The sequence below is a fragment of the Eretmochelys imbricata genome, chromosome 5 (assembly GCF_965152235.1).
Source record: "Eretmochelys imbricata isolate rEreImb1 chromosome 5, rEreImb1.hap1, whole genome shotgun sequence".
Classification (NCBI taxonomy): domain Eukaryota; kingdom Metazoa; phylum Chordata; order Testudines; family Cheloniidae; genus Eretmochelys; species Eretmochelys imbricata.
The window spans coordinates 95,383,208-95,657,585 of NC_135576.1; the positions used below are offsets into that span (position 1 = coordinate 95,383,208).

The 274,378-nt window shown below is 41.3% G+C and overlaps 1 protein-coding gene across 1 annotated transcript; it reads left to right on the forward strand.

Annotated features, from left to right (window-relative positions):
* Positions 1–21,624: 21,624 nt before the first annotated feature.
* On the forward strand, positions 21,625–227,444 carry PRUNE2 (prune homolog 2 with BCH domain). Its single transcript, XM_077818026.1, has 21 exons — positions 21,625–21,650; positions 43,533–43,887; positions 87,455–87,559; positions 88,547–88,749; positions 90,411–90,574; positions 102,513–102,665; positions 106,068–106,162; positions 157,960–158,118; positions 159,733–166,363; positions 166,842–167,676; positions 194,318–194,397; positions 195,591–195,791; positions 203,074–203,250; positions 209,525–209,627; positions 214,866–214,997; positions 215,164–215,250; positions 217,347–217,445; positions 219,894–219,929; positions 220,479–220,517; positions 222,748–222,795; positions 227,133–227,444. Exons 1-21 carry the CDS (start codon positions 21,625–21,627, stop codon positions 227,164–227,166), a joined length of 9,762 nt encoding a protein of 3,253 aa, XP_077674152.1. The 3' UTR covers positions 227,167–227,444.
* The last annotated feature ends 46,934 nt before the right edge of the window (positions 227,445–274,378 follow it).

Genomic DNA, 274,378 nt, shown 5'->3' on the forward strand with positions numbered 1-274,378 from the left:
TTTAACTAATTGCTTTTTTAAAAAAAATAAAGCCTTTTTGTATTGCACTATTTTATTCTAAAATAGAGCTTCAGACAAATAAAAAATGAAAATAAGATAGTAAAAATTTCACTGTTGAACTTCATTAGATACGTATAGAAGAATTTGCTTCTTTAGAATGAGATCGCTGTAGACACTGTTAAAGAAAATTTCACTTTTTGAGTGCCAACAGTGCCTGGTCATTATATACTTTTATGACTGAGCACCTGTGGAAAGTACTACTGTTTGAAGAGCTAGACATCCAGGATATCTTACTCCTAGCTCAAGCTCACGTGATACAGCAAACCTTTCCCCTGGCATATATTGTTTTTACAAATGATTGATGACCTGGCCATGATCAAAAAATGATGGTGAGGCTAGGACTGCCTTAATGTGGTAGTGACCCATTCACAAAGAAGTTATAATATCCCATAATGTAAGGGTTTGAGTTAAAAAAAAAAAGAAAAAAGGTAGAAATGAACGCAACCTTAACCACCGCATTTGAACTTTGGGGAAGTTTGGCTTTAAAACCAAATTTAGATCCCAACTCTACAGCTTGGGCCTATTGCTAAAGTTTCACTTCAAAACAAAAGAAAATCCTATTGTTAGACAGAGATGTTAGAAGCATCATTTTTAGGCACAAGATGCTGAGGCAGCCTGTTTGGTTAAAAGTGTAAGACAGTGAAGCACTGAAAGTGTGGGGGCAATGTTTTAATATCCAGGGCACAGATGTGACATTTTTTGGGTGGGAGATGAATGAGCTCTCAATACATTCATGCCTGCACTCTTTCCACCTTGCTTCTTCTGTTTGGTGAATGCTCCAAAGGCCAGCTCCGACAGCGACAAAGATGGTGAAAGGCTCACAAGTGAGGTCACCATTCTGCGTAAGACTTGGATCTAACTCTGTTCTATCGTCGATCTATTTGTCTGGGATCTAACAGCATGACATCACAATATCCTCAGCCAGCAGACTGACAGCCATATTTCACTATGGTATGTACCTTGAAATGGGCTTGGACACTAAACAGGATATTTGATTACACATACTGTTGCCTACGTTACACTATTAGACACTAAACTCACGCAAACAATAACTGCGTGAACTCCTGTATAGGGTTAACTGCTTTGAATTTTCCATACATTGCTATGTCCAAAATCTGGAAATCATAGACATTGGAAATAGAAAGACCTATCAGGTTTATCTCCTGACCAATGCAGATTGTTTCCTATGATACATCTTCAAGTGTTTTCTCCAGTCTAATTTAAATGCCTTAAGCAGCATTAAGACTCCCATTACTTCCTTTAGAGGCTATTCTAAATTGTATATATCTCACTGTCAGGAAGTTTTTTTTGATATTCAGCCTAAGTTTCCTTTCCTTTTATCATACTACTCCAAGCTGTCCCCCCTTGTACCATACTAAAAAATTCTTGATGGTATCTGGCGCTTATCCCCTTCAAATATTTGTGGATGGTTATCATGTAGCACCCCTTTAGCCAGGATATTAAAATACCCAAATATGTGTTTGATCTCATAAGTCATTTCCTCCACCCCCCTGATCACCTTGACTGCTTTTTAAAAATTGCATCCAGTTAGTCTACATCTTGCTGGTAATGAGTTTTATAGAGCTGAAGAGAGTACCCTCAGTGTGGTCATCAGAGCAATTTATAGGGGAACTACTACCTCTCAACTCCATGAAAATGAAGTCTTTGCAAATCAAAGCACTGAATTATTTTCTGGTATGATAGTTCATTGCCATAAAGTACCCTTATTTTCTTTAGTATTTATACTCCTATGAGCACAGGTTAAAAAGTGACTAGCTCGTTATTAGCAATGACATGTCTTTGAATTCTTATACATTGGACAAAGTAAGATTTGCTGCCAGCTTTTAGGATTGCAGAAATACTCACTCATTAGTACCTCAGATTCTGTTTAAAAAAAAAAAAAATCCATTCTAACTTTAACTAATCTGACAAACTCTCTTCCCAGCTGGAATAACTATTGATTTTATCATCCAAAATTATCCAAAAAAACCAAAACCAAAATCGCTACCCACAGTCCCTTAAAAATAGTTGCCCATTCCTTATTGCAGTAGTGTTGGGTGCAGTTGCTGTTTGTAATGCAGCCAGCAGAGGAAGCACAAGTTAACTGACAAACCTTGTTCCTGGAGATTCATTATCATTAGTGTACGGACAATCACTGTTGTTCCAGTCTTCTCCATTTTGTTTTGAAGTTTAATACAGGATAAAAATGTTAAATAACTCTTGATTCTGGATATGGGGAGCAGTTTCTCTCTCTTTTTTAAGAAGCTGTATGTGTTTATATGGTTATTTGCAGGTAAATATACACATAGAATACAAAGTATGCATATAGGTTTTAAGTGCAGTATTGTGATCTGTAAGGAAAAAGGCAGGTATTTGGTGCTGTACTGTTCTACTTAATAATACACAATATTTGGTGCTATATTTTTATACATAAGTGTTTAGTGTAAAATTGTTGTATGCTGTTAGGTCCTCAAGTAACTGCTGTATAGTTTTTATACATAGTTAGTTACTATGGACAGGAAATTGTTATGCAATCTTGCACGTGTTGTTTAATCATCATCATCATCATGATTTTCAGAGGTGCTAGGAACATACAGCTTCCTTTAGTTTCAATGTTTTTTTGTAAAGTTGGAAGAGTGCATCCTAGAACATGATAGATTGGGTTTTTAATCAAAACTCTTATTCATGTGTGACCAAAATGTCTCTCTCTCTCAGAAAATATATACATGGTGTTGTAATAGATCAGATGAGTAAGGCTATAGCACTGACTGGTAAGCCCAATCAAGAACAATGCCACCACCTTTATAATGTGTTTTGGAGGATGCCTGGCCAGATGTCAGGTATAGTACCTTGCAATTCTGCTTCCTTTAAAAAACAAACAAACAAACAAAAAACAGTACATGCTGTCTATTATTCAGAGCTGTACAGATAATGACATTTGTCCTTTAGACATGCCTGCTTTTCTGAGGCATTTCAATATTTTTTCAGTTTTAGGGGATTTTCTGAATGTTTTTCCATAGGTGGAGGTAGTGCCATCCTGGCTGGAGATATTGATGAGCTAATCTTTGAAGATTTTATTTTTGAGTGAGGGCTTCAAATGAATGCAGCACTGAAATCTGAAAAATAGGTGCTGTAGAAGCGTACGTTTATTCTGCTTCTATTTATATATGGTTTTGTGGGGGAAATCAGGGGCCAAGTCTTTGATTTCAGAGTGTTTACTGAATAGACATGCAGCTTCTTTATTATGTACTTTCAAACAGTTGATGTGGCTTTGGGCCATCATGAATTTGTGTATTTACCTTTGTGGAATCTACAAAGGCCAGTGTGGTCATTGAAGGGCTGACTTTTTTGAATGCACCCAAGCTCTCTGTGTGGTACAAAGATATGTTATCCAGTCTATTAGGTAATCTGCCTGATAGAAGTTAATGTTTGGAAGAACCACTCCCTGCGTCTTTTGCTGCCCAAAGAGTATTGTATTTGATTCTTTGCTATTTCTCTTGCCAAGTGAAAATGGAAATGTATGAATCAAGAGATCATAACAAGCCTGTTAGGAGCATCAGGGGTAGGTAATGGAAAAGGTACATAAACATAAATTTTGGTAGAAAGGGCATTTTAATTGCCGATATTATACTTCCTAACGCTGGCAGGAGAACTGATAATCAATCTTTGAAAGTTTGTTCAAATAATGGGGGCAGTTGTATCACAGAGTCATTATGTCCATGTACATTATTGTTCCTCCCTACAACCTCAGATCTGCAGTAGTCTGCATGGATCTTTCTCAGCATAAAGGAACAGAATCCATGGAGTGCCACGCAGGAAGTCCATGGTTGTCAGCAATGCTGTTGGTTCTGATTGCAGAAGGTCTTCAAAGCCATGCTGCGCCCCCTCTGCTCAGCCTTGATAGTTCTTAAAACAGTGGCTCCACACTGGCCTGACAACTCTGTGGAACTAAGGAGTTAACGTTCCTATTATTCCTGTATGCAAGAGGTCCTTGAGCCTTTAATGAATTAAGAGCATAATAAAGGCTATACTGGGTCAGACCAATGGTTCATCTAGCCCAGTATCTTGTCTTCTGACAGGAGCCAATGCTAGAATCTTTCAGAGGGAATGAACAGAACAGGACAATTATCATGTGATCCATCCCCTATAGTCCAGTCCCAACATCTGGGATTATATTTCTCTATATTTCTCTTTCTGAAATGGTGCTGAATGTACCTAACTGGTTCCCATTTTAAATACATTTCAAACATTCTTGCTTCACTGATTCATTTTAAACAAAAGCTATACTTTTATACATAAACAAAATAGGGACAAAACTATCTGATTCTGAGGTATGCAGTGTACTAGAAATTGGTCCCATAAAAGATATTACCTCACCCACGTTGTCTCTCTAATGATTCTGAAATAAACTTTCTAGAAAGGTACCATAGGGGTACAGGAGGGGAGACTTACCACCAGGCACCTCAGACCAGGACACAGCATTGCAGGGGTTCTTCTATGCTAGGACCCTCAAATGTCTGAAATTCTGGTTTTGCAGCAGCCTGTAGTTTCTGTGGCCCAACCCTCTGGCAAGGTCACTTTTCAAATTTAATCCACATCCAGACAGGGAAAAAAAAAAGTTTAAGCCTTTATATCAGGCTTTCAGCACCTTTCTGGGACTCATATGTCCTCACCTCTTTGAGTCCCAAAGCTAGTACTTCACCTCTTGCTGGCGGAGGGCCAAGGGAACCCAGGCTCATTCTCTTCCCTGGGTTCCAGCACAGTACTCATTTGTGATCAGCTAAGGATAGCTGCTTACAATCCTGGTTGCTTCCCTGGACTGCTCTTACCTCTCCTATGCTTGTCAGCATCTCTCACAGGGCTGTAGCCTCCACTATTCCTGCTCTGGAGTTCTGTTCTGTCCTCTCATGTAGCTTCTTCTCTTAGGCACTTCCTCAGGGCCACTCCCAGCTGCTGGAGAACTCCAGACTCTCTACCCTACTTTGCTGTGGGCCCTCCTTTATGGAGCTCCACCCTTCTCCTCAGCAGGGCCCAGTACTAAAGTGGGCCTGATTCCCCACCCATCCAGGTGTAACCTGGTGGGCTAATTAGGCCCTAAGACTCCTGTTAACTCTTTATTTGCCACTGTGGAGCACATGGCCCCATCACAGGTTCAAATGTTGTCTCCTTCCATGTGCTGCTGAAGAGAAAGAGAGATATTTGAGTATGAACCTTTCCTGTTTGTTGTTCTCTTTGAGGTCACACTATATCGCTTCTGTCCAGCTGCAAATACAATGCACATATTTTTTATGGTTATTAGAGTAAGTTAACATTTTAAGATTGATTTTCAAAAGAAAAATACCACAAACAAATGATACAACATATACATCCCTAAATCCATGAGCTCTCTCTCACTTCTATACCTTCTAACGTAGTAAAACCAAAGTAAAAACATTTGGGACTAGGACTTGAGGGATCTAGTAAAACACATACAAAAATAAAGACAAAAAATATACCAATCCTGGAGACAGGGAGAAAACATTTCTTGGGATGCTTCTAAATAAATTCAAGTCAGATTCATGTCTAAAGAATTACCAGAACTCATAAAAGGCATCCTCAAGTAGTCAGAGTGTTAAGGCCCAGGGAAGTATAGATGAAATCTCCAGAGTATTTGCCAGAGCAATAACTATATATATAAAAAAAGTTTTTTTGTGGCCATGTATCCAGTTAGGTCACCAAAAAATAAAATAAAAAAAATAGATCAGTAGTGCTGGTGGAAGAATGCAAAATATTTTTATTTAGTTTATCATTTATTTTTCACTGAAATTTTGAATTTTTGAACAATGTTGAACACTGTAACAGATGGTTAAAAAAAATTCCACAAAAAATTACCGAAATTTTTGTAAAAAGTTTGTTAAAATTTCAAAACTTTGAACATATTCGCCCAGCTTGGGTAGTCAAATATCAACTCACTCTTCCTCCTACTGGCAGTTTAAGTAACATGGGCCATGAAGAAAGTACTGTGTGCAGCCTCCAAACCAAATGGAGTCAAGGGATCTGCATAGAAGAGGTGTTCTAGTCCCTAGCAGGTCAGCCCCTCTTCTAGTGCTCTGGCAGCCTGGCTTTTTCAGGAACCATGTCAACATTGAGTGCCCACTCAGTATTTGTGGAGAAAAGATCTCTCTGTGGGAGTGCAGGCAATGAGCTTAAGTTAATGTTGCTTCTAGCACCATTAATTTAGACAAGGATACTTGCTACCAATAAGCGTGTGGGGGTGTCACAGGCAGTGGCTGCTACAAAGCTCTGAAAACCTTGAGTCTCAAGCTCACAGCGTTCCAGCAAAGGAGATTTTTGTAGGGGCTCAGCAAGCTGGGGCAGAGGGAGATGGTTTGGAACTGGCACTCCACCACTTCTCTCATCCTGTCCAGCCTCGCCAGATATGCCCGATCTTTGTCCCTTCTACTCACGGAAATGGAGGAAAGAATCAGGCCCTAAACAATTAATCTGGCAACATCACTTGTAATGCTGATGCCAAATGCTGGCTTAAAAAAAAATTCCAGAAATTCTAGGTTTAAGATGTTCAACCTGTGACTTTGAATCGGACGCCAGATGTGAACTTTGTGGCTTAGGCCCATGCCTATTTTATTACACCAAAGGAAAAAAAAAAATCAGCACTATCTGTAGTGAGGTGAATTGTCCCAAGATTGTTCTCTACGGTTTTTCTTTCTCACCATATCATACAATGTCTGTCCATTTTTCCCAGGTGCAGATTGTTCATCCAAGTCTACTGCAATGGAAAATAAACTCCATAGAAGTGAGCAGACCGCGGTGATGATTTGGAAAGCTCAGTGCTCCGAGAAATCTGCAGCCCAGAGTGGATTCTGCAGGTATAGAAATGTAAAGAGTTATACAGCGGTACTGCAACAAAAGTGCCTCAGAACTAAACCGTGCCATAGAATTCTCTACTGCCCTCCTCTAATGGAATGTTTCCTTACACCATTTATTTAGGGTATGTCTACACTATGGAATAAGGTTGAATTTATAGAAGTCGGTTTTTTAGAAATCGGTTTTATATATTCGAGTGTGTGTGTCCCCACAGAAAATGCTCTAAGTGCATTAAGTGCATTAACTCGGCGGAGTGCTTCCACAGTACTGAGGCTAGAGTCGACTTCCGGAGCATTGCACTGTGGGTAGCTATCCCACAGTTCCCGCAGTCTCCGCTGCCCATTGGAATTCTGGGTTGAGATCCCAATGCCTGATGGGGCTAAAACATTGTCGCAGGTGGTTCTGGGTACATACCGTCAGGCCCCCGTTCCCTCCCTCCCTCCATGAAAGCAAGGGCAGACAATCATTTCACGCCTTTTTTCCTGAGTTACCTGTGCAGACGCCATACCACGGCAAGCATGGAGCCCGCTCAGGTAACCATCACCGTATGTCTCCTGGGTGCTGGCAGATGCGGTACGGCATTGCTACACAGTAGCAGCAACCCATTGCCTTCTGGTGGCAGACAGTGCAATACGACTGGTAGCTGTCATCGTCGTGTCCGAGGTGCTCCTGGCCACGTCGGCTGGGAGTGCCTGGGCAGACATGGGCGCAGGGACTAAATTTGGAGTGACTTGACCAGGTCATTCTCTTTAGTCCTGCAGTCAGTCCTATTGAACCATCTTATGGTAAGCAGGCAGGCGATATGGATTGCTAGCAGTCGTACTGTACCCTCTTCTGCCAGGCAGGCAAGAGATGAGGATGGCTAGCAGTCGTACTGTACCATCTTCTGCCAAGCAGCCATGAGATGTGGATGGCATGCAGTCCTTCTGCACCGTCTGCTGCCAGCCAAAGATATAAAAGATAGATGGAGTGGATCAAAACAAGAAATAGACCAGATTTGTTTTGTACTCATTTGCTTCCCCCCCTCCCCTGTCTAGGGGACTCATTCCTCTAGGTCACACTGTAGTCACTCACAGAGAAGGTGCAGCGAGGTAAATCTAGCCATGTATCAATCAGAGGCCAGGCTAACCTTGTTCCAATAAGAACAATAACTTAGGTGCACCATTTCTTATTGGAACCCTCCGTGAAGTCCTACCTGAAATACTCCTTGATGTAAAGCCACCCCCTTTGTTGATTTTAGCTCCCTGAAGCCAACCCTGTAAGCCGTGTCCTCAGTCGCCCCTCCCTGAGTCAGAGCAACGGCAAACAATCGTGCATCTGAGTTGAGAGTGCTGTCCAGAGCAGTCACAATGGAGCACTCTGATGGGGCTACAAACATTGTCGCGGGTGGTTCTGGGTACATATTGTCAGGCCCCTGTTCCCTCCCTCCCTTCGTGAAAGCAAGGGCAGACAATTGTTTCGCGCCTTTTTTCTTGAGTTACCTGTGCAAACGCCATATCACGGCAAGCATGGAGCCTGCTCAGGTAACCGTCACCGTATGTCTCCTGGGTGCTGGCAGACGCGGTACTGCATTGCTACACAGTAGCAGCAACCCCTTGCCTTGTGGCAGCAGACGGTACAGTACGGCTGGTAGCCGTCATCGTCATGTCCGAGGTGCTCCTGGCCACGTTGGCCACGAGCACCTGGGCAGACATGGGCGCAGGGACTAAATTTGGAGTGACTTGACCAGGTCATTCTCTTTAGTCTTGCAGTCAGTCCTATTGAACCATCTTATGGTGAGCAGGCAGGCGACACGGATTGCTAGCAGTCCTATTGCACCATCTTCTGCCGAGCAGCCATGAGATGTGGATGGCATGCAGTCCTTCTGCACCGTCTGCTGCCAGCCAAAGATGTAAAAGATAGATGGAGTGGATCAAAACAAGAAATAGACCAGATTTGTTTTGTACTCATTTGCGTCCCCCCCTCCCCTGTCTAGGGGACTCATTCCTCTAGGTCACACTGCAGTCACTCACAGAGAAGGTGCAGCAAGGTAAATCTAGCCATGTATCAATCAGAGGCCAGACTAACCTCCTTGTTCCAATAAGAACAATAACTTAGGTGCACCATTTCTTATTGGAACCCTCCGTGAAGTCCTGCCTGAAATACTCCTTGATGTAAAGCCACCCCCTTTGTTGATTTTAGCTCCCTGAAGCAACCCTGTAAGCCATGTCATCAGTTGCGCCTCCCTCCGTCAGAGCAATGGCAGACAATCATTCCGCGCCTTTTTTCTGTGCGGACGCCATACCAAGGCAAGCATGGAGGCCACTTAGCTCACTTTGGCAATTAGGAGCACATTAAACACCACACGCATTATCCAGCAGTATATGCAGCACCAGAACCTGGCAAAGCGATACCGGGCGAGGAGACGACGTCAGCACGGTCACGTGAGTGATCAGGACATGGACACAGATTTCTCTGAAAGCATGGGCTCTGCCAATGCATGCATCATGGTGCTAATGGGGCAGGTTCATGCTGTGGAACGCTGATTCTGGGCTCGGGAAACAAGCACAGACTGGTGGGACCGCATAGTGTTGCAGGTCTGGGACAATTCCCAGTGGCTGCGAAACTTTCGCATGCGTAAGGGCACTTTCATGGAACTTTGTGACTTGCTTTCCCCTGCCCTGAAGTGCATGAATACCAAGATGAGAGCAGCCCTCTCAGTTGAGAAGCGAGTGGCGATAGCCCTGTGGAAGCTTGCAACGCCAGACAGCTACCGGTCAGTTGGGAATCAATTTGGAGTGGGCAAATCTACTGTTGGGGCTGCTGTGATGCAAGTAGCCCACGCAATCAAAGATCTGCTGATATCAAGGGTAGTGACCCTGGGAAATGTGCAGGTCATAGTGGATGGCTTTGCTGCAATGGGATTCCCTAACTGTGGTGGGGCCATAGACGGAACCCATATCCCTATCTTGGCACCGGAGCACCAAGCCGTCGAGTACATAAACCGCAAGGGTTACTTTTCAATAGTGCTGCAAGCTCTGGTGGATCACAAGGGACATTTCACCAACATCAACGTGGGATGGCCGGGAAAGGTACATGACGCTTGCATCTTCAGGAACTCTGGTCTGTTTCAAAAGCTGCAGGAAGGGACTTTATTCCCAGACCAGAAAATAACTGTTGCAGATGTTGAAATGCCTATATGTATCCTTGGGGACCCAGCCTATCCCTTAATGCCATGGCTCATGAAGCCGTACACAGGCAGCCTGGACAGTAGTCAGGAGCTGTTCAACTACAGGCTGAGCAAGTGCAGAATGGTGGTAGAATGTGCATTTGGATGTTTAAAGGCGCGCTGGCACAGTATACTGACTCGCTTAGACCTCAGCGAAACCAATATTCCCACTGTTATTACTGCTTGCTGTGTGCTCCACAATATCTGTGAGAGTGAGGGGGAGACGTTTATGGCGGGGGTGGGAGGTTGAGGCAAATCGCCTGGCTGCTGGTTACGTGCAGCCAGACACCAGGGCGGTTAGAAGAGCACAGGAGGGCGCGGTACGCATCAGAGAAGCTTTGAAAACCAGTTTCATGACTGGCCAGGCTACGGTGTGAAAGTTCTGTTTGTTTCTCCTTGGTGAAACCCCCCGCCCCTTGGATCACTCTACTTCCCTGTAAGCTAACCACCCCCCCTCCCTTTAATCATTGCTTGCAGAGGCAATAAAGTCATTGTTGCTTCACATTCATGCATTCTTTATTCATTCATCACACAAATAGGGGGATGACTACCAAGGTAGCCCAGGAGGGGTGGTGGAAGAGGGAAGGAAAATGCCACACAGCACTTTAAAAGTTTACAACTTTAAAATTTATTGAATGCCAGCCTTCTTTTTTTGGGGCAATCCTCTGTGGCGGAGTGGCTGGTTGGCTGGTGCCCCCCCCCACCGCGTTCTTGGGCGTCTGGGTGTGGAGGCTATGGAACTTGGGGAGGAGGGCGGTTGGTTCCACAGGGGCTGTAGTGGCAGCCTGTGCTCCAGCTGCCTTTGCTGCAGCTCAACCATACACTGGAGCATACTGGTTTGGTCCTCCAGCAGCCTCAGCATTGAATCCTGCCTCTTCTCATCACGCTGCTGCCACATTTGAGCTTCAGCCCTGTCTTCAGCCCGCCACTTACTCTCTTCAGCCCGCCACTTACTCTCTTCAGCCCGCCACCTCTCCAGACATTATTTGCCTCCACGCATTCGTCTGTGCTCTGTCAGTGCGGGAGGACAGCATGAGCTCGGAGAACATTTCATCTCGAGTATGTTTTTTTTTCTTTCTAATCTTCACTAGCCTCTAGGAAGGAGAAGATCCTGTGATCATTGAAACACATGCAGCTGGTGGAGAAAAAGAAAAGGGACAGCGGTATTTAAAAAGACACATTTTATAAAACAGTGGCTACACTCTTTCAGGGTAAACCTTGCTGTTAACATTACATACATAGCACATGTGCTTTCGTTACAAGGTCGCATTTTGCCTCCCCCCACCATGTGGCTACTCCTTCAAACCTCCCCTCTCCCCGTGGCTAACAGCGGGGAACATTTCTGTTCAGCCACAGGCAAACAGCCCAGCAGGAATGGGCTCCTCTGAGTGTTCCCTGAAGAAAAGCACTCTATTTCAACCAGGTGACCATGAATTATATCTCACTCTCCTGAGGATAACACAGAGAGATAAAGAACGGATGTTGTTTGAATGCCAGCAAACATACACTGCAATGCTTTGTTGTACAGTGATTCCTGAGTATGTGTTACTGGCCTGGAGTGATAAAGTGTCCTACCATGAAGGATGCAATAAGGCTGCCCTCCTCAGAAACCTTTTGCAAAGGCTTTGGGAGTACATCCAGGAGAGCTGCGAATGCCAGGGCAAAGTAATCCTTTCACATGCTTGCTTTTAAACCATGTATAGTATTTTAAAAGGTACACTCACCGGAGGTTCCTTCTCCGCCTGCTGGGTCCAGGAAGCAGCCTTGGGTGGATTCAGGGGGTACTGGCTCCAGGTCCAGGGTGAGAAACAGTTCCTGGCTGTCGGGAAAACCAGTTTCTCTGCTTGCTTGCTGTGAGCTATCTACAACCTCATCATCATCATCTTCTTCGTCCCCAAAACCTGCTTCCGTGTTGCCTCTATCTCCATTGAAGGAGTCAAACAACACGGCTGGGGTAGTGGTGGCTGAACCCCCTAAAATGGCATGCAGCTCATCATAGAAGTGGCATGTTTGGGGCTCTGACCCGGAGCGGCTGTTCGCCTCTCTGGTTTTCTGGTAGGCTTGCCTCAGCTCCTTAAGTTTCACGCGGCACTGCTTCGGGTCCCTGTTATGGCCTCTGTCCTTCATGCCCTGGGAGATTTTGACAAAGGTTTTGGCATTTCGAAAACTGGAACGGAGTTCTGATGGCATGGATTCCTCTCCCCAAACAGCGATCAGATCCCGTACCTCCCGTTCGGTCCATGCTGGAGCTCTTTTGCGATTCTGGGACTCCATTATGGTCACCTCTGCTGATGAGCTCTGCATGGTCACCTGCAGCTTGCCACACTGGCCAAACAGGAAGAGAGATTCAAAAGTTCGCGGTTCTTTTCCTGTCTACCTGGCCAGTGCATCTGAGTTGAGAGTGCTGTCCAGAGTGGTCACAATGGAGCACTCTGGGATAGCTCCCGGAGGCCAATACCGTCGAATTGAGTCCACAGTACCCAAAATTCGAGCCGGCAAGGCCGATTTAAGCGCTAATCCACTTGTCAGGGGTGGAGTAAAGAAATCGATTTTAAGAGCCCTTTAAGTCGAAATAAAGGGCTTCATCATGTGGACGGGTGCAGGTTTACATCGATTTAACGCTGCTAAATTCGACCTAAAGACCTAGTGTAGACCAGGGAGAAGCTTTGAAATTCTGCAGTCTCAGGGGCTTGATGATTTGTTGATCTCTTCTACTTGGGAGGGAGATTAAGCTGCTGTTTCTGTGACAGACATTCATGCGGCTCTTTGACCAGCCACTAGAGGGCACTCCATCTTTAAAAGACTAGACGAGCTCCCTTCTGGCCAAAAGGGTGGGTCCCTTTCTGCATTTCAGGGCCCTCCTCCTTTTATTGCAATTAAAGGATTTTTTTTCTGGAAATTATTGGGAATAGGGTTGGGCCTAAGATGTTTATGGCCCACTTTCTGCGCACTTACATTGGTATATAGCAGGAATTGACTCAATTTACACCTGTGAAGTTGATAGTGTTGGCAACTTTCTAGTCGCATAAAACCAACCTCCTTTGCCCTGTCCCAGCCCCACCCCTCCTCTGAGGTCCCACCCCTGCGTGCCCCTTCTCCAAGACCCCTCCACCGCACACTCTATCCCCTCTCCTTCTGTTGCTTGCTCTCCCCACCCTCACTCACTCACTCATTTTCATCAGGCTGGGGCAGAAGGTTGGGGTGCTAGATGGTGTGAGGGCTCCAACTGGGGGTGCAGGCTCTGGGGAGGGGCCAGAAATGAGTTCAGGATGAGGGAGGGGGCTCTAGGCTGGAGGGTAGCAATGAGGGGTTCAGAGTATGGGAGGGGCTCCAGGCTGAGGCAGAGGTGTGGGGTGCGGGTTCTGGGGTGGGTCTAGAAATGAGTTCAGGGTATGGGAGGGGGCTTTGGGCTGGGGCAAGGGTGCAGACTCTGGGGTTGGGGATGTGGGGTGTAGGAGGGTGCTCTGGGCTAGGACCAAGGGGTTCAGAGGGTGGGAGGGGGTCAGGGGTGCAGGCTCCAGGTGGTGCTTACCTCAGGCAGCTCCCAGAAGCAGCAAATATCCCCCATCCAGCTCCTATGTAGAGGCATGGCCAGGCAGCTCTGTGCCCTGCCCCCGCCAGAGGTACTACCTCTGCAGCTCCCCTTGGCTGTGGTTCCCAGCCAATGGGAGCTGCAGAGCTTGTGCTTGGGATGGGTGCAGTGTGTAGGAGCTGGAGGGGGAACATGCCACTGCCTTAGCCCCACTGTACCACCCACTGGAGTTTTAATGACTCAGTCAGTGGTGTTGACCGAAGCCGACAGGGTCCCTTTTCAACTGGGCGTTCCAGTCAAAAACTGGATACCTGGTAACCCTAGCAAGTTGAACTAGTGTAAAACCAGTGTGAATGAGAGGAAATCTTTGATCAGTTTCTTGTAACCAGAAGGGCAAGTAAATTTGTCTCTTCTTCCAGCTAATATTCCCACTGGTAGTAGAACTCTTGAGCATGGCTTCTAAAAGGGAGAGATAAGAACAAAAACTTCTTCCGCTGGAATTGATATTCTAACTACATTAAAAAACCTTAAATTTTGATAATAAATTAGGTTTTCTTTGTATAATTGTGAAGAGCAAATTATTCTGAATCAGCAAAATACACTCATTTTCTCTTCATTTTCATTCTCAGAAAGAAGGGAAACAAGCTCAGGCATATCCAGACTTAATGTGTAAAAGAATAAAAATCTTCTGAGGTTTAAAAAGCACACGTGTTTGCAGTTGCAGCGTTGGGAAGATAGCAAAAAGGTAACAGTCCCAAAGCTATGTGACCTTGATAGAAATCTCACTAACCAAGAACTCCTGACTTGGGACACTGTTTTATTTCGTTTGGTTGAGTTGAAAGAGCTTCTACAGCTCTGTGACAGCCTTCTTAGTGAAATTAAAAGGAATATATGCCTGTTTTGCAAATTGCTCTGTTATATACAGAGATATGGGGGATAACATCAGGGAGAAGTGTCCCTCTAGCATCACCACTGGGTTAGGGGAAGTAAGAGCCTCCTTGTTTGACAGACAATTGACAGTAATGGATAGGATTCATAGATTTCAAGGCCAAAAGGGACTATTAAGATCATCTAGACTGATTACCCGCATACCAGGCCATAGCATAGGGCCCATCAGTTGGGGGAACACTTCCTAGGGCAAGTAGAGAGGAATGGCTGAGGCATAACAACACAGAGCTCCCCCCAGCAACCCCTCAACTTCTTTGAAAGGTAGGGAACACAAAACTTAAAACACTCGTTTAAGTGATTTGCTGGATCAGGGGGAGAGTGCTCAGCACCTTGCAGGATGAAGCCCATAGGGGGAAGCATTTAACAGTAGGAATTAACTCTGAAATTGAAAATGCTTTAAATTTTAAATAAAGTGCTTATCTGGGTCTGCTACTAATGGCAGACACTGCTGAATAGTGACATCATTTGTGTGACTCCAGAGGTAGTGAAGAGAGATGGAAGGGATTCAAAATCAGATTCCATTCTTATGCTATAATATCAGTAGACTAAACATTGTTAAGGTCCAAAAACATAGAGTGATGCATAATACTGCACTGACATTGTAAAAGCGTATGAGACATTTGAATAATATATTTACACCAAATATTAAACCACCACCCTGCACTCATGTCACTGCCCAGAAACAGAATGGCATGCTGTTTTGTATAGTGACTTAAAAAGCAAAGTAGACATTAGTAAACATCACATTTTGTTTAAATATTAAATTTTAAAGTGCACCATTCATTTAATGAGCCAATTAACAAACCATTTGTTTCTGTGCAAATGTAAGGATAACAAGGAATTCAGCAACCAGGATGTCAGCAGCAAGGAAGAGAAAGGCTAACATTACAAAACAAAAAACAGAGCCTCTCAAAAAAAAGCAAGCTTCTAATTAAATCTGAATATCATTTTATGGAACAGAAACCAGAGATGGTTCAGTATGATTTAAAACCTCCATTTCCGAAATGGCTCTGAGCATTTAAATGCTCAAAGTAATTAAGGGTGCAACCTCTCTGTGGCACAAGTGTTGTGACTTAGATGCTTGTCTTTTGCAAAAAGACGAGAATTACGATGGGGGTAGAAATCTAGTATGTTATAGAGATTTAGCTTTCCTAAATAAAGTGACTATCCAAAAGGAGACTTGTTACATATACAGTTGTGTAAAGATGTTCTGGACTGTAGTTTCTGAAAATGTGTTAGGCCACTCTGTATAACTTTGTAATATAAAGGTTGTCATCAGTATACACTTCCCTGTTCAATCTGCAAAGATCCGGAAGTTCACTTCTGGAGATATTCAACACAATCGAAAGGCAGCACATTTAAAACTAATACATATTTTATTTACACAACATAATTAACCTGGAAACCCACTGCCTCCAGATGTTATTGAGAAGATAACAGGTTTTAAAAAAAGAATTAGATATTTACATGAAGAACATCATCCAGGTACATCAGCAGTGGAACAAGAGAGTGGACATAAACCCTCATGGTTCAAGGCATATCTCAGCTGCTAAGTGACATGGGTTAGCCATAGAGCTGGTTAGGAAATGGGAAGAGCAGCCCATTAGAGCTGGTGGGGGCTTGGAACCAGGGTGGACCAGCAGCCCCCACCCACCCCTTATAACGCTGTTTGGCAGCCACCTGCTTTGTCCACTGCTTGCAGGAAGAGCAGCCCGTTGGAGCTAGCTGGTGGGAGCTTGGAACCAAGGTAGGCCGGCAGCCCCCCATCAGCTCCCCTAAGTTCCCTGTGTGGCAGCCGCCCAGCAGGCTATCAATTGCCAGGCAGTTCAGCTGTCCCTCCCCCTACTGTGTGTGCTGCTCCTGCCCTCTGCTTGGGGCTGCTCCTGGGAGCCTCCTGCTTGCTGTGCAGGGGTTGGTGCTGATGTCAGGGTGTCCCCCTCCCCCCGCTCCTTCACCCCATCTCCACAGAGCAGGGATGGAAGGAGCTTGCTGGCAGCAGCTGCTGTTTCAACTTGCTGTTCTACTTAAAAAGGCAATGTATGTAGAGTGGGGTCAGCATATTTAAAAGGGGCAAAGCAAAGCACTTCTCTCTCTCTCTCTCTCACACACACGTACGTGTCTCTCAGGGGTGAAGGTGAGGGGGTATGGGCTGGCACAGCGTACCGGTAAACGGTAGCCACCAGTACTGGCCTGTGCAGCTGACTTTAAAGCGCTGCTGTGGCAGTGCTTTAAGAACTCTGCTTAGAGCCCTGCCACAGCAGCGCTCTAACCTCGCTGCCCCTTTTGCACCCTGATCGGCGGCCCAGCCGGGTCCCTAACAGGACGGCTGCCAATGGGGGGGGGGGGGGGGCGGCGCACCAAAAGGGGTAGCGACAACCTGGCAGGGCCGCCGATGGGGGGCGCAAAAGAGGGGGCAAAAGAAGTAGCTGCCCCAGGGCTGCCACTGGAGCCCCGGGCAGCGCGGGCCAGGGAGCATAGATGGACAGGCTAGGGGACGCTGAGCCCCCAGCCCTGCCCCTGCTGCCTGAGGCCACGCCCAGAGAGGCCCCATACCAGTAAGAGCTGCATTTCACTTTCACCCCTGGTGCGTGTCTGTCTCTCTCTGCCATGCTGTGTCCCCTCCCTCCATTTCTGCTGCCTTGTAGAGTGGGAGGCTAAATTAACACCATGTTAATCCTTGAGGGCTCAGCCAAGTGCTAGGTCACCATTTAGCAGTTAGGCATTCCCTGGGAAATATCACACCTTCTGACTCCACCACCTCAACCAAGTGTCATAATCATCATTGCTGTGTACAGTATTAAATGGTTAGTTTAAAACTTATACTGTGTATTTTTTATTCAAACACACACAGTGTCTTATCTGGCAAAAAAAATATTCCCTGGAACCTAACCCTCCCCTCCCCTCCCCCCTGCATTTACATTAAATCTTATGGGGAAATTGGATTCACTTAAAGTAGCATTTTTCAGGAACATAACTACAATGCTAAGCGATGAGTTACTGTACATGCAGCTTTGAAGTTGGCTTTTCACAATTTTGTTGTTTAATTTTACTAGCCAAACAAAGCAACAACCTGAAAGCTCATAGAAAGTGAAGACATTGGGGTATGAAGGTGGCCAGTGAAAAATTAAAAATTCAAATACATTACCTCACTCACCTCTTCTGATAAGGACTGAGGCAGCAGGCCCTTTAAAAAGAATGATCAAAGCTGTTAAATCCCCATGGTTGCCACAAGCAGAGTGCAATGAAATTATTTGTAGATCTTCAGCTCCTACACTGCACACAAGTACACTACGAAACTGATGAGAAATAGTGGTGTAGCAGTTAGAGCAAGAGACTGGGGGTCAGAACGCCTTGGTTTTATTCCTGATTCATCCATTGACTCATTGTGGCTACATCTACACTTCGAGCTGGGGGTGGGGTATGATGCTCCTGCTCATGTACGCATACTCACACCAATTCTGACGGAGCTAGTACAAGAAGAAGTCGAAGTAGAAGTGTAGCCATGATAGCACCAGCCGAGGCATGGCTTAGCTGTATTGAGTACAAACCTGCCTGAAACGTGCTTGGCCTGGCCAAGCAGTACCTCCACTGCCTGTCCTACAGTGGCTACACTTCCACTTGCACTAGCTTGAATATGTGTGCACAAGCAAGGGAAATCACACCCCTAAGTTTGCAGTGCAGCTGTAATCTTTGAGCAAGTCATTTCACGGTGTATCAAATTTAACCATGTGTAAAATGTATAGAATATTTGTCTGTCTCGTATGGTCTTGTGAGGCTTAAGGAATTAATATTTCTACCTCAATTTGAGATCTTCAGATAAAAGGTGTTATAGAAATGTTTTCTTCTTAGATAATATATCTGAAAGGAAATGGGTGGAAAAAAAAAACCCACGTTAGCTGAGTGGTGCCATACACAGATAAGAGGTACAATATATTTTATATGGGAGGTATTACCACTACATTGGAAAGGGAAAACATTAGCTGAGTGGTTTGACAATTTCTAGTACTAAATCCTCTCTTTTTTTAAAAATATATTATATAGATATAAAAATAAAAAAAAGAGGAGAATTTTAAAAGTAAACATTATGCAGAGTATTGCTAATTTAGGCTCTGATCCTGCAAGCATATTCTTCACTTTAATCAAATGGATAGTCGTTACACATGTGACTAAATGTAGGCATGTGCTTATATGCTTGCAGGATCAGAGCCTTAATGAGGATTTAAGAGGCATTATCGGTAATCATGCTATAAATCAAGCTAAATGTAAGAAACTAAGGTGCAAGTCTCCAAAGTGAGTCCAGGAGCACCAGACGACTGATTTTAACAGTCATAGTTTCTGTATCTTAAATGTATAATGTCTGCGGTGCAAGGACAGTGGAAGCAAATTGCCACCCACTAACAGCAGAAGCAAGTTACTATATGAACAGAAGTAAAACAGAGTTTTGATTGGCAGGTAAATTAGAAAATTCTGACCTTTGACAAACAACATCACCCCTTTATTTGAATTAAGTTTTTGTGTGTAGAATACTTGCAAACAGCATTTTGCTAGAGAATAAAAAGTTAGTTAGCTATAATGCTCTGTGGACAGCTTAACGCTCTAGGCAAATTTTCTGTTTAATTGGCTATCCAAGGCAGAAAATGAGCAGTGACAGGGAGATCCCTGAAATGTCCTCCATCCCCACTGTGGACACATCCATGTGAAGGAGAGATAGAGGAGAAGAAAATACAGTCTAACCACAGAAGTGGATAGATTAATTGCCAAGTAAATTCCTTCTGGGTTTCTTGAAGAGATTGCTAAGAAAAAACAAAAACAAAAAACAAAACAGCAACCCAATAATGCATTTTTGTGTTGTACTATATACATTTGCAACAAATAATGCTAATCATGTACCATTGCTAAAGGGGGAAAAAGTTTTGCTGAGCCCCTCATACAGCTGTAGCATTTCAGACAGCTCTAATTTCTACTTTTCCCTAGCGGTTAGTCTCACTTTCAGTTAACAATGGTTCAAATGACACAAAAATGCATTCCCACAAGGATTTATTAACTATGAGAAAAATCAGAAAGAAGGAGGAGGAATCTGTTGAAGCTAGCCTTCCTGAATATTGGGATCTAGGGACCCACCTTGCACCCATACAGAATGCGTTGCAGAGCACAGAATCACAGTATGTTTGTGACAACACAATCCAGTCTCTGTTCTTCCATTATTATTCTCTATTTTCAGGGAAAAGTATCTTTTGTAAAATGTATCAAAATTGGTTTGGACGTTGAGTTAACCAAAACAGGAGACGGACACCTTTTAGTGGCTTCTGTGATGGTTTTAGCCGTCTTTTAGCAAAATAAAAAAAGCCTGGTCTTAACTAAACTCAGAGAGGTCACAAATGCAAACATGTTGGAGAGAGGAGTCTTTAAATTTAACTATTTCTTACATCAACTAGGCCTGCTTCACCACTGAAATCAGTAGAATATTCTAGTGCCAAAATGGAGTAAGGCAGAGGTGAATCAAACCAGCTGAGTGTAGCTGAGAGACAGGGTTCCAGAGGTCTGCATGGACATATGGGGATTACTTACAAAAAAGTCTGGATTTAAAAGACTAAAGAGGTAGCGGAAGTTTAGAGATACCTAAACAGCATCAGCTAAAATAGAAGTTTGATACAGCACAAATATACAAAGATGGAGCATTATTAGGACCTAGATCCGTAAGAGTTTGTTGTGAATATTGGGATAGCATGAGAAAGGGTATGGTGTGCCATACCCTGTTTCTGACATTAATCTGGTTATTTCTGTGTTCACAGCATATCACAGAGAAATTAGAGGGGGAAAAAAACCAACAACAAATTCTGTTGTTGGAAGGTTGCAATGTAGCATGACTTTATTTCTTAATATTCAGAACAATAGACACAGAACCCAAAAAACAGAGGAAACAGTCTGGTCCCTCAAACAGCAAAGCACAACCAACCCGACCTTGCTTTAAGCAGTCTCTTTCCAAATGGGACTCTGCACCCACGCTTTGCTACAGAGTCCCCTGGCCACAGGTGCTGGAACTAGGGATGCTGGAGGTCCTGCTGCACCCCCTGGCTTGAAGTGATTTCCATCATATACAGGGTTTACAGTTTGATTCAATGGTTCTCAGCACCCTCTATAAAAATTGTTCCAGCACCACTGCCCCTAGCTTGCCAGCAGGACCAGGAAACAGCCTCAGTCTTAAAGAGAGAGCTTGCAATCCCAAAACAATCCTCAGGTACTATATATATATATATATATAAAATAAAATAAATAAAAAAAATTTGTGGTTCCTATAAAACAAACCCACAGTACAGGACTCTAAAGATGTCTGAGTTGCAGAACTTCTGCGAAGGAATGACCGACTGGACAACTGTAGCCTATGCATCCAGAGCCTCCACAGACACATACATTTAAAGCTTCCTGCTACCCCTGAAAAAAGGGAAGGATGTGGGAGCAGCTGCTGTTGCTATGTAAGATACAGGTGTGGCTACAGAAATCAAAGTTCATCCTTTGTTTTGGAAGGTGGGGCTTTGGTTTGCAGGGGCAGAATGCTGCAGCAGGTAGTGGCTTATAGCAGGAACTTGTTGATCTATTACATAATGTTTAAAAAGTTGATTTGTTAAACACAAGCTTTTCTTGCTCTAATAAGAAACAATGCAGTTCATGGGCACTAACACAAACACTTCTAAGTAGTTCTTAAATCACCGAACCTGTCTTTGTTATAAATACTAGAAGTTGTACAAAACTGTATCAGGGAAATACAAATGATCCAGATTTATTTAAGAGTTGATTTATTCCTGCTGCTTCCTGGTTCTACTGTAAGATGGCACAAAAGAGCTTTTGTTAAACTAAAGCCTCTGCTGAGAGCCTATTTTGACTGCTCTAGAGCTAGGTCTACACTTGGAGGTAGGGGTGCAAATCCCAGCTCATGCAGACATACTCAGGCGAGCTGTCACAAGTGAGTGCGCTAAAGAGAGTAGTGTACCTGTGGTAACATGGACAGTGGCGCATGTCGACACGAGCGAGCCGTCTCAGGTACATACACACAGGGCCCAGGTGGGTTTGTACTCAGGATGGCTAGGCCATGCCACTGTTCGCTGCTGCCCCTGCTACACTACTATTTTTAGTGTACTAGCTTGATGAGAGCTAGTGCTAATGTGTCTGCATAAGCTGGCAATCACACCCATAGCTCTAAAGTGTAGATGTAGCCTCAGAACTGCTTACTGTGTTGATGTTCTTCCATCTTCTAACAACAACAACGGCCCTCAAAAATACTTCCTAATATTTTGGAGGCTGTCTCTACTGAGGAGTTACAATATAAAGGATAACAAGTTCAACATATCTTTAAGGAAAATGTACTGGTTTCTAATCAAGAGGCTTAATTCTAAGCCCAAATTTTGCTGTTGGGCATCACACACAGCTCCCATTGACTTCTGCCCCATTGCTTCAGCTTTTATCCATGCAAAACTACCAGTGACCCAATAAATACAAAAGTAGAGAATTGCCCCTTTAACACAAAAGATTCAGATGGAGTCCAGTCTCCCCCTTTAAAGAAAGCAGTGTCTTCAGCTGAAGGATGATGGCATTTCCAGTGCTGCATGGGGAAGCTCCTACAACAGCTGCCTGCACTGTATTTGTACTGTGTGTAAGTAAATCTGAGTAAATATTGTAATTAGGAACATAATAGCACATTTTGATTGCCTTTAATAAGTAATACCAACATGAATCTTTTCTTAGTAGTGACACTAATGATCATTAATAGCCAAGACTGTTAGCTTTACACCATGAATTCTTGGCTGAAGAGCCTTATAAGTGCAAAATACACTGCTATTGAAGCAGAAAATAAATGGAAAAAAAATATCAGCAACACTCATTATCCTGCAATAATCTCCAGAAATCTATATCATAAATGAAAAAACCTGTTGTCTCTTTTGGTCTTTAAACAACAATAATATGAAGAAACCACATGGGCACAGTAGGCTTTCACATAACCATGTTTACTTTCTATATGCAGACATGCAAGGCCTAGTAATATACTATAGCTCTGGCTAGTTTCTAAAACAAGGAACAATGAGTGCCACTAGACAGCACATCTTTTAAAAGAGATACCACCAAATCTCTCCCTAGTACAGTGGCATGTGCCTGTAATCCCAACTACTTGGGAGGCTGAGGCTGGTGGATCGCTCAGGGGTTCTGGGTTGGGGTGTGCTATGCTGATCAGGTGTCCGGTATCACTGACAGCCTAGTCAGCGGGGTGGCTGAAGGACTGGCTAGAACACCCCAACAGACATGTTGCGATTGGTGCTCTCTCTGTGAGGGCTGATGGACTGATTGATCAAGGCGACTACCCAACTCTTACAGCTGGCATACACCTCCCCTTTTAAAGTAAGGGAACAAAAGTATTACAAATGCTTTTTCATTAAATTATATAACATACTCCAAATTAAGTCTGAGAGGTAAGTTATGACTTCTCTCTGGATAAGATCTTGTAGGCATCACAGCAGTATCTGGATCAGAGTCTGTACTTTTTGGGGTAGCTGGATCAGGAACATCTTCCTGTTCTGTAGTGTTATGGTCACTTGTGTTACCCGCACCCACTTTTACTAGGACTCAAGCCATAACCCAGCTGATTTAGGCACCCCCACCCTTTCCCAGTTCTCCGGCAAGGGAAGGTGCCCTTCGCTCAGAGCCCTAGTTCCTACAGCTCAGGGCCACCCTTACCCAGTTCCTAGGTCTCAGGGCATACTCTTCTGTGGTTTTGCAGGATCTGTTACCAGTGAAAGAGCCTGACACAGTAACATCCTTAGCCTCTATTTATTAACAGTTACCAAAACAGAATACACATGCTAAGCATACAATGCTCACCACTCCCAACAAGGTAGATGAACTTTTCCTGCTGGCCAGTCAGGATCAGGTCATCCAGGGACTCCAGCTTCTGCATGGTGTAATTGGCAGGGTGTTGAAGTCAATCAGCTCTGATATTGGGGCTGTGTCCTTTTTCCAAAGAACTTCCTTTTGGATCCCAGGTTAGATAGTGAAACTTGAGTCCTGCTTAGCTGTACCTTAACCAATTGTTTTAATAAAGTTGTAAATCATTTTACTACCAGACAGTACTTTTCACAGAATCACAGAATATCAGGGTTGGAAGGGACCCCTGAAGGTCATCTAGTCCAACCCCCTGCTCGAAGCAGGACCAATTCCCAGTTAAATCATCCCAGCTAGGGCTTTGTCAAGCCTGACCTTAAAAACCTCTAAGGAAGGAGATTCTACCACCTCCCTAGGTAACGCATTCCAGTGTTTCACCACCCTCTTAGTGAAAAACTTTTTCCTAATCTCCAATCTAAACCTCCCCCACTGCAACTTGAGACCACTACTCCTCGTTCTGTCATCTGCTACCATTGAGAACAGTCTAGAGCCATCCTCTTTGGAACCCCCTTTCAGGTAGTTGAAAGCAGCTATCACTTGCAAGGAATCACTTGATAAGTGATTCCTTGCAAGACAGACAGACTGCTATCAACTAAAGTTCTCTTTAAACATCTTAAGATCCATTTCTTTATCTGGTGATAATGGGTACTATTAGAACAGGATCTCCTTAACAGACCGACATTACATTATTTTAATGTAATTTAGAAGGAATGTGAGGATGTGACTTTCTGTTTCTTGGCTCATGGCTGCTGCTCTCCTAATATGGCTGCAGAATAAAGGCCTCAAATACTTTATCATTAATTATACAAATTAAGTCAGAGGTAGATTAATGACTTTTCTCTGGATAATGTCTTGTAGGTTTCATAGTAGTATCTGGATCTGCATCTGTATTTTCAGGGGTAGCCGTATCAGGAACGTCTTCCTGTTTGTAGTGTTAGGGTCACTTGCAGTAGAAACAGGGACATGAGGCTCACTGGTACTGTCACATATCCTGTCTGTGGTGGTATTGTAGGCTTGTTAGTTTCAAAAAGCATCTCTGGTGTAGAACATGCTGAGGAACTTGCACTCAAAATCTGGTTTTATGTCTTCTCCATGACATTTGGTGCCACTCTATGATGTAATTACTCCAGGATTTCATGAACTGTCTCACTACTTTCTTACAGATCAAAGTGTATGCATACCTTTCGTAGGTTAATATTTCAGCTTGAGGAGACATATCCGCATTAGCTCTTATTGAGCTATCATGCTCAAGATGAGTGTAGCTGCTGTGATGCAAGTGGTAGGAGGGGGTAGCCACCTTAAGTACATAGCCATCCAAAAATACTAGGTACGTACTTGGCCTGCTAGCGCCTCATCTTGCTTACGCCACAGTGGCTACACTCTATATTTAGACTAATAGCTCAGTAAAAGCTAATGCAGTATGTCTCTTCAAGCTGGAATTTATACCTCCAGCTCTACATGTAGACATATGCAAAGACATTTTCTACCAGGTGAAAACTGCACAGCTATGTGTGACCATTTTAATCACACTGTTTCGTAATGTCCCTCTGTAGACTAGACATTACCAAGTCCAGGCAACACCTTAAATTACATCCTAGAAACATCACATCACTTGTGTCCAATTTGTAACACCATACACTGCATTCATAGAGGACAACAGAAAGTTTGCAATCTTGTGTTATAAGATGCCTTTATCCAGAGCCAGAGATCAAATTGCTTATTTGAATGTCTGGATAAATCTTTCCACTATTCCATTTGCAGCAGGCTTATAGCTAGCGGATGTCTGACAAAATTTCTCTTGACAAACACTTGAAGATCTTCCAATGTCAACTGAGTTCTATTGTCACAATCTGTTCAGGAACTCTATTCCTTGAAAACAAGTCTTAATACTTTCAACACTATGCTGAATTAGCTGAATTCATGCAGAATGAGCATCTATTCTATTGCAATCAAAACCCATGACCCATAAGTGATCCAGTGTAGTCTATGTGGATTCACTGCCACAGGCTGATGGGCCATTCCCATGGATACAAAGGAGCATGTTTAGGTATGTGTTGCATTTGCTGACAACCTTGACATTGTTTTGCTATTTTCTCTATTTGTGCATCAATCCCTGGCCACCACACAAAACACCTGGCAACTACTTTCATTATTACAATCCCCAAGTGGTCTTCAAATAATTTTTGGAGTGTGTGTGACCTAAGCTTTGTAGGAATAACTACTCTAGTGTCACATATTGGGCAACTTTGTTATACACTTAAATTGTTCTTTCTGAGCAAAGAAAGCTGGACACAGTTGTTTGTGTACAGAAGTCCATCTATTCATTATAATATCATACACATTAAAAATGATCCAGTGTTGACTAGTTTCACTTTGTATCATGGCATTTGTCACTGAAAAGGGTGCAATTTGTGCCAGATAGAACATCTACTATCCCTGGTTCCACTTCAGTGTTCTTACCTGCCACTTCTAAGGGCAAGTGTGATAAGCAATCTGCATTTACCTGTTGGTTGCTATATTTGAACTCTATAGCTAGGTCTTTACCACAATTAAAAGCCTGTGGCTAGCCCAGGCCACCTGACTTGGGCCCACAGGGCTCAAGTTGTGGGACTGTTTCATTGCAGCATAGACTTCCATGCTTGGGCTGGGATCTTCTCATGGTCCTTGAGCCCAGGTTCTAGCCTGAGCCTGGAAGCCTACCTTGCAATTCAACAGCCCTGCAGTCTAAGCCCCCATGAGCCTGAGTCAGCTGGCAGGGGCCAGCCATGGGTTTTTAACTGCAGTGTAGACATACTCATGGGCACGCGCACTCAGGGTACCACCCATCTCTGTAACTGTAACTTCACTGCAGCCATTAGTAGTAATCCTCTCTTTAGCGTTTAAAAAAAAAAAAAAGTGAAACTCAGGGTTGCTCATTGGTAACCCCACTAAGTAATTTCCCAGACAGATATTGATTAAACTTTTTAATGCCCCAGACAAAACTCTGAGCTTTTATCAATTTCAGCATAGTTATGTTTTTCCAGAAACAAGAAATCTAGAAGCAAAGACAATACAATAGGCCTTTCAGTAGGATATTCCATCACGTGGGAAATTACTACCCCTATTCCAGAAAGGGGAAGCATCATATGATAACTTCATAGGAAAGTCTGGGGTGTAAAAGAACTCTTTTACATGTTATAAGCTGCCTTTGCTTCCTACACTAGGTGGATCAACTCCATTTCTGACAATCTTTGTGGTTGGGGTGCCTTAAGGATAGTTTCAGTTCTGTACTATGATTTATGCCAGTCATCTTTGTCAATGGTATGACTGCAATGTGAAAATTCAAAGACTCATTTACATCTTTTCCTTGTTTACTCTAAAGACCATGCTCAGACAGGCAGTCTCACAAGTACCTTTGGGAGGTTCCCACTGTGCTCTTTATCACTAGATCCCATGACCAATATATCATCTAAGTAACACAATGCTAGGAATACCGTTATACTTGAGTCATAGCTCACCGGCAAAGAGCAGGTGTGGATGCTATTCCAAACACACCTATTATATTTAAAAAGGACTGTGTGTGTGTTAATAGTGAGGTACTCCTTGTCGCTCTCTTCAATCTCCATTTATAGGTAGGTTTAAGCAAGGTCAATAGAGAAAAGCCTAACACCAGCTAATGAAGCAAATACATTTTCCATTCCAGGAGAATGATACTGATCCATATACAGTAGTTGGGTTAATAGTAACCTTGAAATCACCATAGGTACAGGCAGCCCCATTCTTTTTGAATTACTTGTACTAGAAGCATGATCCTTTCACCTTGAGTATAATTCCAGAGTGCTGGAACATGAGCAGCCACCTCAAGTGCCCTCCTGTGGCCAGAGGTCACTCTGCAGTACCCTGCCTCTGTCCCTACCCTCTCCCCCCGGCCCTTTAAGAATTCACTCAGTTCAAAGTTAGTTCAAACAATCCCCCCAAGGAGGCTCATTTACTGAATCCTCCAGTGCACACTGGCCCCTCAGACACAAACCCTAGTTTAGTCTCTCTCTCTCTCCCACCACATAGTCCAAAATAACACAGTGTCTTTCAAAAGAGAAAACACAAACTCACAATCTTCATCTAGTTTCTTCTAGGCAAAGCCCCACCTTTCTGAGCAACTGTCTGTTTCCTAGCCCTTTTTGTCTGGAGTTTGTCCTTCTCCACAGGCCTTTCCAGATAAGTTTACGTAGTTTCTCCCCTACTTGGGTAGGCTCTCTCACAGACCTCCCTGCCTCGAGCTTTCCTCACTAGCTCCTGAGCTTCTCCCCTGCTGACTCACGGTCCTGCAGGAGTCTTTTTATTCCCTGCAGAGCTTACAGACGTAGCTGAAGTTTCCTGGGTTTCCCCCCTTCACTACAACTTCTTGCTCCTTTTGCATTGGAATCATCTGGTTCCTGTCAGGTGGGGCTCATCTTGTAATCAGGACTGGCTTTGCCCCAGGCTCTCCGGGCCATTCGGGTGAGCCACGGTGTTACAAAAAGAAAAGGAGTACTTGTGGCACCTTAGAGACTAACCAATTTATTTGAGCATGAAATAAAAGCTCATGCTCAAATAAATTGGTTAGTCTCTAAGGTGCCACAAGTACTCCTTTTCTTTTTGCGAATACAGACTAACACGGCTGTTACTCTGAAACCTGTCATGTTACAAAAACACTCACATGTTCTCTTTTGTCTTAAGTAAGAGTGTAAGGTCTATAAGGCAGGTGTAACCTTTGGGTGGGCAAGAGTTCATTTCACTGCCTTTCTCCAGTGCCTAACCCCTATCCCCTCCCCCCCCCCAAAAAAAAAAAAAAAAACTCCCATAGAAGAGCAGCAGAAGACACAGAATTTAGTCTTTAAGGACTTTCAGCAAGGATTCCACAGGGTCAACCCCCCACTCATTCAAGTCCTAAAAAGAACAAAAGGAATGAAAAGTGCCAACTTTATAAATCTTATGATAAAGAAACATAACAATAATACTTAATTTTTACAACATAACATGGCTATTTTATAATCTACATACATTATCTTCACAATTATACATGAGCATAAATAAAGAAAACAAATTAAATCTAAACAGGTCAGTCCCCACAGAAACACAATGAGAAGAAACTCAGAGCTCCCAAAAGCTTTAGGTTGAGTTCACCTGAGTTAGAGTCTTTGATCACCAAATCTATACAGTCTGCTGAGTCAAAAGCAACATCCTCCCTCCACTTGTTTGTAGGGATCTTCAGCTGGAATCCATGCAGACTCTTCCTCTGCTGAAATCACTGTTAGCAAGTCAATTAACTGATTAATCAAGCTCAGTTAAATAAATAGATTAAAAAAAAAATCCTGTTACAAGAAAATACAAAACTGAGAATAGCAAAATATAAACAACTCTTTCCCCCATTTTCACTGTCAAGGCTGAATCCCCACTCTGTCACTCCAAGTGCAGAAAGTGGGGGCCCACAAGGATTCTAAAAATTAATACTTGCCACTCCAGGCTTGTATTAAATTCTCAAGGATACAGTTTTACTCTGATCTTGGCTTGGTAAATGCTGCTACCACCGAAATGAAAAAACAAAACAAAACAAAAAACCCTTTGAACCCAGGAAGGAAAGCCTTGGGAATTCGTCCCTGTGGGGTACCCTCAAACCCTTTCAGCTCCCTCCTGGGAAGACCTGAGAAAGAAAACAAAGGAAACTAGCTGTGGCCATGAGTTAATTAAACAACATATTGCACAAACCTCTTAGGACACCAAAAATCCAATCCTGTTCTTAAAAAAGGTAAATTTTATTAAAAACAAAAAGAAAGAAAATACATCTGGAACTTAGGCTTTTAATAGATTTTAATAGAGCAATTCCAAAAACAAAGCACCCAAAATAGCTTTCTTGGGGGTTCATCTTAAAGGCTACAAGCGAATAAAAGAATCTGGGGTTTGCACAGAGGAAATCCACAAGCCTTAAAAAATAAACAGAAATAAACCTGATCGACTCTAGCTAAACATTCTGATCTACTTACACCTTTAGGTTGTTAAAAGTAGTTCTAGATACGATCTGATGATTTTCATATCCGGTTCAAACTTTACACCACATTCCTGCTGCCCTGTCTCTTCAGCCAGAGAGCAACAGACAAAGGGAAAGTTTCTTTCCTATTTTTTAAAAGTTCTATCCTTCCCATTGGCTCTTTTGATCAGGTGCCCATTCCTTTTCTTTTACCTGTGGGCTTGTTAACTCTTTACAGGAGGAGCGGGCAAACTTTTTGGCCTGAGGGCCACATCAGATTTCAGAAATTGTATGGAGGGCCGGTTAGGGGAGGTGCTGCCTCCCCAAACAGCCAGGCGTGGCCCGGCCCCCACCCCCTATCCAACCCCCTCTGCTTCTCGCCCCCTGACAGCCTCCCTGGGACTCCTGCCCCATCCAACCCCTCCTGTTCCCTGACAGCCCCCCCGGGACCCCTGCCCCATCCACCCCCCTGCTCTCTGTCCCCTGACTGCCCCCAGATCCGTGCCCCTAACTTCCCCCTGCCACCCCATCCAACCCCAATCTCCTTCCTGACTGCCCCCCCCAAGGATACCTGCCCCATCCAACCACCCCTTCTCCCTGACCACCCGCGGATCCCCCGCCCCTAACTGTGCTCCACCGCCCTATCCAACCCCTCCTCTCATTCCTTCCTGCCCCTGGGGGACCCCTGCCCCATCCATCTCCCCTGCTCCCTGACTTCCCCCAACCCCTGACTGCCCCCCACCACCCCATCCAACCCCTCCTCTCCTTCCTGACTTCCACCCCCATACCCCTGCCTCATCCAACCACCCCTTCTCCCTGACTGCCCCCGGAACCCCTTCTCCCATTCAAGCCCCCTGTTCCCTGCCCTCTGACTACCTCAACCCCAATCCACACTCCTGGCCCCTGCCCTCCCCTGCCCTCTATCCAACCCTGTGATAGATTTCTGTTACCAATCTGCCTGAGGCATCAGGGATCAGGCTGAAGCCGCAGGATCATTTGGGGAGGAAATGACAAAACACACCAAGTGTCTGAATTTTAAACCTTTATTGATAAAATAATAAAATAACAGTGGAGAGTGATGGGAGCTCCCCACATCACTTAAAGGAAGGAAGAAAGCGTTAGTGCCCCAACCTCTAACCCACTTTCGTACTCACACATGCTCTACCCAAGGCTGGCCAAGCCTGGGTGTAACGTAAGCAGAAGAGGGGGAAGGGTGGACTGGAGTTCTGTCCTGGGCTTACGGTTGTCCGGGATACGCTGTGATCTCCAAATTACTCCAGCTCTCAGGAGTGTTTTAAGTCCTGGGTTCCTTTGGGGGTGTTCCATTCCGCGACCTCTGTTCCTGGTGCTCTTTGTGCCAGTCCAAACCAGCTTTCTGTGGTCTTCTTCGCTTTCCCAAAACACAACGGCTCCAGGGATATGAAGATCTGCTCCTCCCCTCGTCGTCTCACCTGTGTTTTCCATCTCTGCAGCCCTGGTTTTCTCATGGCTGGCTGTGGCTGAGTGAGAGATAAACTTCTCATCTAGCACCTTGACCTTGGACTGGGGCCGGCATCTTATCATTGGACTGAGCTTGCTAGCTGCAGTGTTGAGTTAACCTATTCTCTGCTCTCTTTCTCCTTCCCCCTTTGGCCTCTTGCAGCCTGCAAAAGAATCTTCCACTCCCCACTCACACCTTTGACCCTCCGCAAAATGCTTTGCGATACTTGTAACAGCATTAGCAACATGCAGTGCTGATCTGCCTTCCTCAGGGGAATCCCTGAGGTTGTGACAAACCTGCTCCCTGCCCCCTTACCACGCTGCCTGGAGCACTGGTGGCTGGCAGCGTGGCTGCACCAGAACAGGCAGCCGTGCTGCCCAGCTGGAGCCAGCCACGCACCGCGCAGCACAGAGCACTGGGTCAGGCTGGGCTCTGCAGCTGCACTGCCCCAGGAGCTCACAGCCCCGCCACCCAGAGCATTGTGCTGGCGGTGCAGTGAGCTGAGGTGCAGAGGAGGGGGGACAACAGGAGAGGGGCCGCGGGCTAGCCTTGTGGGCCAGGAACTCAGGGGCCAGGCAGAACGGTCCTGCGGGCCGGATGTGGCCTGCGGGCCGTAGTTTGCCCACCTCTGCTTTACAGGCAAAGCAAGCAGAGAACAGCTACCAAGAGGGATTTTACAGCTAACTGGCTGGCTGGGTGTCCATAAAAGGGAGCTCCCCCGCTGCATTTATCACAATCACATTTAAAGAGAAGTTGGTGAATCATATTAGCTGAGACAATTTAATTAAGACAGTTTTGCTAAAATCAAACATTTGAAGTATACAATTAAAATAAAATAAAATAAAATAATTTTCCCTTCTAATTTCCTCTTTCTATAATTAACACTGTCAGGGCTTCCCTGTTGGAGGGTTAACAATATCACTAACCTGCTGCATAATGCTTCAGAGGTCTGGAAAACAGTCTCCTTTCTGTCCTGGGTTCAGCTTCTCCCAACCTGCACATTGCCCTTTGTGAAGCAGCTGCCCTGACTACTTGATCTCATGGAATCTGAGTCCAGTTAGAGGGAACCTATTGGAGCATACTGAAAACTACCACACCTAATTCCAGAAACTTCTGGATGTGGACTGCTAATTGTGCATTAGCCTAGCTACTCACTCCTACCTACCCCCCAATAGATCGCTTCAAGAGATATCTCCCTATGGGTTAAACAGGCACTGTACTGTCCCATGTGTTTGTGGAGCAACCATTACTATGTGGTCTCAGTCCTGACTGGATCTCGAAATGCTATCACAATACAAATTAAAACTCATACTCAAATGTTTATTTGTGTTGACATATGCTTACAATGGAATTGCCCAGCCAGTGGATTTCCACATGAATGTTACCACCTTTCCAGCACCCCTGGAAATTAGTAAGGATAAGAGTTAGGCCCCAGATACAAAGCTCAAATCTGAATCTAAACTTTCTCAAGGTTTGAGTAATTAAGAAATGGGGTTCCTGTTTGTGCTCATCTCTAATAAGGAATCAAAACAAATCCCAAATATTTTCTTATGTAGGAAATAAGGTGGAGCTAGATTATGGAAACAATGGAAAGTAACAAAGACCTACATGAAGTGTTCACAATGTCCTGTACCATGTAGTACATCTGGGAATATAATTCTAAATATACTTTATGTACTTTTGACTGGAAAATTACAGTGGTGATGCAAGGAGCTTTTTAAAAGATCATAATGTCTAGGCATTCCATTTCTACATAATAACCAGGGCTATAATTCTCTAGGACACAGACAGTAAATATTATTGCAGTCATTGTAAATCCTTGCATTGTTTTAGCACAGCTAAAGTTTAAAACAGGACCTTTTCCCAAGACCTATGAGAAAAGAGGGCATGCCCTTCTGACTTGCTTCACTTGGAAGCAAGTCATCATGTATATTTGCATATTCAGAAGCACAAAAGCATATAAAAATGTACCCATTGATCTTAGTTTCTCTCTCTGCTTGATTACAGGATATTTTGTGAACAAATCTGCTGCTATACTTTGAATGGAAACTCAGCACTACAAAGGAGACTTTTATAATAATTTAAATAAATCAATGAATGAGATTCAGGGGTAAACTCTCATTTTGATTCATGCACATAATTCCCATTGATGTCAATGGGAATTATGCATACATATCAAGGGGAGACTATCTCCCTTAGGATGGGCCTCTGAAAGGATTACTAATTTACTTTGTTTAGGTACATCAGAAAGATGAATGAATAACTAGAAATAATAAGAGCCTGGTTCTCCTCTCATTTACTTCACTATAAATCAGGAGTGATTCCGTAGTCACCAATGGTGTTATATTAGTGTACATGGGAGGAGAATCAGGCCTAGGATCTCCATCAAATACTATATACATGCAAACTTCAGTACACTCTTTACAATTAACAATGAATAATGAATAGAATTATTTGCATAAATGCATCATTTAAAATGCAGTTTCAAGAGATTTACATATTTAGAGTATATTTTTACAAATATTTTCCTTCAGTTCTCTGTCTTGTCAATGCTCTATCCTGGTGGCAATCTACAGCTATTCACTAACAAACCAGTGCTCACACACCTATACTTTAGAATAAAGCAACATAGAGTGTATCAGCGGCATCTGTGGTCTTCCAGTAGGGGGACATGAAGCATGTTTTTGCCAGTACCTTTTGAGAGACCACTAAGCGTATGTCTACACTACGAAATTAGGTAGAATTTATAGAAGTCGATTTTTTAGGAAGCGATTTTATATAGTCAATTGTGTGTGTCCCCACCAAGGGCATTAAGTCGGCAGAGTGCATCCACAGTATCGAGGCTAGTGTCGACTTTCGGAGCATTGCACTGTGGGTAGCTATCCCACAGTTCCCGCAGTCTTCGCCACCCATTGGAATTCTGGGTTGAGCTTCCAATGCCTGATGGGGCAAAACCATTGTTGCGGGTGGTTTGGGGTACATGTCGTCAGTTGCCCCTCTCTCCGTGAGAGCAATGGCAGACAATCGTTTCACACCTTTTTTCCACACAGGCGCCATACCACGGCAAGTGTGGAGCCCGCTCAGCTGGTGTTGTGTCCTGGGTGCTGCTGGCAGCAGATGGTGCAGTAGGGCTACAAACCATCGTCATCGAACGACCGCTCCTGCTGCCACTCTGCTCTCCTGGTCTGGAAGCAGATGGTGCAGTAGGGCTACAAACCATCATCATCAAATGACTGCTTCCACTGCCACTCTGCTCTCCTGCAGATGCCATACCACGGCAAGCATAGAGACCACTCAGATCACCACGGCAGTTATGAGCACTGTAAACACCTCCTGCATTATCCTGCAGTATATGCAGCACCAGAACCTGCAAAAGCAGACGAGGAGGCAATGGCAGGGCAGTGATGAGAGTGATGAGGAAATGGACAGACTTCTCTCAAAGTACGGGCCCTGGCAATTTGGACATCATGGTGGTAATGGGGTAGGTTCATGCCATTGAACACTGATTCTGGGCCAGGGAAACAAGCACAGTCTGGTGGGATCGCATAGTGTTGCAGGTCTGGGATGATTCCCAGTGGCTGCGAAGCTTTCGCACACATAAGGGCACTTTTATGGAACTTTGTGATTTGCTTTCCCCTGCCCTGAAGTGCAGGAATACCAAGATGAGAGCAGCCCTCATAGTTCACAAATGAGTGGCAATAGCCCTGTGGAAGCTTGCAAAGCCAGACAGCTACCGGTCAGTCGGGAATCAATTTGGAGTGGGCAAATCTACTGTGGGAGCTGCTGTGATCCACGTAGCCAACGCAATCGCTGAGCTGCTGCTATCAAGGGTAGTGACTCTGGGAAATGCGCAGGTCATAGTGGATGGCTTTGCTGCAATGGGATTCCCTAACTGTGGTGGGGCCATAGACGGAACCCATATCCCTATCTTGGCACTAGAGCACCAAGGCAGCCAGTACATAAACCAAAAGGGGTATTTTTCAATGGTGCTGCAAGTACTGGTGGATCACAAGGGATGTTTCACCAACATCACTGTGGGATGGCTGGGAAAGGTACATGATGCTCGCATCTTGAGGAACTCTGGTCTGTCTGAACAGCTGCAGCAAGGGACTTACTTTCCAGACCAGAAAATAACCATTGGGGATGTTGAAATGCCTATAGTTATCCTTGCGGACCCAGTCTACCCCTTAATGCCATGGCTCATGAAGCCATACCCAGGCACCCTGAACAGTAGTCAGGAGCAGTTCAACTATAGGCTGAGCAAGTGCAGAATGGTGGTAGAATGTGCATTTGGACGTTTAAAAGTGCGCTGGCAGAGTTTACTGACTCAGTTAGACCTCAGCGCAACCAATATTCCCACTGTTATTACTGCTTGCTGTGTGCTGCACAATATCTGTGAGAGTGTAAGGGGGGAACATTTATGGTGGGGTGGGAGGTTGAGGCAAATTGCCTCGCCGCTGGTTATACGCAGCCAGACACCAGAGCAGTTAGAAGAGCACAGCAGGGTGCACTGCGCATCAGAGAAGCTTTGAAAACTAGTTTCATGACTGGCCAGACTACAGTGTGAAAGTTCTGTTTGTTTCTCCTTGATGAAAACCCCCACCCCTTGGTTCACTCTACTTCCCTGTAAGCCATCCGCCCTCCTCTCCCTTCAGTCACCGCTTGCAGAGGCAATAAAGTCATTGTTGTTTCAAATTCATGCATTCTTTATTAATTCATCACAGAAATAGGGGGATAACTGCCAAGGTAGCCTGGGAGTGGTTGGGGAGGAGGGAAGCACCAGGTGGGGTGGAAGGACAAGGCCACACTGCACTTCAAAATTTATTGAATGCCAGCCTTCTGTTGCTTGGGCAGTCCTCTGGGGTGGAGTGGTTGGGTGCCCGGAGTCCTCTCGCCCCCGCGTTCTTGGGCGTCTGGGTGAGGAGGCTATGGAACTTGGGGAGGAGGGAGGTTGGTTACACAGGGGCTGCAGTGGCGGTCTGTGCTCCTGCTGCCTTTCCTTCAGCTCAGCCATATGCCAGAGCATATCAGTTTGATCCTCCAGTAGCCTCAGCATTGCTTCCTGCCTCCTGTCATCATGCTGCCACCATCGGTCCTCTTGCTGCAGCCTCCTGTCCTCACATTCATTTTGTGCTTTCCTGGACTCTGACACTGTCTGCCTCCACACATTCTGTTGGGCTCTTTCAGTGTGAGAGGCCTGCATGAGCTCAGAGAACATTTCATCGCAAGTACGTTTTTTTCATCTTCTTATCTGCACTAGCCTCTGGGACAGAGATGATAGGGGGAGCGTTGAAACATTTGCAGCTGCGGGAGTTAAAAAATGGAGAGCAGTATTTAAAAAGACACATTTTAGAGAACAATGGGTAGACTCTTTCATGGTGAACCAAGCTGTTAACATTACATACCACATGTGCTTTCTTTACAAGGTCTCATTTTGCCTCTTATATTGAGGGCCTGCCAGTTTGGTGTGAGAGATCACACACGCAGGGCCGGGCAATAGACTTTGGCTTGCAGGGAGTCATGGTAAGCCACAGTCTTTTGGCTTCTTTAACCTTCATAACATGTGGGAATGGTTTCAAAAAGCAGTGCCCTCCTTTCCCATACCAAGCACCCGTTGGGTTGGCCATTTAAAATGGGTTGGCCATTTAAAAGGAGGGGCTGCGGTTTTCAGGTTAACATGCAGCACAAACCCAACTAAACCACCCCCTCATACCCAATTATCTGGGATGATCGCTTCACCCGTCCCCCACCACGTGGCTAACACAGGGGATGATTTCTTTTCAGCCACAGGCAAACAGCCCAGCAGGAACGGCCACCTCTGACTGTCCCCTTAATAAAATTCCCCTATTTCAACTAGGTGACCATGAATGATATCATTCTCCTGAGGATAACACAGAAAGATAAAGAACAGATGCTGCTTGAATGCCAGCAAACACCGGGACCATACGCTGCCATGCTTTCTTATGCAATGATTCCAGACTATGTGCCACTGGCCTGCCGTGGTAAAGTGTCCTACCATGGAGGAGGCAATAAGGCTGCCCTCCCCAGAAACCTTTTGCAAAGGCTTTGGGAGTACCTCCAGGAGAGCTTCATGGAGATGTCCCTGGAGGATTTCCACTCCATCCCCAGACATGTTAACAGAGTTTTCCAGTAGCTGTACTGGCCGCGAATGCATCCCAAGACTTCAGGGCAAATTAATCATTAAACATGCTTGCTTTTAAACCCTGCATTATATTTACAAAGGTACACTCACCAGAGGTGCCTTCTCCACCTTCAAGGTCTGGGAGCCTGGGTTGGGAGGGTATTGTCTCCAGGGTGATAAACAGTTCCTGGCTGTCGAGGAGAACGGTTTCTCCGCTTGCCTGCTGTGCGCTGTCTTCCTCATCCCCAAAATCCTCATCCCTGTTGCATGAGACTCCCTTGCAGGAGTCCACATACAGGGGTGTGGCAGTTGTAGGGGCACCCCCTAGAATTGCATGCAGCTTATCATAGAAGCAGCATGTCTGGGGGTTTGACCCGGACCAGCCGTTTGCCTCTTTGGTTTTTTGGTAGCCTTGCCTGAGCTCCTTAAGTTTCATGCGGCACTGCTGCAGGTCCCTGTTATAGCCTCTGTCCTTCATGCCCTTGGAGACTTTTTCAAATATTTTGGCATTTCATCTTTTGGAACGGAGTTCTGATAGCATGGATTTGTCTCCCCATACAGCGATCAGATCCAGTACCTCCCGTTTGGTACATGCTGGGGCTCTTTTGCGATTCTGGGACTCCATGGTCACCTGTGCTAATGAGCTCTGCATGGTCACCTGTGCTGATCAGCTTGCCACACTGGCTAAACAGGAAATTGAAATTCAAAAGTTCGCGGTGCTTTTTTCTTGTCTACCTAGCCAGTGCATCTGAGTCGAGAGTGCTGTCCAGAGTGGTCACAATGGAGCACTCTGGGATAGCTCCCGGAGGCCAATACCATCAAATTGCATCCATACTACTCCCAAATTCGACCCGGCAATGTCGATTTTAGTGCTAATACCCTCGCCGCGGAGGAATACAGAAATCGATTTTAAGAGCCCTTTCAGTCGACAAAAATGGCTTCGTCGTGTGGACGGGGTTAAATCAATCTAACACTGCTAAATTCGACCTAAACTCGTAGTGTAGACCAGGACTCAGGGAGCCAGTGGGAGACAAAAAGGGTAGGGAGTAAAAATGTGTTCACCAACTACATCCACAAACCCCTCACATTCAATCAAGTCTCTTAATAATGCATGCAAACAGATATCTGCAAAATTACTTAATCTGAAAGTGCAAGCAAATGGGTTTGCGGACAACGTAACAATGCAGTTTTGCATCCTCTGAGAAAATTCAGTCTTCATTGTCCAGTAAATCTTCAATCAAGTACTATATGCCTCCACAAACCTGCATTGTATCTCATTTTTTGAAGTACTCATGAGACAGATTTCTACTTTAAGCATTCATTCCACAAACTTCAGTTTTCCTGCTAAACTACATTGAATATTTTCATTAGTTTTGTTGAAAGGAAATGTTTGTGTTACTCTCACAGTCTCAGTTTTCACAAGACAGTATTGATTACATATTGAGACAAAGTTTTAAACAGACCCCGAACTGTTAGGTCTCAAATTATGCAGCCATCTCTATGTTGCAGTTAAATCTGTTTCAAGTATGAGACACAACTGTAATTGTAAGATTATATTTTGCAAAATATATAATCACTTAAAACGTCTTGTGACAAAGTTCCTCCTCTGCCGTGGTGGGGCCTGCACTTATTGGCAGATTTGCTTGCCTCAGAGATTCACGGCAGCCCTCAGGTTGGCCACTTTTGCTCGTGGCTCAAACCTACCGTTCACTCAGCTAACCTCATCACTGGCCAGCATGGGAAAAAGGAAGGAGAACAATCCCCGCAGTCTCTGCTGATCCACCATGTGGGTCAGCGAACAGCCCAGAGTCCTTCCCCTCTGGTGGAACCCACAGTCCAGGTCAACTCCTCCTGTGTCTGATCAGGAGTTGAGAGGTTTGTGGGGAACCCAGGCCCGCCCTCTACTCTGGGTTTCAGCCTAGGGCCCTGTAGACTGCAGCAGTCTAGAGTGCCTCCTGGAACAGCTGTGCGACGCTACAACTCCCTGGGCTACTGCCCCATGGCCTCCTCCCAACACCTTCTTTACCCTCACTACAGGATCTTCCTCCTGGTGTCTGATAATGCTTGTACTCCTCAGTGCTCCAGCAGTACGCCTTCTCATTCTCAGCTCCTAGTATCTCTTGCTCCTAGCTCCTTGCAAGCACACCACAAACTGAAGTGAGATCCTTTTTAAACTCAGGTGACCTGATTATCCAGCCTGCCCTAACTGATTATAGCAGCTTCTTAATTGGCTCTAGGTGTCATAATTAGCCTGCCTGCCTGAATTTGTTCCAGCAAGTTCCTTCTTGTTCTGGAACTGCCCCTGTTACCTTACCCAGGGAAAATGGACCTGCTTAATCTGGGACTAATGTATCTGCCTTCTAACACTCTCCTAAACTAAAGTGTGTCTGAGATGGGTGTAACTACCTGCGCAGTTGGCTGCACAGACAAATACAGATGGTTCAAGAGCATGGGATTCAGCCACAGAGCAACATTAAGTGTCCAGATGTGAACAGAAGGCTTTAAACACGTCTCTAGAACATGAGGGGAGAACATGACTTTCATACTGTCCCTGTAGCCTCACCCATCTGACTGTCAGTACATTTTGGAAAAAATAAAAAACAAACAAACAAACAAGCAAACAAAACCCCACAGTCTCCTGTAGCCATCTGGCCTGACCCTGTCACAGTCTATATTTTCTAAGTGGCAAATGAAAATCTAGAGTCAAAGACAGGGTCATTAAAGTAATGGGTTTCAAATTTTAAAAAACCCCAAACACCACGAATAAATGTAGTAATATCCTCTCTATTCTACTGTGAAATTTTGTAGGATGAAATATGTTTTTTCTTGAATACTCTGTCCTTTCCAGTGATTGTTTCTGAGAATTATGCCCTTTGGGCTAGACTACAAACCACTACATATTTGAATCTTGATATATCTTTATAATTGCAAAGGGAATTAAAACCAATAGTAAAAGGTTCTATAGCCATATAAATAAGAAGAAAACAAAGAAAGAAGAAGTGGGACCGCTAAACACTGAGGATGGAGTGGAGGTTAAGGATAATCTAGGCATGGCCCAATATCTAAACAAATACTTTGTCTCAGTCTTTAATGAGGCTAATGAGGAGCTTAGGGATAATGGTAGGACAACAAATGGGAAGGATATGGAGGTAGATATTACTACATCCAAGGTAGAAACCAAACTTGAACAGTTTAATGGGACTAAATCGGGGGGCCCAGATAACCTTCATCCAATAATATTAAAGGAACTGGCACGTGAAATTGCAAGCCCATTAGCAAAATTTTTTAATGAATCTGTAAACTTAGGGTTGTACCGTATGACTGGAGAATTGCTAACAGACTTCGTATTTTTAAGAAAGGAAAAAAAGTGATCTGGGTAACTACAAGCCTGTTAGTTTGACATCTGTAGTTGCAAGGTCTTGGAAAATTTTTTGAAGGAGAAAGTAGTTAAGGACATTGAGGTCAATGGTAATTGGGACAAAACATGGTTTTACAAAAGGTAGATCATGTCAAACCAACCTGATCTCCTTCTTTGAGAAGGTAACAGATTTTTTAGACAAAGGAAAAGCAGTGGATCTAATTTACCTTGATTTCAGTAAGGCATTTGATACGATTCCACATCAGGAATTATTAGCTAAATTGGAAAAGATGGGGATCAATATGAAAATTGAAAGGTGGATAAAGAACTGGTTAAAGAGGAGACTACAATGGGTCACACTGAAAGGTGAACTGTCAGGCTGGGAGGAGGTTACTAGTGGAGTTCCTCAGGGATCGGTTTTGGGACCAATCTTATTTAATCTTTTTATTACTGACGTTGGCACAAAAAGCAGGAATGTGCTAATAAAGTTTGCAAATGACACAAAGCTGGGAGGTATTGCCAATACAGAGAAGGACCGGGATATCACACAGGAAGATCTGGATGCCCTTGTAAACTGGAGTAATAGTAATAGAATGAAATTTAATAGTGTAAAGTGCAAGGTCATGTATTTAGGGATTAATAACAAGAATTTTTGTTATAATCTGGGGATGCATCACTTGGAAGTAACAGAGGAGGAGAAGGACCTTGGAGTATTGGTTGCTCACAGGATGACTATGAGCCGCCAATGAGATATGGCGGTGAAAAAGGCTAATGCGGTCTTGGGATTCATCAGGTGAGGTATTTCCAATCGAGATAAGGAGGTGTTAGTACTGTTATACAAGGCAATTGTGAGACCTCATCTGGAATATTGTGTGCAGTTCTGGTCTCCCATGTTTAAGAAGGATGAATTCAAACTGGAACGGGTACAGAGAAGGGCTACTAGGATGATCCGAGGAATGGAAAACCTGTCTTATGAAAGGAGACTCAAAGAGCTTGGCTTGTTTAGCCTAACCAAAAGAAGGCTGAGAGGAGATATGATTGGTATCTATAAATATATCAGAGGGATAAATACCACGGAGGGAGAAGAATTATTTAAACTCCGTACCAATGTGGACACAAGAACAAATGGATATAAACTGGCCATCAGGAAGTTTAGACTTGAAATTAGACAAAGGTTTCTAACCATCAGAGGAGTGAAGTTCTGGAACAGCCTTCCAAGGGAAGCAGTTGGGGCAAAAGACATATCTGGCTTCAAGACTAAGCTTGATAAGTTTATGGAGGGGACGATATGGTGGGATAGCCTAATTTTGGCAATTAATTGATCTTCGACTATTAGGGTAGATATGCCCAATGGCCTGTGATGAGATGTTACATGGGGTGGGATCTGAGTTACTACAGATAATTCTTTCCTGGGTGTCTGGCTGGTGAGTCTTGCCCACATGCTCAGGGTTTAGCTGATCACCATATTTGGGGTCGGGAAGGAATTTTCCTCCAGGGCAGATTGGCAGAGGCCCTGGGGTTTTTTCGCCTTCCTTTGCAGTGTGGGGCACGAGTCACTTGCTGGAGGATTCTCTGCACCTTGAAGTCTTTAAACCACGATTTGAGGACTTCAATAGCTCAGACATAGGTTAGGGGGTTGTTACAGGAGTGCATGGGTGAGATTCTGTGGCTTGTATGGTGCAGAAGGTCAGACTAGATGATCATAATGGTCCCTTCTGACCTTAAAGTCTACGATTCTAATTTGAGTGGTTGGGGTGCAGTTCAGTTTTTCTGTTCCATGGAACAAATTAGAATAAGAGCATATTACCACGTAGGATATATAGTTTGTGACAGACAGATCAGTAATATCATCTGCAAAATATCATGAAAGAACTATTAAACCAAGTGGGAGTGAAATAGAGCCCACATGTTAATGAGGAATCAGATGCTGTTGGAATTTCCTGAAATATTTTCAGTAGGCTGTAAAATAATACAAGGGAGAAAAATTCCCAGACCTCAGAGTACAGAATTTATTAATAATCACCAGTTACTAACTCCACAGATGAAGCACAATTGATTGGGAGTAATAATTGTGATGATTTCATATTCAGGTTACTTATCTATAGAAAGGGATATAAGCCAAGGGGTACTAGTGGTCAGAGCAGTAGAGGCAGCCAGGACTTCTGGGTTTTAGTCCCAGCTTTGCTATTGACTCACTGTGTAACCTTGAGTTAGCAATGTCCATTGACTTCAGTGGGCCCTGGATAGGGCCCTCAATCCCTTTGCAATTCAGTTTGTCCCCCTGTAAAATGGGTCAGAACCATAGGTGCTGGTGCTGGGGGTGCTACAGTCCCCCTGACTTGAAGCGGTTTTCATCATATACAGAGTTTACCCTTTGGTTCAAGGGCTCTCAGCACCCCCACTATACAAATTGTTCCAGCACTTCTGCAAAGAACTATTAAGCTACCTCACAGGTCAATTAGGTTGATTTAATTAACCTTTGTACATTGACTAAGGGCACCACCTGAGAGATGCCGTATGAGTAATTATTGTAAAGAAAGGATGCTCTTGTATTTAAAGCACAGGCCTGGAAGTTTGGAGTAGTAACCACACCGTCCTTAGATGGTTACCCACTTAAATCCCCAGCTCTCTTATCAGACTAAATCCTTTTAGGCTCTAATCTATTGTTCCTCGCTGAGGTAAGTTTATTGTAATGTAGTGGCCACGAGGCAACGTGTGTGTCAGGGGCACAGCAACACTTCCGTGTAATTCTGTTTTAAATCACTCCTCTGGAGCAGACACATCCGACTATGAGCTATCCGAGTGCACTGCCTTGTCCAGACAGCGCTTCCATTCCTTACCCGGCCAATAAAACCCACTGCAGTGCCAGCCAGGCGCTGGAGAGAGAGAGAGAGAGAGAGAGAGAGAGAGAGAGAGAGAGAGAGAGAGACCCACACACACACACAGAGCTTCCTCAGCGCATCTTTGCTGCAGAGTTCCCTGCATCCCCTCACTTTGTCCTCACTTTTGGGCGCTGTCCATGGTTGCAGCACTCGCCTGCTTGACGTCAGCCAGCCGGAGACGCCCGTGCTATTGGCTGAGGAGCCAGGCCGACCTTTGGAATTGTGCGCGCAACCCCGCTCCCGCCCCACTCCGCCCCGGGCACCCCTGTCTCTTACTCCCACCTTCCAGGATAGAGAGAGGAGTTGGCCGGGCAGCGCTGCGCTGAGCGGGGGACAGGCGGACAGCAGCAGCAGCAGCAGCATCAGCAGCCCGGGCAGTCGCAGCTGGAAGGAGCCGCCCCGCTCAGGCCAGAGGCTCTGTGCATGGAACTTTGCCCTGCCTGCTCGGATTCCGTATGACAACAACATGGAAGAATTTTTGCAGCGCACCAAATCCAAGCTGGTAAGTTAGAGAGGAGAGTTAAAAAGGGAGGGGGCAGCAAAGCCTTAGGTGACTGTTACTTTGCGGGTCTGTTTGCATTTGTGCGCTGCACACAAAAACCTTCTGGGCAGCTTTTTAGTCCACGCAAAAGGATAATCTGTTAGTAAGAGTTAATGAGCAACCTGAGCAGCTGGAGCAAGACATAACGTGTGATCTTTCAGTGGATCACGTTTTGTTTTTCTTTTGTTGTCTCATCTAAAGTAACCGAATTGTAACCCTGCGCTTAGCACTCTTTGATCATTTTATGGAGTGTTCTAAAAACCATATTTGACTTCCATATGGGGAATAACAGTAAATGGGGCACTTCAGGAAGTTATTTATGAGTTTGTAAAGTGTCTTTCATATGCATCAAGTTGCTGTAAAAATGACCAAAACATAGAAATCTATCAAAAGTAGAGGAGAAAACAGTCTATCTACTGTGCAACCTCTATGATCTGAAGGTCATTTGGAACAGGGAATAAGTTTGGGTAATCAAGATTTCAAATAATCAAAGGAATTTGCAAGGTAATTCAGATCCTTAGCTTGTGTTAACTGATGTCACCCTATTGAAATCAGGCAGCAGAGCTGCACCAGTTGATGATCTGGCCCCAGATATTTACTATATACCTTTCTTCAGACAGTTCTATAATCTGTTAAACAACTAGTCCCACATTAGTTGCCCTTAGTGGGCTGCCTGCTATTCATGTGTTCACATGCAGGTTAGCGTAATGTTACCCATTGGGCTGCTAATACTGTTGTCCTTGCTCAGGCAAAATTCCCATTGAAGTCATGGGAGTTTTGCCTCAGTAATTTATGAAAATCAGGCCCTGCATGCTTGTATTTTTTTCCTGGGATGTTATCATAAAAGAAAAATAAACTTCAGTGTTGATACTTCCAGTAGCAGCAACTTCCTGATTTCCAGACCTGTTTTGAAGCTTTAGAGAGAGAGGCACTACACTGGAGAAAGCCTCCATTCCTAAGCCAACCACACCCTACTTATAATAACTTGGAAGTTGTTAAGCTGTCTTTTGCTGTCGTGTATCAAGTTAAAAACAATGCTTTAATTTGACAATGAAGGCACCTTCTAAGAGGGGTAGCAAAGCACAAGAGGAAATACTTAACGGCTGATCCCCTTAACCTTAAGCACTCTGTGCAGGCAATCAGTAAAGTCTACATCAGGAATGTCTATTTGATCACGTGGCAGAAAATGTGCAGTGGTATTGTCGTAACTCTGCCTGTTAAAAGGTTGTTTAAATGTTCTCCTGTTATGCTTTTAGGATGCATTCTAACCATCAGAGGAGTGAAGTTCTGGAACAGCCTTCCAAGGGGAGCAGTGGGGGCAAAAAACCTAACTGGTTTCAAGAATGAGCTTGATAAGTTGGTGGAGGGGATGGTATGATGAGATTCCCTGCCATGGCATATGGCCCATCTGCAACTGCTATTAGCAAAACTATTAGCAAAACTGCCAGAGATAGGACACTAGATGGGGAGGGCTCTGAGTTACTACTGAGTATTCTTTCCCAGCTGCCTGGCTGGTGGGTCTTGCTGACATGCTAACTGATCGCCATATTTGGAGTCGGGAAGGAATTTTCCCGCAAGTCAGATTGGTGGAGGCCCTGGTTGTTGTTGTTTTGCCTTCCTTTGCAGTATGAGGCATGGGTCACTTGCTGGTTTAAAGTAGAGTAAATGGTGGAGTAACCTGAAGTGTTTATTGATTTGAGCACTTCACTAACTCAGCCAGAGACTATGGGCCTATTACAAGAGTGGATTGGTGATGTTCTGTGGCCTGCAATGTGCAGGAGGTCAGACTAGCTCATCATGATGGTCCCTTCTGGCCTTAAAGTCTGAGTGTATGAGCTCCTTGCTCCAGTGCACCTGTGTTTTGCTTAGATACAGTGGAGGTTCAAACTCTATATATTTACTTTAAGGGTTAAATTATGCAATCTTTACTTACAGTGAGTGGTACCTTAGGCCATAACAGTCCCATTGGTTTAAAGTGATTACAGTAGAATGGCTTGCAGAGTACCACTCATAGAATCATAGAATAACAGAGTTGGAAGGGACCTCTGGAGGCCATCTAGTCCAACCCCCTGCCCAGAGCAGGACCAATGCCAACTAAATCATCCCAGCCAGGGCTTTGTCAAGCCTGACCTTAAAAACTTCCAAGGAAGGGAATTCCACCACCTCCCTAGGTAACGCATTCCAGTGTTTCACCACCCTACTAGTGAAAACGTTTTTCCTAATATCCAACCTAAATCTCCCCCACTGCAACTTGAGACTATTACTCCTTGTTCTGTCCTCTGCTATCACTGAGAATAGTCTAGATCCATCCTCTTTGGATCCACCTTTCAGGTAGTTAAAAGCGGTTATCAAATCCCCCCTCATTGTTCACTTCGGTAGACTAAACAATCCCAGTTCCCTCAGCCTCTCCTCATAAGTCATGTGTTCCAGACCCCTAATCATTTTTGTTGCCCTTCGCTGGACTCTCTCCAATTTATCAACATCCTTCTTGTAGTGTGGGGCCCAAAACTGGACACAGTACTCCAGGTGAGGCCTCACCAGTGTTGAATAGAGGGGAACGATCACGTCCGTCGATCTGCTGGCAATGCCCCTACTTATACACCTCAAAATGCCACTGGCCTTCTTGGCAACAAGGGCACACTGTTGACTCATATCCAGCTTCTTGTCCACTGTCACCCCTAGGTCCTTCTCTGCAGAACTGCTGCCTAGCCATTCGGTCCCTAGTCTGTAGCTGTGCATGGGATTCTTCCATCCTAAGTGCAGGACTCTGCACTTGTCCTTGTTGAACCTCATCAGATTTCTTTTGGCCCAATCCTCCAATTTGTCTAGGTCCCTCTGTATCCTATCGCTACCCTCCAGCGTATTTACCACTCCTCCCAGTTTAGTGTCATCCGCAAACTTGCTGAGGGTGCAATCCACACCATCCTCCAGATCATTAATGAAGATATTGAACAAAACCGGCCCACTCAGTTAGAGCAAGGGTGGCAAAATCTGGCCTTGAATGAACAATTGCTTCAGATTATACAGGAAAGTTTATTACTGTGAGCGCTTCATCATTCATTTGTATCTGACTCCAGCCACAACATTAATGAATGCTGGTTTCCTTTCATGGCATAAGTTCTAGCCTGTATGATACGGTTTAGTCACGGAGGTCATGGCAGTCATGGATTTTGTGACTGTACCGGACCTCCATGACTTCTTCAGCTTCAGCTGTCAGTGGCTGCCGCCAGCGCTGGAGCCAGGGCCGTGTGCTCCCCCACTGAGGCTGGGGTCCCCTCCCCCCGGTTTCTACTGGAGCTGGGGCTGTACACAACTATCCTGGGGCTGGAGCCAAGACTGTGTATCTCCCGCTCTCCCCCGACCCGAGCCTACATCTGGAGTTGGAGCTGGAACTGTGGGCCTTTGCGCTGCAGCTGCGGCCGGGGCTGGAGTCCCCACCCCTCTCATGGCTATGGAGGGGCTGGAGCTAGGGCTGTGCCCCCTGCCATGGCAATGGAGCTCAGGCTGTCAGTCCCCCCCTGGGGCTCCAGCTGTCTTCCCCCTCCCCAGCCCTGCTCCCCGGTTATTTTTAGTATAGTCACACACAGGTCACAGGCTCCTGTGAATTTTTGTTTATTGCCTGTGACCCGTCTGTGATTTTTACTAAAAATAACTGTGACAAAATCTTAATCATGTATAGGACTGTCCTATTTCATGATTTCAAATAATACAGTATTATGTAGCACTCTATAACTGCCAAAAAAGTAAAAATCTCTGCACAGCGTCTAATGATATTAAAATCTCCATTAATGTATTCTTTTAAAGAAAATAAATTTTATTGTTATTTTATATGCAGTGTCAGATTATTCTCAGTAATGCTCAGTGCAGAATTTTTAGTTACAAAAATGCAATCCAGAGATATGTTTGTATAGGACAAGACAACTGTTACTCTAAGGCTGAAGGAAAAAAAGGCTAGTGAAAAAAATATTAAGGTGTGGGACAGTAATTATCCTGAAATGATCCACATTTATGGTCCAGTCCTGCAATTCTTTCTCAGGCAAAATTCTATTTGAAATCAATGAGCGTTTTGCTTAAGTAAGTGCTGAGTATGGCCCTGGTCTAGGACAAATTCTGGAGGTGGGGCTGGCGGCGGGGGGGAATCAGAGGTGGGAGTAAGTGACATATTCTGCTACAGTGCTTCTGGGCTTCATCATAGGCAAGTTAGAATATTTTGGCCCCTCAAACAGTCTTGAATCCAGAGAGCAGAAAGGTGGCAGAAAGCCACAATTTGCCCCTTCCTGTCTCATGGCTGCTCCTTCTATGCTGAATTGGAACTACTGGTTTTGCTTTCTCTTTAAAGATTATTAGATTATGGAAAAAAGAACCTCCAAAATACACAAGTGAAGGTCTCCAACTAGAGAACTCGTTAAAATTAGTCACACCACTTAATTTGGGGGTGGGGGGGATTTGAACTCTACTGCAACACAGACATTGGTAATGGGTCAAACCATCCCCCCACATGTGGAGGGATTCTCTGTAAGTGGATCACCCCTACCAGATGCTAAAGAGTGACTGAAGTTCTGCTGAGGAACTATTTCCTCCTTGTTCAGACACTATATAGGGCTGTCCACATTGTGTGGAGTCAATTTTGGAGTGTGAGGGTGTGGAGTTTCAATAGACCAATAGAGAAGTGAAGGGATGGAAGATGAGACTGTGGAATAGTTTCCTTAAGGAAGTGGTGGAAGCCCTATCCTTTGACACTTTTTAAAACTAAACTAGACAGTACACTATACACAACTATACTCTGCTATAATGTGGAGTAGAGAACAATTTTGCATTGGCTAGGAGATCGATTATGGAGTCTATTAGCCTTCTGTGTTTCTATGCAAAGCCACACAGAATGCCAGTATGTAGCACTAAGGTAAAAATAAAAAAGTATTTCCCTATTGATTTTCCTCCTTTGTAGATAGCACAGATAAACGTTTTCTTTTTTAAGAAATGGAGTACTTGTGGCACCTTAGAGACTAACCAATTTATTTGAGCATGAGCTTTCGTGAGCTACAGCTCACTTCATCAGATGCATACTGTGGAAACTGCAGCAGACTTTATATATACACAGAGAATATGAAACAATACCTCCTCCCACCCCACTGTCCTGCTGGTATTGTTTCATATTCTCTGTGTATATATAAAGTCTGCTGCAGTTTCCACAGTATGCATCTGATGAAGTGAGCTGTAGCTCACGAAAGCTCATGCTCAAATAAATTGGTTAGTCTCTAAGGTGCCACAAGTACTCCATTTCTTTTTGCGAATTCAGACTAACACGGCTGTTACTCTGAAACCTGTTTTCTTTTTTGTTATCACTAATATGTCTTGCACTTGTCCAATCCTTGCACTGGCATTTTCAAATAAATAACATTCTTCTGTTCACACAAAATGAATGGAAGGGGAAAAGGTACTATAAAAATCTTTGTGCATTCTCCCTTTAAAGTGGAAGGGTGAAGTGCATCAGAATAGTTGGAGCCTGAGAATGCACAAGAAATCCTAGCCTCCCAACCTCTCGATATTGGGATATCTGCATGGTTAGCCTGCTTCACTGATGATTATTTTGCAAGAGCAACATTAAGGTCCAAAGGGATTTCAACTGCATCAGAGCCCAGTTTGCTAGGGGAGCATGCTAGCACTCGCAACTCATTCTTGGTTCTGCCCCCACTGCCAGCCAGTTATATCCCTGAAATACCAGGATGCAAAAGACATAGAGACGCTGCTCCTGGCTTAAGAGGATGCATTTGTGTACATGCTTTTTTTGCAGCCTCTGATGCCTTCCTTCAGTGCTAATAAGCCACATTTAACGTGTGTTTGTTGGTATGGCTTCTCTAGTTGTCATGCAAAACAGGAGGCATAGAGGCCTTTATCAGTGGGAATATGTATGGTTGTAGGGAAACTGTTCAATATGGCATTTCTGCTGGAAGACAACTGGGAGTGCTCACATATTGTTCATGAGTGTGCCACACAATAGTAAATTTTTTCTTAGTGGCAGGAAATTTGATGTGCTGCATAATTTATATATATGCAAACGTGTGCACACACACGCACACACATATTGAAGTGGGAGGACAAATTCAAAGTCTAAACTACCTGACGTGTCTGTATTTTTTTTCCTCTAGCAAAAGATACAGAGTCTTGTGCCAATAATATTAGAATGACTGTTAAGCATTTGAATGATGCCATATGTCCTAATGAGAGTTTAATGTAAGATTGCAGCACAATACATGCAGTGGAAAGAGTGGCAGTGAAAGGGTTAAGGACTTTTTTTTAAAATGACATCTGGAAGATGTCAAACAATGTTCTCTTTTCATTTTGTTCATAACCATGTTTTGTTTACTTTGTCATTTGATGATAAACGTATGCTATGTAATAGCTCCACTGTGCTGGCCCTTTTCCTGTCTGTGTAATTATATCCAGGCTATATATATTTCCCTGAAGTTTTAGTTCAGTATTCTTAAACTTCCTGTCCTAAACTGCTGTTAAAGAGCTGTTATGTTCCACCAAAGAGGTAGCCACATTTCAGTGATTCCTGTAAAAAACTTTGAATGCTGTGGTATGAAAGATTTGTAATGATTGATGCAAAGCTGACCGATGGGTTATTCTGAACAGAAATTATAAATGTTTGAAGAAATATATTGGAGTTCTGTGAAGCTGGTTAGTTGTTTGTTCAAATGCTTTAATTTTCAGTACTTCATAATAAAGGGCAATGTCACTTACACATAATCAGGACACCAATGCTTGTAAATGTATTAATATTTGTACAATGTTTTCAAAATGTAACAACTATATAGTGCCATGTAATGTTTGTTAATAGTGCAGTTCCTTCTCAGATAGAAATAAGTAATTTTCCAGAGGTTAATAAATACTATTAATTTACTTTGTCCCTGTAAAATTAATAAGGCTCCAATTCAGCAGTGTACCTCACTTTAAGCATATGAGAAGTCCCATTGAAGTCAATGGCAAATGCTTCAATTGCTCAATCAGGGCCTAAAATTCTAGCAAAATCTACAAGAAACTGAACTTTGGCCTATCGTGGGTCTCGGGCAGGGGAAATTTGGGGGAAGAAGATTTTAGCTTTGCGGGAGAGGGAGGAAAGAAGAAACATTTCTCTGGTAGTATACATTTTAAAAAAATCCAGTCATTTGAATTTGCTCTCTTTGACCCAATGAATGCTGAATTATTTCTGTAAAGTGGGACAGCTTCAACAAGAGACATTGACCATCAGAGAGAAAGGCTGTATAGCTCAATGGTTGGGGACTCACCTAGATGTAGGAGATCCCCCCATTCTAGTCCCTCCTATCAATCAGGTGGAGCCAGGCCTTGAATTCGGGTCTCCTACAGCTTAAATAAGTACTGTAACTACTAGGTTATTGGGTGTTTTAGGGTGGACCAGGTCTCTGTCGCCCTCAAAATTCCATCCTGGACCTGCAAAAACCTTCCTAACAAAAGTTTTGTCAAAAATAATATATTTCTGCACAAAGGTTTGGGTCCAACAAATTGGCATTTTTTGACATAAGCATTTTGTTGAAAAATTCCTGACCAGGCTCAGGTAGAAAGTCTTGAGGCAGATGAATCTGTGAGCAGAGGAAAGGAGAGGTTTATTCATTGCATGGATCTGCCATTTATTACATGGATGTTATCTCCATGTGTGTGTATATTTTAATTCCCATCCATATTGAAATCATAATGTGATCTTAGAAGTGTTTCTTAATTCAGTTGTTACAATCAGGTTTCCTGTAAGCAGTACTCACAGTGATTTTTGTCTGAGAACTGTATTAGCCAAACCATTCTATAGACCACCTCCAAAAGCTAAAGTGACTATCAGGACAGTTCTGGGTTTCCAGAAGGTAATGGCCTGTTGTTCTGGGAACTTCCTTTGGAACAACTGAAGTGGCCTAGTGTTTCATAGCCAATGTAATAGACAATGTTTGGTGTGAAAGAAAGCTTTGATAGTGTTTATACTCATTTAAGGTGTTCAAAGTGAATTTCCATGAGTCTTGTTCAGTATTACATGACAGACACGTTCAGAAAACTAAGTTATTGGAAACGTTCTCCATTCCAAGAAATATACATGTGTCATTAATTGGTCAAAAACTAGCCACAGCAACACTATAATACATTAAAAAAAATCTTTATATGCTTATTTTGCAATGATAAAAATGTTGCCACAAAAATATCCTGGGATCTTGATTTTGAAAATATGGTCTCCTTATCTGGAGCAGTTCTATAGCACCACTCTCAGACGAAGCCTCCCTGTCCATCATGATCGGAGAAATGCTGCTAGATCTTTCTAAAAACAGCTGTGTTTAAATGTTGTTGTAATCAGCACAGTTCTGATCCCTATGTGGGAAAGTCTATATTTTTTTCTGCAGTGATTGGCACTTTCTAAATAACTAAGCTAGTGAGGTAGCCAGTCTGATTAGGCGGTAGACCATCACATTGTAATAAGTCTCTTTTTTCTAATAGAAAGTCTCATTGTACAATGATTTATTACTGAACAACAACAACAACAACAACAAAAGTATAGCAACTTGAGAAGTTTAATAAATGCTTGAGTTTTGCTAGGCAGCAGTTGGAAGAAAACAAAAGAACAAAACCTGAGCCACCTGATTAGCTATTATTGTGCTTTTGTGTTCAGTAGAAATCAGTCGAAATTTTTTTTCCTAGAGATAAACTTGTCATACTATTCAAATCCACATTTTATCTCCCCCTCCCCCACCCATCTCAAAGTTATTTGGATTTATTATTCTGGCTTACTTTTGTTTTCTGGTTTTTTTTAAAAATTCAGGCAGGAGAAAAGAAAATATTTTCATCTGACTTCAACCATTTGGTGTTAAGAAAATAAGCAAAATTTCTTTCTTCTGTAAAGTTTGACTTATCTGTCCTTTCACTTGACTTGGTCTGAACAACAGATGTGATGTCATGACAGACAGTTCATTTGCTACGCCAAAATACAGTAATTAGTTCTCAAAGTTTACCTAAGTTATAGAAAAAATAAAGTTTAACTTTAAAATGAAGTTCTGTTTACTTCACAAAAGGATTATGATGTAGACTGTGCCATTCAGGCCCAATCTAGAGCAGGGGGTGGTCCACTATTTTCCTGAGGTGTGCAGACTCTATGTAATTAGATTTCACCAATGCAGTAACAAATGTGAACTCCTGAAACACTGCTTTACCATGGAGCCACAGATATTCCTTGGGTTTTCCAAGCTAGCTTGCCACACCAAAAATCACGAAATATTCATGTTGCTTTCAGTCCCAAGAGACCAGTCACTAGCCCTAGGTCAATTTGTACCTTAGATCTCTCACCAGAGAGAATGCTTGCAGTCAATCCTGTAATAAACCAACTAAAGATTTATTAATTAGGAAAAAAGAAATGAGAGTTATTACAAGGTGCACACACATATATATGAATTAGTTATGTTATATGGGTTTAAAAGGTGACAGTTGTAATAATCTGTCAGCTCTGAATGTCTTTTAGGGCTAACCCAGGTTGACCCTGGGGAACTCTACTTCTGCTTCTTGGCTCCAGCTCTGAGAGAATCCAGACAACAAATGAGAAATGAAAACTTTTCTTGTCAGCTATAATTTCCTTCTTCCAGAATTCAAGCTGATGGGACAAGATCTTTTGCACATAGTTTCTTCATGGATGTGAAGGGGCAGTTAACAAAGTCTTTTATTGTGATGTCCCACAATGGCCCCTTTAGTTTTGATATCCCCCCCAACATGTTCACAGCAAACACTTTTTTCCAGTTATAAAGCAAAAACTTAAATATTACCTTGTAGTAGGTGAAGAAGATATTATAAGTGAAATTATGAACTTCTTATAAGCTGCTGATATATTAAAGTCTAAACACTATAAACACATTGTTATAAGTTCAATACTCATCTTAATCATACTAACACATGGGTGAAACAGGCTGCTTTCCAGCAATGAATTTGTCCGTGATCAGATGAGATCTAAAGCCTTGTCAAGTGCTGGCACTTTGTTTGCCAGTGTCACACCTGACATCAGATTGCTTTGTGTTTTCATCATGTGTGATAATCTCATAATGCTAACTTCATAACACCATCTCAGAACCTGATAGCACAATTATATTTTGTGGACATCTGCAACTTCATACAATGGGCCAGCTTTCCCAGGCAGATTATTGCTACTATGCCAAGAAGAGTGGCACAGATAGATTGAACCATAGTTCATTTAGAACCATAGTTTCCCCCCATCCTAGAAACTAATGTGTATGTGCATTGTGCACAGAGTGTTTGAGGGGAAAGAAGGAAAGGTGGGGGCATTTACTCTCTCCCCAAATATTCCCTCCCAGAGCAGAATTTTCAAGGTGAGGCTTCTCACTTTCCACCTAGACAACCTCTTCATTCTGCCCCTTAGGAATTAAAGTATCTGGGATCCATCAGGCATGCCCAAACCAGGCAAACTCAACTCAACTCTCCTCTCGCCCCCACCCCATAACCTCCACTTCGTGCTTACCTGTCTCTCTGCACAAACCTCCCTTATTTATCTGTAGCAACAAACAAACAAAAAGAAGTGTAGAAATTTATAATTTATAGGTTCACCTGCATCCAATAATAAGTAATACCTTGGCTCTTCTAAACAAGTTCTAGGGGGTCTCATCTTCCTTATGGGCTGCCATTTTCGGTTCTTACAGTGTTACATAGCTGGCCAGTTACCTATGTGAACAGCCAGCCCATCCTGTCTGCACTTGGATGCTATATTCCCATGAGATTGTCCCTGACTGCATTTTGCTACACTCCTGGAATGCAACCAAGGAGGGAGAGTGACATTCTAGGACTTTCAAACCCACATTAATCACTGTATCCTCCAACTGAAATTCATAAATTTAAGTTGTAATTTTTAAATGTACAAAAATCTCCATTTCCAGTGTTCAGACTGAGACCACTTGGTGATGGCTTGATGCCCACATTACCCTAAAAATGTTATTAAAAATCAAACATAGTCATTGCTTCTTTAAACAAATAGTCATTAAAAGCTAGGGACTTCTTTGCAGACCAGCTAATAATTACCAATCTAGAATTAACAAGGAGCTGTAAGAACAGAATCTGCATGTGTGCTCTTCGCTCCCCATCAATGAGGAGTAGTTATATAGTGACAGAAGTGCATAGTAACCTATAACAAACGCTGTTTAAGAAATATTAGGGTTGTGGCAGAAACCAAGGAAATTAAGTTAAACCTTCATCCTTAACCCAACACATAGCAATAAGCCATAGCTGCACCAGTCATAGTCACATGAGCCCTCCTGGTGCAACAGGAGAAGTTAAGGATGGATTTCTTTACTTTTTACAGTTTGTGTCTCATCTTTGAAGATGATCTTGTAGACTATTGTTTGCATTCAAAGCATTTTAAAGTGAAAACATCCTGCACTGAGATTTTTAAATGTATGTTATTGATTGATTATACTGTAAGAGCTCTGGGCTCTTTTTTAAGTGCAGATTATTGAACTAATGGATTGTAATAGCTCCAAATTGGATAAATAGTGCCCTAAGCTTCCTTCAGACAGACAGTGTGTATCCTTGTGTGCCTTGGCTTTGCTCACAGGATTATTTTGTGAAGCCAGTAGGAATCTTGGTGGCTGTAAGGATTGGTATTGGAGTATAGACCCTTTCATACACATGTGGTCAGATCACAGTCTGCCCACACAAGTAAAGTGTCATTATCATCTATTGGCTGTTTTGCACATGAATTGAGTTTAGTGGTCTCATTTCAGTTCCTAGTAGGCAAGAGACCATACCTCAGATACTAGCGAAATTGCACCACTGTTGTCAATTTAATGAAGAGGTCACAGACTCAAGACTGATCTAGAAATGGAGATTCTGGTCCCTGCACCCCTTTCCCTTGGCACAAACGGGCAGTAAAGCCAGAATGGGGGAAGCCCTGGGGTAGACCAGCACAACAGGCTCTGTGACATCTTTCCCTTGCAGCCCCTAATGCAGGGGATACAAGGGGAGCATGACTGCTGGGTATGGTCATGAGGTTGCTCTAAATTGTTTCAGGCCAACCCCCAGCTGGCCCCAGGATCAGGAATTGCTCAGGTGGCAAAGTCATCTTTGCCTCCCTCTGCAGGTTTTGTTTGGTATAACATATGGACATTTTGTAGGCATTCTGTTGCTAACACGAATATTTAGATACTTTAAATAAGGCTGTTTTAAATTTTTTCCAAATTCCCCTTCTCCCTACCCTCTATTTTCAGAGAACTCTAGTTTTAAAAGTATTGATGCTTTAAGATGTGGCGTTCACATTCTGCAAAGGGGAAATCAGTGGACTTTTGGATGCATGCTATCAACTTTATTCTCCTCCTGATATATGTGGGTTCCATTATAAACCAAAGAGAGAGCACTCTGTTTGCAATGAGTAGATAGTGGATCAAGTAATGGACATAAAGTCATAGAATCATAGAATATCAGGGTTGGAAGGGACCTCAGGAGGTCATCTAGTCCAACCCCCTGCTCAAAGCAGGACCAATCCCCAACTAAATCATCCTAGCCAGGGTTTTGTCAAGCCTGACCTTAAAAATATCTGAGGAAGGAGATTCCACCACCTCCCTAGGTAACGCATTCCAGTGTTTCACCACCCTCCTAGTGAAAAAGTTTTTCCTAATATCCAACCTAAACCTCCCCCACTGCAACTTGAGACCATTACTCCTTGTTCTGTCATCAGCTACCACTGAGAACAGTCTAGATCCATCCTCTTTGGAACCCCCTTTCAGGTAGTTGAAAGCAGCTATCAAATCCCCCCTCATTCTTCTCTTCCGCAGACTAAACAATCCCAGTTCCCTCAGCCTCTCCTCATAAGTCATGTGTTCCAGACCCCTAATCATTTTTGTTTCCCTCCGCTGGACTCTTTCCAATTTTTCCACATCCTTCTTGTAGTGTGGGGCTCAAAACTGGACACAGTACTCCAGATGAGGCCTCACCAGTGTCGAATAGAGGGGAACGATCACGTCCCTCGATCTGCTGGCAATGCCCCTACATATGCATCCCAAAATGCCATTGGCCTTCTTGGCAACAAGGGCACACTGTTGACTCATATCCAGCTTCTCGTCCACTGTAACCCCTAGGTCCTTTTCTGCAGAACTGCTGCCTAGCCACTCGGTCCCTAGTCTGTAGCGGTGCATGGGATTCTTCCGTCCTAAGTGCAGGACTCTGCACTTGTCCTTGTTGAACCTCATCAGATTTCTTTTGGCCCAATCCTCCAATTTGTCTAGGTCCCTCTGTATCCTATCCCTACCCTCCAGCGTATCTACCTCTCCTCCCAGTTTAGTGTCTACACCCCATATGATTGTGACTGAAAAGGACTGCTTTCTGGTGCTTTCCCCTCTTCCCCCCAGTGGCCTATGTAAATGAGTTTGTTGGTTTCTGTCTTTAGTGGCAGTTGGCACTAATTGTCGCCTTTGTTGAGGCTTAGCCAAGGGCTGAATGGACATGAAGTGTGAATTTCCTAATCAGCTTCATAGACTCAGATTTTAAGGCCAGAAGGGACCATCATGATAATCTAGTCTGACCTCCTGTGCATTGTAGGCCTCAGAACCTCACCTACCCACTCCTGTAAATAAGCCCATAACCTCTCTCTGAGTTATTGAAGCCCTCATATCTTACTGTAAAGAAGTTACACAGAATTCACCATTTATACCAGTTCAGCCAGCAAGTGACCCATGCTCCAAGCTGCAGTGGAAGATGAAACCCGGCCCCCCCAGGGTTTTTACCAATTTGTCTGACAGAGTGCTCTACTCACTGCTGGTATGGTGCTTCCTCCTGGCCATTCTGGGGAATAGCTCATCACAGCTCAACACCCCTTCCTGCGTTTGCACACTGTACTTCCCACCTCAGTCTCAGTCTCTTTGTCTGTACCCCTCTCACATCTTGGGAGGTGCTGTGGCCTCTTAGTGAGAGCACTCTGGCTAGATCACTATTGTGGTTTCCCCTTCTGGGGGTTGGAAAGTCTCTTCTTACACACAGGCTCAGGCAGTCTTCCTACCCACTGGTGCCACTTCCTTAGTGGTTGGTTGGGGAACCTGGGCCCACCCTCTACTTTGGCTTCCTGCTCAGAGACCCTCTAGCTGGCAGTCAAAGTGTGTTCCACCCTGTACCGTGCTCCATTTCCCTGAGCCCTTTTCTAGCCATCTGGCTCTCCATTCCTTCTCTGGGTTTGCCAGCTTCACCACTCCTTCCTCCCAGGAGTTACTTTAGGGTATACATCTCTGCAGCCTCCAAATACTCCTCCCTCTTCCAGGGAGTGACTGCAGCCTTTCCCCATGGCCCTGTCTCTTGTCAGCTTCCTGGCTTATTCCTGCACAGGTGAGCTTCTAATTAAGTCTTCTCTAAGTCTTAATTCCTAATAGATTAATTAGCCCATGTGGCCTCCATTAACCCCTTCAGGTTGCGTGTGAGGTAGACACCCCATCATACTGACCCGGGGAAAATTCTTTCCTGACTCCAAATATGGCGATCGGTTAGACCCTGAGCATGTGGGCAAGACCCAGCAGCCAGTCACCTGGGAAAGAATTCTTTGTAGTAATGCAGAGTCCTCCCCATCTAGTGTCCCATCACCGGCTGTTGAAGATTTTTGCTACTAGCTGTCACAGGTCGGCTACATGCCATTGTAGGCAGTCTCATCTTACCATCCCCTCCACAAACTTATTAAGCTCATCATACCATACCCTCCTAAACTTATCAAGTCTTGAAGACAGTTAGATTTCTTGCACCCCACTACTCCCCTTGGAAGGCTGTTCCAGACTTCACTCCTCTGATGGTTAGAAACCTTCATCTAATGTGAAGCCTAAATTTATTGATGGAGGTTTATATCTATTTGTTCTTCTGTCAATACTGGCGCTTAACTTAAATACCGCCTCCCGACCCCCGGTATTTATCCCAGTGATGTTTTTGTAGAGAGCAATCAGCCTTCTTTTGGTTAGGCTAAACAAGCCCAGCTCTTTGAATCTGTGCTCACCAGATAGGTTTTCCATTCCTTTGATCATCCTACTAGCCCTTCTGTACACCTATTTCAGTTTGAATTAATCTTTCTTAACTATGGGAGACCAGAATTGCCCACAGTAAGACCAGATGAGGTCTCACCAGTGCCTTGCATCTTGGTACTAACACTTCCCTGTCTACTGTAAATGCCTCTCCTGATGCATCGTAGGACTGCCGTAGCCTTTTTCACGGTTGCATTGCATTCTGCTCATAATCATCCTGTGATCAACCAATACCCTGGTCTTTCTCCTCCTCTGTTGCTTCCAAAGAGGGATTCTCCAAGAAAAGGTTGAGGTGTGCTGTGCAGGAAAGCCCTCTGCACTCTCTGTTCTGTGGATGAGAAGACTTCAGTCTCCAGGTCTGTCAATACAGCATCTTTCATCAGTACTAAACACACACTCAAATGTAAAAGGTAGAATAATTTAGACCTTACATCTCTGCCCTTTCAGACCACAGGCTTTGCATTTCAGAGAAAGGGCCTTATATTGAGAGGTAAGGCAGGTAAGGAAATAAACACAGTCTTTTAAATTATTTTTTAATTTGGTTTGGAAGAACCTTTTATGGCTTACCCTGAAAATGAGCTAAATGCTGAAATAAGTGTACAACAGTTAAATTTCTGCAAGTTCTTCTCCCATAACAAAATTAGGTGTGATGTTCTATGCAGTCATCATTTGACATGCTCTGATATGTATTTTCAAAGTTGGAGATTAATGAGTATGTCATTAGTAGAGATATTCAGAGCATCACAGGTACTTGATAACACATTTAAAGTCAACTGACTGTCACTTAACAGGAAGTAGAGCCTGGCTACGTCCTCCAGAGATCCATAAAGAACACACATCTGTGACTAATATAACAGATGACTGGATGTCACCAGTGCTTTATACAGCCACAGCTGAAAGATCATTTATCTTGAAGTAAAAAAGTCAACCCTCATGATAAGCAGGTCAGATATGACAGTCTTGGGTAGCTAGACAGTGACATACTTCATGGCCCAGACCAGGGGTGGCCAATCTGTGGCTCCGGAGCCACATGTGGCTCTTCAGAAGTTAATAAGTGATTCCTTTATAGGAGTATAGGCACTGACGCCAGGGCTGGAGCTACAGGTGACAACTTTCCAGTGGGCCAGGGGGTGTTCACTGCTCAACCTCTGGCTCTGTCACAGGCCCTGCCCCCACTCCACTCCACCCCTTCCCACCCCCTCCCTTGAGTCTACAGTGCCCTCGCTCCTCCCCTTTCCCCCCCAAAGCCTCCTGCATGCCACGAAACAGCTGATCAAGAGGTGCGGGAAGGGAGCGGGAGGCGCTGATTGGTGGGGCTGCTGACGTATTACTGTGGCTCTTTGGCAATGTACATTGGTAAATTCTGGCTCCTTCTCAGGCTCAGGTTGGCCACCCCTGGCCCAGACGGACTATGTGGCATATTGTTTTGAAGCATGTCACATGGTCATGCCTGTCTTGTGAGGTGCCTAGCACATTTCAGAGTGCTTGAAAAATAACAGTAGCAGTAATACATGTTGGTAAGTTGGTATAAGTGTGACTTGTGTGCCAAAGGGGTAGAAGCAGTGGTGAGCTGGAGCCGGTTCATGCAAACCGGTTGTTAAATTCTGAAGCCGGTTTAGAACTGGTTGTTAAAGGGGTGGGCAAACTCTGGCCCGCGGGCCATATTCGGCCCGCAAGACTGTCCTGTCCAGCCCGCCTGAGTTCCCAGCTGTGGAGGCTCCCCTGGCTGAGAATCCCTTTTTAATTTTCACTCACCGGCGGTGCTCTGGGTCTTCGGCAGCACTTTGGCGGCATGCACCTCAGTGCCGCCGAAGACCCAGAGTGAGTGAAGGACCTGCCGCCAAAGTGCCGCAGAAGACCCGGAGCGACTGAAGGAACCGGTTCTTCAGATTTTGTCAGCTCATCACTGAGTAGAAGGGTGGGAATGTAGCAGCAAAAGCAATCAACACAGCAAAAGAATGTAACAAAGAAGTGCAGTGGAAGAGGGTAGGGGAAGGACTGCTTTATCTTACATTTCTTGATGTTCCTATTTATAGAACCCCTACTTTCAATCCATTCTGCATGAATGTTACTCTCATACTTCCTCATATAACACGTATGTCACCTCTAAATTTGGCTCAGTGCACCAGATTCATCCTGATGTACTTCAGCTGAAAATTGGAATTACACAAGGATTAATTAGTCCCTATGTATTGATGATAAGCTCCCTAGAGTTGGGACTGAGTCTTCCTACTATATAGCACAATTTCATTGAAAATCTGGGTGGAGGATCCTATTTCTCATAATTTTTCTCCTAACACAGGTGGGCAAGAATATTCACATCACTAGTTAATAAAAATAAATAAAATAAAAGGGAAAGAAAACAATCAGTCTCCATAGTGATTATTTCTCTAAGGGACTTGTTCTGCCAAAACAATCACAATGGAAGTGCATAACCCAAAATACTTCCTAGGAATGATGGGCCTGATTCTGATCTAACACCTGTGAAAATAAAGAGCTATTCTATTCTCAGTGGAGCTATTCTAGTGCAAAATGAATGTGAATGAGATCAGAATCAGGCCTATTGTATGAAAATAAATAAAAAGGAGAAGTGTGGCAAATAGCAGGATGGTATGTGGGAAATGACACTAAAATGATTTGCTGAATCTGGAACAAGCATTTTGATTTGTGTGGGGTTCCTGGTTCTTGCAAGAGCCGAAGTAAACTGGGAAAAGGCCATTGAGAGTATCTCCTTCTCGCTCTTTATCTGCATTCTGTCTGTGATTGCCCACTTTGCATTCTGCTATCCTTGGAGAGATATTAATTTCGACAACCAAGGTTTATATAATTGCATATGTTTCTGAGGGCATTTAATTAACTAAAATAAACATGCATAAAAAGTTTAAAATATCTTAAACCCATCAAGGTTTAATAATTAGGCTTTTTCCTAGCAGTGTTTTGCAAACACACCTATAAAGCATGAATACTTCTAATGGGAGACCAGAAAGAAAATGTAAATCAAATAAACCAAAATGTGTGTTGAAAAGGGGATTGTGTTTCCTAATATCCTGGGGTAGAGTTCTTTTTCTTCCCTTCCTCCTCTTTTATAATCCTTTTTGTTCTTTTTAGCTCCTGTTATTGTGCATAAGCTGAAAAATGGATTTTGCACTTAGCTCTGGAGGAGGCCAGATTGGATCACATTTCGATTTCTTTGAATAAGTTTAGCACCTAACACTAAACATTTCTGGTCTCTGTCTCAGAAAAATCCCATACTGGTATAGTGTCAGCATCCCCTCTGAGTGCAGTGTCCTGGGGTGTCACTATAGGAGAGATGATCACTAAGGTAGTCTGATCTGAGCCCATTAAGGGCTTTAAAGATGAGGACCAGAATATTGAACTGGACCTGCTAGTGAATGGGGAGCCAATGGAGGACACAGAGCGCTGGTCTGACTGTGCTCACTGTGACTAATTCCACTTTACAAGCTTGCTGATATGCATTGTACAAGCTGGAGTTTGTGGATGGCCTTGGCTGATAACCCAAGAAAAGAGTGTTAGAGGAGACAGGGAAATTAGTTTTCCCCTCCCCACTGTCAGCAGATGGGTGGCAGGGCTAGGAAGAGGAATGGCTGTATCATGTCCTTTCTGTCCCCAATCCCAGGCATGTGCACTTCTGGATCAGGAACCAACTAGGGAGTGGGCATGGTGCAGGGCAGAGTTAACTCTTTTTCTCGAGTAATGGCAATACAGAGAACCAGAGGAGGATTAGACACCAAAGGGCTGTTGGTACACATTGTAAGCTCTTTGGGGCAGGGAACATCTTTCTGTTATGTGTTTGAGCAGTACCTGGCACATAGGGCCCTGATCCCTAGTTAGGAAACCCTAAGCACTACCACAATTCAAATAACAACGTTAAAACCTTTAAAACTATGGCAGAAATAGTCCTTTTATTTTCTAGAATAATAAACAATAAACACACACACAGTTGATTGGCCCATAGTTCATGTACCTTCCTGGGCCTTTCTCTATTCATAATTTAACAAAACCCACAAACCTTAGCCGTAGCTGTATCCTGGGCTCCCCGCAGGGCCTTATATCCAGGCACTTTAAGCTTATTTCCAATGTTTACTAATAAGTAATGTCTAAATTCTCAGAGGCAGAAAAAAATAACTTGTAGAAATGCTCTATATCCTCTTTAATGTGGTGAAAGACATCAGTAGTCCATCGATATATCACTCAATCTTGTCTTACCTTTTTGTTCACAAATGTCAGAAAAAAGAAACGGTATCTGTATCAGACAACTTTGGGACTGTTTAAAGTCATAGTAGTGCTAGATCATTGAAAAAAAGTCTTCAATCTTAATACTGTTTTGTTTCTTCTTCTCTGATCCTTTTCTATTTTTCTGTCAACAATTGCTCTGTCAGTGTCATTGTTTGTGTCCATTTCTCTGTTTATTCATGTGTTTGTTTCTGTCTGTTTTTAATGACCATGTAAAATGGTTTCTCTTTCAGTCCCATTCCTTTGTCCTTAAATCTTTTTTCCCTTTTGTCTCGTTTTAGTTAGTACCTCATTTTCTGACTCCTTGCTTTCTTTTCCCCACTTTATCAATCCTTCCTTTCCTTATCTTGTTCTTTCTTTCCCAGCATGTTTACAGACACATTGCTGCAGTTAAAGCAGCTTGACTCTCATGACTTTAAATTTCTATTGTGATCACAGGGCAGCAATAGGAACATCAAGGCTTGCTCACTTGAACCCCATTAGTAGTAACACAAGACTTTGTTTTCATTTGCTTGGTGGTCATTAAAGAGATACTTGTTAGCAGATATCATTACTGGGGAATAGGCTCTTTTTCTTTTAGTCTTGTTTAGAACACTTTGTTTTGCACTTTAATTTTGATAAGGTTTTGTAAACAAAATTTAAAATGTCTATCATTTTATTATTAGAATAGGTCACTCCAAGGTATGTGGAAATACAGGTGTATGCTATAGCCACTTATCAAGTGCTAAAGTTACTTAGCTTCCTCTGTTGTGCCTCACATAAGGTTTGAAAACTCAACACCTACAGATATTGTGATATTCTGTTATTCCTTGATCAGTTTCTTAAATAACACTCAAGTGCCTGGGTTAGGGCTAGATTTTAGAGTTGAGTTAAAATGTTCTTCTGAAGTCTCAAGTATATAACTTGTTGCTTCTTGTTTGCAGAAACAGGCTGCCCCTTCCCAGCAATCCGTGGGGAAGGAGCTTTGAAGGAGCTTAGGGGAAGGCCACAGTGCTCAGCTGGCAGGTGTGGGTGTCAGGGCCAATGCGAGGGAGTGTGTATGGCTGGGATGGGGGCTGTTGTGCCCCTCAGGTCTGCCACCTTTCCATTGGGTGGAGGTGGGGGAACAAGCTAACTGATTGGATTTTGCCAGTCCTCCCCCTTGCCTATTTAAGCTTACCTGTGCTTTTCAAAAGCCTCTTACCCTACCATGGCCTCCCTCCCCTTTGTATAGCATTGTGTTATTTATGAAGCTGCAGATCTGACTGATGGCCTGTTTGGGGATCAGGAAGAAGTTTTTCCCAATAGAGCAAACTAACAAGTGGTCTGGTGGGATTATTTTGCCTTCCTCCCAGGATCCTGGGAGATCATAACATTAAGACTGAGAATGGATTAATATTAAGAAAAATGATACTCTTTTAGCATGTTACTACTTGAGGCTAGTGTCTAGTGCAGATAAAGATAAAAGGGACCAGCTTCTGGTGGTAGATGAGACCTGAGATTGTACTGATGGTCCTGAAATCTTTGAGGGACAGAGGTGCTCCCTTGGGAACCTCTACCTCCTCCATGCAGGGGAGGTGGAGAGGATTCAGAAGTGAGCTGAGTCTTAGAGATGGGCCCAAGCAGGTCTACTCCAAGTTATTGGTGATATGGTGGGAGTCCTGAACATTGCACAAGACCCAGTTAAATGTCTGTCATGAGAGACTGGGCATATAATGCCCCTTCCAGTATTTAATATATACATAAAGTTGCAGCCTGCTGCTTAAATTTATCCTGTGTGTGTGTGTCTGTCATTCATTCACCTGCATCTACTGATAAATAGCTTGGTGATTGTCATTAGCCATGCATAAAATTGTTGTAAATTAGAGATTTTTACTGGTTAAGCAGCCTTGTTAGTATTCTTTAGAGGTGGAGTTCACCGGAGTAATCATTTGACGAACAAAGCTGGTGAGGGAGAAAAGGACATAGTATCATTTCCAACAGAGAAGAGACAAGAGTTGCATAAATAAATAGGATGTTTGTCCTATTATTTCCACTAACATGACTCACTGTTTTGGTTCAAGACTGAAAATATCTTAGAGGAAACAGAGGAAACCTAATACTGCTACTTCTAAAAGCTGTCAACATTTCATCTGTGTTCTTGTCATGAATTTATCTAATGCAAGGCTCAATATGAGCTGTAGTTTGTATTATGATCAATATTGTGGTAAGCTGAGAATCAATTGCACTTAATATGTCACCATAAGAGAAATCTGAAAATCTGTGGACAATAATACAAGCAAATAGCACCTGAGAAACTGATTCTGTATTGGCACTGTTTTTTGTTTTGTTTGTTTGTTTTTTTGCTGTAGGGAAAAATTGTGCAGGGCCTGTAGACTTTTGTCTTTTACAGTAATTAAACTGAAGTCTCTGATGGCTTAATTAGTCTTGGACACTGTCATGTTTTAGTTAACACATAGCAATAATTGGTGAAGAACCTGTTGTTTATACTTGAATTATATTTGTATTAGATGTCGTGTTATTCAGATCCCTAAATCTGATTCGCATCTGTTGCTGAGATATGTCTCTATTAAGAAGATTTGCCATTTAAGTGGCTCCACTGTATTCTCCAAATGCTGTTTCTTTGGTGGAGCATTACTGAAAAGAAGGTGACATTCAGGAAAAAAGAATCTACATGTGATTCTGTTTAAACTATGATGCGAAGATCTCCTTGTCCTTGTGTATTTCAAAGTGACATTTAAAGCCAGGATTTATTTTGGTGCTAAGCACAAGTATCACTTTGCATTCCTGATGTTAATTGATTGCACAATCCAGAAGTCAGAAAATTAAAATGTAAGCCCCTTGTGGTAATGTTAATTCAAACACATTGAACATCCCATATATTTCAAGGTATACACTTAATAACAAACTTTAATATGCTAATGTACACATTTTATTTCAGAGATCTATTTTAAATTGGAAACTTTCCATGTCGATATTATAATGCTAATATAGCACTACAGTTAGTATCATAGCTCCCTAATATTGGCAAAAATTACTATAATGCATGTGTGACGGGCTTTTAAAAATATATTCTAACAATGGCCTGGATCTCCAAAAGGAGTTAGGTGCTGAAGTCCTTGTTTCAGGCATCTGAGTGCTAGTTTTGGCTCCACTGTGATGCACAAAACTGCTGCCTAACCCCTGTAGCCACCTAAACTCACTTGGCACTACATTTTCAGAGTAAAAGTTCCCTCAGTGCCTATGTTTCTGCATCTGGGCATGTGTCCTGCTGTCTCCCTCTAGGCACCCAGGCACCTATCTCCTAAGCCCCAGAATGATTCACACACTGGGGGTGGGGGGTGGGAAGAGAGGTGTTCAGCCACCTAGGCTGACCACCGGATCAGGCCCCATTTAAAAAAAAAAGTCAGGCAGAAGGAGGAGGTGCCCATGTTGTACCTCCTGCCAGGAGCCGGTAGATCGGAGGCTGGTAGGAGCTGCCTGGCCTGCTTGGGCCCCTGGCTCTCCACACTGTCGTTGCCAAAGATAATTGGCAATGGTTCAGATAGCTCCCAAGTCAGCTCCTTGAATATTCTAGGATGTATTTCATCAGCTGACTTGAAGATATCTAACTTGTTTAAGGCTGTGTCTACACTACGTCTTACGTCAGCGTAATCTATCTGTTTCAGGGGGTGTAAATAAACCACCCCACTGAGCAACGTAAGTTACACCAAGATAAGCGCTCATGTGCACAGTGGTATGTTGGCGGGAGAGTTTCTCCCCTCGACATAACTTCTGCCACCGGGGAGGTGGTTTTATTATGCCAATGGGCGAGCTCTCTCCTGTTGGCATAGAGCATCTTCACCAGACATACTGCAGGGGCGCAGCTACATTAGTACAGCTGCACCGTTGCAGCACTGTACTCGGAGACATGCCCTAAGTCATTTTTAACGTGTTCCTTCCCTATTTTAGCCTCTGAGCCTACCTCATTTTCACTGGCATTCACTTTGTTAGATGTCCAATCACTACTAATCTATTTGGTGAAAACTGAAACAAAAAAGGCATTTAGCACTTCCTCCATTTTCTGTCATTTTCTCTCCCCGTCATTGAGTAATGGGCCTACTCTCTCCTTGGTCGTCTTCTTGCTTCTAATGTAATTTGGAGAATGTTTTCTTGTTACCCTTTATGTTTCTAGCTAATTGAGTCTCATTGTATTCCTGTATTAGAAATTCTTTCTAATTTTGTCCCTACATGCTTGTGGTGTTGTTTTTTTATATTCATCCTTCATAATTTGACCTACTTTCCACTTTTTGCAGGACTCTTTTTTGAGTTTTTGTAGGACTCTTTTTTGAGTTTCAGATCATTGAAGATCTCCTGGTTAACTCAGGGTGGTCTGTCTTCCTACAGTGAGATAATTTGCTCTTGTGCCCTTAATAATGTCTCTTTGAAAAAACGCCAGCTCTCCCAAACTGTTTTCCCTTTAGACTTCCTTCCCACGGGATCTCACCTACCAACTCCCTCAGTTTGTTTAAATTTGCCTTTCTGAAATCCATTATCTGTATTCTGCAGTTTTCTCTCCTACCATTCCTTAGAATCATGACATCTATCCTTTCATGATCACTTTCACCCAAGCTGCCTTCCACTTTCAAATTCTCAACCAGTTCCTCCTTATTTCCCAAAATCAAATCTAGAACAGCCTTGCCCCTCGTTGCTTTCTCCACTATAGGTATACAGGGTATGCTTCTTTCTGTGAATATGGCCAGCTCTGGCCAGTGTAGAGGAGACAGCGATGGTTCTGCTTACTCGCTCTCTCTCTCTCCTCCCTGCCCGCTTTGGGATTTCTGTCTCTCGGGGTACTGGGGGGGTACTTGAAGAGCAGGGATGGCAATTCTTTCCCCTCAGCCTGCCAACCACACTAGGCAGAATCTAATCCTCTTTAAGAACTATTGTCCTGATTTTCCACCATGGCACTGGAGTAACAGTTACTAGGCCCTCTTGGTCTACATGGGCTGCTAAGATGCCAGACACACATGTCTTTTTAGACAGAAGTATCATATACTCTTAGCCACATTTCAAAGCACTCACTCTAACCAAAAGTTGCCCTGTTTCAGTCTCCCACCCCTCTGCCTTTGTGTGTTGCAAGAGAAAAATCTCTAGTAAATTATTTCCCATATTGTGTTCCTGTTGTGAGCACATGTGAAAATTTGTGTTGATATTATTGTTTTTACAATAATGGCTTTACTTTTTCATCTCATTAATATTAAAATCACCACAGACAAAAGTTTTAGATTGCCACTGTATATTACCTTTCAGTGCATTTAATTAATGTGTATTTGTCCTACAATATTATCATTCCCTAATCATTGTACTGAGCAAGCACCACAGTGACACGGTAAGTTGCTTTGTTTTGTTCCATATGTCTGTGTTCCAAGTTTTCCAGAGTTTTAATTGGTTCCCTGTAGAATAACATTTACCAGCATACAATATAGAAAATGCTGACTGTATTTGTTATCATATATTTTAGTACATTGGTGGCAATGGATCACTTTGCTTCTAATTGTGATTGTGAGATTATTTAATGCAACTATAATAAATTTAAAAAACAACACCCTATAGTGTGCCAAATTGTATTAAGGTCCATTTTTAATAGTGTGAGGATGTTGGGGGGTGGGGTGGGGCGGGGTGGGCAAAGTCTGGTTCCTAAAAGCTTTTATATAAAGTTTATGTTGAAATATATTTTGTATGCAGTGTTGTTGCAGCTGTGTCGTTCAGTTGGTTAGTCTTCATAAACTGATGATGTGGTGTTGTGTAGTGTCCATGTGGTGGGTTCCGGTGCCATGGCAAAATATATTTTGTTAGTTGGGAGCAGTTTGGAAAGCAATATAGAGGCTTGCTTGTGGTTACAATGAGAGGAATGTGTACTGCTGGGAACATGCAAGGCCGTCCTTAGGATTTATGGGGCCCTACGCAGTATTATTAAACTGGTGCCCCTATGTCCAACTTGCTCTTAGCAACACAAACATAAGCTTACAGTATTGGAAAACTTACCGAATGCACTTTATTAAAACCAGTTTAAACAAATAAAGCACACTATAATGCTAATGGACCCTCCTCCCCCCAATTACTGACACACCGAGCTTCGTACAGAGCAGACGCTGTGGAAGCCTGGGTTCGCAGTCTGGGGGGAGGGATGAGGCAGCAAAGGATACCAAGCCTCCATGGTGGTGGGGGAGATGGGGCAGGGGGAATTGGGTCTCCAGTTGCTCCCTGGGGCCAGGGCCGAGGGGGCTTATCTAGAACAAGGAGCACCCAGTGATCGGGATGTCCGTCCAGTGGGTGCTGGTGCCGCCTCCGCCCAGCATGGTCCGGGAACCCCATGCTGTCGAGCCTCCGCATTCGAATAATGGCGGGGCCGGCGCACAGGGCGAGAGGGGAGCTGCATGCACAGGACCCTTGCATCATCGCTGCCCCAGGCCCCGCAGGGGCCCGAGAGCACAGGGAGGAGGCCGCGGCCACGTCCTGGGGGAGCCCAGCTGTCCACAGTGCATGGTGGCGCAGCAACCAGAAACCCCTGGGCCTGCCGCTGACCCTCCCCCCTCCCGGACCACCAAGTGGTACGAGCCTTTGGGGGGAGGAGGTGGGGCTGGAGCGGAGCTGCAGGGGCTGAGAACTCCTCTCCGCCCCGTCACTGGCAGGAGCTCTCAGCTGGCAGCGGGCTGGCTGAGAGGAGCAAGTGGGCTGGGGGAGGGAGAAGGCAGCCCAGGGCAGCCAGGGGGAGGGGCTGAGCCAGAGAGGAACCAGCGCTGTGGCCACTCTTTGGCTGGCCGCCCTGGGCACCCGTCCCAGCTCCCCACCCCTGGTCCCAGTGATGCCCCAAATTTTCTGGTGCCCTACGGAGCCATGTATGCTCCATATGCCTAAGGATGGCCCTGGGAACATGAAAAGCAAAAAAGACAAAATATATGGTGCCTAATGCTTCATGCCAATGTTATATTATCAGCATTAACTCCATTGACTGCAGAGGAGTTATTCTGATGTTATGCTATGTAATGGAGTAGCGTATCAGGTCCTAAATCTGTGGTGTCCCACTTTCGATACACCAGTTCCAGCACTGTTCTGATAAGAGACTTCTAGTACAAAAGAAAACTGGGCTGACTGAAAAACAAAGCTCCCTTTCAGATGCAGTGTAAGATAAATTAGTGGTGACTGAAGGAGTGTGGGCTACACCTATGTCACAGTTAGACCATTACAGTCTAGGGTTTGAGTTAGGGCTCACCTGTGGTGCTGTCAGTGTGGAGGGCTAAACTGTTTTGCCCTCTGAGGCAGACTAACCCATGCAGTATTATTCCTCACAGCAATCTGAAACCAACCAGTTCAGTCTGTTAATAGTCTATTTGGATTTTATGGGCTCAGCAAAAGTTATAAGCTGCAGCCCATGATCAGAAGGGATGCCGAGTAATTCCTAAACTCAGGAAATTGCAAGGGTGCAGCCCTTGCATATAGATACAAAAGGTTAATTGTTCCCTCCCCCATCCCTTGCTTACCTCTGGAGGGCTGGATGTAATCAAGCTTGTTTTTAGCTATGACTATAAATAGAGTAACTCCCCAATTCTCCCTCCTCTTATATCATCCTCACAAGGATGAGCTTTGGAGACTGAAGACTTATTGGTGACTATTGACATAAGTTGAAAAGTGTACATGTCGGGGAAAAGATGATACATGAACATGACATCTCTCTAGAACTATGATATTTTCCACTGCCCATACTCAATATGCTCTCTGATTAGTACAGTGATGAGGGTAGTACAAAAACCCATATAAAATAGCACAGCATATGCAAACCTTCATAGTTATTAATTTCTACTTCTTTTTCCACCCAAACTTGATGCCGGAGGTCCTCTTCAGTCAGGACTATTTACATGCCAAATTTCAAGTTTCAAGCTTTAGTCATTCACATTATTTGTGGGTAGGGAAAGGGTAGCAATGGTGTCTTCAAGTGGGAAATGTTTCCTTTTTCCAACACATTCCTAAGTCAAAAACAGTATAGCGCAAGTAATGCTCTAATTCTCCAAAGGGAAGGGGGAACTACCAGAAAACCTTTGGGTGGAGACCAGTCATGAAAAGCTTTATCCAAAAACGATGAAATTTTCAGATGGGTATGAACATGTAAAAACAGACATATATTTGTGTTCAGGGGCAGTGGTTTTACTCTATCTAACATCCATATGGATTGCTTATATATTTGTCATTTTTAAATGGTTATAAAGCATCCAGGGGTTATGAATATATAAGTGCAGAATGTTCTGTCTTTCTGTTTTGTGCATCCTTTATTTATGAAGACTGACATTTCATTACAAGAGTGAAACACACAGACAGATGGACAGAGTTATAAAAAACAGAGCACTCAGGATTAGTTTATCAGTTCCAATATATTTCCTATTAATATTAACAGTGATGTTATACATATATTATTAATTCATTTGGATAATTAGATTATTACCTGCTTTACTGCTGTATTGGTTTAGGAATATGTTGGGGGAAAAAAACAGCCCTTTCTCACTGTAACAGTTATTCTTCTGTGCAAAAGATGGAGGCACCAAATGAGGCTAAGCACTCTTTGGTTATAGATAAATAACATAACATATTATATTAAAATAATAGTATTCATGACTGCAATTTTGGAAAACCAGTAATTACCTATATTTTCCAGTACATCATTTTCTAGTATACCATAATTTCATTAATGTAGCCGTTGTTGGAAGCCTATTTTCTCTTTCATATGTAACTTTAGCGCCCTCGTGGCCAAGATGGAGCCTGCTCTGCAGGTTCCTCTGGCCAAGAGAAGGTGCGCACAAGAATGCATCAGGAAAAATCCCTTCCACCCCAGGGGCACCTGTTCCACCCCCTACTCCTCCCAGAGTGAACACACACACCCACCGGAAAAGTACAGTGGATATAACAAAGGGAAATATTTATTTACAGAGGGATGAGAGGAGAAAAACAACAAGGGGAAATCTAGGGGGAGCAGTAGAACAGGGTTGCATTCAAACCAAGGCTCCACAGGCCCAGTGGTAGCACAATCTGAAAGGGCAGACACTGAGCAATCTGTCTGCACACAGAGTTCAGGAGCCACACAGAGCGACCACCTCCCCACTTAACTAGCTAGCAGCCTCCTTATTCCCAATGCAGAGTCACAAGCCCCAGTACTCACAGCCCCATGCAGCTCTGGGCAGCAGTGATACTGGGTCTAGCTCCGGCCTGTCCTTCTCGGGCGATTCCCCACTGGCACAGTGCTCCTCCTGGCCCATCCTGGCGTGTCCCCGATCGGCCGCCCTGTCCTTCCCAGGGTTCAGGTAGGTTCTCTCTCTGCCTCACTTTGTGAGGGCCTGTGGGCTGCATCCCCTCTCTCTCTCTCTTTCTCGCTCGCTCGCTCGCTCCAGAGCCCCACCTGGAGTTTCCCTCCTTTCTCACACTGCTCCCCCTCCCCGATTAGGAAAAATATGTAAAGGGGCCATGCTTTCTAAACCCCAAGGGGTCACACATACATACCCAGTTTCCATGGGATATCACCTTGACATACATCTCTCACAAAGACACTTGCACTCAAGAGTATTACAATAGATCTCCCCAGTGAAAAAGAAAAGTTACCTATGGTAAAGAGAGTGTTTTGGGAAAATCCTTCCAGGAAGTGGGGTTTCTAGCGGGCGTAAAGGGAGTTAGGGGAGTCATGCTAATTAATTTCTACATTTTCAACCAGGAAAAAAGAAATTATTAATAAAATAATATTAATATAAGAGAATATTGGACATATGCAGAGCCATCCATGCTACAGACAAAAAAGGGAGGGAATTAAAAAAGTTAAATTATGTTAAAATGTTCTTTTTTTAAAAAGGCAAATTTAAAAATTGACTTCAACAGCTCAGTCATTTGTTCTAGCTACAACTATGATTTTTGCCCTCATCTATAAGTAATATGATCTGGTTCATTATATTTCACCTCAATTCTTTCACAGGTATGGAAGCAAACCTGAAACCCAAGATGGGGTCAGTGCAATTATTGCTAATCCCTTTTCGCTCCACTATTCATCCAACATAATTTTCAGTATTGTTAATGATGAATGTGAGACAGAAGCTCACATAGAAGATCTGTAGCAAAATGAAATGTAACCATGCATATTATATAATTGTGTGTGCGTGTGTATGCAAAATATGCAATTTCACACACATATATATTCCAAACAAACAAAACATACAAACACACACACATAAAGAGTACATATATTCAAACAAAAAATACATTAAAAATCTTAAGATTGCCAGGTAAAGCACTCAAGTCAGAAAATGACAATGTTAATACCGCCTGTACAATCTTAATGTTGCTCCCCAGTACAAATACATTACAATATAGTCTAATTACATGGTCACATACTATTTTTTCCCAAGGACCACTGCCTCAGTTCCGTGTGTGACCACATGTTTCATGTACTACATACCATCCAAACTATAACTCAATAAGAAATGTTTGCCGTAGGATTTATTATGGCTCTCATCTGGCATGCAGTGTCTGAGTCTTGATACATTTATCATTTTATTATTTATATATTATATATTGATAGTTTATTTTTAGATGTGAAGTGACTATCCCCATTTTAGAGTTAGAGAACTGAGGCACACAGTAACTTGCCCAAAGTGGGGAATCTGTGGCACAGGCAGGAAGAGAACTTGCACTTACTGCATCCAAGACCAGTACCTCTTTGATAGAGTCCTCTTGACTCTGAAGTATTGCTGATTCATGCTTAAACAATAGTTCTACTGAGAACATTTTCCTTGTTCAGTCATAGAGGATATGTCCTGCTTTTGTCTTGGCAGGGAAAGCAGTTAGGTATCTTTATTTGGCCTGAGATCATTTCAATGGATTTTTCGTTTCTCTTGTTTTGTCACAAAAAAGTGTGTGTGTGGGGGGGGGGCGGGGGGGTTGTGGTTTTTGTGTGTGTATGTGTGTGTGTGGCTAAAATCAAGTTAGTTTAATATCTGACTGACTCCAGTTGGAATTATTTCTAGGTGTAAGTGCAGAACTGGGCTTTAAGAGACAACTTTTCAGACACTGGTGCCAAAGTTGTGCCCACAAAATTTGTGTGCACACCTACAACATGATCAAAATATGCAGCTGTATATGTATGTCCCTGTTTTCTTGAGCAATGAGCAGTTTTGGATGACAGGTGATATTAGGCACATGATTAGACACATGCCAAGTCCAAAAGCAGCACAGGGTCTGAAGATCTGGCCTGAATAGTAAATTATGGAAACACTTGAGAATTGAACATTTAACATTTAAAGGTTAGAAAATATCAAGGAAAATCTGTGCCAGATCAATAGGTGGAATAGATCTGATTTTAAAAGGAGCAGACAAAGCTTTTGAGGAATGTTGTTAGTTCTATGGCAGTTCTTTTGATATTTAAATAGTTTCTGTGCTTTATTTGTGCTTTCAAGCCATCCTTTTTAGGGGGGAACAGCACACAGAGATCATTTTTTAAAATCTATTTTTCACAATGTGGGTAGTTGGTGTGATGAATAAGTTAGACTGCGTAGAGGTAGGATCCAGAAATAGGCAGAGCTGATTAGCATGTAAACAAACTCATCAATCACTTCAAATGGATATTTTAAGTCATTGGAAACTATTTCTTGCATAGAAGTGAAATTTACTATTGTGCAGAGGCCCAGAACAGGCCCTATGTGTAAGGCTGATTCCCTGGATGAACTGTCAGAGTGTAGACCTGAACCTAAGAACTGTGGATTAGAATTCACCAGGAAAAGGAATTTCCATTTTGCAGGAAATTCCAGGTTGTCAAAGTTTCGCTTTGATCTGCGTGGGAACGTAATGTTGACATCACAGAATTTGCGGCAAAATGGAACAGTTTGGTTGAGCTCCACCAACCAGGCAGCCAGCCAACCAGCCAGCCAGCCAGGTTTCATTAATGAAAATTCAACAGAATAGATGGAAAACTGTTCCATCAGAAATTTTTCAATCAGCTCTACTCTGGATTTTAAAGTATGAGCCTTTACTGCCTGAGCTAACTGACCCCGACCTGCTAAGAAAGCCTATAGTAGGCTCATCAACTTTTTGCATGTAGTCCAACCACTACTAAAGGGGGACAGAACTCCGCACTGAACAAGTGTTTGTTACATATTCGCTACTTAAGCCCCACATACATCCTCTTTTCATGGCCGGTGGCACACAGGCCTTGTACTAGGCTCAACTCAAAAGCCCTCAAGCCAATGGAGATATCATGCTGCCTGCTATTCTGGGACAAATTCAGAGAATATTCTGAAATGACTGCTCAGGGTTGTGCTCATGGATCAAAAGGTTAGAACTGAGCCCTTAATATCCATTGAACAAATTCTCTGTTAAATGGTTTAAAGTCACATTCAGTTCACATGCATCTAAAGAAGTGGATATTCACCCACGAAAGCTTATGCTCCAATACGTCTGATAGTCTATAAGGTGCCACAGGACTCTTTGCCGCTTATTCAGTTCACAGGATGTATTCATACCCTGTTCCCAAAGGGACAGATCCTGTTCCAAGCTTCCAGCAGAAGCAGCCAGGTTTAGTGCTAAGGGTTCTCCCATAGGGGAAGAATTGAATTCTTTGGGCCACACTGAGGCAGCAGAACTGCTCCATGGTTGCTACACCAGCATCAGGACTGGAGTAGCCTTCACAGGCACGTCACCCGCCATGTGGTTGCCAGTGGGCAGTGACTGTGCAGCACCTTACCTACTAGCCATATTCCCGTCATCCCATGCACTTTCCTCTTCCAAAGAACTATGTCATAGAGACATGCAGAGAATCCTCATAAAGCTGCCTTCTGTATTCTCTTCAGGAGTGCCCTAAATCTTGCCCCTGTCCCATGGCGTAGATGTTGCAGTGGTTCTATTGCAAGCAGGGTCCACCACATGCACAGAGAGCAGAGTAAGATCTGGGGCAACCCCCTAATTCAGAATGCGAGGTTATCATGTCTGTTTTGTAGGGGAGAGGGTAAGAGGAACTGGTGCAGGAATACTGGTCTGAAGATTGTGAACATAATGTATGATTTTCTTTTTATAGTAGAGGAAGTCAGCTCACAGCAGCTCCTTCTATGTAGGAGCATTTCAACCTTGTATTAATACAGTAAGGAGGAAAGGAAGATGATGTCTTGATTGTAATTGAGATATCATGATGTGATTAGCCACTGTTACAGTATATATTAGCTGAAGTCGTTGCAATCCTGATTCAAAGCATATGTAGGACATATGAATGAGTCAGATGATAAGAACGAATAATAAAGGTTTCTTACCACAGTTGTCTTATTTTCAGAGAACAAAGCTAGGTAGAAAAGGAAGTTTTACTATAAAATACCAGAGTGCATCTTCTATTTGGGTACCAGATTGCAGGGGCAGTTTATTGTTTAATAATATACATAAATTTCAAACTGTGTTGTACTTTTTGATCACTATGGGCTTAATCCTCAGCTGATGTAAATCGATGTAGCGCTGTTGGCTTAAATTGAGCTATGCTGATTTACACCAGCTGAGAATGTGACCTGTGTCTAATTAATTTCATACCTCACACCTGGAATATCAAGAGTCAATCTTTTAAAAGTGAATACGTTGTTACAGTGTGACTACTGCACAGAATATATCTTTTATAAAGCTGTATAGAAACTCATTAATCATAACAGAAATCTGTGGGTTCCACTCAGGGGGACAGAGATTTGTTTAGTGACACAAATCTCACTCATCTACCTAGGCTGCTTTCAGGTTTTCAGAATTGCTAACAATTGAGTATGGGTTTGCATTAGTACAAGGGGGCTCCGCTAGGCGGAATGGATTCCTTTACAAATTTTGCTGAGCTGGAAGAGGAAGCTTCACATTTGATCCCCATATTTTTCTTCTAGCTAATTGACTAGTCCCAGGACATGCAGGCTAGGTTTGTGTGGGGGGGAAGAGCTTCTGTTCTCTGAAAGTATGTCTGCACTGCAATGTAAGCCTAGGGTTCAAACTCAGGTGCAAGCCTAACTCCTCTTCCATCTACATACAAATTGTGCTAACCCAGGACTCAGACCCCGTGTCCCAGCCCGTTCAAGGGCTAGAGTGGTCATGTTTGGGAGGGTGCTAGGAAGTCTGGGATATGGACGTTTGGACTCAGGGCCACATAATTCAGCGTAGATTCTGGAATCCCAGGTTGGGACACAGCTTTCTATAATTCCGAACCTGGGGTTGCAAATGAGTGTAGACGCTCCTGCTCTAGGTTAACAAACTCAAGGTTTGCTAATTCAAGTTCTACTAATCCTGGGCCTACGGCACTGTAAAGCACATTAGGGGTGTTCTCATTGAGAATACAATGGCAGTTCAGCAACTCCTGGGAGGCTGGGACTAAAGAGTAAGCACTGAAGGAGCCTTCCAGAGGAGCTGAAAATGCTGATGATAGCAAGTACTGGGGCTCTGCAGGAAGAGCTGTCATAAATATAAAGGGAAGGGTAACAACCTTTAAGTATGCAGTAATATAAAATCCCTCTTGGCCAGAGGTACAGAATCCCTTTACCTGTAAAGGGTTAAGAAGCTCAGATAACCTGGTTGGCACCTGACTAAAAGGACCAATAAGGGGAGAAGATACTTTCAAATCTGTGGGGGGAAGGTTTTGCTTTCTCTTTGTGTGTGTTCTCTCTGAGACAAAGAGAGAGACCAAGCAAGTAATCTAGCTCCTACTGAATGATACATCTAACTTACAGAAATAGTAAGTAATAGCGAGGAAATACGTTAGAGTATCTTTTGTTTTAGCTTGTGAATTTTCCCTGTGCTAAGAGGGAGGTTTATCCCTGTTTTTGTAACTTTAAAGTTTTGCCTAGAGGGGAATCCTCTGTGTTTTGAATCTTATTATCCTGTAAAATTACCTTCCATCCTGATTCTTTTCTTTTACTTTTTTTTACAGAGGTGTTTCTTTTACTTTTTTTTCTTTATAATAAAGTTATGTTTTTTGAGAATCCTAAAAACCCAAGGGTCTGGTCTGTGCTCACCTGGTTTACCTATTTGGTTGGTAGATTATTCTCAAGCCTTCCCAGGAAAGGGGGTGAAGGGGTTTGGGGGGATATTTTAGGGAAACAGGAACTCCAAGTGGTCCTTTTCTTGAATCTTTGTCTAACTCACTTGGTGGTGGCAGCGATATCAAGGGCAAGGACGAAATGTGTGCCTTGGGGAAGTTTTTAACCTAAGCTGGTAGCAATAAGCTTAGGGGGTCTTTCATGCGGGTCCCCACATCTGTACCCCAGAGTTCAGAGTGGGGAAGGAACCTTGATAAGAACAAAGTGCTGTTCAGAGCATCGTAAGAGAAGAGAGCATGATCTTTCCTATCAAATAAAACAGAAGACATGACAGGAGGAGGTACTGCTGCACTCCAAAGTAGGCTGGCAGGACTGTGTAGCTAAGGTCTCCAAGGAGTATAGGCCTTGTGGAGTCTTCCTGTTAACGAGGAGTGATCCTCTGAAAGCCAAGAAGCTAACTAAGTCATATCAAAAGTGAACAAAGGCTGCCTGCATCATGCTGATTGTTGACCTGGAGTATCTGCTAGTATCTGAAGAGGCTGTGACAAATTAACAGAATGGTGTTCTCAGAAAAATCTTTGAAAGCAGATTGAGGTGTCACCAGTGACAGGTAATACTGCCAGTATGGTATGATTCTGAGTGCATTAATACAAATTTTGACCGCTGCTGTTTCACCGTGATGCTCCAAAGGGATAGTGTCTCTTTGTTTACAATGTAATGAAAATGCAGTATGAAGTTGCCTTAGGGAAGCAGTACCTTGTGCATTGATTATATTGTCACAGACACATTACAAGATTAGGCCCTAAATGCTAAATTTTGAAAATAAAATTATATTTTTAAATTTTGCAATCAGAAAAGATAACTTTATAATATTTTTTCAAATATTCTCTTTACTATAATCTCAAACCTATTTATACCATTTTCTTTGCCAGATCTTAATTGCCTGTTAACATCTTTTCTTGAAATCATCATAAGATACTTTAGCTATAGACAGTGAAAACGTTGGCTATTTCTGGAACTATGTTTGATAATTTATAATCTATCGTGAATTCATGTTACTTTCCTAAGTAACCCCTGGATGATGTTGCATTATTTGTCAGTAATCATTAGCTGAGATGGTGATGTCATTCCAGGAAATATTGCCTTTTAGAGATTGTATTTCAAACATTGCATCCTCAGCAGAACAGATCCAAGGTTAAAAATAGCTGGCTGCATGATCACCGGTTAAATTGCACACCTGCAGAATTGGAGAAAAACCCCAGGATCTTTGGCTCCAAACACACAAACTTTTCCCAGTTGAGCTAAAAAAATGTTTGTCACTTAGCACTAAATAGTAAGTTGATAAGCACTGAGTAGCACTAAAGCTTATATCATCTACAAGCTGCTGCTGCTAGAGGTCTAGGTGATCACGTACATTTGAACAGGTCTGATATTCCATACATCAGAGGACAGTATGAAACAAATTCTAATATATTACACTGATAACATGCTTGTGGTGGGTAAGATATTTGCACTGTTAGAACATACAGGTTTCCTATGCTTCTGTGAGGCACAGCGGCCACTAATTAGCTATCTGGGTACGTTGGAATATAAAGGCTTACACTATAAGATTTACTATGTTGGAATATAAAGACTTACACTATAAGACTTACTTTAATTATGGTGTCTAATAAATGCCTGGATCAAGTGGTAGAGATGCCTGGGACAGGAAACACAAATCACTGCCAGTATGTGTGTGATGCTGGCTTATATGAATCTCTGGATATTAATTGAGTGATTTAAGTAGTTATCTCTAGGAAAAAGAAGAAGGATGGTTCACAGGTTAGGGCACTAGCTGGAGACAGGGGTTCAATTCCCTACTCCACAAGTCTTCCTGTGTGACCCAGGGCAAGCAACTTAGCCTCTCTGGGCCTCAGTTCCCCATCTGTAAAATGGGGATAGTACTTTCCTACCTCACGGGGTGAGTGAGAATAAACATGTTAAAGACATGTGCTCAGATACTGTGGTAATGGGGTCATAAGTACATAACATAGATAGAAAATTAAATATTTAAGAGGTCAGTGAGATATTTACAGAGGGACCCAAACTATGTGGTGTTTTGTTGTTAGAGTTGAACATGTGCTTGATTGTGCTACATGGGATGGGCAGCAAGAGCTGAAGTGTTTTCTGTGCCACTCGTTCTTGCAGCAGGAACTTCCTGGAGGAGATGTGCTTACAGAGAGGGGGTGAGCCTGACTATAGGCTTTTTGTGTTCTGGGAAATCAAATGAAATGACCGAGGGTCATTGTGTTTCTGTTGCCTATATGTTATTGTTTACACTGGAGAACGTGCTACTAAGAATTATTTTTGTATATTCAAATGGCGCAGTGAGTTACCTGCTCAGGTTGTATCACATGTGAGTAATTTTTGTTTTGTTTTGGCATGAAGCAGCATTTGACTTTGTAGGGGAGGGATTAGGGATAAACTCCTCCTAAGGCAGAGCAGTCAAAGCAGCCTTACTTGCTAGAATTTAGATGCTGCTGGAGGGAGCCTGGGAGCAGGCAGAAACCTGACTCCCCATATGAGCTACAAGGTGTTTTGCTAATTTGTGATCTGATTGATAGAAAACGATTTAAAAGGCCTTGTGATTGTTCCATGTATTTTACTGTTCTTTTCTCTCCCCTTTAATTATTTAAAAAATGTAAAAAAAAAAAATTGTTCATAGAAACCTTTCTTGGTTCTTCAGTGGAATATCCCTGCCTCTCAGTTTGCAGCATTGACTGGGGCCTCCTTTCCACTGCGCTCTGCCTGATCCTCACATGCAGTGAGGCGCAGGCTCAAAGGACTACCAACTCAGGCTGCAGTCTGGACCCCAGCCCAGAGCTCGGACTTTCAGCCTGCTAGGTCCCAGCAGGAGCTGCTGCTACAGCCCATGCAGATGCAGTTGCACATCCTCCTCTAATCCAGGAGCAGGAAAGCTCAGATCACAGTAGGAAGTAGGGGTGGGATTTTGTGCCAGCTCTCTAGCCAGTCAGAGGTCTGTGTGGGTGAGAGGCCAGCTTCTTCCCCTGCCAGCCAGGGTTCCAGGGTCAGCGCCAAATTTCACAGCATCGCTGTTGGTCTGGGGAGTGGGACTCCACACAAGCATCATTTGACCCAAAGTTTCTAATCTTTGTATTTGCTTCATTTCCAAAGATTCTATTATTTTGCATTTCTCTTGGATGTATTTAAATGAGTAGCCTTAAATACAGAAACTTACCTGTGGAGTGGGTACTAATGGTGAGTTCTCATAGTTACCTGTAGTGCAGCTGGTATACACTATCTACCAATTGTCTGATATACAGTATCTAATGCACTTCTACAAGCTTGTGGAGGTAGCCAGGAAGAACTATTTCAGATCAATGCTGCTGCTTTTTTCCAAGAGCCTCTTGGCCTAATGAGATCAGGATGCTTTAATGGATAAGGATATTTATTCTGATAAGGGAGAATTTCATATAGGAACATAAAAGTTAACTTAGCTTTAGGTTAAGCTCTACCTTTTAATAATAATTAAAGATTACTTGTTTTTTAATTATTTTTATAGGGGACATTGACAGGCAGAGCTTTTATTCCCATAAGTAACATGTTAATATCTATTTACTGGACTTTTCATGAATAATTAGTTTGATCATGCATAATTCAACTAGTGCAGACTGCCTCTTTAAAACTACTGCAGACACACTATTTTGCAATAAATAATCTTTAGGATGGAGAAAGAAGATGAGGTCTCAAGCCTTCTTCTCAGAGTCATTGTTTTTTTTTTACATTTTTAGAAAAAATGAAGACCTGTGATAAGTGGCTCTCCATAACTGAGAGAATAGGCTCAAACTACGAATGGGGGGTTATACAACAGGTCAGACCAGATGATCTAATTGTTCCTTCTGGCCTTAAATTCTATGAATCTATGAAATAACATTGGAAGGTCTGTTGGACATAACGTTTTTTAAAGGAATGTTTTCTGATCAAATGTGATAAAAACATAGATTTTGTGAAAACAACTTTTTTGCAGACCCCCAGGGCAATTAGAATGTTTCAGCTGCCATATTTCTGGACGCTGCAGCATTGTTTTAAAGTATGGGAGCCTGAAAGTTAAAGTGAAACCTACTGGTCAATGCTTCTGTGGGTCATGAAAGTGAAACAAATGGTGAACAAGCAGCCAAAATAGTGCAAGTTATTTTTTTAACAGTCTTTCATTTTTAATAGTTTTGGGTGTTATAAGAAACATAGATAAGGACATTTTAATGTATTTATTTATTAAATATAGGACTTTTAACCTGACTTTGTCCTTAAAAAATCTGGAGGCATGCTCAGGACAGTGCCTGTGTTTGATTAGGAACATTCCATTACCTGGGATTCTTGGTTCCTCTAGCACACAACGAGGGGAGTGAAATTCCCACGTAAATTGCCGTATGGAAGAGGATTAGAGAATGGGAATTTTGGAAGGAGCTGTTACAGTTACCAGGATAACTGTATCTCGTGTCTGATCCCTTCTTGTCTGTTCAAGTGCACCCCCTCTCAGATCTTGGGCCTGTAGCTATCACCTCAGGGTAGAGTCATGGAATTCTCCCACTCTCAGACTGGGCTGCAGTCCCCTGTGATCAGCTGTGATTACTTCAGCTGTCCTGGTTTGTCTTCAGCACCTCCAATTGCATCCCCTCCAGGACAATGACAATGGTAACCAGTGACTACATTGCCTTCTAAAAGCAAAGCATTATTTATTTAGAACAAGAGCATTTAGGAGAAAACAGATCTTACAACAATAAACAGTCTACATGCTTGCCTGTCTTTCTCTAAGGCATACCATTCCTGGAAGCTAGGGGATATCCAGTGTCTGTTCTCCCTCTGCAGAGCCTCTCTCTATGTCAGCATGTCCCCCTTGACGTGTCGTCGTCCCCCCCCACCGCCCCCGGAAAAGAGATTTTTACAACTGTTTAGAGTCTGAGAGAGACATGGTGGGTGAGGCAATATCTTTTATTGGACCAACTTCTGTTGGTGAAAGAGACTCGCTTTGGCACTCCACAGAGCTCTTCTTCAGGTCTGAAGTTCTTTCGATCTCTTTGTTCCCAGCATTCCCAGCAGAACAGCTGTGTCACTTAGTTGGAGACAGGATACAGTATGCTTGAAGCTAATACTTTTCTCATTGTCTTGTAATTGCCTCCTAAGTGTTGTTCCAAGGTTGCTTATCTGGGCTGATTGGGTCGCTTCCCTGCTTGTTTTTTCCACTGGCTGCTACTGAGTTATATCAATACAGGAAATCCTAATAGCCCACCATAATTGTACAATAATTTTATCTCCCTATCTAAGTCTCATATAGGGTTCACAAAATTATTACATCTCAGTATTCTTAGACTATTACATAGTAATGCTATGTCAGTCACAAGAGGGTTGAAGAGAAGATGGATAGATAATGGGATGGGGAAATAAAAGCAGGGAAAATGTGGGCATGTGAAGAAGGCAAATGCTGGTTTAGAAATTTGAATGCTCCTTGTCCTTTAAAGCAACTACAAAGACAAAGGATTATCGGAAGCTGCTATATTTAGGTTTTTATCTCACCTACCCAATTTGTTTCTCTTTGGAACTGCAGCATATCTTTATAGCAAAGCCACTGCTAATTAGTAACATGGGTATTTTGTGTGAATTTTAGTGTACAGGAAAGGTGTCACATGGACAATGCTGGAGACTGAAGTTCTCTCTCTTTATTTTATTTTTATTTAAGAAAACACGATGGTGTCTGAGCAATCATATGGAGCTGGAGCTGGAGTTTAATCTCTGTGCCTATTCAATCCTAGGCCTTTCTGCTGGGACTGCCACTGCGGTTTCTTGCTTGTTAGTGTCACATTTTTAGGATGTGGACATGTGTTCACTGGGAAGTAGACAAGATCAAGAAACTCATTTTATAGAGGCACCATGACTGCCATATAGATGGTAGATACTACTGGTTGGATTGGATTCTGAGAGGTGACAGGCTCACTATCTAATTATCAACCCCCCCGATCCATTCAATCGCTTATTGCTTTTATAGAATACACAAATGCCACAAAAATAACCCAAAGGCTGAAATAGCACATTTGTCAGGGAGCTAAAGAAAAAGAATGTCAATACATTTCTGTTTGTATTAAAGAAGCCAAGAAGTCATGAGTTTTTATTTAGTCATTAGGATGGCACTGAAATTGGCATTATTTGGTAATCCTAAAAATATTTTGAGCAAGGACAATTTGAGAAAGGGGAAAAATTAAAAATTGGGTGTGACACTGGCAGACCAGGTGCCAGCTCATGCCAAGGCCCCTAGGCCTCACTGAACACTGACAACCATAGCTGGAAACCAGTCTGGTTCAACTGTGTGTTAGCATTGATAAAATAGATGTTAAGCTGATAAGAATGTATTTAGTGTTTAGACTCAGTGAAATGTTTGTAGGATGCTGCATGCATTCATCTCGCTTATATCATCTGTAGCCCATGGTAAAAAGTAATATTGAGTGTTTGCATTGTAAACCTCTGTAGTTGTGTAACTCACCAAATAGAAAAGAAGAATTAATTAATGTAAAGTGCTGGCCCGCTGTTCCATTGTGAAACATCAAAGGACAAAGACTTTGTTGATTGCCTTTCCCCAACTCCCAGAAGAGGAGACAGGCACCAATACTTGTTCCATCAGTTTGAACTCTGAAGAAAGGGAATAAAAATCCCTGGCCAGACGAACTGTATTATGTTGCTTGGAATTTGGAGAGGGCAAAATTTCTAAGCATAAAGAAGGGATTACCAAGCTGCTTAGCCTGGGTTAGCTCTGAAGGACATAGAAAGCTTGCATATCACAGCAACTACTGTTACCTTTTGGAACCTGAGGCTTGGTTTACACTACAGAGTTAGATCGACAAGGCATCTTATGCCGACCTAAATCTGTAAGTGTCTACACTAAAATTTCGCTCCTGGTGACATAACTGTCCTGCTACGCTGACTTAGGCCATGTCTACCACTACCACTTATGTCAGCAAAATTTATGTCGCTCAGGGTTGTGAAAAAACTCACCTCCTGAATGACCTAAGAAGTTTTGCTGGCATAAGTGGTAGTATGCACAGCACTATGTTGACGGGAGAGCTTTTCCCACCAACGTAGCTACCATGCTGGGTGGTTTAATTATGTCAATGGGAGAGCTCTCTTCCGTTGGCATAGAGTAGCTACACAAGAGATCGTACAGTGACGCATATAGACATAGCCTTAATAACTCCACCTCCACGAGAGGCATAGAGTCAGTGTCGATGTAGTTAGGTCGGCGGAGTGTTAGTGTTGCTTACATTGACAGTTACTGGGTTTTAGAAGTCATCGCACAATACCCCACACTGACAGTGTAATCGGTACAAGTGCTCCTGGTGAGGAAGTGCACTGCTGACATAAGGAGCAAAGTGTAGACACGCAAAGTGTAGATGTAATCACTGTATGATGCCATAAGTTAGGTTAACTTAGTTTTGTAGTGTAGACATGCCCTAAGACAATGACTCATTTGTGTGTGTATATTTACCTGCTTTAACCTTGTAAATCACTCTTATTTCTTTTTCTTAATAAGTCTTTAGTTAGTTTATTATAGGATTGGCTACAAGAATTGTCTTTGGTGAGAGATCTAAGGTACAATTGAGCTGGGGGTAAGTCACTAGTCCTTTGGGACTGGAAGTAACCTGAATATTGTGATTTTGTTAGCATAAGGGACCATCTATCACAAAGATAGGGGGCAAGATAGACTGGAGTACCCAAGGGGACTGTCTGTGACTCCATATTAAGGCTGTTGTAGTGCTCGAGGAGTTCACACTTTATACTTGGTTGGTGAAATCTAAGTATAGAACACACAGCCAGTTTGGGGTTTGTGCCCTGCTTCTTCACAGTTTGTCCTGAGGTTGGCACTCACGGTCATGAGCCACTCTAGACAGCTTGACATAGGGAAATAAAGAAGTAGAGAAATATCGATGATAGAAAAGATGTACATTTAAGTCATAGGTGTCTGCTCTAGACAGTTTTTACAACTGCATTGTTCAGAAAGGTATCTTGCTTAAGTAGTTTCCTTCCAAGTGCACAGGAGATTGGGAACGATTGACCTGGTTTTATTACCCAAGCGTATTTTGAATGACTGTGTTCTACATAATGAAAAAAGAGCTGCACCTCTTTTTTCTCTCCTGGTAGAGTGAAGATTAGACATTTGTATTCTTTTATTAACAGGTAATTGAGGCAAGTATGCTAATTATAGCTCTTTGCAGGAAGATTAGATTTCACTTGAGAAAGTGTAGAAAATTAACTCAAAATAACAAAATGTACTTCAACCTTCAGACATGGAAAAGAACCTCTTTAATTGTGTATGTTTGGATGTGAGACACCTATATTAGTGTCAGACACATTTGTTTCTCAAATTAAGATGCACAGCTCATTAAAAGCAATAGGCTAGAACATTTCTGTACAGTTGGCATCTCATTAATGATGTGTTCAAGGAAAAGCATAATTCGCAATCATCTGACGTGTGTGGGGGTGTGTGTATGAATTGTGCATGAACCTCTCTGAAATACTTCGCATTTACACAGCATGTTTGGCATTTCCCTGTCTATCGTTTGGAAGGGACCCAATTTTACCTGATATTGAATGTCCTTAATTCCTGTTGCTGTCAGTGGGAATTAAAGACATGCAGCACCTCACAGAGGTGTGCTCGTCTTCTTGCAGGATCAGGCTTAAGGCTAGTTACATTTTTAAAGTTGCAAATATCAGGCCAAGTGGCAGACAAGGAAAACAGCTACTACCAGAAGAACTCACCATGCTTTGTGATTCAGTGGTTTGTCAAGTAGATCTTCACCCCTTGCCCCCATGCTGCTTTGATAACTAGGTCTGTGTAGTGTGTTTAGCATCTCACCATTCGCACTGGAAGCTGCTTTTCTCATTATTCCACCTACACCATTGATTTTAGTGGGAACTGACCTATGTGAGTTCAGTCCATATGTCTAAACCTGGGTCCCCATGCACTCCAAGCTCCTATCGACTTCATTGGGAGTTATGGGTGCATGGGGATTGGACTGACCCTATAATGAGCACATTTATTATGCTGACTGACTGAGAAGTTTTACAATTAAGCAAAACATTTAGATATTTCAATTGGCAAGTTAAATGTCTGCATTCCTTGCTGTTTTTTACAGTCACCTTTTAAAATGGTCTTATATGTTTCAGAACCGGAGCAAACGCCTTGGGAAAGTCCATGTTGTTCTTGGGAATAAACCATGTGATTTGGATTCTCTCATTTCTGCATTAACATATGCCTACTTCCTAGACAAGGTAAAAAGAAAAATGAGATCCTGACTTATTTGTTATAGATGTAATAATGTTCAGCAAATAAAAACATGCATGTACAAAATTAGGGTCTGATCCCCTGGCAGTCAAAGACAAGACTCCCGTTGAGTTAAGTGGGAGCAGATGGCAGCCCTTTATTATACAGAAGTAATGATCTAGAGATTATCTACATACAAGAGATGAATGGCAATAACGAAAACCCGAAGAACATGTTAATGCAATATAGGTGAAATTCATTGCCAGCACATGGCCTATTCATCGCTAAAAGCTGACTTAAGTGATGCATAGAACTCATGCAAATCCTAATCTTGTGCACAGGGTTGAGTTTCATCCTCAAATCTTTGATACAAATAACATATCCATTGTTATTCTTTTTGTTCAGTAGACTGTTGATTCACAGGAGACAGAGGACAGATTACTATTATTTACTTACTGCTTGTGTCACAGTTGCACCTACAAGACCCCTTTGTTCTAAGCACTATACATATGCATAGTAAAAGTCAGTCACCACAGAAAGTGAAATCTTGACCCCTCTGAAGTCAATGGAATTTTATGGGATCAGAATTTTTTCTCTTGACTTTAGTGGGATCACAATTTCACCAAGAGTAATTAAGTAACTTGTCCATGGTTATACAATATATGTGTCTTAGAGCTGGGAATTGAACTAAGATCTCCTGATTTTTAGTCAAACGGCTTAACCATGAGACCAAACCAAGTTTGAAAGGTAAACGTTGACTGCAGTTGATGGGGATTTAGGCACATGCTGAAAAAACAGAAATAGAATTTTTAGCAATTTCCCCCACTCATTTTTCCAACATCTCTCTTACAGCTACATAAAGAGGAATCAGCAAAGAGGAATTATCTGTGGGAAAATAAGGTTTACTGATGGGCAGAAATTCAGACAAAATTGTCCCAATGAAAGTCAGTTATTCTTTTGCACCATTCTGACAGATACACATTCTCTTGTTACAGGTCAGTCCCCCGGATGTTCTATGCTTGCCCGTGCTGAACATACCAAGAAGAGAATTCAGCTACTACCCAGAAACAAGGTTTATTTTGGAAGAGTTGAATATCCCAGAATCATTCCATATCTTCCAAGATGAAATCAATTTGCATCAGCTGAATGATGAAGGGAAATTGTCTTTAACGCTTGTTAACAGCAACATGCTGGCAAGGTATAGTGTTCTGTGTACAATAAAGTGGCCATGCTAGATTGAGCTGTTTTAAAGGTTATATTTTAAGTAGTTTTAGGACTATAAATGCTGTCTTAATATTTTCTGTTCTATATCTGTAACACAATGTGGAATCACAGAAGAGACAGAAGACCCAACATTATTTTCCCTTCATTATGACCATTGAGTACAACATGCTACACGTATTAGTCTAACAAATTTATTTGAGCACGAAAGCTTATGCTCAAATAAATTTGTTAGTCTCTAAGGTGCCACACGTACTCCTTTTCTTTTTGCGAATACAGACTAACACGGCTGCTACTCTGAAACGTATTAGTCGGTTTGTTTCACTTTTCTGCTGGACCATTTTATGTATTTTACTAAAAGCCCTTGATGCACCTTCATAGATCTCAGTTTAGACACTATTGAATTAGATTTGTTATCCCAGAGCTTTATATAAGGTCTGTAAACTGCAGGTCACACTGGAATCCATACAGGGTATCATCGAACAACTACATCCCTTACTCCATGGGGACCCCATTCTGAAGAATCTTTCCTGAACCTCCTCTTCTGGCCTTCAGACAACCCCCTAGCCTCTCAAAGGTCATCATCAGAAGCAAGTTCCCCACAGACCAGGACACACCAATTCAAAGCGGCACCAGACCCTGTCAGAACAACAAATGCAAAACCTGCAGACATATCTCCACTGCTACAATGATCAATGCCTCCCACAACACACCTGTCAAGTTCCATGAGTCCTACACATGCCTATCACATGTGTTATACTTCATCCAGTGCACTACGTGCCCCAGTAACAACTATGTGGCTGAAACCAGACAAACACTACGCTTTTGAATGAGCTCACACAGGAAAATGATAAAAGACAAAAACACCCTATCATCCTTGGGTGAAAATTTTCCCAAAGCAATCACTCTATATCTGACCTATCAGGCCTCATCTTCAAAGGAAACCTGCACAGCATTTTCAAAAGATAAGCCTGGAAACTTAAATTCATAACTTTGCTAGACACTAAAAATCATGGTCTTAATAAAGAGACTGGATTTAGGGGTTATTACAACAATCTGTAACCCACTAACCCTGCCCTCTTTTTTGTCCTATGACTACAGGGGTGTTAATGGGTCACTTCACTTTGAAAAGTCCCTTAGAATATGTGCTAACTACTTATGCTAAACCTTGTGTTTAGCGGTAACATTCTAAAAGTACCTTTCCCAGACATGAGGAAGAGCTCTGTATAGCTCAACTGCTTGTCTCTCTCACCAATAGAAGTTGGTCCAATAAAAGATATTATCTCTCCCACCTTGTCTCTTACAAGCATTCAAGTCTGAGTACATACTAAATATCAAACAGTAGTTATTTTAAAGAAGCTAAGAATCTATCACTCTACAATAGTGACTTAAGTTTAGGACATTGTGGTCAAGAAATTAATGAACATTTTTTTTGTTGTTTCATTCACAGTAGAATTTGAATAAGAATGACTAGAGTGTAGCATTATGCCAGCAGCTGTTATTAAGTGATAGCTCTTTTTAAAAAATAATTTGTACTATTAACAATAGCAAAATAACTGAAAAGGCTACACTGGTGTGTTTACAGATCAAATAATTAGAATTTTTTTAATTTGTATTTTTAAAAATTTTGTGTGATAGTGATGATAAAAGTTTGGAATCAGCTGTTGTCAAAGTCATCAATCCAGATGAGCGATGTGATGCCAACTTGGGGTTACAGGCGTCTTCTTCCTCTTTAGTAGTAAAAGAGATTCTTCAAGAGGCACCAGAGTTAATCACTCAGCAACTGGCTCATCTCCTCAGAGGTGAGAGATTACTCTTTTTATTAAATACTGAAAGGTTTAATGGAGTGTTGCTGAATTTGCTCATGCAGAAAGAGTGCGATCCATTCTTTGGTTAACAATCCCTTTAAAGACCACGGGAAGCTCCATAAAAGAAGCAGGGAGTAAAGAGTTTGTTAAAGAGTAACATTATATTTAATATTAAAAATGTGCATTTAAAAACAGGCATGAGGGGTCTTTACTGTATCACTAGAGAGGAATATTAAATGGAGCTATCTGCACATCAGTTGGGTAGATGGAATAGCTCTTATAGTTCTAACTTTGTTTCCAGTGACTGTGTGGTATTAGGAATAAAGATACTCTTACCCTGTAGTGGATAATGAATATGGATCAAGATCCCATGCTTGCATGTTAAAACTTCTAATCAAAGCCATGTTTATTTAATCTTGTTTTGGTGGTATAATGTGTAACTTTCATGATCTAAGAATGCCATAATCAAATTGCCATGACACTTTCTTCTCAGTTTGCCTCATTTGTGCACCACAGTATTAAGCAGTAGGGCTTCAGTATAGTCACAAATGTTTCTCAGTTTTTCTTTTTAGCTTGTTACATTTGCCATTATCTTCATTTTTGCAGTGTCACTGCTTTTAAATTTGTGATATCTGTTAGACAGAAAGCTGAAGCTGTAGAAGAACTGACGGTTGCCCATAAGTTAGTTATGTACTTTTATCATTCCCTCTTCAGAACATACTTTAAAAAATAACCAGTTTAAATTGTGAACTCATGCTTGCTAAATTTTCTTTTCTGAAAAATTAACGTAGATAAATGTCGCAACTCCAGTGCTGAATTTTTGCATACACCTAAGTATAAGCAAAGATATGAGTTTATTTTACTCTGTTCTGTACCTCATAACATGCCCTCCATCATGGTATCTGAACTATTGAATTTATACTGAGAGACTACAAAAGTTTGTATTTTTATAAGGCTTTTTCATATTTTCATGAGGAAAGGGTGTTACCTTTTAATACAGAATTTGGTCAAATCTCTGTACATGTTTCATAACTAATGGTCCCCAGTAAAGCTGCCATTAAATATTTCGCAGTCTGCAAATCTCTGTAGAATAGCTCTATGGGAAACTGTGCCCTCAACTAACCAAGTAAGCATAATCATTTATCTTTGTGACAGAACCAAAAAAAAAAAAAAAGGCATTTGGGGGATTTATGTCAAGAGGCCTCTATGACAATGCAAAGTGACTGGAGCTAGTAGGATATTACTGATAATAACGCCTTTATGTAGTTCATTATTTAGAGGTAGAATTATAGCTTATTATTCAAACACTTCAAATATATTTGCTATAAAAGCTAAACATAGGCAAGATTTTTCTTTTAATGCAACCATAAGGGCCCAATCCTGCATATACTTGTTAATGTGTGTAGTGATTAGCACCATAATTAGTTCTGTTGAAATCAGGAGGATTATTCATGATTGTAAACAATATTATTTGATAGTAAGTGTTTGCGGAATTGGGCCCATGCCTAGTAGAATTACAGTTATCTATCATATTAATACAGCTTCAACAACCGATGAAGTGAGCTGTAGCTCACGAAAGCTTATGCTCAAATAAATTGGTTAGTCTCTAAGGTGCCACAAGTACTCCTTTTCTTTTTGCATGGTATCTAGTTATTCTGTTGATATCTAATGGTATAGAAAATAGTAAGGTACTGAATTAAACAGTATAATAAGCTCTGATGTGACTTTTAAAAAGTTTTTAGTAGTTAGGAGACCACATTTACAAATTCAGGAAAAATCAGTAAATACCAACATCTCTTAATTTTAATTTTTAATACATTGTCCAAGCTGTTAAGACTATAAATATTTACAGATAGTAGACCAAATTCTGTCCTTACAACTTACCCAAATCCTACATATGAAGGGTTTCTTCAGGTATGTTTGCAACAAGAAGAAAGCCAAGGAAAGTGTGGGCCCCTTACTGAATGAGGGAGGCAACCTAGTGACGGGATGTGGAAAAAGCTAATGTGCTCAATGCTTTTTTTTGCCTCTGTCTTCACTAACAAGGACAGCTCCCAGACTGTTGCGCTGGGCATTACAGCATGGGGAGTAGATGGCCAGCCCTCTGTGGAGAAAGAGGTGGTTAGGGACTATTTAGAAAATCTGGACGTGCACAAGTCCATGGGGCCAGATGAGTTGCATCCGAGAGTGCTAAAGGAATTGGCGGCTGTGATTGCAGAGCCATTGGCCATTATCTTTGAAAACTCGTGGCGAACGGGGGAAGTCCCGGATGACTGGAAAAAGGCTAATGTAGTGCCAATCTTTAAAAAAGGGAAGGAGGAGGATCCTGGGAACTACAGGCCAGTCAGCCTCACCTCAGTCCCTGGAAAAATCATGGAGCAGGTCCTCAAGGAATCAATCCTGAAGCACTTACATGAGAGGAAAGTGATCAGGAACAGTCAGCATGGATTCACCAAGGGAAGGTCATGCCTGACTAATCTAATCACCTTCTGTGATGAGATTACTGGTTCTGTGGATGAAGGGAAAGCAGTGGATTTATTGTTTCTTGACTTTATCAAAGCTTTTGACACTGTCTCCCACAGTATTCTTGTCAGCAAGTTAAAGAAGTATGGGCTGGATGAATGCACTATAAGGTGGGTAGAAAGTTGGCTAGATTGTCGGGCTCAACGGGTAGTGATCAATGGCTCCATGTCTAGTTGGCAGCCGGTGTCAAGTGGAGTGCCCCAGGGGTCGGTCCTGGGGCCGGTTTTGTTCAATATCTTCATAAATGATCTGGAGGATGGTGTGGATTGCACTCTCAGCAAATGTGCGGATGATACTAAACTGGGAGGAGTGCTAGATACGCTGGAGGGCAGGGATAGGATACAGAGGGACCTAGACAAATTGGAGGATTGGGCCAAAAGAAATCTGATGAGGTTCAATAAGGATAAGTGCAGGGTCCTGCACTTAGGACGGAAGAACCCAATGCACAGCTACAGACTAGGGACTGAATGGCTAGGCAGCAGTTCTGCAGAAAAGGCCCTAGGGGTGACAGTGGACGAGAAGCTGGATATGAGTCAGCAGTGTGCCCTTGTTGCCAAGGCGGCCAATGGCATTTTGGGATGTATAAGTAGGGGCATAGCGAGCAGATCGAGGGACGTGATCGTTCCTCTCTATTCGACATTGGTGAGGCCTCATCTGGAGTACTGTGTCCAGTTTTGGGCCCCACACTACAAGAAGGATGTGGATAAATTGGAGAGAGTCCAGCGAAGGGCAACAAAAATGATTAGGGGTCTGGAACACATGACTTATGAGGAGAGGCTGAGGGAACTGGGATTGTTTAGTCTGCAGAAGAGAAGAATGAGGGGGGATTTGATAGCTGCTTTCAACTACCTGAGAGGTGGTTCCAGAGAGGATGGTTCTAGACTATTCTCAGTGGTAGAAAAGGACAGGACAAGGAGTAATGGTCTCAAGTTGCAGTGGGGGAGGTTTAGATTGGATATTAGGAAAACCTTTTTCACTAGGAGAGTGGTGAAACACTGGAATGCATTACCTAGGGAGGTGGTAGAATCTCCTTCCTTAGAAGTTTTTAAGGTCAGGCTTGACAAAGCCCTGGCTGGGATGATTTAATTGGGGATTGGTCCTGCTTTGAGCAGGGGGTTGGACTAGATGACCTCTTGAGGTCCCTTCCAACCCTGATATTCTGTGATTCTATGATTCTATATGCAGCTGTACTGTTATAAGAGTCTTGCCTTTTGCAAGAGGACTGTTAAATTCTGGGATCTCAAATCACTGTTGGGAGCAGCCATGGAGATCAAGGCAACCAATTACAGTACTGGAAATGTAGAAAAATTCCCACTCATATACAGATACCAAAATGATTTGCTCTTCATGGCCATTCTGACTTTGTAGCTACCAGCAGAGGACCATATTCTGGGGTGAAGAATAGCTGTTTTGTGCTGCACCGCCAGTGGATATATGCTGTAAGGCTGACATATCTCACTCTAGCATGATTGCTCCAGGGCATAGGTGATATTCCAGTGGCATAAAGCCAGTATAGAAGTACTGACACTAGTATTCCTCCCTTTTAATACTATCTGTAGCATAAAATAATTGTATAATTTACATGGAGCAATTTTTGTTGGTGTTTAGGTTCGGAGAGCTAACGTGAAAGTCAAAGTGCTATGAATTTGGATTTGATTTCATAAAATTGCTGAGCGGAGATAATCAGCACTGAAGTCAATGGGAGCTTTAACATTTATTTTAGTGGGCACTGATTCAGGCCTTTAGGATGTATGGGGGGTGATATTGCAATGTTAGTAACATGATTCAAATGCCTAGGTTTAGAGATATCTTTTCAGTTGTGCTGTACCAGCTGTAACAGTTTCATTAGGTGCCATCTCAACAGACTTCTTCGGAATTCTGAAACTTTGGCTCACAGTATTTATTAATTTTAATAATAGCTGAAAGCATTTAAAAATACTCTGTGTACTGTTATAAGTTTGAACAAATTAGACATGCTTTTGAATGGAAAAAAAGGGAGAAGGGAAGAAAAGGCATATTCATGCAAAACTTAACATCATTAATGTAGGCAGTATTATTATTTAAGGTCTTTTTTAAGCTGTATGCTTTCCTGATATCTTTGTCTCTTCTTCAGACACACTGTGAGTTAATTCTACCCTTGGGCCTTAATCAGAACCTGCTCCAAGAGTCAAAGTACTGCACAATCATATCTGCCTTAAGTCAGTGCTTGTTCTGACTCTGGATTTGTGCCAGAAGCAAATGATTATAAAATCTGCCAGAGTCTTGGGCCTGTATTACTTTATTTCCCCAGAGATGTTTACTAGGGGACTGTTGCCAAACTCAAGATCCATTACATTGCTGAATCATTACATTTTTTGTTGGAGCCAGCTGGCAAGGAGTGATTCAAAAAACTGATTGTCGTGTACCTTGAGTCAGTGCATTCTTGAAAATGCCTCCTTCTGTTTATTTGTATAAGGACTTGAAGGATGCCACAAGATGCAGATTGCAACACGTAAATACTAGCAGTTTTTTACCAAGATGAACAACAATATTTATAGATACTGAATTTGATTTTTCTGGAGATGAACGGAAGCATTAATACCTTTCAGTGCGGTGCTGGTGCAGTTCAGCTTTCAAAATTAGTTTGTTATTTTAGCAACTCACAACAGGTCCTTTTTGGGAGTTTGGGAAAGGTGCCAGCATTTATCAGATGCGTGATTCACACTTTTCTTAAATGGTCATGAAGTCCAAGTGAATTGCATCCCTTTATTATACATATAGTATGAGAGAGAAAGGGGAACATTTTCAGCTTCACCAAACAATGATTTTTTGGCTTGATAAGATGTTTTTCCTACTGTGTCTAGAAACAAAGCATTTTCCAGAAGGCAAATATTTTTTCCACCAAGATTGTGTAGCATTTCAGCTAGGAATCTTTTTTTTTTAAACTGCTGATCATCAATGAGGGCTGCTTTTTTGCTCTATGTACAGTTTTCATGAAATGTTGCTTCTTTTCCCACCTCCCTACTATCCGTTCTTTTTCATCTTAAAGATCAAAACCTAGGTGAAAAAGGGAGGCATCTGTATTTTCATTGCACTATTCTTTTCAGCCACAAACTTATCATGCAGGAGATGCCTGTGCTGTTTTTAATGTTTTCCCAAAACAACTTCTGCCTTCATTAGATCATGTTTAATATTAATGCAGAGCAATTGCTTTTGGCAAAAGTGGTACTTCTGAACTGCTTTGAGAAAAGAATAAAATGTCCATCATTTTTTTAAATCAGCATAGCGTATTATCCATTGTCCTCTCTCCTCACCCCACCCCCAAAACCCAGTAATGCAGTGTGATGCACATGGTAAGTAATATCAACCCTTGGATTATATATTGTATTTTCTTTTGTTTGTGTGTGTCAGTAGACAGAAGAGCTTCTGGAGTCCTTTCAGGAATCCAATGGGAGTTGCACTAGCTCTCAGTAAAAACAAGTTGTTGGCAGGAGGTGTTCCTAGCTGATGGATCTCCTTTACAACAGAGACTTAAAAGAGTACATGACTAAATGGACTGCTGACCTGACTCAGTCTGGGAAAGTGGTAATGAAAGTGATATACTGGTGTCCCACTGAGCCCACCCGTTCGACCAGCCTCACCCTGTCCCGCAGTGCCAGGCCCTCAAGCCTCCTCGAGCACAGACACACACAGGTAGGGCCACACACAGTTGCAAAAGACACAGACACTGAGATCAGCTCTGCGTGGGAAGACTCAGCTTGGGGATTGCTCAGTACTCCAGTGCACACTACCTCTGGAGTATAAACCCAAAATTATATTGTCTTGCCCTGCCCAGAAATGTGTACAGCGTAAGCTCATGAAAATCGCCCCCTCCCTCAATGTGGAGGAAGATAAGCGCAGCTTTTTGCCCCCTTCCCCCATTATGAATTGTACAAACTGGGTTTTAGAAAACAAAGCAAGTTTATTAACTACAAAGGATAGATTTTAAGTGATCACAAGGGATAGCAAACAGCTCAAAGCAGATTACTGAGCAAATAAAACAAACACACAAACTAAGCTCAATACACTAAAGAAACTGGTTACAAGTAGTAATTTCTCACCCTAAATGTTATTTTAGGCATTTCTTTAACAGGCCAGACACCTTTTCTGGTCCGGGCTCAGCTCTTCTTTCCCCCTCAGTCCTTGTTTCTTAGATCTTCTCAACAGTCATCCTGGGTGGAGAGTCAGTGAAGAAGGAGCCCTGATTAACTCTTGCTTCCCTGCCTTAAATAGGATTTACATATGGCGGGAATCCTTCGTTTCCCAGTTTGGTCTCCACGCCTTTTGTGGAAAAATACTAGTAGGTCAAGATGGGGTCCAGTACCAGGTGACATAAACACCTGACCCTGTAGTGTCAAAGCAGCATCCCAGGAAGCTTCTCAGGAAGATGGGAAATTAGCATCTTCAAAGTCTTATTGCCCTTCCTAATGGCCCTTCCAGGCTGATTGCCTTCTGTCTGGTGGGCATTCCCCAGGTGCTAACACTTCAGTAATTTATACACAGTCAATATTTCTAACTTCAGATATAGAAATGATAAATGCATACAAATAGGATAATCAGAGTCAGTACATCATAACCTTTCCAATGATACCTCACATGACCCATCTTGCATAAAACACATTTTAGTTATGCCATATTCATATCATAATATTTCTATGAAGAATATGGGGCGTACATGCCACAGTGTTCTTAGCTGATGGATCTCCTTTACAACAGATACTTAAAAGAGTACATGACTTAAATGGACTGCTGATCTGACTCAGTCTGGGAAAGTGGTAATGAAAGCATGCCTAGGATGAAGAGAAATGAGGTGAGGCAGTGTTACTTAGGACAAACTCTGAGTTCGTTTTTCTAAACTATGTGGGATCTTAAACCCCATAAAGAAATTGAGGGCTCCATATCCCACTAATATGCAGGGATTTTGTGTGTATGTCCCATTAATGCTAACAAGCACAATGTATACATTGAAGGAAGAATACACCCGTGTTGACATTGGGAATTGCAGATGTTTCTATATTAGTTTGAGAAGACTCTTTCTCTCTCTTCCTTTTTTCTTAGCAGAAGCATTAAACAACAGAATGCCTACGACAAAAAAGCTTTTAAAATTGGGTGCCTGTTTGATTAATTACTCCATTAATGCTATAAGGCCTACATTTCATGTTGGGATGAAAATGCTTGTTCCCCTTAAAACCCAAAGTGGGTTTCCTATCAGAAAGTTTTGCACACAACCAGACTATGTCAAGTTGCAACTCTTGAGAGGAACCTAGCAATCAAGAGTACAAGGCTGCTTTCAAATAGCCAGGTGAAATGCATATCTGTACTCTTTCTTGCACCCATGTTCAAACTCTGATTTTAAAATATGCAATAACTCACATGTGTGTATCCTAGTGAGGGTCTGATCAAATTCTAAGAGAGCTTTCCCAATGGAAATTCACAAGAACATATCATACCAGTGAAAACCAGATACAGGGACATAGCAGTATAGAGTTATCTTCAAACAATCCTTCGAGCTCTTTTGATTTGGGAGGTAAAGGTAAAAACGTTTAGAAACATTAGAACTCCCTGTTTTAAAATATATTTATAAGGATTGGCAGATTAATTTAAACTAGCTTCGTGAATGTTCAGAAAATCATTTTTACAATGCTCTATAATAAAACTGTTCTTGAACTGAAAAATGGAATTGTCACTGGTAAGAATTTTTATTATGAAGATTCGTTCTGATTTAAGGGGCTTGATTCTTCTTTCCCTCACACCTGTCCATATTAGGAATAACTTAGTTAAAGTCAAGTGAGTTATGCCAGTATAAGGCTGGTGTGAGATTTTAGAATCCAGCTGCCATAGTGTCTTGGGGTCAGATCTTCAAAAGCCCCTAGCTCACATTGATGTCAGTGGGCATTGGGGCCTATTATCTTGAAAATCTGGGCCCTAGGTTTTCATTTACCTGAACTCCACTATTCATGTAAAAGAAACAGAAATTGACTGTGTGAGACACACACACACAAAATATTTTGCTCAAATTCTGAGAATCAAATTTTATTTTTCTTTTACTGTTTCTGTATTGCCTTTGCCTTCAGCCTTTTTTTAGAATTACATAATTCTGCACTTATCTCACAGCTTAATTGAAAACCTGGATTGATCAGGGAAAAGCTGTCGTGTAATTATTGCTCAATTTTTAATCAATTGTAATTAGACTGTTATATTAAAAGAAAATTAGTAACATGATGTTATTGTAATTGTACTGAAGCATAATTTACTTGATCTTAGTTCTTTCTATACAATTAGGTATACAAATCTGGGTTGACCTTCTAGCCATCTGTAATTCTGAATTGATGAGTGTGTATGGTTTTTATATCTAATACCTGTTACTTTATTGTGCTTTCCAGTACTTTGTGCTCTGATTTCCTCTGCTTCTTAAGATACTGTTTTTTAAATCCATTGGTTAATGGTTCAGACGACACATACAATAATAACTATTCCATCTCTTATATTAAAAAAACCCCAACCAACTGAACCACCACTAAAGATACAGGCCTACATTTTGAAAAATGAATAAAGATTATGGGTGCTTCAGCTTTTGGATACCCAACTTTACATACCTGAAAATCAGCCCCCTTAAGGTGTTCAAAAATTGGGATGCCTAAATCACTAGCAACTTTTGAAAATGTGGGCCACAGTATATATTTTCTGTACAGTCTTGTTTCTTTTATGATTTTTAATACTACCACACAGAGAGGAATACTATTTAAAATAAGACTGACATAAACCCAAGAAAATTAAGGGTAAAAGAGAGAAATTCTGGAAATTCTAAGATAAGAAAGAAATTCCATCCTGGATTCACCCTACAATAAATATTAAAAGTGTCTACAGTCTCTCCAGGGAGTGGTATGTTACAATAATTTTTATGGCTCTATGTATTTTCAGGTTGTATGTCTCCATATGAACATGTTAGGCCAAATTCATCCCTTGGACTAATATGTCAACTAGTCTCAGTTCCTCAGAGAGATTCACTCCCTACTTCAGAGTACTACTCCCATACCAGCATTTGTCTGCTAGTGAGGCCTATACTTAAAGTTGCAAAATTGTTTCCAGTAGCAGATCATCCTGCGTTCATGCACTTATAACGTTTTGAAGAAAGGTTTCAGAGTAGCAGCCGTGTTAGTCTGTATTCGCAAAAAGAAAAGGAGTACTTGTGGCACCTTAGAGACTAACACATTTATTGGAGCATAAGCTTTCGTGAGCTACAGCTGAAGTGAGCTGTAGCTCACGAAAGCTTATGCTCAGATAAATTTGTTAGTCTCTAAGGTGCCACAAGTACTCCTTTTCTTTTTTTGAAGAAAGTTACTATTGAGGATAAAACATTCATCTCCAAAGGTGATGGTTGTAAAGTTTGAGGAAAATCCTTTCAGTGATCAGAGGGTGGAAAACCCCCCACACTTTTCCAGTTTAAAAACATTCAAACTATACTTTTTTGCCAGGACTATGCCAAAAAGAACCAAAATTTGAAATCTAAAAGACTTTGACATGCAAATAGTCCTTGAGGAGAGGAGTGTATCTGCTAGGTTGGAAAAATCTTTGCTGCTTCTCAGGGAACTGAAAACCCCTCATAAGGCACTTACCCAACTATGCAGTGTTTTACATTGAAAGGGTAGGGGATTCCACTCATTTTACAGGCTTGTGGTCTAATGAACAGGATACTGGAGTGGGAGTCAGGAGACCTGGATCAATTCCTAGCTCTGCCGTTAACCTGCTTTGTTAACCTGCGCAGCCTTCCCTACCCGGCCCTCCATACAGTTTCTCAATGCCGATGTGCCTCTCAGGCCAAAAAGTTTGCCCACCCCTGTCCTAGCATAATGGGGCCCTGATCTTGATTGGGGTCTCTATGAACTACTTTAATATAAATAATAATGCTGAAGCATAAGATTTTATTATTCTTAATTTAGCATGAATAATTGGCAGTGAATGCTTTCTTTGGGCATATTAGCAAATGGGAACAAAGCCTTCTGGGAGTTAAAGGATGACCTTGAATCCTTACCCGGCCAGCAATATTTGTCACATCAAGGCTGGAATCTGGAAGATGGTATGCTCTATGTAATCCTCGGAAAAGACGACAACTCTATTTAGCTCTTGCAACAGGGTGCCAGTTGTGCTGCAATTATTTAATGGACGCTTTTTTAACTTTGAAATTAATGTGTCGTATTTGGCTGAACGTGCTGTGCTTTCATCTAAATACATTGGCATGGAGTTATCTAGAGTCGATTACACTGGAATGACTAGTGACTGACTTAAATCATAAGTTTAAAGTTATCCTCAAAGTCCTTTGTGAAGTTGTTACTTGTGTGCTGTATACAGGAAGAGTTTTGTGTTATATTGGTAATAAGAAGGGCCATTAGAAATCCTCAGCATGGAAATAATGGAGTCAATAAATACGATAAAATCAATCATTTGCTTAAAATGCTTAATCTAGATTTGTTTAATTGTGGTGTGGGTGATATTGTGTATGTATTTGTGTACTTATTTCAGGGTTCTGCTGGCTGTATTTTAGCAGTCACACTCTATGTCCATTGATACTGACATCCTGTGTGGGGAAAAAGAGGGAGCTCAGCTACCAGGCAGGATGGATTTGTAAACAGGTAGCTCCCGGGAAAAGCAATTACTTGTATTTAAAGAGACGTTCACTTCGAAAAACATCATGCTAATTTTTGGGACCTATCATGAAGTCAGTGGAAATGTTGCCATTGGCTTCCTGGGGCAAGCTTGGGATCGTTACGTTTAAATATAACAAAACCCTATAGAAATAGAAATTATATGATAAATTAAAGTAGCTTTTCCTAATGTGCTAGATTTATCAAAATAACAAATTACCAGTATAGATTTTTAAAGAATTTGATACTTTGGCTGCCTAGAAAATGGGAATTTGGCATGTCAGTTTGTACTGGTCCTTGTAACAAGTATATGAAGGCTATATCTTCACTGCAGAGTAAGCTTGAGTTATCTACACTTGAATTAATGCATCTTGAGTAAGCATAGCTCTAGTGAGAGTAGCCACACAGGGAAATAACACTTGAGCTACAGAAGAGTGACTGGATTACTTTATGGGGTGATTGTTAGCAGCTGATGCGTTATGCTAAGTCTAGCTGTGACCTACAAATCTATATCCCCTGACAGGCCAGCCAACTCAAATTTAAAAAAGCACCAATACATGCCAGTTAAGGCTCTGTGTGTGCAGAGAGCACTCGAGTTATAACTTGAGTTAACTCTACAGTGAAGACAAGCCCAAAGGAGGAAAGGGCTTTAAAGGGGAAGGGGAAACTGGTACAGTAAGAATTGTAGTTTCTCTAGTACCTTTTCACTGTTGTACAGGAGGGGTTGACTTTGCTGTTTCACATTTCAGGAAGCATTCTCTTCAAATGTATGTCTATGGAACCCGAAAGAATTACAGAACAACAGGAAGAAATACTGTCAATTCTAGAAGAAAAATTTCCAGAGCTGCCTCCTCGAGAAGACATTATCTCTGTTTTCCAGGAGACCCCATTTAAGGCTCAAGGTAATGCAGTTTACTTCCATTCCTCAGGCAGCTTGTCATTTTTGTCATGTGGCTACATCTAGATAGAATGGATCATTATGTGAGATGACAGTAGTTGAAATAAAAAATTAAAAATGTCTTCATTTGTATTAACATATGATGGTTACTTTTAAGTTAAATGACTGACTTAAGGTGGAGCATAGAAGTCTTGTTTCTGTGGACTGTCCATGCTAGCTGAGGTTCTAAACCAGATAATTAATATTGTCTAGTATGTATGTGTGTATATATATATATATATACACACATACATGCACAATTTAGTGGGCCTCAACACAACATGGTGGGCTATAGCCACTGATCCAGCCATAGGGAGGATGCTCAGCATTAATTCAAGTGTAGATAGCTCAATGCCATCTTGGGGATGGATTTTACTTTCTGAACCTACTTCACCTGCATAGAGCTCAGTTTCTTGGGCTCTATGCTGGTGAAATGACTTTAACCCTAAATAAAACTTGAAATAGCAAGAAGTGGAAAAGTATATTTCTTTTTCATTGTCACTCAAATGAGACTGAACCATTTTTACTCCATGCCTCCAAAAACATTCTCTATCTGGGTTTGAAGGTGCTTTTTCCCAGGCTAGCTAGCCTGGCTGGGGTATAGGCTAGCGCTCCTTGGCGCTGCTTCCAGGCAGCTTGGTAATCCACCCACTTTGTAATGAAGACACAGACTAATTCACATGAGCACTGATAGTCCTTCAGTGCTTTCTCTCAGTTCCTGCCATGTGCCCAGGTCGACAGAGAAGTTGTCCCACATCCAGAAAAACATGGAGGCTGGGAGAAAAAATTCTCTTCCCAGCTGGATTAGAGACTGCAACTTCAATGCAGCCTCCCTGTGAGAAACCAGGTGAAAATAGCTCCAGCTGAGCTGGCTGACCTCCCTGATTGCATAAGCTAGGATCCGCCAGTCAAGGGCAAAGGAGAAGAATGTGTGATGTCCACCATATGGCTTGGCTCAAGTGATCTGCCCTAATATTCAGTATCAAACTTGAAATACATTGTAAACAGCAGTGGGATGAAATTTCTGAACGTTGGGCCTGATTTTCCTCAACCTACTTGTTTAAATCAGTAGCAGTGCGATTGAAATCAGTGTAGCTATATTGAAATGAAACTGGTATAATTGAGGGCAGAATCAGTCTCATTGTTCCTTTTCTGTTATTCTCTGTGCTCCAAAATCAAGGTCAAGCAATATACAAAACAAAAGACATATACAAAAAGCTTCTATTAAGAGTTCATGCATATGAACAAAATTCAGTGAAACATTGTCACTTCATAGATACAATACAGAAGTGAATATAGCTTGATTTCAGTGGTTTCTGCAGCTTGAATAAAGCAGTTGACATGCTTCTAGTGCTTCCCAGCTCTGTCATGTACAGCCTCTGTATACACATTAGGAATGTCAGTGACTTTTTTTGCTGCCATGTCACATTACAAACGCATGTCCAGTTTGCTTTTCATTATTATCCCGAAATCCCTTTAATCATCACTGCTTCCCTAGGACATCTCCCTCTGATTGAGTTAAATTTTTTTGGAGTATTCCTCCCAAATGTATTAGCTTTCTGTTTGCACAGTTGAAATAGACTGAATTTTATTTTTATGTTTCTGGTCCCTTTAGGTGTCTGATGGGTGTTGCCAGTTTAGACCAATGTGCTCTTTAGCGCCTCTTTTAGATCATTAATGAAAATATTAAAATATATTTAAAAGGCCATACTTCCTGTGATCACAAACACTATTCACATTTGCCATTCATGGCCCCAGTTCTACAAAGATTAATAAATGTGCTTAACTTTGCTCATTATGTGTAGGCCTATTGACTTCAATATATGGAAGTCAGTGGCAAAACTCTCATTGACTTCAATAAGGCCAGGATTTTACCTAACAGGATTACTAACAATACATCAAGTGAAGTCTGCCTGTGTGTCTTTTTAGGATTGGTATCCATGGAGTTTCATGCACAGAGATAAGACCATAGTTGGCTGTTAATGAAACTACACTGTTTAAAAAAAAAAAAAAAAATTAGCCACTTTTCTACTACTCTTGGAAGCAGCTTTAGTATGGCCATTGATGCATCATAATTTCAAGTGCCCCTAAACAGGGAGTAGCGTACTAGCTACATTGTTGTGTGTTTTATCAATATTGTTTACGATTTTATTACAAATTACATAGTTAGCGTTGCGTATGTTTGTGTGCTCTATGTGCAGGTAGATGGGGATGAGATTCTGAGGTCTTTTGCAAGTCAGATGAACGGTTTGCCTTTATGTATCTAGTTTGTTAGGCAGAAGTGGAACAATTCAACAAAATAGCAGTTCCAGGTTTCATCTAAGAAGCAGTCCTCATTTACAAACCTGAATCCATAGGTTTACTGGTTATTTTGGGCACATTGAAGAGAATAGCTACTCTGCTTATTAAAGACTCTAATGTCTATATATAGTAATTTTTGAAATGAAAATATCAAAGATTTTGCCTATACATGAGAACCTGCCAGTTCATCTTGTCAATAGATTGCTGATTGAAGAGAATCTAGCTACTGAATTCGTTGATGAGCAGTTATGATTTATATGGCTGTTTTAGTCATGAGTGGTTATTTGGCTATATTATCTGCACTATCGGTAGGGGTCAATTGACCATGTTCCTATGCATCATGCATTATTTAAATATAGTTTTAGAGAATGTTGCAGCCTCTTAGCTGGACATCTCCCATTACATGAAAGCTATATGGTTAAATGAAATATTTGAAAATTCACAACATTCCTGGCTCCTATATAAAAAGAATCCAGATCCCACAATTAAAGAGTCACCCAGTAGATGATGATGATAAACTCTCCTGTGTCATCCATACACACATTAATCTGTACCTGAGGGTTATATTAATCTTTAATGCCACACAGAAACAGCCATTCGTACAATGTTAGTTTAAGGAAGATCAGTGGTAGAATATAATCTGAAGTTTATATTTACAGTATGTACCTTAATTGCTTCAGCTCTGAATGATTTGTTACAACAATTCTATATTAGTGCCACAAGTTTTATATCCATGATCTAAAGATTAAAGAGTATGGGCACTCATTGACAAGTTGTATTCGATATGCTTCCAGATCAGAGCCTTTACAACTTCATCGAGGGAAACTGATGAGGATCTTTGTCTTTTAATTCTTTTGAACTTTGTTTACTCTGATATTAAAGTAGTAGTGCAATGCTACTAATATTAATTTAAATAATAAAATAATAGTGTTAATTTTTTGATGTGAGCCCCGAAAAGCCAGAAGAGTTAACATTAAGGCTAAAGTTCTGGTCTTCACTCATCCTTTTGCATTTGACTAGCTCTGAAACTTGTATATATTGAACAGTTTTTCTGTACCTCAAACAGGTTTAAATATTGAGGAGGCTATGTTGAAGGATCTCAAGGAGCTGTCGGATGGAGAAATTAAAGTAGCAGTTAGCACGGTGTACATGACCCTTGAGGTAAGAGGAAACATAAACAGAATATAGCTGCTAAACAACCAAGCTGCATAAGGTGGCCTGTTCTTTCACATAGATTTTCAGTTACTTGTTTTCTCAAGATAGAGTATGAGCAGATTTTGTCAATGATGTAATTCATTTTTATAAATGCTGTAGTTATTTGTGGTCTGACTTTCATTACTATGCATCTGAATATCCTTTCAAATAAAAGTAATTTACCAGTATGCTTTAGAGCAACAACTGCAGAAAATTGCAATGCTTGGATCAGAACCTACCCTTCTGTGCAGTGGGGTTAATAATCTCTCAACTCCTTGAGAAAAGTGTCCCCTTGTTTTTTTACTTTTATACACCTGCTTTGAATGCTGTGAAAACAGTCATGTTGGTCATAAATTATAGACGTTCCATGGTTGATAAGAAAACCTTCCAATTTGTTAATCAGATGGCTGCTTGTCTCAGGCATTTCCTATGTTAGCAGTACTGGTGAAAGTCATTTTTTTGGTTGCTGGTTTTCAGTGTCACACTTCTGAACTGACCCCACTTAATTTGGAGTGCTCTTAGTTAAATGTGTGCATAACTATTAGCTGTTCAGAGTTATGCATATTTTACAAAAAGAAAAGGAGCTGTAGCTCGCGAAAGTTTATGCTGAAATAAATTTGTTAGTCTCTAAGGTGCCACAAGTCCTCCTTTTCTTTTTGCGGATACAGACTAACACTGCGGCTACTCTGAAACCTGGCATATTTTACAGATATTCTTTCCTCTAGTGTATTGTTTTTAATGAATATTGTGCTGATATCACTTTAGAATTAGCTGTTATGTGTGTCGAAGTACAGATCAAAATCATTCAGGGCCAGGTTGAGGCTGGCTCTTCACAGGTGTGAGAACGCAAAGGGACACACGAGGAACCTTCCCCTTCCCCGTAAGCCCATGTTCAGGGACTAGCCACAATGTGGGTGGGAAGTGCAGCAACTGAGTGTGACTAGTCCTGCAAGTGGCATCAGTCACCTCAGAAGGAGTGGGGTAAGACACAAGCCTAAGGCAGCTGTTACATTTGCTTCTATTTCTCTTAGGGGCTTTTACTATTTTGCAGTCCCTTCACATACCCCATCAGTGTAGGTGGTCGCTTTTAGTCCCAGCCAAGTCCTCACACACTGAGCAGGTGCATATAAAGCACGCCTCATCTAAAAGCATTGTGGTTTGTATTACTGACTCATCTATCTTGTGTTAGCCAAAATGATCCTTTACATACAGATAGGGTAACCAATAGAAGGAGTGAAAAATCGGGAGACTTTTTTTTCCCCGGGAGGATAGTCTCTGTAAAACAAAGCTGCCAATATGGGGACTGTCCCGCTAATTGAACATCTGGTCACCCTACATACAGAGAGCCAATCTGGCCAAAAATACCCAAGACTGTATTTGTGCTGCATCACCAATTCAAACAAATAAAAATGAACTTTTTGGCTATCAGTGAATGAGCCCCCTATGTTCCACAAACATTGATTCTCAAACTCTGCAAACTTCATGCCTCGCTGACTATGAGACAAGCAGAAGTTAAGCTGGAGGGGAGGGGGGAACAGATGTTTTATGATTCGGTCATGTTTTATTCTTTCTCCCTTCCCGTATTATTTTAAATAGGCTTCCTGGAAGAAGCCATCATTGCTCTCTTATTGGTAGATGAATGTTGCAAGTAGGTGATGGGGTTCTACCCCATCCCCAGTCACCAAGGACTTGATTTTAAGAGCTCCCACAACTCCACTGAACTCAATAGGAGCTGAGGGTCCTGGGCATCTGTCTTTCTGTTGCCAAGCTTCTTGGGTGCCATGAAGTATGAATTAATCTTTGACCTTTCAATTTTGTGGTCTTCATGCTCTCATTGGATGTCCTTCGGAAATGACACTGTCAGCAAGGGAAGAGCCTAGTGTGTTAATGGTGTGAGCCCTTCAAACTTGTCCCTCACTGAGTGATGTTTAGTCAGTTGGAGAAGAACCTGTTAGGACATGTAGGGCATTAAGTGTGCTCAGGTACAGAGTGTTTTGGTATAATATCAAATAACCTAATTTACTGCAGTTATGGCAGTTGAGCAGTACAGAATGGGAGAATCCATGAAACACAACATTTTGGGGTACAAGAGAGGAATAGTTCCCCTTGAAAATAGAGGTTAGTTTTCATCTTTGAAAACACCACAAGGCCTATGGAAATTCCAGGGATAGCAGTTCCAGCGGCTTAGGTCTGCTGGATCTAGTCTATAGCTTTGTATTGTTGAATATCATCCTGTTGTGTTTAAAATGTCAGACTTGGATTTTCTTTCCTGACTTATTCAAAACACTTTATAATTGCTCAGAGAAGCATGTTTCGTATCAAGATATCTTCTGTGAAGGGATTTCAAAGCTACATACCTTTAATCATACTAGATATTAATTGTACTGGCTAGTATGTCAAAAAGTTAATGTCTAGCTTACTAAATAAGTGATAGAGTGTCAATAGTGTCAGTGACAGTAATTTACATGCTGGCACAGTAATCAATCAGTTTAAAAAACCACATGTTAGAAAGTTAAGAAATGAACAGTTAAAGGGTCCAGCCACTTTCTCACTGCCATACAATCCTCCATTATCCTCCATCACTCCACCAAACTTGCACGGCCCACTCAGCTTTAACTTTGGCCCCTAAAATTTGCAAAAATATACAAATGTCAAAATAACCAATAACAAGATGGTTGGAATTGCATTCTTTGAATAAGAAATGGGATTTTATAATCATCTAATAATTTATTTTAACCATTGTCTATCATTTTGCTAATTTAGGTGAGTGGTACAAATTAGGCTTATAATGAGCTTCAGTATTAAATTAAGATGCTTTTTTTACTTCCTGGAAAGAGTATGTGGAATGCAGCTTCTGTGCTCTTTGCTCTATCCAGATCCAACATCCAGGTAGCACTCACGTAGCTCAGCTGGGAGATGGAGGATCTTTACTTCTACTTTGCACAACTGTATTAAGGCTAGTCACATTCTAGCCCATAATTTGTATCCCTTTCTTCTACTACTTGACCACTGCAATGTTTTTATAGTTCTAAAAGCAGACAAGTTTCAGAACTGGCCTCAGTGAATATATTGTATCACATTTGACTTTAGAATACTTTTGTGCAGGGAACACCAAGATTTGGTTCTTAAGCAGTGAAGTGGTTCACAAGGACATTGTTTGAGGCATAACTAAATGGAACTGTCTAGGGGAAGGAGATTCAATTGCATATCCACAAAACAATCAATTCTTTCCTTGAGTTAAATGATCTTTAATCACTATCCATCAAGTCACTGATATTACCAGCATTTTTGACTGAAGTTACCTGGAAGTGATTCCTAGAAGTCATTCCTTCTAGTTCTTCTCTTTGCAAAAGAAACATGCTTTAACTGAAGTGGCATTGCTTTAGCCTCTGTGGCTGGAGATTAATTTTTGCGGTTGCTGAGTTACTACACTCTGTTCAAACGCTTCCAAAACTCTGTCTGGCTTACAGTGCTTGACAGAAGCACATAGGACAGTTGTTGGCTTGTAGCAATCTGCAACAGCACCAACAGAGTCAGGGGTGGATTTGCAAAACCATGGTGTACTGCTCTGCCTGCCACATCCCCAGCAAGCAGAACTCTGTAACCCATAATAGGAATAATAATTAACAATAGGCAAAAATCTGAAAACCTGAGTCTTTTACTTCAGGCAAAGTCCTGAAGACATGAGTCTTTACTCTGATAAAACTCATGTTTACCTTCCTGTGGGTTTTGCTTGTATAAATACTTCCGGATTTGCTCTAGTAATAATGATGATAATTCCTACTACTTAGCACTTATGCAGTGCTTTCCATGTTCTGAGTGCTGTACAGATATTAACTAATTAAACATCAATGAGGACATGAGACACTGCTTTTGCTTTGCTTTGCTTTAATGCCGCAGATGTTGCATCTATAATGTGTTTGCTTCTTTAGAAAACTAACAGGGTCAAACTGTTCTTCCAGCCAACAGATACCTAAGAGCATCTTTTGATGAAGAGTTTTCTTAGGCCTTATTATTTGCTTTGGTTTCATGATCTCTCCTGATCTGTTAGGATTTATTGGTTCTGATGGTTACACAGCTGCTGCTGCTGTTGCTTCTAATAGTGATAATAAAGTGATTATATCTACTGCAACCCATCAGGAATAGTGTGTTGTTCACAAACATATGTTTATTGCTGTAGTTGCTATGTGTCATGAAGAATGAAAATGGCACACCTGAAACACTCAGGCTGTGAATGGGTTAAATGCGTATTTAAGAATGATAAAGACTTCTTAAAATCAATCTATCAAGTGACATTGATATTCTAATAAATGAAATAACATACATAGTCTTTCTTATACCCATAAAAAGCATGCTATCTTTTATTATTGGTTTTACAGATCTATAATGAAATTAGAGTCTGTCTTAGCTCCTGTGTTTCTGAGAGGAAGGATGGTTTTGTGGACAGGCACTGGGATGGAACTCAGGATGTTTGAGTTCATATCCCAGCTCTGCCATTGACATCCTGTGCAATCTTGAATAAGTCACTCTGCCTCTGTAAAATGGGGATAATAACACTTCTTTACCTCATAGATGAGTTGTGAAGATAAATTCTGCAATATTTGTGAACTGTTCAGTTATTATGGAGTTAAGACCTGAGTTTTCTATTAAAATATAGATGCTAATATCCTTTGTTAGAGAAAATGTTTGCTAAAATGTTCTTTGGTTTAGGGGAAAGGTAATAGTGGCAATAATTGAATAATTTCTTCAGTTACCATCTAATTCACTATTAGTATCACTAGTCAATATTCACATTGCAGTACCACTGAGAGGCCTGAAAAGTATCAAGGTCTATGGTTCTTGGTGCTATACAAACACATAGGAAGGCACAATCCCTGCTCCAGTATGTTTACAATTTGGGAAGACAAGGGACATATGAGGGGTGTGAGGGGTTGGAATATAATCAAATATATATATTTTATGTATATGTGAGTATATTTACTGCTGTTATTATATTAATAAAGTGTCACGTATCCCCACCTGCCCATCATCAATTTGCTGATCTCTTATAGGCATCTTGGCAGAGATGGATCTTGAGGAGTCTTTTAAAGAAATAGAGGGTAGTATTAAAGGAATAGAGGGCTTTATTGATCAATTCAGGGAAGGCATTTCATGCATACAAATAAGGATTTGTGTGAGGAGCTGGATGTACACAGCTTTGCATTTTTCAGATAAAGCTCTTTCTGTTTGGGGTTTTGTAGATTTAAATTACAGTGAACTTCTAGGTTAAAACAAGAAATGAACAGAACCATATCACACACAAACTGCATCTTATTTACATGCATGGCAGCGTTTGTTCAAGACAGTGGCAACAGAGAAGTAACATGGCCCAAGTGGCTGTTGTTTTCATTACTTGTACTGGAAAGTTTCTCCAAGTCATGATGGAGATTATTCATAGGGTATTGTAGCAAAACTGAGTGCATGCACTGCTGTTAATTTCTGTTTTATTATGTTATACCCTGAGAGTATATTTTGCTTGTTCTCTGTTGGAATTCCCTTGAAAATGAGAAGCATCTTCTCAATGTGACTTTCCGGGAAAGTCATTTTTTCCTGAGAGATGAATAATACTTTGTGAATTGAACTTTCCATTTCTCCTCTTTCCTCACAATGCAATATAGTGAACAAGATATGCAACTTTCATGGAACTTTTCTTTATGGTTTCTTATGAAAGCTTGATGACTTTTTTGCTGGAGTCTGTGGTCCAACCGTTTCAATGCTGTGGGCTGGATGCTAGTTTGGACTGGAGGCACCTCCATAGGCCCATTACCAAAATATAATTCCAGAGAGATGACTCTGAGGATCATCATTGCTCACTGGCTACCTCACCAGCTACCTTCACCTTTCTGCTGCTGTAGAGAAGTGCTGCATGTGCCGGAGGGAGACTGGCTCTATAAAATGACCTCTTCCACATTGCGTGACCTCCCATGTAGGAGGCCATTTTGTCTCCACATGTAGATCGTGCAGCATTTCACTCACTGCAATACCCTCTATGTTCTGGGTAGCTGTTGGGGGGAGCGGATGCCATAGGAGTTCTGGGGGCTGGATGGAATTGTCCTGCAGGCCAGGTTCAGCCTGCAGGCTCTCAGTTGGACCACTTAATGATAACACAACTAGCAGTATCTTTAAAGAGAAAAAAAATAACATAAATAGAGATTTCTCAAGGAAACTTAAGGAAGCCAGTTGAAAAATATGGCCAGCAGGTATCTGGTCTTGATCAGTATATGTGAGAGAAACTGAATGCTGATTGACTGATGAGATAGTGCTCTATTAAAGTTCTTACATCACATTCCTCACCCTGATATCTGAGCACACTTTATAATTTTGTAAAGTGTTCTTTAGGTAGGGCAATCCCCACATGATAGCGTAGCTGACTCTATACTTCCTGCTGCTGGCCCTCCTGGTCAGGGTGGGGTGTGTCCCAGGAATGGAAGAGGGGGTGGATACAGCACTTTGTGCTCTGCTGATCTTGGGCTGGTGGAACAATTCCCCAAGAGGCTGTTACAGCCAGCATAACTTAGAGCAGCCTGGAGGCTCTTATAAATTTCACTTGGATTTGAAACAGCCCTCAGCTGTCTCAAGGATTGAATAGGGGAAGGACAGAAAGGTGGCATAACATCACGTATGCCTCTCCTCCTTCGATCCTGCTGAACATTGGCCAGACCCAAGGATCAAGCCCTAGATTTTGATCTCCTAACCAGCCCAACTGGTGTCCAAGAGAAGGAAAACTCCTTGGTTAAATTTCAAAATCTTTTTCAAAATAGCATTAGTAGTAGCACAGTGTATACATTTGCAAGTTTTTTCTGGCAGATTTATATGGTGTTTTGTGTATTATGAAGACAGATTTTTATTTAAGTATTACACATTATACCTATATAAAAACAAGTAACTCTCTCAGCTGTAGCATGGCAGGCATTTTCAAACAACTTTTAAACTAGTTGGGTTACTACATAAATCATAATGTATTTAATTTTATTTGAAGGGTTGAACTTCCATTGTCTGTTTTTGCTGATCACATCACAGACTTGGCAAACTTTTCTTTTCCAGTATAAATATACACATTATGTTTTTGAAATGGTGTCAGATTGGTACATGGATTTGTTTTGGATGCTAAAAAAGCAAGTAAACATGTTAACATTTAATCTTCCAGTAATGGAATTGGAAACAAAATTCTCAGCAACTTACAATGCTGTTCAGAGATATTTTTCTGATGCCTGTTGTGAGAAGTTAGGGTATGTAAAATAAATGATGTATGGAGCTGTAGGAATGCGACTTTTGCAGGCTACCTTATGTCTAAGGAACATTAAACATAGGGTTCTCGTTTAGCAAATAAATAACCATTCATTTCAATGGCTGCATAGTCTGGACTTTTGTGCATATTTTTACAAAGATGAGGCGAGGCCATTAGGGATTTAATATAAAATAAATCGCCAAGGGGTCTTCTTGTAGTCCTAGTCTTTCTGCCACATGGTGTGTTACTAATGTGCATAAATGGGCTTAAATGAATTTGTTATCTGTATTACATTTGCAGTATGTATATATTTATATATTATTTTTTAATTATGTTTAAAAATAAAACATTAAATACATCCTTTGTGTGTGTTGAAAACATTTCATTTGTAAATAAATCAACCTTAATTAAGTTTTTTTTTAAATGTCAGTGTGTGAAATCTGCCTATAGGTAAATATGTGTTTATATATATATATATAAATAAAATACTCTCTCTCTCTCTCTCACTCACTCACACACACACACACACACACACACACACACACACACACACACACACACACACACACACACACACACACACACACACACACACACACACACACACACACACATACAGAGCTAAATGTACTTGAATTTTCTATCCCGGAAGTATTCAGAGAGTTAAGTCACTACATTACAAGAATGAATAGTACAGTCAAAGATCCATTAATGAAAATATCATAATTACGCAACTCTACCATTCTGGAGGATGGTACCTGTGCTATTGATGCCCCAGGTTGCATGTAGAATCCCGTTTGGAATGAATACAGATTGGTTCTAGATGCTGACAGGCTAACCAAGGCATGTGGGTTTTCTTTTGTGGTTGTCTATTCTGCTCTACAAGTGCAGAAGGGAAACAGGTGGGAATGTGTATGGGTCATCCCAGATTGTTTATTTATGACCTTAACTGCTTATTAATTGACTGTAGAAAAGCAAAAAGTGTCATCAGCTATGGTTACAGTGATTATCTCCATCACTTCTAGTCTTTAAATCAGGATTAGATAGCCTTCTACAAAACATACGATAGCCAAGACAGAAGTTATGGGCTTCATGTGGAAATTACTGGGTGAGATATTATGGCTTGTGTTCGGTAGGAGGTGATCATATTTGTGATCATAGGTGATCATATTTGTCCCTTCTAGCCTTAAAATCTATGAATAACATTGACCAGTCTCAGGGCATGTGCTAGTAAATTGAAGTCATGTTGAGCTTAAAGATGGTGCATAATATTTTATAAGGTATATTTGCTTATCTTATTCTATAGCTACCACCATTATACACAGTATAAACTGGAAAAACAAAAACAAGATTTGTACTGCTGGTATCATTTAAGAATGTCATTCATAGTCATATTTGGTTTGTTTTCCCCATTTCTTTCCGTAGCAGTTTATGTTTTATGAAGTTCCAGTGACCTGTGCTATATTTTGTTTGGTATCAGATCTAAATCTGTGTCTGGCATATACTGTAATAAAGGGAGTTTTGCCATACTATTTCTTTGCTAGTCAATCTCAGTTTAAAATTCAGATAGCTGGTATGAATTGGCTAAATAAATAAATAAATAAATAAGATATAATCTTATAAGCGTACCCATACATTAGCTTGTTCTAATCTAATTTTCTATAATAGGCAAATATTTTTTATGTTTTTAAATATATCTGTCATTTAACAAAGTTAGTAGGTTTTTCCTTTCATTAGAAGCTTACAAGAATATTTGTTTCTAGCTGTAAAGAAAATAATACTGTTTGTTTATAGAATATGAACTCTTGATTGTATGATGTTGAGCAAGTGTCTCTCTCATACATATATATAGATAACAGAACATCTACAGTTTCATTTTGGTGGTAAAGAGAAGGCTCATTATTGGACTTCATTCCTGACTTGTATAAATTTGACTAATTTATCATTTTTGTACCCTTCTTGCTTTTGTCAGTAGCACTTCAGCTCAGCTGTTCATGGGGCATAGACACTGACAGCGGGAGGTGCTATTTTGAGAAATGTTCAGCATAAAAATATGTTCGTATGATGTATCATACACTTTTCTTATCCCTAAAGAACTCTACAGCCTGGATATTTAATACAAAAGCAATTTTAATATGTTAAAATACATTGTTTGAACATATTGATTGAGAACCTATTAACAAAAGTTGTTGTAGGTTTAAATTTGATTCCGTACTATGTAGTATTCATTTTGTTTCTTGATATTTTGTGGGTGATCATCTAAGCAGGATGTTAAACTGTTAACCCACCAGTGTTACCAAATACCAAATTTAAATAAAAAAGTAGAGTCACTTTCTTCTATTATAATTTGCTGAAATGTTTGGATATGCGTGTTGTGTAATATAAAATGAAGACAAATACATATGCCATTTATTCTAGTTATAAAAAGTTACAGAACCTCTAACGGAAGTAGAATATTACCAAAAGGAATGGTCTGATTGGTCACTGAAAATTCTAACCCATGATTTCCAACTTTTTATTAAGACCTAATTTACAAAAATCCCCTTACACCATGCAATAGTTATTTACAATAGAGATATTTTGTTGAGGAATAAGGCTCCCCATTCAGCAAAGCAATTAAACATGTACTTACCATGTTCTTAAATCCATCCCTATTTACCAGTGCATGTTCTAAAGTGCTTTGCTGAATCCGATCTTAGATAGATGGCAGTTTACTTGTAATATATACAGTAACCTGAATGGTAACACACTACTTATACACCTTCTGCTAAATTTTAGGGGCCTAATCTGCAATCCATATTCTATTCTTAGACATAGCTACATAGGAATTTCCAAACTGTTCAAACCAATTGTCCTATGTAGGTCAGTGATGTACTCCTAAAATCCAAAGACAACTTTAATTCTGATTTACAGGAAATACTTGTCAATTCTTTCACTAACGTAAGATACTTCTGACTATTTAAAGTTTATAATGCACGTATATATTTCAGGGTTCCCCTCATGCATCCCTGAGAAGGTGCAGGGAGAATTATCTCAACATCTTTTGTTGTCGTTTCTTCTCATCTGCAGCCTCCTGCTTTCAGCCAAAACACTGAAGCACCAGTCAGTAAAAGCTTTCTCTGATGGCATCTTTTCTGTGTTGGCTTCAGTGATGGAGACTCATACATAGTTTTTTCAAAAAATAATGCTGTTTATGAATGATATATTATTTCCTTTTTGGTCCTGAATATTATCCTGTGTATGAGGTAATTATCCCTAGTCAGTTGTGTATTACAATTTGGATCTGTTCACTAGATCTAGAGATATGAAGGAACTATAGGCACTTTTCAAAGTTTCAAAGACTCTTAATATTTCTTTTTTCTGAAAACTAGTTGCTCTGATTCCTTAGCATTCATAAAAAATACTTGTCACTGAAAATTTTGAATGCCCCTAGTTTTCTTCTTTGCTGGAGTTGGTTGGTATCAAAAGCATCCTTGGAGATGTGATTTAATGTTGGAGAGACTGTCCACCTTTCCACAAGGTGGTTCTTGCCACATTAGACAATACCACCAGACCCTGTTATGTCTTACTTCTTAATTCTTACTTACAAGTGAAAATCACAGGGCCATCCTCAGATATAAATGTGCAGCTCCCATTTACTTAAATGGAGTTTTATGTGTGTATTTGATGACTTCTGGGAATCAACTGCATAGATATTTATCTTTCTAGGTACCTTTATGGCCCCCTTCATCTTCATACCTAAACACCTCTCATTTGCACTGTGTAAATCAGGAGTAACTCCATTGATGTCAATGGGGTTACACCCATATAAAGGCAGAGTGAGGTAGAAATAGGAGTCAATGAATTTATCCTTACAACATTCCTGTGAGATAGGGAAATCTTATTATCTGCATTTTACAAATGAGGTATTGAGACTGGGATGAGATTGTGCAACTTTTACTCACACAGGTGAGTGCTCAGTCTAGGCTGTGTGAAAAAGTGCTCATGGAGCATGAATAAGAGTTGCACAGTGTAGCAGGTCAGTATGATAGCCAGCTGGCCTAGTGGTCAGGCAGTGGCTTTTCAATATGCCCATCCTGGACAGAGCCTTGTCTGGTCCTATACAGCAGGCCTCCGTCTCTCCTGTGTGTTCCTTTTTCCCCCCTTCAGGTTCTTTCACTACAGAGGGAAAGGGGAGCAGGAGAGGACGATGCAAGTCATTCCATTCCACCAGATCTCAACATAGGGCCCTAAAGGGATGTTGCAGTGTCTGGACCACTTGTTGGTCCACCTCAAGTTACATTCCCCCAGGGTCACTTCATACCAGGTGTGGCTCCTCCATTTAGGGTGTGGTCACAGTCTTAGTAGTATTTGCTTCACCTGTGGGATACAACATCCTGTTCTTCAGGGCCTCTTGTGGGTTCACAGCTCTGGGGCAGCCTGTAACACCTTCCCCCCGTCACTGGCCTACCACTGCCCCTTTAAATTGTCTCATCACCTGGAGCATACCTTGCAGCTGTTGAGGGTTGGGACCTCCCTGGCCCAATACTGCCCCATGCCTTGCTTGGTTTCGCATAGGATCTGTAAACCCCTCACCCTCAGTCCAGCCCTTTTGTCCAGCATCACATGAGAAGTCTGTGCTAAAACAGGAAACAGAACCCAGTTCCCTGAGGGCCTGTTTTGTGCCTTGACCACAAGACCATGCTTCCTCTGGACTTGGTTCCAGCCAGGCCTTAATGGGTAGGATTTTCACAGTGCTCAGTATTGGCCTAACTCTTCTCCCACTGAAGTCTATAGGAGTGTTAATACTGTCTTCATTAAGAACAGAATTAGGTTAATGCTGAGCACTCTTGAAAATCGCAACCTGAATTCTAATTTTGCCATCAAAAACCAGCAACTGGGTGTCTGTTTGCTACTATTTGTGCTTACATTTGTTATGAGTTAAAAAATTACAGAGATAAGTAATTGGAGGCATGAAACTGCAAATACAAAATGAAAAAGGCCCTTTGGAAGTTTAAATCCTGCTGTTCAGAAAGAGGGGCTTACATACATTGTATAACTTTGACTATGGTCACATTTTACAATTTAAAAATTTCTTTGTATTTTTTTTTTTAGTCAGGTTTCCAAGGGATCACACAATTAATCTTCAGAAATGACAAAACCACCAATAAGATTCTTAATCTTTTATTTCCATATGACTCAGCAGCACCAGGAAATTCACCCTTTCCTCTATTACTAGTTTTACAGAGGGCCCTGGCCTGCAAACAATACGCTTGGCATCTTTGCACAAAAGTTGATTTTTCCAGATTTTTTTTCTCTGAATTGTTCCCCTACTGTGTGTAGAATTCTAGGCAGAAAAGATGTTAGAGTAGATTACCTGAAGTGGGAATCATTGTATCATATCCTCAGCTGCCATACATTTGCATAGCATCACTGATTTCCCTGGCTCTATGCTGATTTACTCCACCTGAGGATTACTTTATCTAATAAAAAAAAATGCAGTTATGCGTTTGAATGAACTCTGATTATAATAGTGAACTGCTGTTCCTTGAAACAAAAGAACTGTGCTTTATAGCCTAAAAGTCCTAATATTGAGCCTGATGCAAAATTCATTCTAGGTATTTGATTATGCTGTCTATGGACTTGCTTTTTTTTTTTTTCCTTAAAATTTTGTTCATTAGCCATTTCCTTTTGTATTTAGAAACATCACTAGCAGTATTGTTTCTCTACACTTGTGGCTTAACCTGACATTCCATGTAAAGGGAAAAGAATTAATTCAAGAATAAAAAAGTGATTTCTCTTTCACATCTCTCAATTCAATATTTGCCATATGGAAGGCTCAGCATCAGTCTCTCAGCAGGCCTAATTTATGGCAAACTCACATTGATGGAACAGAACAAAAGATGATACAAAGAAAATACCACAAAATTAATATTTTCTCTTATTTTACTGTCCCAAATATATTCAGGTTAAGTCCATAAAGTTGGGGTATGCAGCTGTGGTATATACCATAACATACAGAGTTTCTAAAGACTAAGATCTCACACATATTTATTGTCATGGGACTGACTAAAGCTGGTGTGACAATGTGTGAATTATACTTCACTGTGCCAGTTCGGCACGCTGCCAGGCCTGCGTCTGGGGGAATATTTACACCATGGAGAGTAGGTGATAGGAGGCAGTACCACTTTCCTTGTGAAAAGGGGAGCTTTATTTTTTGACTGGGGTGCCACCAGCTGAACAGATGAGCTGATTCTGTTGTCCTCTGCCAGGATCTGCAACAGCAGAAGCCAGAATAAACCCCAGGTGCTTTTTTTCCTCCATATTTTAAAACAGAAGAGCTACATCATTGACATTTCCAAAGGGTCCTATTTTCTTTGAGATTCTGCTGCCTTCTGCAGATCCTGTGATGTCTCTGTACAAATATTCCCACCATACATGTACCTCTCTGCACTGGGGGCCCTTGTTGGGGCTACTGTCCTTCAGACAAAGGAGAAGCGGACTCCCATTGCAGCTTTGTCAACACCATTCCTCAGTCTATCAATGGGGCAGACTACTGTGGACCAACAAGAATCACTCCCTCCTCCAAAAGGCTGCATGTTTTTTCCTCAGTGTCCCCAGCGCAGTGAGCAGGAGAGGGAGAGAGGGAAATAATGTAGGGTTAACCTCATGGGAAATCAGAACAGTATCACTACACACCGCATTGGCAACATGCCTTAAAGTTTCAAGCTATTTGTTTTAAATCTAGGAGCAGTTTAAGATATATGTACAGTCAACTGTACAAAGAAACTTGCTTCCACTTGAGTGCTTTCAGTTTTGCTACATAAATGGACACATCTATCTGACAGTATGATCACAGACCTATGGCCTTGTAAAGTTACAAAAATAAAATACAAATCCAGGCATGGCTTGGGCTCCTTCTTATTGGTTCTGCAGCAACTAACTCCCTTTCCAGAGCTGTTCTGACCAATGCTGGTACTGGGTGGCATGGGGGTGACCAACATGAGCAGCCAGTGGAGGGGTGAAGATGGCATCCACGGGAAGGGGGTGCCCGTGGGGAAAGGTGGTGGAGGCCATCTCCATGCCATATCAGACCAGTGGTCCATCTAGTCAGGTATCTTGCCTCTCTGTGTCCATGTGCTTCCGAAGAAGGTGTAAGATAATTGTGTATTGGCCAATTACAGAAAATTCTAATCCTTGTCAATTAGGAGCTGGCTTGTACCCAGAAGCATAGGGGTTTGTATCCCTTAACATTTAAGTGCTTTAGAAAAATCTCACCCTAAATCCATAATTGAATTGGACTCAATGGTCCCATCAAATCCCATAGACACGTTCAATAATAATTTAATTTCAACCTATTAAAAAGTCTACTTGCAGCTTCATCTGCCAACTGGAAAAGAGTTAGGGTTTCTTATATATTGAGGGATAAGACGTCTCACATGTAATAGACACTCATTTATTGCAGTCGGAACCAGTGAGCAAGTACTAAAGTGCTAAATCCAAAATATATCTTTGACCCATTATTACAGATTCAAAAGGCAAGCATGTTTTCAAATGACACCGTGCGCTGCCAGTGATGTATCAACATCCGATGCCATTATTCTTCTCTAAATGTGATAATAATGTGATGTATTAACATTAAAAAAAAGTTTGACTCTACAAAAGCAGCTGGAAGTGGACAACCACAATATGCATAAATCTAATTCCTACCATTAGATGCACACTGATATATATTGTTAAAAGTTCCTCATAGTTAGGATTCCTTTTAAGCAAACTACTTGCACTGGAATGCAGTTGGTGTGGTACATGAATACATTTGGGAATATTCGTTTTTCAGTGGCAATCAAGAATTTGTATTTTTTTCATCTCTCTGAGATGTTGAATGGGTTTTGGAACATGTTGGTGAGAAGGATCATACATTTCAGGTGATAATCAAGTCCAAAAGCTTTTTATGCCAATGATTTCATAATCTTTCCTTGTGTTTTATTGGTAATGAAATCAGAAGGCCAAATCCTGCACTAGCCAGTACTGTGATAGGGAACAGGAACACAGCTCCCCAGTGCATAGTATGCTACAGGGACCGTGACATCCTGGGTAAGATTCCAAAGGGGTTGTTTAAGAGTTGTACATTGGGGTGTGGATTACTGCTTCTCTGAAAAGGAACAGCATACATCTTGGCCAGTGCCTACTGTTGACACCACCATACACGCTAGCTAACTTTGCAGCTGTCCATATCCTCTAACCATCAGACCACACCCACATGGGGCTGTGCTGTGCAGACCACCCTGATAACCCATTTCTCCTCTCTATCACTACCTGTCCTGTTGCTGCATAGTGGCAACCCAGTGGTGGATTAATGCATGAGCTCATGCCCAGGGCCCCCAGCCAATTTGGGGGTCCCCCAGGAGCACTGGAACCTGTGTAGAAATGGAGGGCCACCGGTGCTGGAACTGTGGCCCCACCCCCTGCTTCTCCTCTTCCCCCCAAGGTCCTGCCCCCTGGCCAGGCTGGAAGCTGCAGCTGGGCCACTGTGGGGAGCCTCAGCCCTCCACCTGCCCTGCGCAGCTCTTACTACTGCCCAGCTCCAGCGTCTGGCCTGGCCAGGGGATGGGGCCTTGGGGAGGAGCAGGGATTGGGGTCCTATGGTGAGGGAGGGCTAAGGCCCACATCAGCCTCCTACTGGGAAGAGGCTGGTGCCACTAACAGGGGCTGTGCTTCGCGGCTGGGGAGCTTATCACCTTATCAGCTCTCTTATCAGTCTTGGCCACAGCTTCTACGCATCTACTTGAGGCCACTACACCTATGTTAAAAATTGGGCAGGCATGGCGTTCTCACTTTTAAAAGTGGGGGGGCCTTGGCCCTCCCTTATTGTGACACCCCGGGCCCCTGGGGTGGGGGGTCCAAATGTTCTTTGTGCCCAGGGTCCCAATAAACCTTAATTTGTCTCTGACTGCACCCCAGTCTGTGCTTGCCACAAGGTGCGTCATGAAGACCATAGTTTAATTAGTATAATAAATATTCTTTTTTAAAATGTTATGTATGTTGGTTTTTAAAGCCAAATATATTTAACAGTAACTCCAGGGAGGGCATGTGCAGGGCATGAGATAAGCTGATTGTAGCACATCATCCACTGCATGTTAGTGTGGTGTTTTAAAAATATATATATATTTGGACAGTGAGCCAGGAAAAGAGTCCATGGTGCAAGTAAGTGATGACTGGTAACTGAAGGGAGTGAGCATTATGTAGGAGAGGGAGTTTGCATTGTCTACCAGGTCAGGGAGGCCATTTTAGAGGTAGGGGACAACACGAGAAAAGGCACAGAATCCCCTGTGAGAAAGGAAAGCAGGCTGAAATGACAGAGTGTAGTACCAGGAGAGAAGTGAGGGTAACGAGATGAGGTGTGACCCAGAATAGACACAAGGAGCAGACTTATGGACTAAAAAGATGCCATTTTTACATCAACACTTTCTCTATATAATTAGATATTAAATTGCACTTGCGAAAATATTGGTATTTGCTCATTAAACTGGCCACTGAATTGTCCCTCAATGCATGATTAAAATCTTGGTTTGAAACTCTATCCCTTGTACTGTAAATGAACTTGATCTAAATAAAAGACACAGGAACACGAAAATGTAGAAAACCACTACTTTTAGAGATAGTATGACCAGTTCTGAACACTGTACGTGAGGTATTGAGACATCTATATAGATAGAGATAGATGGATATGTAATGCCTTGTATAGGCAGTGTCTTGTCTCACAATGGTTTGATTTGTTTCCAGGAGAAATGTTGGACTGTCTCACTTAAGTGTCACCTACATATCTGGATAAACAGGACATTCTGCTATGTGAAGTGTACAGATGTGTTTGCTCCATTTTCTTTTTTTCTTTGATTCCCTCTCCCCCTTTTTTCTTTTTAATCCTAGTAAGTTGTTACTTATTAACCCTATGCACTTGTCTGTTTGTGAACCTTCTCTTGTGGTCGTTTAGAGCTTTCTCGGAAATGGGTTCAGTCTCTAAATGGTTTTCGTGTTGCAAGTGAGTTTTGAAAGGACTAAAAGAACCTGGGGTGCCCAACAAGAGAACATTTTGCCTTGTGGAGGCAATGTCTATCATGATCATATGGTATGTAAAATTAATGACAGTTCCACAGTTTAAAGCAAACTGGAGGAAAACACCCACTATCCAAATATAGAAGGGAGTTTTATTCTGAATCTGAACCATATGCAATAGTATTTGAGACATAAGCACAGGAAGTACTGTTGAAGCTCTTCATAAAAGTTTAACTGAGAACTTTTTGCTTGTTGTTGTTTAATTAGGCCAAGCTACGCAAAGATCTTTGGAAAATGCTCATTTTTTGGTCAAAAGAGTAACTTTTTCTTGAGGAAAAGATTGTAGTAGTTATGCAGTATCTCTGCAGTGCTGATTCAGTCTTGCTCTCTTGTTAAGTAGCTACTTCTGAGATTATATTTTTGTAAAAATGTTTCTGATCAGCTAGTGAAAGTTTGTTATTTGGAATGTTAAGTGCAATTATATTGACATATGGTGATAATGTGATAAAGCATAAGGGTTAAAGGTTGAAGGAACCATGGCATGGCAATTAGCAATGTAAATGAAACATTCATTATCTAACATGCTGAGAAGTTGATGAACTGTACAATAAATCTGAGCCCAAGTCACTACTGAGATAAGTCATTTCAGACATTATAGTATTTATGAGTATCCTGGACAGTGTTTTGAATTTCCTGATGAAATATCTTGTTGTATGGAAATATTTTACCCATTAGTTTAGAGTAACTCTACAGTAAAAAGTCACAAGACCCTAAGCTATGCTGCAAGCAATACAATGTGGAACAGGAAGAAATATGAGCGACATTAAAGCTCGCATTGCCTAGACTATTTTCAGGATAAAGTTATTGGGAAAGATTCTGATCTCAACTACTGCAGTCTAAATTATCTCAAATGACTTAAATTGACTTAACTGAAGTTATTTCATATTACAGTGGTGTAATTGAGACCCATTGTTTGAGTGTCATAAATGTTCAAAAAAGTTACATATACTGCACATAATATGATGGTGATTTTTAATAATCACACAGGAGGCAAGCTAGTTCAAGGGAAGGCACAGAACTTATGTGGAATCTTATATTTAAGGTGCTATAATGATGAGACTGACTGCCTTCCAAAGTTGTCAGAAGTTAATTTATTTATGCCTTTTAAAATATTTATAGCAACTAGAAACTATGGGCTAAATTCAGTACTGAGGTAAGAGAGTGCCTCTTCAGTGTAGCTATTCCCGTTTACCAGGGTTGCATTTGGCTGTATATAAATGACACGATACAATAAATAATATTCCAAGTAATGCATAGATATATTTAGTAGAAATAGCCTACAAGGACAGGGAGACCTGTAAATCCAAAATTAGAGTGAGTTTTCTTTACAATGAGTTACATAAATGCGCTTGATTAAAAATAAAATAGGTGAAAAGAGAACATATATTTGACTCAAAATTATTGAAGAACAGTTTATCTCTTTAAAGGCTACCTGTTTAATGTTGCCATGGAAAGTTATACACTGTCTATTCTGCTTCATATGTTTTCTATCTATGCTGGACTGCAACTTGTTTATTTGGACAGTTTTCCCATTCTGTAGTAGCCATATTTCTCATTATCAGGACAAAGTGTTTGAGTGGGTGAATATTAATTTTTATAGTGCTTCCAAGGAAGAGCCATGTTCCACACACTCTTCATTCTAGTTGTTTGAAATGCATTAATAATAAATAATGATAATAAACAATAAACTTTATATTTATATAGCACTTAGAATCCTAAACCAAATCCTGAAGTTCTTACTTCGTACTTACTCAAACACCCTTCCCTCACATCTAGGTCTATATTTAATCTATGTCACTCTCACTTCATTCATCAACAGTTTCTCTGTGTAGAAGGGTGACCGCTGTTTAACACTACAAAGAGACCTAATGCAATATTTCAGACTCGGAAGTGAGGAATACAACTGAAAATGCAAGGAGCACATAGGCAGATTATGGGTATCCCCATTAAAATTTAGCTGGGAAGAGGGGGCTAAGAGAGACAAGTCTCTATAGATCTGAACCTGTAAAAGTACTTTATCTTTCTATTGATTGCTTCTGAAGCCAATTTTCCTTTTCTCTTATGCTTCCTTATAGGCTCTCCTTTGTATTGAAAACTGTTTTCAATTTATAAATAAGACCAAATGAAAGTGTTGGAAACTGTAAAAGACTTACATAAATGTGACTTTTGTTGGAGACCGTAGCTTTTCATGCTGACCAGTATCATCTCAGTTACACTGTGCTCTCCCCATCTTTCTATCTGTTGTCTCTTGTGCTGTATTTACAATGATAGTTCTTTAGGGGCAGGGACCATCTCTTTCTTATATAGTTGTAGTATCCCTAGCACAATGGGGCTGGTACTTTTAGGCATTACTGGTAATACAAATAATAAATCATAATAATATATACAAGTAGATAAGAATTGCTTAGTTGGGACATCCTCCACGTTGCAGTCATTAATGTGTTCATCCTCACAAATAGCCCTGTGAGATAGGGAAGTACTAATGTCCCCATGTTACAGATGGGAAACTCAGGCACAAAGGGATTAAGGGATCATCTAAGCCCGCTGAAGTCAATGGAAAGACTCCCATTGACTACAGTGGGCCTTTAATCAGCCCCCCAGTCACTTGTCCAAGGTCACCCCAAAAGTCTATAACAGATCCAGGAAATGAACTCAATCTCCTCCTGTAATCTCAAGACTATCCGTCCTCCTTTCTGTTGGCTGTGCTATTTTGGATAGCCAACTGTACGATATGTTTGAGCAAATATATTCTGAATAAACTGTATTTTGAAGAAGAAATGCTTGATCTGTCACTCATGGGCTAGATCCTTATCCCTGCTGTGGCCACGTGTATGGTTAGAGACCCCCGATGCTCCAGCAGTTAATAATTTCTGGACTGCCCCTTGGGGCCCATTGCAGCTTGGCACAAGTTAGAGCCAGTCCCAGTACCACGTGGTTAAAGGTGCTCTTCCCCCACCTTGGGTCCTGCACTGAGCAGAGCAAAGCCAGATCTGAGGATATGGCCTATGTTACTGTATAACATAGGCCATGTTGAAATCATGATTAAAAATGGGAGAGAAAACAATTCCACTGTAACTTATCACATTTATATGATGCACTTTTTCTTTAATTGACTTGGAATTTTTTACTCAGGGCAAGCTCCTACATGGTGCTTGGTATTCATTCCACTGACTTAAATGGGAGTTGAGGGTGCTGAGCATCTCAAAGGAGAACTCAACACCTCACAGCATTGAGCCCTTGGAGATACCTCGAAGAATAGGACTTTAGAGTGTTGCCCTTATGTAAATAGATTTGTTTAGAATGGTACCCCTAAAAAGCTCATCATTGTAGGGAAAAGTATTGCCCTCAAGTCTGAATGCTCGCTAAGTTTATGGGCTCTTCCTTTCAGCACCTGGCTTTGATTTCTGTTAGTTTCCTCATCTTAGGAGGTAGCTTGTGGCTATTACTGTGGGCAGAAGTGCAGCCTGCTTTCCACTGTCACCAGACGCTCCCTTTTCATTCCTGATGTATTCTTGCTTCTGATTCACTTGAGGTTGAAATTTCCTTTTGGTTGTGGATGCAAACTTCCAATTCTTCTACTCTGGGTATTGTGGGAGCTTGATTAAAATGTGATTACAGCAGGACAGAGTTTCAGCGGATGGACTGGCCAATATTGAAGCCATGAGAAGCTTAACCTCAATTTAGAAGTAAGCCACTTCCCTTCTTTTGTTTATCAGCATATCGTGTTATCTAATTTCTTGAAAAGTCCCTGAGCACACATCTCGTGAGAACTAGAACAAATTGTCAAGTAAAAGGCAAATAAGATATAAGTGGTAAGATTTATCATCTCAGTTCGTGAGGAATCTGTGTCTATCTAGCAGCTCACCTAAATGTTATTAATGAAATAATATTTTTAATTAAAGTGTCTTCAAATGTTAAAACATTGTAAAGTGTAACTACTCTTAGTTAATTTTCATTTAGTTTGTTCACTTGTAAAGTGAATTATCTTGAATCTCAGAGAAGGTTTTTGTTTTTAGATATAATAATAAATCTGAGTGTCATGCTGTTAATACTGTGCTTATATAAACGCTACCCCGTACTCCCACACACAATGCTTTTTAATCAAATTGGGGGGGAGCAGCCTCATATATTCTTTATTTTACTACACACACAGTAACTGGTCTCGTATTTTGAAATTTCTATGGCTTGTAAAATGCTATTAATAATGTTTCCAGTGACTTTTGATAATGCCTTAGATAAATCAATAACTTTTTCTTCATATTTACATTATGTAGAATACTGTAAGCAGGGCTCCGTGAAAGCAATTCAGGCCTGCCCTATGAAACATCCCACATGGGAGTTACCCTAAACCTTGCCCTGCCTGGGTGGTAGTGGAAGAAGCCACCCATACACAAATAATTTGCAGGTTTGGTTGAGCCCCATCATCATACTTCTTTGGACAGACGCACCCCAGACTACCACTCCCTGCCTCTTCTGGAGGAGGAATGACTCAGGCCCCAGTCATCCAAAGTACTCTTCTAGTAACTTAACCCTTTAACAGCCCAATAAGATGAATGGGGCAGATCAGACCTCTTAGAGCTTTTGTTTCATGTCATCTGCAGACTTAACAACGCTGTATCAGGTGCCCGTGAGTCACATTTTCAAGGTGTTCTTCACGATGATGACAGCTAGAAACAATCTTTTGTAAATGAAAGCTGAACTTATGTAATCACATGAGCATAGGGGCTGGGGCACTGGGCCCATGACTGTGAAGCCTGTGCGTTAATCAAGAATGAAGTTTACATAATAGAATTTCCTTAGGAAATGAAGTATCTGTTTATTGAACGAAAAATTGACAATGTTTTAAGGGTGGCAACTATAGGCCATGCAATCTCATCTAACTGGTGCTTTCGTTCCATGCCCATCACCAGAGTAGCTGATTCTACATAAAAATTATTTGTTATAGAATCATAAACTATAGGGTTAGAAGAGACTGCAAGGCTCATCTAGTCTAACCCCCTGCCAAGATTCAGGGTTTGTTGTGTCTAACAATCCAAGACAGATGGGTATCTGGCCTCTTTTTGAAAACCTCCATGACTTCGCTAGGCAATTTCTTCCATTGTCCTACTGTTCTCACAGTTAGGAGGTTTTTCGTGAGATTTAATCTAAATCTGGTATGCTGTAGTTTGAACCCATTCCTTCTTGTCCTACCCTCTGTGGTAAGAGAGAACAATTTTTCTCCATCTTTCTTATGGCAGCCTTTCAAGTATTTGAAGACCACTGTCATGTCCCCCCTTATTCTCCTCTTTTCCAGACTAAACATACCCCATTCCTTCAGCCTTTGCTCATATTGCTTACCTTCCATTCCTTTGATTATCTTTGTCACTCCAGTTTCTCTATTTCTTTTAGACAGTGGTGACCAAAATTGGACACAGTACTCCAGCTGAGGCCTAACCAGTGCTGAGTAGAGCGGTACTATAACCTCCCATGACTTGCATGCTATTCCTATGTTAATGCAACTCAAAATTGCATTTGCTTTTTTTTGTAATAGCATCGCATTGTTGACTCATGTTAAAGTTGTGATCCACCACAACGCCCAGATCCTTCTCAGAAGTGCTGCTGCCAAGCCAGCCATTCTGTATTTGTGCATTTAGTTTTTCTTCCCTATGTGTAACACCTTGCATTTGTTGTTGTTGCATTTCATGTTGTTGTCCATAGCCCAGTTCTCCAATTTATCAAGATCACTTTGAATTTTATTTCTCTCCTCCATAGTGTTTGCAACCTCCCCTAGCTTTTTGTCATCTGAAAATTTGATCATTTTACTCTCTATTCCTACATCCAGCTCATTAATAAAGATGTTAAATAACACAGGACCCAGAACAGATCCCTGTGGAACCCCACTTGAGACCTCCTTTCAATCTGACATCATTCCATTAATAGTTACGCTTTGTTTGCAGTTGTTTAACCAGTTACATATCCACTTAATGGTACTTCTACCAATCCCATGTTTCTTAAAGCTTACTTATGAGAATGTCGTGTAAAAAGCCTTGTTAAAGGCCAGGTATATTATGTTCACTGCATTCCCTCTGTTCACCAAACCAGTGATCTTATCAAGGAAGGAAATCAAGCTGGTTTGGCATAATTTGTTCTAGTTCAAGCCCTGCATCCTTGACTATGAGTGCATGTGGGACAGAACATCAGCAAACATTTGAGTCTGCATTTCTGTGTCAAACGCGGGTGTTTGTTCTCCAGTGCTGGAGGATGGCTGGTCACATGTGGCTGGCCCTCCTTAATTCAAGAGGCTTCTAAACATTTACCTGGCAAAGAAGAGCCAAGAGTCCTGTACCATAGGTGAAAGAGCAAGACTAGCTGTCTTTACTAAGGGCTGCTGCTTCATAAGACACATAAGCTGTTCTCTGAGACTGGAGCCACTGCTGAGAGATTAATATTGGGGAGAGAAGGAGGAGAAGAGGACTAGCAGGGTGGGTGACATGTTCAGGGGAGGAAGAACCCAAGCAATATGGGAGAGCAAGAGGAACAGGACAGATGTGAAACAGAGATAAAATAGTAAGAAAAAACCCTAATTACATTAAAGACCATTAAAAATACCTACATACTTTCCTAATGTTGTTTTTCCATGTCAGAAATTGCGGAAGTTATTTGAGCAAGCGCAGTAAAGACTTTTTGAGATCATGAATGGGAGAAGTGGTCTGCAAAGCTAGGAGTGAAATAGGAGGTGAGCTACGATCAAGCAAAGAGGACAGTCCCACAGACAAGCTCTTTACACAGGTGTGTTCCACTCTGAAAAAGTTGGAGAATACTTGTTATGAAGCGTCAGGTATTTCCCTGTTACCTGAGAAAACTAAGTCATTGTCATGGCTGAGAATTTTAGACGTGTTCTTTTCTCTGGAAAGTCAGAGCCACCTAGTGTCTCAGAGAAAAAAATATCTAAAGCAGTAAGATGCATACTTATTTTTTCCAGTTTAGTCACATCCTGAAAGACCCTCGAATGTTATAAATAACAAGTTGTGTGCAACATTAATTAGATCTGGATGTTTCTGGAAATAACTTGTCCATGAAGATATATAGTAAAATAAAGACTATTAGTCACAGTGCACCATTAACTTTTATTTATTCCATACGCACAATGCTTAAGAGGCAGGGAGAAGATTGGGTAAAACAATGGCTCGCTCTAGGCCTTCCTCAAGAAGTTTTTCCTATTCTTAAAAATCCTCAGTATAATTACTAAATCTCTCCCTCTCAATTAATAGTTAACTTCCTTTCCCAATTATCTACTCAATTACTACCTAAAAAAAAATCACTTGTATTAAAGTGTGGTTCTACTCTGAAAAGTGACTCCATGAAAATGGCAAGGTGGGGTTCCATGTTTGTCCTATCAGTGATTTCAAGTCAAATATGTTCAGTTTTTAAGTTAATTTTTTTTTCTTTAACTGCCAGACTTGCTAATTCAGTTCAAGCTCTGAAAGGCAAGCAGGATATTTTCTATCTAATACTTCATCGCCATTGATAAAGGTTCTGCAGGCCAGATAACCTCATGGTTTTCTAGTTATGCCCTAGTGATACTTGTGCCGTTTCATTATCTTGAAAAGTCTTGGACAGATGTACCTATTTGGAACTGAATCATGTCTGAGACAAAAAATGCAATAGAATCCAGCTTACTGTCTTTTACCTGTAGTGGGTGTTCAGGGCTAACTGGAGGGAAAAAACCAACAAAACTTTACTTTTGTCAGTAAAGTCAAGAGATATTAACTAATAAATTTAGCTTGTAATGTTCACTGTCAATTTAACTGAAGTAGAAGTTGGTCAAATCTCTTGCACACAATGTGAATAAGACAGCATTTATTTGTAAGTTGAAGCAAATGATTATAAATGAATTGAGAAATATCTCCTGGGATTGGACATAAAGGTCTTGTAAACTGAAATTTTTATAAACAAACAGCTGTTGGGAAAATACCATTATGCTGTAATAGCTGCTATTAAAATCCATTAGCAATCTTGATGGCCTCTTTGAATTTGATGCATCATTTGCTCTGAACAGCATTTCTTTCTAAATATTTTTTACCAAAAATCTTTAGATTAAACAAGACAGTGGCAACAGACTAGGAGATTAGTACCGATTATGTACTTTGCTTGCACCAGCCAATCAAGCTTTGAGGAATGCTGCATATTCTCCAGTTTAAATGTCATTGGGCAAATATAAACAAATTGATTTGAATAAGTGTAAGGTTTTCTCCATCACTGTGGGGCTACTGGCAAAAATATAACATCCTACACAGATCAAATAGTTCCATATTAAAACTGAGTTTGTAATTTAAGGGTCAAAAAAAACAAACAAAAAGCAAACAATCCTACTATTTTTAAATTATTGCAATGTACTTGAAACTGTCACCTATTCCTGGTTACCGATTCAGATAACATATAGGATGCCAACTGCCTTCAGGGTGGGGCAGGCTACAGTTCATGTTTCTGCCAGAATGAGTCAGATTTCTAATGAGATGTTGAAAAATGTGCAGTCAAATATAATACAGCAACTCTCCTCTTACAGGAACAATTCAAATATTAGAGTTAAATCTCCAGAAGCAGTTATATATTGTCTTATCATTCACTGATGCTTCAAGTTCGCCATCTGGTGGATGAGAAACTGTGTAGCAGCCTAAACCTTAATTTCAACAGTAACATTTTAAACATGGGATAATCATTTCTTGATGAGTGTACTATTTACTTCCTGTCTCTATGAGTACATGATGTTTTGTTTTATTTTAGTTTTATTTTATACTTTTATAATGTTTATTCTACTGCTCTACAGTGCTCTGAGTACCTTGTCAGAGAGTTCTTTATAAGTAATGTTTGTACATGTGGACACTCACATACATGAACACACACACACACACACGATATTTCTCCTCTGTTCATTTTTCTCTAATACTATCCCCATGGTCCATTCTGGAGAGGAAGTGTGGTGTCAGTGTATCTTCACCCCTTTGCCCAGATGAAAGGGAGACTAATATATCTTCCTTCCCTTGCATGTCAGTAGGGCTGTCAGATGTTCTTTACTATTGTGTACCCCTGTTATCATGCAAAGAAAACCCAGAGTGGCAACAGCACAGAGCACATTCCTGGGGGTGGGAGTGAGTAGGAAAGAAATCAGTATTGTTTTAACATCTTAAATATCTTAGCACTGCTGAAGCATCTGCCAAAACATTACGAATTCCCCTCCTAGCAGAGATCCCATACTATTGCTGGTATTTTGGTCTCTTCTAGTTGGCATTGAAGTTGCCAGCTGGGTGATAAGGAGGCAGCTGTGCTGAACAGCACAGTGGAGCTGCCTGAAGCTGGAAGCAAACAGCCACTTGAGTTGGGCTTGAAAGTACTTCACTTTAAATTATTTTAATATTTTTCAGGATGTTGGGATGAGGAAGTTACTTGGAAACTACTTGCTGTGCCAGTTGTTCACTTTTAAAGATAATAACCAGTAGTATTTTTGTCATGAATTGCGTCAATAATATACACCTTTAATATATATAAATATGGCTATAATTCTATCATACGACCCTGAATTTCACCCTTATTGTGTATAAGTGTAATTACAGTATATCCTATATCCACTTAGAAAAGCTACCTTAAAGACTGATAAGATGCATTCAGAAGCCAGGAAGTACCAAAGAATGTCCCTGCATTATGAGAGTTTTCTTTTTCACATATCTTGTATTTAAAAATCCTTAGGATTTAGATGGTATACAATAGAAAAAGCACAAACCGAATGATGAGAACAGAAAAATATTCACTGATCATCATCCATGTTGTCCACTGCATGAGGCAGGTGTTTGGAGACAAATATAGCATGTAGTTATGTAGTTAGGCTACGGGTCTGAGTCACTATTGCTTTACTCTAGTTTTGTGCTGGCGTAAATCAATGGAATTGCATCACTGTGAAACACAGAGGAACACAATGGTGATTTAATGTCATAATGCATACACATAAGGGCACAGAGTTAAGGTTGTACAGCCTTAACATTTTTATTTTCTGGCCTCTTAGTGCTTTGCATTGCAGCAGTGTAACTTTCAGGTATGGAATTTCCTGCATCTTTTAAGAAGTAAAAATTAAAAATAATGGCGTAAATCAATGGAATTGCATCACTGTGAAACACAGAGGAACACAATGGTGATTTAATGTCATAATGCATACACATAAGGGCACAGAGTTAAGGTTGTACAGCCTTAACATTTTTATTTTCTGGCCTCTTAGTGCTTTGCATTGCAGCAGTGTAACTTTCAGGTATGGAATTTCCTGCATCTTTTAAGAAGTAAAAATTAAAAATAAAAAAAATTCCCTCATGCATGTGCAAGTCTTTGATAGAAACGATAAAATGTTCTGTACTATGGCCCTAATTTAGAAAACACTGAAACATCTTTGTAACTTTAAGCAGGAATTTAAGCTCTTTTGCCTTCAATGGGATTTAAGCACACATTGAAGTGATTTGCTGTATCAGGAGTTACAAGTGTTGCTACCTGTTATGAACACATTCCTGCTTTGTGCGCTGATTCCTCTATTTTTGCTTAGCCTCATTACGATTATGCATGAAAACAATTTTCGAATTTGAAAAATTATATTTAAATATTTGGGTTCAAATTCTCATCTGGCTCCATTGAAGTCAATGGAGGTCCGTCAGAAGAGAATTTGGCTCTTTACTTTGTTTAGTGAAACTTTCCATTTGATTCATTCACAAAATATTCTAGCCTTTTCCTTAGATCAAGAAAAGGTTTGAAGGATAACGTTATATACAGAATCAGAGTGTATTGTGTATGGCTATGTACTGCAGGTACACTTTAAAAGTTAATCTCTGTGTTAAGAGATATTATAGGTTTGAGTGGTATTCCCTATGTTTAAATTGAGAAATAATGCTATACATGGTACTAGCTGTAGAATGGGAATGAACTTTATAAGTGTTCTCTGTATAGTATGCCTACACCTTTATTCATGTAGGAAATGATCCTTGGGACCAGCCAGACAGCACTTGACTCAGGACCTAAATGGTAGGAGAGGTTGGCTTTAAGGTGTTCTAACCTATGCCAGCTAGTAAAGAGCCCTTGTAATGTTGAGGCCTCTAGTGGGACACTACTGAGAGTATCAATTCAGGACAAATTGCTTAGAGTAAGGCCGTCACAGCCCAAAGCTGGGTGTCCTTTATTACTAAGGCACACCAAACCAGCCAAACAGAGAGGACTTTAGTCTCACCCCACTGGCTAACCATAAGTCATACAAGCAATTCCCTTAGACACACCAGTTTCCCAGTATCACCAGTGCCACTTGTTATGGAGATGAATCGTTATGAAAACCAATACCCCAGTAAAAGAAAAAGGGTTCTCCCGATCCCAAAGGACCAAGCCCCAGACCCAGGTCAATATATAAGTCAGATCTTACCCACAAATCACACTGTTTCCAATCTGTTAGAATCTAAAATCTAAAGGTTTATTTATAAAAAGAAAGAAATATAGATGAGAGTTAAAATTGGTTAAATGGAATCAATTACATACAGTAATGGCAAAGTTTTTGGTTCAGGCTAATAGTAGTGATGTAATAAACTACAGGCTTAAATCAAGTCTCTGGAGTACATCCACAGCTTGAATGAGTCATTCAGTCCTTTGTTCAGAGCTTCAGTGTAGCAAGGTTCCTCCAGAGGTAAGAAGCAGGATTGAAGACAAAATGGAGAGGTTTCCAGGGCCTTTTATATTCTCTCTCTTGTGGGCAGAAACCCCTTTTTGTTCTCCTGTGCAAAATCACAGCAACAAGATGGCGTTTGTAGCCACCTGGGCAAGACACATATCCATGAATGACTCAGTTTGTAGGCGGCAGCCATTGCTCACATGCTAGCTTGAACATCCCAGGAAGACTTCTCATATGTGGATTGGTGTCTCCCAAGGTCCATTGTCAGTTAAGTGTTTCTTGATTGGGCACTTAATCTGCAAATTCCTTTCTCAAGAAGCTGACCAAATGCTTCACTAATGCTACTTAAAATTAAACACAATGAGATATAAGAACATAGCCAATACTCATAATTTCAGCTACAAAAATGATATACACATACAGATAGCATAATCATAACCAGCAAATCATAACCTTTTTATAGATACCTCACACAACAACCTTTGTACAATATTTCCTGCAAATATATAACAGTGGTTGCAACAATGATCTGTACGGTCACAGTTTATGTCAATAACGTCACAGCCCCTAAAGGCTGTCATATCATTTAATGATTGCTGGAACAGTTACCCTTGACATGAACACCCCCCCCTTCTGCTGGTGGAAGTTTCCACCAGCCATATAGGCCAGCTTTAGATCTGCTTTGTGCTGTTGTGGAAATACCAAGTGGACATAAATTGTACCAAGATCATCAGTATCATCCTTGGAAGCTGAATGGATTGGATGTTGAGCCTATCTGGAGGTACATATTTTGTAAGCCACTCTAGCTATTTATGGAAACTTGCAAGCAAGCACAAGATTTGACCTCTTTACTAAACTCCCAGAGAAAGAGGGATATTCTCCCCTAGTCACCCATGTACACATTCTCAGTTATAACCATTGGGTGTTACATACAAGCAGCAAGTGGAGAATATGTGCCAGATTCACCATTACTCTCCAGCTGCTTTGTGCCACTGCGATAGTTGATCAGTTAAGCCAAGTTTATCACTTTAATGCCACTAGAGCAGTGTATCTTGCCCTGAAACTCAAATAAGTTATTTTAGAAACTCTGGGACTTAGACTCACTGTTTTGCACATTGTGTAGCCATTTATACCGGTGCATAATGAGTGCAAAACCATACCATTATCAAATATACAATTGAGTAAGTTGTAGAACAGTGGAAAATTAGGCATTGCATGTTGATAGCTTTCAATTCAATATAGTTGAGCCAGATTCTCTCCTTATTAATACCTGTGCAATCCACTCGTAACTCCGCTTATATTTTGTTTGTAGAACCATTGATTATTTCAACATTTACTTTTTCTGCCTTGGCCATTTTCAGTATAAAACAAATCCATACGTAGTTGCTGAGCTTTCACCAAGTGTAGCTGAGTGCATGGCATAGGATAAGCATCTGCAAAGAACTTTTTTTTTTCTTGCTTGGGTAGATAATGACTCTTATATCTCATCTGAAGGAACTGACTGTTTAACAAATGAGTTGCTGAAGGCATCTCTTAACTCGCATAACCATGAGTGCTTATTAGTATCCTTATCAAAACTTCAGTGAATTACAAAGAACTGCTAGCTATAATCTTTGTAAACAGATTGGAACTTTTTTGGTGGCTAATCCAAAATATTTGGTCATCTCTGTCCAGTTCCTAATGGACAGGTGTCCACATCACTGAAACAGTCATAATAAATGGTGCCCTTTTAGAGTAGATCCAACTCCATTGAAGTTAATGGAAGGATTCCCTTAACTTCAGTGGGAACTGGATCAGAACCTTGGACAGCCTCAGCAGAGAGGTTAAGAACTGAATGGGCATGGAGAATGAACTACTCCTTCACCTCAGAAGTTTTCCAGGTCAAGGTTCCTGTTCAATGACAAGAAAATGTGATGGTGTCTATTTTGCTGCTGCGCATGCTGAATCTATAATACAGTAGTAGGGTTCAGTTCAGTGATGCCAATTCAGCTCATTTTACGAGAAGCAAATGTACTAAAAAAGAATATATACTATAATTATATTTCTCTCTCTTTTGAATAGTGTGAGTGAAACATTGTTTTGACTATCCGGTACTAAGGGCTGAGCTAATATATTGAGGTAAATTAGACACCCATTCTGCTTAGAATCATAGAATCATAGAATATCAGGGTTGGAAGGGACCCCTGAAGGTCATCTAGTCCAACCCCCTGCTCGAAGCAGGACCAATTCCCAGTTAAATCATCCCAGCCAGGGCTTTGTCAAGCCTGACCTTAAAAACTTCCAAGGAAGGAGATTCCACCACCTCCCTAGGCAACGCATTCCAGTGTTTCACCACCCTCTTAGTGAAAAAGTTTTTCCTAATATCCAATCTAAACCTCCCCCACTGCAACTTGAGGCCATTACTCCTCGTTCTGTCATCTGCTACCATTGAGAACAGTCTAGAGCCATCCTCTTTGGAACCCCCTTTCAGGTAGTTGAAAGCAGCTATCAAATCCCCCCTCATTCTTCTCTTCTGCAGGCTAAACAATCCCAGCTCCCTCAGCCTCTCCTCATAAGTCATGTGTTCTAGACCCCTAATCATTTTTGTTGCCCTTCGCTGGACTCTCTCCAATTTATCCACATCCTTCTTGTAGTGTGGGGCCCAAAACTGGACACAGTACTCCAGATGAGGCCTCACCAATGTCGAATAGAGGGGGACGATCACGTCCCTCGATCTGCTCGCTATGCCCCTACTTATACATCCCAAAATGCCATTGGCCGCCTTGGCAAAAAGGGCACACTGCTGACTCATATCCAGCTTCTCGTCCACTGTCACCCCTAGGTCCTTTTCCGCAGAACTGCTGCCTAGCCATTCGGTCCCTAGTCTGTAGCGGTGCATTGGATTCTTCCGTCCTAAGTGCAGGACCCTGCACTTATCCTTATTGAACCTCATCAGATTTCTTTTGGCCCAATCCTCCAATTTGTCTAGGTCCTTCTGTATCCTATCCCTCCCCTCCAGCGTATCTACCACTCCTCCCAGTTTAGTATCATCCGCAAATTTGCTGAGAGTGCAATCCACACCATCCTCCAGATCATTTATGAAGATATTGAACAAAACCGGCCCCAGGACTGACCCCTGGGGCACTCCACTTGACACCGGCTGCCAACTAGACATGGAGCCATTGATCACTACCCGTTGAGTCCGACAATCTAGCCAGCTTTCTACCCACCCTATAGTGCATTCATCCAGCCCATACTTCCTTAACTTGCTGACAAGAATACTGTGGGAGACCGTGTCAAAAGCTTTGCTAAAGTCAAGAAACAATACATCCACTGCTTTCCCTTCATCCACAGAACCAGTAATCTCATGATAAAAGGCGATTAGATTAGTCAGGCATGACCTTCCCTTGGTGAATCCATGCTGGCTGTTCCTGATCACTTTCCTCTCATGCAAGTACTTCAGGATTGATTCTTTGAGGACCTGCTCCATGATTTTTCCAGGGACTGAGGTGAGGCTGACTGGCCTGTAGTTCCCAGGATCCTCCTTCTTCCCTTTTTTAAAGATTGGCACTACATTAGCCTTTTTCCAGTCATCCGGGACTTCCCCGGTTCGCCACGAGTTTTCAAAGATAATGGCCAATGGCTCTGCAATCACAGCCGCCAATTCCTTCAGCACTCTCGGATGCAACTCGTCCGGCCCCATGGACTTGTGCACGTCCAGCTTTTCTAAATAGTCCCTAACCACCTCTATCTCCACAGAGGGCTGGCCATCTCTTCCCCATTTTGTGATGCCCAGCGTAGCAGTCTGGGAGCTGACCTTGTTAGTGAAAACAGAGGCAAAAAAAGCATTGAGTACATTAGCTTTTTCCACATCCTCTGTCACTAGGTTGCCTCCCTCATTCAGTAAGGGGCCCACACTTTCCTTGGCTTTCTTCTTGTTGCCAACATACCTGAAGAAACCCTTCTTGTTACTCTTGACATCTCTCGCTAGCTGCAGCTCCAGGTGCGATTTGGCCCTCCTGATTTCATTCCTACATGCCCGAGCAATATTTTTATACTTTTCCCTGGTCATATGTCCAACCTTCCACTTCTTGTAAGCTTCCTTTTTATGTTTAAGATCCGCTAGGATTTCACCGTTAAGCCAAGCTGGTCGCCTGCCATATTTACTATTCTTTCGACTCATTGGGATGGTTTGTCCCTGTAACCTCAACAGGGATTCCTTGAAATACAGCCAGCTCTCCTGGACTTCTTTCCCCTTCAAGTTAGTCCCCCAGGGGATCCTGGCCATCCGTTCCCTGAGGGAGTCGAAGTCTGCTTTCCTGAAGTCCAGGGTCCGTATCCTGCTGCTTACCTTTCTTCCCTGCGTCAGGATCCTGAACTCAACCAACTCATGGTCACTGCCTCCCAGATTCCCATCCACTTTTGCTTCCCCCACTAATTCTACCCGGTTTGTGAGCAGCAGGTCAAGAAAAGCGCCCCCCCTAGTTGGCTCCTCTAGCACTTGCACCAGGAAATTGTCCCCTATGCTTTCCAAAAACTTCCTGGATTGTCTATGCACCGCAGTATTGCTCTCCCAGCAGATATCAGGAAAATTAAAGTCACCCATGAGAATCAGGGCATGCGATCTAGTAGCTTCCGTGAGCTGCCGGAAGAAAGCCTCATCTACCTCATCCCCCTGGTCCGGTGGTCTATAGCAGACTCCCACCACTACATCACTCTTGTTGCACACACTTCTAAACTTAATCCAGAGACACTCAGGTTTTTCTACAGTTTCGTACCGGAGCTCTGAGCAGTCATACTGCTCCCTTACATACAGTGCTACTCCCCCACCTTTTCTGCCCTGCCTGTCCTTCCTGAACAGTTTATAACCATCCATGACAGTACTCCAGTCATGTGAGTTATCCCACCAAGTCTCTGTGATTCCAATCACGTCATAATTCCTTGACATCACCAGGACCTCCAGTTCTCCCTGCTTGTTTCCAAGGCTTTGTGCATTCGTATATAAGCACTTGAGATAACCTGTTGATCGCCCCTCATTCCCAGTATGAGGCAGGAGCCCTCCCCTCACAGACATTTCTGCCTGTGTTTCCTCCCGGTATCCCTCTTTGCCACTTACCTCAGGGCTTTGGTCTCCTTCCCCCGGTGAACCTAGTTTAAAGCCCTCCTCACTAGGTTAGCCAGCCTGCTGGCAAAGATGCTCTTCCCTCTCTTCGTAAGATGGAGCCCGTCTCTGCCCAGCACTCCTCCTTCATGGAACACCATCCCATGGTCAAAGAATCCAAAGCCTTCTCTCCGACACCACCTGCGTAGCCATTCGTTGACTTCCACGATTCGTCGGTCCCTACCCAGGCCTTTTCCTTCCACGGGGAGGATGGACGAGAACACCACTTGCGCCTCAAACTCCTTTATCCTTCTTCCCAGAGCCATGTAGTCCGCAGTGATCCGCTCAAGGTCATTCTTGGCAGTATCATTGGTGCCCACGTGGAGAAGCAGGAAGGGGTAGCGATCCGAGGGCTTGATGAGTCTCGGCAGTCTCTCCGTCACATCATCCACTTCATGGATTAAGAATTTATTTATGGGATCACACCTTGTGAAAGTTTGTGGGGTTGCTGTTCCATAAAAGTGGTACATTTTGCTAGTCGCAGGCTGAGTTTCAGCTGAGTGAAACTCAGCCTGCGACTAGCTGATCATGGCAAGAAGTACTTAAATAGTAATACGGACCTGTTCCAAAGCCCATTGATACTAATGAGTCTTTCCATTAACTTCTGTAGAGTTTGGATCAGGCTGTATTTACCTCGGAATGCAACATGAGTAAGTAATGGATTCAGGGGGATTCAGACAGATGGGGCAAGTAACGACTATTTGCACTGCAGTAGTGCCAGAGACCCTAGTGAGGTCTGGACCCCATTTTGCTGGATACTGTGCACACAAATAGAAGGACATGGTCCCTGTCCTGAAGATCTTACAGTATAATTTAAGAGAAGACAGTATGAACACAAGGACAGAATAGGGGAGACAGAAGAAAGATAACGGTGACAGGAGCACTAGCTATATGCTCAACCTGAGGATTCAGAGACTTTCAAATGGTTAAATATTAGATATAACTAACCAAATAAATAGAATGGGTATCAGCAGTTCCAGCTGGCCATCCAGTAACAGGGAGAGTGACAAATTTGGAAATGGTGACCTGAAGCTTGTGAGCATTACCAGGTGTCTAAAGGAGAGAATATGCACTGGGAAGTGGCAGCAGTACTGGAGTGGAGAAAGAGATTGTAGAAGAAGAAAGGATATGTCTACACTTGACACTAAGCACAGGCACTGACTCAGGTTTGAGTCTAAGTCCCTGTTCCGTCCACACACAAATCAGTCTGACTCAGGTCAGCAAGAACTCAGAACCTGGGTTGTAGAACCTTGCTGGGGGTGGGGAGGGTGAGTCAGAGCCAAAGTCCCACTTTGACTAGGGTCTAAGCCCTGTTCTTTTGCAGTGTGGATGCAGCTAAAACCACAGACCTGAGCCAGAAGGTCTGTGTAGTGCAGTATGGATGTGCTAGCATGACTGAGAGACACAGATCTACTAGCAGTTGTACATCCAGCTTTACAATGCAGTGTGGACACTTAAGTGTGGGCTTGAAAACACACAGTCCATGAGCCTGGTCCTGCAGACCCGGGTTTACAATGCAGTTCTGGAGGAGAGAGCGTGATTGGAGGAATGAAAGATTGTGGGAAGGAGTCAAACAAAATGTGAGACAGAGTGAGGAGAGAGAAGGGAGCAGCAGTTCCTTGAAGATAGGGGCTGGAAGAAAGGTTGCCAGAAGAAGTGAGACAGCCTAAGGGGCTGAGATTGGGGAAACATTAATGGCAAAATTGTCAAAAATATACCCTGTTAAGCAAAGAACCTTGAGGGGAGAACCCCTTCCCCACCTACCATTATTGTCCTGAGTAGCTTCTTTCGCGTAAACGCCAGCTGATAATTTAATGAAGGAAATATGACATTGTTAGATACAATCCACAGTTTGGCTCTTTTAAGAGGGATTTTAAGTTGACACTTTGGGCCAAATTCTGAGATTAATTCTCCATTGGTGTAATTTAAATGCGGAGTGAACCAGAAGAATGTGAAAGGTATGTAAATCTGGACCCTTACAGCTGGCTTTACATTTGGCACTGTGGCTGCATTTCTCTATAGGAAACGGCATCATTGATAAAGAAAATATTTTCAACCACAGTTGTTTCCTTTGTTCCATTTTTTCTGGATCTCCAACCATTTCATGCTAAGTGAAATGATGTACATGTTTATATGTCGTTTATTCTTATCACTTAACTATACAGAAATTTTTATATCCTGGATGTTTATTTGCTGAACTTTCTGCTCTCTTCTTTTTGAATATGTGGTGCTTTCCCCTCTGGAAAAGCTCTGCAATGCCATCCAGAAGATTCCGATTACTTTCACAACCCACCCTAATCTAAGAAACACTCACATCTGGATATTAAGTACAAACAAATCAGGATGTAGCTAATTAGTTAATTCTAAGCAACCTAAACTTAAACATAAAGACAGATTCTCTACTATAATTTAGCTACTTTGTGCAAAGGGGTGAGCAGAGAATTTCCTTATATAGGTGAATACTTGGCTGGCATAAGCCTAATGGAGATGGCTCATGACCAGGTACCCCTCCCTCCATCTCAGGAAAAGTGAGGGAAGGGAGAGGACATGCCAGAGGCATGGTAGAACAGAACTCTGCTAGGCCAGTCCAACAATGGTCGAAGTTAGAGCAGTCCATAGACTTCTCTAGCTGATGCTAATGTCAGCCAATGCAGGGTCTGGGAAAGGGGTAGTCACTGGGCAGACTGTAGGCCAAATACAGACCAACAAATGCTTTTGAACAGACCCTGAAGTCTTTTTATTTACTTATTATTATCATTATTGTTGTTGTTTTATTATTTTCTCTGTAGTCTGGACCTTGACCAAGAAATTTGGACCTTGACAAAAAATAATTGACTATCCTTGGTCTAGGAGCTGTAACTTAACTAGTGCACAGATAGCCCTCTCTTTTCCTGTGCCCGGCAGCACTCAGGCACAGGAGAGATTTGAGTCCATGTGTCATGGGGTCCACTCGGTGGTGCCTCCTTCTGGTGGTCCTGGTGTATAGATTTCTTCCAGGTCTGACACTTTCCCTTGTGGTCTCTCAACCTGTTGACCTCTTTCTGTCTACAATCCCTTTCTTACTCCAGGAGCTATAGCTTCCTTTTCATAACTCAGACCTCTGGCCAGGTCACTACAAGGTTTCTCCTTCCAGGGTATAGAGCCTCTGGACCTGCTGTCCAGGCAATGCCACTCTGTTAATAGATGGTAGGGAATTTTATCTAGGCCTAACCGCAACTCTTGAGTTCCAGTTCCAGGGTCCCTACAACATGCAACCAAGGTCTGCTCAGTCCCTAAGCTTGCTGCTCTCTCACTGGGCTGCTTTCTACCCACAGGCTTTCTTCTCCACTGTTCTATCTTCTGGATATACCCTTCCCTCTGAGTCAGGCTCCCAGAGTCTTACTCTTTCCCTGGGTTCCCTCCTTCCCTCTCTAATGTACAGAGGATAGCTGCAGACTGCCTCACTGCAACCAATTTCTGTTGCCCGCATCCTAGCTTTATACTAGCCCAGCTGCTACTGCTCAGCTGATCTCCATCTTCCAATCAGGGGTTGCTTCTCCAGTCTAAACCCCTCATGTGTGGTCTGTCTCACTAACTGGCCCCTTTCTCAGCTTCCTTCATCCTTTCCGGATTGGTATGGTGTGAACACCCCATGATACTACAGAATTAATGTCTTCAGAGGTAAACCTAATTACATTTTTTATAAATATGTTCTTTGCTCAGAAATGAACTGATGTTTTATTAACTTGAATGAGCATGTTTTCTGAAGATCTGAAAAACAGTTATCTTCTGTGTAAGACACACTCTGTGTATATCATTTTTCTGGCAACGTATGTCTGATGGTGCCCATTGTGCAAAGAACTTGGTCCATAGTACTGCTAGCTTCCTCCTGCCAAACAGTGGTCCAGTCCTGCTGTTCTCAGGTAAATGTCCCACTGAAGTTAAGGGGGAACTGCATCCCCTCTATGATGATGACGACCTGTGAGATACAGCACTTTTTAAAAAAGAAAACTACAGATATTTGCATTATCATTTTTGTAACTACCCTCCAATTGCAGCCTAGGGGAGAAAATTAAAAGTGTCTGTAAAAATCAGTATTAAAACAGAGCATTTTTAAACAGTCATGCCCTGCATTTCTTGATTATGTTTAGGAAGAATTAATGTTTCGAGATAATGTCTGTTCTTTCACGGGTTTGCAGTGGTTAAATCAATAGTTAATGAGGTTCGTGATGTAATTCGAGCCTCTAGTTTGTTTATGCTAGACCAACTTTATACATACTCCAAACAAATTATCTCTTATAATCACCAGCCTGAAGATAAATCTCTAAATGTTTTTCTGATGATAGTGCTGTGGTTGGCAGGTGTTAAAAGTGCCTCCCAGGGACAAAGATTGAAGATGGGCTTGTTCCCACAAATCCTTCAGGCGAGGATGTTTAGCTCTCTATCCTGTCATCTGCGGAGGAGCCTTGTATGGTGCCCTGCTAATGAAATCTAATAGGCAAAGGTCATATATCTTTGTGAAGAAAAATGCAAAGCTGGTGAGTGATGAATGTGCTCTGTGGGGTTCAGTGGACGGTGCTCAGGGATAAAATCCATGTTTAAACAGTATTGCAGGCTGTTTGGCATATCTGTATTCTTTATGGTTTAAGTACCCTTTATAACCTCTTTACCTGGTGATATGTCTGAAATAAATATGAAAATAACTTCAGCTTGCATGCAACTTATTTGCTTAAATGCAAAAAAATAAAATAAAACCCCTAAGTGATTGAACATCTGCAAGTTTTTAGAGTGATAATGAACATGAGAAACTACAGTATGTAAAGCACCTCATGTAAATGAAATAAACAATTTTTATTTGTCCTGTTTATAAAACATTGAATTAAAATGTAATTGTCTCTGCAGACAAACTACCTGAAGAACTGCACTATTTAGTGTAAAGATGCTAGGTTGATACTAGTTTCAGCCATCTGTAAATCAAACCCATCGGATCACTAAGAAATGGAATTTTAAACAAAATATTCAGTACCAGGTTGCATATAGAGCTGTGGAAGAATGCATGTCAGGCCCTTTAAGAAATCTTTAATCTGAAGTTATAAGGAATTAAATAAACCAGATATTGTTGAATCACTACTGTTTTGGGAAAAGTTACCAGTTCATTTGCCGTAGTTATACTGCTGAGCTAAGAGACAGTTCAATAAATCAACTCAAGCTTGATGGATTCTACAAACCATTGCAATGAGTGCGTGGAAGAGGAAAGAAATGTCTTAGTATTCCCTCTTTGACAAAAGGGTATGCAAAGAGCCTGAATGGATGGATGGTTGATTAATTTTGCCAGAAATTTTCTTGACAGCTAGAAATGCGTTTTTTTATGACCATGTTTGCATGCAAGTTATTTTGTAAGGTATGAATTATTGCATATACATTTACATCTGAGGGTTATCTGGCTAAAATGTACAGCTCCTGGTCAGTATGTATACTAGTGATGCCTCTGTATAGCTTAGTACACCACACCCGGCAGGATGGCCCATGCTAATTTTGCCTATTATCTCTTTCTCCTCTATCAACAATGAAATCAAATATTACACATGATTCAGCATTGATCTTAGGATTGCACCTGGCAGGTTTGTGTTTTCTCAATAATATTTTAAGTGGATTTACAAGCTAATAAAAAAACTGAAAAATTGGATGCAAGTTCTTAGCATATTATATAGCAAGAAAAATGTAATACAAAGAAGACTGACAGGGGTATAAACAGATATAATTGCTCTTTTCAATGGCAGGTGGGCCTGTATTTAAAAATACAGTGCTTTAGCAAATCCCTGACATATACTTTCTTCCATTATATCTTTCTGTCCTGGATGTATAGAGCTAGATTTTCAAAAGCGTGACTTCTTTTTTTCCATATCCAATTTTCCTCCCGTACAATTTGTACCCATTTTTTGTGCCCTCAGTAAGAATGGTGGGTGCAAATCTGAGTACTTGTGATTACAGTTTTGTGATATAGACACAAATCAGGCAGTTAGCAATGCAAATTCTCTCGTTTGCTCCTGTAATTTATTTTTCAGAGACAACGTTATAGACACAAATTTTACAGGCCTAAAATGCACCTGAAAAAGGGAAGCTGAGCTTCAGCCTATGGGGAAGTGTAAATTTTAAAAACTTAAAGATACAAAAACATTTGTAGTCAAAATGGCAGTTTCATTTATTACTGTAGGAATAGATACAATGTGTTGATTAAAAAGGAAAAACCTCAAGTCATTAACAAGTGGAAGATTTACCAGCTCTTGGGCAAATCCATTTTTTTTCTTAAATGTGGCAAGCAAATATACAGTAAACAGAGTTTCCCCTCTAGCTCACCAGTTCAGAATCATCCCCATCCCTACCTTAACTCCTGAACTTGTACCCAACTTTGCCTCTGCTGGACTTAATGATGCCAGTTAGTAAGTGCCATCATGTTATACCAGTGCACACCATCTCAGTCTGTACACCACTGACAAATGTCAGTTGCTGTTTATTTAATATTAGATCGAGTAATCATTTCTTGTTTATAATGTTGTTGTAACAGTGTAGGTCCCAGGATCTGAGAGAGACAAGGTGGGTGAGGTAATGGAAGGGACAAGCTTTTGGCCTTCACAGAATTTTTCCTCACGTCTAGGGTAACATTCTGGTTACCTTCCCCAATCCTGAGGAAGAGTTCTGTGAAGGCCGAAAGATTGTCCATTCCACCAACAGAAGTTGATCCAGTAAAATATATAACCTCACCCACCTTGTCTCTCTTTATCATTTCTTATCTCTCATGCAGTAACAATAGGAGTTAACCAATTATTTCTGCTTCTGAGTCTCCACTCTACCAAAATTCTTTGAGCATGTTAAGTTAATTTGTGTAGATTTTCAAAAAGCCTTTAACAAAGTTTCTCACAAGAAGCTATGAAACTACTCCTATTAGTGAACTTTCTGTACTGTAATGTTTCAAGAATTGGGCTTTAAGACTCTGAAAAGAGTAATCAATCAATGTTCTAGTCTAGGGTATATGTTGCCTACCCATAACAGAAGGATTCCTTCTTACCTATGGACAAAAACACGCAGTTTACGTAAGTCTATTATGGTGGAGGATGAGTCACTTCTGAAGTGTTAGGCGTGGGCCACTGGTGAAGGCAGGGTGTTCCACTGGATGGATCAATGGCCTGAACCAATATAACAGTTCTTATTTTCTTCTAACATATGGAAAGGCCATACTCCTATTACCAAACTCAAAATATGGCCAAAATATGCTGGCTGCCCCAGGCAGCTTTGAAAATGCTGGTTGATATAAATGAGATTTGGTTGTTTACCTGTATAACTTTTTTTTCAGAATTTTGAGACTTTTCAGTTTACGCACTCCCAGAACCCCATCTCGGCTTGTGCTACATGCATATAAAGCACAGGAATTTTAAATTAGTTACAAAGTTTTGTTAAAAAGACAAATTGAAATAGATAAACCAGAGTTTTAATCCGTACTCATCTGAAATGTTATCAACAGTGGATAAAGGCTATTTATCTTGGATTATTCCTTCAAAAAGCATGGATTATTATACTCTGTGTGAACAAACAGGAAATGTGTGTCCGATGTGGAGAATGTAATGCATCAGTGAAACTGTTCAGCCACACCTCCATTGAACACAATGTGATAATTCCATTGGTTATACTTGAATTCTTGGTTTACTTCCATTGTCTCATTTCCCTGTGCGTCTCTGAACAATTATTCTGCCTTGCATAGGCAGGATGATTCTTGTTGAACCACGCAACTATCACCAATCCACTTTATTCTTGCAACACAGCTCTGAATAGGAAGAGCAAGAATTTATCCTTACAATTAATGTCCAGCAGAGACACCAGGGCTTTGTGCTTTTTAACTGTTCTGTATCCAATTCAAACTCTACTTCAGGATATGGGACCTAATGTTTAAATTCCTTAATTGGCTAAGCTCAAGGTACAAGGTGCTCAGATTCTGTAGTAAAGAGTGTGGTATAGGAACTTATATAGAATAGAATAGAACAGAACAGAAGCAGCTCTCTCAGATACCACCTCTCTTTCTGTTCTTTGCTTTAGCACCTTCACTTGACCTTTTCCTGGAAGTTTAGAACAGCAGCTATAAAAAGAGGAGTGGAGAATTTAGGTCCTTTTTGGGACAGATTGATATTACCTTTATTCATATACATGGTGCTTGGATATTAGTGGTAGTAACAGCAAAATTGCATATAGATAGATTGGTACATGTGCCAGATGAACATAAACCTCTCTCATGGAGAGCACAGGATTTTGTAGTAAGCAGATCCACCAGTGGTGGATACCAAACAGGGCTAGAACAATAAATGCATTTATGTGCTTTAGATCTATTCTAATAAATATCTATGTGATTTTGCTATAATTTTTTTTCAATGTCTTGACCTTACCTGAAAACTTGTATAAAAGTGGATTGTGTCTGTTTTCAGGAGGGGGCTTCCGGTAATTAGTCTGGATTTACAACAAATGGCACACAGACTGTTAGCTCTGCATGTGTGCGATAACATTGGTGTTTACCCTATTATATTGCAATTTAAGTATGTCGTAAAGTTTTCTGGAGCACACAGAAAGAAACAGGAAAGCAGAAGTAGTGACCATGAAATACAAAGAAGGTCTAATGAGATAAAGCACGTCTCAACTTGTGAATCATTATGGTTAGAAATAGTTGCTTTTATTAAGAAAATTATAATAGAGACACAATTATATTCTTCACTTTTACTTTGTGATGGTTGGGTATTTTTAGCAAATGAGTTGTCAGCAGAAAGGCTTCATTAGACCCATCAGGATATCTGCCCATGAATAACGAATCCCAAACTGTACTGACAGTTTCCTTGAGCCAAAATGATGGAGCACCTCTGACAAAAGCCATATTGTGCTCTCCATGTGAGAAGTGTGGAGAACAAAAGAGACAGTTTGTTCTTAATATGGTCAGGTTAATATTGACACAGTTAGCTCAGAAGACTCAGAAGTGTGTGTAATGTACATTTACAGTGATCACTTGGATAATTGACTGTTGGATGTCATAAATCAGAAAGTGTTACTAGAGAGGGAGAAATTACAATTCACTTTTAAGTGTTGTTCAGAGGTTTCTTGTCAAGTAAAATTGTTCAGGTTTGCAAACATGACCACTGTTAAATAGACAATATTCCTTATTCCTATAACTGCTGAAACATTACCTTGCACAGAGAAAAATAGTTTAATTTTTACCAATACTATTAAACATATGTAATCCACTTTCTGTAAGTTAAAATAAAGACACACAATTATTGAATTTGTCAAGCCTAGAAATGCTTCAAAATTATTCAGATTTTCGTAAACTCCAATTTACTTTGGGGAATACATTCTAAATTACATTGAGTAAATGACCTGGAAAATAAAACAAAATATTCTCCTTTAAATTTTACCGTTTGGTTTGGTTATTTACATCATTTCATCATGTTATATTAATATGAGCCTTCTTATATACATTATGTATACAACCTGATATTACTCACAACTCACACTTTGAAGGAAATGGTTTGGAGTTTGTTGTAGGAATGCAAAGATATTGGCTTTTCTTGCAAAGAGCTGATCACTATGCCACATAGTTTGGGACACTTATTTAAAATTATACTGTACCTGTTTACAATAGTTTTGCCTTTGTTACAAGAGTAAATAAAGGACAGCATGAAAACTAGTAAAATATATACATAGTGCTTTACAGCTACAGAGTGCTTGTGCAAACAATTTTTAAACCAACAAGAGCTAAAATACTAAAGTAAAAAAATCTTACCAAAAAGTAATAGGTAATTGACCTTCCCCATTGTTTCATTGTGCCCTTATTGTATTTCTTATTATGCTATTTCATTAACTCCATGAGCATATTTATTTTTACAGTGTTTATAATGAATTTTGAATTGGCAGTTAAGCTTGTAAAATCATTGGTAGTCTTCCATTTCTACAGGAAATAATATATTCCGAGTTAACATTTGTAATAAATGCAGTATTCTACTGATGATTATTTACACAGCTATAGAAAGTTTGTTCTTAAAGGTTCCGTAGTTCCAATCTCCCATGAATTGTCTAAGTTTTGTGATACTCTGCCATTTGGAAGAACCTGACTCTTATGATGATGAGTAGTAGAAAACCTTTTTTTTAAGAGGATATTTATCTTGCTTGTCACAAATGAAGCCTATATTTTTATGTTAGCTGGAATAATTACAGAAATCTATCTCAGAGCACAACATGTTTTAGCTACTTTGTGGACACACTTCACTGAAATGACTATTCAAAAGCACTTTATGAAACATATATCATTATTGATATACCAGCATTATACAGGAAACTTTAGAAAGTTTTATGTACCAGCAAGCAGCCTTTCTTAAATATTTGAAATAATGTTAGCTACTGTCTGGTAATACTAATGTGAGCGATGTTGTCATTTTGTTGGCCATATGGTGTAAATCTTCCTGACAACAGAGTGAATAAGGAGACATTGGTTTTATGACTCCTCTGAAGAATGACACTATCAGCAGCACAGCATCTCAGAGATATACTTGGGTAATATTCGAGGGAGCATGGCTGGGTTCCTCAGCTGGTATTTGAACTTGAAGCCCTCTGACTCAGAAATAAGAAAACTGCATCATGCTGAGCTACCATACAGAGTACTAGTCGTATTTGGCTTTTACGTGACAAATTTTCTTCATGAGGCAGGAATCTCTTTGTCTTGCCGCAATCACCGTGGAATCTACTGGAATGAGGGGTGCAGGTTTATTTTGCGAGGGATTCTTTATTTGGTGAGATGGGAGTGACACTGGTGGCTGGGGAAAGTACTCTGAGGACATGAATGAGGTTATGACTGTTCACTATTTACTAGGTGTTCCTACCCTTTTGTCTCAGTGGGTTTTCAATTTCAGGTTCTTGTTGTATCCATCAGTGTTCTCAGATTTCTGGATAGCAGCAGTAGCCAGAAATTCTTTTTCCTATTATCATCTCAGCTGTCTCAGATATTGTGTCCTTTCCTCTCCGATGCAGACTTTGTCTGAGTTTTCTAGGTCTTCATCATCTCCAGGCTAAACTACTGTAGTCCACTACCTAAGCCCCCATGAAAGCTTCAGCTAGTACAGACTGTGGCTGCTTACCACATCAGAGGGACAGTCAGAAGTGAGCATATTACTTCTCTGCTCTATACACTGGCTGCCAGTCCACCCTGGGTGCAATTCAAAATTTTAACTACAGAGCTGGCTGTTCCGCATTCCTGTATACTGCTGTGGTAGGGAGAGATGCTATGCTGCTGTCTGAATTGAACCAGAATATTGCACTGGTGGTTTCAATATAAAAAGCCAACTGCATCTCCTTTGTCAAAGCCAACTTCTGAACAGCAAAATGTGATATGAAGGCTGACCTGGGAAAATACTAAGAGACAATTTATATACTCTTAGGAAATATTCACTCAGTCCACGACACATCCCCAAATACCTTATTAGCTTTATTCTCTGGGTTGTGTCCTCCAGCTCTTCATGTTCACCATCACTGGATACTTGGAGGACTTGGAGGAATATTCTCAATGGGGAGTTAGACACCCAAGGTGAGATTTTCAAAAGTGCCAAAACATGTTAGGTACTTAACTCTAGTTGACTTTCAGTGGGAGTTGGGCACCTAGCTCCTCTTTGTGCCTTTGAAAATCTGCCCCTTAGACTATGCAGTCACACACACACAAACATCCAGGGAAGCCCTAGACAACACAGCCACAACTCAAAGACATTTCCTCCTGATATCTTCCAGACGATCATGGAGAATGGAATGAAAGGAAGGCATATAAAATAAGCCACTATTTCTGACTTGTCCCAAGATAAGAATCCCTGGCTGTCACAGCTCCACCAAGCACCACCTCTCGGCCACTCACCAGATTGCTGTGAGAGGATCCAGTCATTGAATGCCATGTGTGTTAAGCCTCCACAGTCTGAACAAAATCCAGGCACTCCTGCTGTCTTAGGGACTCTGGGCACACTCTTGGGGTACAGATATTCTATATGGCAGCCTCTCTTGGGAGCTGTGACCACATGGTTCCTTGGCCAGCCCTGGAAACCAGTGCTGACCCCTCAGGTTCTTCCATTATTTAAACAACTACACACTGTCTCCTATAACTCCACTAGAAGATGAGCGCCTTCTGGTTTATCTTTTAAAGAGAGCACTCGGTAGGTGTAACACTTAACACACACACAGACACTTTGCACAAGTTTCTAAAACCCTATTGCTCTTTCTTTAATAGCATGAGAAATACACACACCTACACAAAAGTAATAAACCCAACACGTGTTTCCCTACCTCCGTTTCCTCACCACTCTTCGAGAGCATTCTTTGGGGTTGGGCCAGAGTAATGGATAGTCATCCAGGGTCCTTCTGCTTTAGTGCACTGCTTGGATTCTGAAACATGGAACCTTCTCCCACAAGCTTGCCTTCCCTGAGCTTAGTCAGACCATCCTCTTTCCCAAAATTCCTGTGCGTTTCCCTGAGTCTTACTCCTGTGAGCCATTTTTACAAGGTAGTATCATCACCTTGGTATCTTTGTTCTGCCCTTGGTAAGATTCCACACTCTGAGTGCCCAACTACCTGTTGAAGGAGAATTGGTTACTCCCTAGGACAGTGCTACTCAAAGTGGTGGTCCGCGGACCGGTGCAGGTCCGCGAGCCATCACCTGCCGGTCTGCGCGCACATTGGAAAAAAAAATGCCTGTCCCCCACATCAGATAGCTTGAAAAGCACTGCCCTAGGAGTCAGTTCCTCTTTTGTTCTCCCCAAGGAAGGCCTACTCAGGTACTGATAATCCTTAACTATGAGCTATTGTCTCTGGTCTGGGAGGTATATGCCTACAGCAATTTTGTAATAGGAACCAGAATTCATAAATGGTATAGTCAGACTTCCCAAAATTGCCAGACTGGCTACCCCCATATCATACAATATATGAAAGTTGAAGAAATATAAGTTTATTATAGCACAGAACCCTAACAGAACCAGATACAAAAAAGCTCTGGGGGCAATGTAATTAGCTAGATCCATTTAGTAAAAACCCCTTTGAAGTTGGAAAGATGAGTATTTCCATTTCCATTTTTGCTGCTGCCTTGCAGTAACAATTTCACAACTTTTAGTCTTCCTTTCAGATGGAATTAATGTCTTTTGTGATTGACCATTTTAGTTTCAGACTGTGTTGGGATGGTAGAATTCAGAATAGGAGTGTACTGAGGCAAAAAAATTGTAATTTATATGCACTTTAAGACCTCCTTTACACTGCCAGGTAGGTGCAAAGAGGATTTAGTGTAAATGAGAATCAGGCCCTAAATATTAAATCCCACAAGTTCCATGGATGCCTGATGAAAATAAATAGAAAACCAATTTGTGGTAAAAATGGAGAAACATCTTTGTTTACCAGTTATAGAGTGAATGACAAAAAGTGAATAAATCACATCTATAATTTATGCATTTTATGTTCTCATAAATCATTTGCCTGTCAACATTTCCGTAATTTATTAATACTGAATCTTTTAAACATAATAATGGAAATTGGCTAGCATAAATCATAAAGGTTTCAGTTAGAATACTTGTGTTTATATTAGGGCCGTGTGAGCAGTTTGCATAGAATGCAGAACCCGTTTGAAATCAAGAGGGGATTGGGGTTCACTTCAATTAGAAATGTGCCATGGTTCCCAGACCTAGGTTCAGGCTATTCACACAGCCTTACTACAGTCCTCCCATAGATGCTCCTCACCTTGGAAGCTTGTGTTCAGTCTGATACCCTTTGGCCAAAATCTGTCTTCAGTCTCACTGATATAAATCCATTCATTTAATTTAAATCAGTTTCACTGATGTCTACAAACAATTTGACAATGGGTAGGCCTCTGTTTTGCTTAGATCACAGACTCTCATGCTGGCCAATATTGTCTCATTGTATCTTTGTACTCCCCCATCTGTTTGTCTGTATTCACCTGTTGTCTCTTGTTTTATACTTAGATTGTAAGCTCTTTGGGACTGAGGCTGTCTTTTGCTCTGTGTTTGTACAGTGCATAGCACAATGAGGTCCTGGTGGATGACTATGGCTCCTAGTCATATGGTAATGCAAATAAATAATAATAACAATAAGTTGCAACAGGGCCAAAACGTATCCCAGGAATCAAGGAGCTGAATCCAGCTGTCTGGTTGCACTCAACTCCCCACAACCTCTCCTGTGCTGAGAAAAAAAAAATCTTACTAGACTATTATTTTCTGAATCAAGATAATTTTGTATTTTAAAACTTATTTAGTGTCATTTAAAATCATTAAAGTTGCCATATTGATATTCCTAAATCGTGACTGGAAAGACAGAAAGAATCCCAGTCAGCTGATACAATCCTCTCTTTATCTGCACAAGAGGTTGAGAGCAAATGGTGGGCATACTGACCTCCTAGTGTTGCTCATCCCTGAACTGGAGAGGGAAAATGTCTAGGGATAGTATCTTTATAGTTCATCCTCATGCTTCTTTCAGTCCTTGGCATTCTGGTGACACTGTCAACAAGGAATGCTCGACTCCAGACTTCAGAGCATGAATCTAACGTATAGCACCTGGCCAGTTTTGGTCAGAGCATCTGTAATGACATGTATAATATTGACCATTCACTGTTTGTAGTAATGTGGTTCAGTTTAAAGCCTGTTGACAATTCTGCTGTCTACTCTTGCTGCTCCAATGGAGATAGGAATTCTGACAATCAAATCCATCTTTGTTTAGCTTCTTGTTAAAAACTGGATCATTTTATTCTCTAAAGAATGTTTAATAACTCCTTTACAACTGCTGTGAGAAAAATCCAATATAAAAACTAAAAAGGAGTGTTAATATGAGGTCCAGGATTGAAACATAATTTAGTGCCCTAATTAACATTAATTAATGTTACTTTGTATGGCCAGAAAACATGCTGCAGGCCAGATTCTGGCCCATGTTAAGTCCCCTTTACGCTGCTCCAGTAGTGTAAAGGTGGGAAGGTGTGGGGCGGGAGGTACTATAAACTGAAAAGTCCCTGCTGTGGGAGAATCCTTAGATTATTTTGAGTCTATGTAACCAGCTCTTTGTCAGCTCCTTCCAGCTGCCCCTTGTCATAGGATGCCTGACTGCAATCATAGACAGCATAAAATCCTCTAGGAGATTTTTATGAACCCATGTGACTTATGTGGTCTTGAGGCTGCTCTAAGTTACACTAGAGACTGCAGTGGCCCCTGGCTGCCCCAGGGAGCAAAAAGATGGCAGAAAGCCATGCTCCCCCCCATAGGTGCACTTGTGGCTTTTTCAGCACACCTGCCAAGTTGGCCCTCAGAAAGGATAATAGATGTGCAATGTGTTTATTTTGGAAATTCAGACCATTTCACCACAGTCTCTCACAACTTTTTGCCATTGTGCACTACTTGTGATGTAAGTCTATCGGAACCTGATACGGATGTCCAACAATAAGATGCTACCATCAGTTTGTGCAGCAATCCTAGTAACACTCATTGTTCTAACACTCAGTGTTCATTGTGTAGCAATCCTAACACTCATTGAATCTCATTGTTACATACCACAGAAATACATACCGCATGTCCAAGCAAGATGGACATGCATCTTTAATGTAGAAAAACAATATTTTTACTTTATAAACAGTTGACAAAAAGTTTTTTTGTTTTAATTTTAACTTAAGGGAAGATGAAACACATTTTTGGACATGTTTGAGCAGATTAATAAATTGTATTTGTATACATGTAACCAAAACAGCAGTTTATCAGGTAGAAGTCAGTTGGGGGTTGGGGAATTGGGAGTGGGGAATAAAATGCCAACCTGTATATACAGTTGTGCTGTACTGATGATGAACTACTGTTTATTCAGGGAGAGCATAGCTTGGCAGCAACAGAAGAACCATCACAGCATATGACATTGTGCTTCGCTAGGAGACAACAATACATTATCTCAAATACAAATAGCACAAGCACAAGGGAAGAATACAAATGTTTTCTCAGACTTTGCTCATTATTTCACTGGGTGGCTGTCAGAACTGAGAACTACAGAAAGACAGACACAGATCATAGGTACTGCATGTGTTTCTGTTACCAACACTTAAAAGTGATACACCTGGTTTAGGTTGGAAAATCTAAGGCCTGGTTTACACTACAGAGTTAGGTTGGCATAAGGCAACTAAATCAGTGCAAATACCCTGGTTACGACACGCACCGCTGACACAAGGAGGGTAGTGTGGACATGCAAAAGCGATTTAATTACTGCAGTGTCTGTACGGTGCCATAAATTAGGTCGACATAATTTTGTAGTGTACTTTTGTATATTTAGACCTACTTTAAAGCCCATTTTCAGTGTCAGAGTGGTTTAGAGGGGCCTTAAGTAAATGAGAATCTAGCCCAACAGTATTTGGTGCAATTTTCTTCGTAATTATGTGTATTTGTTGTTCAGTGAATTATGATAGCCACTCTTGTGTACAAATTTTAAAACTACATTGTCTCACATCTTTTTCTTATAGAACCAGCTAACATATCTCTATTGCTGGAGATTACAGCCTGTCACTATTTTGGAAAGCATTGCATGACTTCAAAGAGCATTGGATTAGGTGCTGAATGAGGCAGGAATTCTGTGAATAAAATAGTATGTGATAATATAATTAAAGGCTATATCATAATGCAGATGTACAAGGGACAAAATTAAAGTTGCACAAGCAACTTAAATGTGGCTTTTCGTAATTTTTCAGTGTTTGACTTTGCAACCTTAATAACATTCTGTTAGCATAGTTATTTTAAATGTAACATTATGACAAAATCATAAATCCTTTATATATAAATTTTTCTAAAGCAAATGTTTCTATTCTGGGCATTGCAGCAGCCCATTGCTCATAAGCAACCCTACAATAACAAATCAGACTAATAGGTAAGGCAAGAATACTTGCAAGCTTCTAAGAGGGTAGATATACTGCACACGGTGAATAAAAATTATGAAAAGTAACATGTCTTTTAATTGTGCTGTGAGGATGGTTCTTGAAATCACAGCTGTTGTCTGACTTTAGTAAGGCTGGTGATAATTGTTATAACAATTAGGATATGCTTCTGCTCTCAGTTATACCCATGCTACCACACTGACTTGTACTTTAACATGGTTGATGGCTTGCCCAAACATTGAGCTCTAAAGAGCAAGGGAAATAAGTACAGTTGCCCGGAGGATGACAATTCCATTTTATGAAAACTTTCAAGGTTTCAGAATTTCTTTTCATTCCAATGCAGAACAAAACCAAACTCTCTCAAATATTTACACAAAAAAGGACTTGTGCATGTGTGCACTGATCTGGAATGTGAGAGGTTCAGGGTCAAGTCTCTGTTATGGTTGATTTTGAGTGCTGTAGGATGAAAAATTCAGTTCTAAATCAGAAAGAACAGCGGATGTCCCACATCCCAGGTCAGTTCCCTAACCATCTAGGTATAGAGTGTCTGTCTCTCACCCCAGGAGCTTCTTAATAAAAGTTTTGTGGAAACTGATATATCTTTGATGACGAGTTCTAAGAATAAGCTATCAAATCCTTTACTATATAATTTTTTGTTATATTTCAGGATTGCATATTTCACAGGAATATCACTGGTGACCTGAAAGCATTTATAGATAAATATGGTTTTGATGTTCTTGTGATTTTGGCCAACTATTTAGCAGAGGATGAGCAGGCTAAGCGACAGATAGTGGTGTATTCAGAAAACTTAGAGCTATGCAATCAAGTAAGTACTATAAAGAAAGAATGAAACATTGTCCTTCCTGAACTGAGTATGCTTGAAAATAGTGATTGTATAATTAAATGGGTTAAAATTAAATTAAAACACTGAATAACCATTTAACATGTGATGGTGTGGGTGCTACAACACTTTATTGTCATGGATGTGGAATGACTGCATTATTTATGTTTGCAGTATTGCTGAAGCTATGTTGGGCCCAGAATATGAGAGCGTTAAAGTGGGTGACCACCTTCTGTTTATGGAAGAAGGGAGAAAGATATTTTTAAGCTTCACAGAGCTCTTCCCCAGATCTGAGCTTGTTCCTTCTTCCAGCAAAAGTTGGTCAAATAAAAGATATTACCTCACCCACTTTATCTCTTGCATTATTTATGTATTGCATAACAAAGCACTACCGTATTTGACAGTGTTCCAGAGCAGTCATGCAGCAAGATCCAGTGGTCAAAAGAAAGAGAAGGGGGATATACAGATGACTTTTCATTAAAAAATGTTCATAACATTTTTGTGTTGATTTGACTTGATTGTGTGTTTCATTGTGGCCTACTCAATGGCGATCTGGGTTGTGAACACATATACAATATAAACGAGAGGAAAACCAAAGGGACTGTTTTCATGTTTAGATTTGGATTAGATATAAGGTAAAGTTCAGGATTCTGATTTGAGTTTGGGTTTTAACAGCAACAAAAGTTGCCAGCTATTTTCATGAAATTTTGGACAAAAATGGAGGAAGTGCTTCTGAGCTCCACTCTGAGCATCTTGTAAGATTTTCTTCATCTTAGGTGAAAATCTCAGAAGGTAATTTTGGCCACATCCAAACCAGAAATGGAAGAAACAAGTTTCTAGTTTTGGTTCCAACCTGTAAGCTGGACTACTGGTGTTGGTTGAGATCCAGGAATTTAAAATCAGACTCCTGCTACCTATTCAAAATGTGAAAGAGTTCTGATTCAAGGTTTTGATTTTATTTCATGAATAGTATAAATATTTCACTAGATCTTTGGGCACCATACAGTTGTTACTATTAAAGAAAAATTATTTTTAGTATTCTAGACCTGTTTTTAAATTATTTTAAATTCAGTGCACACTGAGGTGCTAATCCTTCAACTGGATCTGCATGGGCGGGCAGAGCCTTGTAACAGGGTGGAGCTCACTTGACTTTGAGGAGACTTTGTACAGTCCCAAGAGCTCACAGACATGGATCTGATTGCAGGACAGTGGCCTAAATAAGTACTTCCCCCTTTGGTGTAGAAATGCATTTCTTTAACACTTTCTGGGAGCATTCAGTTTCTTTTTCACCTTTTACAGATTTTAGTCAGCTTTCCTAGAATAGCAAACAAAAATCTGAGTTTATTTTAGGAGTGAAGAATTAATTTGAAAAGTCAAATTATAGCATTTCAAGTAAATATTTGTTAATTAAATAATAAATGTTATGCAATGATCTTCTTAAGTTTAAGAGGATTAATGTGTTCAAAGTTCATTAAAAAGATAGGTAAAGCAAGATAGCTGAGAAATCAACTGACAAGAATAGGTAGGCAATAATACTATTAGTATACAGTTGTAACTGTCCTTACAATGACTTTTTGAAACCACTGTATTTTCCAACAGATTTGCTGTGAATTAGAAGAATGTCAGAATCCTTGCCTGGAGCTGGATCCTTTAGAATGCGGATGTGACCAATTCCTCGTTTATCACCAAGACAATACTTTGGTGACTGGTGATCAAATTTTTCTAATAATTAAAGAAGTTATTAACAGAAGACAGCCAGAAATGGTACCAAACAGCAGAACGTCTTCTACTGAAGCTGTTGCTGGGAGTGCTCCACTTTCACAGGGATCTTCTGGTATCATGGAGCTATATGGTTCTGACATAGAACCACAGCCCAGTTCTGTCAATTTTATAGAAAATCCTCAAGATCTCAATGGATCTATCCAAGCCCATGTTGATGTTAATATAGACCTTGTGAGTCCAGACAGTGGATTGGCTACCATTAGAAGCAGCCGGTCTTCCAAGGAGAGCTCAGTTTTTCTCAGTGACGATAGTCCAGTTGCAGAAGGTGCTCATCACAGTCTCCTTCCAGGTTTTGATTCCTATAGCCCCATTCCTGAAGGAGCAATACCAGAAGAACAACAACCTCAGTCTAGAAACAACAGTGATAACTTTGATTTTTTCAGTTTTGATCTAGCACCTATGGTTACAATTCGATCTGAATCTTCTTCTCGTTCTGTTGATTATTCCCCAGCAGATGACTTCTTCCTGAATAGTGATTCATCAGAAGGACAACCACCTATTGTGCAGAAAGAACTTGATGAGACAAATCTATCAGAAAATGACATGGCTAATTATTCATCCAATTTACTAATGACTACAAATGAAGAAGACAGTTTAGTAGAATTTGATGATGAATTTAGGCAAGAAAATCCTGGAGATTTGTCTGAAAAAACTTCAAGTTTGACAGATTTAGTGGAAGATGATTCTTCTTCACCTGTGGTGTTGAAAAATGTTGAAACAAGAATTCCCCCAACTCCTATGAACAGTCTTGTAGAAAGCTCACCATTAGATAATGGACCACCTTTGTTTTTTCCACAAGATGTAATTAAAAAAATTAATGAAATAGATAGTGCAAGCTATTCTCAGTCACGTGCTAGGTATGGAAGCTGGTGGGATGGTTTTGAATTAGATTCTAAAAATGCTGATGCGTGGAGTTCAAGTGAACAGGAATCTGTATTTCAAAGCCCTGATTCATGGAAAGATTGTAAAGCAAGCCCATTACTTCGGGAGCACTTTGATAGAAGAGCCTCAGATTCTGTATTCCTGCAAAAACAGCCAAGGCAGATGGAATACTCAAGAACAGGTCTGTGGGAGAATCAGTTTAACCCTGTCCGAGATAAACATAGCTTAGAGCTGCAGAAGAAAACCACTGAACACTCACACGGGCAAAGTGCATCTTTAGCGGAGACAAAACAACACAGGGAAGCATTTACTAATTTGTGGAAGTCCAGTCAGCTGACCCCAGTGATATCAGCTCCATGGCGTAACACTGTAGGTGAAAGTGGACAACTCGATGCAGAATCTTACGATGTTTGGACAGAGTTTGATCAAGAAGACGGCGCTAAGCCATCAGAAAATGTATGGAGTATGCTGAAACTGGACACTGATCAAACTTCTGTGAGGAGTCGTGAAGCCTGGGCCATGTCCAAAACTAATCTATCATATTCTTCAGAAAACACTGCAGAAAATGAGTCTGAAAACCTGAACAATGAAGTATCTTCAGAAGCCTGGAACAAAGGGAGGGCTTATCCAGTGGAAGAATACAGTACTTTTGAAAATACAAAGTCCAGTATTGATAATGTGCAGAACAATTCTAATCTAGCCATAGAAAATCAAAATGTATTAGGTGACACTAAATATAGACCAAAACAATTTGAAAATATGGATGTCTGGGATCTGTATGAAAAAGACATAGAGAAAGAAGTACTAGAAACTCTGGTTCCATGGGAAGATTCTGTCTTGTCATATAGATGCTCAGACTTTAGCTCATCAAATGCCGGTGAAGATTTAGTTGTTTCTCCACCAGATACCAATTATTCAACATCTGATTCATACATATCACCTACATATATAGGGGACGAAAGGGAAAATGAGGACAAGCATTTTGACAGAGAAACAATTTTCGATGAAGTGATTAACTCAAATTCAGATGAACCTAAAATATTGGAGGAAACAGATAAGGAATCATTACCACAACCATCCATTAGAAGCATGCCTTTTCTAAGCTCAGGAAACACAGAAATGTGGAATGTGTCTCCTAATAATGTCAGTCAGTTAAAAGCAGAAAATTCTGAAATTACTGCTCTTCCAAACACTTGTACAGTTTCACGGAATTCAGAACAAATAGCTGCTAAGTATTTTTCAGGTGATGAGAATATCAGTGAAAGTAATTCTAGTTCTGAGGACACTGGAGTCATGCAGGTGTATAATCAAACGGTCAACCACTTATCTCAGCCACATGGTGGACTGAATACCAGACCAACTGCAGCTGAAAAAAATGTAGAAATATGGAACAGGGTCATCCTTGAGGATACACAGTCATCTACAAGCACTTCAGAGATGGGTAATGGTTTGGACTTGAAAGGAAATGACTTAGAAAATGAGGTTTCAGTTAATGGGCAAGTACAAGAAAGCATTAATAAAGATTCAGAATTGAGAACTCAGCTTTCAGAGCAACAGTTGAATCTCTGGAGTGTACACCTTCAGCAGAATCATCAGGCAGGATGGGAGAATAATGGTACTTCTCAACAAGGAATAGATGAATATAAAAGAATAGATGAGATGAGTGGACAGCTAACCATTAGCAATGTTTGGAACACAACCATGCAAGATAACAGAGTGTCACCATCAGTGTTATCCAAACTATCATGTATAACAGATTCAGAAGAAAGTACACCACCATCCGAAATTCCTAACTCACCAGAAAAAATAAGGAACAGTGACATTTTCAAAGCTTTAGAAACAGAGAAATCAGAAATAAATATGCCCTTTTCTTGTCCGTCTAACCCTGCCAATCAGGAACAGAGGAAAGGAACTTTGCAGAACAATGCAGAATCTTCTGCAACAAGTCACGAGGAAGAAAGACATTCTGGGCATTTAGATTTCTATAATCTCCAAAATTACAGCCATAGTAATATATCACAGTCACTTCCTAGAAATACTGATAAGGAAAGTACCGCTACAGAGGGTGCAACAAGTCCCGAGATGAAAAGTGCCTCTGAAAGTTATAACAAAGGTGAGGATGGCCAAGAAAATCATTCTCCTACAGTGCCTGAAAATCTAGATAGCTGGAATGACTCTGCGAAGAGTAGCTCTCAATCAGTTGCATCAAGTCCTTTGATAAATGAAGCACCAGAGGTGTTCAGAGGGGCTCAGGAGAGTTTATCTGAGGAAGTTCCTAGCAATTTAGAGATCTGCAGTTTTGAATTAGGTTTTTCTGAACTCAGTCCAGAGATAAGTGATGCTCATGAAACACCTTTCATGAGTGAGATTCTGCAGACTAAAATTCAAGTGAATCCCTCTTCTGAATCTGCTGAAGTGCCTGGCATTACAAATATATCTGTGATGGATAATTCATTATCACATGAAATGGATTCTGGGGGAAATGATGCTTCTGAAGGTTTAGAATCTGGGAATAAAATTCCAGATGAGGAACATGTTGACATCACATCTCATCATGATTTTCCCCAAATTCTAGGTGTTTGGAATTCACACATGTGTGAAGATACACAGTCTCCTGGAACAAGTCCTGAGACAAGTGAGGTTCCTGAAATGACAAACACCATGAATAGCCTTCCAGGAGATACACAAATCAAAAGTGATTGTGAAGAGGATAATGTATGGAGTGGTTCAACAAATGATTATACACAGTCCAGTGCCACAAGTCCTGATATAAGTGATGCCTCTGAAAATGTGCATGTTTGGGGGAGCTTGCCAGCTACCTGTCATAGAGAAAGTGAAGACATTTGGAATATCACCAATGATGGATTAGAAAAAGCTCCTGAAAAGGGGGGCTTTGAGAATAAAAGTCAGGAAGAATCTGAAGAGAGCATTGATCACAAAGTTCCTAAAAATTTAGATCTTTGGAATGCACATGTAGATGATGATACAGTATCTTCTTTATCAAGTCCTGAAGCAAATGAGGATTCCAAAAATTCAGAGGCACCTCAGGCAGTGATAGAAATAGATTCCAACTATCAAGCAAATGAGAATAAAGTTTCTGAAACTAAAGAACACTATTATGCACAATCCAGTGCAGTGAGTTCTGAAGACAGTTCAGATGCTGAAACGGAACTGGAGAAAGAGGTTCAGATGGCCATCTTAAATAAAAACTCTGAAAATGTAAAATCTTGGAATATATCAAAGGAAGAGGATATTATGCACTTAAACACAACTAACAATGATACCTGTGAAGCTTTTGAATATTTAGACGGTTGGGAAACAAGTCAGGGAGAATTTCAAGTGAATACTTTCCAAGAAAATCCACACCATCCACATGTTTGGAATTCATGTACAATGGATTACTATATTGCCCCATCTTCTGCAGCAGGACATAAAGAATATTCTTCAAAGAATTCAGAATCATGGAATATATCATTGCAAGCTGATTCTGAAATAAATCAAAGGTCCACTGTGGAAACATTTGGATTTCCGGATGACCATTCAGAATGGTGGAATTCAGAAACGCATAAACACAAGCCAGTAGAGGGGCAATATTCTAATTCAGATGGTGGTTTAGAAATTAATCAATTGGCAAACATTAAGCTTGATGCCTGGGGAGCACCAGTAAAAAGTGAAGAACTAAAAGTTGCATATCCTGCTTATCTAGGTAGCCACGCAAATCAGTCTCCCCCTCTGTACTTTAATGAAGAGAAATATGAAAGTATAGTGCATTCCAGGAATATTCACAAGAGTCAAATTGATCCAGATATTGTACAGCATAAACTGTCTGATCCACTGGCACTGGCTAAGAAAGAAAGGGATTTAAAAGAGCAGCCTTTTGTCACAGTTGATGGAGATCAAGATACTTCTAAAAATGCTTTTCCAGAAAAGTGGCAACCAGATATGCCAAACACATTCGCTCAGGCAAACCTAATACTTGATCTTTCAAGAGATAATGTGGACGTTCGAATAAAAACTTCAAATAAAGATCTATTTGTTCAAGAACAATGGAATACCGGTGGAACTTCAGAATTCTGCAGCTCCCCCAAAAATGCTTTCATTGCAAATGACTCATCCCAAAAACTGATAGAAAAGTCAAGCCTGAGATGGAACGAGTTAGCTGAAGTTCGCCAGATTACATGTTCCCCATATACTTTACAGGACAAGACTCAGGAAAGTAATCAGCTATTCTCAGTAGATCCTGATTTGTGGACTGATGCTGAACAGCTTTTCATTTTGAAAGCTGAGGGTGAAAATCCTGATATATTAAGTCACTGTGACCAAGACAGTAGTTCACGGGCCTCAAACAGGCCTGATGTTTGCCATGAATATGAAGCTAAGCATGCTTCTTCACAATCTACTCAAGCTTTGGCTGAGGCTGGAGAAGTTAGTCAGTTGGTTCTCACAGTGTCCAATATAAGCAAAGAAGCAGACTTTGATGTTAAACAGCAATTAGTAACTCACAAAGTAGAGACATATCCTGATCGAAATAGTCCAGAAAATAATGATGGAACACAGGTTGATCAGCTAATATCTCCTAAAGCTCATGAAGCTTCTGAATTCAGAAAGGAAAATATCTTAAAAAAATCTGACTTAGAAAAGAAACCAGTTGTTGAATTAATAGATTCAGCAGGCTCCTCTGCTGAAGATTTGGGAATGGCTTCCTTGCATCTTAAAGATGCTTGCTATGAAAATAATATTCTTGCAGCTTCAGTCAAGGTAGTTCACTCCCAGAGACATTTAGTTGCCACTGATTTCTTTCCCCTTGATAATTCGGAAGAAAGCATAAAAGATATGAGTGTCTCAGCTGAAACTGGCCAAATTCCAGCTATTGACCATACAGCAGTGACTTCCGATAAAGTAGAAATATCAGACATGTGTGTTGATGGGAATGAGACTGGTATAGAAAATAGCTCCAACACATCAATCACTAACAGCCAGTCATTAGGTGAAGTAAGCAAACTGACAATATTAAACAGTGAACACAATGTAGCAGTAGAAAGAGATGCAACTGACGAACAAACACTCTTCTTAAAAACCTTATTGGATGATAATGATAGAGATGCTGCAGTTTGTCAGCATGCTGACGATGTCGTAAAAGAACCTGAACATTTGCCTGATAGCCATAATCCTTGGTTTAAAGAATCACCTAATGAACAGTCACCAGTGGTGTACTCTTCTCCATCTGATGTATCGTTTAATACAGAAGCCACTGGCAGCAAAAAGAGAGGAAAGGAAATTTCATTAAAGCAGCAGTTTTCTGGCAATGTTTCGGTGGAAATGCCATTATCTCCACTTACTCCTCAAAAAGATAAAATGAGCTTTTTAGAGACCAAAGACAGCCTTGCCAAAGATCAGTCATTTGACTCATTTGCAGAGTGCCCCCAGGAAGACCAGGCATTGGGATCTTTACCATTAGAGTCGGAAGTGATGCCTGAATCCTCTGATATCGTGAAAGGATTAGAACATGAAGCACAAACAAATAATACTGATTCACCAGCAGGTGGAGTCACAGGATCACCCAATGGTAAGAAATTATGCACAGTCTAATAAAATAAGTTAATGGGACAAAGTAGTAAATGTCTGAGAAGGAGTATTGCTACTGAACAGTAAGATACAGTATAGCTGCTGCATGGTGAGACTTTAGCTGAGTGGCATTTGGAATACATGTGTCTTCCTGAAACTCTGGACCTTGGAAAGACCTGTATTCTCTTCATTGTAGCTAGATCAAAAACTGAAACTTTGAAGGAGGGAGCGTCATTTACCGCATATTTGTATAATGCCTGGCATAAAGGACCCCAGCCTCACTGGCCTCTTGGCACTACCCAATATTAAATAAAATAAAATAATAATAAATAATAATAATAATATAAAATGCAAGAATAAATTAACACAGGACATAGGCTATCAAAGGCAAATAAAAATGGGTTTATTTTACAGGACTCATTTGAAAAACAATAATTGCTAACTGCTGAAACTGAAATTTTGTTTGTTTTGCATTTTAGAAGCTGCCAGTGACCCCCTCTATACTGAGGGGAATGGAAGAAATTCCACTGAGAGCCCTGAACTGATAAGTACAGAGAGTAAGGAAGATATGAGGACACAGGTGAACAAAGATCAGACTGCACTAGAGATGGATTACATCCTTGTTACTGCTGAAGAAAATGGATCTGTGAAGAAGGATATCCTTGAAACAAAGGAAAGTGATTTTGCATGTCAAGAAGCTAATGTGGCTGAACAAACAGAGTCTCATGAAGCCTTTTCAGCAGGCTCCTCAGATACATTTCAGTCAATTTCCATAATAAATGAAAGTAAAGACCAATCTTTTTTGACTACTGAATGGGGTTCTTTTCATTTAGCAGAGAAAAGTCCTTCTGTTTTGCCTCAAAGACTGGGTGATGAAAAGAGATCCCCTGAAAGCCCTGCGCAAGACCACAGTTGGACAGTGCTGGGCAAAAATGAAGTCAGTGATATATCACCTGAAGAAATTTCAAGCAGGACAGAAACAATGGACTCAGGGTCTGGACATTCTGTCAAAGAACTGGAAGCAGTTTTAGACCAGGAGTTGATCCATGACAAACAATCTGGAGTTCAGCTAAAAAAAATCCCTCACAAATCATTTGAACAAGAGAAATATTCTCCCTTAGACAGTCTGACGAGGGAGGACAAAAATTCAAGCATCGTAAGGACAGATGCTCTTTTATTGCAGGTTGTTGGCGGTCATGGTATATGGGAAGTACATTCACAGCAGCATCCTGGAGATGGCATGGCAACTGAACAAGAAATGGAGGAGGAAACAGAGTTTCTCAACAGTGAACGAGAACTAAATCGAGTTTCAGGGTAAGGAAATGCCCACACAGTCTGTTTTTGAGAATCTTCTAGGAAACGGTAGTCAGTGTTATTTAAATAGATGAGGATCCTGCAAAGGTGACAACATTCAAAAATGAAGTATTAGTTGTACTTAAAGTATTTCTCTCTCTCCTTTTGTAACAAACAGAGCCTAGGTTAGTGATATCCCAAAGTGAGTCCATTTAAAATTGTTTCATAATTTTGAAGGAGATTATAGGAACCACAGGGATAACCTTTCCATCACAGGCATAATTCCAACCCCAGTTTACACCATGCAGCTTTTAGTGACAAAAATCGGGACTGTCCCTATAAAATCGGGACATCTGGTCACCTTATGTTAGGGTCCCCTTCCTACTCCACCATTTTAAAACAATAGACCTATAACTAAACCTGATCGTCACTTTGTTTTTCAAAGTAAGGATCCTGGGAAGTGTGAGGGAAGCTTCTTTTTGGGAATCAAATAAAAGGATTTAATTGGCTTGTTCTTGCTTCGCCCCTTTACAGCTGCAGTTTGGTGGCTTTTTTTTTTTTTTTTTTAAATGGGGAAGTTGTTCATGTGAAATGCAAGATACTGCCCTTGGGAGGGATATTTCTTATTGCATACCAGCATTGGGACTTAATTGGAAACAGAGTGCTTGATGACATTTAGAACTTCCATTACCCCGCTATAATTGGTTCACATGTTGTTTTAGGCTTCCTGAAAATTTCACTAACAAGCAGCAGTATTGACAGTCAGCCTGTTTTCAAGAAGCACTGCATGCATTACTGCGGCAGCGTACACTGGTAATTGCATGTGCTGACAGCATTTAATATACCAAACAACTACAGTTTGCTGGCCCAAAACAAATCACATTTGAATAAGATTAATGCTGTACTCGGTGAAAAGAACAGGAGTACTTGTGGCACCTTAGAGACTAACAAATTTATTTGAGCATAAGCTTTCATGGGCTATAGCCCCCTTCATCAGATGCATAGAATGGAACATACAATAAAAAGATTTATATACATACAGAGAACATGAAAAGGTGGAAGTTGCCATACCAACTCTAAGAGGCTAATTAGGGTTGGTATGGTTTCAGAGTAGCAGCCGTGTTAGTTTGTATTCGCAAAAAGAAAAGGAGTACTTGTGGCACCTTAGAGACTAACCAATTTATTTGAGCATAAGCTTTCGTGAGCTACAGCTCACTTCATCGGATGCATACTGTGGAAAGTGTAGAAGATCTTTTTATACACACAAAGCATGAAAAAATACCTCCCCCCACCCCACTCTCCTGCTGGTAATAGCTTATCTAAAGTGATCACTCCCCTTACAATGTGTATGATAATCAAGGGGGGTGAGGGAGAAAACCTGGATCTGTGCTGGAAATGGCCCAACTTGATTATCATACACATTGTAAGGAGAGTGATCACTTTAGATAAGCTATTACCAGCAGGAGAGTGGGGTGGGGGAAGGTATTTTTTCATGCTTTGTGTGTATAAAAAGATCTTCTACACTTTCCACAGTATGCATCCGATGAAGTGAGCTGTAGCTCACGAAAGCTTATGCTCAAATAAATTGGTTAGTCTCTAAGGTGCCACAAGTACTCCTTTTCTTTTTAGGGTTGGTATGGCAACTTCCACCTTTTCATGTTCTCTGTATGTATATATATATCTTCTTATTATATGTTCCAAACTATGCATCTGATGAAGGGGGGCTGTAGCCCATGAAAGCTTATGCTCAAATAAATTTGTTAGTCTCTGAGGTGCCACAAGTACGCCTGTTCTTTTTGCGGATACAGACTAACACGGCTGCTACTCTGAAACCTGTTGTTGTATTCAGTGTTTTTGTAGCCTTGTTGATCCCAAGCTATTGGAGAGACAAGCCTTGTATGTAGCTATGACACCACTCTGAGAATGGTTCCCAGACCCAAAGAAGAGCTCGGTGTAAGCTCAAAACTTTGTCTATCTCACCAACAGAACTTGGTCCAATCAAAGGTATAATCTCACCCACCTCATCTGTCTAAGATTGATGTTGGCAATCTCAGAACCTCAATAGTTCCCTCACTGATTTTTCCCCCCAGACAGGTTAAAGAAACCTCCGTCTCCTGTTCTGTTTCAATCCACACATGGTTAAAAAAAACCTTCTGTAGAATACTTCAGCTATTTGGTATTTTTTATCTCAGATAAACATTGGTTTCATTCTAAGTGTAGGCCCTGATCCTGCAAACATTTGACTTCAATGGCACTACTTGCATGCTGAAAGTTAAGCACCTTCATAAACGTTTGGCAGGATTGACGTTTGGCGCCTTAGTTTTTTGAAGAACAAACATTGTTTGTTGCTGTACAAAACCATAAAGGAAGAAGACATTGTCCCTATCTCAAATTATTTATAGTCTATAGATGGACAGCACAAGAATGCATTGAGGATGATGGTAGCTTAACTGACATCGGTTAGCATTTATTGCCATAGAGGAAGAAGCAAATCTTCAGAAGAAGTTTGTAGGCAGAGAGGGTCGGTGCTTATCAATTTCCGTACAGTAAAAAAGTAAAGCAATGGAAACTCTGTCCCAGTGCTTGACCTTGAGACTTTCATAACAGATGGCCAAATGGGACAACAAATTGGAAGGGGTACTTAAGAAAGGTGTGGGTTTGTTCGTCTCACAGGCGCAAGTCAGCTGTAGGCTCTTTAGCCTCCCACTAAAAGCATTTTATATTAAAAGCTGCCAGATGCTGGCCCTGCTTAAGTCACCCTGATTAATTACATGGAGACAGCATCCCAGGCTTCTCGCATGCCATGCCTGCACGACTCAGTGGTGTTAATGTCTTCACACAGGAAGTGAGAATAATTCTAAATATCCATTTTTCACTGCTATTTTTATGTCACCACTGTGGATCTGAGAAAAGTTTTGAAGAAGCAAACACTAAATAGCTAACTTTTTGGTGAGATTCCTCAAAATATGGGGGCTAATTCTGGTCTTACACAGACACTAGAAAAATGAGTCCCTGTAGGTCTGAATTTGTCAAAGTGTTCAGCACCCTCGGTTGGAACCCAATTTTCAGAAGGGCTCAATCCTGTTTAGGAGCCCGGGGGGGCCAGATTTCCAAAGGAATGCAGCATGTTGGATGCTGAGCTCATTTGTAACTTTAGCCCAATTGTGGGTTCTGAGCATTTGAAAAATGTGGCCCTCTGTTACAGCAACTAGTGGTAGCAATGGGGTAAGTGCTAATAGGGGCAAGGCTCGGGCTTTTCAGAGCGTGTTTGTGTGGCACAGGGTGTGTCTAGACTGCAATCAAAGGGTGGGATTGTAGCTTGAACTGACATACTTGAGTTAGCTTTAATCTCGTTAGCTTGGGTCCTGGAGCAGTGAAGTTGTAGCACCATGTGCTTTAGTGTGGGTTGTACTAGCCTGTCTGGATCCCTGGGTAATTACTCACAGGGTGAGCCAACGCTGAAGCTCATGCTGCAGTGGCTTCGCTATCGTGGGACCCGAGCTAGCTGTATTAGTTAGCTCAGGTATATCAGCTCAAGCTGCAGTCACACTTAGGCCTGGTCTACACAGGGGGGGGGGGGGGGGGGGATCGATCTAAGATACGCAACTTCAGCTACGAGAATAGCTCCCCCGTCAGCTCCGCTTGTGCCTCTCACCCTGGTGGAGTTCCAGAGTTGACAGCAGAGCAATCGGGGATCGATTTATCGCGTCTACACTACACACGATAAATCGATCCCTGATAGATTGATCACTACCCACTGGTCTGGCGGGTAGTATAGACGTGGCCTTAGGGATTGCAGTCTAGCTAGACATACCCACAGCCGTAGATGCTGGAACTAGGGTTCCTGCCGCACTGCCTGACAAAGTGGTTTCTATCATATAGAGGGTTTACAGTTTGGTTCAATGGCTCTCAGCACCCCCACTATACAAATTGTTCCAGCACCCCTGCCCCCGGTGGTAAAACTACCTGAGCTCTGTCTACACTAGCAGCTTACACCTATACTGATGCTCGCTCTTGATATAATATGGCTATCATCAAATTTTTCTAGTGTGGCCACACCCTATTATATGGGTCTACTCTCCCCCTCGGGCTTTGCAGTGACAGCTAAATACTCAGATGTCAAGAATTATAACATTCATAAACCAGTCGGAGAACACTTCAATCTCTCTGGTCACGCAATCACAGACATGAAGGTCGCTATCTTAAAACAAAAAAACTTCAAATCCAGACTCCAAGGAGAAACTGCTGAATTGGAATTCATTTGCAAATTGGATACTATTAATTTAGGCTTAAATAGAGACTGGGAGTGGCTAAGTCATTATGCAAGGTAGCCTATTTCCTCGTGTTTTTTCCTACCCCCCCCCCCGATGTTCTGGTTTAACTTGGATTTAAACTTGGAGAGTGGCCAGTTTGGATGAGCTATTACCAGCAGGAGAGTGAGTTTGTGTGTGTATGGGGGTGGGTTTTTGGAGGGGGGTGAGGGAGTGAGAGAACCTGGATTTGTGCAGGAAATGGCCTAACTTCATTATCATGCACATTGTGTAAAGAGTTGTCACTTTGGATGGGCTATCACCAGCAGGAGAGTGAATTTGTGTGGGGGGGTGGAGGGTGAGAAAACCTGGATTTGTGCTGGAAATGGCTTTTAGATAAGCTATTACCAGCAGGACAGTGGGGTGGGAGGAGGTATTGTTTCATATTCTCTGTGTATATATAGAGTCTGCTGCAGTTTCCACGGTATGCATCTGATGAAGTGAGCTGTAGCTCACGAAAGTTCATGCTCAAATAAATTCGTTAGTCTCTAAGGTGCCACAAGTACTCCTTTTCTTTTTGCGAATACAGACTAACACGGCTGTTACTCTGAAACCAGCTAAATACTAGGTGCCTGTCCCACAGCTCCAGGTATTTCTGCTCTCTGTATTAATGTTGAGGCCCAAAGAAGTAAAGGAAAGTGAGCCAGTTAGGCTGCTGCTGTATTAAAAACACATATAAATATAATTTGCCAAATGGAAAGGGACAAACACATATGGGAACAATTATTTATAGTCATTTTATTAAGGCTGTTGTATAAATCGAGCAATCAGCAACCTGGGAACTACTCTGATTTGGTGTGTGTAATTAGGGACTCTTTTATATGCATTTTGGTGACATATTAAAAAAGAAAAAATATTTCTTTAATTTGCTCTAGCATGAAATCCCTCTGGGGCCTGCTCCTTTGTCTGAAATAAATATCCTGTTTCGTGGATAAAGTTTAAAGCAGCAGTGGAACACAAATTTCTCAACCCAATGACTGGCTGGTTAGCACAAGATACTGCCACAAGAACATCCATGTACCCATATACAGGAACAACCTATTGATATTCTCTTTTTGGTCAATTGCTGAATCAGGGCCTTGAATTGGTAGAATGAGGGGAGGGAGAAGATGCAGGTTACATAATTGTCAGCCCTCCCCCAGTAACCGTCTGACAGTTCAGCTATGAAAATTCAATGGAATCAGTTTGACTGTTTTGTTGGGGAAGAAATTAAGAATGAGAGACCATAAATAAAAACAACACATGAAAACTTGGATAAAGAGGGGGATAAAAACTTGAAGTCCCCCTTCCTTGAATCAGTCACTGTCCTGTCCTTTCCTTATGGCAGATCAACAAATTCCTTGACAAGAGTTGATAGAGGGGTTCAAGCAGGTTGCAAGAGGGTTTTAGGAGGCCAGGAAGGTCCTCTCCTCCTGCCTTGCCTTGAGACACCCACAACAATATCAGAAAATCAAAATCAATAAGAAATGTAATAACCCAGGGCTGATTGACATCATTCACAGAATCTTTTTAAAAATTTATTTCTGGCATTAAAATATGTAAGAAAGACCATAAAGCAATGTCAATAAGAGCTGAATGCTAGAAATAATAAGTCCTGGCATTTATTTGGCCTCATGTAAAATACAAAAAGATCTGATAGCACATTATTAATGTCACTCTCATTGGAAAGAAAATAGCTTTTTGTATGGCTTTTCTTACATGAACAGCCAAGAATGACTAATTTAGAAAGAAAAAATTCATGGAGTACTATACAGGTCTAGGATGTCTAGAATAACATCTTTCTCTGCTAGTGCTGATGTGATGCCAACAGTAAAATTTCCTGAGTCTGAAGGTCATTTTTTTATGGCAGAGTAACTCATCTTACATAACTATATGAAACTGGATAGTACAACAGTAATTAAGGTCCGGGGCACAATAGATGGTGGTATTAGCTTACATATAACCACTCTTTTCTGTGCATGTTCGAAGTAATGTTTATAAAATATGTCATTTTTAGAAAGGCTGTAAAGTATTGTTGGAAGTAATATTCCTGCCTCCTCTCTGAGTTTTGGGGTTGGGACTTCCCCTCCCACTTCTCCTCTGGAGGCAGCAGCAGTCATTTGAAGAGGCTCTGTAGGCTGGTGCTGAGAGAAAAATTGATTTACCAGTTTGGTGACTAAGCTGAAAAATTAAAAAACAATTTTTGAAAAAAACCTGTTCATTTTGAACTGAAACTTAAAAAAAAAGTTTTCTTGCCAAAAAAAAAAAAAAAAACAAAAAATTATTTTGGATCAAACAAAACATTTTCTTTGAACAAAACAAATTTTTTCCCCATTTTTTGTTTTATTTTGTTATGTTTTCCGGTGTTTATTACTCTTTGAAAAACACATCTAGCTAAAAGAAAAGGAGTACTTGTGGCACCTTAGCGACTAACCAATTTATTTGAGCATAAGCTTTCGTGAGCTACAGCTCACTTCATCGGATGCATACTGTGGAAACTGCAGAAGACATTATGTACACAGAGACCATGAAACAATACCTCCTCCCATCCCACTCTCCTGATGGTAATAGCTTATGTAAAGTGATCACTCTCCTTACAATGTGTATGATAATCAAGTTGGGCCATTTCCAGCACAAATCCAGGTTTTCTCACCCTCCGCCCCCCCCCCCCCGCCCAAAACTCACTCTCCTGCTGGTAATAGCCCATCCAAAGTGACCACTCTCTTTACAATGTGTATGATAATCAAGGTGGGCCATTTCCAGCACAAATCCAGGTTTTCTCACCCCCCACCCCCCCCTCCAAAAACCACACACACAGACTCACTCTCCTGCTGGTAATAGCTTATCCAAAGTGACCACTCTCCTTACAATGTGTATGAAAATCAAGGTGGGCCATTTCCAGCACAAATCCAGGTTTTCTCACCCCCCCCCAAAACACACACACACAAACTCACTCTCCTGCTGGTAATAGCTTATCCAAAATGACCACTCTCCCTACAATGTGCATGATAATCAAGGTGGGCCATTTCCAGCACAAATCCAGGTTTTCTCACCCTCCCCCCCCCCCCCCAAACTCACTCTCCTTTTCTTTTTGCGAATACAGACTAACACGGCTGTTACTCTGACATCTAGCTAAATTGCACAACAAAAAAAGTCAAAATGTTTCTTTAAAAAATGTCAAAACAAAACGTTTCACCTTTTTCTATTTTTTTTTTTTCATTTTTTATCTGGATGAAAGTATGTGCCTAATTTGATTTACATTTTCCAGCAAATTTACTGTTCAACCAAAAAAATTTGCCCAGCTCTACTGTAGGCATCATCCCAGGTATGTTTGTTTGCATGTATGGTAGATGGTGGTGGTGGGAAATTATAAGAGTATTTCTCAAGGAAAGAGGCTTCATCTCACAAGCACTGGAATTATAGGTACTGGAACAACATATAGAAGCATGGACACGCTCCCAGTGATACCCTGTGCCTTTTTGTCCCCAGCCGGTGGACTTATGCCTTCACATTGTCTCTGTTCCCCTTCATGTTTTCGTGTCATAAACCCCTTGCATCTGCCTCCTCCCCTTACCACATCAGGATAGTTGAGGATTCGAAGTAGATTTAAGAATAAGAACCCAGTGAGTAAAAGAATTTATGCTGCTCAAAGGTCAGGATAGATGTGGACCTCAAGAGGGCTGTCTGGTGGAATGGAAGAGGTGTAGCAAAAGAGCTAAAGGATGGGGATGATGCAAAAAACCCAAAACCAAACAAACCAAAAAGGCTGAGGCAGAATGGAAGGGTGAAGGGGGAGGAGATGTAGGGGCAGGAATAAAAGACTGGTTCAGTCAGGCACTGGGGAACACGTAGAATTGAGTAAGAGGTGAGGAAGCTAGAATGGCTGCTGGAGAGGCAGGCAGATAGGAAGATGAATTGTGAGAGGAGGAAAAGGGGAGTAGAATGAGTTGGAGAAGGGATCATGAACACCAGGACGGGGCTGTTTGAGGAGTCAGGACTGGTGAGAGCAGTAATAGAATCAGGTGTATATTAGAAGGGGAGCTGGACAGAAGGGGAGCTGGGCAAAATAATAGATTTTTTTAGTTCTTTTAGAAATTCTGAAAAAGAAAGAGATGTCCCATCTCTGCTGTGTCAGCACAATCTGGGCCCAACAGAGAATCTGGCCCATTATGTTTATTAAGGAAAAAAATATTATTTTAAATTTGTTGTAATCATAAACAGCTGGATTCTTCAGTATTCTGCATGGTAGTCCTCTGCCTCTGTGCTGCTTTATAGGCCAGCCTCTCCCTAGGGAGATCTCAAAGCACATCTTCTTTAAATGAGGAGAAGTGGACAGGACTTTATTCACTCCTACCACAACTGTTCCTTAACTGGTCAGTGTCACTCTGCAACAATGCTGGGCACTCTGGGGACTGAGCTTATTGCTTTAGTATACTTCCAGTCCCTGCTGAACTGCAGGATTAGAGACTTGAACTGAGAATTGAACCCAAGTCTGACAAATGGTAGAGCACATTATTACTACTGGCATTGTTATTCATTATTATTTAAACAGCACTATAGGTGTGCCTGGTGCTTTACAATTATTAAATCTGGCAAGGTCCTAGCCCCTTGTACCTTACCATATTACTTGCCATTAGGACTTGTCGTAAGAACTGGTCAGGAAAAGAAAAATGCCAATTCAGCAAAACACAAAGTGCGCATGGGAAAGGGTCAGTTTTGACAAATTCCTGTGTTGAATAAGATGAACTTCTGAATTTGTCAAAACATCCCATCTGGACATTTTCCAAAAAAAAAAAAAAGAGTCAATATTTTGATTCAGAATAACTTTTTGTTTTGAAACATAAATTAATAGTATTTTGTTTTTGTTTTTTTAAATCAAAATTAAAATGTTTCAGAATTATCAAAATGAAATATTTCAACTGACCCAAACTGATTTCCCCTTCCCCCCCCAGATTATTGGTTCTCAAATTGTTTTAAGATTTGGACTTTTCACCCATATTTGAGACAGGAAAATGTTTTGAAACCTCAATTTTTCCCAGGATGGGAAAACTATTCCTATCCAGCGTTACTCATTATGTGTTTTTTAATGATATTTCATTATTTGCAAAGATATCATCATCATTTGCAAAATTACATCTATGAAAGTAGAAGAATGAAACAGGCATACCCAGCCAGGATGCATTTTAGGGCACTTTAGTAAATACGTAATTGACCTCATTCAAGCATTTCCTTTTCCCAATATTTTCTGCATCACTCCAATTTAATAACAGTGAATTAAATTATTGAAGTTTTAACTTGATGGAAATCGTGAAACTTACTTTTCATACTTAGCTTTCTTAACATCCTTTATTCCCCCACACTTCCTGTGACCCAGCAAGCCATGACAACTATCTTTTTTGTTGCCAGTTTTGGGGTGGTAATATATTTTCCACTACCATCTGGATGCTGGAAAATAATTAAAATGTAATGCCAGTTTTGCATTGAAGAGCCAGATGTTAAAAATAGCAGAAGCAAATATGGTGATAATCCCATTTCTGTAAAAAAAAAAAACCACCAGCTTTATTATTTACTGCATGCCACATACCAAGTACTTTATACCCAGCTTTTAATAAGACTGGGACAGCTATTCATGAATTGATAAATAAATAAAAAAAACTTCCGTTACTAACTCACTTTGTGAATTGTACCTTTTATTTAATTCAGGAAACACAGATAATAGACCCCCTTCTAAAGTAAAAACAATAAAATTATTCTGAATGTAGGCTGTTGCTAAAGAGCATCTGTTATACAAAAAACTCCCCCCTCTGTCCAACCCTCGTTTTTCTGGGTAAATGTACTATGTTCCGTTCACTGTAGATCAGCTGTACACAATTTCAGCTCAAAGCATTAACAATGCTGACCCCATTCTTGCAATCTGATCCATATGGGTTGACCCTCGCCCTGTCAGGGAGTTCCAGTGAAGTCAATGGGGCTTGGCACAGGGAATTTAATTGCAGTAGATCTAATTGTAGTATTGGAGACTTAGCTTTTATTACATTTCTAATTTCATTGGGGTATGTGATTATCAGGTTAATAATGATATAATTGCACACGTTGTACGCCATGTAGTTGTAGCCATCTTGGTCCCAGGATATTAGAGAGACAGTATGGGTGAGGTAATCTTAACCTTTCCCACACCTGAAGAAGAGTACTGTGTGGCTCAAAATCTTGTCTCTTTCACCAACAGAAGTTTGGTCCAATAAAAGATATTACCTCATTTGCCTTGTCTATCATTGCACAAGCACAATTTTGTACTTTTTACTATGGATATTTTTTTCCTAAGTGCCCAGCATAACATGAGATTAAAATTTCAGACTGCTAGCAAAACCAAACCCAAACCAAACCAATACAAAACCCAACAACCCCAACAACAATCATAAAGGAACTTGATTTTCAGAATTGTTACACTGGCCTCAGCACCACGAATCACATTTCTGCAGCAACATCCTCTTTGAGAGGGAGCATGTTTTATATCTTTTTAAACGCTCAGTAGTTGTCTTTTTTCTTGCAACCTGGCCCAAAGGGGAGTTTCACAAGCCAACTGAAGTTAATACAGCTTCAGGGGCTGCTGACTTCCAGTGTCCCCCCTCTCTCCAGGACTGTGAGGGAAAAATCCAGAAAAGCCCAGCCCACTCCCCTCTCTTTCTCCTTCTCTGTAATGCTGGAAGCACAAGGAGACCATGCCCCCAATAAGGCTTTCACAGAACCAGGCTCACGAGGCTCCAGGGAAAGAACCTTTCCTGCAGGCTCCCCACCTCCTGTATTCTCAGAGGAGAGCGTAGAGCCTTTAGTAAAGCCTGAAATATTGCTTTATTGAGCACACCCTGCTCCATACGATGGTTTTAATAATATTCACATTTTCATAACTAAACCATTAAACTGAAACAAGTCATCTAAAGCATGCTTGATTATGTATGTGTTATATAACCACAAGAGGCAAACAGAAATGAGGGCTGGGATGAGCTGAATCCATATGAACTTTTGTCTCATTTCTCACTGCAAGCTTTCCTCAGGCTCTTGAAATGAAACAGCAAGCAGCTTTTCACAACTGACAGCTGACCCTCCATGTAAAAGTTTGGGGATACTGTGACAGAGCTCCACAGGACCATTAAAAAAATATTTCCCACAGATAAAGCTCCAGTCAGCTCTCTCTCATTCACCCAACCAGAGTGGCTGTGATTTCTGGTACACACAGCAGGCTACCCAAAGGCAGGTGATCATCCTTATTTAGAAGTACCACTAGTCATGTGACCAGAAAATGGTGGAGAATCTGTATTGCTAGTAAACTGCTACAGGAAGAGGGATGCTGAAGTGCAGCAATAAAGCATCTGTATTATTTTCCCTCTAAAAAACTCTCCTCAAGTCTTTAGAAGGTAAGCATCTCTTTGCATTACGAGAATGATATGCAAAGTGTTTTTCTGGTTAACAGTTCTGTTGTTGCAGTTCATTCAGAGAAAAAAGAAGGGATGAGAGGAATGTTTGTCAGCAGGATGCAAAGCATCTAGTTCCTCATTACTGAAAATCAGGCAGCTGTATTTTAATTATGTTGCAACTCTTTATGAGAGGAGCTTACATCCATTCGATGGACTTGTTTTGTCAGGGAGCAGACGCGATATTTATAATTAGGGAACAAAACTTCAGTGTAAAATCAATCACCTAACACTTCTGATTATTTTCAGTTCATTTGCATAGCTTTCGGGGGGGGGGGGTCCGAGGGAGTGGAGAAGAGAAAACCGAGGCATTGTCATTGTGTTTTTAAACGACTGCTTAACTACTGGCATAGCAAGAATTTGAGATAGCACTAACGGTGCAGTACTTGACAGTCTATTGTTTTTGGTCCTTTGCTATCAACTGAAGCATATGACATTCCCCGCCCCCCCCCCTTTGCAACACCCTTTTCAGTTATGTAGTATAAAGAGTCTTGTAACCTTGTGAGAGAGAGCAAGATCTTGCTCTCTCTCTCTCTCTCTCTCAAGGTTACAAGAATTAAGGTAAAGGTTAAGAATGTCAACTGACATGAGTGCTGAAGAACTAATGCAAAAGTTGCTTTGTACAGGAATTAGTTTCATTCCTTTTTAGTGTCAGGAGCTTACCAGTTTCATTAGCTCATTTGCATTTTTAATCTGTGAAGAGAGAACGAAAATTATCCTTGTGGAGGAATTTTTGTGAACAAATACTTTTCTAGTCCAGAGAAATGACAGTGGTGCAGAACAACTTGGAGAATATATATAGAATATCTAACTACGAAGTACTTAAAACAGCTTGGGGAATAAATGTGTCGTGTTGATAGTACCATTTTGAGTAAATGAGGGGTTACGATTTGGACTCATTTATACCTCTTAAGAAGCAGAGCTGTGCTGGGGGGGTGGGGAGGGGGAGGAGGCGCACAGCGGTGCCAGGAGGCATCATGCCTTCCTTAGTCATACTGCCTCCTGGGGGAGCACATTGGGCTGTGAAAAGAAAAGTACCACACAGCAAGCCAGAACAGCCATCCAGCCACATGTGGGGAGGAGCTCTTCCCTCACCCTGTCCAGACACATCCTTTTGAGGCCACTAATGTTCCCCATAGTACTAGCTACCTTTACTCATTTCTTCAGACCACATTCTCCTGTCCAGCCATCCAGAGTGTGCTTTCTCCCTGCATGGGAACACTGAGGATAAAAAAAGTCCTTTGCATCCTCTCCATGACTGGCCTGGCCCTAATTTAGCATTGGGTGTACCAGGGTACCATGGCAGAGCTGCAGAAAGTCCATATAGTTCCATCTATTTACAGTGTTAGCCAGTGGTTACGGTTAGTCCATCTCCAACCTAATAACAGGAGTTCATTGTAGTTTTGCAGCATGCCCTTAACGTCTAGCTCTTACAGCAGAAACAAACTGGAAAAAGATGACAGATAAGAGCTGGAAAAAGCAATGACGGTGCAGAGCAAATACATTTTAAGAGCCTGTGATAATATTGGCACTCTTATCTGAGCAGCCACTCTACTAAGGAAGAGTCACTCTTTATGTCAAATCCATGTGTTCAGATAAATGTGTGGGCTTAAAAAAATCAGTAAGCTACGGGTCCTAGGTGGTAAAGAAAGCAATTCTGTCAGCACAAGTAAATATGGTTCCTATTATTTATATCACAGTAGCACCCAAAGGTCCCAGGAATGGGGTCCTATTGTATTAGATGCTGTGCAAACACGTAGAAAGACATGGTCGTGCAATGTGATGCAAAAATAAACAAGAAGAGCAAGCAGAGGAGAATGAGAGTGACACTAATGATGTCATGTGGTTGAACCAACTGTTCTCTCTTTTGAATATTGAAAAAGATAGCTTAGTTGTTAATGGACTTTATGACAGCACATTAACCGATTAAAATATTGTTACACAAATTTAGTGCTGCAAAAGATTGATAATTCTGGAACTGAGACCTTTTATTTATGGGATAAGTGCAAATTGGACAGCAAGAGAGCAAGCTTCCCTATTTCATCTCACCAATACAGGGCTTGATCGCTCATAGAGGATGAAAGGTGTTTGCCTATGGCAGGAAAATATTATAGGCAGCAAAATGTATAGAAATGCTCTTTGTGCGAGCGACTGCAGGCTAGTATGGATCAAACATTTGCCAGCTTACCTAAAGCAGCAGGACCTATAGCCAACCCCGCACCAAAGTGCACCAAACTTTGATCTACAAGGATAAACTCCTGATGAAACAGGGGAGCTCAGGGTCTAGTCTATCCCAGGTCTCTGTGCTTTCTGCCCAATATTCTGATGGTGCTTTTTCCGATGTGGAAACCTGCCTAGTAGGATATGGATTGACTCAATCAACTCTCATTTCACAATAGACATCAAATAGCTATCGCATATGCTAATGACTTTCATACACTGCTGATGTGGAACAGATTCAAACCAAATATCTAGAGGCAAAAGGCACATTTACTTTTCAATAGTAAAACAAATTCTTCAGTATTTGTTCCCAGTGAAAGAGGAAGTTAGTTCTTAGTGTTAGAAATTTTAGTGCTTTCAGTTCTGAAATAGAAGGATTAAGTATTACATGATGAAATTCCCTTCAAGAAGAGTCAGCTGTCAACTCCCCATGCCACATTGTCCTTTCTGGAGGATCACGTGAGATGTGTTACTTATGGAAATAACATTCCTGCTCCAGAAGAGCCAATGAGATGGCAGTGAAATGTCAACTCCTGGAGGGGAAGCATCTCAACATATATTCAGTACAGGAGATAATGTTGGAGAGAATTCTGGGGCACAATTATTGAGCATTATATTGCACACTCATCTGCAAAGATAGCACAAGTGGTTGAGTGGAGTACATGGAGACAGTATAGCTCCCCAACCAGCTACCGTGAGAGTCATTGTGAGGTTCATGGTAAAACACCTGGCTGTAGGTACATGGTATTGTACTGGGTATGCCACAGACTCAGCAGGTGTTTCAAACAGGAGACTCTTTATGCTGTAGCACATGATGTGATACACTATTATATGTCTGACAGGAAAGAAGTCTTTATTAATAATGGCAGAAAGGAAAGGGTGCAAGCACAGTAGGTGCACGCACATTGTTTTTGGTTATGAAATAAATAAGGCCATGAAACTCCTAGTTAAAGTGCCACGGGGCAATCCAACCAGTTGGGAATAAGGCTATAGAGCATACTCTCCAGGATGCCCATTTAAGACCTGATTGAGGAAAGCCACCCTGTTCAAGGAAGCACTTAAGTATATGTTGAACTTTTACTAAATGGGACCTAGCATGTGCTGAAGTTTTCCTGAATTGTGGACTTAAACCCATCTTCCTTTGTAAAGTCTTTGTATCATATTCAATCCTGGTGTAACTCCATTGATGTCAGTGGAGTTGCACCCTCTTACACCAGGACTGACCTTGATCCTTTGGTTCTGTGATCTCACAAACATGATGTTTTACCTTCCACACCCTATATCTGATGCCTTTCACATCACTAATGCTCTTTCTGGGGCCATTCTGCATTGTGCCCTTGCTGGATATTGTATCAGTAGCCCAGCATGCTCTCCTCAAGGGTCTCTCCTATAGGGATGATACTAGATTATGAGCCCTTTGCCAACTCCTCTCCTTGGGTTTGCCACATCTAGTGTCTCCTGCATGCTACTTCTCCTACTGGCTCTATTTCCGACCTTTCGATTTTTCCCCCCTCTTCTCCTGGGGCTGGAAACTGCCCCAACTAGGACCCCATAATATGGGATCCTGTCCATCCTGATCTGGTCATTGTCATTTTAAGCACAGCTGAGGCCCCTCCAGCATGGGCCTGTGGCATGGTTTATTCATGCTTATCTTCCGTGAGGTTAGGCCACAATGCCTTGGGAACATTTGCCTATAAAAGGGTATTTTGAGTAGTTTGAATAAAACGTCCGTGGATCAGTTTTCACAAGCCCTCTCGATGCAGCTCTTTGGCTGCATTCCAACTGCTTTCTCTTTCAGTCTCAGTGCTCCCCGGTCCCCTCCTTCCCTGGTTCCAATCCAGCTGTTATCAGCTCTGCATTCCCTGACACACTGGCTCTGGCACTTTCAGAGTATCCCCCTGTCTAATGTTTCCTTGTGTGCCCAGATTTGGTTGGTCTGCCGCCTTTTACTGGTTCCAGGGGTCCCACTGATTTATCATAGCGGTCTTCTTCTTAGGGTAGTTGATGGTGAGACACACACAGAGCATCTGTAAAACAGTCTGAGGCCTTTAGATGAGACAGTGCAGATCTTCCCTGCTTTTTATGTCAGATTTCTTCTGGGATCCAGTTCTTAAAAGGTCCCAAAGTATCCATTCATCCACCTGTTCTTCTAAAGCTGCGGTATTGCTCTGTGTCCCTGCCTTTCTCGTCAGTTGACCTGTGGCTGATCCTTCAAGCCATGTGGGAGAATTTTAGTCTTAACTTGGAATTTCTATGATTTCAGAATTCAGGTTAGGAATTCAGTATAAATTTATATCTTAACTTGAATGAGCTGCAGGCTCACTACAGCAATTTAAGATATACATGTATACTGAAGTCCTAACCTGAACTATGAAATTACAGAATTTCAAAAGTAAGACGAAAATTTTAGGTAGAACAATGCAAAAGAGAAAAAAACCTAGATATTGTAGGAAAACAGAAAAATAGATAAAAATGCAAAAATAGGGGAGAGGTATAGCAATAGCAAGAGAATAAAGGAGAAAGCAATACAGCAGACAAAAAGGAGCGAAAAGGGTAAGAGAATCATGGATTCAGGATTATGTTAGACTAGAGGTGCAATTGCACAGTGTAGAAATAATACATAGGAAAAAAGGTAAAAACAAGTGTCACAGGGAGACAAATATGATGACAACCAGAAGGCATCTGTAGCATAAGAAATTTGTGTGCACATACCCCTTTAAAAAAATCAATATACTGCAAATCGTGCCAATTCTCAACTTGGCAGCAACGAAGGAACTGAATTCAGATCCTTGTGTTCTAATAAACCGATTTGCAGAAGTGCCGAGTATCTGCAGTGCCTATTGATTTCAGCTAGAGTTGTGGATGCTTAGCACCTCTGAAAATCAGGCCCAAAAGTCTCCATCACTTGTGTTAAAGAGGAATCTCTTTCGAGAAAAAAAAAAAAAAAAAAGGGTGTAAAGTTGTTAGTAGGATAGGACCTTTTACCCACTGTTGACAGATCTGATTCCATCCCATAGAGGACAGTTGTAGACGTCTCTACCAAGAGGCAAATGTGTTAAGCAGTGCAAAAAGAAGACCATGAAAAACAAAAAAAGATTTAATTTAAAAAAAATAACACTGGAGAAAGCCAACAAAGTTGCAGAGCCAAACAGATCAGTTGTACAGGAGTAACACTAGTTGTATTTTAAAATTGTCAAGGCCATTGTGAATTTCTTTATCAGAACTATTTAAAGAAATTTTAGTCTTATAGGAATAGGTGAAGGGGAATTCTCATCGTGCCAAGCATATTGGAAGTCCTTGTGTGGAGCACAACATACACCTTCTTTTCTGCTTCTTCTGTTATGGCAAAAACAGACAAAAATAAGATAAACCGTACAAATACTAAAGCTATTTGAAAAATAGGAAAACTTCTTCAAGATTTCTTTTGTGAACAATCCATCCCTTTTTGTCAAAATTCAAAGTTTCAACAAAACTTTTCACTGAAATTTTGAAATTCAGAAAATTTCAGCCATCTAGCTTATATCTAGTTGAAAAACGTGATGAATTTTTAGGGGAAATTTTTTACAACAAAACCAATCACTTTTCTGATCTAACTTTGAAATTTCAGTGAAAAATTGACTAAAAGAATTGAAATTCAGAAAATTTCAACCAGCTCTAATGTTCATTGTCAAACAACTTTTAGATCTGAGGCACACAGGACAGGGACCTAGGAAGTCATGAGTTCAAATCCTGGTTCTGAAAATGACTACCTCTAAGGGCTTTGGTAAGTTGCCTAACTTCTCTATCTCAGTATCTCCATCTATAAAATGGGAATAATGGCACTTACATACCTATTGCGCAGCAGTGTTGTGAAAAATGATAAGTTAATATTTGCACAGCACCTTGCACTGTGTATTATAGTATGGTTATTAAAATATATGGCTCAAACAGAGACCCATTGTCCAATATTTTATAGTATGTAACTAGAAGGATGATTCAAGGTTTTTTAGTGATGAATAAATTCCAACATTCAGGATATTGATTTTTTTCTACCTTAATTTTATTATCGCCCAAGAATTAAACTTAGTAACCACTTGGACATATTCTGTAGTACATGATTAAATCAACCCTGCACCTATTTCTTCTTAATTTGCAGATCTTAATTAGAAATAATTAATCAGCTTACACTAGTCACTTGCATGTAATATGATTATACCACAGGATCTGTTACACCACTTTGGGTAAAAGTAATTGCTTCTGCTTCCGAAATCTCAGATGTCCAGACATGGATTCCCTCTAGGCTGTTCATTTTTATTTATTTTTATTATTTTTTTGGTGTGCAGATACAGGTGAGATAGGGAATCACTAAAAAGTCCACTTGAACTGTAATGTCCTTCCTGCATTGAATCCAAGCTGTGCAATACATGTCACTTTGATTTGTTGAATACTGGTCTGTATTTTGGGGCTCTTCAGTTTATCAACCTAAGAATCCCTTCCAAAGCCTCTTTTAAAAACAAGTTGTAGAAATTTCCTGCTTACAGATTTGTAGCACAGAAATGTTGCAGTTAGGAACTGATTCTAGGAAGTCATTTTGAAGATTTTCATGTCAATATATTTTTTCTCTCCCTAGACTAGGTTGGGCTAATGGGTCTTACTTATGGTTTATATTTCTCTTTCTAGCTGAGTATTTCCTGACAACTTTTCTATATATTTTTTGGAGTGGGAGCTTATGGCCTAATACTCTATCATCTTCTCCCTTCCTAATTGTGTATAATGATACCGTATTTTCTGAATCTCCTGTTTTGTTGTGGTTGTTTGGATATTGTCTGGTTAGCATGTTTCCGGCTGAGCCTGCAAATCCCTTCTACTTGCCCTAGTTAGATGATCAGCTTCAAAAGGCAAAGGCACACACATGCAATTAATGTGCTTTCCTACCAGTTCTTGTAGCTTAATATGTTACTTGAAATAACCCATCTCATTTGTAAAACAGTTAACATAGTTCACATCTGTAACCAGAAGAATCGTTTCCTATTCAAAATGCACAACAGACTGACTACATTTTAAATCATTTCTGTTGTACTTTTGAAAAAGTAGTCCAAGAATGGTAGATGACCCTAGACCATAGATATTTATGGTAATATTTCTCATCAGAAATATTGATAAAGAAAGGCCCTGGCATTCAGTTATCTTTTCAAATAGAGAAAGAACTCTAGTTACAGGACATCACAGTACAAACACGTAAACATATAGTAATATTTTTTAATAAAAAGGAAGCAGAAAGGCCTTTTCTTTTTGGAATAAAAGCAAAACTGCCAAACAGTTTCTAATTCTAAAAAATATATGTCTGACAAGAGTTTGATCTGCAGTAATGATGGGTTCTGCAGCTGTGTTACCTGAATGCAAAAGGGAGGGTTAAAGCAAGTACAACATTGGAAAGGGATGTATGACCACCCTCCCACCTCCATTGAAACTAGTGAAAGTTACCCCATGTGTGTTATCTGAAGGGATTATTTTGGATCCAAGTGCCTTAAACTGAAAAAGATGTCTTACTTTGTAGCATAGAATTGTAAGTGGAAGAGAAATATCATTAGCAATTAAGCAAAGATATTTTGCCAAATTCATCTCTGGTGTAATTCCATTAACTTCTGTTATCATATTAATTTGGCTCATTCAGACTGAGGCCCAGATTTTAGGTGGCCCTGAGTAAATACTCAAGAAGGGGAAGAAGGCAGTCTCACCCCTGCCCTTGGGCCAGCCACAATGTGATTGGATAGTTCAGGCATGGCTTTAGGTTAGTGCTGATAATGGGAAGGTGAAAGAGCTGAGGGCTGGATCCCACCTGATATTGAGCACTCTTACTCTGATATTGAGAACTCTGAACTTTAAGCATGAAAGTAGTTTAACTGAAGTCAAGTTAAGAACATGCGTAAGTGCTTTGCTGGATCAGGGTGAGGGTACTCAACACCCTGCAGAATCGAGCGCTAGGAAGGGAAAGAGCGGGGGTAGGCAAGAAAGAACAGATTACAAGTGACGGGGGGGACGAACACATGTCGAGCAGAAAGGGAGTGCTACTTTGGCTCCTTGCAGATATCACAAGGAAGGATTTTTTTAAGGGAGGAAGAAACAAGAATAAAAAAAAAATATTGCATTGTGATGTCCAATACCACCTTTTACTAATTCTCCTTCCTTGATTTTTATGTGACTTGTATTATATCTGAAATAGGGATAAGAAGGAATAGAGAATAAATTCTGCACTGTGTTTTGTTTTGTTTTTGTTTTTAGTCCACCAGGCAGATGCAAGAGAGAGAGGATCTCCAATCCCCTAAAATTATTTTTATATCTGTTGAACCATCTCACAATGAACCCATTCTCCCTCCAAAAGCTCCACCTTTCATTGAGAATCAGTGACAAAACAGGCACTAACCAAGCCTGTTGTTTATTGCAAGGCCATGGTGGCACCAGGGTTATCTGTGAAATTTGAGTAGCTTATTTGTTTTTAATATGGCTAATTTTCCAGTCTCCTCTCTGAATGGCATTCTCTTTGTACTTTGTTCTCCAGTCTTACCATTATTATTTTTCAAAACAACATGGATAAGCAGCATTTTTATGTGATTATGGGTGTGACATTCTTTGCATTTACCTTTCTTTGACCACTTTATAAAAGCCCTGAACATAGTGCCCTGCAGAGTAAAAAAAAATAAATACATTTCTGCACATAGGAGGGGAAAATATGAAAGATCTGTGAAAAAACGTAGAAAATGTCAGTGTGCTGTTTCCTGGCCTAGCAGCCTTCTCCAGCCTAAATGTGCTAAATGTGACGTAGCTTTTGGGCATAGAAAACGGGAGGGTGAAAGGCCTGCGCTGGGAATGGCGAACAGCAGCCACTGGGAGCTGTGGGTGGCCATGCAGTGTAAACAAACTGTCTGGCGGCCCACCAGCAGATTACCCTGACGTGCTGCAGGTTGCCCACCACTGATCTAGAGGTTGTTTCATCAGATATGTGGCTAACTAAACCATAAAAAGGGAATGTAAAAGAGTTCAGCTGCAAGTCAGCTTTTCCCACCCCCATTCGCTCTCAGACAAATCTGATATCTGGCTCTGAACTGCCTTTAAGAAATACACATTTTTGGACTTACTTTTGTGCAAGATTGCAGGCCTTATATATCAAAGCTAATGTCCCGTAACCTGACTCCTAATGCAGCTGATCATTGAATGACTGGTCTGTGTACCACACAAGTCATTTAGGACACAAAGTTTAATTTACTTTGACCTCAGTTTCAAGAGAAAACATCTTTTTATCAATCCACTAAATCGTGTATGACTATAATGGAGCCTCTAATGCAGCTGAGTAGCCTTCAACAAGGAGCATTCACCGGAAAGAAAAAGTGTTCTCTCTATTCCTAACATTGTGGTCAGCATCACCTTGTGTGCCTGGAAATTCTTCAAGCATGGACGTAAGGGGTTTCCGATGTACTAACGCTTCCCTCTGTGGGTGAAGGAGTGGGAAGGGTTTGCCCACTGTAGAATGGAGTTCCTGCATTACCAGAGGATTCTGCTGACATTTGTGGAGGCCCAGTGCCTATAGGTGGGTTCCCAGCCTATGCTCTGCCAAGGATTTGTCTGTTATCTGCTGCCTCCAGAATTCCCTTCAGAGCGTGGAGGAGGAACCCAAGTCAGTTAATGCAAAGAACGTCAGGTTTTTACAAAAATCCTGCCAGATTGGGGGTGATAGTGCTGCAGAAAGTCAACATGTCCCCACCTTGCCCATTTCTGCACTGCTGGGGAGTTTGAGGAAGAAGTGTACAATACAGTAGAAGCAGTACTCCTCCTTTCCATGCCCTTCCCCCAGTCCACCAGGTTTTTACCCATTCTGGCTGTGAAAGGGGAAATGAAAACAATAGTCATCTGAAATAACTAAGGCTAGTTCCCGTCTCTTTTTTTAAATGTCTGCTTTGCATATTAATTTATAAGTAAATAAACATTAATCATGTCTCCATTCTGTAAAAACTTTGTTTTTACTGACGATATTAGAGCTCATGTTTCCAGCGTGACATGCTTATTTGGTCAGTCTAGGGTGCATACAAGGGCTCTAAAAATATCATTCTCAGGACATTTTTCTCAAATGCTGTTCATTGTTTATTTCATAGAAAAGGGACTTGACACTAAAAAAAAAAAAGCATTATCTCAGCAAAAACTGCTTAGCTATTTACATTCAGCTTTGCTGTAAGGCCATAATATATGCCCCTCTTTGATCTGAAATGCAGGAGATTATTTTATGTCAACAAGGCTGTTTATGGTCATGTTTTAAATTATTTTTTATGTACCTACAGTGTCCCAAATCTGTCAAGTCTCCATCTGGAGGAGGGTACCTCTTGCTTCTAGAGCTTGTCACACAACAAATACCCCACATTGAATATTGTATATTAATTACATAAAAATGCTGTTCCATCAAATTGAGCTTAGAGATTCTTGGCCAAATTCTGTTCTCAATTACTTGAATATCACTCCTATTGAAATCAATGGGCTAGTTCAACCTGTGAAGAGAATGTAGTTTAGAGGGGTAGAGATTCAATTCACGCTTGGGGTGTAAAACTTTAACAGCCCATTAATAACAAATTATTAACTCAGTTTAATTCATTTCAGAAAATTGCTCCTTTAGATATTATTTGTATAGCGATAGCACCTAGGAGGCCAATCAAAGACCAGGACCCCATTGTTCTAGGCATGGTACAAACACAGATCAAAAAGATGGTCCATCTCTCAAAGAGCTTACAGTAGTATCCTAGTTTTGTCTTTTGTTTTGCTACAGAACACTTTTAAATAAAATGGACACAATTGGGATAAAACTCATTTTAAATTTATTTTTACACTTGAGATTATGAAACAAAGTATTTTTTAAATTTACCATTCACCATTTATGTTGCCTGTTTTATTTTTGCTTTTCGCCCATTATAAGGAATAAAAATTACCTTGTGACTTTCACTTACAATCACGTTCTGCTTTCAGATACTTATGCAATAGCACAGTGGTTCTCAAACTGGTGTCCCCTTTCACATATTCCAGAGTGGTAGCTTTATTAGTCTGTATCAGCAAAAACGAGGAATCCTTGTGGCACCTTAGAGACTAACAAATTTATTTGGGCATAAGCTTTCGTGGGCTAAAACCCACTTCATCCGATGCATGGAGTGAAAAATACAGTAAGCAGTATATATATATATATGAAAAGATAGGAGTTGCCTTACCAAGTCGGGGGGGAAGGGGGCACTGCTAACGAGGCAAATTCAGTTAACGTGGAAGTGGCCTATTCTCAACAGTTGATTATTTTTGCAGTGCTAACCGGGCCAGTGTAATCTAGGTGGACGTCGCCCACTTCCAACAGTTGACAAGAAGGTGTGAGCATCAGCAGAGGGAAAATTACTTGTTGTAGTGACCCATCCACTCCCAGTCTTTATTCAGGCCTAATTTGATGGTGTCCAGTTTGCAAATTAATTCCAGTTCTGCAGTTTCTCATTGAAGTCTGTTTTTGAATTTTTGTTGAAGAATTGCCACTTTTAAGTCTGTTATTGAGTGTCCAGGGAGATTGGAGTGCTCTCCTACTGGTTTTTGAATGTTACAATTCTTGATGTCAGATTTGTGTCCATTTATTCATTTGTGTAGAGACTGTCCAGTTTGGCCAATGTACATGGCAGAGGGACATTGCTGGCACATGATGGATATATCACATTGGTAGATGTGCAGGTGAACAAGCCTCTGATGATGTGACTCATGTGGTTAGGTCCTATGACGGTGTCCCTTGAATAGATATGCAGACAGAGTTGGCAACAGGGTTTGTTGCAAGGATAGGTTCCTGGGTTAGTGTTTTTGTTGTGTGGTGGTAGTTGCTGGTGAGTATTTGCTTCAGGTTGGGGGGGCTGTCTGTAAGCGAGGACAGCACTACAAAAGTAATCAACTGTTGAGACTAGGCTACTTCCACCTTAATTGAATTGGTCTCGTTAGCACTGACCTCCTTCTTGGTTAGGCAACTCCCATCTTCACATGTATACTCCTTACTGTATTTTCACTCCATGCATCTGATGAAGTGGGTTTTAGCCCACAAAAGTTTATGCCCAAATAAATCCCTTTCACATAGCAAGCCTCTGAGTGTGACCCCCCCTTATAAATTAAAAACACTTTTTTATATTTAACATCAGAAATGCTGGAGGCAAAGTAGGGTTTGGTTGGAAGCTGACAGCTCACGACCCCCCATGTAATAAACTCGCGACCCCAAGTTTGAGAATTCTTGCAATAACAGAATATTTTTCTGTTTCACAGAACAATAAGGGAAATTTAAATTTAAAAACAAACCATATTTTAGCGACATTTTTAAAATATCAAGAAAACATGTCTATTAATATTGGCCAACCTTTTCAAACTTGTGCCTACAGATACCTAAATAAGTGGCCCAATTTTCAGAAGTGCCAAACTCCTGCAGTCTCATGCTTAGATTTAGGCATCTACATTGTAAAATGTTAATAAAACACATTTTAAATAAAACCTGAATGTGGACACTAAAGCAAATATATTCACAAATATATACACTCCTGCTCTGATGTTTGCATACAGTATCTTATTTAGCTTTACTGGGACATCTAAATGTCATTATAAAACTCAGGCTTCATTTCATATTCGTTTAAAAGGATGAATTAATTTTAATAACAGAATTTTACTGTATATTGGTCAAAGCATTTAAATAGTTAATCGTTTATTTACATTTTGTAAGGAAATAAAGCTACAGCTCACTTATGCTCAGATAAATTGGTTAGTCTCTAAGGTGCCACAAGTACTCCTTTTCTTTTTGCGAATACAGACTAACACGGCTGTTACTCTGAATCCTTCATAACAGGTCCTGCATGTGGACAGGACAGGCTATAACATCATTAACAGGCTATAACATCAGTCTCAGCCCAAAAATAAGATCCAGAGTATGATTTTTTGGGGCGGGGGGCGGGGGGGAGAGAAGTCTCATACAAATCCATTTAGCCAAATTTCTGTGATCCAGATGTGAAAACAAAATTATTTTTCTGCTGCTAAAAAAAACAACAAAAAAGCCAGACTATGTTGTAGCTTAAATTGCTACTGTAAAAATATGCCTGAGGCTATACATTTGCATATTCACAATAATGTTTAAAAGTTACCTGAATACTGTGTGTTTTGTGTGTCCTTGCCTTCCATAAGAATGCACATTTCACAATGAAATCAATGACAATTTCTTTGAATGAGCAAGGAAAGCAGGATCAGGTCTGCTGATGGTATTAGAAATTCCCCTGTTACACTAACATCTTTGATCTTATATTTTTTTCAATAATTAATTCGTAATTATTTTCAACATTCCAGTTGGATGTTTATAGAGAGTTGGTTGCCTATTCTCAAAAAGCTATTTAGCCATGGCATTTTGGGCTTTTTTTTTCAGTTCACAAACTATCTGCAAACAAAATTATGTTTTCCACAATTTTTTTTCTTTTTTAAAGTTATTCAACTAAATTTTTATGTGAAGATATTTCACTTTGGATTTCCTATGAAATGTTTCCTGCAAATATTGCTTTGTGTAATCAGTATTCATAATTTAAAATTGAGCTGTTTGGAAAGGACACATAGGTCACACAATATGTTTATTCTGATTGATTTAGTGTAACTTTTCAGAATAAGGCTTATGGTATAAATACTCGCAGTTATGAAACTGAAATTTACTTTAAATTAATATTCTGTCACATTCATTTCAAATTTGCTGTTTCTGTGAACATTCCTACTAGCAAACTTATTTGTAAAAATTTCACAGAAAGTGAATACAAAGGGGGAATGAACACAGCTGAAGTGATTTATTTTAAAAAATTCTAACATTTGCAATTTCCCCCCAGCATTTGCTATACATTATCCCAATTAATAGTCATTTTTAGGTATAATTATTAGGATAGTTCCCTAATATTTTCCTAACTAATATTACTTGATATGAAAGTTAAACATTTGGTAGGAGTTTTTGCAACATAGAAAATCTGTCACAAAATTCCAGGATATTATTTTTGTGCTTCTGAGTTCTTTCAGTCCTATACATGCCTTTCTGAAATTCCATGATAGAATGAGACACTTTAGCTGATTCACATGCAAAATAGCCCTAAAATATGAATAAAATCAAAAAATGTAATATCCTTTTAGTCTTAATGTTGATGTACAGCAAATGTGATTATGGTAATTAGGTTATTATGGAAGTCTTGCTATGATATGTGATTTGCGTGCAGTGGCTCAGGATAGCCACAACTTTCTGGCACCTAGTGCTGCATTAGCAACTTGCGAGAAGCCCAAAAGCTGCACTTAATTTGCATAAAATGGAAACAACTGCAGTCTGCTGAAGTGGGGTTACACAATGCTACGTCCTAATCCAAACTCAAGTGCGTGATTATGTGGTGGGGTTTGCACTCTCCAGGGGCCACATCTCCATATCAACAATAGAGGTAACTAAGAGCTACCTAGACATGTTCCATCAGCCACATTGTGGTCATCACTATATGACTGTAGCCTGTTTGCAAATCAAATATTAAAATTAGACATGTATGAGGAAAGACAGTGTTAGATAAATTAGACAGACAAATTAGATCAAATTGATCTTGGTCATCTTGCATATAAAATACAGTATGTCAATTTAAGGTGTTGCTTTGTTGTTGTTTTTTCCAGATTGGTACCAGAGGATGTGGGAATGGACATCCCCTTTGAGGAGGGTGTACTAAGTCCTGATACTACAGAGATCAGGCCTGGTAAGAGAAACATTTATTCATTCATTCAGTTATGTCTGATTTCCATGACATTTAATTATTCAGTGAGAAGGACATTTCTGTGCTGATAAGGCATCATTTCAGTGTTAGAAAAAAAGTGTTGTTTGCTTTATTTAGTTAATTCTGTACTTCACGTGACAAATGATAATAATTAGCAATGTGCCACATATTTTCCCTTGTGCCCTGGTGTCAGCTGTCTGTTAATTATCACAAGAACTAAATGCATTAAGTACTCTGCCTTAAGTATGCTAAATTGGACTTCAGTCTAAATGGGGTAAGTAAGTTCAGATATTAAAAAGACACTAATCCAAAGAAGAGAGCTTAAAATATTGCATAAAATGCAGTAGCAGGAAAGAAATCATGCCAAACTTGTATTTTAATTAACTGAGAATATCTTTAATTACACCCAACTATGAGGAACAAGGTTATGTTGCATATTTATAACTACTACTGTAGAGAATTTCACATTATATAATCAGACAAAATACAGAGCAGCATATTTGCAAAATACCACCACAAGAATGATACCAAACAAATACTACAATAGATACCTAAAGGTATATTCATTCAAAGGTACCTTGGTTCAACATTGAAATGAACTGTGTGATCCACATATACTGTCAGAAGCACATCTGAACTTTGCTTTTGGCCCATAATTTTGTAATAAAAACAAAATGCACCTGTGTCTAAATATTACAGAAGTTTGGAAAAGGTGGTAACCAGATCTGAACTTTCCCGCTCAGGCATGTCTTCAAAGGAGCTAGATCCCATTTTGAACAATTTAAGAGAAAGTGATTATGATTAATAATGGTGTTACTATCAGAGTTTGGAACATGACAATACAAATCCTTCATCTGTTATTTAAATATAATGATAATTTTAGCTAAATTTATAGGGCCAAATTCTGTCCTGGGATGCTTCCATATGTATCTCACTGAGGTCATCGGGAATTCATGTAATTTAGAGCTTCTAGCTACATTTGACATTTCTGAAGACATAAATCTATTTTTGTTTCTTGTTAACTTTTTTTACAATTGATTTTATATATTATACAATTTTAAATGACAGGTTGATAGAAAATATCATTGTTGAATGTGTTTGATGTTATTCAAAAGCATTCAGTAGAGCAGTTTTATCTAATACAGATACTCTTCTCTTTCTTCATATTTATTTAGAGCCACCTAATTCTCTGGATCTTAATGGCTCCCACCCCAGAAGAATAAAGCTCACTGCTCCAAACATCAACCTTTCTTTGGACCGAAGTGAAGGGTCTGTCCTTTCTGATGATAATCTGGATACGCCAGATGAAATTGACATAAATGTAGATGACCTTGACACTCCTGATGAAGCAGATTCTTTTGAATACACTGGAAATGGTAGGTTTCAGAGTAACAGCCGTGTTAGTCTATTCGCAAAAAGAAAAGGAGTACTTGTGGCACCTTAGAGACTAACCAATTTATTTGAGCATGAGCTTTCGAGAGCTACAGCTCACTTCATCGGATGCATACCGTGGAAACTGCAGCAGACTTTATATACACACAGAGAATATGAAACAATACCTCCTCCCACCCCACTGTCCTGCTGGTAATAGCTTATCTAAAGTGATCATCAAGTTGGGTCATTTCCAGCACAGATCCAGGTTTTCTCACCCTCCACCCCCCCACACAAATTCACTCTCCTGCTGGTGATAGCCCATCCAAAGTGACAACTCTCTACACAATGTGCATGATAATCAAGTTGGGCCATTTCCTGCACAAATCCAGGTTCCCTCACCCCCCCCCAAAAACCACACACACAAACTCACTCTCCTGCTGGTAATAGCTCATCCAAAGTGACCACTCTCCCTACAATGTGCATGATAATCAAGGTGGGCCATTTCCAGCACAAATCCAGGTTTTCTCACCCCCCCACCCCCATACACACACAAACTCACTCTCCTGCTGGTAATAGCTCATCCAAACTGACCACTCTCCCGGATGAGCTATTACCAGCAGGAGAGTGAGTTTGTGTGTGTATGGGGGTGGGGGGTGAGAAAACCTGGATTTGTGCTGGAAATGGCCCACCTTGATTATCATGCACATTGTGTAGAGAGTTGTCTCTTTGCTATCACCAGCAGGAGAGTGAATTTGTGTGGGGGGGTGGAGGGTGAGAAAACCTGGATCTGTGCTGGAAATAGCCCAACTTGATGATCACTTTAGATAAGCTATTACCAGCAGGACAGTGGGGTGGGAGGAGGTATTGTTTCATATTCTCTGTGTGTATATAAAGTCTGCTGCAGTTTCCACGGTATGCATCCGATGAAGTGAGCTGTAGCTCTCGAAAGCTCATGCTCAAATAAATTGGTTAGTCTCTAAGGTGCCACAAGTACTCCTTTTCTTTTTTCTGGAAATGGTAATGAGCTAAACTGGGAAGACATTATGCAGAAATAAAGCAGGCTTTTCCTCATTGTTTTAGATGGGCCTAGGTCTGTCTCTTGTGTGTCAGCCTTTAGGCAGTGTAAGTAAATCTAATACTTCACCCATTTTCCGTTCATAAGGAACATCTGTCTCTTCCGCATGGAAAGTAATCAGTGGTGTCTACTTCTTTAGCGCCACACTGAGAACTAACTTAATTGATTAGCTGGTTATCTCGGAGGTAAGAACAGCTAGTTATAGAAATGCAGAAGTTCAGACTCCTCTCACTCCCCAGCACTACTATGGGACTTGTCCTGAGAAAAATCCCTCTTTGATTAGGAGCATATCTCAGAGTTTACCAGTTCTTTGACAGTCAGTACTGGCTTGGTTACAGTTATAGGTATTACTACTTTGGTTTTCAGTTTGTTTATGTTACATAACTAGGAAGTACATTGGCAGTTTTGAAAATTTGATCCTGTCTCTCTTAACATTATTCATTTCCAGATTTCTCTTTCTCAGTGAATATTTTGGTTTCAGATTATTTTTGCTGATATCATAGCAGATGAATCTTATTTTATTATTTTCTGTCTGTTAGTCTAATCTCCATAGGTTCCTTTGTGTTCTCTTTCTCCTCGTCGGTGTTTGGGATAACACCCATTTATGTGTTTCATAAAAGTTTTCTTTACCTCTTCTTCTAGAATCTAGATCATTAATGAAGATCATTAATCTAGATCATTAAATAAAACTCAATCTAACACACTTCCTGGCAATACCTAGTAGACAATTTACGAAACCAAAAGTTAATGTTTTGTCATAACCCTTTGTGGACCTTCAGCCAGTTTTTATACTTTTCAGAGTAACAGCCGTGTTAGTCTGTATTCGCAAAAAGAAAAGGAGTACTTGTGGCACCTTAGAGACTAACCAATTTATTTGAGCATGAGCTTTCGTGAGCTACAGCTCACTTCATCAGATGTATACATCTGATGAAGTGAGCTGTAGCTCACGAAAGCTCATGCTCAAATAAATTGGTTAGTCTCTAAGGTGCCACAAGTACTCCTTTTCTTTTTATACTTTGGGACTGTTCGCATTCAAGTCAGTTTGAATTAATATTGAGAGAAATTTCATGATATACTGTAGTAAATGCTTTACTAAAATCCCAATTATTCTATCTACTCCTTTTCATTCATTTACTAATTATTAATTTAGTAATTCTCGTTAAAAAAATAAAATATTTGAATTTATCTGGCAAGATCAGTTCTTAATAAACCAGTGCTTCTTATTGCACCTGGTTCCATTATCTTTTACATGTTTAGTGACTTTTTTTCTCTCCATATTTGTTCGTTGTGTTCCTGGAGAGAGAAGTGAGACTTACAAAAGCATAATTGTCAAGATCACTCTTACTTATTTCTTGGGGCAATACTCTCTCTAGATACTTAGTTGGTCCTCATCACTATGTGAGGAGCTGAGATACCAATCATTAATGGATTTTATCCTCTCAATTCCTCTGTGGGTTTGGGATTTATCTCCATTTTACAGAGAAGGAACTGAGGTGGAAGGTAAATGATGAAACTTGCCCAAGGTCACACACGGAGTCTGCAATTGAGCTGGAAATTGAATAAGTCTCCCAAGTCCCCCATACAGTGCCCTTCTAGACTAGACCATCCTTACTACTTTGGTACAAGCCCGCTTTTCCATACCTTTTTAAAAATAAGGGTCATATTGTAAAAAAATATTAAAAGGTCATTGTTCTTAGAGATAAAGGGATAATTTCAGTAAGGGATAATCTGTTATGTGCCAGCAATGAAATGTACAGGACCAGTGCAGTTCCCAAAGAGTGTATCACTGGCAGGGAGGCGCCAGAAGAGAAGGGGAAGTGTTGATTTAGTGCTTGACTAAGCACCTGTGCTGGCAGAGCTCCTGTTGAGCTCCAAGTAGAAATTAAAGCTGTCTTTCCTCTGAGAGATGGTGTCAGTGCAAACACCACCAACCCGCCACTGCAGTTATCCCCATGTGGTGCAGTGGGCCAAATTACTACCCCGTCCTTTACCAGTGGAAATTAATCTGGCCCTAATTATGTTATAAAGTACTGTACATTTTATTAAGATGAAAGTTTATTCAGAATTTAAATTATTGTCAATTAGGCCCTAATCCAACAATGCATTAAGGACCTTGGAGTTAATGGGAGTACTACAAGCTTAAGCACATGCTTATGTGTTTCCTTGACCAAAGCCTTAATTCTGTATATGAAATGCTTCTCCAGCTGGATGTAGTGTCTGCAATAGAATAGAGAGTTCCAGTGAATTCAGCATTCTTCCTTGGTTAAGATAAAGCAAGTTAGATTTTTGTGTTGCTAGCAAACGAACGGACATCATTGTTTGGAGTCAGTATTTGGACTGCAAGTTTTTATAATAAAATATCAGTTAATATTAATCACTCTTCCCAACTTAGAGAAAATGCTGCAAAACAATATGCAGTTAATGAAGCATGTGTACTTGTAATCGCAGTCCTGCAAAGAAAAACATGGTACAATGAAAGTCCTTATGGGACATATTACAGCAGAAAAAAATCTCCCTATTACAAAATTTCTGTGAACACCTGGCCAAATCATGATAGTCATCAGATAAGGAGACACAAGGTTTTTTGTTCTGCTCATATCATTCTAGATAGACATTATATCGGAATAAAAGTCAGTTCGGACTTTGAAATTTACAGAACAAATCTAGTGAGCATGTTGCATGGATCAGCAATATTCTGAAAGTCAGCTGTGAAACTTAACATGTTTCACAACGAATGTATTATTATTTGTGTTACAGTATTGCCTAGAAGCCACAACCACTGAATGCACCCGATGAAGTTAGCTGTAGCTCACGAAAGCTTATGCTCAAATAAATTTGTTAGTCTCTAAGGTGCCACAAGTCCTCCTTTTAACCAATTTTTGTGTTCCAATATGCTAGGCACAGCAGTCCCTGCAATGAAGACTATACAGTCTAAATAGACAAGACAAAGTGTTGAAGAAAGGAAGTAGTATTATCCCTGTTTCATAGATAGGGAGCTAAAGGACTGAGAAATGAAGGGACTTGTCCAAGGTCATATAAGCTTGCATATGGCAGAACCAAGTAACTGAACCATGATCAACTGAATCTAATTCTAGTGCCTTAACCCAGATACCATTCTCTCTCTCATACTACTTATGTAAAACAATTTGTAACATTGCTTAATTCAGCTGTTCTCATGGTGAGAGGGATATGGCTATTGTGCAAATTCTTTTTTGTTACATGATTGGCCTTATATACAATGTGGTTATTTGTGTAGATGAATAATAATTATAATTTTTTTCTATGTGGGGAACCACACATTCACAACCAACAACAGAGGACAACTTTTTAATACATTTAAACTAAATTCTTCCTTGCATATAAATGTTCTATTACTGGAGAGGACATTGTAAATTAAAAGTACTTGGAATGATCATTTAAACATCCAAGGAACAGTAATGCCAGCTTAAGTTGTTATTGCTAAAGAGGATATCACTGTGTATTCAGCCATCCATAAGTATTTCTAATGTCACTTCTGGGTAGAAGACAGAGTTTGTTATGGGCAGATGTGGAGCGTGATGATGAGCTGACTAGATGGTTGAAATGTAAAAAAAAAAAAACCAAATCCACCCTGGTTGCTGCAGAGAGCTTTTCAGAATTTGACTATATTGAATACTGCATGAAAGCAAACTATTTCTGAATGTAAGAAAATGGGGGGGGGGGGAGGGGAAATCAGCTGGATGCCAAATGGATGCAAATACCAATGATTTCAATGGGAATTGTTCTCATTTACTCCAAGCCTGAATTTGGCCCCATGTTTTTATGTCACTTTCTAAATCAGAAAGTTCATCATTTACTCACTAACTATGAGCCATATGCCAAGTACCATTAATTTAAAGAGTTCAAGGTGTCCATTCCTATTATTTCTTATACTTGGAGGGTTATGTCCTGGATTGGACCTGAAATGTCTATGTGAACTGGCAGAACTCTGCTCAGGGAATTTATTCCTTTACTCAGATTAGCAAAAAACAGCCTCAGGTTGATTTAAGTGCTCGATGTACCTCACATGAAAAAAACACCCTTTTAAATCAGAAATCAGACTGGCTGAGTAGGAAGAAAATCTTCCTAGGGGATTTGTGTCTTTACAAAGCTGTGTCTAGTGAGAAAATAGGGTCTGAATCAAATTATTTGATTTACATCTATAGCCAATCACAGTGTCCACAAGTCCTGTCTCAAGTACCCAGTATGAGTTCAGTTGGAGCTGTTTCAGCCTGCATTGGTTTAGAACCAGTACAGAAATCACTAAACAGTTCAGACTTAAGTGTTTCAGATAATGTTCCCCTTACTGCCCCACAGTACACTTGTGGCCTTTCAAACCGCAATGCGCAGAAACTACTGCTCCTGGGAAGTTGTGACAAGAACTGCAGGACAAATACCCAGGAGACCATGCTAGCATGGACACAGGGCAAAACTACAGTGGTTCTGTACATGAATATGCATGGCTAATGTGGACGCTGTTTGCATTAGAATAGTGTGCCTTCATTAGCTCAGTTAGGAATGCTGCATTAAACAGAACAGATATGTCAACATAAACACAAACTATAACTATATTTGGTGATTCAGCCAAACTAATTAGATTCTTGGCTTTTTTTGTTAGGCTTTAAAACCTTGCTTCCATTTCCCCCCAAATCTCCTTGCTAGATATATTTAGTCTTTTCACCTAAGACTGAGCATGCTATTTATGTGTGTCACGCGTTGAAACAAATTCTCTGCTTTTCTGCCATATGTGTCTTCTGGGCTGTTTCCTCTCTTTCTGACCAGGAGATGTTTGCTCAGACTGCCTGCTTATTTGTGGTGTGTGTTCACAAAACTAAAATGCTCCAGGAAGATTAATAAAAAATAGATGGAAAAGAGGAACAGATTCACTCAAAATCCTACGTTGTACTCACTAGCTAGGGAAAGAAATTAAGTAATTCCAACTACAAATGAAGTTAGTACCATATGTTAATTTTTATGTAGCCAGCCACTAAATCTGGCAACCTGAGATACAATTAAACATACATTAGCAGCCATGCTTTTCAATGCAGAATGGATATATATGTTTTGCTAATTACTTGACATACTCGCGGGAGTATCAGAAATCAACTCTGGTCCCTTGCTACTCTGTTAATCTATCTACTCCTGACTTAGAACTAAATTCTGCAGCATCTTTTGACACTATGCAACTCCCAAAATGTAGTAGAAATACAGTGACACCCTGCATGGGCTGGGGGGACAAGGAAACAGAGGGGCTGTGCTGAGGGACTCCATAGTCCTCTGTGGACTTTGTATCTGAGTGTGGCTGCTGCGCTCTGAATTTTATGGACCAGTGCATCACAACCCTGTGAGGTATGCCCATAGTGGTGGTCAGGCTGCATTGCTGCTCCCTTCCTGGATGCAAAGTATGAAGGAAGGGAGTTTGTAGTTCCTCCATCCGTGCTTCTATTTGATCCTTTTAGCAGGGGACAAAGACTTCATCCTTAGATGAAAGGGATTACAGAGAATAAAATCCACACCCTGAAAATTTTGTTTAATATATTCAAGCAGACAGCCATGTGGAGTAGTGGCAGTGCAATGCACTATCATCGTCATCTGAGTCTGATGGTTTTGGATGTGGAGTAGTACTCAGAATGTTGTTTGGTTTAATCGGGTATTTCTCCATTTCAGACCTCTTTGACGTCCACCAAAAAATAGGAGGAACACTTGATAAAAGGGAAAGAAAGTTGAGAACAATGCAGCCCTATTGTTAATTACTTCCTCTCTCCTCCTCCCCCCTTCCCCCCCAACCCTGGCAAGCACTGGTATGACCAAGGGATTAATTTTTCCATTTTAACTTTGTACTTTACTTTTTGGTACAATTATCACACCAGCAGCCCATATATCATTGAAGAGCAGCAGTTCAATAGGCACTGCAAGTTGCTAATCAGAGTGTTACATTGCATTTTGTTACCTGAAAAATGTAAAGGCAGTTCTGCACTGTGATTGTTTATTATCATGTTCAAAATGGCGAAAAGGGAGGCAGATCTGACCAAGTGGCTGGTGCAGGGTCAAATTCTGTTCTCATTTATAGCACTGTAAATCCAGACTAACTAATGGCTTTAAAGGGAAAGTTGAGTTCATTGAATTACTACAAATTTGGACCACTAATTATGAAGATGCTATAGTAATATGTGCTGTTTTATTGTTTTCAGAAGACCAAGCAGCTGTTAGGGATGTTTTCCAAGAAAAGTCTGAATCCATTCCGGAGTATACCGCTGAGGAAGAGCGACAAGACAACAGGTTATGGAGAACGGTAGTGATTGGAGAACAGGAGCAGAGGATTGATATGAAAGTCATTGAGCCTTACAAAAAAGTTATTTCCCATGGAGGTAGGGAACTCCTAAAAGCATTTTTAGAGTGGTGTGAAAAATCATGCTTCGTCAGCCAGTGGGAAAACTGAGTTCATTCTTCAGCCACCCGTATAAACAACATGTTGGCTCAGACCCTCACATTACAGTAAATACTAGGGGGCCAGATTCATGCCTGGGTTGCTGTTGCTGAAGACCCAGGTGCAGAGCCGAAAGTCCACTGAGAAGGAGACTGTGATGGCAAAAAAGCAGCTGCAAACTCCTGTCCATCAAAGGGCCAGCGGGCCACGAGCATAGACCTAAATATTAGTGGTATTGTCAGAAAAGGGACATGGTCAATTTAACCATAGGATGCCCTGACTCAGCACATCTCCTGAGCAGTCTTTGCCAGCTGGGATCATATAGAGCCCCCAGTGGAACTTAAAGCCTCATCTGTGGCAGAAACCCCATAGGAGAATAATTGTATAGAAATACCACCTACCCTCCCTGCAGGGTGAATCTTTCTGGAGATATAGGGAGGTCAACTGGTTCAAGGCGGTATCATTTTCATATTTCTGTTCCATGGGTGAATTTGGGGTGAATTTAACCCTCAGAGTTTGGAAGTTCACTTGGAAAGACTGGATATGGGGTTTGGGTATATCGCTCAGCAGTATTCCTTGTTGTGCTGAATTATTTCTGGGAGAGGCAATGGGCCTGATTCTGTTCTAACTTACACTGGGGAAAATCAGAAGTAACGCCAATGAAGTAAATTGACTTCAGCCAGTGTAAAACTGGTGTAAAGGGAGATCTACCTGAGTCAGACCTAATGTTTGATTCAACCTGGGAAAGGTAGAAGTGAGACGATCATAGACTCATAAGACTGGAAGGGACCTCAAGAGGTCATCTAGTCCAGTCCCCTGCACTCATGGCAGGACTAAGTATTATCTAGACCATTCCTGACAGGTGTTTGTCCAACTGCGCTTAAAAATCTCCAGTGACAGGTACTTTAAACACCTAAGCATCTCAAACAGTAAACAAACGAATATAAATGCCTTATTAGCAGCATGATATTCATAGCATAAAATTCCCTCTCAGTAAAGAGTGAATGCTTTGGTTTTTGTATAGCCAGCTGTACTGAAAAATCTACTCTGTAGGCTATAGCTGTAATCATTTTTGCCTCATGAAGTATGCTCTTCCATGAGTCATTAAACTACTTTTATTCTGTGCATGACTGCAACTATTTTCCAGAGCAAGGTGTACAGTTCCAAATAGGAGGTGCGGTTAAAGGAAAAACTGCCTGTAATATATGCAGTGCTTCCCTGTGGCTTCAGCATATGTGCCATTGATTAACCGGGAACATTGCTAAAGTTATTTTCTGCCATTCATGAGCATCAGCCGTCAGCCTTTCACCAGCAATCCCAGCAAATATTTTATTTTGTGTTCCTTGCATACTTGGTAATTGTTAGACAAATCCATCAAATATAACTAGGAAAGTGACCTAATTTAAGCTGTGTACTTGTAGTATTGGAGAGGCAAAGTGGGTGAGGTAACATCTTTTATTGGATCAGCTTCTTCTGGTGAGAGAGACAAGTTATCAAGCCACACAGACTCTGCTTGAGGTCTGGTCAGGTCTTCCTCAATCCTTCTGGTCACTAACAACCTAAAAGCACCGCCAGTGTTGATACAGTAACTAAGCCAGCCCAAGTTATTTACCCCATTGGACTTGTTACCATAGATACTTAAAATAAGAACATTAAAAATAAATAAAAATGTCTTTCCATTGACATATCAGGTTCATGATCCCTTTGGATACACTATGCATATGAGAAGATTAATGGGAGTGCTGTTTATTAACTTTGAATGGTTGTTAACACAGTATAACCACTGAGGTCTTACGAGTTTTTCCACTGTTGTCGTGTTGCTCACTAGCAGTGTTACTGAAATTTAAGCTATCATTTCTACTACAATTTCAGGGTCAGATCCTTAGCTAGTATAAACCAGTATAGTTCCCTTGAAGTTAATAGAATTACAATTACATCAATCACTCATAGACTTGAAGGCCAGAAGGCACCATCATGATCATCTAGTGTGACCTATATTAAAGCCTGCAGAGACTCACATCACTCAGCGTACAAAAGGATTAATCATAAGTTAGAAAAGTCATTTTAACATCCAGAAAAACCAGTTTTCAACCATAACACCACTATTAAAGACCGTGAAGGTATTTCATAAATGGATGGTATAATTAAGGAAGAAAAACAGAAAGAATTGCAACATTGCTAGTGGTATTTATTTACATTTTAAATGTGTGTGCCGAATAAACACTCTAGATGCATATACTATGAAAACATTTACAAACTTTCCAGATTAGTGCCCTTACATATGCATTTACAGTAGTTTCTATTAAAATGAAAATGAGTCAATGATATGACTGTCATGTGATTTCAGTGGGAGCAGGAACAGGCTCTTTGTCACACAATCCTACTGTTAAAATTACTGCTAACTTAGCTTTTGAGCAGGAACTGCCTTCTGTGCGGAATTCCGCCTTATCCTGTGACGGCTTTGTAATCATGGACAGTTTTCCACTGGGGACCAGACCACTCAATTCAGTTTTATGTATGAACTAATTAGGATTTAAATTCAGTTCTCCAGGAGTGAAAGCCAAGTGGTCCAACCCATTCCCCGCCATTTAGGTGCTCTGGGTCTGATTCTTCATGGCATTATACCAGGTTTACATCAATGCAACTCTGCTGAGCAAATGTAACAGAAATGATGACTTAACCTTAATGAAAAAAAGGTGAGTAGTGTGCAGCTCTATAACAAGTGTGCATTGCCTCAGACCTGTTTGACACATGCTTTCAACTTTCTCGTCCATCCTATTCTTGCCTGAAAGATCCAGTTAAATTAGGTGACACTAACTGAATCTGGCAAGCTGCCAAAAGTAGAAATGAAGCTGTCTGTTGTGACAGTAGTTTATGGTAATACTGTTTCCAAGAGAAGTGGCCCTGCCTTGCCTTTAGCACTCATTTTGGAAGTGGTGACCATTTTCTTCAGCGTAATAACCTGTTAAACTGACCCCTTATTTTGCTTCTGCCATCTTCCTTCTCTCCGGGCTGTTGTGTACTAAGAGATAGTGAGCACCTTGTCTTTGACATGGCTGATGGTTTTATCAGCAATATGTGCGTGACATGTTCACCCACAACAGCAAGCTGCATGCTATTTGGTGAATTTTTGTCTGGCATCTTCTTATTCTTCAGACAGGAAAGTGTGACAAATGTTCTCATTCCAATGCAAAGTTTTGTAAAGAACCACACAAATCTGAGCTGGAAACCTCTACTAAGTCTTCTAGCCCGTCATCTTGAAACTGCATGATTTGCTTTCAAAATGATTGCAGCTAGAATTTAACAGTTTAATCCTTGTAAAGGAAACATAAGAATCAGCAATCCACACCAACACTACATTGACCAATTTAGAAACATTGGGTGAAATCCTGACCCCCCTGAAGTTAATGGGATTACAACCTTTATTTATCAAGACTCAGATCCTTCCCTCCAGCTGCAGATGTGGAAATGATGCAGTTTCATTGCATATGTATGAGGCAGGATTTGGAGAGCCTGAGCAATTGGTATGGCATTACTACAAAGTCCACCTCCATCAGAGTCCTTTGCATAGATATTCAGGAGCAGGAGTAGGGCTGGTGGAGCCTGTCTGCTTAGATAGCAAAGAAAGGTGCTTGAGAAATAAATTAACTAGAGTTTAGATAGATCCACCACTACATGGATTCACTGGCCATATTCCTGAGAGGGATGGTGGTGTTCAGAATCTGAGCGGTGACCAGAGTGTGAGTGAAGAGGAATGGATAGTAGATACAGCTCTTCAGCCAAGGGCAGAGGTTTCCTTCCACACCAGCCCCTGGGGAAATTCCTCAATGATCTGTCTGGCTGCTTCCACTGAACAATGGGCAAGGAATTTGTGCCAACTCTTGTTAGTGTCTTCTGATGAAGGATTAAAAAGCACCACTGTCTCGCATGAACATTGCTTGTCCATAAGACAGCATAAAAAGAATATGTGATAGAAAAAAAAGATTCCACAGATCAAACTATGTGGTTAGGTGCACGTTATCTTTTTGGGTTTATGTGGAACTGCAAGATAATGCCCTTAGCAGAGCTGTATAAAATACTGGACACATCTGTCACTGTGACCTGGTAATGCCAAGCTCCTGGGCAGGTTGAAAGGATTGGCTCTTGATTTCATTATGTTAGTTGTATAGGGAATCCCTAGACATTTCCTAATTTATGTAAGCAAGTAAATCCCATTCCAACTTTCAAAGAAGAGGAGAAAAATACTGCCTTGTTCTTGAATGTATGGACTTAATATAGCCCATTATTTAATACAGCTAATCTGATTTAATACAGCTCATGTTATTGGTTAGCTGAAGGCTATGTTGTCTCTTTCACCAACAGAAACTGGTCCAAGATAAGATATTATCTCACCCACCTTGTCTCAGTTGAAGACTGTATCAGTTGCTGCTCTCCCTTTTGAGATTGGTACTTAAGTCTGAAAAAAAGGAAGAATAAAACAGGGGGGTTCAATGTTCTCCTCTAATTCCTGTTTAGAAGACTGGGTTATTCCTTTATTTGAAGGCCTCTGAATATGAAGATCTTACAAACATGAGAGTTGGCTGTCCTTTTTTCTCCTGCTTACTCCAAGTTCAGGAAAAAGCACATTTAATTGTTGGTTTGAAATAATGCAAGCTGCTGTGTGACTTTGAAAACTTCTGTGATTAGCATTGTTAATTGGATAATTGCAAATGTAAATATATGCTAATTCTGCCAATCGTCTTATTCAGATAAATTATATTTTATCAAATATGACATGTTTCAATTGTAAAAATTCAGGAGAACAAAACTGAAATCCTTCTGCAGACTACTTTCCAAAGTGAGGATTTGAAGCAATATGGTTCAATGGATAAACCGTGGCACTAAGAGACAGGAGACTGATCCAGGTCATAGGCTTGATGTGAACCTTTTTCTTCTCAAAAAGAAAAGGAGGACTTGTGGCACCTTAGAGACTAACAAATTTATTTGAGCATAAGCTTTCGTGAGCTACAGTTCACATGCATCCGATGAAGTGAGCTGTAGCTCACGAAAGCTTATGCTCAAATAAATTTGTTCGTCTCTAAGGTGCCACAAGTCCTCCTTTTCTTTTTGCAGATACAGACTAACACGGCTGCTACTCTGAAACCTGTCATTTTTCTTCTCAGTCACTGATCCTCTCTCTGTATCAGTGTGCCCATTTGTAACGTGAGGATAATTATATTTTCTGTCCTTTATAAAACATTTGAGATCCTTGAATGAGAGATGGTGTATGCATGTGTGACCAGCCCCACCACCACCTCAGTTGGTCAGCACTTGGGCAAACTCCTTGCTGGGAGAGGACACCTTTGCCCATGCCCTTTTGACTGAGACTGGGTGGGAATTAATCTCCAGAAATCCTTTTGCCTTCTGTTCCTTAGATGCTGAAAACTTTGCTCCCTTGAGGAGCGGTCTACTTGAAATACCCACCCAGCAGCAGATTTCCTTAAAACAAGATTGAAAACAGAGAGAAAAGGGAATTAACACATAAGGACCAGTTTGCCTAATACAGCTCTCTCTCACTTACCTTCTTATTAGCTAAATTATGAAAGACATTTTCATCTTAGTTCTAGAGACAAAAGAATGCTCTTACTCTTACATGTCTAAAAAGCTAGTCCTCTCTGATCTTCCTTGATAAGCCGCTGCACAGAGAGAATTCCTCTTTTGCGCCTACATCTAACCTGTTTATCCAGGCGTTCATTACTAAATTCAAAAAACCACCTCTGCATTTCTGTAGGAATGTTTTTGCATGACTCCTGTCCAGGGAAAAGTTCAGTCAGGGTTGCCCTTACCAGGATCGTCTTCTAACCACCTCTACCCCACAACTAAATTTCTCCCAGCCGTCTCGTCACCAAACTGATATGTCAAAAGCTCTGGTGATTTTCATTTCTTTAGATTAACTACAGCAATCAGTGTTTGTCCTGAGCTATTGTTCCTTTCTATGGGAGCCAACTCATGCCCCCCTTGTGACTATACCAAGTCTCCATCTCTGCTGGCGGCAGAGGTAGCTGGGATTTTAAATACTGGGCTTAAACAAAAGGATTTACTTGATCTCCATTAGGCTTAAAAAATTAGATTAAAAAGATCACTATATTCCAGGCCTCCCATAATTATTTTCTTTTTAAGATGATCTTGTTAAGAGCCTTTACTGAGAGACAAATGCCTTTTTGTTTGTTCCACAGGATACTATGGTGATGGTCTAAATGCCATCATTGTGTTTGCTGCATGTTTCCTGCCAGACAGCAGTCGAGCTGATTACAACTATGTCATGGAAAATCTTTTCCTGTGAGTGATATGTGTGAACAATGTGACAGTCTTTTGCGTTAATACGTATAATTACGTACTGATAGATAAGCTGTGTTTAATTAAGAGATCATTTAGAATATTAAAGGGGGTGACTTGAATGCTATGGGGAAAAACTGCCTTAGGTAGAATGCTCAGTGAAGCACTCCTTGGCTCTAAAATCATTAAATCACTTCACCAGTGAGTGCCAGTCCTACTTGTAGGGGAGAGCAGCCTTTCCTGCCTTTAACCCTCAGTTCATTTTTCAAATATTATTATTTGTATTGCGTAGCACCTAGGAGTCCCAGTCTTGGACCAGGGCCCCATTGTCCTAGTCTTGGATCAGGGCCCCATTGTCCTAGGTGCTGCATAGACACAGAACAAAAAGACTGTCACACAGGGGCACCATTTCAGATTCTGTGGGGGGGAAGGGACAACTTTAATCATGATTCCAAGGGTTACTTAGAAACCTGGAAACTCTAGGTTTTTTGCAGATAAAAGGAGGGACACAACCAAAAATTATAACTCAAGGGGGCGGGGGGGTGCCTCAGCACAAAAAGTTTGAAAACCACTCAGGGTGCAGGCAGGTGATATCTAGGGGCTGTGTACAGGAGGGGTATAGCTCAGGGTGCAGGGAGACAGGTAGCTAGGGGCTGTGTGCAGGCAGGGATGTAGCTCAGGGGATAGCTAGGGGCTGTGTACCGGGAGGGGTGTAGCTCAGGTTGCAGGGAGACAGGTAGCTAGGGGCTGTGTGCAGGCAGGGATGTAGCTCAGGGGATAGCTAGGGGCTGTGTACCGGGAGGGGTGTAGCTCAGGGTGCAGGGAGGGGCTGTATCCAAAGGGGTGCTGCTGCTATTGCTGGGCCGGCCATGTGCTCAGTCTCTAGTTGGCACAGTGGGGGCAGATCCGTGGGGCAGGAGCTGGGGCGAGGGGCGCGCTCTGCCCACCTGAGTACACGATGGGCAGGAGGAAGGGGACTCCCCAACATCAGCCTGCGGCCAGTTCTGCACAGCAGATCAGGAGGCAGGCTCCCGGTCCCAAGCAGCATGGCCAGTGGTAGCTCGGTGGTAAGGAGGCAGGGGCAGGGCAGTGGCTGCACACTGCAGTGGAGCAGTGGAGCAGGGCAGCGGGGGAAGGAGGGCAGCATCTTCCCTCCTGATGCAAACTTCACCCAAATGTGGCACAAAACTTGGGGGGGAGGGGGCAGATACCCCCTCTCCCCTACCTTCCCTAGATGGGACCCTTGCAGTCACTGCCGCGAAAAGTTTAGGACGATTCCCGACTCCAGCTGCTTCTGAGTCAGGCACTACGAATGGCAATTGCCAGTGAGGAAGGACATATGAATTTGACCAAGTGAACCCAACTTTGTTTTAATTTTTAACAACAAAGGTAACTCCTAATGGCGACTTGTTCTGGCAGCAAATAGCTGGAGAAGGCAATGGCTGCCCTGAGCTGTCTCCAGTCTGCCTCACTCTGCTACTGAAATCCTAATCTGGCTGAGCCTCCAAGGTCCACAAACCTGATTAAAATGAAAGTCATAGAATCATAGGACCGGAAGGGACCTCGAGAGGTCATCTAGTCCAGTCCCCTGCACTCATGGCAGGATTAAATATTATCTAGTCCTGGTGAGCTTGCACAGTTCAAAGGCCAACCAATGCCTGGCCTTACACAGGCTGCTGCATAAGGAAATGGTGAACCTGACCATTAAAGCACAACTCCCTGCAGTTCCGTCCCCCGGAACACAAATGAGGGGTTCATGCCTAATTCATAGGAAAGATTGTCTCAGCTCGGGATAAAATATGACCCATACAATATAAGGCTTAATGGTGGATCATATTTGAAGCATACCCTAATAAGGTAACCAAAACACAATACAGCAAAAAAGAAACCCTGCAACCACAGGTGCTGGAATTAGAGGTGCTGCTGCACCCCCCAGCTTGAAGTGGTTTCCATCATACAGAGGGTTTACCGCCTGGTTCAGTGCCTCTCAGCACCCCCACTATGCAAATTGTTCCAGCACCCCTGCCTGCAACACCACAAACAGAAAAACAACAGCACTTGATTTCCTCCCTGTTCAGACCATTACTAGTATTTTTCTGAAAGGAGCTGCTGCATCTAAATCCGACCTATCATCACCAGCAGTCAATTGAGCTACGAACAGAGTAGCATCCTCGAGATGCAAAAAACAACAGAGCATAATTATGACTCAGATTGAACAATTATTCTGTGACTTAGTTGAATCCCTCAGTTTTTAAGTAAAGTTGTGTGTAATCAGGATAGACTTATAGAGGAGGAGTCTTTAAGGGTTAAGAGCCAGATTTTTCTCTCAATTATGCTACAGTAAATAACAAATAATTTCATTGCCTTCAAGACTTAAAAGCTTCCCCACTCAAGGCTATCAGCAGGGTCCATTTTTTTTTTAACTCCATTGTCTTCACTGGGATTACTTCCGCTTTATACCAGTGTAAATGAGAGCAGAATTTAGACCTGTGTCTTCAACTTGTCTTGCAACTGGCAGACTCCTGTTTCTTTCATACACAGAGGTTCAGGGTAGTGAAACTACAGAGGAAGTATCTGGCCACCCATTTATTTTGTTTGTGGCAGGGTAGGGGTATGTGCATGGAACCAAAGAGATGTCAGTATATGGATCCCTAGTACAACAGGCTATAAATATATGTGCATAAATTCTTCCTAGTTAATTGTATGAGGAATCTCGGGGAGTCCTGCATTCCCTCATTTTATTATCTAGCACTTCTTGGCCTTAAGCAAAGTACTTTGCATAGGTAATCCTGCAACTGTAATGCTGTATTCACCAGATGTCAGCTCCATATCAGTGATTTTACAATCTATGACCAGCAATTGGGCATTTAGTTGTTTACATACTTTACCTACTGCAGTTACAGTGCCCTTTGGGTCATCAAAGCTTTCTGTCATCAATTTGTTACCTTGACTAATCCGGTTGGATACTGAGAGTCTGGGCCAAGATTCAAACCCCAGGAGACAGCAGCTGCTGATGCCCTTCCCTGGGATGCTGCAGACCCAGACTGAAATGCCTGCTGTCTCAACTGCAGCTGCTTAATCCTCAGCATGTTAGAGGCAAACAGTTACAAGTTCCACACAAGAATCAGTCCACAACCCGCTAAAACTATTTGCTGAAGTCTGAAGAGAGAGTTTGTGCTTTCAAACTCAAGTAGAGCATTGTAGAAGAATCTTTCCAGTCACTAAGACATTTCCTTTCACCCACAATTTATTTTATTAAAAAGGAAAAAAAAATCTTTCATTCTCATGAGGTAGATGAGGAGCCAGGCATCATAGGGTGGCTGTTTTTTCCTAAAATGGCAATTGCTGTAATTCAGCCATGTTACTGATCACAATAGCATTCACTTATGGAAACAGGGAGGAAGCAGTCTCTCCACTTCAGGAATTACTAGGTGAAATTCTATGGCTTGTGTTATGCAGAAGGTCAGACTAGATGATCATAATGGTCATCTCTAGCCTTAAAATCTGTAAATCATTCTCTCTTTATTCTTGATGTTTATTATGATTGACTATCTGTATAGCACCCACCAACCCTCTGCATTTTATACACATAAAAAGACTTGCTCCCTTCTCCAAGGTCCCAGTCCTGCAAAGACTTACACGCCTGCTTAACCTTAGGCATTGTGCGTAGTCCCACTGACGATTCACTGCAATGAGAAGTCAGCTTTAAATTCCACAGGATTACTCACAGTGCGTAAAGTTCAACATATGTATGAGTCTTTGCAGGGTCGAGGCCTAAGTAGACAACATAGAAATGCAAAAGGGAAGAAAGGCAATAAAAAGTACTGTGAGTCAGTAGCGAAGTGTGACACTAGTCTGGGTAGTTCCATGAATTTAATTTAATTAATGTATCCTTGTATTTATTTAAAATGGGATTACAAATACTCCCGGAAGGTGAGAACTGGGCTTCAGATTCTTGTTTGGAAGAGCAATATTTTAAGAAAGGATTTAAAGGAGGAGAGTAGACTGTGAGGTGCTCAAAAACAGTGATAAGGCCCATTAAATACATAGGTAAAGGTTTCCCTGCCATTTTTATAAAGACACAGCCCTAGGGCTGGATGGTAGAGTCCAAAATTTTTTGCAAGGGATATTAAACTTCATGCTTCAGGGTATAAGCCAATTTCTAACTATTGCAGAGCAAAGTTGCAGTGTTCTGCAAATGTCTACAGCCTTCTAACAAACGTTTCAGCAGATTGCTCAGGCTTTAGGCTGTTCTGGTGACAACAAGGCCTTTAATGGAAGATGCTATGTTTAGGCACAACACATTTCTGAAGGTCGTTTATCAACTTTTTCCTCTCTCAAAGGCAAAGACTCTGAAAATGTGCTCAGCCTTTCTACCAGTGGCATCAGTGTTGCAGAGCTGGATGAGACCTAATGGGGTTGGGGGGAGAGAGGTGATCATCTGTTTCTGTGGAGACAAAACCAGAATTTAAATTGTCCTGTTATTGGCGACTACCATGCGGGTGAATCTGGCCAACAGAGTGCAGTCCTGTCATAAACTATTGTAGGGTTGGGGATTCATATTAACATTATGTAGGTCTCAGGGATTTTTATGTTCAAAAAGGACCCTATGGTTAGAAGTACTAAGGGGTATTCTGTCCCTTCAGCAGAAGCAGGGAGGTTCATACTGCCTCCTAGCTGGTTTAATAGTTTTGGAATTCAAAAGCTTGGTAATACTTGTCACTCACAGACCCAGGAGATAGGATCTGTTGCACCTTCTGAGAACAAGAATTACAACTAAGTGTCTTTATGTTCCTTTTTTTTGTCTTATTTTCCCTAGTAAACATGCCAATGACTAACGATGAAGCTAAGTTTTTCTTTGTCTGTGCTAGTCAGAGCTCAGCACCACTTGGAATTTAATTATCTTGGTCTCCCTTGTTGACTGTTGGCATAATGTGTTTAAATGGGGTAAAAACCCCACCCGTAATGATGGAAGTGTTCCAGACTCACTTTCTGAAAGGAAGTTTTCCTAAGGAAACTATATTTTTCTGAAGCTGAAGATATGTTTATAGCTTGCAGGATAAGCAACCCCAAACTAGCTTTGAGTCAGTTGTCAATGTCTGCTTTTAATTTAAAGCAAAATGAAAAGCTGTTTTAGTCTAAGTGTGCTTGTATTAATTAATTTATGCCTAATTATGTGGTTTTGATTAGGGATAAATGGATAAAAGATTGCTCACTCACAGGCTTTTACTCTCCAATCAGATATGTAATAAGTACCTTAGAGCTGATGGTAGCTGAAGACTATATGATTGTCTACTTGAATGGAGCAACACCACGAAGAAAGATGCCTGGATTTGGCTGGATGAAAAAATGTTATCAGATGATTGATAGACGGTGAGCACTGTATATTTTCCTCCTTGACCACACCCACTATTTTAAATGCCACCCTTTGACACTTCTTCTCATTATCGAGCCTGCTCTTAGATTATTGATTGCATATAGTGTTTCTATGTGACATTTTTATTTTTAAGAAGCTGAAGCATTTTTCTTTCCAACTTAGGTTAAGGAAGAATTTGAAATCATTTATAATCGTTCACCCTTCTTGGTTTATCAGAACTATTCTAGCAGTGACACGACCTTTTATAAGGTATGTAATACATATCAGTTTTATTTTTACTCAGTGTCCTTCAAAACATAGAAGCCCATGAATGGTCAGAAATGGCTTTAGCACAGGACTTGCTTGTTCCTGATGGCCTTCCACAGACGCATGCTTAATTTACAAGTCCTTGCACGTCACTTCCCAGGTCCTGGAAGATGAAGTGTGTATTGGGGTATTTGCAAAACCTTACTACACATGAACAACTGGAGTAAGAAATTGCATACATCATAGGCACCCAGTTGGACACCTGTATTTGTGTGTACAAGTGGGACTCTCTTATTTTTTTAATTGGCCTTAACTGTTAAGGGTATCTTGGACCATCCCTGCACAAAGCCCAAGTGGGTGTTTTATTGAAATTTCTTAGTTAGAAAACTCATGATGTGGATTACTTAATTACTTATTGTCCAGTGGTCAAGCTCCTGATCGGCCCTTAAAAAAAAGGGCCAGAGAGCAATGACTGAGCAGCACATCCAGCCTGAAGATGAAAATGAAAACAGGCCTTTATCCTCAGTTTCCTTGTAAACGCTGGTTGAAACTATAGTAAAGAACAAAACTGTCAGACACATAGATGAACATAATTTGTTGGGGAATAGTCAACATGGTTTTTGAAAAGGGAAAACATGCCTCACCAATCTACTAGAATTCTTTGAGGGCTCAACAAGCATGTGGACAAGGGGGATCCAGTGGATGTAGTGTATTTAGATTTTCAGAAAGCCTTTGACAAGGTCCCTAATAAAAGGCTCTTAAGCAAAGTAAGCAGTCATGGGAGGGAAGGTACTCTGATGGATTGGTAACTGGTTAAAAGATAGGACACAAAGGGTAGGAATAAATGGTCAGTTTCCAGAATGGAGAGAGGTAAATAGTGGTGTCCCCCAGGGGTCTGTACTGGGCTCAGTCCTATTTAACGTATTCATAAATGATCTGGAAAAAGGGGTAAACAGTGAGGTAGCAAAATTTGCAGATGATACAAAACTACTCAAGATAGTTAAGACCCAGGCAGACTGCGAAGAGTTACAAAAGGATCTCTCAAAACTGGGGGACTGGGCAACAACATGGCAGATGAATTCAGTGTTGATAAATACAAAGTAATTCACATTGAAAAACATAATCCCAACCATACATATAAGATGGGGTCTAAATTAGCTGTTACCACTCAAGAAAGAGATCTTGGAGTCATTGTGAATAGTCCCCTGAAAACATCCACTCAATATGCAGCGGCAGTCAAAAAAGCAAACAGAATGTTGGGAATCATTAAGAAAGGGATATATAATAAGGCAGAAAATATAATATTGCCTCTATATAAATCCATGGTACAGTACGCTCACATCTTGAATACTGCGTGCAGATGTGGTTGCCTTATCTCAGAAAAGATATATTGGAATTGGAAAAGGTTCAGAAAAGGGCAACAAAAATGATTAGGGGTATGGAATGGCTGCCGTACGAGGAGAGATTAATAAGACTGGGACTTTTCAGATTGGAAAAGAGATGACTAAGGAGGGATATGATAGAGGTCTATAAAATCATGACTGATGTGGAGAAAGTAAATAAGGAAGTGTTATTTATTCCTTCTCCTAATACAAGACCTAGGGCTCACCCAATGAAATTAATAGGTAGCAGGTTTAAAACAAACAAAGGGAAGTATTTTTTCATAGAACACACATTCAACCTGTGGAACTCCTTGCCAGAGGATGTTGTGAAGGTGAAGACTATAACAGGGTTAAAAAAAACTAGATAAATTCATGGAGGATAGGTCCATCAATGACTATTTGCCAGGATGGGCAGGAATGTTGTCCCTAGCCTCTATTTGCCAGAAGCTGGGAATGGGTGACAGGGGATGGACCACTTAATGATTACCTATTCTGTTCATTCACTCTGGGGCACCTGGCAATGGCCACTGTTGGATGACAGGGTACTGGACTAGATGGACCTTTGCTCTGAGCTGTTATGGCTGTTCTTACGTTATAATCAGGTAATTCCTCAGTGAGCACTCACACCAAAAGGGAAGGCTCCACTCCCTATGTTTTCTTTTAGTGGGAGATTGTGAAGGGGGAAATGAAATCATGTGTGGCATTTCTGTGTTTCAGTTCAAAATTCAGCAGCAAGATCCAGTATGTTGGCACGTTGGCAGAACTCAGTGAGCTGATTCCAATGGAATATGTACACATTCCAGAGAGTATTGTCAAGTAAGTGAAGCATAATAAAAAAGAATGTACTTGTACCGGTGAAAAAAGTTACCATCATCCAAGCAAGGTATTGTTATTTGCAAGCCTGAACTATAACCAGATTTTGCTTCTAAATCTGATTTCACATGGAGTGACATGATTATTTGTGATGTTTGGATTGGAGGGCTCGTATTCAAGAGTCTATACGGGAGTTAGAAAACTTTTAATTTTATCAAGAATTATTAAGAGTCAGCATTAATTCAGCTGCACGAGCAGGAGTGAGCCAATTCCAGTTTTGTCTGGTTCCACAAAAATTCCACCCCACTCTGAAGCAGTAAAACATTCAGTCAATGAAACACAAGAAAGAGTTATTATCTAATCAGAACAAACTCTTAATTCACTAATCATAACCTGAAGGCAGGACAGGAAAGCTTAATCCTTTCATGAGTATCCCACTACATTTTGAATCATTGCTCTGCAGCTAAGTCTTACTGTGCTTTTTGTCTTTAATCTTACTGCACTTAGGACCGAAGCAATAATTCAAAGATAACCAATTGATAAGATCACTGTCTTTTGCACAGTGAAAGCCCTGGGGCTCACCTATTATCTTTTGTCAAATAATTGGGAAAAGTAACTCATGAGCAAGACTAAAAGAAAATGGAAAACAGCAATTAGCCTGGTGAGGAAACTATATTGCTTCCATAAGTAGTAGTGGGGCAAACAAGGAAATACCTGCCCTGGTTGGAGGTGCTTGTGACATCTCTAAAAGAAAGGTTCTTCACACTAGGGCAGGGGTGGCCAACCTGAGCCTGAGAAGGAGCCAGAATTGACGAATGTACATTGCCAAAGAGCCACAGTAATACGTCAGCAGCCCCGCATCAGCTGTTCCCCTGCTCCCAGGGCCTCCTGCCCACCTGCAGCCCTGCCAATCAGCACCTCCCGATCAGCTGTTTCCTGATGTGCAGGGAGGGGAGGGGGGAGGAGCGAAGGCACTGCAGGCTCAAGGGAGGGGGTGGGAAGGGATGGAGTGGGGGCAGGGCCTGTGGCAGAGCCAGGGGTTGAGTAGTGAGCACCCGCCCCCCCCAGCACACTGGAAAGTTGGCGCCTCTAGCTCCAGCCCTGGAGTTGGTGCCTATACAAGGACCCGCATATTAACTTCTGAAGAGCCGCATGTGACTCCAGAGCCACAGGTTGGCCACCCCTGCACTAGGGTATACATACTCTTCTCTTCGTGCAGATTTATTTTGCAAAGAAGGGGTCTTAGCACACTTCCTTTGCCTTGTTCAAAACCGGGTATGTCTGACACATGGAAGAAAAAAATAATGCATGTCAGAGATAATGTAACTTTGCAATAATGATCCATAAAGAAACTATGATTGACTTCCAAGTTTTTTAATCTTACTAAATAATTTCAGCCTCTCCCTCGTTTTCAGTTCTGCAATAGATGACAATCTGAGATGAGTATCGATGCTGTCCTATATTTCACAAGCTATTCAGTGTAGCTGTCAGAGATGCATACAAAATGCCTCAATCTATATGATAGATTTAACAAACATCTTTCAGTTGCATTTATAAAAAACATTTGGGTTCAGGGAGCAGGAAATGAGATGTTTTGAGATATGCAAGCTTCTCAGATTCAATAGCTTTGGAAGGCATAGTGATGCTGGTAAAGATAGTTCAGTACAATTGAAGTTCTGGCGAGTAAGATGATGCACAGACGGTGGAGATTTCATTGTCTGTGCGACTACTTTACTGGCAGGATAAATGTGTTGATGAGGCGTAGTTATAATACTCAGCTGGCAGTTTTTGATCTGAAAAAGTTGAAATGGATTCATGTCCCAGACGTGCAAATGCTCTCTACAAATGTCCTCAACCCTTTCTCTTTTATTTTTTTTTCTTTCTTTCCTTTCTCCTTCTGTACTTCATGGCATCTTTCTTGCCCCTCCCTCCTTGATCCTTTTTTAACTCATTGTCATTCCCCTTGTCTCTTTTCCCCCCTCCCTACTTTTCCTGCACATGTTTCTGTACCTGTACAAGGGGGGGTGATCTGAGGGGCCAGGAGATGTGTCTTGCATCCCAGGCTGTAAGTGCACATGCTGCTGCCAGCAGCAAGAAGAGCAGCATACTGTGCTCCAGTTTGCCTCTTCCCTGCCTGCCATGAGGAACCCTGCTCTGATTAGAAGAATTAATGGAGCAGAGACTGCAACAGTTAGCATCCTGGTTCCTTTGTTGAGTAGTGCAGGGTTTGCCTCTTTACCAATAGCAAGTCTGCTGGACCCCTGGACAAAAGAAGGATTCATGCCAGTTTTTTACTTGTTTTGTTTTTAATCAGGATGTATTCAAAATAGATTAGGTTTTTGTTTTGTGGTTAGGTTTGGTTTTTAAGTGGAATAAAGTTTGCTCATTTTTCTACTTCTATATTATTTGAATTTATAGATGTTTCCCCTTCATTCACTTTTATCTTGTAAGGTATGATGAAGAGAAGTGTTTTAAGAGAAGAATGAGGTAATATTCTTGCTCTGCAGCTCATGCTACTGTCCATAATGGAGTGAACACGTGTGAACTAGCCTTTCACATATAGGTGACCTCAACAGCTGATTGAGAGAGGTTTCCTGTGCATTTGCTTGTATGTAATTTGCTGTCTTACTTCCCCCTTCGAGCTGTTGAGATCAGCCTCCTTTGCAACTAAAACCTACTACACTGGAAAAATCCTTGACTTGGCTGAGGCTGCAGCTAATTTAATTGTATCTGGTAGAGCAATGGAATGTTTTCAGCTTCGTACAGCGAGCATGCCTCAAACCCCTGCTACTTTTATGTGTCTGCCTCCAGATGAGCTCAACAAGGAGTTACAGAGTAAAAGAGGGTAAAACTGAACAGGCAAAAATGACGCAATATTGAATAGAAGAACCTTAGGGACAGTGCAGAAAATGGAGTGAATATTTTAGAAGCATGTACCTTACTCGTTCTTTGCTCTGCTATTGCTCTGCTTCTCTCTTATGCTCTGCTTGCTTCTTCTTTGTTTCTTCTCTACATCAATAACTTTTACTCATGCAGACTGGATGAAGAGCTGAGGGAAGCATCAGAAACAGCTAAGTAAGACACTATTCAGCTCGCTGCTGGCATTACTTTCACTTGGTTTACAGGAATGGATTGGGTGAAACTTCACATTATGTTTTCCACTGCAGTCAGATCTTCAGTGCTTCAGGACTGAGCCCTGGTACCTCTAGGCTTGGCAGTCGATAGCCCCAGCACCTCTGGGCTCGCTGCATCAGTTATGAATGTAAAAAAATGGCTTGAGCCTCGGCACCTAATTACTTGAGCCCCAGCACTTCTTTCATTACAAATTAAGCACTGCAGATCATAATCTGAATTACTGTAGAAGGATGCCACATTTGAGAATCCATTTTCTTCTCTCTCACAAAGGTTTGCTGTTGACGTCAGTGATCAGCAGGGACCTAGTTTTCTGTGATTAAAATACCCCCAAAATTCTCCAATAAAAAAAACATAAAAACCTCATGTTTTTCTGTGACTAAAATCAAATGCTGAAGTTTAGTTTCCCTAGCCACAATATATATAGGTATCAGTTGAACACAATGGTTTATTGAACCCCGTTTATCTGACCTAATTGGGACCAGTGTCAGCCCCGGGTAGCGGGGCTCAGGCTGTCAGCCCCGGTTTGGTTAATACGAAGAACCGGATAATGGAGCCTCAGATAAACAGGGTTCTACCGTATATGTTTTTAGTTTTTCACAAAATGTAAAAAGTAAAGATTGTCTGTGAAAATGCAAATTCCATATTTTTCTGCAGCAAACTGATTTCTAGGATCCCTGCTGATCAGTCCTGTAGAGTAGTTCCTTAAGCATTCCACCTACCCCACTCATGAGATGACTTACTCTATTTATGATATCCAGTGTGGACACTTTTCAAAAACGAAAAATTACACTGATTTACTCAGTGAAGCTGGGCCATGATGTAGCTGAATCACCAGATGGGTTGACTGACATACCCTCAACTGGGTACACAGTAAATCAGTGGTTCAGCTGGGGATCAGACCCTAGTATCCTTCTGGCTCCCATGCCTTTGCTTTAAGCCTAAGACACACTCAGACAGTATGGAAGAAGAGTATGGAAGCAATTTTGCAGTGTTCTGGGGCAAACGAGTCTTGAATTAACTGCATGAGCTTTAGCCAGCACAGCCTTAAAATACAATCCTGGTTTTCCATTTCAGATTTATAACTATAGATGACTCAACACTGCCATTTTTGAAGAAGTTAAAATTTATCAAAGATATTAATTCAAATTGCCCTTTAGATGATCAAACTGTTATTCCAGTGCTACACCAAAAGCTAAATTATAGTGGGGTTTTTTTTGTAGAGCATATTTTTTCTTGTGCACGTTAGTCATAAGGTCTCTGAAGAAGGGAGTTGCATCTGCAACTCCCATCTGACTTCTTTCCCTACTTTTTTGGAACCAGCCACTGTTTTTGAAGATTCTCTTCGGTCTCCTCCTTTTGCTTTATGCAGTTTACATTTTCAGCCATGCAGTTTTGTGTCTGTTGTATTGATTCCTGATGCCTCCTCATTTGTGGTCAGACATTCCCATCAAATTCTTTTGAGAATTCAGCCTGTATAGCCACAGAAGAGAAAGGCGACATGTAAAAAATCCAAAATACTTGTATTCACCTTATATACACCAGCTGTTAGTCCGGGAGAAACTTGACTGACTCAGTGCCAGTAGCAAAAGCTCACATTTAAATCGCCCTTGTAAACAGCAAATATCTGATATTTGTGTGCATGTGACATCAGGCATTTACCCAGACACCCAAAAATAGGGACAGAAGAAGAACATGGTGAGAAATGGGGCTGCATCCATTCTATTCAAAACATCCTTCTGTGTGCTGTCGGCATTCCGTATGTGCCAAATAAATCAGAATACCTGAGAAGGAAAACTGCATGGGAGAAAATTGCTGTCTTGTTAATAACCTTTCCTGTGTAGATTGCAAGTTAGAGCACAGGAAGTGCAGGGGGAAGTAGAGAGGCACATGGGGACATTATTGTTAGGTGTACAGAGTCTGTTTGTAGTACATGTCCCATCCACAGTCAAATATGTTCTAAGGAAATAGCCATAAAAAGACTCCTCTGAGTTAATCAGTGTAATGTCGCTCACACTGAACTGTTACATTCATGTTAATATTGTTTTATGTTATTACCCAATCACCAGGACTCACTACAGTGAGTTACATCCCAAAATATAATTTCATATTTTAAAAGAGAAAGAAATGCAGAGGAAAATGTTTACTGCTGCCTATTTTCTCTTGAACCCAGAACTAGCTGCCTCTCAAATGAGCCGGAAATGACTTCTATGGAGCAGGAGTAAGAATTTACAACTAATGACAGTTACATTGTTATGTTATTTTATGACCATGCAGTTTGACTCTGAGGGCTGGGTAAACTCCATATAGTTTTTTGCAAAACCAAATGCTTTCCAGTTTTCTTTTCAAGAGCCTAATCCGGGGTTTACAAATAGAAAAAATGGTGTTTCATTGCTGCACTCAAGATGATTGAATTGTACGTATTTATAGTGCAGTGGTGTTTAAAATGTTCTCGCTGCTTTCCAAACAGAGGCAAACACGGTCCTTGTCCTGATGACTGTACAGGTTAAAAACAAAGACAGATGGCAGGTGGGGTAGGGTGTGGGGGCGGGGAGGGAAGGTATAAAGTGATCAGGGCAATGAAAGGCACATGTCTCATTAGTTACAAGTTTGTTTTTCAGTGGCACATTCCAAGCTTCTGCTTCAAAGCTCATTGAAGTAAATGGGAGTCATTCCATTTATTTTAATGAGCTCTGGATCAGGCTTTAAATTCCCCTCTTCTCTTGATGTGCTTCACAGCAATCCCTGACTTCATTTCCAGTGTGTTTATGCCCCTCCTTCCCAAAATTGGACTTTGGGTAATGGGAGCAGTTCAATGATCATTCAGTTGTTAACACTGAGGCAGTATTTTGGCACACGGCTCCTAAAGCCACCTCATAACCGAAGCAGGTGAGCAGAGGCCCATCTTGTGTGGCTGCAAAAGTGTGTAAGGTTCTTTCTTGCACTGCCAATTCCTGTCATTGGCAGCAGCCTGTGCAGGGCAGCAGTGTCCACAGAACTGCTTTGTGCCCCACCTGCACAGGTGGGTGGGAAGGGGTGCATTATGGGTAGACCCTTGGCAGTGCACTGGGCTGTGTAGCAGTGTGTTATAATACTGCGCCCAGGATAGACACAGCACTGTTTAATACCTTCCTCAGAGCACTGGAAAGACCAGGATGGAGGTTGGGACACTCAGGGTCACAATGGCCCCTTCAGACTGCTCCAGGGGCACCACAACAGCATGCTGCCCTCTACTTAGGGTGAATTATAACATCATGATCTTGTCTATAATGAGTTGGAAACGTGCCAAAACAGGGAATAATGGGATTTTTCATTGACACTGTTTTTTTTTTTTACTCAGCTGTATAATTCAGGGAAAATATAGATTCTACCCTTAAAATGACCACTTGAGCCATGCAAGAATTACCACTTTTGTGTGAAATTTCATTTAAAGTTTTGCAAATTCATTTTGCTTCACGGTCCCACAACCTTGGCTTTTCAATGAAGTTTTGCAATGTTTCATTGTGAAACCCAATCTTTATTGAAAGAATATTCCAAATTTTAAAGGGTTTTCCCTAAAAATGTCATTTTTTAAAATTAAAATCAAGAAAATGGACACATTTTCCAAAATTTAAAAATGCAAAAAAAGTATGAAGATTTTAGTGTAGATGTAAATGATACTTTATACAGTTCCATTGACTTCCAGTACCTATCAGCTGTTGAACCATTTCCCCTAACATTGCTTTCACTATTTCACGGTGGACTAATTATACATATCAAAATATTCTATTAAGCTCATTCTAAGTTGCATCAAACAAAAAAATGTGTCTCTAATGTACAAAACAGCACTCCCAAGGTATTAGTTCCTAATTCAGGAAGCAGTATAGCATTACTGGTTCATTGAAAAATTCTGTTCTTTTACTAGCACAATTATAAACAAGTAAGCAGATAGGTAAGTAAGTAAGCAGACTTCCCCTGGAGAACTGACATGTGGAATAAGAAGGAACCATTTTTATATAGTCGCTTTTCAGAATAAAACTATACTTTACACTGTCTCAGGGTCGTTCCTGGTATCTGTGGCAGAACCAAGAATAGAACCCTGGCCTGCAGACCTGTGCCCCTATTAAAAACACATGCACATCTCTCTCCCCCTCCCCCCCAACGCACAGGATACCTAGTGAAGACTTCAGCTTTGTCTATACTATCACTTTGGTCAGTAAAACTTCTATCGGCCAGCGATGTGAAAAAACACCTCCCTGGCTGACATAGGTTTCACCAGCAAAAGCGCTAGTGTGGACAGTGCCATGTCATCAGGAGAGGGTCTCCTGCTGACAGAGCTAACACCGCTCGTTGGGTGTGGTTTAATTATGCCGGCAGGAGAGCTCTCTCCTGCCAGCAAAGAGTGGCTACGCGGGAGATGGTACAGCGACACAACTGTAGCAGTACAACTGTGCCTCTGTAAGGTTCGTAGCGTAGCCATAGCCTCAGTTTCAGAGCTCTGTGGAAAAAAAATGTACCACTGTCAAAACAGATTTTAAAAATAATCATGGGGTTTGACAAAAAAGCAATAAAATAAAATGTGTGGCATCACCAATTTTTCTGTTTTCCACAAAAGACTGGTTTTGCAGCAAAAATGACACAGTTCGTCGATGAGAACAGCAAATTTTCATTGGGTCTAATGTGTGAACATTTGGGATGAATTCCAAGCTGAACTCTTGCTATTTCTCATGCCAAAAAAGTGTGTGTCCATTTTCCAAAATGGCAAAAATTCACCCTTGTTCATAATCATAAATTCTTGCAAAAAATCAGTTTTCACCCATAAACGTCCTCTCATTGACACTGATAGTTTTGCACAAATCTGTTCAATATCCTTTCTGCTGAAACCTCTGTGGAGTCTGCCTAGCCCTTAGTTTGTTGTATTTTTTTCTTTATATCCATTTGGAAGGTTTTTGTCTGGTGGTGTGCTCTCATGTTTTCCGTTTTTGTGGTTTGAATGACAACTTTCTTTCTTTTTTTTTTTTCTTTAAACAAAGTACTCAGTACGCTGAAGCATTTTGCATGTTTTAAAAACAATACTGATCTTGTGAGACCATAAATATGCAGTATGCCTCTAGGAGAGCTTTACAGCAGCTCTGTATTCTACAAAGAAAAATAATGATCTAATGTGGTGGCAGCTCCTTAGTCTAAAGAATACCAATGAAACTGGGGGATGGATTCATCAAAGGCATAATGGGGAGATATTTTCCAGATTTTTAAATTTTAACTAATAAGTGCTCTGCTTATTACAATGAGAAACAGCATCACTTACAGACAGATGTATTGCTGATTACTTGGTGCCCTGATTCCCTTCTCCATTTGCAAAGATAGTGTGGGAATGGGAACAGGGACATGGAAGGAATGAACGAGGGCTTCACAAGATACTTCTCACATCCCAAATCCATGAAGCTCCCTTCCTAAAGAACACTGCAGGGCCAGAGGTTAGGTAGGGGCACATTCAGGGGTTAGGAGGATGGGTTGGATACGGGGAACTTCTGCTGTCCCTGGCAGGGCTCTCAGGAACCCAAGAGAATTCTCATTCACCAGCCATTTTGGAGTTAATGGTGGTAGAATCATCCATTCCAGGATTTCTGTTCCTTCCCTTCAGAGGAAGAAATGTATACAAGGGGTGTAGCCAAAGGCTGCAGTAGAAAGCATGGCAGGGGGAAGTCCATCTTGAAGGATCACTGGGGTACTGCAGGGATATGCTCTACTTTTCCCATGGATGCATCAAGTTTGCAGGCTGCACTTCCCCTCAATGAACCTTGCTGTATTTTTAGAGATCAAAACCTTTTAAAATATATTTATGGAAAATGGCACATAGAGGTACAGTAGACAATGCACTTCAGCATGGAGAAAACACTGACCTTCTACAAATATTGACATTTGGGAATAATTATCAGTCTATCGATTTCTTCATTTTCATGGCAGAAAGTTCCATAAATAATGTCTGTATATTATTCCTTTAAGGAATCGACCTCTCTGCTTTAAAATGATATAGTGCAAATATAAATCTACATTCATTTCCATTTATAATTATATCATTAACTCCACATAGTATATCTCAGATTTCAGTAATCCGCACGCTCGAGCAAATGGATGAGTTGCCCATCTGTGCTGGCAGGGATATTGTATGTCTGCACTGCAAGTTTATTTTCAATTCCTGTAAATATGCCCACATTGCTGCCAGTGCTTCTTGAAATGGATGGCAAAAATGTGCTTCTGAATACATCCTTAATGAAGCCATTGTGTAGCCCAGTCCCCACCCCACACACACACACTTAGGGCCCAATTCTACTCCTACCGCAATCAACGAGAATTTGGCAATTGACAACAAAGGGAGCAGCATCAGGCCTTTAAATTTTCCATATTAAGTAGAAGCAAGATAGGGCCCAAAGGGACTGTCTAAAGTATTTAACACTGGAGCACTGAAGTCAACGAGAGTGCTCAGCACACTGCAGGACTGGAACCTCAAGACTGAGAAAAGTAGCAGCAATGTGTTGCATAGCACTGAATTATTGTTTTGATTTGTTTATTTTAAAGACTTGATGTGACGCTGCGAAAAGAAAAACCATAACTTCCAGGCACTCAAAGAAGAGCGGTTGTCTGCATCTGTCTCCCTGACACAGAAGGCCATGGAGGAAGGGGCAGTTTGGTTCATTTCTTTTTGGTTTATGATTAGCTCCGTGCTGTTCAGAATTTCTGAAGAAAGCTAAGGGCTCGACCCTGTTGCCATAGAGGCTGCAGGCTTTTGCTCTCACTTTGTTTATTATCTTCAGAGGTGTCGTTTGCAATAAGAAAATTGATTTAATTTAGCACTGTTTTATGTAACTGTATATTTTTAATTTAAAAATATCAGAGTTAACCAACAATGTGCCTCAAGGGTAATTCAGTGGAACCCTCACAAGAGAGTAGTTATGTTTTGTCGTCAGTATTTTATGCCTAGCTTAATAAAGTGGTATTATTACAGTAAACACTCTTAGCTTAGTTTGTTTCACAGATTAGCTGTAACGCTACTGTTTAAAATACATCTAGAGATAGTTCATATTTTTCTCTGATTGTGTTAATAGCTCTTGCTGTCTGCGAAACTCTGCTTGTTCAGGTTGTGCTACTGATGACTTTACACAATCATTTGCTTGGCCAGAGAGAAGCCTACTTTTTTAATAAATATATGAGTCATTAAAGAGATTTCTCAGAGAGAACATAACTAATTGACAATGTAATTTTAGTAATTGGGTTCAGTGTTTTTATTTTTTAATGTCAGAGTTTTTTTAAAAGTGGTCAGTCCTCTAAATGATTATCACATGCCCTAACAGTGTTGGCAATATTACAAAAAGCAAACTCGGTATATCTAAAACTGTGATCATTCAAAATGGCATCTTTAGCGCAAGTAATACAGGCTGATTATTCCATGTTTGTAGTATTAACACTGCAGATTTTCTAAGTGCTAGATAAAATAGACAAATCCATAGCATGGTGCCATGATCATTAAATGCTGATATCAAAATAGTCTGAGAGTATATTTTATATCAGTAAAATAATGATTGAAATGCAATTTGAGTGATATAGCAAGAGTACTCACCAGAAAATAAGCCCCACCGCCCAAAAATAACATCTATGCACAGCTGCTATACCACATTCTGGTATGTAAGACCCTACAGCATGGCCATGTGCTAAACAGGGAAATACTTGGTGTGGTGGTTGTGGTAAATGTTGATTTTTCTAATGGTGACCACTGTATTTGCATAACAGAGTGCAGGGCCATCCCTAGGATTTAAGGGACCATATGCAGTATTATTAAACTGGTACCCCATGCCTGATGGCAGCCCGGGCTCGCATGTGTATTTTAGATAAGGTTGGTCTTTTGAAGGATTTATTTAAAAAACTGTATGTCTGAAGATCCAAGCATTTAAGGCTAAAGATGAATACTCAGATTGTGCATCTAAAAATTGATCCAAGGATTTTTTAGAGATGTGATTTTATAATCTTCAGCAACACACGAATGAAGAATTTTTAAAGCAAATTTTAAACTAAGGTCCTGTAGACCAGTGCTTCTCAAGCTATCTGATGTGGGGGACTGGCAATTTTTTTGTCCAATGTGCGCGCAGACGGGCAGCCGATGGCTCGCAGACTGGCAGCGGTCCGCGGACCACCACTTTGAGTAGCACTGCTGTAGACTAACATGGTCTGAGTAAAGTAAATATTACAGTAATGTACAACTGTTTTTGTCAGTGAATTCAGAAACTGACAGTATATACCTGGGGGTTTGCTAAAGCCTGTTAAATGGCTTCATTACCACTTGATTCAGAGTAGCAGCCGTGTTAGTCTGTATTCGCAAAAAGAAAAGGAGGACTTGTAGCACCTTAGAGCCTAACCAATTTATCTGAGCATAAGCTTTCGTGAGCTACAGCTCACTTCATCAGATGCATTCAGTGGAAAATACAGTGGGGAGATTTATATACACAGAGAACATGAAACAATGGGTGTTATCATACACACTGTAAGGAGAGTGATCACTGAAGATGAGCTAATACCAGCAGGAGGGTGGGGTCGGGGGGGGGAGGGGGAGAAAACCTTTTGTAGTGATAATCAAGGTGGGCCATTTCCAGCAGTTGACAAGAACGTCTGAGGAACAGTGGGGGGGGAGGGGGAATAAACATGGGGAAATAGTTTTACTTTGTGTAATGACCCATCCACTCCCAGTCTCTATTCAAGCTAAGTTAATTGTATCCAGTTTGCAAATTAATTCCAATTCAGCAGTCTCTTGTTGGAGTCTGTTTTTGAAGTCTTTTTGTTGTAATATTGCAACTTTTTGGTCTGCAGTCGAGTGACCAGAGAGACTGAAGTGTTCTCCAACTGGTTTATGAATGTTATAATTCTTGACATCTGATTTGTGTCCATTTATTCTTTTACGTAGAGACCGTCCAGTTTGACCAATGTACATGGCAGAGGGGCATTGCTGGCACATGATGGCATATATCACATTGGTAGATGTGTAGGTGAACCAGCCTCTGATAGTGTGGCTGATGTAATTAGGCCCAATGATGGTGTCCCCGAATAGATATGTGGACACAGTTGGCAACGGGCTTTGTTGCAAGGATAGGTTCCTGGGTTAGTGGTTCTGTTGTGTGGTGTGTAGTTGCTGGTGAGTATTTGCTTCAGGTTGGGGGGCTGTCTGTAAACAAGGACTGGCCTGTCTCCCGAGATCTGTGAGAGTGATGGGTCGTCCTTCAGGATAGGTTGTAGATCCTTGACGATGCGTTGGAGAGGTTTTAGTTGGGGGCTGAAGGTGATGGCTAGTGGCGTTCTGTTATCATCTTTGTTGGGTCTGTCCTGTAGTAGGTGACTTCTGGGTACTCTTCTGGCTCTGTCAATCTGTTTCTTCACTTCAGCAGGTGGGTATTGTAGTTGTAAGAATGCTTGATAGAGATCTTGTAGGTGTTTGTCTCTGTCTGAGGGGTTGGAGCAAATGCGGTTGTATCGTAGAGCTTGGCTGTAGACAATGGATCCTGTGGTGTGATCTGGGTGAAAGCTGGAGACTTCAAAAACAGACTCCAAGGAGAGACGACTGAATTGGAATTAATTTGCAAACTGGATACAATTAACTTAGGCTTGAATAGAGACTGGGAGTGGATGGGTCATTACACAAAGTAAAACTATTTCCCCATGTCCCCACCCCCCCATTCCTCAGACGTTCTTGTCAACTGCTGGAAATGGCCCACCTTGATTATCACTACAAAAGGTTTTCTCCCCTCCGCCCCCCCACTCTCCTTCTGGTATTAGCTCATCTTAAGTGATCACTCTCCTTACAGTGTGTATGATAACACCCATTGTTTCATGTTCTCTGTGTACATAAATTTCCCCACTGTATGTTCCACTGAATGCATCCGATGAAGTGAGCTGTAGCTCACGAAAGCTTATGCTCAAATAAATTTGTTCATCTCTAAGGTGCCACAAGTCCTCCTTTTCTTATTACCACTTGAATGGCTCTTTAATAGTTTCAATGTTGTGCTAATAGGTCTGGGAGGCTGGAAGCCTTTTTCACTCTTAAGTACTAGATCACTTCTGGAGGAAGACTCACCAGGCTGAAGCAAGAGCCTGCAGGAAGGGTCAGAACAGGGATAGGAAGAAGCGGGAGGGTAGACACTAAGACTCAGGGGTGCCCCAAATTTTCAGGTGCCCTACGCAGCTGTGTATGCTGCTTATGCCTGAGGACCACCCTGACAGAATGTAAGTTGATAACCAAATTCATTCTACTTGTCTCTTTCAAACAAGAGAGTCTGGTAGTAGATGTATAGATCCTTTGGGGTGCCTGTGGGAAACACACAGTTTGGAATAAACATAGTTCATCACTAAGAGTCACTGTTGTGCCCCAAAATTACAGCTGTACTGATTTGGCTGAAATAAGCAGATCGTTGTAGGAAACAATTCTAGATGCTTTGTTCATCTCACAGCTTACATATGTACTAATTCTCAGCATCTGGTATTACTAATTAAAAGAGGAGAGAATCACTAGACAGAGAGAGCAAACACGTTAGTCAGGACAGAAATGATGTGAGAATTGTTCTTAGTAAAATCTAAACTGAGAACAGAATCTGATTTCTTTTTGTCCTATATCGAAATAAAATCTACATTTTTGTTTTAAAGTGAGCACATTTCAGTCTCTGTAGATTATTCTCTTGTATCAATAATGAGGCATACTGCAAACAAGAGAATGAGTATCACTGTGTGCTCATTTGTTCAGCTACTCTAATGCAGACCGAGTGTCAGAAGGACAAGAGTTGCCAAAATCTTACTTATATACCGCCAAGCAAACCTGAAATGTCATCACATTAATAGTTCTTGATTTGTCCTGCCATTTGTGCAGTGGAACTCTGTTGTACCAGATAATAGATTTTATCTCTACTTTCTATCAAGTCCTGTGAATTTCCACAGGGAAAGGGCCTGATCCTACGAGGAACTGATCATCAATTCTTATTAACTTTACAGAGACGAGCCCAAAATTAGATCTGGTTGTTTGCACAGTCTTCCAGATGTTCAAGTCTTGGCTTTGATATGGCTTACAAAAGTAATGCCACTTAAAATACTGGAGATAAATGCTTTCTTTAGGAATTAATATTTGTGTTAACTTCCAGATGCTAATTAAGATTGTTCTGGATATGAATAATTAAAAATATATAACAGCATGAACTCATATCATCTGTAGACCTGCAGTTAAAACAACCTAGAATGAGCTGGATCACCTATATTACACTCTGGGGGACAGAAATGTTCATGGAGGGTGAAATTTACTCCTACACAGGGCCTCAACAGAAATCCAATGCACCTATTTTCAGAGTCCGAGTGAGGCTTAAGTGCCACATAATCCTTGCACTGGCCTGCTGCATAGGAGGTGAATTTCACTGTAGAGGAACTTGAATGTGAAAGGATTTGATCAGTAGGAGCAGACTAATTTGGTAATGGTGTCTGGTGATGGAAAGGACACATTTAAACCAAATGTCATGTTAAAAAAAAATAGGACTGCCAATATGATGGTGTAAAAAAGATCACTGTGGCTTAAAGAAGAGGTGTGGTTATCTTTGCTCATTAAAATATATATTTCTAAAATATATTAATGTTCTGATATAGCAACTATATATTATACTAACAGGTATATACAATATCTAACCAAAAATCAGTGGTTTGTTCAAAGAGGAATATTGTATTAGAATTGCACAAATGTACTCTTTTATACACAGATTTTTTTTCCTACCATGGATCAGTGCTCAGAGCAAGATATAAATTAACTTACGATTTGTTTTGTTAAAAAAAAACAAACAAAAAACCTATGCTCACTAAATAGTAGACTAAGCAATACAAGGATACGTAATATCACTGTATGTACAATATGTATGTATGATTCAGAAATAAAAAGCTGCAATCCACTATCAAAAGTGCCTCATTTCAGAAGCGCGCTGAATTTTTTTGTAGCTGCCAGTGTTACAGGTTATTCTGATAGCTCTGATGCTTTTCCTCCATTGTTCACCCTAGTCCATGAAAGCACTAGCCATTTCACTCATTATATTATTGTAAGTCATTGCAGATAACTTACCTCTCTCCCCCATCTTCCTTTTCTCCCTCTGGCCATCTCACTTTCCCCACAAACTCCTTGCAAAATATTCATGTTTGGGTTAAATAAAATTTCAGATGCTCATCCCACTCTCCTCCCACGCATGTCCAAATCCTTGTTCCACTGAAGTTAATAACATTTATTCCCAAGGACTTGGCCCAGAAAGAAAACAGGGCTATCACTGCTAAAGTCTTAAATTGCTGTCGCCTCTTGAGACTGACAGAGGAGCCCAGAAGGTAAAGAAATTGGCAATTAAGGCCCCCCTCTTACATGTAGCTAAAACATGGCAAACCTTGGGGATGTACAGTTATGCCTTAGGATTCCTTTGCTTTGGATGGTCCTTCTCCAGAATCTTAACTCTTGTTAGTATCACTGTTGTAGTTTAAATACTTTGTTTGCAATTAATTATTGAGATGTGCTAATTATGGACCAGTTATAGAATAAATGTTGTAGAGAGAACCCAGATATAGTTTCTGGAATAACATACTTTGCAAATACTTCAAAATGTGATTTTTTGTAATTGATAGTACGTGTACATATGGTAGCTAGAAAGGTATCAGAACTCTAACCTTTTTCTTTCCCTTTTCTTTTCTTCTCCTCAACATCTGATATTTGACTGTTCCTAATAATTTTGCTAGTGTCAGTGGACACTAGTGCAGTGATAACATCTATTTCCAAACCTCCCACTAATTCACTGCTAAAGTCTATCCCTTTTCTGTTAATCTCCAGTTATCCAAACATATTTTGTGATGCTCAAGCAGCTCAGATATTTGGGATTCTTTGGGTTTTTTCCTAAAGCCTGATGTGAATCTAGCGTGAAATTTGTTACACTGTTAAAATGTGAACACCATCTATTCTTATTCCTTTATTGTTTCTCCAGAAGCTGAAAAAGCATGTTTTTGTTTACCGCAAACTTTATTTTGAATGAAGGTTTCTTGTGAATTAAGTTTGTAGTCCAGTTCAATGGCATAAAATAAAACCTGTTGGTTGAAAGGGAAATACATCATGGTGAGTGCAGTGGATTTAACGCTGCTATGCTCTTTCCCTGACTGCATTCGTTTTCTGCTTCCATGCTTCCCAATGATATATATTCAGGTTGATTCATTCTTTGATGTAGTAACAGAAGATATTGAGAAGTGAATTGTTTTCTGTGACGGACAAAGAATCTGAGCTATGCTATACCTTCTAAAGCAGGAACCTGCTATTGCTAAGCCAGCTTTTGGGGCCTATAGACATGAGGTTAGAGTATATGTAAGTGTCAAGACTGATCTCAGTTTTCATTAACAATAAAAGTAAGTTTCTGACCCTCTTCATTGTGGAGATAGCTGTAGAGTTGTCAAATCTTGCGATTTTACTGCAAGTCACATGATAGTTTTTTTGTCACACGGTAAAGCTCAACAAGAAACTCTCAAAAAACAAAGGCAAATAAAAAGCCCAAAACATTACAGGAGTGTCATGATTTTTAGACACTTGTGATTTTTTTGGGCCCTACTCATGATTTTTGAATGCCTATGTTTGCAATACTGCAACTTTAAAAATATGAGCTAATTGACTTGTGTAGGGCTGCTCTTTTACACCTACAAAATGCATGGCCCAGTTTTCCAAATTGCATACCCAGTTCATTGTCACTGAGAGCAATGTTTCCCAGTCGTCTACTCATGACACTACAAGCTCTGTCTATAGTTGTGCAGCCAACATGGTTTCTTGCCACAGAGTGGGTAGTATAAGAGGCAGCCTAGTATGATACACTAAGGCCAGGGCTGAGAGCAAGGGAGGCCTACATTCTAATCCTGGCTCCCCCAGGGCACTAATTAAGTCACTTAGCCTTAGTTTTCCCAGCTGTAAAATGCAGATTACTACTCCTGGATCTTACTTTTTATTCCCCTACCTCACAGAGTAATTGACAATTGCCTAATTAACATTTAGGAAGCAATAAGGACTTAAGTCCATCAGCATGCATCTAAACACCTCCACTGACTAGGGGCCTAACATGTTTATTTGGAAAACTGTCTCTTTAAAAAAAAACTGGCTCATGATGTAGGAGACCTCCACAGCTGTAAAACAGCAGTTTTACACTTCTCTCTCTCTCTCTCATATGTGACAGAAGTATGTAAAACACAACAACCCCTTCCCTACCAACTCCTTCTTTCCAGAATATCTAATTCCTATTAACCCTGTTGGTGTAGGGATGCCCTTTTATAGGATTTCCACCCGCCCCCAGCATGCCTTCCTTCCTGTGGGCTGGCTGTTTAAATGGAGCAAAGGCAAACAGCTGTAACCCTAAAGTCGCTTGTTTGTAATAGGCTGCTACTTGTATCTTTTTCTCTTCCAAATGATAAATGCTTTAACTGCCTTTTTTGCCATGTTTTCCCTTCTTGCTGTTAAGGATCATGACCTGTTCTCTTTTCTTCTGAGGGTTTTCTGAAGATGAATACAACCAGGGCTTTGGGGAGCCTTTCACTTTTCAGGTTTGTAACTGAAAAAATCAAGTTATATGTGCCTTTCAGCAATGAGATTCTTTTTGCAGTGGAGGCTTCCAGACTAATTTTGTTATCACCTTAAAAATATGCAGTGATAGATCTGATGATCTGCATGTAAGTGACTTAGAAATCAGATATTTCTTTTGATAAAGAAATGTTATCACATAGAACTTAAACTACTGTTCTGTATGATCAGCTATCTGTACTCAACAGACAGCGAGGAATAAAATAGCAGGGGAAACACTGAGCTCAGTGATAAAGCATTTGTTTCCGCAGCTCCTTCCTGCACTGTGCGTGGTTCAGGGTGGTGCTGTACCCTACTGCTGGATATAGAGCCCTCAGGAAAAGTAGTTACTCTCATAAGTCACTTTTCAAATTAACCCTGGCTTCCTAAAATGCTTGAGCGTCTTGCCTCCTTTCTGACAGGTTTCAGAGTAACAGCCCTGTTAGTCTGTATTCACAAAAAGAAAAGGAGTACTTGTGGCACCCTAGAGACTAACCAATTTATTTGAGCATGAGCTTTCGTGAGCTACAGCTCACTTCCGGAAGTGAGCTGTAGCTCATGAAAGCTTATGCTCAAATAAATTGGTTAGTCTCTAAGGTGCCACAAGTACTCCTTTTCTTTTTGCCTCCTTTCTGTTTGCACACAGAGAATAGCCTGTTCCAGCAGAAGTGGGAATCTGGTGGCCACAGTATGCTGCCCCTTCACCCCTCTCCCCTAGAAGCTCCTCCACAGTGACATTGTTAGGATTCCAGCTGTCTGGGGGCAGAGGAGCCGGCTAGGCTCCTCCAGAGTCTCCCCCTCACAAGCATGCAAGTAAAAGTAGCCTGAAGTTGTACTAACTTGTGCTGCTTCCTCCTCCCTAGCTACTGCAATAACCATGTTATAAAGGAGCTGTGCAGAGCCAGGAAGGCCAGAGTCCTTGGCTGCCCTCAAAATGCTCCACCTGATTCATGTAGAATGCCTAAGTACCAATGCAGGTGGCAAACCATTCCTTTTCCTCCCAGAAGAATGAATTTGAAATTGAGATTTCCTTTCTCCAGTGTTTACTATTCCCACTCAGAAGGGGTCTGTGTTCAGACAGTATTGGAGATTAGCCACATACCACATCCATTTTTATATATGAGTATAAGTCAAATCCCCTCAAGAGGCCCTAAATGTCCATTACACATGCTTTCAGAAGGGTACCAGATGGAATGGCTGAGTCGAAGTGGAAATTATTATTATTTTTTTTTTAAAGACCAAGGCATGTAGGACTTTTTCTGTTCTTCAAAAAAATTACTATCAAACTCAGCTTTATTGAATTAAAACCAAATCCCTATGGAGTCTTATTCTACCCAAGTGTAAATTTCAACCTTTAAATAATGCATAGGCCTTGTGCTGGCCCTCTGCAGAAGGGTGAATTTTACTCAAATATTTAGCTATTGAATAAGGAAAAAACCCTTGTGCAATGAGTGTTCTAGAAATCTACTCACAGCCTTCACCTCCTTTTTTCCTTTATGGAAATCCAATGTGCATCATGCAATCAAATAAGAAAAAAGCCCAAACCCTTAAAAACAGGTTGGTTTTTAAAAAAATATACTGTACTAAAGTCAATTTGTTTCTGTTCACTCAAGGTCAAGATTGTATATAAAAAGTTAAGCGAGTTCTAATTTATTAGCTTTACAAATAATTTCTATGGGCTAAATCCTGGTTTTATCAACTTCATTAGCAAAACTCATTAGTATCAATGGAGTCAGAATTTGGCCTTCTGTGTTACCATGGTGCATTCTAATGTGTATATTTTATATTTCATCAGTTCTGAAGTAGAAAAATGGAATAATTATATTTTATAGCAATGCTAATCCATCATTAACATGTAGTTATTCTACTTTATCCACAGTCATGCTATTAATTCTGATTCACCCTTGGCAAAAGGTGACTGGATCTTTTACCTACTGGTTGCCAGTTTGAACCCAACCCAGGTTGTGTCAACTAAAAGCTGTTACCATCTGAAAGATGTTTGTTGACCTGCATTAAATGCTTGGTGGTCTCAGACTAATGGATAAGTGTCCGTATCACAAAACTGGCACTAATGAGGAACCTTATTAACACTCTGAGAGGTGAAGGATGAGGTGTAAAGAATGAACTGTTGGTTCTTTCACAGTCAGTCCCTTCAGCTCAGGGTTGAGACATATTGGTTGAGTAATGCAGCGAAGCTTGTACTGCTGCTTATACTGTATTATCTTTGTGATAAAGGAAACATGACATTCTCCAGGGCTGTGCAACGAGCACTTTTCAGTAGCATTAGATTCACATGCAGAAATCATTTACAAAAATCTCCCTTCTGATATTTAGTCAGATAAACAAAAACAAAAAACCCACACAAATAAATCCCTGAACAATTCAAAAAAGTTAGAAATGTCAGAACCTAAACTTCTTGCCTCTCCACTAGGTATTTCAGAATCCACATAGCGCTCCCCATACAGCTTCTGAGGCTCTACATGTTAAACTGTCTCCCTCGAGGAAGAAGTGAGACAGAAAAGGAGACTATATAAAAGCATTGGCTTATGACAGACCAGCATTAAAGCCAGCAAGAGCCTGTAAGATCTTCATCTGCTCTTTTAATATTCTTTTGAGGTTTTGGTAGAGTTTACATTAAACCATCAAGCTTGGGGCATGGAGGGGAGAACTATAGAATAGGAATGAAGGATTTGGCCTTTGGGGACAAAAAAAGGTGTGGCCTCACCTGTGCCGAATAGAGGGGAATAATCACTTCCCTCGATCTGCTGGCAATGCTCCTACTAATAAAACTGAACAGCAATGAATTGCACTCTGATGCGAGTGGTATGTACCAATCAAGCACAATGTGATCCGCTACTGCTCCAAGCCTTTTTACAGGTCTTTTCCATTGCCTCTCATGCACTAAGAGTGAGTCATGGTAGGGGATCAACATCTCATGCTTTCCGGTTTATAATTCAGGGAGACAAGATTCCATCTACGAGTGGAACAGTTTTTCTTAAGTACCTGTTTTGTTTCTTTGTGCTTCCACCTGCCATGGGCATATAGCCAGAATTTCCTACAAACCAAACAGTCGACCTACCTCCCACTGCTCCTGCCTGACTGAGTGCCACTGGAACAGCAAAGGGAATTTGACAAGATCAGGTGCATAGCTTCTACATGAACATAAGATGAGCAGAATCTGAAAAGGTAGGCCGGTTAGCTGACCCCAACCTGCAATCAGCTCCAGTTTGCTTTGTGAAACAGAATCCAAATACTTTTTCATATCCTTCTTTGGTTTTTCTTCCAGCAAGTCTAGCTCCACAATACCATTCTATGCCATTTTTCATGTTGTAGTCTCTAAGGTTCTGTTGACAGTTTAATGAAAATTCTACCCAAACTTAGATAGAAACATGTCTTTTTATAGCTTTAAGTCATTTGCTGGTCTCAAATAGACACTTTCTGAATTGCTTCCTCATTGAGGGAGACTGCAGTACCATTGAGGTCTCAGGAGCAGCGTGGGAAGCTCCTTCAGTGTTCTGCTAATGACCTGAGGCACCTATCCTTACTAACTGTGAAACAGTGGAGGCTGACAACTGAGAGTGTGTAGGCAGATCTGACATATGAAAGGTATGAGCAGAGCCATTTTAAAGCTGCTAGTAAAGTCCATGTAGGCAAAGCTATCCCTGCTTCCTGTGAGGGGCTGTTTCAGGGATGTCAGTTAAATTCTACAAGTGTAGTATTTTGCTCATCAGCTTTTAAATTATATATGTTTATGGAATCACAGAACATGCTGTTTGTGTTCTAGAGTAGAGTAGCATGGGTAAGATCAGAGAATCAAAAAGACTGTGCTGGGCAATCCTATCTTGATATAGGTGACAAATTAGGGTTACCTACAACACTATTCACCTTCTCCCCAAGGAAAGCCGTTTTAGACAGCATGTGACAACATTTGGCTCCCTGGCAAGCTAGTAAACACCTTTCAGATCATTCTGACTCCAAATGGCTGATCCAACCTCTTATGTCTTGTCTTCACTGCTAAGTTAACTCAAGTTATGGCTCAAGGGTTTCCCATAACTAGACTCTCGCCCACTCATAAAGCCCTTTACTGGTGTGGTGGTACTCTTCACTTTAATTGGCTGGCCTGAGAGGGGGGATGTGGTCTAAGGTTTGAGTGAGCACAACTCATCAGCTGCTAATTCTGCAATGTGGAAGCAGGCTAGCAGCACCTGCTGTCCAGTGCCTTACAACAATTCTCCCCTCTGTGCCCAGAAAGGACAGACTCATTCTCCCACCATACACCAAGAAGAATTAATAAAATGACTCAACTTGTTGCAGTATCAAGATCCATTGGATATGCCCCAGAAGTCTTAGAACCTCACATGAGTAAGTGCAGCACCTTTGTGGACGTAGCCACTTGAGAATTATTTTGTTGTGTGTTTGCTCTTACTCAAGCTAAGCTAATGTGAGAGGAATACCTTCAGTGTAGATAATTCAGTGCTGCAGTTAAGACAGACCCTTAGATTTCTCTCTGTGTAGCATTCAATTTGATGTAAAGCTGATTAGGCAGCTTTTACCATTCCTTACAAAAAAGCAAAGTATGTGTTATAAGACTATTTCATTGGTTATATGCCACCAAGAAGAAAACACAAGTCCCCACTGGCTTGTTACCAAACATTTCTGCATGAAGCTAAATGGCACCATGTATCTTTTTCATCTGGTCTTTCAATCTTACATACTGCCCCTCACCCCTCCCATGCCCACTCTGGATTTGCTGAAGGTGTGTTCCATCTTGCAGCCTGGCTAATCCACTGCTGCTACTCACTTTTTTTTAATGTTGTTGGCTAGACACACACACCCCAGTTTGCTTTCCTCACTTGATTATGTAGTGCGTAGTTTCATTATGGGATAAGAAACACACAACATTTCATTCTCCTCTTTTCACCTTTCTACTCCAGTTTCTGATGAAGGCCTGTTTGTGCTAAATGCCATATTACTACACAAACTGACTTATAAAGGTATGTAAGCAGGGTTTGCACACTGGCTTTTTCTTGATGTTGTTAGGTCTCCAACCAGCCTTAGGGTCAAATCATCTGTGAGGAAAAACCTGTAGAGGGTCCTGGAGAGTTTTCTCCATTTACCCTCCCACTCACTCACAGCCATTGATCTGGGGCTGCTTACTGGAAGCCAGGGCTCTCTGTGTTGACTCTGCCCGCCCTGCCCTCTTACCACTCCTGCTCAGCAGATGCCCTGCTCCCATGGCCTCACTGTTTGCAGCTGCCCCCAAGGAAGGTCTTGGGACTTGCACTAAGGGGAGGCAAGAAGGAAGCCCCATACAGTACTGGCAACTGAGTCAGATACCATGATCCTCAGATACTGCAGTAAGGAACACAAAATAAATGCTTGAGGAGCTGGGACAGACATAGATACATGGCTAATTCCCTGGTTTCTGCTGGTGGGAAAATTCACTCTAGGCATCATTGTTCCCTCTGACTCTCCCCAGAGATCTGTTGACCACTTACAGCACACGGTAGGTGAGAATATCTTTTGTTGGATTGGCTTCTGTTAGTGGAGCGTACAAGCTTTCAAGCACACAGAGCTCTTCCTCAAGTCTGGAGAAGGAAGTAGTGTGTCAAGAGCCATCAACATTGAATGACTCTTTCCAATTGGTACAACGCATTTTGTACTGGTCAGGCCATTGACTTTGAATGACCCTACACAGAAGCGGACAAAGGAGTCTGGAACTCCCCAAGCAGAAGCACATGGCCAAAGGGGCACAGACTGTTTTAAAAAAGGAGTGCTTTTCTACCAAGGGGGCCAGAACCCTGTGACATATAAGGCTACCAGGCTAAGGAAGGCCTAACCTAAAGGACACCTAACAGAGCTCAACTCACAGGAAGGGTGAGAGCAGACTGAGAGGCTGCATTCAGGATTTTGTTGTTTTGAAAAGAGCTGTGACTCATGTGCTTTTTTTAAGAATAAAGTGTTTGTGGTTAAGAAATTCTATTGCTTAGCTTGTGTGCCTTGTTTTCTTGCCACATTGTCCCTGAAGGGGTTACAACAAGAAACTAGAGTTCCCACGGCTAGGTGGGCTCTAGGAAAACAGGTCTAAGCAACAGGGAGTTCAGGAGGGCTGTGACACTGAGGCTGGGGTCTAAGGCTAATGGACTATAGGTCCAAGAAGAGTGTCAGACATGGGATCTGCATCCGAGAGACCCAGAGCTATGAACAGAGGCCTGTAACTATCCATACGTAGAAGGCCTGAGAAGCAGATGGGATCAAGAGATTGGGTCCCCTTACAACAGACTGGTGTTTGTCCAGTGCGGGGGACTGGGACAGGTTGTGATAATGGGCTGTATTTCTTATCTAAAAAAGTTCAATTGTGAAAGAAGTCTTCAGGAGTGTTGTGGAGAGCAAGGTGGTATGATATGTCAACCTTTAGTTTTTGTAAAGTTTTTGCTATTTTTGTTGTGTTTTTAAAATTGTTTTACAATCAAAGATTTTTTAAAAATATTGTCACTTTTTGTGTGGCCCTCAAAACAATGTAGTGCACTTGATCTATTATTAAAATATGACTTAGACTTAGTTTCTGTTTCGTACAGGATGAACAAGGAAGTAAACAGAAATAGTCCTGACAACACTTCAGAGAGGGGTGTGAGAGAAAGAGTGATGTTTGGTAAACAGAGGACAAACAGGAAGAAGGAAGAAATTCTATATCCCAGCTCTGTAAAACTCAGTGACAAACAATATAGGGTGAAAACATATTAATCTATAAAAATGTCCTTGTCAGAGTTCATATCCCCACTATGAATCAGTCTGAGCTATCGAAGAACTTCAGTTTTATGTCAGCTATTGTTCTTTTTGGAGAGTATGATCTTTCTAGAAATTAAAAAGACAGGGATCCCAGCCTAAAAACCAGATCACACAGTTTGGGCACTCAAATTTATACACTTGCAACAAGGTTTAGGTACGTATGTGGCCATTCGCGTGCCTACAAACTATGTTGAAAAGTGGTCCCGAATCTCCATTCTGCAGTTTGATGAATGTTGTAACAAATCCATATGCTGCAGGCAACAGCTACAATGGCTAAATGATTCAAATTAGATAAGTCACACACTCCTACTCTGTAGCATGTAAATTACCATGTGGTTTGGGGGTAGGAGGGAGAGAGAAGCTGGCTAGCATGTCATCATTGCCATTCAACAAAAGGGAAGAATGTTATCATACATCCTAAGCAAATATTCTGCACAATTAACATTTTAACAAACTTTGGAACCCTCCCTTTCTTTAACTTGGACATTAGCATTTGGGAAAGGGGTAGGTTGAGGGCTGGAAAGGCTCTTAGCTCTGCTATAGAAGGGGGTTATTTTTATGATTGTGCGCTAGTAGGTAGAGTCCTGCAGTGGCACTGGGATTCCATGGGTCCGGCAGGACCCGCTACCAGAATAGCAGGAAAAATGTACTGTTGCAGGTGGGATTGGGTGGGCAAAATCAAAACCAAAAAAACCCCACCCCCAAAAAACCCCCAACCGATCACCAAAAAACCAGACTGCAGTAATTTGTGGGAAAACACTAAATCTCACATCAATTTATCATAAATAGAATTTCAGCAATGTAAAGCAAGTTTCTCTCAAGAAAAATAGAGGTTTTAATACTTAAGTGAGGGGTAGAAAGAGATATGATATCTATTATAACAAGATGCTTTAAACAAGATTTGTTTTATTCTTTTAGTGGTAAAAATTGGCTCTGAATTCAGTTTCCATATATTAACTGACTTTTTTTTTTTTTTTACATAGCAGGGGGACTGCCTCTTTTGTGGGATTTGGGGGAATCTAAGGTTTTTGTGGGTGGGCGTGGGATAAGAGTGCAAGAAACAATGAAGGAGCGGGAAGGGGTGGGAGTGGGTATTGTGGGGCGGGACAGGAGAAGGATTTAAAAAAAAAAAGAGTCCCATGCAGGGCTCTCCAGGTGGATATTTGTTACCCTAGGATTCACAATTCTCTGTTTTTTTCTTTTAATATTGTGACCTGTGAATTATATAAGAGAACCCAGAACAGAGGCCTGAAGCAGACTCGGCTTATACATTAAAATAAGAATAAGCTGTCAAAGATGAAACTGCGAATGATGAAGTCAGTTTAGCTTTATATGATTGGCATCTGAAGTATTCATGTGAACTAGATCAGTTTGCAAAAAGAACAGGAGGACTTGTGGCACCTTAGAGACTAACAAATTTATTTGAGCATAAACTTTCATGAGCTACAGCTCACTTCATCGGATGCATTCAGTTTGATCTCTCCATAGAATGTTGTTCAGGGAGAGGCTCTGCTGCATTTTCAAGTACAGTAGTCATTTGAAAATGCCAGTGGCTTCTCAATGACACTGCACTATTAAAGGTGGCAATCAGGGGACAGAGGAAGTGTAGTCGTTCAAGCTCCACCCATGTGAGTCATCAGAAAGAGACTCCACTCACCACATTGTGCAGATGTTCAAAATAGGACTATGTGGCTCTCTGCATTCCACTGGGCTCCTCCTCATTTGGGCTTAACTATACGTGGGGCCCTACTAGGCAACTTGCTGGGCTTGTTCTTGATTGCAGAAAAAAAAGTTGTGGTCTCTCACAGTAAATTTGCAGCTCTGTGGTCCTTCCTTTCTTTCCTTACATGAGGAATAAAATAGTCAATAATATAGACATTTAAATTTCCAATCACTGGGCATCTGAGTTTACACTTTAATTATAGGAATGGGGCAGGTTGCCCCACAAAGCTACTGTTCCAGGCTCTCTATAAAAATCACATGGACATCTCTGCATCAGTTATACACAGTTCACCTTTTTGGTGGTTTTCTTCGCAACACTATAAACTAGACACTTTTTTTTTTTTTAAATGAAAGTACGTTGAGACTCTAGAGAACAAGATACCAGAATGTCTCTGCAGCTGTTACCTCTGAGCTGGCTGGTTCCGAGCCCTGATTGTAATAATAATCGATGATGCTGAGATTCTGTCTCTGGCCTCTGTGTCAGGTTAAAAGGGCTGGCGTGGGATGTAAAAGGCCTCTAAAATCCTGGATCCAGACAGGGAACCATTCCCCTGGTGCTGGAACTGAGGAAGACGACAGTAAAGCTGCCTTCTGAGGACCCAATTACAAGGTCTGGCATGGTGGATGTGTTGGAGGAAGGAGGGTTGGGTTGGGACGGGACTACAGCCTATAGCACTGAAGAGACTCGGAGCAGGTTCTGCCACCCATAGGGCAATGCAGAGAGGCTGCCATACTTTTGACTGGTTCCCAGGCCCCTCCAATTATGACAGGGGCACAAAGATCAGGATCAGGAGAGTGCAAATGTAGCTTAAAGCCTTCATGGCCCCACACCTACTGAGCTGATTGTTCTGTATGGCATCTCTTAGAGGCTCAGCACAGAATCTCCCCTTCCATGGATAAGATCTAAGCTATAAGTGGTTAAGCTATTATCAGTGGATAAGATGTAATCAAACAGAGCATCTCAATCTCTTAATTTCTATTCCATTATAAATAAGCCCCAAGACATGTATAACCTTCCATACTCTCGGGGAGGGGGAAGGGGAAGAGATGTAGGATGGAAAATGAATGAGATGTTCAAAAGTATGATGATATCTCATAATATCCAAGGTTAAAGGGACTTTGGTGGACCACTGAAAGTGCTTTTAAGAAAGCAGAAAATTATTCTTTTCTAAGCAATGGGCCTGGACCAATGCTCAGGAAGGGGAAAAAACCCACATAAATCAGTCCTCAGTGATGGAGCTCTCAAGGCAGATAGATGTTCTTTAACTTATTTAACTGAAGGTGAGAAACCTAACCCATATGATATGATACCAGCTTCATAAAGACCTGGATTTATTTTTTCAAGGGAAAGTTGGTACATTTGTCATTAAGCCATTTTCCTTCTATTCCTAATTCAAGATTTATCCTAGTTTTCTATACTCCATCATATGCTGTGGATGGTGGATTTGAAATATTGAGAGATTAATGTAATGGACAATTGTGAAATGCCGCTAATGGTAAAGTAAACTTACTAGCTGACCGTATTTGCTCTGACAGACTGGATTCAGGAAATGGTGGAAAATGTGTGTAGGAATCCTGGGTCAGATAATGTGCTCCAGGAAATGCAGCATAAAGGTGCAAACTAAGGGCTGTGTGGGACGGGGGGGGGGCGCAAAGGTTTCAGGATCCAGCTTTCAGTGCCCAGAATTGGGAGGACACAAGAGGCTCCTGGTGTAATCTAGGCAGCCTGGGGGCTGTTCTAAGTCATAGCAGCCTCCCTTGTGCTGTTGATGACTTGCAGTGAAATGGTGGTCATCCTCAGATAGTGGGGGCAGTGTAGGGCTTCCTATGGCACCCAATGCAATGGCTGCATACAGGGTGTTTTCCCCTGACCTTTTGTGGGCTGTTTATGGCCCCTATACACGATCACATGGTGTATAAGGAGAAATGGGATGAACCTCTCCCTGTGGATTCATTCTTTTTGGAGTTTGAAATAATCATATAAAATGTTTGTGACCTAGGCAAAAATGGGTCTAATTATTCAGAATGGGTTAATATCTAAAGTTACAATGGTTAATGCTAAGAAATGTTGGAAGGGATATCAAACCTAATGCTTCAGGGTTTAAACCAATCTCACTATTAGGGATGAAGAGGAGACTTAATTTGGGAAGCAGGTTATCCCTCATCTATTTTAATGTGAGGTTGCTTGCACCTTCCCTTGAAGCACCTGGTGCTGGCCATTGTTGGAAGCAGGACACTAGACTTGATGGACCTCGGGTCTTCTGCAGTCTGGTAATTCCTGTATGTCCCAATGCTGGTAAACCACATACTTATCAGTGACAGAGATGGTGACTTGCTAATCCTTTAAACTGAGTGAATCTGACCGTAACCTCCTCCCAACAACTGACCATCCCTCGCCTCAAACAATTAACTTTCCTGCAACCACATAAAATAACCTGACTCTCTCTCCCTCCCAAATGTGTAGCAACTTAAGCCAAAAATTCTCTGCTTGTGAAGGCCCAACACCTCCATTCTCCACCTGCCATGTCTTTCCAGCACCATGCCTGATGTCCCGTCTTTCTACCTGCCAAACCCTCTCACATCTGCCTTGGTCTGATCTCTTTCCTTCTCCAAATTGCTGACCTCCACTTTAACCTCCCTAAACATACCAAGGTTGCCTCGTTGTGGTAGCTACAGTTTGCTCCCACTGTGTCTTTGCACTCCTAAGATTACATGTAGGAGGGTGTAGTTCTTTGCATAGAACAAAAACTATGATAGGTCCCTATGTTTAGTGGGCAACTTTTTTTGTTTTACTTAAATTTTGTACGGCATTGTTATCCAAATCTGTTATTCCCACAACTGGTGGTAGGATAGCTGCTGGATAGAATTACTGTGGTGCTACTTTAAAGAGGAAGTTGCTTTTAGACAAACAAAATCTTGAGATCGGTCTGGACTGATCTGGTCTTATCATGGCTCGTCTTTGCTAAATAACAAACATGTTATTGCAACTACTTAATCACAAGGCTCGACACATCCCTTTGGCTCAGAGCTGACCTAATATTATCCGATGTTGTAACTAGCTCCAGGATCAATCCCTCTAAAAACAACGAATTCCCATCTCAACTGGTGATTTTTCAGAGCTGTAATTTTGTCCTGAGTATTGGTGGGAACGGATTACAATGGGGTGGGAAAAACACAGAAAGTAACAAGTCTGTGACCATTGTCACCACTGTGCTGAATCCAGTGGCCACTTAGAATTTTATGGCAGAAGGGCTTCAACCCACAGGGAAGGGTAATTTTGCAAGTTCTGCTTCCCAATGACACTCTTTTTGTCTTAATGTGAAGATATTATTTTAGTTTCATAGTTTCTTTTGCAATAGCCCCTTACCTAGCTTAATAGTTAGCATTCCATGTGTTGTCATTAATAAAAAAACAATGGGAAGGAAAGAATGTTTTCTTATCTAGATTTTTCTGTTCTACTATTTTTGTAAAAACTATAGTAGTTTGCACTTTGACAGCACCTTTCATTGAAGATCTCACAGTGTTTTAGAAACATTACTTATATAGAATCTCACAATACCCCTATGAGAGAGTCAAGTATAACTAAGTGAATGATAAACTTGACACAGAAACTGAGTTGCTCTAGTCAAACAACAAAGCAGGACTGGGAATAGAAACTGGGGGGTCCTATCTTCTCAGTCTGAGACTTAGGCCACCAGATAACAGGTCCTCTTCACTAATTTAATCTTTTAAATATGCATGTGTGGATAGATGGGGGGTATACAAATGGAAAATGAGGCCAAGCAGTTGAAAGAAATATAAAAACTGAAAACAAAAATGTTTATTTAAGCATGTCCTACATGCATACTTCACTAATGGCACTGCTGTATTGCTGTTAGTACTTGGCCAAGCACATCAGTTGTGTCCCACTATTTAGTACATGCATGCTTACCCCGGGTGGTGCCACAGTGTGAGGAATAAAAATTAAGTAGGTCCTGCAGCCCTCACTCTTGCCAGCTCTAGACTGTTCCTAACCAACTATTAGGAGTCCCGTATTCCTTACTCAGGTCAATATATTTTTTCCCCATGTCTTTTAAGCTACAAATTTTATAAAGTCATCTTAATACTCCAAATCTTTTAGCTAAAAGGCAAGTGCTTGGTGTGACTCCAACTTCAATTTTGGTTTCTAACTTTTAGTGTTCTCTCAGACTGTCCTGGCCTATCATAATCTGGCCCTTCATGATTTACTCACATATACTTGCTTATTGTTATTCACGTTATCATAGAAGCATAGAACTGGAAGAGACCTCGAGAGGGCATCTAGTCTAGTCCCCTGCACTCAGAGCAGGAACAAATATTATCTAGACCAGTGGTTCCCAAACTAGGGATGCCACTTGTTCAGGGAAACACCCTAGCAGGCCAGGTTGGTTTGTTTACCTGCCACGTCCGCAGGTTTGGCTGATCACAGCTCCCAGTGGCCGCGGTTTGCCGCTCCAGGCCAATGGGGACTGCAGAAGTGGTGGCCAGCATGTCCGTCGGCCCGTGCCACTTCCTGCAGGTATTTGTCTAACCTGCTCTTAAAAATCTCCAATGACAGAGATTCCACAACCTCCCTAGGCAATTTATTCCAGTGCTTAACCACCCTGACAGTTAGGAGGTTTTCCCTAACATCCAGCCTAAACTGTCCTGGCTGTAATTTAAGTCCATTGCTTCTTATCCTATCCTCAGAGGTTAAGGAGAACAATTTACCTCCCTCCTCTATGTAACAGCCTTTTATGTACCTGAAAACTGTTATGACCCTCCTCAGACTTTTCTTGTCTAAACAAACCAATTTTTTTCCAATCTTTCCTCACAGGTCATGTTTTCTAGATCTTTAATAATTTTTGTTGTTGTTCTCTGGACTTTCCCCAGTTTCCTGAAATGTGGCACCCAGAACTGGATACAATAGTCCAGTTGAGGCCTTATTAGCGTAGCGAAGATTGGAAGAATTACTTCCCATATCTTGCTTACAACACTCCTGCTGATACATCCCAGAAAGATGTTTGCCTTTTTTTTTTTTTTTTTTTGCAACAGTGTTACACTACTGACTCATATTTTATTTGTGATCCATTATGACCCCCAGATCTCTTCCTGCAGTACACATTCCTAGGCAGTCATTTCCCATTTTGTGTTTGTGCAATTGATTATTCCTTCCTAAGGAGAATACTTTGCATTTGTCCTTATTGAATTTCATCCTATTTACTTCAGACCATTTCTCCAGTTTGTCCAGATCATTTTGAATTTTAATTCTATCCTCCAAAGCACTCGCCACCCCTCCCAGCTTGGTATCATACGCAAACTTTAGAAGTGTGCTCACTATGCCCTTATCTAAATCATTGATGAAGATATTGAACAGAACCAGACCCAGAAATGATCCCTGCGGGACCCCGCTTGATAAGCCCTTCCAGCTTGACTGTGAACCACTGATAACTACTCTGTGGAAATGGTTTTCCAACCAGTTATTTTCCCCACCTTATAGTAGCTCCATCTAGGTTATATTTCCCTAGATTGTTTATGAATAGGTCATACGAGATAGTATCAAAAGCCTTACTAAAGTCAAGATATAAGACATCTACTGCTTCTCTCCTATCTGCAAGGCTTGTTACCATGCCAAAGAAATCTATTAGGTTGGTTTGACATGATTTGTTCTTGACAAATCCATGTTGACTGTTACTTGTCACATTATTATCTACTAGGTTTTTGCAAATTGTTTGCTTAATTATTTGCTCCATTATCTTTCTGGGTACTGAGGTTAAGCTGACTGGTCTGTAATTCCCTGGTTATCCTTATTCTCCTTTTTATGGATGGACACTATGTTTGCCCTTTTCCAGTCCACTGGAATCTCTCCCATCTTCCATGACTTCTCAAAGATAATCACTAATGGCTCAGATATCTCCTCAGTCGGCTCCTTGAGTATTCTAGGATGTATTTCATCAGGCCCCGGTGACTTGAAGACCTTGCTTAAGTAATTTTTAACTTGTTCTTTCCCTATTTTAGCCCCTGATCCTACCTCACCTGCACTGGCATTCACTATGTTAGACGTCCAATCGCTATTAACCTTTCTGGTGAAAACCGGAAAAAAAAGTCATTTAGCACTTCTGCCATTTCCACATTTTCTGTTATTGTTTCCCCTCTTCTCATTGACTAATGGGCCTACCCTGTCCTTGGTCTTCCTCTTGCTTCTAATGTATTTTTAGAATGTTTTCTTGTTACTCTTTTTGTCTCTAACTAGTTTAATCTCACTTTGTGCCTTGGTCTTTCTGATTTAGTCTTACACACTTGCGTTATTTGTTTATATTAATCTTTTGTAATTTTGCAATTCCACTTTTTGTAGGACTCTTTTTTTTGAGTTTCAGATCATTGAAGATCTCCAGGGTGGTCTCTTGCCACACGTCCTATTTTTCCTGTGCAGTGGGATAGTTTGCTCTTGTGCCCTTAATGTCTCTTTGAAAAGCTGCCAACTCTTTTAAACTGTTTTTCCCCTTTGACATGTTTCCCATGGGATCTTACTTACCAACTGTCTGAGTTTGCTAAAGTCTGCCTTCTTGAATCCATTGTCTTTATTGTGCTGTTTTCCCTCTTACCCTTCTTAGAATCATGAACTCAACCATTTCATGATCACTTTAACCCAAGCTGCCTTCCACTTTCAAATTCTCAATCAGTTCCTCCCTATTTGTCAAAATCAAATCTAGAACAGCCTCTCCCCTAGTAGCTTTCTCCACCTTCAGAAATAAAAACTTGTCTCCAATTCATTCCAAGAACTTGCTGGATAACCTGTGCCCTGTTGTGTTATTTTCCCAACAGATGTAGCTGAAATCCCCCATCACCATCAAGTCCTGTGCTTTGGATGACTTTATAAGTTGTTAAAAAACAAGCAAACAAAAAAAAAAAAAACAACCTCATCCACCTCTTCTTCTGTAGTAGATCCCTACTATGACATCATCCTTGTTTTTAATACCTTACCCAGACTTTCAAGAAGCCTGTCTCCTATTTCCATTTCAATTTCAGTCCAAGAGTACACATTTTTATATATAAGGCAACATGTCCTCCTTTTTTCTCTACCAGTCTTTCCTGAGCAAGCTGTGTCCTTCTATACCAATATTCCTGTCATGTGTATTTCTGTGATGCCAACTATGTCTAGTTGTGTTTATTAACTAGCATTTCAAATTCTTCCTGCTGATTCCCCATACTTGCATTAGTATACAGACATCTAAGGTACTGATTTGATTTCCCCCCACGTTCCCTGTCTCTCCCTTATCCCTGCTATAATGGCCCATGCTCCCCAAGATTCCAACCCGCCTCCCAGGTCTCAGTGTTTTTGACTTACTTGTTGGCTTTTGTCTCCTGGTCCTGTCAAATGTAGTTTAAAGCTCTCCTCACTAATTAGCCACTCTGTATCCAAATATGCTTTTCCCCTTTCTTGATACCGTGGACCCCATCTCTGCTTAGCAGTCCTTCTTCCCAGAACAGAATCCTGTGGTCAAGGAAGCTGAAACCTTCCTGGCGACATCATCTTGCAGCCAATGCATTCACCTCCAGGATGCATCTGTCTCTGCCTGCCCTTGACTGGAAGGATCCAAGAGAACACCACCTACATCCGCAGCTCCTTTGCCCTTACTCCCAGAGCCCTGTAGTCACTTCTGATCTGTTCAGGGTCATACCTCGCAGTATCATTAGTGCCCACATGGATGAGGAGCATGGGGTAGTAATCAGAGGGCTGGATGAAGTAGCTGCTCTGCTACATACAAAACCCTGACCTATCATTCAAAATCAGAGTGGTTTTTATATTGCTGTTATTAGCTATATTGTAATTTACTCATCAAAAACTGTTTTGTAAATGTTTTTTAACACATAAATCCTAACCCACTCCACTCTAAAGAAATCTCTTCTTTAAATAGCTTTTTATTTTCCTTGGTAAGTGAAAACAGCTGATGTTACCCCAGCTAACTTTGAGCAATGAGCAGCAGCTTGTGCACCTTGAAGTAATTTTTCCCTTGTGCCCTTCAGGTTATCATTGCAGTGAAATTTCATGCAGGTGTGAGGTGCTTTAAAATACCCTAATCAGTTACAGATAATTGCAGAGATTTGGATGATCTGGGTTTAGTTCTTGAATGAGTCGGTCTCTGACTTGATGTGTGACTTTGGGCAAGTAATTGAATCAAATTTTGATGGAACATTAGGTGCCCAAAGTAGACATTTAAATCCATGTGTAGTTAACTGAATATCTGTTTAAGGCACATAGGTGAAAATTTAGGTGCCTGTCTGTGGATTTGGATACATATCTTTAGGCATGCATTTTGAAAATGTATCCTTGTGCCTTAGTTTCTTCACTGTAAAATGGGGGAGACAGCAATCCTTCCCTACCTCACAATGATGATGTCAAATGTAATGCATTAGAGTCCAGTTTGTGGAACTTTTACATACATGGTTCAATGGAAGTATCTGTATAAATGCCCACCAATGTAAGTGCTCACTAGTCTGAATAAGGGGTGCACAATGGGGTCTCTAGTGTGTGCCAGATGGCAGGTGCCATATACCTGCAAAGTACTAGTATCTTCATGTTATAATGTCCTTCGGGAAGTGATATTTAAAAACTCATACAGTAAATGAAATGTACGCTTCTGCAGAAATGAGATACCTAGTAGGATGACAAGAACATTGCATTTTGCAGATTACCACAAAGCTCCTTTACTTAGTCGTCTCACTGTTTCTCTGCAGGAAGCCTCAATAATGCACATACTTCCACCAGGTGTGAGCTGCTTTTCACAACCTTCATTTTACACAAGTCACTTTCCTTCATCAAGTTTGGGAGGGAGTTCTTCAAATGGGCAGATGGAATTGCAGAAGTAAAATTATCTTTCATAATCCCCTTTTGACAAATCAATATGTGATATTAGCCACTCCATTGCTGAAAGTTTGGCTTATCACAGGATAAGCATCTATTCACTAGGTGTCAGAAGTCAGTAACCAATGACAGAGTCAAGATCCACTCCTGCATTGAAGGGAAACTAATTTTTTTATTTGGCTTTGTATCAGTCTCAGCCACTGCAGTCTTGAGCAGAGAAGAATGGCCTTGTTCATTCAATCGCTCTTATTTATTAGGCTTTTTAAGACGTTTCCATAAATAAGCTTTCAGGATTTTTTTTTTAAACAGAACTGTTATTTTTCTTTTGAATTAATTTTACTCCTGTTAACATAAGGTTTGAAACGAGGGAGTGTTTGTACCATTTTAGTCAAGGTAAAATCAATGTATGCAGTATCAATCACCATTTTAGGCAGTTTATAGCGTCTCTGAAAAATAATGTGTGCTCTTTGATGGTGGTCGACTTGAGACCAAAACATACTTACATAAGGAGACATTTAAAGTTGATGGATTCCCTTCATACGAGTGTCATGCTGTCTGGAGTGGCTCACCACTGTGAGTGCCTACTTCAGGGCAGACTGCCAAAAGCAGGGTAGACACCCCAAACTGGTGGTATGTCTACAACTGCATTTCACCAACCCAGTAGTCTATCTTGCCACCCAGGGAAGCTCGACTATGTGATAAATGGTCACCTACACCAGAAATCTCAAACATTCCTGGTTACACCCAGTCCCAAGAGACCAGTCACTCAGGTTGATTTGCATCCCAGATCTCACACCAAAGAAGCTGGTAGCCAGTTCTGCAGTAAACAAACTAAAGGTTTTAGCTAAGAAAAACAAATGGTTGAGAAGTTAAAGCAGATAAAAGTATAGATACAGGTGAGTCATAGCCAATAATTCCAAATGGGTAGCAGAGATGTAGTAATCTGCCAGTTTCCCAAAAGTCTCTCAGGGCTATCCAGAATAACTCTGGGGATCTTTGTCTTGTTCAGTTATTCTGCCCTGTTAGAATCCAAACAGTCAAGAAATGAAGCATTTTTCCTTGTGTCCATACTTATAGCTTCTCACAGAAAACAAGCTGACAGGGTAACTACCTACATGGGCTCTTTCTCCGAGGGCGAAGAAGGTGAAGAAAGAGGAAGGCATTTAGAGTCTTTGATCATCACACACAATGACCATTTGCCTTCAAATATACAAAAGTTAGTACTTTCCTCCCTTTGCATTACACAAGGCTTCTTTCTTGTTTGATAGGTTATTTAGTGAAGACATGCCCTGAAGTCAATGAGAGTTTTGTCTGCATGATAACTACAGTGTCTTCTCCTGTGCTAGGATTAAATCCTATTTACACCAGTGATTTGTATTCCCTTTGATTCTCTGTATTAGTAAAAAAGAGGGTGGGGGTTCTCATGCTCCCTCCCTCTCCCCTCCCCCAACAAGCAGCACAGATGTAGACGGTTCTTACTCCCCTCTCTGCAGATGCTAGAAGGAAGCAGCACTGATGGAACAGGCATTGAAGAAGAGCCTGATGATGCATGCCATTAAATTCCAGCAAGACTCCATCGCAGAAATCACTTTCATTTTCCCCACACAGATTAATCTCCCATATTGCAATTTTGAAACCAAAGAATGTTCTTGTATTACTTGTCAATTTTGCAACAAGTGAAATCCACTAACAATGTCCACCGGTGCTTGAGGGGGAAAAAAAGATAGGCCTCCCATTCTTTTACCGAATGAGCTGTGGTGGAGAATGGGTGTATGGGGGTCACACCCTGAACATTTTAAGGCCTGATCCTACCCACAGGGTGCTAACGGCCTTCAATTGCCGTTCTCTTTAGCTTAATAATTAACCTGAGTTGCCACCCTTAGTCTATACTTCCAGCTGGGCATGTGATTCGCAGCTGGAGGAGACATACCTGCGCTAGCCCTGATTGAGCAAGAATGCTGGGAATACAGCAGATCTGTGGCAGCTTGAGCAGCTAGCTGCCCCACGTACATATCCATCTGAGACTACAGACACATACATGGGGCAGCTGCCTCAGCTACGCCCTCTTTTTAGCCTGCAACGGGGTCAGAGCTGGTGTAGAGTGGTCTAGCTAGCTGATTGCAATGTAAGTCACATCTCATTGTGAGCAGGGCTGGCCAGGGCCGGCTCTAGGATTTTTGCCGCCCCAAGCAAAAAAATTTTTGGCCGCCCCCACTTTTTTTTCGTGCCCTCCGCCCCGCCCCTGGCTCCGCCCCAACTCCGCCCCTTCCCAACCCCTTCCCCAAATCCCCAGCCCCGCCTCCTCCCCCGGGCGTGCCGCATTTCCACCCCACATTCCTTCCTGCGGCTCCCCCCCCTCACAACTCTCCACCCTAGCTCACCTCCACTCCGCCTGCTCCCCTGAACACACCGCCGCTCCGCTTCTCCCCGCTCCGGCAAGGGAGAGGCAGTGCGTTCAGGGGAGCAGGCGGCGCGGAGGTGAGCGAGGGTGGGAGGGGGTAGAGGAACCGCTCCCCGCCCCAGCTCACCTCCACTCCACCACCGCCCCCTCCCTCCCAGGCTTGCCACGTGAAACAGCTGTTTGGCACGCAGCAAGCCTGGGGGGGAGGAGGGGGGGAAGAAGTGGAGGGGCGGCGGCGTGCTCAGGGGAGCAGGTGGAGGCGAGCTGTGGCAGTGGGGGCACATTTCTAGGGGTGTCATGGCCAGCACAGGAATGCTGCCCCGAGAAATGTGCCGCCCCAGGCACCTGCTTGTTTTGCTGGTGCCTAGAGCCGGCCCTGAGGCTGGCAGAATCAGGGCTAACTTGAAACTCATTTTTGCCCACACTTATCCTTGTAAGTTAGATCTGTAAGTACCCTCAGGCTATGTCTATTTTATGAAATCTAGAAAGCACTATCTCATTCTGGATACAAAAAACAACTCTCTACGTGGAACTTCACAGAATGTCCCAGCTTCTCCCATGAACCCACAAATAGGTATAGTTGGCAAGTGTGAAAAAATATACCATCCCTACAGAGTACAATGCTTACATTCAGCCCATACTTTTACCTAAAGGTCTGGCTGAGTTGTCTGCCATACATGATCATTCTGCAGACAATTCTAGGTGTGAGCCTATTGAAATCATTGTAATTATATTTTGTCATTTGTGCAATTAATTATAAAGAATACAGTTGAAGCAAGTGCCACCTTGTTTTGTGTTGTTGGAAGGTGACTTCTGCTGCAGTAGACTACATTGTCTAAAATCTAACCGAACCATGGTGCCAGAACCATGTTTTAACCTGGAGTTAGCACACTTGGCAGCTTTCAGAAAAAGATTTTAATCGAAGTCACTAAATGTGGAATGAGATGAGACATATTACAGCTGATTGGTATGGGGACTAACAATCAAAAAACCAACTGACTCAGAAGTAAATAAATATTGTTTTAACCTGGAGTTAGCATGCTTGGCAGCATTCAGAAAAAGATTTTAATCGAAGTCACTAAATGTGGACTGAAATGAGTCATATTATGGCTGGTTGGTATGGGGATTAAAAAACCAACCGACTCAGAAGTAAATAAATATTGTGATGGAGCAAGGCCAGATGGCTATGGAAAAGTAGTGGGAGATAGATATATTAGCTCCAGGCTAAACAAATCCCTAGTACCAGGATAAGTGAAATGGCAGCTGCTCCAGGTCAATTAAGACACCTGGGGCCAATTAAGAACTTTCCAGAAGGCAGGGAGAAGGCTAGGTTGATTGGGACACCTGAAGCCAATCAGGGGCTGGCTGAAACTAGTTAAAAGCCTCCCAGTTAGTCAGGTGGATGTGCATGTCAGGAGCTGTGGGAGGAAGCTGTGCTGTTGGAGAGACTGAGTAGTACACACCATATCAGGCACAAGGAAGGAGGCCCTGAGGTAAGGGTGAAGTGGAGCTTGAGGAAGTGAGGGCTGCTGTAGGGTAAGTAGCCCAGGGAATTGTACATGTCATTTTTCTAAAAGGTCAGCTACCATAGCTGATACTATTAGGGTCCCTGGGCTGGAGCCCAGAGTAGAGGGTGGGCCTGGGCTCTATCCCCCCGCTTTTGCCCCCTGATTAACCACTGAGACTGGGAGACAACAGAGACCGTGCAAGGAAGGATAGCTTCTCCTCACCTCCCTTGCTGGCTTATGATGAAAATGGCTCAGTAGACTGTGACCCTTGTCTCTAGAGAGAGAAAGGTTACGTGGAGGGTCACAGTGAGTGAAATCTGCCAGGAAACGTGGGACCCACGGAGGCAAGGACAGAGCTTTGTCATAATATTTATAAGCCATAGCAGCTTAAAAACACATTTACCTTAGAAAAACTGGATTTGCCCCAAAAGAATATGAAGTATTATGTAAATAATTGGTCTCTAATAATGTAGAAGTGCTCTTAATTTTCTTTTAAACAAAAATTGAAAAATGTTCAAAAATGTAAATGTAAATAGTTTGTAAAAATGTGAAAGACAGTGATACACCTTTCAAATGCAGGCAATTCAAAGTTAAGGCAAACATGCTGACCTCTTTTCCTGTTGAACTGGAACTTCCTGGCATCTGTTGGTTTGTGTCAACCTGAAATATATCTGAACAGAATTGTTTGTTTCTTTCTCTCTCAAAAAAATCATCTATTCAGCATAACAATCTCAACGTATATTAAAGAAGGTTTATTTGGAAGTTAAATACTATGATTGTTTGGCTTTATTACCTGATCTGTACTTTAGTGTGAGTCTGAAACAAATCTGCTTTTATATGTTTTAAACTAGTAACTTGATCTATAGCCAAAGAACATAATTGGGTCTTGGCTCCTACTAACCAGTTTAGACACAGGGAATTTGAACAGAAATTACTCTACACATGTACAAATCAATAGCATGATTGTGTGCTGGGCTTACTGCAGGGAAAAATCATCCATGGAAAAAGGAAAGCGTTGAAGGAAAAATGGAAAGGGACAAAATTAGTATGGAGTTCAGTTTCAGGGATGGCAGCTCTGTGCCCAGTCCTGCAAGGTGATTAGCTAAACTGAACTAAAACTGAAGGTTCGGGGAGCTGAGGGTGGTCAGCATCTAGCAGATTGAAGCCGTCTTTTCTACCTGGGATTATTTTGGGCAAGGTCTTGTGTCTTGATTGTTTAGTCAAGACAGGTTATTTTGTTGTCAAGGGCTGTCTTACTGAACTAATAATGGACCAAATCCTGTTTGTCTTACTCTCATGGGGGAGTATTGGGAAGGCTAGTGAGATTTGGCTCTAAATATACACAGTGCATGTTGTGCTCTTTGTCTAGGTAAGGGATTTTCACATAATCAATTCTGTAGCAGTTCTTCTCCTTTAAATTACACAGTGTGGGTTGTTGCCTAAGAGCCCAGTTCTGTAATCCTTACTTGCATGAGTAATTATGTTTATTCACCCCCCCGGGGTAAGGCGGAGGTATGTGACTACACTGGCCCAAAGTGCCAGAAGTCACTGTACTACAGAGCCTCCTTGGGGCACTCTGGTTTCACTCAGCAGGTGGGAAAGGAGTAAGAAGGAGCAATTTCCTACAGCCCATTTCAGGATTCAATTGCTAGCTGGAATGAGAGCTTAGAGCCCTTTATCTGCCTCCTCCCTGTCCACTTTTTCCCTGGGAGACGCAGCTCTGCCCACTACACAGAACTAAGTTTGGAGTAGCCCTAACACTGCTGCACAAGGGAGGTGGTTTTGAGATAGTTGGAACTACAAATTTACCCTAACTGTGAGCTCAACTGTGAAAATGCATAAAATGTCACAATAACCTATAACAAACTTGGATGGAAAAAGTTGCAAAAAGGAGACAAAGAATGAATTAGTACAAAGGCCTACTGCTATAATTCAAGGACTGTGTTAAGATCATGCCTGGTGCACAAGAGAAGTGTGGGACTGGAAATCAATTAACCAAAACTGATGTGTCAGTATTTGGGCCAAATATGTGGATAAGGATAATGAGAGGATGGGCTGTTCTGCCCACCACACCAGTTTGGTGTCTTCAAAAAAACAGACTGCGGGGAGAAGGCTGGAAGTTGGCTGCCACCATGCTGGTTGGCTGAAAGAAAAGACAAGGGGAAGGAACAAGTTTTAGCACCATGACTGCCAGCCCCACTGTCTCCTGGCACCCCAGGATTCAGCATGACACCATTGTGCCTTCATTATCCTGATCCTGAGTGATGTCCTGACCAGACCAGGTCAGGTCACTGAGAAGGACCTAGATGATATCACCACCCCCATCAGCTCCAGCTAAATCCTAGACACCACTGGGATGTGAGACTGTCCCAGGGCCGGTGCAAGGACGTGTCGCATCCTAGGCGAAACTTCCACCGTGCGCCTGCCCCCCAGGAGCCCTGCTGCAGCTCCCCGCCCGACCCTGAGGCACCCCCCCACAGCAGCTCCCTGCCCCCCTCACTCCCTCCTTCCCCTCGGCCCAGGGAGCCGTGCAGCAGCTCCCCACCCCAGCTCACCTCTGCTCTGCCTCCTCCCCGAGCACACCGCCGCCATTCCACTTCTCCCACCTCCCAGGCTTGCAGCGCCAATCCTGGGAGGGAGAGAAGCAGAGTGGGGTGGCGTGCTCAGGGGAGGAGGTGGAGCAGAGGTGAGCTGGGGCAGGGCACGGTTCCCTTGCACACTGCTCCCCCCCACCCCATTACTTGCTGCAGGCAGCCCACCCCACCCCCCCCACCCCAGCTCACCTCTGCTCCACCGCTTCCCTGCAGGGCGCTTTTGGCTGCCCCCAACTACTTGGCGCCCTAGGCGGTGCCCTAGGTGGCCCCCTAGTTTGCCTAGTGGTTGCACTGTCCTCCACCCCACCCTATTTCTTCTCTTTCTCATCTCTCTCTCCTTACTCCTTCTGTTCAATAAGAGTCTGGCTTAGGTCTCCAGGACTGCATATTTTGCATCACTGCTGTAAGCCTGTGACCACAAAGAGGCAGCTAAATGCAATGCCCTCAACAGCCTGATGCTGGTACAAGAGGCTAAGATGACCGGGTGCTCTCCCTGTGTTTTTCTAGCAGTAAGATTGCAAGTGAGTGTCAAAGCCAGAGACAGAAGCTGTATTTTCTATCTTTGCTGTTCTTTTCTCTCCCCTTTCTGTGTGTGTTTGTCTTGGGGTTTTCTTCTAGGAAACAGGATTGGACTTTAAACAACAGCAACAATGACAGCTCCAGCTCATCTCAGCTAACTTTTCTCCCAAAAGGACAGTTATTATCATCTTTGATACTATCCAATAGATTGTCAAATGGGGGCTTCCTTCTAAAGACTCTCTCAGCCAGAGGACAGGGGAAGTTGTTAAATGAAAATCTTATTTAATACTTTACATTTCAAATGCTTTAACTGTTTTACCCTCTTTCTGCATCTTTAATGAAAGCTTAAGAAGATTTGTAATGGTTGTTTGCCTTGTGTAATGGGGTACACTCACCACTGGGACATCTCCTCCTGGCTGCATTGCATTAGCTCTGCCAAGTCTGTTGCCCCATTCCTTCTCTCAACTCATGCCATGTTTACTCTCCAAGAGTTTCTGTTTTTCTTCTTCTCAGCTTGGCCCTCTGGCCAGGTCACTGTACAGTTTCCCCTTCTGACAAAGTGTCACTCTGAGCAGTCTTCCAGTTCAAGACTATGCTGCTTTCTCAGTGGTTGGTAGGGAAACCCAGGCTGGCCTGCTACTGTGGGTTCCAGCCCAGGGACCCTGCAATCAGTAGCCAAGGTCCATAGCATCTCATTCTCAACCCTTGCTTTCATTTCCCTGGGCTTCTTCCTACTCTGCCCTTGGCAGGCTTCATTCTCCACCACCCTTCTGGGTAAACCCTTTCAATCAGGAGTCCAGGACTTCTACTCCCCTTGGGGTTTCCTTCTTCTCTCCTCCCTAGGCCCAAAAAGTGACTGCAGACCTCCACCTTGCCACCTCTTGTGCACTTATTTCCTGGCTTTACGCAAGCCACCACTTACTCCTGCCCAGATGGGCTCCATCTTCAACTAGTGCTTGTCAGTCAAGCCTAAGTCTCCCCACAAGCTTCAACCTATTGGGTTAATTAGCCCGTTCTGAGCCACCTTATCCCCTTCAGGGCTGGTGTGGGGTACTAAGCAGGCTGAGGTCTCTGTATACCAAATCCCAAATTTGTTTAGACTGTTTAATGTTGGACAGTGATAGGGTCATGTTAAGACCTTTGACCTTGTAGGGCCCATTTATCTCACCTAAATTAATACAACCCTGGGGAACCCTTACTCTGCAGCCACTTTGGTCACAATCTTACCCATAAATAGTCCCATTGAAGTTAATAGCACTGGTTGCACAGGTATAGCCTGCTTGGGTGAGTAAGGGTTTAAAGACTGATCCTAAAGTGCTATCAACAAATCACTAGGGATTTTAACAAATTACAAGTAGGCAAAATGTACATATTACATCACAAACAATAAGCAATGCCAAAATGTCAGCATGCTGCTGTCATCACCTTCCAAGGTTTATTACCAGATGGGGGAAAAACAATGCCAATACAAAATTAACCCAATGCTAACAAAAATAAGCTAGCTGTTCAACCTTCCCTGACAGCTGCCAAGCTGTCTCTGGCAGACAGCAGTGGGTTTGAGTTCCAGAGTTGGAGGCCCTCTACTGAGAGACCAGCTACGGCAACTGGAAAGTTATTTGTGTTGCAATAGTGTCTCAAAGCCCTGTCACGGACCAGGGCCCCTTTGCGCCAGGCACTGTAACCAGAGACAAAAGATGGTCCCTACCCTAAAGAGTTTAGTTCCTGGAACCAACAAGGGCATCTCAGGTGATCTTAAGTGTCTTGATGCAGTGCAGGATGAGAGCTGGTGTCAGGGATCTCTTGACTCCAGACAATTGAATTACTGTGTTTAGCTTTTTAAAAAATCTAATAGGTTGAGAACGAAAATCAGAAATGTGAAAAGAAAGCATGTCCTTCAGAAATGACCCCTAAACAGTACACAGTCACATACTTTCAAGAATAAGACCTTTATTGCTGTGGGGGCAAGGGAAAGGAGACTTCTAATTTACTTGGCTGAAAGAATCCCTTCTCAAGGTCATCTCTCACCTCCTGGACTCACATGCTAGTTTTCTGAGTTTAAAGGAAAGGAAGATCTCCAGTCCTGCATTATTACTCACTTAGCAGTTATTACCTTTCTCAAAAGAAATATTATTTTGTGGTGTTGATATTTTCTTAATTGTGCTACCATGTCCAGGGGTAAATATTGTGGGCTCTTTGTGGTATGTTAGTATTAAAAACCAGTAACTTTGCTGCAGGACCACAACAATTTGGCGTATCAAATAAAATATGCCTTTTGGTTTTACAATGCCAGCAGCAGCTATTTCCCCTAATTCCTGCCCTTTCCATTCTTTCAAGTCTCTCGTGAATACAGGCAGATTATTAGTCTTAATTTGAGATCACTAGATAGAATTCTTTGATTTAAAAAAAACAATTACATATCTTTGCAGCCGCCAGTGCTTTCTGTGTAGAGAAACAAGTGTATAACCCAGTCATCAGGGAAAGGACAGATGTTATCATTGGAACTGTTGTCTCAAACATTGCCCTGCCCTCATTGTGAGTGGTATACAGTTGTAAAACTAGGTGCCTTTTGAAGATGGCTGCCAGAATGCTAGTTATCTGAAATGGGATAGTGCTTAGCAGGAAGGAGATGGTGAGGCTATTATTGTGAATCTTACTAGACTCTGAGCTGTTCTTGGCTACCCAGTAAACGGATAAAGCACACATTTTCCTCTCTATGCTTCTTAAGGAGAGTGTAGCCTTTTGTTTGAGATATGGACCTTGGTACACCTAGTCATGTCTTTGTCACCTAAACTTACCCCACTGCAATATGTTCAACTTGGGACCCCTCCTATGCTGAAGCTAGACCAGAATGCGACAGCCTGCTTCTAGCAGGAGTGCATAACACCAGGGATGTTTGCCTGGGGGTTTCTGGGTAGACCAGAGGGTGCTGACATTAACCTTAAAACCTTCAAATGATTTGGGCCTCACTCATCTGAAGGACTACCTGTCTTCCCACACCATGTTACTTATAGTTGGATAAGCAGAGTCATTCAGGCTGGCTCTCCCTCAATATAGAAGATTGGGAGCTTCTGGCAAGGCATTCTCAGAGGATCCCTTGTGTCTGGAAAGTGGTGTTTTGAATAAAACACTGACATCAAGATAGAAAATCAAATCAAGCCTGTGTAAATCTTAAATCTGTCAAGGATAGCATATCCGCAGCAGCTTGTGGGGACATGTTTCAAAGCTCATAACTACATTACAACTAAAAGCCTGCTCTTCCAGGGATTTAAACCTACTGCAAGTGATGTCTGAAGGACTAGTTGGAGAATTGGGGGGGATAGCTCAGTGGTTTGAGCATTGGCCTGCTAATCCCAGAGTTGTGAGTTCAATCCTTGAGGGGGCCATTTGGGATCTGGGGCAAAAATTGGGGATTGGTCCTGCTTTGAGCAGGGGGTTGGACTAGATGACCTCCTGAGGTTCCTTCCAATCATAGATATTCTATGATTCTAACAGGCATAGAGTTGAGTAGGTGAATAGCAATCTGAGTCCCTGTGCTTCTAAAAACCACCTGACTGTGGACCCAACAACATTTGAGCTTGTCTGAACTTTGAGTTAGTCCTAATTTGGGCACAGTGAGTTTGCCTGTTACTGCTTAATATAAAAAAATATTTTCATTTGAAGGTCTTCTACTTTCGTATGGCAAGAGGTGATTAGCAACGTTCAAGTAACCAAATCCAGAACAGTGAGCAGCTTTTTCAGTGGTTTGGTGTAAGCCTGAGATGACCTCAGTAAATGATTGAAGTGAGCACCAATTTACAATGTGGCTCATAGTTTGCAACTAGTAACCACCGTCACATTGTGCATTGTCACTCATCTTCCAAAGGTGTAAGAGATGACAACATCTGCCATTTAATGTTCTAAAATGGTTCATTGCAGACCATTGTTGCTAGGATAGACTGAAGATATGAAGTTCTTTTATGGGGTCAGCAATCAGGTGTTTGTTTGGGACATTAACATTATTGCTGAACTCTTTTCAATTTGCCTCACAATTGAATGAAGACACTTTAAGAACTTCAGCCCAGTCCCAAAAAGGCTTGCAAGATTTCAGAAGTGACTTTGGAAGGTTGTGGATGAATTGGTAAGTCCAGGCTGGGTCATGGTTCAAGTGTGTTCATGAACTGTTTGTGCGTATCTTTGGTTTTGGGTGGGGATATATGTACCAGAGAGGGCAACCATTGAACAGGTGTTGATTTTAATGTTCCAGTTATTATTCTCATTGTGGCATTGAGCTGCACATCCAGACATTTGGTATGTGAGCTGCCTGCCCAGACTGGTGCATAATGCTTAGCAGCTGGGTATACCAGTGCTAGTTACTGTTCAAAGTGTGTGCACATTGGTGCCCCAGGCTGTGCCCATGAATTTTCAGACAAGGCTTGTCCTTTTTGCACGTCTTTTCCAGATGGCCTTTAAAAGTCAAGCTTCTGTCCAAGGTTACACCCAAGTACTTCAGATAAGGCCAATTTTGGACCTGTTGACTGCAAAACATGACAAGAAAATGATTTCTTGGTGGCTTTGCTGTTTAGGTGAAAGGGTATTACCAAGGTTTTGGAGGCATTGGTGTGGAACTTCCAGCACTGAAAAGTATTCCACCATTTTCATAAAGTCAATGAAGAAGGTGTCACCAATGGTGGTGAGATCTTAGCATTGCTCTTGCAGTATAAGGCAATCAGCATAAATGTGTTCCCTAAGTCACTCAGTGTAGATGTTAAACAGTAGAGGAGACAGCATAGATCCCTGAGTGGGCATGCTTTGCTGATCTGCCCATTCAAAAAGGACACAGTATTTTCAGTTGCTCAACATCATGTCCTGGAGTTGCATAGTGCTATGGCATTTGATGACCCTTGATGAATTGAGCAATAGCCCAAATCTCCATATCGTATCAGAAGAGATGGTTAAATCTATCAGCACTGTTCTGGTTTTTAGATTCCACTGGAAGCCAGCCTCACTGTGACTAGTAATGGCAAAAACCTGGTTGCGGCAACTTCATCCCAGTCAGAAACTAGCCAGTTTCTTGTGCAGTATGGCCTCCAAGCCAGGGATGAGATGGGCCAGAAAAACCCTCTCCATAAACTTTCAAAATTGTGGAGAGCAGTGAAATTGGTGGTTTCTCATATTTGAAGAGGGCAATGATTATCCTCATACCAGCTTTTGGGGATCTTCCCCATTGAACATATGGCAGTAAATAGGTCTGCCAACCATGATTGTCCCTTTGGCCACAAATGCTGAAGAATTCAGGATAAGTACCATCCTCACCAGCAGTTTTACCACTTGTAGTGGCCGTAAATGCCTTGTTTATTTCTTCTATAGTACATGGGGATGATAGCGCTGAAGTGGAGGGGCTTTGTTGGACATTTCAAAAGAGCTTGTTCTGAGCTTTCTGTTTAAGAAGGATGAATTCAAACTGGAACAGGTACAGAGAAGGGCTACTAGGATGATCCGAGGAATGGAAAACCTGTCTTATGAAAGGAGACTCAAGGAGCTTGGCTTGTTTAGCCCAACCAAAAGAAGGCTGAGGGGAGATATGATTGCTCTCTATAAATATATCAGAGGGATAAATACTAGAGAGAGAGAGGAATTATTTAAGCTCAGTACCAATGTGGACACAAGAACAAATGGATGTAAACTGGCCATCAGGAAGTTTACACTTGAAATTAGATGAAGGTTTCTAACCATCAGAGGAGTGAAGTTCTGGAACAGCCTTCCAAGGAAAGCAGTGGGGACAAAAGACCTATTTGGCTTCAAGCCTAAGCTTGATAAGTTTATGGAGGAGATGGGATGATGGGATAACATGATTTTCGCAATTAATTGATCTTTAACTAGTCATGGTAAATAGGCCCAATGGCCTGTGATGGAATGTTAGATGGGGTGGGATCTGAGTTACTACAGAGAATTCTTTCCTGGGTATCTGGCTGGTGAATCTTGCCCACATGCTCAGGGTTCAGCTGATTGCCATATTTGGGGTCGGGAAGGAATTTTCCTCCAGGGCAGATTGGAAGAGGCCCTGGAGGTTTTTCACCTTCCTCTGCAGCATGGGGCACGGGTCACTTGCTGGAGGATTCTCTGCACCTTGAAGTCTTTAAACCATGATTTGAGGACTTCAATTGCTCAGACATAGGTGAGGTTTATTGCAGGAGTGGGTGGGTGAGATTCAGTGGCCTGCATTGTGCAGGAGGTCAGACTAGATGATCATAATGGTCCCTTCTGACCTTAATATCTATAAGTCTATGAGTCTAGTCAGACAGCTAGTCAGTTTTGGTCGTTGAGTTACAGAGAAGGTGTGAGATGACAGCACTGGCTGCCACTTTCAGTTGACTGTGTTTTACTGGGTCAGCGACTCCAAGCTTACGGAGGAGTCCCCAGGCTTGTGCTTGGCATGAGTGAAGTCAAGACCCTCCACTGTCTCAGTCCATCTCTTCAGGTGGGCATTTTTCAATGACTACTTGACTGCTTTTTCTGTGTTTGGCTCACTGCTCGTCTCATACTCTTTGAAAAGTGCATCTGGCTCTGGCTGCCAGCAAGTGGTACTGACCTTGCAGTAGCCACAAGGAACATGATTTGTGACAGCTTTGATCAGAAGGTGAACAAAGTGGCCATAGTGTATCTCATTTTCAACTTCTGCAGTGTGTGCAACCCAATTCCCTTTGAGGAAATTTCAGTGCAGTTTTGGCATCAATTCAATCTGTGGAACTCCAAAGCCAATGTACAGAATAGTGAGGCAGCGCTGGCTGCAGGGAAAGTTTCCAAGCATTATTTATGAAGTTTTCAGAGGGACATCACTTTCATCAGAAAGCAGAGGTCTGGATTATCTTCAGTATTCCATTAGGCTGACTGAAAAGTCCCTGGGGATTTGGGGCCAAAAAGAAGGTGGACATTGTGAACCCAAACCCAATCTGTCAGTTGCTCACCAGCTGCCTCATTTCTATTATAGCCTCATTGTAAATGGTTGCTATTAAAGTCACCAATGTACACAGCTTGACACAGCTTGGAGGAGGGGAGGTAATGCAGGCTTCGGCCATACAGGATTTAGAGATTTGAAGATTTGGAGGGTTATTTTCTTTAATAGGCTGGGACTTTTCAACAGGACATGGACTTTTATCTTAAACTTTTCAGTGTCTACACCCTCCCACCAGGTAACTTAATATTTACATAAATAAAGTAAAAGTCTGATCATTTGATGTGAGCAAACTAAACCAATGATAACAGAATGAAGGTTGGTACTGTTTAATGTAGAATGAATGATTACCCTCTGTGATTAGATTTAAAAAAAACCTTTGGTATCAGAGAAGACGTTAAAAAAAGATGGCAGTGAAAAGTAGGGTATAAGGTTATAAGTGATTATTTCCTACTGCTGAAGCTTACCTGGGAGGGTAGACTTCTACAAATAAATAACACTACAATATGCATAGGAATATATATCATACATACCTATTGTCCATTGAGTCTGGTATCCAATCTCTGGCATAGGCTAGTACCAGATGCTTCTTAAGAAGCTGCAAGAAACTTAACAGACAAATACAGAATAAATGGTGAATTGGTGAAGTTTCCTGCTCAGCCCAGTCAGCAGATGGCTTATAGCTGGAAGCATGAGGGGTTATATCCCTTATACATTTTGTCTGATCTAAAGTAAATGTGGATTTCTCAATATCCATATATATGTCTAATGCATTTTTGAATCCACTCTTGGCCTCAGTGATTTCTTGTGGTGGTAAAATATATTTCCTGTAATCAATTTTAAAATTTATTATCTTTTAATTGTGTTAGATACCATCTTATTCTTATGTTATATGGGCATAAATAGGAGACTCCAATTGTACCCCCTCTGTTCATTGTTTTGTACACATCTATCGTGTCCCCTCTCACTTGTCTTCCGTCTGAACTGAACACGTATCTTCTCATCATCCTAATAATTTCACACACTCCTCCTATGGAAGTCTTCCTATGCCTCTAATCATTTTGTTGCTCATATTAGATATATCTTCATGATATTCTATTAAGGTTAAACCTATTTCAGTGTAACTAAATTGAAATGTTTATGACCAGCATTCAGATGCTATGACCAAATTCTGGCAAGTCTTTCAATTCACAGCATGTAGAAATTTATTCTTTTTCTATCTTGAGCCCTGCAGTCATCCTGTTCTTATTTCCTCAGATGGCTGCTGAGTGGAACATCTAGACCTCTGAACCCCAAGATAATCTGCTTTCAAAGTCGCAGTGGGACTCAGCCAGAGTCTTCACTTTTTTCCTAAAAGCTATGTGGGGTGGGGTGGGAGGCAGGTGAGATGGAAGAATGACTGAGAACCCCAACCTGAGCATCACACTTATGGCATTTCATCTTGAATTAGGCCCCAATCCAGCAATTTACAAATGTGTGGGCCCACTGGTGTCAATGGTGCTCCGAGCCCACACACTGTAAAACATAAGATCAAGGCCTTACATCAGGGCGGACAAACTACGGCCCCCGGGCCAGATCTGGCCCCTCAGCGCTTTGGATCCGGCCCATGGGATTGCCACCCCCGTGGCACTGCGGGCCCCATGCCGCTCCCAGAAGCGCCCGGCACCAAGTCCCTGTGGCCCCTAGGGGAGGGGGCACAGAGGGCTCTGTGCGCTGCCCTTGCCTGTGGGTACCTCCCCCAAAGCTCCCACTGGCCAGAAATGGGGAACCGCAGCCAACGGGAGCTTCAGGGGAGGTACCCCCAGGCATGAGGAGCCCTCTACGCCCCCTTCTCCAGGGGCCACAGGGACCTGGTGCCGGCTGCTTCCCAGAGCAGTGCGGGGCCGGGGCCAGGGCCGGGGCTGACAGGCAGGGAGCCTACCCTAGCCCCGCTGTGCACCATTGCCACCCCGGAGCCTCTCCAGGTAAGTGGCTCTGGGCCAGAACCCGCACCTGAACCCCTCCTGCATCCTGCTCCCCAACTCCCTGCCCTGAGCCCCCTGCCTGCACCCCATCCCCTTGCCATACCCCACACCCCTTCTGCACCCCAACCCCCTGCCCTGAGGTCCCTGCTGCTGCACCCCAACCCCCTGCCCTGAGCCCCCCTTACACCCCCCACACCCCTCTGCCCCAACCCCTTTCCCTGAGCCCCTACCTGCACACTGCACTCCCTCCCACACCCCAACCCCCTGCTCTAGCCCTACATTCATGGCCCTGCATGCCATTTCCCCACACCGATGTGGCTGTCAGGCCAAAAAGTTTGCCCACCCCTGCCTTAGATCACAAGCTCCTTGTGGCAGGCATTGTCTTTTACTATGTGATTGTACACCACCTACCACAGTGGGCCCTAGCCCTTGATTGGGAGCTAATGTTTTAAAAATATATACACTAAGTTATATAAATAATAGGTTTTGCCTTTATTCAAACAACATTTTTTGTTTAGAGGCCTGATGATCTACTAATCTGAAAGAACAAATCAGGTCTATATACCATAATAAAGTGACTTTATCTAACGCTAAATAGTTCAAGTCAGTTTCATGTAGCTGTAGTGGAGGAAAGAACATCAGAACCAAATATTGGGCAGAGAACTGGAGTAAGGCCAGTTAGCTGGAAAAACTCCACTTTTTGTTTGTTTTTATTTCCATTGCCAGCAAAATGACAGAGAGCACGTAGCGGAAACTGAAATCACCTTTAACAGATAATACATTTTTTTTAAAACCTATAACATGGTTGGAGATTAACAAGTCTAAAAAACAAATGTTCCAAGTTTTCTGCCTTTTAAAATTTGTCATGTGTTAGAATAAGCACTTATACTGCCTGTAACTATGTGTGTGTACAAACACAACGATAGGATCATCCCTGTCAGTCATTAAACATCAGAATTGAAAAATCTAGGCTGTTATTCTTACTGTTGGATTGTTAAGGTTAGATAGTAGGGCTGGCTCTAGGAACCAGCAAACCAAGCATATGCTTGGGGGGCGGCACAATTCCAGGGGTGGCATTTTGCTTGGGCAATTGCGCTCTCAGAGCTTGGGATGGCAAAAAACCTAGAGCCGGCCCTGTTAGACAGTCAACATTTTGCATGGTATTTACATGTCCAAATATATTTAAGTACATACACACTTGTGTTTCCACTCCTAAGTGCTAGAAGTTTGATGTGCCAAGCATTTTTAAACCACTGAACAAGTCCCTTGCTCCTCTTCTTCCTGTCTGTTCCCTATATGTAAAAAAAAGAGGCAAGAAGCAGGGCTCATAAAACTAGCCATGCATGTCAACTTCTTTTTAAACATGGCTCATAAAATGTGGTTAATAAAAATAAATCACAACTCCTCTGAAATCAGCTGAAAGACCTGACTATGCAAATATCTTCTGAATGTAGCACGCCAGCCATCTATACAATTATGCTGCACTATGCTGCCTTTCAATATAGTGGCACACATTTTCCTATTCCTTGGAAGGGAATGACCTTGCTTTGACTCTGGCTGAAGAGAGATCTCTAAAAAGGAGAAATATGTATGCTCCCTCCACCCGCAAAAAGACTATGCCACCCAATAGATTAGTCTGTTCATTTCACTTAACAGTTACAAGTAGAGATCTGATTTCACAACAGAACCTGAAACCACTTAGTTTCTTTGCAAACTTGGAGCTTGGACTGGAGGTCGTTTCTGCTCCAGCTGATGTAAGTGGCAAGATTCCCACTGACCTCACTGGGTGCAAGAAAGACCTGGTTCCAAGTCTTTTGAAAGGTTTGCCAACCTGAGTAATGGGCAAATGTATATTTTTTTCTAAAAATGTAGTGCAGAGACTCTCTGCTTAAGAATTTATCTGTCTCTATGGTTACCAAATAGGTTGTTCAGAAGCCAGTACCTCTGGAGCCAAATTTTGGACCACTCTAGCATTACTCAACATTCCTTAAATGCCGTTAGTCCCCCAGTGCTTTAGATATAGATAGCCATCCTGCTCAGAAGGAGAGAGTTTCTTTGCTGGTGCATTGATGTTATTGGAATGAATTTGTCCCAATAGGTCATCGTTCCCCACATTACTTCACCCCTAAAATCTGCCTGAAAAGTGGTGTTTAGAACCACCATCCTACCTCATTTATTTAATGTATTCATTAATTAAGTGCACACAGTATGCTTTGCCCTCTACAAGAGGAAAAGGAAAAGATTACTAAATGCATAAGCAGATAGGACGCAAACAAAAGTGGAGAAATCCAGAAAATGCTGTTAATTTAGAATATCTATTTAAAAAACAAACAATAAGGGGCAAACAGCACTTTTACAGAAAGGGAAAAAAAAGTTTAAGGAAGAATGAGGATGAAGGGGGAGGGGATGTCTGATGGATTTTGATAAGAAATTTTTCCCAGCATAGAAGAGGCATGAAAAAATGAAATGAAGGGCAGGGTGAGGTAGGCTTCATTAGTGGAGCAAAGAGACTAGTAGGAAGCAATATGAAATGAGAGCTGAGATTAAATTGGGTGGAGTGACAAATGATGGTAGTAATAGGGTGGAGTTGTACAGAACCTTAACCATAAACAGGTCAGAGCAGCAGTGGGAAGCTGATTTTAACTACTTCATTCAGATAAATTGGGAAAGAAAGAGGTGAGTAGTGTGAGAAAGAAGAAATTATATTAGCTAGAAGCCTGTTGTGTGCTTCTCTTAATTATTTTAAACATAGAAATGAGATCACAATTGTAGCAGGTGTTTATTAACGACAGAGCTGCCAAAAAAAAAAATGGAAAAAATAATTGGCAAAAGTTGCCAAAGTTGTTTCTAGATCCCAAGGTTGGAGATGCACCTGTTTTCTGTGAAAGTTTCGGTGATATCTTTTACCAGATTCTTTTAATCAAAATTGTTTGACATTTTTCATTTACCAAAACCTGTTTTCGGTAAATAAGTAAATTCTGAAAACAAATTTTATAAATTTTTTTTGTAAAAATAGACAATTTTACAAAAACAATGTCAACAACAATTTGTGTACAAAATGTAATTTTTTTTAGAAAGGACTTTTTTTGGGGGAAAAAAGTTCAATTTCAACCAGTTCTATTAATTAGCCCATCTTTTTAATGTATAAGGACATAGCTGGTATTATTCTGAAAAGTTCTGGCTCGCCCACTTTTCAAAAGCGCTGAAAAGACATGAAAACAAAACTTCTTTACAGCAAGATGGATAAGACTGGGGAGTAAGTGTCGCGAGCAGCAAATGGTGGGTGACTCATCCCTGCACATATTTAAAATTAGATTAGACAAATCGATAGCTAATGTGTTGTAGTGAACAATTTTCCACAAGCAGAGGGGTGGGCTGGATAATCCAATAGATATTTTCTGTGTTGAATTTATTATTTTCAATCTGCCTCTTTCAGAAAATCTAGCTAGACACTTCTTGGGGAAAGAAGTCCATTAGATTTGGGGATATAATTCTTATGCTGCATCCTGATTTATGTAAAACCCTCAGTTGTGGCACCGTCAGAGATCAGAATGAACCCATCTTTCTACTTTCAGGGGAAAATGTAAATCTTTTCTTTATGTAAAGGCCTTTCTTCCATAAAACAGTGCTAGAAGAAGTGACGGGCAAAACTTCCCCTGCAGATAAACAGAATAATCCCATTTAAGAAAATGACACTGACAAGGAGTGAAGAGCAGGAACCTTTCAGATCAAAACATGCTTTATTCATTTTTACCTACATTCTATGGTGACAGGCACAATATAAACACGAGACCGATATAAACTCTCTAAACCAACCAACTCTCCAAAAAATTTTTTGCTTTCAAAGTGAAAAGTCTGACCATGGTATTTTTCCATTTAATGAAACAAATGTGATCTAGTCCTGTGTCCCTTCATTGATTTTGGGTGTAATGGGCAGAATTTGACCCAGTGTCTTTAGGCAGAAATATTACGTTCCGTATCCTTGTATTAGAGAGTTGCCTCCCCATTCTGACTTGGGTCCTAGACAGAGCCGTCCTTTGGATTTATGGGCACCCTATGCTCCACTGAAGGCAGTCCCCAGCTGGCACCGCTGACCCCAGTGTGTTGAGGTGGTACAGCCAAACCCCACTCCCAAATTGCTGACACACACCAAGCTTCATACACAGCAGACGCTGCAGCAGTATCTCAAGGCAGGCTTCGTGCTGTCACAAGGAGGCTGCATCTTACCAGAGCCCACAGCCCTCCTGCAACCCCTTGCCACTCCTGGCTCACCACGAGTACTGTGACAGGAAGTAACAAGCAGTAATAACAATAATAATAATAATGTGTGTGTGTGAGAGAGCGTGAGCGAGCAAGCCTCCGTGTGAGAGACTGTGTGTTGGGGGACTGTGTGAGTTGGGATGCAATGTTTACCTGTGAAAATAAAGGTTTTCTTTGAAATGTTAAAAATGCAGGAATATTTCTAATAATCTCAGCTAATGTAAGACCTATATTTTTGGCCCAAAGGACACCATCAGATCACATTTAATCACCAAGTTATTCTCTTAATGCACCTTTTGAGGACTAACACTGATTTTAAAAGATGCATGAGGCCTTGTGCAGGCTAGTCGCACCCTCTTAAAGGAATGGAGGAGTTAAATCTTAGGCTCATATGGCCTCTTTCAATTTCTTGCTGACACAGACCAGAAGATGTATGCAGTGTTGGTGTAGCTGCATCTCACCCACCTTGTCTCACAGAGCAGAGCTGTTAAGCAGGAGAGAGGCTTCCAAAAATCCTTTCGTAGTTGAGTGGCATTCACTCCGCTGGGGAAGAAGCAGCTCCTATGTTTGGACATCAGAAAACACACTGAGGATCCCAGCATCATTCCAATGAGCTGGGTTGCCATGGATTGGATGAAAAGCAGTGAGTTTGGGCAGAGCAACAGTCTTCACCCAGGAGCATTCCACAACTGCTAGTCCTTTAGTATAGGGAGCAACCTCTCATGCTAAAGAGACTGAAGGGGCATCTGTGGATCAGAAGTTTCTTTTGACTGAATATAGAACTGGGGCTTTTGTGCAGCAAGTCACACTATTAATGAATGAATTCTCATTATTGATACAACATGCTTATCTTCTTGTGCTGTCTGTGAGCGTAAGAGGGCCTGATTCTGAGTGGCACAGATCCCCCAAACTCCCACTGAAGGGCTGGAGGATCTGGCTCAAGAGTCTATAGTTGTGAACACTTTTTTCAGTCAGATATTAAGTAGATAAGACTGATTTCTAAATAGGCAAGAGTTAAATCGTTGGCATACCATATTTTCAATAGGAATCCATATATTTACACAGTGCAGTCAATTTGTTTAATTACTAGAGTAACTGATGTAAATAAAGTTTTAGTTATATGCCAGGACAATCGCTTGATTTGCTTTTTAGACTATGAGGCCATCAATCTACATTTGTCATCATTGTCATGGCTGTGGTTGCACCAAAGCACTTAAACACAGAACATCTAGTGAACTGCTGCCCTCTAAGATCCTTCTCTAGAAAGACAGCTTTGATTCATTCCACATAACCAGAATCCATAGAGTGGATGACAAACTTAAACTTCAATCTTTAATGCAGCTTTTCTAGTTACCATACACGAATGAAGATGATTTGCCAGGACAATTGTTATCATTGGCTAAAAACTCATTAATAAATTCAATTTACAAAAGCATATACCTCCGTTGGAGCTATTTTTAGGCAGTTTCAGAGTTAAGAAAGCTGGTTTTGTTTTTCTTAAGTCCTCAAATAATTTTAAAAAAATCTGAGTAAATACTGTGCCTAAAAATCATCACCTTTTCCTTTAGTCTTCCCCTTTTTTTTAATTTGAAAGTTGTTCAAGTTAAAAGCAATGAAAGAAAAGCAAAGAAAAATGATTAAGTGA

Coding starts and splice junctions, on each gene's coding strand:
- PRUNE2 (XM_077818026.1), top strand. CDS start 21,625: ATGTCGACACGAGCGAGCCGTCTCAG. Junction 209,628..214,865: donor GTCATGGAAAATCTTTTCCT/GTGAGTGATATG, acceptor CTCTCCAATCAG/ATATGTAATAAGTACCTTAG. Junction 215,251..217,346: donor GTGACACGACCTTTTATAAG/GTATGTAATACA, acceptor TCTGTGTTTCAG/TTCAAAATTCAGCAGCAAGA.